This window comes from Nyctibius grandis, chromosome 1, assembly GCF_013368605.1.
Source record: "Nyctibius grandis isolate bNycGra1 chromosome 1, bNycGra1.pri, whole genome shotgun sequence".
In the NCBI taxonomy this organism is placed as follows: domain Eukaryota; kingdom Metazoa; phylum Chordata; class Aves; order Nyctibiiformes; family Nyctibiidae; genus Nyctibius; species Nyctibius grandis.
Window position 1 is genome coordinate 98,111,935 of NC_090658.1, and position 244,876 is coordinate 98,356,810.

General features: G+C 43.1%; 2 protein-coding genes across 3 annotated transcripts; one reads left to right on the plus strand and one right to left on the minus strand.

Moving 5' to 3' along the window:
• Positions 1-83,585: 83,585 nt before the first annotated feature.
• Positions 83,586-108,035, plus strand: B3GAT2 (beta-1,3-glucuronyltransferase 2). The gene is made up of 4 exons (XM_068401209.1): positions 83,586-84,134; positions 100,406-100,550; positions 107,697-107,845; positions 107,930-108,035. Exons 1-4 carry the CDS (start codon positions 83,586-83,588, stop codon positions 108,014-108,016), a joined length of 930 nt encoding a protein of 309 aa, XP_068257310.1. The 3' UTR covers positions 108,017-108,035.
• Positions 108,036-108,508: 473 nt separating this feature from the next.
• SMAP1 (small ArfGAP 1) lies at positions 108,509-217,938 on the minus strand. 2 transcript variants are annotated; one of them, XM_068401188.1, is made up of 11 exons: positions 217,716-217,938; positions 186,778-186,911; positions 185,990-186,075; positions 181,031-181,106; positions 161,909-161,986; positions 158,122-158,202; positions 131,830-131,914; positions 119,845-119,972; positions 112,839-113,007; positions 111,869-112,197; positions 108,509-109,496 (listed from the first exon to the last, which is right to left on the minus strand). In XM_068401188.1, exons 1-11 carry the CDS (start codon positions 217,831-217,833, stop codon positions 109,362-109,364), a joined length of 1,419 nt encoding a protein of 472 aa, XP_068257289.1. In that variant the 5' UTR covers positions 217,834-217,938; the 3' UTR covers positions 108,509-109,361. The 2 variants fall into 2 exon arrangements, with proteins under 2 accessions (XP_068257289.1, XP_068257297.1); XM_068401196.1 differs by lacking the exon at positions 161,909-161,986.
• Positions 217,939-244,876: the final 26,938 nt, after the last annotated feature.

Consider the following 244,876-nt stretch of genomic DNA (forward strand, 5'->3'; position numbering starts at 1 on the left):
AAGGAGCAGTTAAACAAGCAAGAACTCTTGGAATCATGGGCAGGATTGTGGACTGAAGTAGAAAATGATCGATCAGAATAATTTAGGTTGGAAGGAACCTCTGAAGGTCACCAAGTCCAACCCCTTGCTCAAAGCAGGTCCAAACAGACTAAGTTGCTCAGGGACTTTCCCAGCTAAGCATTGAAATCTCCAAGGATGGAGATTCCACAACTTTGCTGGGCAACATGCTCCAGTGTTTGACCACCCACGTTCCAGCTTGTGGTCATTGCCTCCTGAATTTATTATCATGAACTCTCAAGAAGTGTCCTGGTTTGGCCTAAACCAGGCCAATTTTCCTTTCAGTGATTTTTACTTTCAGCTAAGTCTCCTCTAAGTAAGCCAGGAGGAGGGGGGGGGGGGGGGGGGGGGGGGGAGGGGGGGGGGGGGGGGGGGGGGGGGGGGGGGGGGGGGGGGGGGGGGGGGGGAGGGTTAACAGAGAGCATCTGCCGCAGGTTTAATAGCCGGCCCAGCTTTAAACCGTGACAGATTTATTGGCGCCCAACGTGGGGCACGAGAGAAGCTCCGACAGGTTCTCTGATAAGTCGAATCCCAGCTCCAGTGGGAGGAGATCCAGAGAGCTCAGCCAAGAGAGTATCAGATTTCTTCCTTTGAGATTTACGAGGGGTTGGAAATTAAAACAAATAGCTAAGATGATAATGTCATTTGCGAACCTTGTGTTACCTTTTTTCTTTTTAAAGCTTGTTTTACAGTTAAGACAGTTAAGTGTGATCATACCTTACTTGCCGTATGCGTTGTGTGTTAGTGCTTACATGTGGTTTAACAGGGCGTGCTAGTCGAAATGTGTCGTTTCAGTATGCGTTGTGATACTGATTTATGTCATGATAGACTGGGCAGTTATTATTCCGATCTCTTATCTCTATGACACAATGATGGGCAGCTTTAATCGCGAATCGGTAGCTGCGCACACCGAGCGTCTTCTAACTGATTTTGATAGTATCTGCTCCTTTTTTGCCAAGCTGATCCCTGCAAAATTCGAACAGGGCATGTTTTTATTTGTGTGTGTCCTGAATGTGTTTCTGGTGTGGTATGTGATTAGATGTCAGTGCAGCAACAGCGGTAGGTATCATGCTGCCCCTGTAACCAGGAGAAAACACCGAAAGAAATCAGCTAGTAAGGTGAAGGATGATGACTCAGAGCCTTCTAAGGCAGAGCCAGCACAGGACCCAGGTGAGGGCCCTTCTCAGTCAGAGTCAGGGCCTGACACAGATGGGGGTTTCCTTGATCGTCGTTTTAAAGCAGACCCATCACACAAGAAAGATCCTTCTAAAGCAGAACAATCACAGGAGAACTTGGACTCGGAAGTAGAGATAACCTACCACTCCTTATCCCTGAAAGAACTGTGAAGTATAAGGAAAGACTTTAATCGTTATGACCGTGAGCCAATTATTACCTGGTTGCTCCGATGCTGGGATAATGGGGCAGATAGCATAGAATTGGATGGTAGAGAAGTCAGACAGTTGGGATCCCTGTCCAGAGACAGTGGTATTGATAAGATGCTTCCAAGAAGGTCAAACACTATCAGTCTCTGGAGGCGACTCTTGTCAGCTGTAAAGAACAGGTATCCCTATAAAGATGATGTTATGAGTCACCTAAGCAAATGGATCACTATAGAAAAAGGTATTAACTACCTTAGAGAACTACCTGTGAAAGAGATCATTTATAGACACCCATGGGACATTGTAGATCCTGTAAATCCTGATGAAGTGGAATGCAACCGATCCATGTTCCGGAAGGTTGTGAGGAGTGCTCCACCGACACATACCCATACGTTGTCAATATTAGTCTGGGGAGAAGATGCTATGGCATGACCTAGTGTGGGTGAAATGGCTAACTGTATGCGATAGTATGAAGATAGTATTTCTTCCCCACTGCAGGCCCGTGTCTCGGCTGTGGGAAAAGTGTCTTCTAAGGAAGACAAGGACTCATTGAAACAACTGTCAGAAAAAATGTCCATGATCGAGAATCAACTTAAATCTCTACCTACACAGGCCCGCGTTGCAGCCTTTAGGAGGAAACGCCCTCCTACTGGACCGGCTCAAAGGAAACGGAACACATCACGAGGTATCCTGTGGTTTGCCCTGCGTGATTATGGGGAGGACATGAGCAGATGGCATGGACAACCTACCAGTACCCTACAGGCACGAGTACGTGAGTTGCAAGCTAAAAGAAATACCAGAGAGAATTTTCCTAGGAGGATGGGTGCTCCAGTTATCAATGAGCAGGACTCCAGTCACGGTAGATGGGCCTCAGGTCCCTATTTCCCAAATATGAATAGGGAAAATGAAGGTCCAATTCCCGTGAGCTGCACGAATCCAGTCTTTAATTAGAGGGGCCCTGCCTCCAGCCAGGAGGAGGAGAGGGACAACTGAGTTTATTGGACTGTGTGGATTCGATGGCCTGGCACATTAGAACCACAAAAGTATCGAGCCCTGGTAGACACTGGTGCACAGTGCACCCTCATGCCATCGAATCATAAAGGGACAGAATCTGTCAGTATTTCGGGAATAACAGGGGGATCTCAAGAGTTATCTCTATTGGAGGCCGAAGTGAGCCTAACTGAAAATGAATGGAAAAAGCACCCCATTGTGACTGGCCCAGATGCTCCGTGCATCCTTGGCATAGACTACCTCAAGAGAGGGTATTTTAAGGACCCAAAAGGGTATAGATGGGCCTTTGGTGTAGCAGCTGTAGAGACTGAGGATATTAAACAGCTGTTTACCTTGCCTGGCCTCTCAGAAGATCCTTCCGTTGTGGGGTTGCTGAAGGTTGAAGAACAACAGGTGCCAATTGCTACTACCACGGTGCACCGACGACAATATCGCACCAATCGAGACTCCCTGATCCCCATTCATAAACTGATTAGACAATTAGAAAATCAAGGAGTGATTGGCAAGAATCGCTCACCCTTTAATAGTCCTATATGGCCAGTGCAAAAGTCTAATGGAGAATGGAGGTTAACTGTGGACTATCGTGGCCTAAATGAAGTTACACCACCTCTGAGTGCTGCTGTGCCAGACATGCTAGAACTTCAATACGAACTGGAGTCAAAGGCAGCCAAGTGGTATGCCACCATAGACGTTGCTAATGCATTTTTCTCTATTCCCTTGGCACCAAAGTGCAGGCCACACTTTGCTTTTACCTGGAGAGGTATCCAGTACACCTGGAATCGACTGCCCCAGGGGTGGAAACACAGTCCTACTATTTGCCATGGACTGATCCAGACTGCACTAGAAAAGGGTGGAGCTCCAGAACATTTGCAATATATTGATGACATCATTGTGTGGGGTGATACAGCAGCAGAAGTTTTTGACAAAGAGGAGAAAATAATCCAAATTCTTCTGAAAGCTGGTTTTGCCATAAAAAGAGGCAAGGTCAAGGGACCTGCTCGGGAGATCCAGGTTTTAGGGATTAAATGGCAAGATGGGCGTCGCCAGATACCGATAGAGGTGATCAACAAAATAACAGCTATGTCCGCACCAACTAACAAAAAGGAAACACAAGCCTTCTTAGGCGTTGTGGGTTTCTGGAGAATGCATATTCCAGATTACAGCCAGATTGTACGCCCTCTTTATCAAGTGACCAGAAAGAAGAATGATTTTCAGTGGGGCCCTGAACAACGACAGGCTTTTGAACAGATTAAACAAGAGATTGTGCATGAAGTAGCCCTTGGACCAGTCCGTACGGGACAAGATGTTAAAAATGTGCTCTACACCTCAGCTGGGGACAATGGTCCTACCTGGAGCCTCTGGCAGAAAGTACCAGGGGAGACTCGAGGTCAACCCCTAGGATTTTGGAGTCGAGGATACAAGGGCTCTGAGGCCAATTACACCCCAACTGAAAAAGAGATACTGGCAGCATATGAAGGAGTTAGAGCTGCTTCAGAGGTAATTGGTACTGAAGCACAACTTCTCCTGGCACCTCGATTACCAGTACTAGGCTGGATGTTCAAGGGTAAGGTTCCCACTACTCATCATGCAACTGATGCTACATGGAGTAAATGGATTGCATTAATTACACAGAGGGCTCGAATAGGAAACCCTAATCGCCCAGGAATCTTAGAAGTGATCATGGACTGGCCAGAAGGCAAAGACTTCGGAATGCCACCAGAAAAGGAGGTGACACATGCTGAAGAAGCCCCACCATATAATGAACTACCAGAGGATGAGAAGCAGTATGCCCTGTTCACTGATGGATCCTGCCGTCTTGTAGGAAAGCATCGGAAGTGGAAAGCTGCTGTATGGAGTCCTATACGACGAGTCACAGAAGCCACAGAAGGACAAGGTGAATCAAGTCAATTCGCAGAGGTAAAAGCCATCCAGCTGGCTTTAGACATTGCTGAACGAGAAAAGTGGCCAAGGCTGTATCTTTATACTGACTCATGGATGGTGGCAAATGCCTTGTGGGGGTGGTTAAAGCAGTGGAAGCAAAGCAACTGGCAGCGCAAAGGTAAACCTATTTGGGCTGCTGAACTGTGGCAAGATATTGCTGCTCGGCTAGAGAAACTAGTCGTGAAGGTACGTCATGTAGATGCTCATGTACCTAAAAGTCGGGCAACTGAGGAACATCGAAACAACCAACAAGCGGATCAGGCTGCTAAAGTGTTCCAAATAGATTTGGACTGGGAACATAAAGGTGAACTATTTTTAGCTCGGTGGGCTCATGACACTTCAGGTCATCAAGGGAGAGATGCAACATACAGATGGGCTCGTGACCGAGGGGTGGACTTAACTATGGACTCTATTGCACAGGTTATCCATGATTGTGAAACGTGCGCTGCAATTAAGCAAGCCAAATGGTTAAAACCTTTGTGGTATGGGGGGCGGTGGTTGAAATATAAATATGGGGAGGCCTGGCAAATTGACTACCTCACACTCCCTCAAACCCGCCAGGGTAAACGCTATGTGCTTACCATGGTGGAGGCGACCACCGGATGGCTGGAAACATACTCTGTGCCCCATGCCACTGCCCGGAACACCATTCTGGGCCTCGAAAAGCAAATCTTGTGGCGACATGGCACACCAGAGAGAATTGAGTCGGACAATGGGACTCATTTCAAAAACAGTCTCATAGATAACTGGGCCAAAGAGCACGGCATCGAATGGGTATATCACATCCCCTATCATGCACCAGCATCTGGGGAAATTGAATGGTATAATGGGCTGTTAAAAACTACCCTGAAAGCAATGGGGGGTAGAACCTTTAAAAACTGGGATAAGCATCTGGCACAAGCTACCTGGCTAGTCAACACCAGAGGATCTATCAACCAAGCTGGCCCTGCTCAGTCAGATCTTTTACATACAGTAGAAGGAGATAAAGTGCCTGTGGTGCATGAAAGGAATCTATTGGGAAAAACTGTTTGGGTTCTTCCTGCTACAGGCAAAGGTAAACCCATTCATGGGATTGCTTTTGCTCAAGGACCTGGATGTACTTGGTGGGTGATGTTGCAAGATGGTGAAGTCCGATGTGTCCCTGAAGGTGATCTGATCTTAGGTGAGAATACTTAATTCTGAACTACATGATGTTAATTGCTGCATAATACTAACAGTGTTCATAAGTGTCTTTCAGGTTGAAACAGTGGTGATGAGATTGGAGCTAGCTGCAAGTGGCATCCAGTAATCTCCTCAAGACTGACATCTTTAACCTGCAACCTGTGGGCACGAACTGTGACAAAGCTCATACCATCTCTCCTACCCTGGGAGAATCCTAGCCAGATGGAAACCCACAATCCTGAACTAAATGAACTTGATGAACTTTTTTTTTGTATAGAAATGAATCATAAACTAATGTTATCTGTATATATTTTAAAATGAAAAGTTAGTGGTGATCTGAGTATGGCGTGAATGGTAAGGAATAAGGGGTGGAATGTCCTGGTTTGGCCTAAACCAGGCCGATTTTCCTTTCAGTGATTTTTACTTTCAGCTAAGTCTCCTCTAAGTAACTGCACTTTCTGAAACTAACTTCATGTTTTGCAGACAGTGTCTGCTTCCAGGACTGATAACACTCAAAGTTTGTAGTTATCGCTGAGCCACTGGTAGGAATGTTGTGCAGTAAGGCTCTTGCTGTACTTATTCTTAGAGAAACCAAGGTCACTGCTGAATTCCTCACTGCTTACGAGTGAAGAGCCGAAGGGGGGGGGGCCGCAGCTGCAGGGGGGAGCGGACAGGGCAGGTGACCCGAAATTGACCAACGAGGGTATTCCATCCCATACACGTCATTCTCAGTATAAAGCGGGGGGATCACGAGGGTCTCGCGCTCTTTCTGCTATGGCCGGTGTCCAAAGAGGACTCCGTCTGTTTTCCTGCTGCCCCCGATCCCGATCCGTGTATCCCTGAATCCAGCTCTCGACCATCGCTAGGCCCAGCCTGGGCCTTCCCGGAGCCTGCCCTGCAGTGCTGGTGGTGACGTGGCTGACTTCAGGGGAGCTCAATCTTGGTTTTGTATATATATTTGTATATATTTGATTATTTCTATTATTGTTATTATACTCTTTTTCATTATTATAGTTTATTAAAACTGTTTTAACTTTCCAACCCGTAAGCCTCTCTCCCTTTTCCCTTTCCCTTTGGTGGGGGGTGGGGGGGAGGGTTAACAGAGAGCATCTGCCGCAGGTATAATAGCCAGCCCAGCTTTAAACCGTGACAAGAAGACAGTCTCTGTCTTCTTTACCCGTCCATCAGGTTTGATGAGATCCCCCCTGACCCTTCTCTTCTCCAGGCTGAACAGCCCCAGCTCTCACAGCCTTTCTTCATGTCACAGATGTTCCAGTCCCTTAATCACCTTAGTGGCCCTTTGTTGGACTCTCTCCAGTTTGACCATGTCTCCCTTGTACTGGGGACCCCAGAACTAGACACAGCACTCCAGGTGTGGCCTCACCAGTGTTGAGCAGAGGGGAAGGATCACCTCCCTTGACCTGGCAGCTAACTCTTGGTTAAAGTGTACAAGTTTGCTGTATCCATTATCGCACTTTATACAAGACCTAGAGGGCACCATTGCAATGGTCATACAGCTGTATTAAAGAAAGCAGAAGGAAGTTCTTTTTCACAAAGCATACAACATAACTGTGGGACTAATCACTGCAGTCTCTTTTAGAAAACAAAAGTATAAATTCGTTTAAAAAAGGATTAGATGGATTTGTTAACACAGGCCTATTGTTGCCTATTAAACATGATAATTCAGACAAGGTCCAGCCCAGGATGCTGCTAAGCTGCCAGCTGCTGGAAGCTGGGAGGGCATGCCAAGGGGAAGGAGCACATCTCCCTTCTACCTTTTCTCTTTGTAATTGCTATATTTCATTGTCCTCAATGAATTGCTGTGGAGGGATGAGCTAATGTCTAGCCTTGTCAGGGTTTAAAGCTGGGCCAGCTATTAACCTGGTGGCAGACGCTCTCTGTTAACCCTCTCCCCCCCACCCTAAGGGAAAGGGAAAGGGAAAAGGGAGAGAGACTTACGGGTTGGAAAGTTAAAACAGTTTTAATAAACTATAGTAATGAAAAAGAGTATAATAAGAATAATAGAAATAATCAAATATATACAAATACATACAAAACCAAGATCAACAGCTTGGAAACCCTCCTCAGGCAGAGTTGCTCCCCCCAGCATGGGCAGAGGGGAAAATGCAGTCACTCCACCTGCCATCACACCTGCAGGCTTTTAACTGGAGAACTGGCAAAGCTGGTACCAATCAGTGGGAGACAGGAGGGCCCGTCCCTCCTGGGCCCCACCTCCAGGAGGCAGTGGGTTAGTGATAAATAGGAAAGTGAGAATGATGTGTATGGGATGGAATACCTCGTTGGTCAATTCTGGGCCACCTGCCCCATCTGCTCCTCACTCATAAGCAGTGAGGAATTTAGCAGTGACCTTGGTTCCTCTAAGACTAATTGGCCTGGTTTGGGCCAAACCAGGACATTCCACCCCTTATTCCATACTATTCACATTATACTCAGATCACCACTACCTTTTCATTTTAAAATATATATACACATATCACTAGTTTATGATTCATCTTTATGCAAAAAGTTCATCAAGTTCATTTAGTTCAGGATTGTGGGTTTCCATCTGGCTAGCAGTCTCTCAGGGTAGGAGAGATGGTATGAGTTTTGTCACGGTTCATGCCCACAGGTTGCAGGTTCAAAATGTCAGTCTCGAGGAGGTTACTGGACGCCACTTGCAGCTAGCTCCGGTCTCATCACCACTGTCTTAACCTGAAAGACACTTATGCAGCAACAACATACAGTTCAGAATTAAGTAGTCTCACCTAAGATCAGATCACCTTCAGGGACACATCGGACTTCACCATCTTGCAACATCACCCACCAAGTACATCCAGGTCCCTGAGCAAAAGCAATCCCACGAATGGGTTTACCTTTGCCCGTTGCAGGAAGAATCCAAACAGTTTTTCCCAATAGATTCCTTTCATGCACCACAGGCACTTTATCTCCTTCTACTGTATGTAAAAGATCTGACTGAGCAGGGCCAGCTCGATTGATAGATCCCCTGGTGTTAGCTAACCAGGTAGCTTGTGCCAGATGCTTATCCCAGTTTTTAAAGGTTCTACCCCCCATTGCTTTCAGGGTAGTTTTTAACAGCCCATTATACTGTTCAATTTTCCCAGAGGCTGGTGCATGATAGGGGATGTGATATACCCATTCGATGCCATGCTCTTTGGCCCAGTTATCTATGAGACTGTTTTTGAAATGAGTCCCATTGTCCGACTCAATTCTCTCTGGCGTCCCTTGTCGCCACAAGATTTGCTTTTCAAGGCCCAGAATGGTGTTCCGGGCAGTGGCATGGGGCACAGAGTATGTTTCCAACCATCCGGTGGTCGCCTCCACCATGGTAAGCACATAGCGTTTACCCTGGCGGGTTTGAGGGAGTGTGAGGTAGTCAATTTGCCAGGCCTCCCCATATTTATATTTCAACCACCGCCCCCCATACCACAAAGGTTTTAACCATTTGGCTTGCTTAATTGCAGCGCACTTTTCACAATCATGGATAACTATGGACTCTATTGCACAGGTTAAGTCCACCCCTCGGTCACGAGCCCATCTGTATGTTGCATCTCTCCCTTGATGACCTGAAGTGTCATGAGCCCACCGAGCTAAAAATAGTTCACCTTTATGTTCCCAGTCCAAATCTATTTGGAACACTTTAGCAGCCTGATCCGCTTGTTGGTTGTTTCGATGTTCCTCAGTTGCCCGACTTTTAGGTACATGAGCATCTACATGACGTACCTTCACGACTAGTTTCTCTAGCCGAGCAGCAATATCTTGCCACAGTTCAGCAGCCCAAATAGGTTTACCTTTGCGCTGCCAGTTGCTTTGCTTCCACTGCTTTAACCACCCCCACAAGGCATTTGCCACCATCCATGAGTCAGTATAAAGATACAGCCTTGGCCACTTTTCTCGTTCAGCAATGTCTAAAGCCAGCTGGATGGCTTTTACCTCTGCGAATTGACTTGATTCACCTTGTCCTTCTGTGGCTTCTGTGACTCGTCGTATAGGACTCCATACAGCAGCTTTCCACTTCCGATGCTTTCCTACAAGACGGCAGGATCCATCAGTGAACAGGGCATACTGCTTCTCATCCTCTGGTAGTTCATTATATGGTGGGGCTTCTTCAGCATGTGTCACCTCCTTTTCTGGTGGCATTCCGAAGTCTTTGCCTTCTGGCCAGTCCATGATCACTTCTAAGATTCCTGGGCGATTAGGGTTTCCTATTCGAGCCCTCTGTGTAATTAATGCAATCCATTTACTCCATGTAGCATCAGTTGCATGATGAGTAGTGGGAACCTTACCCTTGAACATCCAGCCTAGTACTGGTAATCGAGGTGCCAGGAGAAGTTGTGCTTCAGTACCAATTACCTCTGAAGCAGCTCTAACTCCTTCATATGCTGCCAGTATCTCTTTTTCAGTTGGGGTGTAATTGGCCTCAGAGCCCTTGTATCCTCGACTCCAAAATCCTAGGGGTCGACCTCGAGTCTCCCCTGGTACTTTCTGCCAGAGGCTCCAGGTAGGACCATTGTCCCCAGCTGAGATGTAGAGCACATTTTTAACATCTTGTCCCGTACGGACTGGTCCAAGGGCTACTTCATGCACAATCTCTTGTTTAATCTGTTCAAAAGCCTGTCGTTGTTCAGGGCCCCACTGAAAATCATTCTTCTTTCTGGTCACTTGATAAAGAGGGCGTACAATCTGGCTGTAATCTGGAATATGCATTCTCCAGAAACCCACAACGCCTAAGAAGGCTTGTGTTTCCTTTTTGTTAGTTGGTGCGGACATAGCTGTTATTTTGTTGATCACCTCTATCGGTATCTGGCGACGCCCATCTTGCCATTTAATCCCTAAAACCTGGATCTCCCGAGCAGGTCCCTTGACCTTGCCTCTTTTTATGGCAAAACCAGCTTTCAGAAGAATTTGGATTATTTTCTCCTCTTTGTCAAAAACTTCTGCTGCTGTATCACCCCACACAATGATGTCATCAATATATTGCAAATGTTCTGGAGCTCCACCCTTTTCTAGTGCAGTCTGGATCAGTCCATGGCAAATAGTAGGACTGTGTTTCCACCCCTGGGGCAGTCGATTCCAGGTGTACTGGATACCTCTCCAGGTAAAAGCAAAGTGTGGCCTGCACTTTGGTGCCAAGGGAATAGAGAAAAATGCATTAGCAACGTCTATGGTGGCATACCACTTGGCTGCCTTTGACTCCAGTTCGTATTGAAGTTCTAGCATGTCTGGCACAGCAGCACTCAGAGGTGGTGTAACTTCATTTAGGCCACGATAGTCCACAGTTAACCTCCATTCTCCATTAGACTTTTGCACTGGCCATATAGGACTATTAAAGGGTGAGCGATTCTTGCCAATCACTCCTTGATTTTCTAATTGTCTAATCAGTTTATGAATGGGGATCAGGGAGTCTCGATTGGTGCGATATTGTCGTCGGTGCACCGTGGTAGTAGCAATTGGCACCTGTTGTTCTTCAACCTTCAGCAACCCCACAACAGAAGGATCTTCTGAGAGGCCAGGCAAGGTAAACAGCTGTTTAATATCCTCAGTCTCTACAGCTGCTATACCAAAGGCCCATCTATACCCTTTTGGGTCCTTAAAATACCCTCTCTTGAGGTAGTCTATGCCAAGGATGCATGGAGCATCTGGGCCAGTCACAATGGGGTGCTTTTTCCATTCATTTTCAGTTAGGCTCACTTCGGCCTCCAATACAGATAACTCTTGAGATCCCCCTGTTACTCCTGAAATACTGATAGATTCTGCCCCTTTATGATCCGATGGCATTAGGGTGCACTGTGCACCAGTGTCTACCAGGGCTCGATACCTTTGTGGTTTTAATGTGCCAGGCCATCGAATCCACACAGTCCAATAAACTCGGTTGTCCCTCTCCTCCTCCTGGCTGGAGGTAGGGCCCCCCTAATTAAGAAATGGATTCATGCTGCTCACAGGGACTGGACCTTCATTTCTCTTATTCACACTTGGGAAAAAGGGATTTGAGGTCCATCTACCCTGACTGGGGTCCTGCTCACTGGTAACTGGAGCACCCACCCTTCTAGAAAAATTCTCTCTGGTATTTCTTTTAGCTTGCAACTCACGTACTCGTGCCTGTAGGGTACTGGTAGGTTGTCCATGCCATCTGCTCATGTCCTCCCCATAATCACGCAGGGCAAACCACAGGATACCTCGTGATGTGTTCCTTTTCCTTTGAGCTGGTCCTGTAGGAGAGCGTTTTCTCCTAACAGCTGCAACGCGGGCCTGTGTAGGTAGAGATTTAAGTTGATTCTCGATCATGGACATTTTTTCTGACAGTTGTTTCAATGAGTCCTTGTCTTCCTTAGAAGACGCTTTTCCCACAGCCGAGACACGGGCCTGCAGTGGGGAAGAAATACTATCTTCATACTGTCGCATACAGTTAGCCATTTCACCCACACTAGGTCGTGCCATAGCATCTTCTCCCCAGACTAATATTGACAACGTATGCGTATATGTCGGTGGAGCATTCTTCACAACCTTCCGGAACATGGATCGGTTGCATTCCACTTCATCAGGATCTACAGGATCTACAATGTCCCGTGGGTGTCTATAAATGATCTCTTGCACAGGTAGTTCTCTAAGGTAGTTAATACCTTTTTTTATAGTGGTCCATTTGCTTAGGTGACTCATAACATCATCTTTATAGGGATACCTGTTCTTTACAGCTGACAAGAGTCGCCTCCAGAGACTGATAGTGTTTGACTTTCTTGCGAGCGCCTTATCAATACCACCATCTCTGGACAGGGATCCCAACTGTCTGGCTTCTCTGCCATCTAATTGCATGCTATCTGCCCCATTATCCCAGCATCGGAGCAACCAGGTAATAATAAATTCACCGTCATAACGGCTGAAGTCTTTCCTTATATTTCTCAGGTCCTTCAGGGATAAGGAGTGGTAGGTTATCTCTACGTCCGAGTCCTCCTCTTGTGATAGTTCTGCTTTAGAAGGACCTTTCTTCTGTGATGGGTCTGCTTTAAAAGGACGATTGAGGAAACCCCCATCTGTGTCAGGCCCTAACTCTGCCTGAGAAGGGCCCTCACCTGGGTCATATGATGGCTCTGCCTTAGAAGGCTCTGAGTCATCATCCTTCTCTTCACAAGCTGATTTCTTTCAGTATTTCTTCCTGGTTACAGGAGCAATTGGTACAGATTCGATAGATGCTGGGGTCTGAGTAGATGCAGTGGCTGTTGTGGGAGTGCTGAGACTCGTTAGAGTCTGAGTAGCTGCAGTGGCCATCTTGGGGGGTGTAGCAGCTGTGGTGCAGGCTGCCAAGGTTTCAGTGGATTTAGTGGCTGTAGCGGCAGCACACGCTGTAGGATCTGAGGTGGCTGCATAACACCTACAACTGTTCCTGCACCGATATTTAATCTTATCCCACATCAGAAACACATTCAGGACAACCGAAAATAAAAACATGCCACCTAGACAGCACCATCCTAATTTCGCAAAATCTAGTGGAATCAGCTTGGCAGAAAAGGAGAAGGTACCATTTCCCGAAGTAAAACTGGAAGTGTAATCATTAACAGAATCAGCTAAAGGACGCCTGGAGCGCGCAGATGAAGTCGCTGCTACTGATTCGCGATTAAAGCTGCCCATCATTGTGTCATAGAGATAAGAGATCGGAATAGTAACTACCCAGTTTATCACAGCATAAATCAGTATCAAACCCCATACCAAAACAATCCATTTCGACCAGCGCCCACTGCTAAACTGCATGTAAACATTCATAAGAAGCAAGCAATAACACAGTGCCCACGGCAGGTAAGGCATCATTGCAATACTCAAGTGTGAAAGAAACTCTATAAAAAGACAAGATAACACAGCATTCAAAAATGACATCACCATCTTCACTATCTGTTTTAATTTCCAACCCTTCGTAATTCTCAAAGGAAGAAATTTGATACTCTCTCAGCTGAGCTCTCCAGGTCTCCTCCCACCAGAGCCAGGATTCAACTTATCAGAGCAACCTGTTGGAGCTTCTCTCGAGCCCCACGTTGGGTGCCAATAAATCTGTCAGGGTTTAAAGCTGGGCCAGCTATTAACCTGGTGGCAGACGCTCTCTGTTAACCCTCTCCCCCCCACCCTAAGGGAAAGGGAAAGGGAAAAGGGAGAGAGACTTACGGGTTGGAAAGTTAAAACAGTTTTAATAAACTATAGTAATGAAAAAGAGTATAATAAGAATAATAGAAATAATCAAATATATACAAATACATACAAAACCAAGATCAACAGCTTGGAAACCCTCCTCAGGCAGAGTTGCTCCCCCCAGCATGGGCAGAGGGGAAAATGCAGTCACTCCACCTGCCATCACACCTGCAGGCTTTTAACTGGAGAACTGGCAAAGCTGGTACCAATCAGTGGGAGACAGGAGGGCCCGTCCCTCCTGGGCCCCACCTCCAGGAGGCAGTGGGTTAGTGATAAATAGGAAAGTGAGAATGATGTGTATGGGATGGAATACCTCGTTGGTCAATTCTGGGCCACCTGCCCCATCTGCTCCTCACTCATAAGCAGTGAGGAATTTAGCAGTGACCTTGGTTCCTCTAAGACTAATTGGTCTGGTTTGGGCCAAACCAGGACAAGCCTGAAAACAATAAGATCTCATTGAATTGGAGAATAATAAACCTCAGGTGTATCAGCAAGGGTCAGAGGTTCATTGGGAAGTGACAGGAGGAGAGCAATGAATGGAGCATGTCTGACAGCACCACCACCCCTTGGAGGTGTTCAGTGATGCTTTCCTAAAGGCATGAAAATACAGAGCCACAAAAATAGCTCCAGGGCTGACAGGTACAGGTTATAACTTTTTGTTTCTCTGTATGGCTGACTGCATAGGACTTTAAAAAGGGTGTGAACACAGGTGGGGTGAGGGGAAGGGTGCAGCCAGGTTCTGGAGAAATTGCACTTCACTGCATTTATCTATGTTAAGATATTTTTCAAGTCACTGAAATATGTACAGTGAGGGGCCCTCCAAACCACACCGAGAAAAAATATGCAACATCCCTGCACACCTTTGCAAAATGTGCTGCTGGAGGCAGGAGGGTAGGCTGGCAGGCAGCTGCTCTGCCTTCCTGGGGTAGGCAAATTCTTACGCAAATAGCATACAAATTAGCGAGGATTTGGGGGAGGCAGGCACACTTGTAAAGCACTTGACAGAAATGCAGTGGAGCAAAGACCCGAGCAAAATGATGTTCACGTCAATCTGATTTTTTTTAAAAAAAAAAGAAAAACAAAACCCTGCCTGGTCCCAGCCAAAACATGGATAGCTGATTGCCAGAGCTGTTGCAGGATGAGACTGCAGAGGGTAATTAAGGCTCTTAGCAGGTGGCTGCTATGGCATATTCCCAGGCTTTTTATCAATGTAAAATGAAGCCTTCAAAAGGAGATGGACCTTGGTTTGAAGGCAACAGAAAGGCAAATGTTAAGGTATTATAAAATCATTTTTTAAGGAAAAAATGAAAGTCATTATTGCAATGTTTTATATTGACCTCAAATGAACAGCAATATGGATGGAGTTGCTTAAGTTTATTGCATGGGCCAAAGACAGGAGGTCAAGGCAAGTATAAAATCTGGACAGGTGACACAGAAAAAATTTCAAGTCTTTTGTGCAAAGTACATTTACTTGCGCTTCTGGAAAAATACAACATGGTTCTCTGAGAACTGCTTGCCTCTCTTTCTGCTAGGGCTGAGATAGCTGACAAAATGCTAGCTGCTCAGGCCACCAGTTAGGGTGCCGCAATAAATGGCAATTTTTATGGAAATATCAAGAAATCCATGTTATCCCCTGCTCAAAAGAAAGTGACAAACAAAATTGGCACTCACTCAGGCTGGGCGCAGAGCCTTTCCCATGGGACAGCCTCAGGGAGCAGAGCACAGTCAGAGCCCAGTGCCTGCTTACAGCTACACTCCAGAGCAGCACTTGGGAAGTGTGAGTGTTCCTTGCTTGGTGTTTCAGTCAACAGAAAACTGAAAACAAGAATGCCTGCTGGTTGGAAACCAATGCCAGAGCCACAAGGAACCTGAAGAAACACAATGCAAAAGAAAAATGTGGGTAAGACTTGGAATCCTGAAAAAGTCCATCTCTTCATCAAAATGAAGTGGTGCAGAGCTTCTGCAGGAACTAGACATCATAGGCAGCAGCAGCCTCACCGTCATCTGTGAGGCTGCTGCCCAAACTGATGCATATTGTGGAGAAGTATGGAACAGGCTGCCCAGGGATGTTGTGGAAATCACACAAGAATGGGCAGCAATTATATCTCCTTCTCTGGAGATATGCAAAGTCCTGCCTGGACACAACCCTGTGCAGCATGCTGTAGGCGAACCTGCTTTGGCAGGGGGTTGGACTAGATGACCTCCAGAGGTCCCTTCCAACCCCAACCACTCTGTGATTCTGTGATACTGTGATTCTGTGAATCTGTGATTCTGTGAAATAGCTGATACTTTCTTCAGGCTGCTAAGGGAAAGAAATAAGAGGTATGAAATTAGACATTTTGTTACAAATAACTCACAAATCCTCTTCAGGCAAGTACAGACAACAAACATATAATTCAACCCAAGAAAATAACAATACCAATCGCTGCCCTGCTGCCACACAGAGGCAAAGGAGAATTTTTAAGCAGGGCTTCAGGGAAGATTATAAGATAATTTTGCAGTCCCCCCAAAAGCATGGGAGAAAGCAAAACATTGTGTATTAAAAAATGGAAAAGAGAGAGCCCTGATGAAAGGTACTCGTGAGGTGTTGTTGGATGTTCTTCCTCCTACGGAAGGGACACCACGAATATACAAGCCCTCTTGCTTATTACAATCTGCTTCATGTGGCTTTTTTTTTTTGATTGCTCATAAATTACTTCTCTGTGTTAATCAGTTTGTCCTGCTTTATTTACATATACTTTGCCTCCTCTCATTTTGATGTGCTAATGCTCCTCAGTCGGGAAGGCGGAAGGCACAATTAACAGAGCTGAACCTAAACAAGCAGCCATCTCTCCCTGAGTCTCAGGACTTGTGCTGAGGCATTGTGTCTTTGCTCCCGAGCAGGTAACCTCTCAGGAGAGAAGATGCCAGGGACGCATCTTGAACTTGAAGAGTTTTCTTCAAGGATAAGCACTGAGATGCTACCTCGAGTCCTGGAAGGATTCCCTCTTGCCCCAGCTTAATCTGTATTTCAGCTCCAGACCAGCTCTTTTTGGTACCCACAGCAGACCTCTGTGGAGCTGAAAACCAGATTAAACTGCAGCAGACAGCTTTCAGGAGCCAAGCTAGTTTTTTTAAGGCTTACTGAAGTATCTCTACATTACAATGCAAACTGCACTGTAGGTATAGTTTAAGTATAACTCACTTTATTTACACACATCCCTGATCTCTAGAAGAAAAAGCCAGAAGGCATGAAAGGCAATTTTTCTTGTGGGAATTTTACTAAAAAGCAAATCCCTGTTTCCCAGGGGTCAACTTTGCTTCAGGGACTGATGCAAATCAGCACCTCCGGCAGAGAGCAAACTATCTTGCTGCTCATGCAATTCCCTCTCTCTTTAAGCTGATTCTGCATAAAACCATCACATAACTTGAAACTCATGGTCTTAAGAACAATAACTTGAAGACTGTGTTTAACATAGCAAGCGTGCGATGCCTAACATAATAATATATTTATTCATGAGCTATCTAATAACTGAGGAAGCATATTTTACCATAATGCTCAGATACAGAAAAGCAAACACTATTTGTAGTTTTGCACTGCTTTGCTTGCTTGAGTATATTGGTAGTGCTAATGACCACAGTTTGTGCCTTTTTTTGCTAATCACAGAAAATACCTCCTTTGATAATATTGCGCTGTGACAGAGTGATAAGAATTAGGGCCGTGCACCAGAGAGCCGTCTTCCTCCGCAGTGACTTTGAACTGCCAAGCCAGAGCAGCAGGGAAATGCGGTGTCACTGCTGCCAGCTGCAGCCCCAGGGAGCAGGCGACCGGGCTCTGCGAGGGAAACCAGGAGTATCTGAAACTGGGGAGAAAGTGATGGCAGAGGGTCATAACCAAAACCCACAGGCAACATCAGTTTGGAGTACCTGTATGTATGCTGCTCGGAGCAAGGGGAAAATGTGATCTGATTGCAGCAATGATGCTAAAAAAACCTCACTAATTCTCTTTCTATCACTGTGTGATAATTTGCCCCTTTTGGAATAAGACTCTTCATACACTGATACCTGTCTGTTCAGTTTTGGGGGGGACAGTGGATCATTTTTGTTCATCTGAAACCCATGTAAGAATGGGCGAGACATCATCGCCCCACAAAATTATCACTGGAGAAAACTCTACAGTTTATTACGCATTTAATTTTTACATTGTTAACTTCTTTGCCAGAAACTTTGGGCTTTACCTTAACTCCCCAGGGATCAAAGGCCATTTTGCCACTACTCTCAATGGGAGCAAGTCCAAAACCTTTTAAAATGTCCTAACCTGCTGGAGCAAGCATTCCCCTCATATCAACGTGCGTCATGCACAAAAGCTTGCTTTCAGAGCTGCAGGAGGAAAAATCTGCGTGATCTATTGATACAAGCTGCACTGCAGGAGCAGAGAAACAAGAATGGATTAGACTGGTGTATACAAACACCTTCCCAAAGAGTAAGATAAGTTTTCCTCTGTGCTGGCAGTGAATGAGCAGAATTCTCCATTTGCTTTCCCAATAGGCAGGAGCACCTGAGGTAAAGGTATATTACAAATATGCTCCTTGGGAGACTGATGCTGTGTTTTTCTGATGGCCCGTCAGCTTGCTACTTGCCCTTGATTTATTTGAGCAGTGGTGTGTGTCTATCTACAGGGTGCATATTTAGAGAAAGCGAGAGTATCTACTCAATTACTACAGATCGACATCCAGGAGTGAGATTTGGCTGTTTGGAGGTACACTCTGTTTATTCCTGAGCATCAGTTTGGATGACAATCTCTCAAAGTCATGGTCCAAAAGAAGTCACAGATGATTCGTATGATTTGAATCTATCCTTGGTTTCAAGTGCCTATATGTCTTATTTCATATCTAATTAGCCTTGCAAAATCCGAGTTTGTAAACACTAATTGGAAGCACGCAAGGGTAAGTGTTCATGTAAATCTTCCTCTGCATCTTTGGATGTATCAGGGGCTACCAGCAAACAATCTGACACTGGAAAAATGCCTGGGAAGTTTTGCCCATACAACTTGCAAATTTGAGCCTATACGTGAAAAGAAAAAGGGTATTGTGTTAAAGCTAGTTTAGAATAGGAGTCAGGAAGAGTTACAGACAGGCTGAAAATTACAGATAGTAAAGTGAGTAAATTGATAGTAAAAGCACAATTTGTAGACCCTATAATTAGCAGTAGTAGCATAATACAGAGATAAATTAAATAAAAATCGTTAGTGGAGTGGCTGGCTCAGGGGACTAATAACAAGACTGTATTTTGAGCTTGGTGTTTCTTGCCAGCGAGTCACTGATTCTGAAAATGTAAAATTCTGAAAAACAGCAAAGATCACTGCTGTCTGATGCAAAATTAGTTTATTGGTTCAGCCCAGTGTTTCACAACCAACATAGGCCCTGTTTTTTGCTGACTCCATGAAGAGGCCAAAGGCTCAATGGATGGAAAATTAAAACTGCACCTCTCTGGGGAAATACTTGCCTGAACAGGTATGAAATAGACTGCTGAGGTTTAAGAGACAAATTTTCTTGTTTTCTACGTGTACTAAATGTGATTTTAAATATACAGTTGACATTTCTAGTGCTGTCAGTCAGAGCTTTTGGACAATTACTAACAAAACTAGGGACACAGCATGAACTAATGATTGGGAAGCAGAGGACATAAAATTTAAACTCATCGTATTTTTAAACATCAGGTTGATGAATTCTATCACAAAATACCAGAAAAAGTGGCTGATTCTCCAGCTCTTGATATCAATGCATAGAGAAGATACCTTCTGAAAGAAATATTTATCCAAGTTACCGGCTTTATGTTATCAGCTTTCTGCAGGGGTATCTAAGTAATACTAAACTGTATTGTAAATGACATCTGACTATTGGCATAGGCAGACTGTCTTTTAATTGTGAAAAAGCATGATAGTAAGAAAACTTCAATTCCTAAAGCACCACCTAAGTCAGGAGAGAACGACAACATCCTTCAATTACTACTGCACTATGCAGAAATTACTATGCAGAAAATAACGGAAGAACGACCCATGCAGTGACTTGTTAAAAGCTTGGGGAGGTGCAATAATTTCACGTAAGTTTCTATTAAGAACCAATCAAAACTCAATTTAATGTGGCTCTCCTTCTTATCACAACTCCAGTCACGTTCTTCTGTGGCAGATAAAGCCCTAATATTCTTTCATCAAACATAAAATTATTCTTTGGTGTTGATGCCACGCTACCTTCCACGTCACCTGCTCTGTCCTTTCTGTAAGTTCTGCTCCTCAGTGCTTCTAAGCCCGTCATTTTCTCGGCTGTGCTATGCTTCGGCAATACCACTGATACAGTACCCCTCCTGCAACAGATATATCTCCAATTCATCAGTCTTATTACACATACCTCCAGCAACATTTATTGTAATAGATATTTCATATTTCTTTTCTTTCTCCTACTGTTCTTTCTCTATCATTGCCCCTTGCAACATTTGCCTACAGTTCAGGTCTTTATGGGCCTAACTGTGATACCACTTTACACTGGACAATTTTTCACTAGAAAATTGACTCCTGATTTACAGTGGGATACATAAAACCTTGCCTCAGGCCTTTTGTCTTGAGATTTCTATCTTTCTCATCATTAACACTTAAAAATACTATTGGGTGGTTTCTGCTGATACGTTCAGCTCAGATGCAACACACCCTCCTCCCCTCAGGCCTCCTACATTAAAAAAAAAGAAAAATAATAAAGATACATTGCCTTATCTTTCTACGATAATACAAGAAGCAGAAGGAGGATTTGAGATGCCTTGAGAACATTAAAAAGGGTGTTTGTCATCTCAAGTGGTAGAAAGGACTTAATCACCATAAAATCTACTAACCATAAACCGCACAAACTTCACACACATTTTGTGTTATTAGTATTACAAAACATTTATATAGTGCCATACATTTCCATGGCCATTTCTTCCAAGCAGATAAAGCACATTCCCATCCTCAGAGAGCCTGCAATCTAAATAAGTCAAGGTAAATATTGTACGTGATAAAAACAGAGGACAAAAGTTCAGGGGGAATTGATGTGTGGAGACAGCTGATAAGGAGAAGAGTGGAAAGGAAAATGATTAAAGATTGCTGTTTGGGATCCTTTCAAAACAAGGGAGAGGCTCAGCACACTGTGAAGTCTGTGGTAATAAATGCAGTACTGGTAAGACCTCAGTTGCATTTATACTTTGAAATGTATTTTACAGGGAAGTGCTGCCTGGCCAAAATGGCTCCTTCTGGTCTGTCCAGATGAATTATACATAGAGTGAGTCTGGATGAATTATACATGAAGTGGGCATTGGTTTGGATGCAATGTTTGTACACGCGACCAATTTGGGATTTCATAAATGGGTCTGGTTTTCAAGAGGGACATACTAATGCATACAAATACCACCCTTTTGATGAGGACTCTCGAGCTGGACACCCAAGACAGAGGCATCTGATACCAAGGAGAAGGTCATAGTTTGCAAGCAGGGTTTCATCAGCTGACGAGAGCTGCTGGCTGCACACAGGTAACCTGCTGATCCAGGGCAAAGCAGAAACTATTTCAAAAAGCACTGCTTCAGCGTCCATGCCCACCAGATGGAGGGTGACTGTGGGGCTTCCCACCTCCAGCTCGAGCCAGGGGATGCACATGGCCGTAGCGCTTGTGAGGCACCCGGTGCTCATGGGGCATCCGGCCGTGGCAGCTGTCTGGAGATGGTCTGAGAGCTGGCATTCAAGGAATGCTGGTGCAGGGTTCCCCAGGGAAGGTGTGCACCTGGACCCCTTTCCGCCTGCCCCACCAGGCAGCCTGAGCGAGGACAGGAACCCACTCATTCACATTACGGTCTTCCTCTGGAAAGAGATGTTGTGCTGCATATAACAAACCACCACGGGGGCAGGTGCAGCTGGGGTAGAGCCAGAGCCCAAACCAGGCAGTAGAGCACTGGCCCCAGCACACAGGAGGTGCTGTCCAGGTCACCCCATGCTTCTGCTGTCAAGCAGCCTTCAATTTAGTGGGCCGTCCTTCATGTTCTCCAAAGCCGGCACTCCCACATTCGCCCCACTGTTGCAGAGGAGACTGTTTGCTCTCAAGAAATTAATCACAGGGCTTCGCTGCACAAGCAGGGTCTCACTGAGGTCTGACACTGTGATTTCAGACTTTGGTTTCTTATTAATATTGAGCTTCTTCCTGTGACTTGCTTCAGGCAGCATAAGCAAAAGCACAGCTATTTGGATATGCATCCTCAAGGGCATTTATCCAAAGTCATACAGGTTGTTAAAAGATTCAGAATAGCTACTTAAATGTCTTAGATGAATCAAAACCAATTGAACATCTTTTAAGTTTGTAGGTATAGGCCCGTCTATAAATCTGTGATTCTTAGTGCATACTTTGAAAAAAAGTTGGGGGGGCACACAATTTACAATATGGATTGGGAAGCAAAACCAACATAAGCACAGGAGAAAAAGCAAACTTGCAGTTAAGTTGAATATTCAGAAACAAGCAGGAAAGGAGGATGTAAACAATATCAATACATACGTAACTCAAGGAACATTGTCTGAAAGTGCATATTTCACTTTAAAAAAAGACTTCTAATTATGAAAGCTACAGGGAGGAAAGGAGGAAAAAGATGTCAAACACTAGCATTTGATTAGAGCTGCTTAAGAGAAGTAAGGACTAATATTTAGGTTCAGACCCTCTAAGTGTATAACTTTTTGCATATTCTTATTATGCACATAGTAAGAATTATGCATAAGATATACAAGAACTAGCCAGATACTCCAAAATATATCACCTGTCTCCCTCCATAAGCACCGAGGGTCGGGACCTCCACTTTCTTGACGAGCCAAGACAGTGTATAATCATGTGAAGTGCTGATCTCTTCCTACAAAATGCTGATTACTCTCAGCATGCCACAAGAGAAAAAGTGTCAGTGGAAACTCCAGCTAAAGAAACAAAATGGTATCCCCTTAGCTTGGATGGAGTGTTTTCAAAGCCAGTGGGAAATAGTATTCCTCGAAACAAATGGAAACTAAGAGTTGAGTTTAATCCATTCACCTCCTTTTAAATAACATGCCCAAGAAAAGAAGTTGAAAAAAGAATTGAGTCCAAAATGGATTTGTTTCAAAACTGGAGACACAAATAAAACCCACATTTATTAAACATGTTGTTCTTGTTAGGAGACAAAGTGGCAGCTCAGTGTGGAAATGTAATAACAGCATTCAACAACGATGCAGTTCATCACCATTTTCTACTTTAAAGAAAGACCTCCCTCCAACTCAGATTGCATCCCAGCAGGAAATATTAGGGGTCTTTCCAATTTCTAAAGCTTTTTGAAATTATTTTCAAGACCACAATATATTCAATTTTTAATGTTCATGCTTGCTTCTTTACATGTCTAATCATATCTGAGACAGAAAATCCTGCACATGATGACCGAATCCACTGCAAACATCGACAAATCATACCGATGAAAATGTTTTGAGGTAGTAGCTACCCAGCACAAATGGACACAACCCAACAAGATGCTGAGCTGCTTCCTGGATTTCTAACTCATTGGGCTGGGAGCATTTCAGGACAGGGACAGCCCCTTCCTTTATTTCCAGAGGAAATATCTCAAGGGTATTCTAGTCCCAAAGAGGGACTTTTGGTACTACTACATGCAAGTTACTGAAGAGCAGTCATACCTGAGCTAGTAGGGATTTGATCTTCTCCATTAGCAAGACCAGTCTCAGGACCACTGACCTTGCAGAGAGGGGAAGGAGGTGAGGAACTCATTAGCTGCTCCCTTTTCTTGCAGCCTGAGATGTTGCCAAAGGGATGCTTGCAGTGTGCAGTGGGGGACTGTGTAAGGCAAAACCCCTCCATCAGCTGTGGTAAGCATGTCCCCTGTGAGAAGCTGGGTTTCTGAAAAGGCACACATTCTCCTCCCTTACACACCTGCTATCAAAGGTGGGGCAGCACAAAATGAAGGCACATATGGTGCAGGCACTATTAGCAGCTCCAGTAGGTCTCAGCCCCACTGTTCTCATTTTGGAAACTCGTGTATTAGGGGTGTTTTGCTCCTGCGTGCTCCCCACCAAAGCTGGACCATGCTGTTAATGGGATAGAGCCAAACAGGAATTTGCAGCTCCTTTGTTTGGGGCACTGGGGATGGATACAGGGAAGGTGTCGATATGTGAACTAGTCACCCCAGGATCAGTTGATATGATTACAGTGAAACAGGGGGAAGGAGGTTAAGATTTGGTTAGGTGCCTGTTTTAGTATTAGAAGAATCGTGCTTCCAGAAGGACATTTGTGGGATGGCAAGCACTGTCCCATCTCCCTGCACTGTGTAAGGGTGATCAGAGAAGACCTTACCCCACGGGAACAAGTACAAGACCAAGGACATCCACATGCATGAATGGCCCTGATGTGGTGCTTGCATGGCTTCAGAGAAGCACTTTAGCCAACAGTAAACCACAAAACAGTAACTTACCTGCAATATCCTCGTAGGAGGAGAGCTGCCAGTGGCCTCAATACCTTTCTGTCCCAAAACCAGGTGGCTGTGGCAACGTGCTGGGCATGGTCTGGCCCATGGGGCTGCTGCAGTCTTGGTCTGGCACACCGCTATGAAGGCAACCACCACAGAGGAGCCCCCCCAGGAGCATCTGAACCTCCACAGCTGGGAGAAGTTCCTTGTGGGAAGGTGGAACAGGGGAGAGGACAGGAGCTGTGCAGTGGACGGGCTGCAAAGAGCAGCAGCAGCCGTATGAGTTCACAGCGTCAGAAGAAAAGGTATTTCCAAGGGACCCAGCAGGGACTGGCTAGAGTTTGTTGCACAGCAGGAAGATCACAAAAGGTTTTGGACTGAGAGCAAGCCTTGATAAAGCACAAGGAGACAGGGGATAATTGCTGATGTGTCCTTCACTGTAATGCACCTTACTCTGAGTTTCTTGATTTAAGACATTTGGTGTTTTCATTTGTAATATGAGACGTAAAACTCACTGGTATCACTTTAAAGACACTGTATGTGTAAATTTACCTCCTCGTATTGGCCAAACTGGGATCCTGCCTCAAGCACTCCCTCAGATATGGGAGGCACAGGTTCAGATCTCTCATTGCTTTGTGAGGCTTCAGACCTGTTTTTGTTACAACCCTGGTGAGCACTGTCACCATTACACTATCAAGTTGGGACTGTTATTTACTTTTCTTATTGGAACTTTTCTAAGTTGCAGAAGATTAATTCAATAACCACAGGCCAAATGATATCATTAATTGAGGGTGACTGAACAAGAACTTCTGGTTTCAATTCCTGTACTAAGGGATACTTAGATATTTTCTTTGTACCAGCCTCTGGACACAATGTAGAAACTTTTTCTCCTAGCAGAGAGTGATCCTGCACTATCCCCTGCTTTCACCTGAGAGAAAGAGACCTAAGAGAAGCAAATTAAAAACTGTTTACACAGACATATTTTTTTTTGTCTATTGGAGCAGGATTCCCCTTCTCTCTCTGCAGCACTTCAGGCGCTTACCCGGATGAGAGGTCTCATCTCCACCCTGCACCTGGGGGCTGCAGTGAATGTGGCCAAACAAACTCTTCCAGGTATTTAGACACCTCAAATCACTTTGAAATGTGAAAACTCAAGACCTCTTTTTGGAGCACACCACTTTGTGGTGCTTCTTCTTCATGAGAAGCAGCAAGCACTATAATCAGGACACAGACCAAACAGTCCCTGTGTCCTAAAGGACATGGAACATAGACTTTCTCAAAGATGTGAAGAACAGGACAGTGAAAAGTGATCTGTAACATTGCTTATAAAATTCAAGGAGGTATAACACCTAGGGGAATAATGTACACGAGAGAGGAGATCAATATCCATGGTTACTGAGCCTCTGGTACTGGCAATGGCTCCTGGGCTTTGATCTCACCAGTCTTCAGCCAGAGCCAGCTTCTACCTGCAAACTGCCCAGTGGTGCAATAGTCACTGTTTTGATTTCTGCCTTGGCAGGAGGTGAAGATTTCACAAGAAGCTCACGGTTTTTTTCCAGGAGGAGCCAGTGAGGAGGCCTCCTATCTGACTTCTCTGCATCAAATCACTCAGGTTTCTCCATCCCAAAATGCTGTCCTTATACTCCTTAAACAGGAGATACCTGAAGCAGTACTTCTGCCACTGGGGTTGTCACTAGCAAAATATTTCTGCAGCAGAATTCTGTATTTTCCCAACAACTATTTAAACTTCTTTTGAGCTTTATCACATTTGAGCCCTGTAATGTTACAAATCTCCTCAGGCTATTTCTCTCTACTTCCAGTGCAGTCTAGTAACCTAAATGTATTGTTTACAGTTATATTCTAGACAACATGTAGTATCTTGTTAGTCTTCTGTCAATGTTGCTGCTGTGTTTCACGTTGTTAATTAACCCTTTATACAGCACTAAGTTTTAGCACTCTTCTTGCTAATAGTCTCAGCTGTGTTATCCCATCTCTAACTCACACTCTTCTTATTTAAGTATGCTCCAGCAGTGATTGAGCAGTGTGAAAGTGCTGCCTGTAGGCTGGTGGGAGGCCTCTGGGATGAGGGGGAGCTTTAAAGCCAGTCCTGCACCACCACAGTCAGCAGAAAACCCTCAGTGCTCACCATGGTCTGGAGCAGCAGCCGCTGCTCCCCGCTTCTCTTCTGAAGGAGTTGGCTTGGGTTTTCCTAGAGTCAATGCTGTAGAGAGCAAAACAGGCTGCACATCTATGGCTGCATATTGATTGCCTCCCTAACTTTAAGCCTTGGCTCATTTTGCGTCTATACTCTCTCTCTTTATCTGCCTTCTTTTTCTCACATCTGCCTCAGATTAACACTCCTTTTAGCTAACGCGAGATATTTTTAGAGATGCTGTCACCTATGCCCATGTTTTTCTGTGGAACTTAAAGAGAAAAGAGAGTCACTGCAGAGCTGAAGGAAGTCATTGGTCCCACCAAACAACAACACGAGTCTGGAGGCAATTGAAACAAAGAGCACATCTTTTACATATGGCAGAAAATTCAAATTGCCTTCCTGTCAATTTATATAAAGCCAATTGGATGGATTTATTTCAGAAGTCAGAAGCAGAAACCATTTATAGACATATAGAAATGACTGATGATGCTGCAAGCGCTCTCTTCTGGCTTTGCTCCATTGTTTGACTTAGAAAATGCTTCTGACAAAGCAGAACTACTGTCTGTGAGCAACTTTCTGCATGTGTGATCATCTTTAACAAGAAATATATGGACTAGGTTAAAAATCTGGATAGATAACCTATAGCCATACTCTTATGAAGATGTAACTGCTCAGCTACTTCCTTATGGCTACACAGGGTCATTGTGGAGATGCCTCCTTGTCCTTTAGGTAAAAACTTCATCTTGGTAGCCAAGTTCTACTCAGACCATTAACAGATTACAAGCTGGCTGTGCTATGTACAAGTTGTAAAGTCCCTGGTTATACTGCACAGTGCTATCAGAAAAAAATCACAAATATCTAAGTATACTTCCCTTTCCTGTAAGCCTAACCTGATCAGACCAAATGCTTTGATGAAATATTAAAAGAGGGAAAGCCGTTCAGTTCTCTCTGCTGTTTGCCATTCTGCAGACCACTGTTCTAAGCTGTGGTAGAAGGTCTGTCTGGGAACAGACAGTGACAAATCAAAGCTGCCCGTGTCCATTCCCAGAAGCCCGTGCAATTATGGTACACCTTTGCTAGACAGATGGATCCCTCCTTGCCATTATCCCACGTGCAGGCTGCTCTCTGCATCCTTACATCTCCACAAGTCAGACTTTTCTTGTGTCATTTGAAAAAGTCATTTCTATATGCTGTAAAGTTTCTTATGCTTAACATATATGAGGGTTCGATTTTGCATCAGGGGCCTTGAATTTTACATACTCATTCTTTACCACGGAACTTCTAAATATCAGAAGCATCATTTTATTATAATAAGCATATGCTCCTTCATTATCCATATGTTGTTGCATGTGTTAGTGTTTCCCCTTTCCTCTCTCAGCTTTAGTGTGTCCCAATCCAATTAGTCCATGCTGTTTGTCTATGTTTTGGAGTACGAGGACAATCATATCAGGAGCCAATATTATAGTATCACATGTTAAAATGTTATTTCTTGTTGCTTAAAAAGTCCAAATGAAAATAGATTTTACAATCCACTCTGGAGTCTCCAGTTCTGGCTGTATCATGTAAGTGATAAATTATTCACTCTAATTTTATGGAATTTCTTGTAATGTAATTACACAAAGATCTCAAATTTTATTTATAAGTGATAGAATGATTAAGATTTTAAATATCTCATTTACATGCTGGTAGTAATCTTTTCATGAATGTAAGAGAAGAAGTTATGGTTTATGAATTCTGTCTGAAAGAATAGTATTCACAGAATTTAAAAAATAGCTGTATAGCTACTCTTTCTCCCTTGACTTTTTATCTCCAGATGCACAGAAATACAGTTTTGATTCCAGAACATGCTCTGCATTTAGATAATAGTGGAGTGTAAGATAATAATAGAGCACAAGCTCTGACTGAAGCATAATTCCAGCTCTTCTCCAGTTCTGGCAGGCACACGATTTCCATACAAAAAAATAATGACTGTAGGAGCCATAAAGGAAATTCTTGCTGCTACACACTGTTACACTGCTATGACATACAGTTCTTGAACTTTAATTCATTTTTCAGACATGTTAAATTTAGGTTGCTGCCTTGCAGTGCAGCACGTGGCAGCCTGTCCACACGTTAGCCCATTCTGCAGTGTTAGTGTTTCTGCATGCAGTACGTGACCATCACTATCGTAGCCTTAGCCATTCAGCATTGTCTTTGCCAGGTTTTAGGATAAAGTCAGCTTTGCAGAAAAGGACCTGGGAGTCCTGGTGGGCACCAAGTTGTTCAGCAAGGTGCCCTTGGGGCAAAGGCAGCTAACAGCATTCTGGGCTGCATTAGGAGAAGTGCTGCCAGCAGGGCCAGGGAGGTGATCCTTCCCCTCTGCTCAGCACAGGTGAGGGCACATCTGGAGTGCTGGGTCCAGTTCTGGGCTCCCCAGTAGAGGAGAGACATGGACGTACTGGAGAAATCCAACAAAGGGCCACTAAGGTGGTTAATGGACTGGAGCATCTCTCTTATGAAGAAGGGCTGAGAGAGCTGTGATGACTCAGCCTGGAGAAGGCCCAGGGGGATCTCATCAATGTATATAAATACCTGAAGGGAGGGTGCGAAGAGGTCAGAGGCAGGTTCTTTTCAGTGGTGTCCAGTGAGGCAATGGGCACAAACTGAAACACAGGAGGTGCCATCTGAACAACAGGTGTCCTGGTTTCATGGCGATAAAATTATAGAATCAATTTTCTGTTACATTTTGTTTCAGTTTGTGGCCAGCCATGGTGATCAAGGCCATTAGCAGTTAAATCCAGGGCAGCTGACCCAGGCTGGCCCACAGGTGTAGTCTATAACATTAATGGCACGTCCACTATAAATTGGAAAGCTTGGTGGGGATGGTTCGGGGTCTTTGTTTTCTTTTTCCTTTCCCCCCCCCTTCCTCCCCTCTCCCCTCTCCCCTCTCCCCTCTCCCCTCTCCCCTCTCCCCTCTCCCCTCTCCCCTCTCCCCTCTCCCCTCTCCCCTCTCCCTCCCTCTTCTCAATGGTTGTGATCCCTGGAGGAACTTGCCACCAACCTATAGGCTTGAGTATAACTTTTTGTCTTTTGTATTAGTACTGATATTGGTTTTCTTATTTTATTAAATCTGTTTAAATCTCAACCAGTGAGGCTCCCTACTTTTCCCAATTCCCTTTCTCAGTTGGGGAGGGGTCTTGGGTGATAGAACAACGGTTACTATTTAGCCCTGGGTGTGGGCTAAACAGAGACATCAGGGAACACTTTTTCACTGTGAGGGTGACAACACTGGCACAAGTTGCCCAGGGAGGTTGTGGAGTCTCCATCCTTGGAGATATCCAAAAGCCATCTAGTTGCACTCCTAGGCAACTGGCTCTAGGTGGGCCTGCTTGAGCAGGGGACTGGACCAGATGACCTCTAGAGGTCCCTTCCAACCTCAACCTTCTGTATTTCTGTGAATCCAGCAGTGCTTCTAGGCATCCATGAAATGTAACACTCTGGAGGCTGTTAATGGCATGAATCCAGGACTCATTAACTGTTCACTTTGTGCTCTGTTTATACTTTCTTCTTTAGAGCGCTCTGTTTATACTTTCTTCTTTAGAGCTCTTACCACTTTCTTAACCAACCCATTGACCAGACTTCAGACTCAGTTTAACTTCAAAGAGAAAATATCAGGATAGCGTCAGATGGCTTTAATGTAACTTTGTTTCCTCACTCAGAATAAACTAAATTCTGTTTCCCTAAAGTAAGGCAAGGAATGCCCTGTCAGTTAATGCTCACCCCCTGATATTTTATCTCTTATTTTGCCTAGATTTTTGTGTCAGAACTTCCCTTGCTGAGTCAATACTGCTGCTTTCTCTCTGAGTGCCTCTGTTCTTCCTACAGCTTCTTTCAAAGACCTTCACAAAATGTGCCCAGATGAACATGTCCACCACTATTTGCCTGCATACACCTTTGATTTGGATGGCAGCACAGACCTGTCTTCAAAGTAGAGATTGCTGTTATTTTAGCTACCTTCTCCCTGTTGGCATGTCAAACATCTCTGAAGGGTGGCAAAGTGGTTACATGTCTCCAACTCGATCCAGAGATGTATAAGAGATCTAACCCATCATGTATCGAAGCCTGGGAAACTGCGCATACTAGATCAGTTTGTGTTCTACAGTGTTGAATTTTTCTATTACTGTGAAAAAGCAATGCTGAATGAAAGTTTTTTCCCCACCTATTTTCTGCTTTGCTTGATTTATGCATTAGGAAAAAAAAAAACACACAGGTATGTTCTGATAGATACCCCTTCTCACACATTTTATAATTCAGAGTGCTATCACGGAAGCGATGGATTTCCTAGAAGAAAACTTTATGATGAAATATGGAGACCATTTTGTTAGAAACGAGGGGTGCATTTCTGCTCTAGTGACGGTGATGCCAATCAGGACTGCACATCTCCTTTGAAGCTGATAGAATAATAATAGCTGAAAACAGTGAAAGAGTGAAAGCCCAGGAATTATCCCAGATAAATTTCAGGGTGAAAAGTTCACCCTGCTGCACTTAATCTTGCAAGCAATGCCAGGAAACCCATCACTTCCTTACGATTACAGATCTCCAACAGTCAATCAGATAAGAGTCAATAGATAAACAATAGATAAGAGTTTCTGAGGTGATAGAGTTGCAGTAGCCTTTTGGATGAGACTTACGGGGTGGGTTTTATTCCCTCCCAAGCTCAGATGGTGTTGTGCACCAATGGGCTGAACTGCCCCATGGTTCCGCGGCTGGGCTGCACCCAGGCATGGGGCTGGCTGGCCCCACAGCTTGGTCCTTGCTGAGGGCTTGGCCCCGACCTCGCCAGCTCCCCAGCCCTGGCTCCCTGCAGCATCACCCACCCCACCAGAAACCCTTCAATGGGTGCATTCAGCATCCTGACAGATACTCGCAATATTATGATCTTTAGCTCCACCTCTGTTAAGATTTGAATAACAAAAATAGTCACTTTTACAACCAGCACTTCTTTTATTTGCCATGACTCCGAAAGATTGCTGCTTTTCACGCACAGAGAAATCTTTACTGGGATGATTACAGCAGAGTCAACTACTTGTTTTGGGGTAGGTGTTGCTATCAAATAAATAATAAAACTGTCACCCTCTTTTCAAGCATCCTTTCTTGTTGGAAAATCACAATAGTTCTGCTGATGCATTTTGGGAAGACCATGTCTCCTTGATAAATGTTGCAGCAGTTGTATGGTGTCTCCAAGCTGTCATGTTTCCAGGGAGGGATAAGGTCAGTGTGCATCCCAGCAGTACTGCCCAGGACCACCAGGTACCAGCTCCTGTTTCCACACAGACCTTCCTCTTACTTCCTCATCCTCACATTTGCATCACAAGTGAAGCTAATTTTACCCCTGAAGAATGAATTTACTATTTGTCAGACAAGAAGCTCACAAGGATTACATAAATCAGCACTGGCTACAAAGCGACCAGGACAGTTGCTTGCAGGAGGGGAAAATCCAATATTATTGTTAATGGCAAAAGGTTCTTTATCTCATTATTTTAAATGGTCTTCAAAGTAAGGAAAGTTGATAACACAATATAGTCTTTCACTTCGTCGGTGTTTCTGAGCAAGCATTTTCTAGTGCTTTCTTACCCAAGACATTTAGCCTGTTTTCTGCTCGCAAATTATTCATCAACAAGATTTGGTCTTAAAATACAGTGGTTTTGTTGTTCCAGAACAGTTTTACAAACATATTTCAGTCTCTTGAGTTCTTAATTTAGGGTATTTGCTATTCACTTTTCATACAGAGCCCACCATAATTTTGATTCCCTGACCAGAGTAGAAATTCAGCCTGTCAGCCAACTTCCTATAAAATAAACATATGTGCTACTTATTTTTTCATCTTCTTCTGCTTCCCTTTCATATTTTCTTATCTCATTTCATTTTCAGCAGCTTTTCCCCCTACCTCTCTTTTTAAGTGCCTTTTTTGCTTTTTTTCTTTTTCTTTGCACCTTTTTCATTCCGTCCTCTCCAAGTCTCCCATCCAGCATTTTTTTGTGTCATATACAAGTTTAGAAAAATGTGTTTTCTACAAGTTTTCAAACAAGTTTTCCGAACTGCAGGTTGCCGTCTGCAGGGAATGCTACAGCGTCTCTGTGGTGTCAGGGGGCTGTGTGCTCTGTGAGCAGGTAGATGATCTGCTCGGCCGAGCGGCACAGCTGCAAAGCCAGGTTGAAAGGCTTCAAGCCAAAGTAGAAAGGCTTAGGAGCATTCGGGAGGCTGAAATGGAGATAAACTGGTGGAGCCAGGCTTTGCCCTCCCTGCAACAAAAATGGGAGCACCTGCCGGAGAGCTCCCAGGATCGAGGGACCCCTGTACTCTGCCCCTCTCAGGTGGAAAACAATAACCTAGAGGAGAGCAGTGAGTGGAGGCAAGTCTATGGCCGTGGCAAAAGGTGAGTGCCCTCCTTGCCTACTTTGCCTCCGCAGGTGCCTCTGAGCAATAGATATGAAGCCCTAGTGGAATACAGCTGGTCCAATGGGGATGTGGTGGAGAGGCAACCTATATCAGAGGTCCCACCACAGTCAGAAAAACCTGACAGGCGTATAGCTACCTCCTCCACAAGGAAGAAGAGAAGAGTTTTAGTGGTTGGAGACTCCTTCCTAAAGGGATCTGAGGGCCCAATATGCAGAGCTGACCCCCATCACAGGGAGGTCTGCAGCCTGCCTGGAGCCCGAATCAGGGATATCACCAGGCAACTCCCCAACCTGGTGAAGGCCACAGACTACTACCCCCTGCTGATCTTCCAGACAGGTGGGGAAGAAGCTGCATCCCGTAGTCTGAGGGGGATGAAGAAAGACTACAAGGCCCTAGGACGGTTGGTGAAAGAGTCTGGGGCACAAGTTGTTTTCTCCTCCCTCCTTCCATTTTCAGGTGATGACGTGGGATGGAATAGTAGGATTCTCTCTATTAATGCCTGGCTACGAGACTGGTGCTACAGGCAGGACTTTGGGTTCTTTGATAATGGCTGGTTTTATAAGACACCAGGTGTGACCGTAATACATGGGAAAGGTTTATGTCGTAGGGGCAAAAGGGTTCTGGGACAGGAATTAGCAGGGCTCATTCGGAGAGCTTTAAACTAGATTCGAAGGGGGATGGGGTAGTAGCTGGGCTTGCACCACTGGGGCAACGCTCTAGTGTTGAGGTAGTCCAGGAGGCCTCCCATCCCCGTGGGGTGAAATCGGTGTGCTCAGCTCGCTCCCTGAAATGCCTGTACACCAATGCACGCAGCATGGGGAATAAACAGGAGGAGTTGGAAATCCGTGTTCGGTCGGGGGGCTATGATCTAGTGGCAATTACAGAGACTTGGTGGGACGCCTCGCATGACTGGAATGTGGTCATGGATGGCTATGTCCTGTTCAGGAAAGACAGGCCACTAAGGAGAGGTGGTGGAGTTGCTCTTTATGTGAGTGAGCAGCTAGAATGTATTGAGTTCTGTCCAGGGGCGGATCAGGAGCGAGTTGAGAGTTTGTGGGTGCGAATTAAGGGGCAGGCTGTCAGGGGTGATACTGTTGTGGGTGTCTATTACAGGCCACCGGATCAGGATGAGGAGGGTGATGAGGCCTTCCACAGGCAGCTGAGAGCAGTCTCGCAATTACAGGGCCTGGTTGTCATGGGGGATTTCAACTACCCTGATATTTGCTGGGAGGCCTGCTCAGCCAGCCATCCTCAGTCCAGGAGGTTCCTCCAGTGCATTGATGATAACTTTCTGATGCAAATGGTGGATGAGCCAACTAGGAGAGGAGCGCTGCTGGATCTGATCCTTACTAACAAGGAGGGTCTGGTTGAACAGGTGAAGGTTGAGGGCAGCCTTGGTTGTAGCGACCATGAGATGGTAGAGTTCAGGATCTCATGTGGCAGGAACAGAATAGCTAGCAGAATCACAACCCTGAACTTCAGGAGGGCCAACTTTGGCCTTTTCAAGCAATTGCTAGGGGAAATCCCATGGGACAGGGTACTAGAAGGTAAGGGGGCCCAAGATAGTTGGTTAGCATTCAAGGACTGCTTCTTCCGAGCTCAAGATCAGAGCATCCCAGCAGGTAGGAAGTCAAGGGAGGGTACCTGAGACCTGTATGGTTAAGCAGGGAACTGCTGGGCAAACTCAAGTGGAAGAAGAGGGTGTACAGATCATGGAAGGAGGGGCTGGCCACTTGGGAGGAATATAAGTCTGTTGTCAGAGGATGTAGGGAGGCAACTAGGAAAGCTAAGGCCTCCTTGGAATTAAACCTTGCAAGAGAGGTCAAGGACAACAGAAAGGGCTTCTTCAAATACATTGCAGGTAAAGCCAACACTAGAGGCAATGTAGGCCCACTGATGAATGAGGTGGGAGCCCTGGAGACAGAGGATAAAAAGAAGGCGGAGTTACTGAATGCCTTCTTTGCCTCTGTCTATACTGTTGGAGGCTGTCCTGAGGAGCCCCGGACCCCTGAGGCCTTAGAAGAAGTCAGGATAGAGGAGGAATCTGTCTTGGTTGATGAGGGCTGGGTCAGGGACCAATTAAGCAATCTGGATGTCCATAAATCCATGGGCCCTGATGGGATGCACCCACAGGTGCTGAGGGAGCTGGCGGAAGTCATTGCTAGGCCACTCTCCATCATCTTTGCTAAGTCGTGGGCAACGGGAGAGGTGCCTGAGGACTGGAGGAAAGCGAATGTCACTCCAGTCTTCAAGAAGGGCAAGAAGGAGGACCCGGGTAACTATAGACCGGTCAGCCTCACCTCCATCCCCAGAAAGGGGATGGAACAACTTGTTCTTGGTGCTGTCTCGAGGCACATCAAGGATAGGGGGATCATTAGGGGCACTCAGCATGGCTTCACCAAGGGGAAGTCATGCTTAACCAACTTGGTAGCCTTTTATGAGGATGTTACCCGGTGGATAGATGATGGTAAAGCTGTGGATGTGGTCTATCTCGATTTCAGTAAAGCGTTTGACACGGTCTCCCACAGCATCCTCGCAGCTAAACTGAGGAAGTGTGGTCTGGATGATCGGGTAGTGAGGTGGATTGTGAACTGGCTGAAGGAAAGAAGTCAGAGAGTGGTGGTCAATGGGACTGAGTCCAGTTGGAGGTCTGTGTCTAGCAGAGTCCCTCAAGGGTCGGTACTGGGACCAGTTCTATTCAATATATTCATTAATGACTTGGATGAGGGAATAGAGTGCACTGTCAGCAAGTTCGCTGATGACACAAAACTGGGAGGAGTGGCTGACACAACGGAAGGCTGCGCAGCCGTTCAGAGGGACCTGGACAGGCTGGAGAGTTGGGCAGGGAGAAATTTAATGAAATATAACAAGGGCAAGTGTAGAGTCCTGCATCTGGGCAAGAACAACCCCATGTACCAGTACAAGTTGGGGACAGACCTGTTGGAGAGCAGCGTAGGGGAAAGGGACCTGGGGGTCCTAGTGGACAACAGGATGACCATGAGCCAGCAGTGTGCCCTTGTGGCCAAGAAGGCCAATGGCATCCTGGGGTGTATTAGAAGGGGTGTGGTTAGCAGGTCGAGAGAGGTTCTCCTCCCCCTCTACTCTGCCCTGGTGAGGCCGCATCTGGAATATTGTGTCCAGTTCTGGGCCCCTCAGTTCAAGAAGGACAGGGAACTGCTAGAGAGAGTCCAGCACAGAGCCACGAAGATGATAAGGGAGTGGAACATCTCCTTATGAGGAGAGGCTGAGGGAGCTGGGTCTCTTTAGCTTAGAGAAGAGGAGACTGAGGGGTGACCTCATTAATGTTTATAAATATGTAAAGGGCAATTGTCATGAGGATGGAGCCAGGCTCTTCTCAGTGACATCCCTTGACAGGACAAGGGGCAATGGGTGCAAGCTGGAACACAGGAGGTTCCACAGAAATATGAGGAAAAACTTCTTTACGGTGAGGGTGACTGAACACTGGAACAGGCTGCCCAGAGAGGTTGTGGAGTCTCCTTCTCTGGAGACATTCAAAACCCGCCTGGACGCGTTCCTGTGTGATATGGTCTAGGCAATCCTGCTCCGGCAGGGGATTGGACTAGATGATCTTTCGAGGTCCCTTCCAATCCCTAACATTCTGTGATTCTGTGATTCTGTGAACTTGTATGAGACTGTTTTCAGAGGAGAGAGGGCTTCCCAAGTCAAGCGCCTTTTCTCTGGAGACTGCCGCAAGAGCAGAGCTACTAAGAAAATTGAGAAAGCACCAATTTATCGTTTCAGACCCAGCAGTGCTGCATACAGAAGTGCCATATTTTAAAGAATGTAATAAACATTTATCAGCAGCTGAAACCTGAGGATATGTATTTATTTGTTGCCTATAGCCAACTAAATGTGTTTAGTACGTGAAAATTCTCCTAGTAGGAAGAGTTCACTTGAAGATATTTGGCCATTTTCTGAAAACCATGGGTTTGTTGATGGGAGTTTGTTAGAGAGTAGAGTTGCTGCTGAGAACCTCAAAAAACCACGGTACGATATTAATGCTTCTGGTGAACAGTCCTTTCCGTCCAGCCAGCTAATGTATCTGAAGTCAATAATGAGTAACACTGCACGAGTTGCAAGCAATAATTTATTAAAGCATATCTGTCATGGGAAAAGCAAGCAGTGATCAGCTTTACTTTCTGATCAATTAACAGCACTCAGACAAGCAGAACTCAAATTATTTTGAAACCCCAAATGAACCGGCCTAGTCATTAGGAAGTCTCTGGTACTGCTTCATGCAGCAGCTGTTCGTTTTATCATATTTACTTTTACAAATGACTGTTATCATCTTGTAACCTTAGTTTTATGGCTCTTTGGAAACTACCCAAGGTTTGATTTTTAAGGACTCTATATGCAGTTTAATCTTCTTCAAGAGAATATTGAAAATTTTGAATGAATTGGAATTGCAGTAGGAAATGTTTTAACAGCTATTTGCAAGTAATAAAAATACGATGTAAGCTCCCACAGATAGTCCTTTCCCAGACATGGACTTTCTAATTAGGGACTTCAGTCCAATGTGGCAGGCAAAGGTCTGTCATTAGGAAACATCTGGCAGCTGCTCCCTTTCAAACAGCCTGAGATCCATACCTCAAAATGGCTTGCAGAAACAAGTCCCCAAGGCCAAACAACCTTTCACTGCATGCATTTCCATTGCCTTCATGCTATCACCATTTGTTCAGCCCGCAGTGCCGCTTGCTCCCCTCCTTGCTTTCCCAGGTGCCTGAGTAACTCTGTGACTTCCACTCATTGTCAGATGACAGTCATCGTGGATGACAGGAGACAACACAGGATTCGACTTCCCAGAAGAACGGGAGCAGAGCCTTTGGGATGGGATGTGTTAGAAGTGGGAAGGAGATAATGTATAAAAAAAACAACTTCTGTGCTTACTGCAGCAGTGCCTAAAAGCCTGGAAAATGGGATCATGCTGTGTAGCTGAGCAGTGCCACCAGTGTCCTGTCCCAGCTGGAGAAACCCAGATCAATGTGACAATGAGCTACAGCACGAGGCAAACCCTGCTTTCCTTCCAGGGCTACCTCTCTTCCTCTTGTTCTCACTTTTATCATTACTATGGTGGTTATTTTAAGAATGCTAATTGGAAGGGAAGAAGGAAAATGAAAGGAAAGGGATAAAAAAGGCAAATCAAATGAAGAGGGAAAGAAGAGAACCAGTGCAGAGGGAAGAGCCTGCTGAAACTCTACATGATGCCTTCGCCTTTGGCGAAATTTAACTTTCAGGCACTCCCGGATCCTTTCTTTCCTTTCCTATATGCAGGTGGCTTTTCAAGATGGATTGCTTGGCATTCACCAATTTTTTTCCCCAAACTCTTCATTTGGCAGCACATGCTGCTGCTGCTGATGCATGTAACCCAGGAAAAACAATTCAGCTGCAGATAAGTAGCTTGTAACTTTATTATATTGTAGAGAGACTCAAACTTTGGGAAAGATGTACTCTGACATCCCTCAGTGACAACACACTAAGGTAGGAGTTAGCCTGTGCCGCTGGACAGCAGCTCTGCCACAGAGGATGAAAGGTTATTCCACCAAGAGCTGCAGCCTCTCCTCCCCTTCCCCATTACAACTACTCTTTACTGCCAGGAGCAGACCTCCAGGGCCAGGCGAGGGGAGGTCTGTGGGCACGCAGGCAGCCAGCAACGCCTCTGTGCCTGTCCTCATCCATCTGGACTTAAGCTAGAGGCAGCGGTGATGGCAGGAGGGACTTCACCTGGGCTGCCATGTAACTAACAGCAAGGCGCAAGCCAGTGCACTTGTTTTACTAGATACACTTTTATCCTGAAAAAAAAAATCCCCATCGTTTTTCTCTAGCTAGGCAGCTAAAGCGTGCTTGCTCGCACATACTCTGCTACGGATGAGGTTAATTCAATATTGTCTTTATTTTGTATGGATGAAGCATTGGCTGCTGAAAAGACAAAAAGCTCTGTGGGTCTAGTGTTACCTTTTGCTGAAATGCTGGATGGAGCTGCACTTTGTTAAAAGAGACAGAAATTATCTAACCAATGGAAGAATTCCATCTGTCTGAGCCTGGGAGAGAAATTCAGTCTTTAATATGGGTCTTTCCTAAATTATTTATTCCCATTTGGATAGTATAAGGTTTCCATAGTCACTGGCTGTGATTTCTAAAGTGCTGCTCGCTGCAGGAATCCTCGTTCACTACCTCATTTCCAGTTTTCTTGCTTTCCCTTTGTACAGGGGATTTAATTGCAGAGAGTTGTCGACCAAACCTGCACTTCCATCCTTCCCCTGCCCTGCTGCATCTCCTCCAAAGGACTCTGCCCCTGCACATCACCTCCCCAGCCTCTGCTCACAGGACCGCGCAGTAACATTGCCTTGCACTCCTATGGGTGATCTTTTGGTTTCATTTCTTGTAACAATTTTTATACAATACAGAGTTACGCCAAGATCAAAACACACCTTGCAGCCTGTTCTTGTTGCTTATATGCCTGAGTGACACACATCTCTGTTAGAGACCCAAGCTGTGGGCTACTTACAAAAAGCTGGGCAGCGCATGTCTGAGACAGATGTGTAAAAACGTCTTTTAATCTTTCCCTTCTTCAGTTATGGAGTTAAGAGTAGGAGTTGTGTTGGCAATATGACCATTCTTGGGATAAAAAGTTGTGAAGTCTGAGAGGTGCTTGTATTGCTCTGGGTACAGCCTCTGTATGCTGTAGCGTCACTGCCCCTAAGTCTTTAGAGTCAGTGGTGGTTTTGCAGACACTTAGTAATTATTACTTTGGTTTTTAAGTACAAACAATATGCTTAGTGCTTTGCTGGACACCTAAGCCACAGCCCTCCAAGGCAAAATTTTCCTCCAAGGAGCACAGCGCCCACCGACCTCAACTGGGGCTGGGCTCACCCTGAGCACAAACCCTCACGCCCAACAGCTTCTCATCCCCCTACAACTGGCTCAGGCTGAAGTTCAAGCCACATTCATTATGAAGTTCTACCTAAATAAGGGAACATGCAGAGGGGCAGGTCGCTTAGGTAGCCAGCAGGAAGAGCAGGGCTGGAGAGGACCCTGCACTGCTCTCCCCTCTACCCAGGCGAGGGACCCTGCAGATGCTCCAGCTCCCTGCTGCCTGCAGCCTGTGCCAAACCTCGGCAGAAACCTTGGTTTCACGTGGAGATAAGTAAAAGGAGAAGAGAGCACTAGGGACAACCAAATGGCAACTCCAAAATGGTTTGTTTTGTTTCTTTTCAACCCTGAGGCAGCTTTGGCAAGCCTGTTCACAGGGTTAGGCCAGAAAAGGGCCTGGATTAAAAACCTGCCTCCTAGTGCAATGGCTAGCAGAAGACTTCCTAGCCTACGTGGCAAAATGCTGGCACAGACACAACTATATTGACAGCTAATGCTGTGACAGAGCCCCAGCTTGGCCTCAGTTTTGAGCTCTACACCTTGCCCTTATCAAGCCAAAGCCACAAAAAAACACCGTTCATTAGAACAGAATTTAAAAGACTTTGCAATTTCTACAGAGAAAACTCGAAGAGTTTTATATAATCTTGCAAAGGAAAAGGGTTTGGGGCAGGACAGTGTGAGAAATAAATTTCTGTCTGGATAAAACATCCTTGCAGATGTGTGTTATGTGTTGGTCATGCAAGAAGAGCCAGTCTCGCAGATCTCACGTTACTACCTTTTTCACCTCTAAATAGGCTAAAGGCCATTTTAAAGGTTGCATTGCTCTGCATCTTTAATAGAAGAGAATTATCCTCCCAGGCTGCAGGTTCTTCAGGCAAGCAATAATACATCTTCTCTGGAAACAAGGGCCATCACACCACAGTGTTGTTGAAATGGCATTTTCCAACCACACAAAAAGACCCATGTGGGAGAGACTTGGCCCCCAAAGCTATAATCTAGAAAATGTATTGTCCTTCCAGGGTTTGATAAAAGAGGTGCAAGGACAGATTTGCCTGGACAAATGCTAAATGCAGTGAGCTGAGGGAGAAAAATTCAGACATTTTTTGAGAACCACCACCATTCCCCATTTCCACTTTCAGCTCATGCATCATTCACTCAGCATTCACTTTGCTACATTCACCTGATGCACTACTGTAATATCATGCAATTGGAGAAGTTTCAAGCCTTGCCAGGAGAGAGTAATAAAAAAGTATTATTTTTTAGATGCTTATTTGGGTTAGCTGATCATTTTTGCTCACAGATTTTGCTGGGTCTGGACCTCCTGTGTGATGTGAAGCTGATCGTGTATAACCATGGCTAGAGAGTGGGCTGAAGAAGGAAAAAGTCCTAGAAATTAGCTGCTTTCCTGATCAGCCTCTGATTTGTATCAAAGGAGACATTTGCTGTTTCAAATAATTCATTAACTCTCTGTTGTTTCACAGTGCATACAGCAAAATCTTTCTAAAATGTTTTACCATTAAATCCCTTGCTGCTATTTGTGGCTCTTCTGCTATTCAAAGGGTTTTCAAGGCTCTGGCTCATGTCTTTATGTACTGCTTCTTATAATGGCCGGCACTATGGGAATCGAAGACTCCATTATATCAATAGATGGTACCTGTCACTTTGTAACATGCTTTTTATGGCAGGATATTTATTTTTCAAAGATGTATTCCTCCCGCTGTAATCCTACATGTTCCTCCTTTACACTTGCAAAGTGCCAGGCTTTAAAGCAAAGGACAAAGCAGTTGAAAATAGGAGTCTTTCCACTCCCCCAGCCCATTTCTTTTCAGATAGTGAGAAATTAAAACACAGGGCTTTGTGGATGAATTGCTGTCAGAGTCATTTGATAACTAGGATCACATTAGAAGCTTTTATAACAACATTAATAAAGATGCGCTAGAGCTAATATCCCTGCATGCCGCATACCAATAACACCAGTTAGAATTATTGCCTTCAGATAATAAATCACACTTTTTTTAGGAGACAAAAAGTTATTAAATCTGTCTCCCCTCCCCACCTCCCCAGGAATCAATAACAAGAGGATTTTTTAAAAAAAGCTGCTCAGAAACACAATCCTGCTGCATCTCTGCCTGCCTGACGGCTGCATGTCCTGTGTCCTGCGATGCAGTTATTCACTTAGAAGAGGCAAAAAAAAAAATCCCTCCATACTTTGACATCTGCTTTCTGCTTCATTGAATAGTAGGGCAGGTTTTGTTAGCAGCAGTGCAGGCCAGGGCTGGAGGGAGGAGTGCCTCCCAGACTGGATCAGGGGAGCCAGAGGGAGAAGATGCAGCATCTTTTCTCCTAAACCTAATGGACGGGCAGAAGAAGGGGTGTCTGGGGCACAGTGCAACACGTCCATCGCTGCACCCCCAAGACACGAGAAGCCAAATACAAATTATGGCAGTCCTGAGGTGACTCTGCCTTGCAGAGGCAAGGCCAGGTGTGTGCAGTGCGTGGGCGTCCCTGACCGATGCCTCTCTCCTCCGAGCTGCTGCAGTTGAGTATCGGGCTAACCAACCTTTGAGGCTGCCAAAGAAGCTGACTCTGGGCTGGGGAGGTCCGGCAGTGAGAAGGAGTTTCCAGGTCTGATCTCACACCTAGCTCCAAGATAATTTTATTGGGCTTGTTCTGGGATGTCTGACATGCCAGGATGCTTCACACAGCACATGCCCCATAGAAAGCCCACTTGCTGCCTGCACCATGGGGACACAGCAGAGGACAGATGTGCCGGGCTAATGTGGCACAGAAGGAGGGGTGCTGGGCACTTGTCTCAGAGGGATAAACAGCAGCTGGGCTGTGAATAAGCGAGATGAAACCAATTTTGCTTCTCCTCCAATTCCCACAGCAAGCACAGCTCTAATGAAAGAAGACCAGGATGGCTGAGTTTTAAGCAATTATAACAGCCTGGGCCTGGTGTTACAGACCAGCGGCATCAACTCTTCTGGGGTATGAGACTCTCTATCTATTCCTAGCTTTAAGCAGTGCCAGTCAGAGAAATATAAGATGGGAAAGGAGCTCCTGAGCCTTTAATGCCAGTCACTTGCCAAATACGCTGGTCATACTATTCATGAGCTGACCAAACTTCATTTTAACGGTGACCAGGTTTTACACCACCATTATCCTATTGCAGATCCCAAGAACACTGATAATGAAAAATATTTCATGAAATCCTGCCTAAATGTATTCCCAGTTGTTTCTATATGAATTATATTCTTTGGCTTAAATAGCTTTTATTCTCCTGTTTCTCGAGAATTTAGTGTCATTATGTGTTTGCAGGGAACAATTACACCTCTCCAGCTTTGGAAAGACTAAGTGAGCCAAGCCCCTGCCTTTGTCTCCCACATCCATCCCACAGATTGTGCTCTGCAGCTCCTCCATTTTTTATGCATGGGAGTGGCACCACCATGCACAATACTCCAGACAAGGTCTCAACACGGTCTTCTACAAAACCACCTGAATGCTACCTTCGCTAAACTGGAAACATGCTGTCAGGGATATCCTCAGCCTGGATTTGCCTTTCATGGTTGGATCACACTGATAATATTCATCCTGACTCAGGATGACTGAGTTCAGTGACCCAGTGCTTTCTCCCCATTTCCATTTCCAGCTGATATATTCCCAGTTTTTAGTGCAAATTCTCCACATTAGTCTTTAAATGATCTTGCCCTTCATTCCGCTGAAGTTTATTGCATTGTCTGCCTCTTTGGGATAGTAGTTTTTGCTGCCTGGTATCTTCGTCTTCTGCCATATTGACAATGCCTCCCATCCTTATGTCACCAGCAAATTTCAAAAGCATCCGCTTACTATTAGCTTTAAGGATTGTTCACAAAACTCTATCCCAACTTAATATTTCTATAGTACACTGTGTTTTTCCATGTTAGTTGATAACTTAATTAAATTGTTCCTAATTTTTTAAGAGTGTAGATACTTCATTGTGTTTTTGAAGAGTGAAGATTGCTTTATATCTGAGGCTAATTTATGTCAATACAGCTGTTGTTTAGCCTCCCTGTTCTCCTCAGTATTAGCACTTTCCTTCTCTGCACTGTCCATCCTCTTATCTTCTGTACTTCCATTACAGATTGTCATATTGTTCTTTATTTGATTTTTCCATTTTTTTATATTAGATATCCAGGCATGGAGGATAAGAACTCTTTCCCTTCATTTCCAAGTTAAAATTCTTATCGCTGTTTACGTCAGCTCCAAGCCAAGAGGAATAGTGCCCCAGCAGACAGCCAGCTTTCTATTTGTGCAGTGATACACAAAATCAACCACTCAGCATATTTGTGTGAAGGAAAGACATGAAAATGCACCCAAGTGGTGCACTTTTTTTTAATTCAGGGCACATATCCTAGGAAGACTCTGAAATCTGTACTATTTCCCTGTGCATCACTGTAAACATGACCACAATACAGTATTTCATTTGCCTATGGATTCAAGTGACTTTCAGTCCTGGAAAGGCTTTTATGTGATAGCATAAAAGGGAATTTGTGGGGCTGCAACAAGAGAGGAGCAGTATTTATAACACTTGTACAATCAAAAACAGCCTTTGTGTTTTCAAGGCAGAGGAGCAAGACCCCTGTGAAACTCTGGGGTTGCCCATCTGTCAGTTATGGGGCTGGCACAGGCTGCCAGCACCAGCTGAAATGGGGGTGAACACAGGTGGCAAAGAGAGGGGAACCAGTCTTGGGTGATGGCATCGCGTCCTGCACACCTGCACATGCCCAGGACCAAGAGGTCCTGGCCAAACCTGGGGGGTGGAAGCAAAGCAGCACCTTAGACTGTTATTTGCCATGAGTAACTATCATGCTATCATATTGCTGTGGCTATTAAGAGAAGAGAAAGAATATGTGGAAAGACCCATAAGCCCCTCATGCTGTGTTACCGACACGACTGCTGTTTGTTTGTGTATCCAGCCACTGTTACCCTTCAGCTGATAAATTTGATTTGTGGCCCTTAATATCTTCAAAGTAATGCTCTTGCTAATTGTAGTCATGTTATTGATTTTCATAGAGGCATTTTACTCCATATGAATCCATTGCTTTTAAGCCAATTAATCATGCATTGCTAACTTAACTGCAATGGCGGTTTTAATGTGAATATTCAAGTAGTGCTTCACTTCAGGGTTTGTCAACAGCTACCATCTGAAGACAATTTCAAAGCCTTAAGAAACGGCTTAATATAGTTATTGGATGCTCACCAGTTCATAAGACCCTGCCCCAGCTGCCTCATGTATTTTATGCAGAACAAAATCTTCTAATTAAGTAGACGAAAGAAAAGAATTAACATACCACCTAGGGGACTAAACTTACATGATTATTAAGCATTACAAAAAAAAAATGAAAAAGGCATGCCCGGCTCAAAAAAGGGATTAAAAACGAGCTAACTGGGGGAGTAAACCTTCATTACCCTGCAACAGGGGAATGAAAGAGTTTAGGCAGACTTATCGCTGCAACTGACACTACAAAGATGTGCTGGAAGTAAGGTATAAGACTTTTTAAGCAGCTGTGTGTGCTTTTTAAGTTCCTCGGTCCATTTTTCTTTCCCTTTTTGGGACATAGTTGGGGAGGTTTTCTCAAAGAGGCCCCACACGGCTTGCCATGGATGCAGTGATCCTCCCCACCCAGCAGACACCAAGACCCCACATCCCACCCCTGCTTCTGGCTGCTGCCCTCACCGTTAGACACGAAGGTAGGTGTACAAGGGTGGAAGGGATAGTACAAGGGTGGAAGAAGATGATGAGTAAAGTTTTTCAAGGACTTAGGAAAGCTAAGGCCTCCTTGGAATTAAACCTTGCAAGAGAGGTCAAGGACAACAGAAAGGGCTTCTTCAAATACATTGCAGGTAAAGCCAACACCAGAGGCAATGTAGGCCCACTGATGAATGAGGTGGGAGCCCTGGAGACAGAGGATAAAAAGAAGGCGGAGTTACTGAATGCCTTCTTTGCCTCTGTCTATACTGTTGGAGGCTGTCCTGAGGAGCCCCGGACCCCTGAGGCCTTAGAAGAAGTCAGGATAGAGGAGGAATCTGTCTTGGTAGATGAGGGCTGGGTCAGGGACCAATTAAGCAATCTGGATGTCCATAAATCCATGGGCCCTGATGGGATGCACCCGCGGGTGCTGAGGGAGCTGGCGGAAGTCATTGCTAGGCCACTCTCCATCATCTTTGCTAAGTCGTGGGCAACGGGAGAGGTGCCTGAGGACTGGAGGAAAGCGAATGTCACTCCAGTCTTCAAAAAGGGCAAGAAGGAAGACCCGGGTAACTATAGACCGGTCAGCCTCACCTCCATCCCCGGAAAGGTGATGGAGCAACTTGTTCTTGATGGTGTCTCTAGGCACATCAAGGATAGGGGGATCATTAGGGGCACTCAGCATGGCTTCACCAACGGGAAGTCATGGTTAACCAACTTGATAGCCTTTTATGAGGATGTTACCCGGTGGATAGATGATGGTAAAGCTGTGGATGTGGTCTATCTCGATTTCAGTAAGGCGTTTGACACGGTCTCCCACAGCATCCTCGCAGCTAAACTGAGGAAGTGTGGTCTGGATGATCAGGTAGTGAGGTGGATTGTGAACTGGCTGAAGGAAAGAAGTCAGAGAGTGGTGGTCAGTGGGACAGAGTCCAGTTGGAGGTCTGTGTCTAGCGGAGTCCCGCAAGGGTCGGTTCTGGGACCAGTTCTATTCAATATATTCATTAATGACTTGGATGAGGGATTAGAGTGCGCCGTCAGCAAGTTCGCTGATGACACAAAGCTGGGAGGAGTGGCTGACACAACGGAAGGCTGCGCAGCCATTCAGAGAGACCTGGACAGGCTGGAGAGTTGTGCAGGGAGAAATTTAATGAAATATAACAAGGGCAAGTGTAGAGTCCTGCATCTGGGCAAGAACAACCCCATGTACCAGTACAAGTTGGGGACAGACCTGTTGGAGAGCAGCGTAGGGGAAAGGGACCTGGGGGTCCTAGTGGACAACAGGATGACCATGAGCCAGCAGTGTGCCCTTGTGGCCAAGAAGGCCAATGGCATCCTGGGGTGTATTAGAAGGGGTGTGGTCAGCAGGTCGAGAGAGGTTCTCCTCCCCCTCTACTCTGCCCTGGTGAGGCCGCATCTGGAGTATTGTGTCCAGTTCTGGGCCCCTCAGTTCAAGAAGGACAGGGAACTGCTAGAGAGAGTCCAGCGCAGAGCCACGAAGATGATTAAGGGAGTGGAACATCTCCCTTCTGAGGAGAGGCTGAGGGAGCTGGGTCTCTTTAGCTTGGAGAAGAGGAGACTGAGGGGTGACCTCATTAATGTTTATAAATATGTAAAGGGCAAGTGTCAAGAGGATGGAGCCAGGCTCTTCTCAGTGACATCCCTTGACAGGACAAGGGGCAATGGGTGCAAGCTGGAACACAGGAGGTTCCACTTAAATTTGAGGAAAAACTTCTTTACGGTGAGGGTGACTGAACACTGGAACAGGCTGCCCAGAGAGGTTGTGGAGTCTCCTTCTCTGGAGACATTCAAAACCCGCCTGGACGCGTTCCTGTGTGATATGGTCTAGGCAATCCTGCCCCGGCAGGGGGATTGGACTAGATGATCTTTCGAGGTCCCTTCCAATCCCTAACATTCTGTGATTCTGTGATTCTGTGGGTCTGGTTTAGTTTTAGCAATATTGATAGTGCAAAAAGTGGATGAGTGGTAGCAAAATTTGCCAAGTACACCATCCTCAGTATGGGGGAGACTGGCCGTCACACAGGGGGAGATGGTCCTGAGGACAGGAGGAATCTCAAAGGAGTACCACAACACACAAGGCCATGCACTTCAGCAACAATAATAAAAATGTGCGCTGTAATCTGGGAGTTCCTCAGCTGGCAACAAACACATAAAATAATCTGTGCACATATATGTGTGTGTGCACGTGTGCTTATGTAAATATATACACTTGTACATATATACACTTGTAAATATATACACTTGTACAAAGACACGCTGCTCCAGTCCGGCGGCAGCGGCGGCAGCAGCGACAGCAGCGGCAGCGACTGAGGTGAGTCCGGGGCGAGGGTGAGATCAGTCTGTACCGGGCGGGTTCCGTACCCAGGGCCCCCCCGAGCAGCAGCCCTGAGTCCCGTCTGGACCCGGAAGTTCCCAGCAGCGAATCAGGAGAGGAGGGGGCGTAGGCGGAGGCACCGCAGGAGATTTGACGGGCCCCTGGGGAGCACGAGCGACCTGGAGCGCGGCAGTTTGCGCGGCAGTTTGCACAGGCAGGGCGAGCAGGGCAGGCGGGCAGGAAGGTGCGGTCTCCCTCCCATCGGGGCAAGAGGACAGTCCAGGAATGGTGTCCACTCAGCAGGGCCCTAAGTCCTCTGCGGGTGCCAGAAAGGACATGGCAACCCAAACGGACCTGCCACGGAAGCATGCGGAGATGCAGGTGGCAGGCTGCAGGGAGTGCCAGAGCCTGGCCCTGGCACTCGAGGGTAACGGAGACCTCACCTGTGTGAGGTGTGAACAGGTTGACGACCTGATCTCCTTGGTGGCCCAACTCAAGGAGAAGGTGGAAAGGTTAAGGAGTACAAGAGCATCCCAGGAAGAGGTTAGCGGGCAGTGCTGTTCCCTGCCAGCCCTGGGGAAAACAGACAGGCTTAATGCTCCCCGGGTAGTGGAGGATCCTCTTCCTCCTCCACAAGGAGCAGGAGGAGACCTAGGGGATGGGGGGGAATGGAGGCAGGTCCCTGCTCAGGGTGGTAGGCGAATCCCATCCCGACCTTCATCCCCTCCCTGCGTCCCCCTGAAGAATAGGTATGAGGTGCTGGAGCCTGAGCGTCTTCCTGAGCATCAGGAAGACACAAATCTAGGTGAAGGACCTTCTAAGGGGCTACATAAACAGAAACAACCAACTAGAAGGGTTGCAACCAGCTCCAAAAAGGAGAAAAGTAAAGTAATTGTTATAGGTGACTCCCTGCTAAGGGGAACGGAGGGCCCCATATGCAGGCCAGACCCAACTCACAGGGAAGTCTGCTGCCTTCCTGGGGCTCGGGTAAGGGATGTTACCAGGAGGCTTCCTAAACTGGTGAGGCCCTCTGACTACTACCCACTATTAGTATTCCAGGTGGGTAGGGATGAGATTGAAGAGAGAAGTCCTAGGGCTATCAAAAGGGACTTCAGGGCCCTGGGGCGTTTGGTAAAGGGGGTAGGTGCGCCGGTTATATTCTCTTCAATTCCTTCAGTGTTAGGTGAAAATAGGGAAAGGACTATGAAAATACAACAGATTAATACGTGGCTAAGAGACTGGTGCCGTAGGTGAGATTTTGGGTTCTTTGACCACGGGGCGGCTTTCATGGCACCGGGCCTGATTATGCCGGATGGGGAACAGCTGAGTCAGAAGGGGAAAAGGGTTATGGCCCAGAAGTTGGCAGGGCTGATCAAGAGGTCTTTAAACTAGGTTCAGTGGGGGAGGGGGATAAGACCAGGGCAACCGCAAATGAACCTAGGGGCGACAGGCCTAGTGAAGTGGGAGTCGGCCTCTTCTCCCGGGCAACTAGCGATAGGACAAGAGGACACAGCCTCAAGCTTCGCCAGGGGAGGTTCAGGTTGGACATTAGGAAGAATTTCTTTTCAGAAAGGGTTATTAGACATTGGAATGGGCTGCCCAGGGAGGTGGTGGAGTCACCATCTCTGGATGTGTTTAAGAAAAGACTGGACATGGCACTTAGTGACTTGGTCTAGTTGACAGGGTGGTGTCAGGGCAACGGTTGGACTCTATGATCCCAGAGGTCTCTTCCAACCTGTTTGATTCCGTGATTCTGTGATTCTGTGGGGGCAAGACCGCTAGCCCAGCTGAAGTGCATTTACACCAATGCATGCAGTATGGGCAACAAACAGGAAGAGCTAGAAGCCACTGTATAGCAGGAAGGTTATGATGTGGTTGCCATCACAGAAACGTGGTGGGATGACTCTCATGACTGGAGTGCTGCTATGGATGGCTATAAGCTCTTTAAGAGGGACAAGTGAAGCAGGAGAGGCGGTGGGGTAGCGCTGTATGTTAGGGAGTGCTTGGACTGTGTCGAAATTGAGGAAGATGATGAGGATGACAAGGTTGAATGTTTATGGGTAAAGATCAGGGGGAAGGTCGGCAGGGCGGACATTACGGTGGGAGTCTGTTATAGACCACCCAACCAGGATGAGCAGATGGACGAGGTGTTTTACAAGCGGCTGTCAGAAGCTGCCTGGTCACCGGCCCTTGTACTCATGGGCGACTTCAACTTGCCGGATGTCTGCTGGAAATACAACATGGCAGAGAGGAAGCAATCTAGGAGGTTCCTCGAGTGTGTGGAGGACAACTTCCTCATGCAAGTGGTAAATGAGCCCACTAGAGGAGGGGCCCTGCTTGACTTGTTGTTTGTGAACAGAGAAGGACTAGTGGGAGATGTGAGGGTCGGTGGCCGTCTTGGGAATAGTGACCATGAAATGTTAGAGTTTTCAATAGTGGGGGAAGTAAGGAGGGGCAAGAGCAGAACTTCTGCCTTAGATTTCTGCCGGGCAGACTTTAGCCTGTTTAAGAGGTTGGTGGACAGAGTCCCTTGGGAGTCGGTCCTGAAGGGCAAAGGAGCCCAGGAAGGCTGGATGTGCTTTAAAAAGGAATTGCTAAATATTCAGGAGCAGGCTGTCCCGGTGTGTAGGAAGACAAGCCGTCGGGGAAAAAGACTGGCCTGGTTAAACAGAGAACTTAGGCTAGAACTTAAGGAAAAAAAGAGAGATTATTTGCTCTGGAAGAATGGTCGGGTAACTTGGGAGGTCTATAGGGATGTTGCCAGGTCGTGTAGGGAGAAGATTAGAAGGGACAAAGCTCAATTAGAGCTTGATTTGGCTGCTACAGTCAAAGATATCAAAAAAAGCTTCTACAAATACATTAACAGCAAAAGGAGGGTCAAGGAGAGCCTCCACCACTTGCTGAATGAGGAGGGTAGTGTAGTGTCAGGGGATGAGGAAAAGGCAGAGGTGCTCAATGCCTTCTTTGCTTTGGTCTCTAATGTCAAGACCTGTTGTCCTCAGGAGACGGCCCCCAGAGCCTGAAGTTAGGGACGGGGGGCTGTGTGAACCTCCCATGATCCAGGAGGAGACGGTTACTGACCTGCTGTGCCAGTTCGACACCCACAAGGCTATGGGCCCAGATGGGATTCACCCCAGAGTAATGAAGGAACTGGCAAATGAACTTGTCAAACCACTCTCTATTATCTACCGGCAGTCCTGGTTAACTGGAGAAGTTCCAGCTGACTGGAAATTAGCAAATGTAACGCCCATCTACAGGAAGGGCCGGAAGGATGATCCAGGGAACTATAGGCCTGTCAGCCTGACCTCGGTGCCAGGCAAGGTGATGGAACAGATCATCCTGAGTGCCATTACATGGCACATGCAGGACAATCGGGGCATCGGGGCCAGCCAACATGGATTCATGAAAGGCAGGTCCTGCTTGACCAACCTGGTCTCCTTCTATGACAAAGTGACCCGCTTAGCAGATGAGGGCAAGGCTGTGGATGTAGTCTATCTAGACTTCAGTAAGGCATTCGACACTGTCTCCCACAGCATCCTCCTGGACAAACTGGCTGCCCAGGGCTTGGATGGGTGGACTCTTAAATGGGTTAAAAACTGGCTGGATGGCCGAGCCCGGAGAGTGGTGGTGAATGGGGCAAAGTCCAACTGGCGGCCGGTCACTAGCGGTGTTCCCCAGGGCTCAGTTCTGGGGCCGGTGCTGTTCAATATCTTTATAGATGATCTAGACGTAGGGATTGAGTGCACCCTCAGTAAATTTGCAGATGACACCAAGCTGGGTGGGAGTGTCGATCTGCTGGAGGGTAGGAAGGCCCTACAGCGGGATCTGGACAGGTTAGATAGATGGGCCGAGACCAACGGCATGAGGTTCAACAAGAACAAGTGCCGGGTCTTACACTTCGGCCACAACAACCCCATGCAGCTCTACAGGCTGGGGGAAGAGTGGTTAGAAAGCCGCCCGGTGGAAAGAGACCTGGGGGTGCTGATCGACAGCCGGCTAAACATGAGGCAGCAGTGTGCCCAGGTGGCCATGAAGGCCAATGGCATCCTGGCCTCTATTAAGAATAGTGTAACCAGCCGGTCTAGGGAAGTGATTGTCCCTCTGTACTCGGCACTGGTGAGGCCGCATTTTGAGTACTGTGTTCAGTTCTGGGCCCCGTACTTCAAGAAAGATGTTGAGGTGTTGGAGCGAGTCCAGAGGAGGGCGACCAAGCTGGTGAAGGGTCTGGAGGGTCTGACCTATGAGGAACGGCTGAGGGAGCAGGGGCTGTTTAGCCTGGAGAAGAGGAAGCTCTGAGGTGACCTTATTGCAGTCTACAACTACCTGAAGGGAGGTTGTAGTGAAGTGGGAGTTGGCCTCTTCTCCCGGGCAACTAGCAATAGGACAAGAGGACATATCCTCAAGCTTCACCAGGGGAGGTTCAGGTTGGACATTAGGAAGAATTTCTTCTCAGAAAGAATCATTAGACATTGGAACGGGCTGCCCAGGGAGGTGGTGGAGTCACCATCTCTGGATGTGTTTAAAAAAAGACTGGACATGGCACTTAGTGCCATGGTCTAGTTGACATGGTGGTGTCAGGGCAATGGTTGGACTTGATGATCCCAGAGGTCTCTTCCAACCTGTTTGATTCTGTGATTCTGTGATATACACAAGCACATGTGAGTATTCACAGATGTTTCCACGCCTTGCAGCGACGACAAAGGCAAGTGAAATGTTGTGGTGACTCCAACAAAACACAGACTGTCATTGGTGTCTTAAACAGTTCTAGTCACTTACGTACAAGAAAGTTGAATTTTAACTGGACTAGACACAGGAATGACCTTTTAGGATGAGTAGAGTTATTTGTTGTATTTAGTAGCGAGGACTAGGACAGCTTGGTTTGCTTCGCTGAGGAAGACCCTCACGAGGGTCCTCTACATCAGAGGGGTAAACTCTAAGAAGGGTAAAGCTACTGCAGATAAAATACAACACTGGCACAACAGAAAAACGGCACAAACCAGACAGGAAAAAAATGAGATTGGAAATCAGGAGGTTGTTTCTGACCACTGGAGCTGGCAAAAGCCACAAAGTGCGGCCAAGGCAGTCTCAGACAGGCTTAGTGACCCAATGTGCTGGGGGACCAGACGATGCAAAAATCGTTTCTGGATTTGTACTTGTAGGAACGTCACAGGCTCAGCAGCCCAGAACAGCTGATTTAGTGGTGAGACAGCTATGGCTTGTTATGCTTGGGTGAAGGGTGCTTCGTTCTGTGATGACACCAAGACCAACTTCAAGTGAGCCCAATTCCACTGCAAACTTCTCATGCAGCTATATTATCCATAAATCATTTAGTGTATTAAAATACATTACAGGAAGAAATCCTTTGCCTAGGGCCTTTAATAAAGCTTTTAGATGTGCTCTCTTTAGTTTTGTTGCTTCCCGTTTGAAATATATAAATAAATAATCAGTACATCAATTATTTCTATCTATTTGATAGTCAAAATGTAAAATATCTCTGCAAGTACCCTTGTTTATTAATTTCTTTGTGATGTCTAAAAGGGAATTAGATAACTAATAACAATTATACTTATTATTTAATGGTTACATTGAAGAAAAATCTTGAGGCCTCCACAGCAAATGTTACACAAAAATTGTGGAGAGATAAAGGAAGCATAAATAGCGCTCTGCTGCAAGGGACACCAGAGTCTTCCTCAACATAAAGGGTGAGAAATAATTAGGGCAACTTACTCAATTCTTTATCTATGTGGATAATAATACAATATCCCTGTTTAATTTGAGGCACACTGAGTCCATAAACTTGTGGCTATGAGACATAAATATCGTGCACTTACATCAAGTATTGTTTATAGCAGCTATCCTGAAACTGTAAAATCTTCTTTCAGACCACCCTTCTCAGACGGAAAGAGGTGAGACACATTTGTACAGGAATAACTAAGAACCATTCATCACCATTGATTGTGTCTAACCCTCTAAAACATTTTTCTTCCGTAGTGAACATGACTGACCTAATTCTGTTAGCAAGTATTATTTATTATAATTTATTATAAACCTAGAACTATTTCAGCAGGATTGGGGAAGATACTCCAGGTTTACATCCAAGAATGAGAACAGAACAAAAACCACTACTTGCAATAGAAAATGATTAAATGAAGCCTATTTATTTCCTTCATATGAATTATCCATCAATGTATTTAAATGTCATTGTTTTACCTTTATTCAAAATTTTCCAGTGATTTCAGTAGATCTGTTTCAGCTCAAGGAGTTCTGACAGACAACGGGTGGCGATTCACCTCTTTTATGGGGTGACTGGACACAAAGACAATATTCTTCTGCAGGCACAAGAGAAAATGGCACCTTTTAAATGCAGAAGTAGGGTTTACGAAGTCTTTATGCCAATAGAAGCCTAAGCACACCCTCGCTCAAATATTTAACTCTTTCTTTTTAAATGAACAAATGCTTTTTTATGTAAATATTCACAGAAAATCAATTAGAAGTTTTTTACAAGAGGAAAACCTTTTCACTTGAATGAGTAATCACAATTTTATATATACTTATATATAGATATGTGTGTGTGTGTATATATATATGTATCTTCAGTATTTTCTCAGTGTGAATAGAGATGCTTGACTCAGTGGAGTCAATTTTTCCTGAGAGGTAGCTTCTGGCTCCTTTAAGTGACAATGTTACGCTCTGAAGTGTTATTACAATTACAGCACTGAAGACATGTCATGATAACAAAAGTTAAGATTTATGTATATATTTGTGAAATTCTACTTATCTCTGTGGGTAGTAACATACCCTCAGGTACAGACAAAAATGTCTTCAATGCATTAATATTGATAGTGTCATTTGTGTCTTAGAATTATGAATGTAGGATGTTAAAAAGCTCTTAAGTACTAAGAAGTGATATGTTGATTCAAAGCTAACCCTCTAGGGATAAATCCCAAATGTCAGCTTTAAAAAGCTTAACTTAGTGCATAAACACAAGATCGGGAGGGCTGGAGGGAGCAAGGTAAAGAAGTTGCGTTGTAGCTTTGCAGATACGACTCTCATCTAAACTTTGGTTGATTTATTTGGACTTTGCATTTTGCAACTTTCAAAGGGTAGGAGAAGTTGACATGAGGCTCAGTTCTGCCTGAGTATGTGAAACTGGCGATGGGAGTGCACGTGAAACATAAGAAAAAAGACTCAAAAGAGATTGTTTTCCATTCTTACTTTGTCTTTTTTTTTTCACTAAAGGACAATTCAGCGCCGTTGGAGCTGGAGAACACTAAACCCCTACAGCCATAAGGACCTTCTCATATTTGAAAATATCGCTACTGCTACTTATTTTTCTCTACACTTCCCTGTTTTACTGTTGTTCAAGCTTTACCACAGAGCCACCAGAGAGAAGCTCCACAGCTGGCTAAATTTGGACCGCTTAGAAGTTTCTCATGGGAAAAAAAGAAAAAAAAAAAAGGAGAAAAACGTGCCCCCAGGTTTCTGTTTCTTTTTCTGTGTCCTGTCAAATGCAAACATCTGCAAACTGAAAGTCACAACATTATCGCGCACTATTATACACTAACAGGAGATGCTGAGATGAGCTCCGGTGTAGCCCCAAGGCTGCTTGTTCGGTGGCATCTGGAGGGTGAGTGCGCAAGGTGCTCTGTCACCCCAGTGCCGCTGAGAACACTCTCGGTTGCTTTTGGACAGTGACTGAGACCAAAGGACTGAAACCTCTAAGAAAGGAGTAAAAAAAAATAAAATTAAGTACTGTCAAGCTGGAGAGGGACCAACACAGATGGGGAAGTAGCAGAGGAAGAAAGCGTTTCAGGGAAACTGCACGGAAAAGGAAAGAGTCACATAAAAGGAGAACACTGTCTTGAAAACATGGTTAAGGAAAGAATAAAGGAAAATATAAAAAGAGGAAGAGGTGTAGAAACACTGGGTTGAAAACAAATAAGCATATCTAGAAATATAAAATACTACATTCTAGGGAAGAATACCAGTACAGGGGAGAGAGAGAAACCATTGAAACAAATCCCCAGTTTTCTAGGAAGCTGCATTCAGAGAGGATCTTAAACTTCCATAGCCTTGCAGGGCCAGGGCTATATAACCAACCACCAGTAAACTCAGACCTTTGCAGCTGTTTCGCAAACTCTTCTAACAGAGCAAAGCAAAGAGTTCATGTCTCTAAAGGTCATGCTCTGGGGGAGTCACCAGGGATGACCCCGGACTGGACGGAGAGCGGACAGGCAGAGCTCCTGCTCATCTCACCCTGCCAGCAGTGAGGGCCCTTCCCAGGCAAGGCAGCGTGCCGGGGAAACAAGGAGTATCAGCTAACGAACCTTCAGTGCTCAGAAACAAGGGCAGTGCCGGCTGCGAGCTTGCCCAGCTCATGCAGGGACAGGCAGCAATGGAAACACAGGAACACATCCCCAGCTGGGGTGCCCCACGGCCCCCTCAGCTAAGCAGCTTTATGGGACACCCAAAACTGCCTGAGAGGGTGATTGCCCAAAGCTGGTAGCGCTAACAAGGAAGATGACCAGCCTGACTAAACAATAACCAGGGAATGACAAAGAGACTGGTGAGAGATACCTTGGAGGAGGAGCAGTGACCCTGCTTGGACACTGCCAGGCATCGCCCTGCAGCATCTCCAGCAGCTCCCCGGGGAGGGTGCAGGAGCAGCTGGCCCCCAGCCAAGACCCACAGCATTGGGGTGGCACGGGAGGGACTCTGCTCCCCAGGGTGCACATGGGGCTGTGTGGTGCACATGCCCGCAGTCATGCCTTAGTGAGATGCCAGCAGCGGCCGGGGTGCATGTACCACAGGTGGGTCTGCACGTGGGCACCTGCACCCACACACAGGGCATGGAGTGTGTAATCCACATTGCCTGGAAGGGGGGCTCTTAAATGTTGGGGCTATAAAAGGATGCTTAGAAATCTGCAGGCATTTATTAACATTTTGCAAGTGTCTAGTACTGTGGTTTACCTGAAGTGTTGCTGATTTCAGTCCTGAACATACAGTTCAGTGATTGCACATTAAATACGCACTGCTAAAAAATCAATAAATTACTTTAATCCCAATTTAATTTAAACCATGTGAGCTGACCAGCTTTTCCTTGCAGGAGAGCTGCACGTGCCAGTGATGCTGTATGGAGCCAGAACTGTCATCTCCACAGTGGTAGCAGTAATTTTGACACTGGGGACATTGTTTTCCAGAGCAGTTTTAGCATCTAACCTATTTTCCAGTGTTCTCCTGATGGTGATCATCAGAATAAAGCTATGCACTGTGCTCTTCATATTGAGGTCCAGGGTATTTCTTTTGTAGCTCCAGTTTCAAAGAGACATTTTATCCCTCTTTCCAGTTGCCTGTAATGGTTGTGAGGTATTGGATTATTTCAGATAAAACTTCAGTAGTGAGTAAATGAACTTGTGATTCTTAATGACAGCTGTGAGAGCTCATGTCTTTGCTACTGTCATTGTGTTGCTGGACCATGACTGAAGAAACAACCACAATTTGATCAGTTAGAGAAATGCAGTGAAATGCAGAGAAACACCGGCTACATGCCTATGGAAAGGGTACCTAAAACAGACCCAAGCCAACCTTCACTCTCTGCTGACTGCTGGGCAGTTAAAACTCAGATCCAAATCAGGGCATCTTCTACATCATGAAATTATAATTTTCATACTAAAAAGTATGAAAGAACACTGGCCTGTTCCTATTATGCAGCATTATACACTGCTGATGCTGACACACTCCTGGGTAAATGTCAGCGTAAGCTCTGCATTGTGGCTATATTTCAATGACATGCTTGAATATATTACTCAGGGATTTTAGGACAAAGACAACAAAAGAATTTCAGGTCTCAGAATGTTTCATTTCTAGGCAAGTTGCATAAAAAGGACCCAAATCCCAGCAGCTGGTGATCAAAATCTCCATTATAGACCTAGCTAAAATAAATAGGCAAATGCGTGTGGTCTGGATCAGCACGTCTGCCTGGGTGAACCATCACTAATGATCTATATGTAGAAGAAAAATTATCAGAAGACTATAGCTCACTGAATAGCTTATGAATATTTCCACTGCATTAAAAAAGAAAGAAAAGAGAAGGTTGCTTTGCTGACTGAATTCTGACAAAGGAAAACGATGTATTTCTCAGGTCTACTATGAACTGACTGGAAAACAGCTGACACCCATCGAAAATATGGTTTTTTTGTGGAGTTGAATAGTATGCCACGTCTTCCGTTCTGCTTCCCAACGCACCAGTGATTTTGCCCTAATTTGTTAATTATAAACATGGAATGTACCCCTACATGTTCCGCAAACTGGCAGCTGCTCTATTTGAGCAGTGACCCCGGAATACCCCGTATCTCCTGCCGCGGATCAACTCCCTCCTTTGGGCCAGAGGTGCTCCTGGTGGCGCTTGGCATCTCGTCGCTCCCCGACTGCAACGGCTGACTTAATGCTCTATGGAAATAGTGGCTGGAAAATCTATAGTTCTTTGCTGATTAATAACTGATTTTCCACTGACCGAAACGCCGCGTTGGCCCCACCATAGCAGGCAACGCAGGTTGCACATGGATGAAGCTCCGTTTTTAATGTGCCAGCCCCGAAAACTCTCCCTTTTTTAAAATATTTTTTAACATTTCCTTTCTTCTTTTCTTTTCTCTTTTCTTTTCTTTTCTTTTCTTTTCTTTTCTTTTCTTTTCTTTTCTTTTCTTTTCTTTTCTTTTCTTTTCTTTTCTTTTCTTTTCTTTTCTTTTCTTTTCTTTTCTTTTCTCTTCTTTTCTTCTTTTTTTTCTTTTCTTTTTCTTTTTCTTTTCTTTTTCTTTTCTTCATTCTGCGGAGCCCTTCCAGCAGCACACGGCGGCAGGAAGCGCAAGAAGCTCAGGAAGCACAGGACAGGAACCGCGCATCCCCCGCCAGCGCGGGCGCTCGCCGCGGTAAGCGCAGGAAGCGCGCATCCCCCCCCGCTGGCCGCCAGGTGGCGCTGCAGCCCGCCCCTTGAGCCGCCCGCGGGGCCCCGCGCAGCGCTGCGCCCCCGCGGGGGAGGCGGGGACGCCCCGTCCCGCCCCGTCCCGCCCCTCTCCCGCCGCGGCGCCGGGCTGCGGGCGCGGGGACGGAGCTGCGCGCTGCCCCGGGCCCCGCAGCGGAGCTCGGGGGGTCTGGTGAGGCGCTTCGTGAGGTCCCTGCGGAGCGGCGGGGCGGCCCTTTCCTCAGTTAGTGCCAGTTAACGTTCTGCTCTAAGAACGTTATTTTAATACCTGCTGTTCACATCTCCATAACGCGCTCCACCGTTTGCTTGCAGGTAGGTTTTGAATTTTGGACTATTTTCATGGAATCATAAAATCATAGAATCGTTTTTGTTGGAAAACACCTTTTAGATCGAGTCCAACCGTTAACCTGGCACTGCCAAGCCCACCACTAAACCATGTCCCTAAGCACCACACTACTCATCTTTTGAATACCTCCAGGGATGGTGACTCCACCACTTCCCTGGGCAGCCCGTTCCAATGCTTGATAACCCTTTCAGTGAAGAAAGTTTTCCTAATATCCAATCTAAACCTTCCCTGGCGCAACTTGTGGCCGTTTCCTCTTGTCCTGTCACTTGTTACCTGGGAGAAGAGACTGACACCTGCCTCGCTGCAACCTCCTTTCAGGTAGTTGCAGAGAGCGATAAGGTCTCCCCTCAGCCTCCTTTTCTCCAGACTAAACAACCCCAGTTCCCTCAGCTGCTCCTCATAAGATTTGTTCTCCAAACCCTTCACCAGCTTCATTGCCCTTCTTTGGACTCCCTCCAGCATTTCAATGTCTTTCTCATAGTGAGGGGCCCAAAACTGAACACAGTATTCAAGGTGCGGCCTCACCAGTGCCGAGTACAGAGGGACAATCACTTCCCTAGTCCTGCTGGTCACTTATATATGTTCCTATGTTTCATTTCACTGTAGGGATGAGGAAGTGGCTTCTCATAACAGCAGCAGGACATAATTCAGTCAGGCAACCCAAGGAAGCCAAAGACAGAGGATGGTGTGGTGGATAGTGCTGAAGATCTCACATCAGGTGATATGGGCTCTTGTGCCTCACTGCACCATCTGCAAAGTAGGGACTGATATTTATCTTTCATCACAGAAGCATCACGAGACCTGCGAGGATGCTAGCAAAGTGCTCTGGCATCCCCCAGCTCTGTGAAACCACAGCAAGCTGCTCCTGTGCCGAAAGGCTGAAGAGCTCTTCAGACAGGTAACCCAAAGGAGCTCCCATGGTTTGCAAATCCCTGCGGCAGGATTTCATTACCATCGCTTGTGGAAAAGCCTGCCCCTGCTAACACACCCGGGCACACGTATGCTGAAGGCTGCACACACGACTGCTCCTCTCCCGGCCAGCCTCTGCCCACATCTTGCCTTCAGCCACCGGCCCTGCTCCAAGGCATCCGGCCAAGAGCATGGCCATGATGGACAGCCAGAGCAAATGGTTCATGTGGGTTCAGGGCAAGACTGTTAGACCATCTAATAAAATCTTTATTTAATACAAGCCCTTAAATTTACTCACAGTCCCCTCTCCTGAACCCTCTATCTGTGCCTTGCTAAAATATGTCTTCTTGTGGGGTATCAAGCATGGATAACCAGAAATGGAGAGTTCACCACCCACTTCTGCTGTAACAACAGACTATTCAGCTTCGCCATTTCGGACACGCTTCATTTCCCATTTGATTTTGTTCTGTTTTATCCACCTTCCTGGAAAGGTTCTTATCGCGCTTTTCCGCAGTAGTTTAAAGAGCTCTTTAGCACCCAGATTTTTCTTCTCATGAAGGTACTTATAACCATGACCAAGGCAGCTCGGGGTCTTTTTCATAATCCCATCAGCAGGAAGGCTTGTCCTTTGCTACAAGGCGATCTGAGCCTTGCTCCAGTTTCAGGAGGCTTTCTGCACTGCTTACAATTTTTCAGCAAATGAATGTGACCGCCCTTACTTCTTACAGATGAACAGCGTTCGCGTGTAACGCGTCAAATAGAAACATGTGCCATGATGCAGAATCAAAGGTCCTGATTCTCATTCACATTAGAGACCTTTAAGTAACCCAGCAAATTCCATTTCATTTATAGCCGATGTATGGCTCTCCTAAAACCCTGGCATCGGAAAGGGGCCAAACTGTAAATAAGGAGTAGACTCTCAATTATTTTTATTGACTTAATACTAAACCACTGGCCTTACCATTAGGGTTACTGCACTTTTGCTTCTTTTGCCCTATTAGAAGTACACACTGACTAGCACTCACACCCCGAGTCGGCTGTGCATGTGTCCTAGAATTTTACAGTGGAGTACCAAGATTTATTTCCATCTTTGTTTATTCAGTGAAGGCAGAAGTGCAGCTCCAGAGGGGGCTGCTGCTCCATGTTAGAGTGGAGGTGGGAGACGGACCAATTTCTCTCCAGCCCTACCTTGGCATAACTTCATTCACTCCTTCAGTGGGTACATGCCTGATTTCTATCAGCATTAATAAAATAAGAATCAGGCCTGCTGCTTGTGCCCTAAATTTCCATTACCCCGGACAACCTAGCTAAGACATCCCTGCTTCTGCTTTCAGAAATTTCCTTTGTTCCCTGTCAATACACGGTGAGCAACAGTTAAACAGGGGGGCTGAAAGGCGATAAATACATCTGCATTTCTAAGCATGGCTGATGCTTTCTTTCCTTAAAATTACTTACATGTGGCATCTACTTGCCTGACTCATTAATTCCCCTTTTACAGAGACTGCCTCCATTATTTTCATGCTTTGTCCTTGATGTTTGCTTACATTGTCCCTGTTTTCCATGTCAGAGAGCACAAGGTGCTGTACCCCATTAAGGATGACTAATACATGGACAGAGAGGAAAAAAGAGAGATCAAGCCTGAAAGAAATGCACACTAAAAACACTGCAGAGTACCTAAAGGAAAAACGTTGCTGCTCACATGAAAGCAATCTGGGAAAGGAGGCTATTAGAAAGCGAATGCACATGACTGAGGTGGAAATACAATTAAACCACCAGAGTAAAATAACAGAAAATGTAGTAGTGAGGTTAATAATAAACTCCAGTCATGAAAGCACAAAGTGTAGAAGGGAAATTACACTGCCAGTCATCATCTCTTTATTAGGGAACTCATTAAAACCAGAGCGGTACCACTTCTTCCACTGGAAAATTTGGATGGGTATGAGCAGGTCCCTACTGGAAGAGGCAGCTGCGTCCAAGAGAGCTCTGTGTGGGCGCACAGGAGGGATGATCCCACTGCAGATGCTAATGCAATATTTTTGTTAATTGGCTTATGCGCTTACTGGGCATGTGCATCACAAACACAGCTTGTTGCTCACTACTACTCCCTTGGCTTCCTTTTACCTCATTCTGCCTCATCTACCTTGCAATTTAAAGTCCCATATTTCAATTTCATGACAGGACAATCTGTAGCAAAATCTTTGCTCCTCTCTGCTTCAGTCATCCTGATTTGTCTTATCCTTGCTTTGCTAGTACTTGGCTCTCTTCATAGTGCCTGTCCTTCCAGCTTCATGCTTTGCACTCCCTAATCCCCTCCTTAAATTCCTTTTTCCCCTTCTCTGCTCCTGCCTCTGCCTTTACATAGAAATGAACCCGCTGCCCTTGGCTCCGTGTGCAGGCGGTTTGTGGTGCATCAGGAGATGAGGATGTATAAAGACCAGAGAAATCAGGAACCTCATGGTGGGGAAGAAGGAGGCTAGGGATGGGGGTGTGCATAAGGTGGCTGGCTGTATAATTTTTGTTCAGTAAAAAGAGCAATAACAGTGAAAGAAGCATCTTGATGAAAACAACACATTTAAACAACATTTCAGTTTTGTTTTTTATTGAAAGTGAAAGCTCTGTCAATACAATTTGCTGAGACTCATAGACCTTTAAATAATTAGAATAACTTTTCTGCATCTAATTTTAAAAGTGCAAGGGTTGCCAAAATAGATGTAGTTTCCCTGTATTCCTCCGTGGGTATACTATAAGCACACTCAAACATGCATTCATATTGGGAGCTTGTAATCCTTAGCTGTAATTCTCCAACTAGAGAAACTCAAGGTAAGGACACCAGTACAAAATTTCACAATTAATGTTTTTCATTCTTTTCTGTTATGAAAGGTTTTTTAGATTATATAGTTACAGTGCCAAATTAAAAGTAATCTTGAAATTGCTTTAAACACAAATGTTAAGCACTGAGGGAGGTTTGCAAAGACACAGGGCTGGATGCACCGTTCCTGGTGACCTTCAAAGCCCTTGTAGAACCTTTATCAAAGCTGCTAACAGTGCCTCTGTTTTGATAGCAGAGTAGGGGTCCTAACTTTCTACAAACTTTCTAGATATAGAAATATACTGCCTCCATGTTTATTTACTGTATCGTTCTGTACTTTTAGAAGGTAAATACTTTGGAACAGGGATCGTATTTGTGTAAAATATGTGTATGTTTCTGTATGAATGGAACACTGCACTCAGCATGAAAACGGATAACACATAGATGGTGGGATTGAGTGCACCTTCAGCAAGTTTGCAGATGACAACAAGCTGAGTGGATTTAGACTGGACATAAGGAAGACATTTTTTACTGTGAGGGTGGTGAGACACTAGAACAGGTTGCCCGGAGAAGTTGTGGATGCCCCCTCCCTGGATGTGTTCAAGGCCAGGTTGGATGGGGCTTTGAGCAACCTGATCTAGTGGGAGATGTCCCTGTCCGTGGCAGAGGAGTTCGGCTAGATGGTCTTTAAAGATCCCTTCAACCCAAACCATTCTGTGAACACCAGCTCTGTAATACTGTCTCCAGTTGCCTCTCCTGTCCCAAGAAAGGAAACACCAGCTGAGTATAAGGATATGGGAAGCCATCTGAAGCTGTGGTCCTCCACTGCCTGCAACCCCATTCCTGACCAGCCTTCCCAGGGAGCCCAGCCCTGCACACCCTGCTGGTGTCCCAGCCCCGGCACAGCAGGCCTCTGGGGAAGCCACCAAGGATGAAAGAAATGGGCAAAGCCAAGGGAAAAGTCGGGGAGAAATATTTGTGAGAGCAGAACTGGCTAATGTTTCATGGTATCTCATTTTCTGTATGGGGGATACTTCTGAAGGAGGGGTGAGGGTGAGTGGCAGCTTCGTCTCCAAGAGTTGTCTTTTGCTCCAGCTCTTTGACTTTCCACTGGCAGGATTTGGGCCTGCATGCTGTTTTCTCTTCTGATTTTTGCTAGCTCACCGTGCTCTGGGGAAGCCTTGGAGGGCTGCTTCCCTTTCCCCTGATCTTATTGCTGCTGCTCTCAATTTTCCTGAAAATTGTTTTCTCTGCCAGTGCTATGGGTTTTCACACTTTGAGTTTCTTTCCAAGGTTTTCAAGGCTGTGAAGGCCACCAGTACGAGGTCCCTGGAAGCAAAACAGTTTGTATGAACCAAACCTGGAGAACAGAAAGTGTAATTGAAACTTAAAGTCATCAATACCTAGCTCATAGCAGTGTGGTGGTAAAAACAGACTTTAAAACCTTGAATCATCAGAGAGGTCTCCTGAGGGGCTGACTTAACTGAGCCCCCTCATAGAGTACATGGATGCCATCAAGTTGTGGGGACCATGGGAGTCCTGGCTCCAGCAGTGAGCTCTGCAGCTGGTGGTGTGGTCACCACTCCTCCACTGTGCTCACGGCCAGGCCAGCCCCTCGAAAGGCTGGTCATATGTGAAGGGATGCAAAGGGGCACAGTGCAAGAGTATGCCTCCTTCTAGATGGGCTGAGGACATGTGGGACGTCTCCCAAGAGAAACACTAGAACTATTGGTTCATAAACCGAGAGAAAAAATTAAAACGTCTGGAGAAAGCAGACCTCATATTTTATTTAATAGCCTCACGATTAGTAAACGCCTCACTTAGAAAGAGAGAAATGCAGAGTCAGTGCTTCCACAGCCTGGGAGGGCTCCAAGCAATATCTGCTGCCATCTCGGCTGGGAGCGCCAGGTGACATAAAATCCTTTTTTTCTTCCTCTCTGGCCCTGTGATTCCTGCCCTCGCTCCGTCTGTCCGCTTGTGTCACTTCGGTCAGTATGTAGAAATCACAATTTCTTTCTTCCCCTTGTCTCTGGCGTGACTAGCATATATCCTCACAGAGAGGACATGCTTCTGGAAGGTGACAAATGTGGGCTTAAGCCATCCCAGCTGGGTCTGGGCTGAAGGTAATTGCTGAGCTACTCAGTCAAGGAGAGACCAGGGCAAAACGAGCCCTGCGAACACTGGAGTCAGCACACAGGGACCTGTCCGCAGTTTAGGTGTCTGCAGGATGGTGCTGCAGCTGAAAAGAAAGGTTTGGAGATGGCATTGGGTCATAAAATTGGGCTTAAGAGAATCAGACGTTTCATAAGCTTTAGTCTTTAACAGTGGATGGTAAAAGAGGAAGAATCTCTGGCGTGATTTTCAATTGACTGTATGGTGGTATAGCCTCTACATTTAATTCTCCTCCAGTTAAGCTTAAACTTGAGGAGAAACACTTGAAAACACATAAACAAGAAGTGACAGAATCCAGACCTTAGCCTAAAAGAAAGCTTTCAATAAAGGGGAAAATAATCCTCTGACAGAAAATAAACCTTAGGAAAAAAAACATAGGCAAAAGTTGAATATATGTTGAGATTCAGGGGAGGCAGAAGAGGGTTTTCCTTTGGGATTGGAATGGGATCCAGAAATCATACTTGAAAAAAATAACCCTCAAACCTCCTCCCAAAATTGTGCAAGCATTTTGCAGTCCCTGAATGCCTCCAGATTCCCCCTCTTGCAGTGGGTAAGGTTCTCACTATATGGCCTTCTTCACTATGAAATTTAAATTACTTAACTATAAATTGCTTTCCAAACAGTGGCTAGCACCTTGTATTTTAGTCAAAGTCACTGGTGATGTGTCCAGCTTTCCTGGAAATGCATTCAGAAAGACTTCTATCGATTTAGACCTTCACGCAGATCTATTATTCACAGCAAAATTCTCCAGGGGATGAAGTTTGTTTTTCAGACCATGCTCATGCCAAACAATCCTGTAGCACCAATCAGACAGGGCACTTGACAAAAGCAGTTTGGGGAAGATAGAGACATTTCATTTGATGGAGAAAATAATGTAAGAAAACTCCATTATTCTGGAGGTTTAATTTGATTTTCTTCCTCCTGGTTTCACCTCACCCCTAGACCTTGTTCTGGTGTGAGGCTGGGATGAGTAACTGAGTCTGACTACAGCACACGGTAGAGCTGTGAATTATTTTGGCCCCAGCCTTGCAATGAACCTTGTGCAGGTGTAGGAGTCTATCTGCATTGGCAGATTGATGAATGCATGTGCAAGCTGATGCAGGGAGCCTGTCAGTGACCTCCGAGGGTCCTCAGTTGTTGGAGGAAAGAGCAGAGCTGTGAGGAGCTGCAGGGGACAGAAGTCCTACAGAGGAGGGAGCTCTTTGCCAGCCTTTACTGGAGTTGGAGGAGAAGAAATTGGGCTTGCCCAGGACCCATTTGCCTTTTATTTGTAAGACTGGTAGGACTGCTCCTGATAAAGTGCAGATACATTTTAGATTTGGGGTTAATAAAATTCTATTGTCCCTTTATGCTCTGCATTAAATGAGGGTACTGAGCACAACCCTGTTTTGAACAGGTTTGATCATGAGACGTCAGGCAAACAAGGACAGGAAGTTGCAAAGGAAAGGGCTTCTCCTTGGGAAGGTGTCCCTTAGGCAGGGCTGCGTGTCTGTCCAAGTGCTCTGCATCCGGGCACCACCTCTGGGTCACCACCAGTGACAAAGCAAGAGGCAGCACAGATGGACCCAGCACTGCAGGCATGTCTGAAGAGCCCACCTTTGGCCAGGGCTCACTGAAAGAGGCAAGAGGTGAGATGCAGGCAAAGCCCTGCAAGGTTTTGGGTTTTGTCTTTGAATATTTTTTTTTCTGTGACTGAGGAAGAGCTGCTCATCGAGGGGACACAGATGAAGCAATTGGGTCTCCTGCATTTCTGGGCTGGACCTTGAGCTAGTGCTGTTTAGATTATTCAGGGGACACCACTTAGATAATTTAATTCCATGCAAACTTCTACAAACAGCTCCTGTAACATCACTCCCCCTATACTTACTCTACCTAATCTTTGTTTTTTGAAATCTAGGAGACTGGACAACCATTATTTGTTGTTTGTTCTTATTTAATATTTTACATGTTCCTTTTATCACTTTACTGTCTGCTTCTTTTTTGTTGTTGTTTTCTCCCCATTGCAATGTTAAGAAATCAGGCAAGCAATTTTTATTTCCAGAAAGCTATAAGTAGTTGAAGGAAAGGTTTTAATAATGAAAATGCCTGTTTTATTGCATTGCTGTCTAGAGCAGAAATATCTAGAAGGTATAAAAAGCATGTAGCTCCCTATTGAGGAGAAAAGGTCTGTTTATTACAAAAAAGCCTATTTAGCATTGAAGGAAGTATCTTAGTTTTCTGTAAGAGCTTAAAAGCTTCTCATTCTTCCTTTAGTTTTCTGCCTCTGTGCTATAGTCACTTATTGTCTCTGAAATTAGATTATGAATTCTTCATGACTGGAGCTTCTTTATGTGCAACCAGTGCTGCGAGACCTTCATCCTAGTGCATTCCGTGTGATTATCTGTTCCCTGCAAAGAGGTAGTGCGCAAATGAGGACGAATGCCTTTATTTACCTTGTAGTCGTATGAATTACACAATAGGAATATTCTACTGAAAGTTTTGGACAAACAGTGTCTGATGTTTTGACCCTGTTAAAGGCAGCAGCAAAGCTACCACCAAACTACCAAACAGTGAAAATTTAATTTAGAAATTCTGACACTTAACACCTGACCTGACATTGTAAAGGGGTGACTCTGCATTGGTACAGAGAGCCTGTGTGTGAGCCAAAGGAGCACACCCAGGATTTCAGGTGATGTTTTGCATCTGTCACAGAAAAACACTCTGGCACAAGAAGGAGGAGCCGTGTCAAAAAAAATTTCTGCATTAAAAAATGTAGAAGCTTATATTTGACATCAGTCACAGGAAGCTGGAGGAACAAGAGGAATCTGAAAAAAATAAGGATGATCATTGCTACGTGATGCATCCAAGAATAGATATTAACTAGCTTTCAAAAGTATTTTTATCTTAACGTTCTGCCTGGGCAAACTTCATTCATGCACACTATAAATACAGGTAGAGGTGAAAGCAATGAATTATGAGGAGAGAAAGGACTCGCAAACCCAGCTCTTAAAATGATATATAATTTAAGACTTAATCCTTTAAAGGATTCTGAGAAAGAGAAATGATTCAGACTTTACAACAAATAGTGATCTATAAAGGACTGATCTCATGGAATGACTTTGGTGACTGTGACTCCATCTCTAAATTTTAATCTAGCCACCAACTCTTATAATAGTGAAGTTAACATATTTGTCATACGGAGCTCAGCGTGGAATCTGAAATCACTGTGCTGCGCTCGGTCCACAGGGGTTTATATATTGCACTGTAGGTGAGGTTTTCTGAGAAGTCTACCCAAATATGCATAGCATTTTAAAAGCAATATGCATTTCTGACCTTCCACAAAGTTCTTTTTTTTCCTTTATTAATCACAAAAAAGATATTTTTGACCAGGTATTTCATGCAATTAGTTTCTACGAGAGTACAGGAGCAGAGGAGGGACTATCTAGACAGGCTAGCTGTATCCATGTCAGCTGGCTTTGAGGAAATTTCACCAAGAGTATTTATGACTTATTCTGAGCAACCTCTGATCTGTAAATGATCATTTCTTAAAATTGCAGGTGGGCAGGGAGTCTCAGAAGGCTGGAAAAAATGCAGACAAAATCTAGCTTAATCACAGAATCAACTAGGTTGGAGGAGACCTCTGGGATCATCGAGTCCAACCTTTGACCCAACATCACTGTGTCAACTAGACCAAGGCACTAAGTGCCACATCCAGTCTTGTCTTAAACACCTCCAGGGATGGTAACTCCACCACCTCCCTGGGTAGCCCATTCCAATGCCTAATAACCCTCTCTGTGAAGAAATTTTTCCTAATGTCTAACCTGAACCTCCCCTGGTGGAGCTTGAGGCTATGTCCTCTAGTCCTTTTGCTAGTTGCCTGCGAGAAGAGGCCGACCCCCCCCCCCCACCCCGCTATGACCTCCTTTCAGGTAGTTGTAGAGAGCAATAAGGTCTCCTTCAGCCTCCTTTTCTCCAGGCTAAACAATCCCAGTTCCCCCAGCTGCTCCTCATAGGACATACCCTCTAGACCCTTCACCAGCTTTGTGCCCTCCTCTGGACTCTCTCCAGCACCTCAATGTCTTTCTTGAAGTGAGGGGCCCAAAACTGAACACAGTATTCAAGGTGTGGTCTCACCAGTGCCAAGCACAGGGGGACAACTACTTTCCTAGTCCTGCTGGCCACACTATCCCTGATAAAAGCCAGGATGCTGTTGGCCTTCTTGGCCACCTGGACACACTGCTGGCTCATGTTCAGCTGAAGGAAAATGACCCCGAAAAAACTGAAGTGGATGTACAACTGATTGTGAACCGCTATTTGAGTTTATCATTCAGTGGGTTACTTAAATGTGATGATACAAGAGATCAGGCCCTGTAGAAGTTTGTCCTAATCTGTTTGGTTTTATTCTGTTGCAGAAAGGAATCCAAAGATGACAATGGATTGTAATTGAAAGCACAAAATATAGCACTGTTGCAAGACATTCAAATGCCCTTTGGGATGCATTAACAGGTATAAAATATAGGAAGCGGTTCTTTTACTCAGCTTGGCACTGGTGACCTCAGCTGGAAAACTGTGTCCATTTTTGGGCTGGGTATTTTTAGAAGAATGTAGCTCTATGAATCATGCATCTAAGAGGTGAGCAACACGAATAGTAAGAAATGAGACTTCTTGGGAATGGCTGAAAGAATTGAGTCTGTCTTTTCTAGAAAGAAGACAGGATGATGTGAGTCTTGCACATGTACAAAATACGTGCTCCTCCTCCAAAATCAGCAGGAAAACAAGTGATCTCAGTTGCTGAGATCAAAGGTAATTTAGATTAGACATTGTCCTTTTAATTGAAAGGACAATTGAGCATTGGTTACTGCAGGCACTGCCGGCATCCTCTGCACTGAAACCTTTTAAGAGCAGATGAGGATGGTGTAAATCTGTTCGATTTTGTCTCAAGGATGGGGACAGACTAAATCAGGGCTGCTTGTTCTGCCAACCATCCATAGTTTGCTTGGACAATTTGCCCAGCCTGCTGCCAGCAAGAAGCCAGCGTAACCTGGGTGAGCTGTTTGGGGATGGCAGCCTCTGCCCAGTTCACAGCTTCACAGAAAGATCTCTTACATGATGGGTCCATGTCAACTTCCCTGACCAGAGAAGGACCAGAGCCATTTTGGGGAGGACAGTGGTTGGGAGCAGGCTGTTGCCCAGTGCAGTTTGTCTGCTCAGAGCTCATTCTCTGCTCAAGTCTGAGCATTACCTTGAAAATGGGGGAGCCAAGTATAGGTTGTGTGAAATGCAAGGGTGGCAGCAGTATACACCCAAATCTGCAACAGAAGGAGATGACTGAGCAGCTGTTCCTGGTCTCAAGATATACATGCTGAGGTCCTTAGACCCCTGGTGGTCCACAAGCCTGAGGTTCAGTGGTCCATAACTGGCCTACAGAATTGTGATGAAGTTATTCCCCCTTAAAGATGTGCCAATAAAGCTGGATGGTAGCCTGGGAAATATTCTGAACTTCGGCACTGATCCACTGGTTGAAAATATGTGGAAATCATATAGATGAAATGACCTCTTGAGGGCATTTTCAACCTTACACTGCAGAGATTCTGTGAAGTAGTTGAATAATTTCACTCTTCTTTGGAATAACAGCAGGACTAAAAATGGAAGACCAAATTTAGATTAAAAATACCACCGATAAAGCAAGTTCATGAGGCTTTTCTCTTTATGCCTTACATAATAGAATGTCAATGCAGATTTGGAAGAGCTGGTGTGTTAAACTATGCCATTTGAGAATTACACAGTATCTTATCCTTAGCAAAAACTTCTGGCAAATATCTAGACTATGTTAAACCGGATTACTTGAGAATTACAAAGAGTGTAATTTGAAAGGAAGGTTGTGACAGGTACAACTACTTGGTTTGTCTTTCCACAAAGGATGAGATGACTTATTCTTCTCAAATGCCAAAACTGGTCAAGGATTTCTGAAAGAATAATATTCCTTAAAACAATATGGTAAACTCAAAACCTTAAAGTTCCACCTGCCAGGGAAGAAAAGAAATGAAAGTTTCTGCATATGGTATCTCACTGATACGTACTGAATTTCAAGCTGCAGGGCAAGAAATCTGCTGTGGAAAGACCTAATTTTCATGCTTTGGGACTTCACATCTGTGAAGCTATGGTATCATTAAGCTGGCACATAGCGTTGGATGAGGGCACTTGGGACTTGCTACTTGTGCTTATCAGAGAAATCCCGTGGCATACAAATGCCTGGCACACAAATGCCTGGCACAACCCCGTTCTCTAACGGAGGGAACTGATCCCACTGACAATATGCCCTAAGCGCTATCTGGAGTTACAGTCCTACGTGCAAGCCTCAGCAGAGCACAGCAGGGGTGGCCCATCCTTAATGCAGGATGGTGCTTTCATCCAGCCCTAATTATTAATTTGTGGTACATGCTACCACGTTTCTTATCCAGCCCTCACCCTTAAAAAGATAAGAAATCAAAGCGTTTGAACATGGTGAATAGTAGTGTAAGCTGTTTACATAAACACTGTTTACATTCTCTTAGAGGTGACAAAATCATCACGAAAAGAATTGTCAGTGTTGATAAAGAGCATATCAGTAAACAGCAGATTAAGCAGGACACAGAGAGCCTTACAGCCCAATTATACATAATTTGCCATGGACATGGTTTGAGAAAGAAATGCACACAATGACTTAGAGAAAATTGCTTAGCTTAGGCACATCCTTATTAACAAAACAACAATGCCTCAGGGCAAATTGTCCTTGAAAAATAACTCCTGGGAATAATAGCGTGTCCTCATGCTTTGCCTTGTGATGAAGAGCCCTTTCCTCCCATTCCTGATCCCCTCTAAGGTATGAGACATGCCCCCTGTCTCTTGGATAGCCAGGGTCTACACCACTAATCTGTTATGGGCCTTCAGCAGCTTGTTTTGTGGGATCTATGCAGAGATTTCCTCTTACCTTACAGCCAGGGTACTGTGGACTTGGGAGGCTGTGATACCTCTCCCATCCCTGGTCTGCTGTTTTATGCAACGAGCATTCCTGCATCCTGCCCAAAGTCTTATTCCCACCTTTTCCTGTGCTCATGCATTGACTACAAGCACAAAGTCAAATCAAATCGCTAGAGGAAGTGAGTGGATGAGCCTACCAACAGTCTAAGGAAAGTGTCTCTGCTGCTGTATTTTATCCCAGCTGTTCATGAAAAAATGTGATTTTTGTTCCACCACACCTTCAGATGAATGATCCCGCGGGGCATTTTGTTGATCGTATTCAGAATGACAGCTTACAAGAAGTTTTCAAAATCAGAACATATTGAGGTGGAGAAGGATGGCGACTTGTTGTCCTTTGTTTTCAGGTAACGAAAAAGGGATTTTAGAGAACTTTCATAATTCCGTTAAACTAACATGAACATCAAGGACAGACAAGTCAAAAATGACAGCCTAAAAAAGACTGAAAGGGGCAATGTCTTCTCTCATGACTTATCTTTCCTAAAAAGGACGAACTATGATCCATTGCCTAACGATCTTTAAAATGAGTAACAAGAGAACAGGCTATAACAGGAAAAGAATCATTTAAGGGGTATTCGGATGAGCTGGAATTACTCAAATTACCATACCTGTGACAAAATCTCAGAAATCACTGAGCACTTTTTGAGTTCATGGGGAATGGGGAAAATTCTGAAGAACAAGAACAAGAACAAGAACAAGAACAAGAACAAGAACAAGAACAAGAACAAGAACAAGAACAAGAACAAGAACAAGAACAAGAACAAGAACAAGAAGAGCCATATTATCACCTTTAGAAAGGAGGGAGTAGGATTATGTACAGAATACCTGGCTAGGGAACAGTACCATAGAAATGGACCTATAATAGATAACAAAATTAATCTAACTGTTCCAACTATCATACGGAAGGCATGGGTGGTAAATACTGTCCTTCACGTGGCACTGGTAAGATCTTGATCAGAGCAATATTTCTTGGATTGGAGTCCATATTTTAAAAAATACACAGATGTAATGAGAAGACTTTTATTTATTATGAATTTAAAAAATAATTTATAGGAAAAAAAATGCTTTTTCTAGAAAAGCAGAGATGAAGGGGAGGTACTGGTGCTAGCTGTGTAAAAGGTTGCTATAAATGGGAAAGTGGTCAGTTATTCTCCATTTGTACCGAGACAGTAACCCGTGAACATATAGTAACAGTAAGGCTTATGTTAAGTATCAGGAGAACTTTCTTACCATTGGGACAGTTAGGTACTACATCAGGAGATGGCTGGATTACCATCACAGGAAGTTTAGGCAAATGTCTCCTGGCTTGAGATCAGTGGTTGGACTACGTGACCTTTTGTGCCTGGCATTTCTACAATTTGTTTCTTCCTAGCACATACTTTGATTTTTAAAGTAATTCAGTTTGTGCCACATTCAAATTCCACCTGCAAGCTCTTTGTTTTGTTGGCCATATGCTTTCGAACACAGAGCAGTGCGCTGTGCTTGACAAGCTGGAAGGCTCCAGGGACATCCTGCTGGAACAAGGCAAAGAAAAAATAGTGGGAAGGTGAGTGAAGAGGGAAGCAGGGATATATTAGCTCTGTGGCTCAGCAGCAGTGTTACAAATACCTCCAACGTAGAGCCAGTTCCTCAGTGTCGTTGAGCCCAACCAATCATGGGCTAAGTTTGCAAGCTCAGTGCAAGGCTACTGTGTAACATGTATATTTACGGTATCATGACCACTGCTAGGGTTTAATGAGAATTTCAGTGTGAGAGGAGACACCGTGAACAGATGGAAAGGCAGAAGTGATCCACAGACATATTGACAAGGCATGCAGGCCAACTGGGTGCTGACCAAGCCCAGCTGTCCCTCTCTCTGGTCTAGTCTATCTGAGTGAAAAAAAAGAGGCAGAGTTTCAACTAACACTCCCAGTGCATGAGTTTCTGGTTGGTGTTGACATAGCGTGACGCTTTTTCCACTGCCTGTCTTATCCATAACAAAGATACCATCTTCACTGCCTTGGAAGTACCACCATTCACAGCCTGCACCAGGATGCAGCAAACTCCTCTTTATTTTTGGTGTTGGATCTGTACAGACAAGCCTGTCTCGAGGAGAAAAATGTGAGCTTAGGGAGGAGATGGTTTGAAAAGGTGCCTGCTCTCCCCTAGCCATGATAAATCCTCAGCCGTTCTGGGGCTGTAAGGTTATTGGACAGAGACCACACCTTCGTACATGCTTTTTCACATTACCTGCCTAATGTCTCCTAAAATCTCATACAAGTACTGTATACAACACATATAATAGTATATGGTAAGGAAATATCCCCAATTTGGCCAGCTAGCTCCCCAAACTCCCTGGAGATTTGGGGAGGCAGGCATGCGCTCTAGGTCTTTGAAGAGATCTGCCAGTCTCCAACTGTTCAGACACTACACTGCCACAAAACACTCGTCATTTCAGAGATGCCACAAATCACTCAGAATCTCAGAAACGCACTCTGAACACCAGTTTTCAAAATACGTCTTTATGAAAAACAGAGCCAGTGTCAGCCAGTTATTTCCATATGGCAAAGGTCAACCCAGAAGTAAATATTGTATCATGAAACCAAGTCCCCAGTAAAGACCAAGAAACTTTCCTATCTGCTGGTTCACAATATGAAGTGTCACCCAGATGCCTTGCAAGACAGTTTGCAAGGCTTGTCATACAACACCCCCTTCCCATGGTGACTGCCAGCTGTCTCGGTGTCACTGCTGTCAGCCCAGGTGAGGTTTTAGCCAGTGAGGTAGATGACAATATATTCACACAGGCGTGATTTAGTCTTCAGGTAGGGTGAAGCGTGCTTGCAGAGAATTTTTCTTGCATTTGGCAATGCTGGTTTAAGTCCACATCTGGTTACACTAAAACATTCTATTCTGTCAACAAGGCCTCTTGTAGGTCTGAAACATAAAGGTGTAGGAGGTTCCTTTATGATTTCAAGAGAAACTGGAGCAAATCTTTTGACTTCTCAAGGGTAAAAAAAATATTCATCAACTTGAGGCTCTTGCAAAAAATCACAGCATTGTGAAAGAAAACATTTTCTTGGTGAGGAATAACCCCAGGGATTAACCTGGAGCTGTTTCTTTTTTGAGGGTATTTCAGTAAGTTGCTGTTTCAGACCTGAAGAAAAGCTTTTATGCCTGAACACTTGTCTGTTTGGGTTTTATTTACTGTGTCATGAAGTCTACTAGAAGATATGTCTCCTTACAAGCTCGCCTGACATATGCTAGGACACTGGTGCTACAACAACATTACCTCATTAATATAACATTACATGACAAACAAAACGTGGAATAAAACATTCAGTCCTCTTTGTATCAGGACCAAGGGTCAAGTAGCCTTTTTCAACCATATGGCTTTTAACTTTCATTTTGTCATACCCAGAGCCCGCTCAAAGCTTCGCAGGGTACTAGAGGGTAAGGGGGCCCAAGATAGTTGGTTAGCATTCAAGGACTGCTTCTTCCGAGCTCAAGATCAGAGCATCCCAGCAGGTAGGAAGCCAAGGAAGGGTACCAGGAGACCTGCATGGTTGAACAGGGAACTGCTGGGAAAACTCAAGTGGAAGAAGAGGGTGTACAGATCATGGAAGGAGGGGCTGGCCACTTGGGAGGAATATAAGTCTGTTGTCAGAGGATGTAGGGAGGCAACCAGGAAAGCTAAGGCCTCCTTGGAATTAAACCTTGCAAGAGAGGTCAAGGACAACAGAAAGGGCTTCTTCAAATACATTGCAGGTAAAACCAACACTAGAGGCAATGTAGGCCCACTGATGAATGAGGTGGGGGCCCTGGAGACAGAGGATGAAAAGAAGGCAGAGTTACTGAATGCCTTCTTTGCCTCTGTCTATACTGCTGGAGGCTGTCCTGAGGAGCCCCGGACCCCTGAGGCCCCCGAAGAAGTCAGGATAGAGGAGGAATCTGTCTTGGTTGATAAGGGCTGGGTCAGGGACCAATTAAACAATCTGGACGTCCATAAATCCATGGGCCCTGATGGGATGCACCCGCAGGTGCTGAGGGAGCTGGCGGAAGTCATTGCTAGGCCACTCTCCATCATCTTTGCTAAGTCGTGGGCAACGGGAGAGGTGCCTGAGGACTGGAGGAAAGCGAATGTCACTCCAGTCTTCAAAAAGGGCAAGAAGGAGGACCTGGGTAACTATAGACCGGTCAGCCTCACCTCCATCCCCGGAAAGGGGATGGAACAACTTGTTCTTGGTGCTGTCTCTAGGCACATCAAGGATAGGGGGATCATGAGGGGCACTCAGCATGGCTTCACCAAGGGGAAGTCATACTCAACCAACTTGATAGCCTTTTATGAGGACGTAACCCGGTGGATAGATGATGGTAAAGCTGTGGATGTGGTCTATCTTGATTTCAGTAAGGCGTTTGACATGGTCTCCCACAGCATCCTCGCAGCTAAACTGGGGAAGTGTGGTCTGGATGATCGGGTAGTGAGGTGGATTGTGAACTGGCTGAAGGAAAGAAGCCAGAGAGTGGTGGTCAATGGGACAGAGTCCAGTTGGAGGCCTGTGTCTAGCGGAGTCCCTCAAGGGTCGGTACTGGGACCAGTAATATTCAATATATTCTTTAATGACTTGGATGAGGGAATAGAGTGCACTGTCAGCAAGTTCGCTGATGACACAAAACTGGGAGGAGTGGCTGACACAACGGAAGGCTGCGCAGCCATTCAGAGAGACCTGGACAGGCTGGAGAGTTGGGCGGGGGAAGAAATTTTAATGAACAAGGCAAGTGTAGAGTCCTGCATCTGGCAAGAACAACCCCATGTACAAGTTGGGGACAGACCTGTTGGAGAGCAGCGTAGGGGAAAGGGACCTGGGGGTCCTAGTGGACAACAGGATGACCATGAGCCAGCAGTGTGCCCTTGTGGCCAAGAAGGCCAGTGGCATCCTGGGGTGTATTAGAAGGGGTGTGGTTAGCAGGTCGAGAGAGGTTCTCCTCCCCCTCTACTCTGCCCTGGTGAGGCCGCATCTGGAATATTGTGTCCAGTTCTGGGCCCCTCAGTTCAAGAAGGACAGGGAACTGCTAGAGAGAGTCCAGCGCAGAGCCACGAAGATGATTAAGGGAGTGGAACATCTCCCTTATGAGGAGAGGCTGAGGGAGCTGGGTCTCTTTAGCTTAGAGAAGAGGAGACTGAGGGGTGACCTCATTAATGTTTATAAATATGTAAAGGGCAAGTGTCATGAGGATGGAGCCAGGCTCTTCTCAGTGACATCCCTTGACAGGACAAGGGGCAATGGGTGCAAGCTGGAACACAGGAGGTTCCACATAAATATGAGGAAAAAACTTCTTTACAGTGAGGGTGACTGAACACTGGAACAGGCTGCCCAGAGAGGTTGTGGAGTCTCCTTCTCTGGAGACATTCAAAACCCGCCTGGACGCGTTCCTGTGTGATATGGTCTAGGCAATCCTGCCCCGGCAGGGGGATTGGACTAGATATCTTTCGAGGTCCCTTCCAATCCCTAACATTCTGTGATTCTGTGATTCTGTGAAAATATAAGCAAACTGGCCAGGTACCAGGACTCAGGGAGAGCTCAGGGGCTTCTGATATGAGTTGCATGAATACAGGGGAGGGGCAGCAAAAGAGCATCAGGATGATCCTCTTCATATTATCTGAAAAGGTAAATTTAAAAGAAGATTAAATGTGCAAAGGCTGAATCATAAGGCAAGTGCTCGAAGAGACTACTTTAAGGTTCAACAGGCAATCTTAATTGTAGTGCTTCCAATCCTTGAATGCCTGAGTTTGTGTTTCTGCTGATATTCTTGTAACATAGGGGGGTTTGTGCATGCAGTTTTCTAGGCTGAAAAGCAAATAAACACTTCCCCTTCTGTGTAATTATGTTACCCCTGAAGGTTATCATCTCTGGAGATCATATCTTTCTCTCTGCCCCACCGACCTCTGCCACTTGAGCAAATGCTGTAGTTGTGAGATGTCACCTGGAACGTGGCTCAGCACCACAGGATACTCACTGGCACAGGTTTCAGAGGTGTTTGCTAGCAGCAGATGTTTGATAAGAGCATTGATTTCCATCCCTACCCGCGCCTGGAGGACCTCCCATGAGCAGGTTCTTTGCACGTCCGTTTCCCACTTCTTCCAGTCTTCATCACCAAAGCTGGTGGCACAGAGGGATAATTGAATCTTTTCAGCATGCGGGATTCAGCTCTGCATTTCAAACTTATTTTGCCTTACATATAATGCATTTATTTTCAATTAAAACAATGCTTATTTTTGTGATGGTTTCCATCAAGCTATGCACAGCTCTGCATGTCCCCCTCGCGCTATATTGCACCGTGTCATGCCTGCCTCACCCCACTCCATCCCTACATGGCATTTCAGAGCTCTGGGAGGCAGGTATGACACCTTGCTCATACCAACCGCCTGTGACCGCAGAGGTCCAAACGGGCATTCGCAGCTCTTCCTTCCAGGAATCTGTCGCCGGTTGCTATAGTGATAAACAAGTTGGCTTATTAGGAAATGGAACAAAGCACTGGAGAAAATTATTTCAAAATGGCCTATGTGCATACATAAACATGCAATCTTGTTCTTCATTGTCAGCTCGGGCAGCTGGTTTCTTGTTTCTGGAACAGCACAGACCTTGTATACATTATTTTAGCAAGCCCAGCCCGGTCCCCACTGTCTGTCATTTCTGACACACAGCGTCCTGTGTGCGAGTGCAGGGCCTTCGCTTCTCAGTTGGATGATTAAATTTCTTGGGGGCTTCCACAACTGGATAGCGTAGGGAAACATGGTCTCTTAGAGAAAGTGTTAGGTGATCTAATGAGGCTGAAATAAGTCTAAAGGAGCAGAAGAGGACAGAAGAAATTATGCTTTTGATGCATCCTGTGCTGCTGCTTCCTTTCTTTTTTTCTTTCTTCGCCTCTCGTTGATGCCGAGATCCCTGTATGCAGACACTGAGGGTGGTGGTCTGTGCCTGTCAGATGGCAGAACACTGCTTTCTCTGTAGGACACCTGGCTTAAGCCTTGGTCTTTTGGGCCTTCGCTAGCATACAATAAACCCATTCTCATTTGAATCCCTAGATACAGAGTGACCCCACTGAGATCAGGCTTGTGCCCTTGAGTGTGTAGTTAGACAGTGGTTGTTCTTTGACACTCCTGTGAGATGCAGCCCCAAGGCTCTTTTTTTGGCTAATCACACATTTTGATTGACTGAGCGATGCCAAAAGGTGTAAATTCAAACACTAGAAACTGCACTGCATATATTTAATTTAGACAGGCAGGCTAGTCTTTTGTCTGCTATGATTTGAGTCACCTGGTGTCTGGTTTTACCCGTCACAGAAACAGGCTGATGAGCCACCTTTGCATGCCAGAGCTGATTACCCACCCTCAGTTATCACCACGCACTGCTGTTGAAAGAAAACCACGAAACAGTCTAAAGAAATGAACCATCCTTGGGTTTAATCTATTCAATTACAGTCATGTGAAATAGGAACTATTTCTCTGCAGTGTTTTATCCACTAGTTAAAAATAATTGCACATTTTTATATGTTTATCCAACTGGTTTTGCTTCTGCTTCCCACAGGACTGTAATAGTTATATCAGCCGCAGAACCTACAAAACAATCAATTTTAATAGCCTTTTTTCAAACGCTATCTATAACTCTGACCATCTTTCTAATATCTGAAAAGGAACAGTCTATAGCATTGTACCTAGCTTGAGCAAATCCTGGTGTTCAGAAACTGAGGGGAAATTCAAATGGTGCAAGAAAAAGGCTTGGCCAGTTTGGCCAGCCCTGGCCATGTCCAGCTGAGAGGCTGGGTGAGTAGCTGGGTCCCAGCAGAAGCCTCTAGACGGAGCTGCCTGATGGGTGGGTGACCTGGAGTGGTGGTGGTGGAGCAAAAAGAATGGAGTTGTTTTAGAGAAAGTGGAAGAGTACACCTATGGCACAGCTATAGCGACTCTCCTGCCACGCCTATCCTTTTCTACAGACATTGAGAAGACTGAAACCAATGAAGAAGAAACTGGGGCACACAGTTGCTGGCTAGCATTACGATCTCTTGTGACTGCATCCATCCAGCACAAGGTGAAGAGTCTGCCATGTGCTCCAGTTTGAAAAAAGCCTCTGTGGTCCTGCAGAGAACGTTCCCAGGGATGAGATTTCTTTTGTATGTTCATGCATATACACACTTGCACAGACAGACACACTGCTTTTGAGCACTGTGTCAAGCATTCCTCTGCCAGGCATCCTCCGCTGGTGAGAAGTGCAAGAAACTGAAGTGGAGGTAGTATTTTTAAAATGAATGAAAAATTGGGTGCCAAGTCCTGACACATCTCTGACAAAAATCTTTGGAGAATGGCGGCAGCAATCAGCAATACCATAACAGATGAGCCAAGCAATAAACTACTGCAAACAAATGATTCTGGACCAGATCCTCAAAAGAAATGCCTGCCCACACACCCTGATACAGCCCAGAATATGCACTGTACTGCATATCGTGTGTGAAGCCATAGGAACGGCCTGAGTCACACGATGATTGGTACCATCCATCACAAGTTAGAAACTTGTCCTTTGTTTCAAAGTTGCACCTGAGGCCTCAAATCAAATGTGACAATTTTTATAATAACCAGTGCTAAGGTGTTTGGTAGAAAAAACTATCTCTGCAGACAGTTTATACCCACAAATGAAGTAGTTATTTGACTGGGTTCCTGCTGTTTCCAAAGGAAAAACATTTTGCTTTGCTTATCAAGAAACAACAGTTCAATAAATAACATTTGGCTTGTATGCAGTGCCTTCATTATCTTTTAACTTTCCATCTAAGATAACCTACACCTAAAGCTAACAGAAAGTGCTGCTGCATCATTTGATATCACACCTGATATACCTGACTCATGACCTCCGAGTCTGTTCTGTGGCACGTGAAAACCTGTTACAATGGTTCTGGGGTAAAAAGATAGTTACTGCGATTTGTTATCAAACAGCCGAGTGTCTCATATTGTTACGTTACAAACCTCGGGTACAGTTAGAAGCAGCAAATACTACGTTAGCAAGTGTACAGAAACACGTAGTTACTGGCTTTCAGGAACACAATTGAAGAGATGGAAGAACACCCAACAGTTCGTCGAGATACCTCCCTGGTGCTGAGTTAGTGTTTGTGCTCCTTCCCAAACTGCTGCAATACATTCAGCTGTTCTTATTGCTGCCCTTGTTAAGGTCTTATAGCCATAAACTATTAAGTACTCTCTCTAGGCTAAGCTCTGCAGACGACATGCAGGTCCACTAAAGATAATATTTTTGGATGAAAAATAATATAAAGATAAAAATAATATTTTTTAATATTATAATATTTTTGGCTATAAAGAATGTCAGTTAAAGTAATCCATTTGTAACCCTTCGCTTCTAGGTTCTGCCGTAATAGGTTTTTAGGGTCCTGACATGGTATCTCATAACATCTAGAAGCGACTGGCTTTGAATTAACTTTTCCAAATGACTACTGACTTTCAAATGAGAACAAGCAATAGCTTCTTGGTATGTTGCTTTGATACATACATATGTTTGCATTATTTGAACGAATTATCTCTGTAAATAGGATTGTACTGTAAATGAGAAAACAATGGTACGTTCAGTCATCGGACACAGACGGTGTTTAGCTGATTGCCCTCTAGATAAACTGCATCAGCACAAAATGGGCAACTGTAATTTCATGTCCAAGATGGTTTTGATTTGGATATATTGGAGTATTTATGCTCACTGCATTCCTCCATATTATTTCATTAATCATAAAACAACCCTTCCACTCCTCCACTAAACATGCTAACTCTAATTAGCTCTCTGCTACACAGATGTTTCCTCATTTAGATGTTCAGTGCCTGGTCATGTGTCACTCTCACTTTCACATGGATTTCAGCTTATATCACATCACTTCAACGTCCCTTCTGTGTGTGAGCCCTCTGGGTTAATACGTCCTTTTGAATAACACATTGATTGCAGATAGATATGAATGATAGATGTACATGGTGTCCACATTATTTGCATTTGTTGTACACATGCAAATACGAAGGGTGCATATAAAACAGAAACGAAAGCAGTCGTTTAAGACAAAGAGGCTGATGTAAAGACATGACCAATTTCTGTACCCCACGCTATCCCTATCAATAAGTCAACAATCAGTGACAAATCACTCTTATTTCTGATCTCAAATAGTCCACAAGTCGGTGAGACCATCATTTGATCTATACAAGGGTAAATGTTTTAAGCAGAGGAATAATGAGAATCCCAGTAATTTGTAAACACTAATGCTGTGCCTCTGTGTTTTTATGCAACATGAAGTTTTAAAAGCATAATTCAAGCTGTAAGCAAGTGTTTAGTTTTGACAGCAGGGAGCATTGAAAAACGCATCGGGAACTTCCCTGGTAGGGCAGGATCCGTAAGAGGTTTTACATCGTGCGTTTCCTGTGTGTCGCAGCACCCGACGAACGCCTTTTTCTCGAAATAAAGGCAAGTGGATTATTATGAAAGTCCCATATACGAATGCTTTTTAAAAAGCAGCTCTCGAGTCCGTCTGATCTATCGGGAAGCAGCACGGTAGTAAACCAGGTAAAACGCGGCTCAGAGCGGCGCGGCGCACAGGGCACTGCGCGCTGTGCGCTCCGCGGGCCCCGGAGCCGCCGTCGGGGGACAGGGGACGGCACCGACTGACGGGCACCGCGGAGAAAACGAGGGGAACCGCACGAAACGGCCGCCTTATTCACAACTTCTTACTTCGGCGGCGCTCAAAAATATTCTTCCGTTAAAAAAAAAAGCAAACAACAAAAATGAAGCGAGCGGCTGCCGCCGGTACGAGCGGTGAGTACTGCGGGACGCACCCTCCCCCCCGCGCCTGCGGCGGGGCACGGGGGCCTCCCCCGGCCCGGCCTGGTCCGGCCCGTCGTGCGCTGCCCCGGGGAAGGCGTCCCGGCCGCCGGCCGAACTTGGCGTCCGCCGCGGTGCCAGCCGCGGAGGGAAGGAGCCCCCCGCCGCCTCCAGCTGGGCCCCGGCGCCGCCCGTGTCTCCCCCCCCCGCGAGGGTGCCGAGCGCGGAGCTCCGGGGGCTGCCGCTGCCCTCTCCCCGTGGCGCCTGGGGGCGGCAGCCGGAGCGGGGCGGGGCGGGAGCCCCCCCCGGCCCCCGCCCGCGGAGACCCTCCCTCCCGCCTCCCCGCCCGCCCTCCCCTACCCGCCCCCGCGCACCGCCAGAGCCGCCCGGGGAAGCGGAGGAGAAGGAGCGTTTCCCCAGAGCCCCCCGCCGAGCCCCGGCCGCGACGGCGCGGCGTCCCCGGCCCGGCCTGGGGATGCTGAGGGTGAAGGAGGAGGAGGAAGGGCGGCCGCTCGCGGAATAGAGGCGCGGCGAGAGCGGGGCCAGGCACCTGCCCCGCCGTGCTGCCGCAGGGCACCGCGGGGCGCCCCGACCCGCCCCGGCGGCGACTCCCGCCCGCAGGAGGGAGCGCCGCCCTCCCCGGCCGCCGCCGCCCGGCGGAGGAGCGCGGGCGGGCGCAGGGGCAGCCCCGCCGCCCGCCTCAGCCATGCGCTGAGCGCCGCCGTGCCCGTCCATGGGGCGGCGCTGAGGGGCGGTGCGGCGGGAGGGCGCCGGGGGCAGGATGAAGTCCCTGCTCTTCAGCCGCTTCCTCCTGCTGCTACCCTGGGTGCTCATCGTCATCATCGTGCTGGACATCGACAGCAGCCGGGCGCCGCTGCCCGCCCTGGCCTCCCGCGGCGGCAGGGGCGGTAGCGGGGGGTCCCGGCCGGCGGCGGGGCGGGCGCCCCCCCCGCGGCGCCCCGAGGCGGCGCTGCCCACCATCTATGCCATCACGCCCACGTACAGCCGCCCGGTGCAGAAGGCCGAGCTCACCCGCCTGGCCAACACCTTCCGGCAGGTGGCGCGGCTCCACTGGATCCTGGTGGAGGACGCGGCGGCGCGCAGCGAGCTGGTGAGCCGCTTCGTGGCGGGCGCCGGCCTGCCCTGCACGCACCTCCACGTCCCCACGCCGCGCCGCTACAAGCGGCCGGGGCTGCCCCGCGCCACCGAGCAGCGCAACGCCGGCCTGGCCTGGCTGCGGCAGCGGCACCAGCACCTGCCGCCTCCGCAGCCCGGGGTGCTCTTCTTCGCCGACGACGACAACACCTACAGTCTGGAGCTCTTCCAGGAGGTGCGTGCGGGGCGGGGGGCGCGCGCGGCCGCGGCGCTCCTCTGCCGGCGGCCTCCCCTCAGGCGCCCGACGTTTCCCGCCTCTCCTCGCCTCCCCTCAGGCGCCCGCCGCTGTCCGTCCCGCTCCGCTGCGCGGGGCTGTGCCCCGTCCCGCTGTGCCCCATCCCGGCTTTGCGGCGCGCTCGGTGTCCCTCACCCAAAACCCGCGCACGGCTGAGTCAAACCTCGTACCCGGCGCTGGCACCTCGCAGCGCCCTGTCCCTCACCCGGGCTCCCCAGCGCTGCCTCTGTGTGACCACCCTTCCTTTGATTTTAACAGTTTCTTGTCCTTCCCCTACACGCTCCCCTCAACTTTTTACTGTTGTTTTCTCTTTTTCCTGCCGAGCGAGGCAAGTTCAGGGTTTCTATAAGGGAACCTGTGTCCGTGTGAAAACTGGGATGAAAAGCACTCCTTGATATTTTTTTCAGGCTGTGTTCCTCTCCCTGCAGGGCAAACTCGCATCAAGAGTCGCCATCCTTCACGGATTTTTCTTGGCGCGAATGAATTAACCCAGAGCCGGCTCCTTCGCGTGGAGCTGCGCAGTCTTTTTGAAGCCGTTCACTCTTAAAAGCAGCGAATCGTTTGTGCAATGACTGAACACCCTTTCAGGAGTCTCTTTTGTGAAGGGACCTGGTTTTGTCTTTGTTGCAGCCCCTTGGTGAAGGGCTTTGCTCCTTTTCGGTGGGAATTGGCAAGCCCTCGGGGGAGAGGGTGTCCAGCTTGCTTTCTGTGTTCCCTCTGGCAGGAAGGAGGGGTGCTTAATAAATGGACATAAAACAGCAGAAGAAAGATCATGTGCATCTTCCGTGACAGCCAGAAGTGTAACCTTGGCAGGAAAATGAGGGAAGGAAACGGAAAAGTAGATTGGCAGCAGATAGGGAGCACACAGGACTTCAGACGAATTGCGATCTGTGACTTCTGCTGGTGGGCAGTACAGCATTTAGTGGTGTGCACCCCTGTTCTGCAGTTTGGACGCATTGTGCTTCCTCAGGTGCTTTACAGTCAGTAGGTTAAAATGAACACGGTACAAAGAAATGTGAAGCACGTGAAATTCCCTAGAGCAAGTTATTTTAGAAATGCTTATGTTCGTTTGTGCTTAGATTCGTAATGCATCCCTTTCCATTTCCAGTATGTGGGCAGGTGCAGGGTCCCTGTTCAGCAGGGATGCCCTACTTCCTTCTCTCCTTTGGCGTTCAGCATTGAAGCTGCTAATTTGAAAACCTTTGCCTGGAAGCTAAACCTTTGTTGTAATTGATTTTCTTAAAATCTTATGGCTGTGCTTAGTGCATTATAACGCAGAGTAATTCTACCTACCGATCTTTGATGTGATGGGAGTGTCTACGTCTGTTCAGGGATATAAAACTAATCTGATTCAGTCTTAGGGAGTCTGTAAATTGATACAGAAAATACTTTGCCACAATGAGTAGTGTGGGACAAAAGATATTTGGAGATGAATCTCTACCTTTTTTTTTTTTTGAGTATAAACGTTAGGGACAAGCTAAAGGAACAATATTGGCAGGCATATCACTTGAGTGACCCACAGCTACTGAAAGGGGGTCCAGTCAGGTTTATTCTTTTATCATTTCTGGTATTATTCTTCTAATTGTTGTGAATGGTGAAACAAAAAGGTACAAATTACCTCTCTAATCAGCTAGGAAATGCAGGAAAGCAAGGGGATAAATCTGTCTGAAGGGTTAACCTTGAAAATTGCAAGTACAACACGCAATCTGTGTTTCCTTTTGCTAACAAGAATGGTAACCTCTGGCATGCAGCTCTGCAGTCCTAAGGCTTCTCTTTCACCAGGGTTCATCTGCTGCGGAAGAGGTGTTTGTTCTGAGCCCTGTGTTTGCAGGCAAACGTGCATGAATGAGTTTTTCCTGTGAAATGTGGTGATTGGAAGGCGGAGAAGGAGCTTTTGCTTCAGTTATCACTGCAAGTTCCCATGACTGTTTTCTGGGGTCACTAACGAGCTGTATGTAAGGTCTCTGGGATGCCGCTGGTAGTAGCATGGGGAATGACTTGTTGACCTGGTGAAGTTAACGGATGTCCCTTGGCAGGCTTTGCCAACTGGATGTGCCTTTACGACGAGCAGGAGATTGCATTTGGAGAGAGTCAGTAGTCTTGTTTTCAGTCAAGGGAGTGTTTTTTCAGTTTGTTACACTGCCAGAAACAGTTCTCCAGACCTGCAGTCATGTAATCCTGAAGGAGATCTGATAAACTGTGTAGTCTGCTCACTGGGAAGGGTGGTATAAACATAGAGACAGGAGGTATGAATTCTGGTCCTACCACCATCCTGTGCTGGCTGGGTGACCTTCAGCCTGTCACTGATGCAGGTCTGGGGACGTGTGGGTCCCAAACTGCCAGCAGCAATGTCTGCTAGCATCTGCCCACAAGCAGTTATGTACATTTGCTGGCTTATGAGATATAATCATAGACTCATAGAATAGTTCGGGTTGGAAGGGACCTTTGAAGGTCATCTAGTCCAACCCTCCTGCAGTGTGCAGGGCCATCTTCAACTAGGTCAAGTTGCTCAGAGCCCCGTCCAACCTGACCTTGAATGTTTCCAGGGATGGGGCATCTATCATCTCTCCGGGCAACCTGTACCAGTGTTTCACCACCCTCATTGTAAAAAACTTCCTTGTGTCCAATCTAAATCTACCCTCTTTTAGTTTAAAACCATTACCACTTGTTCTGTCACAACAGGCCCTCCTAAGATGTCTGTCCCCATCTTTCTTATAAACCCCCTTTAAGTACTGAAAGGCCACAATAAGGTTTCCCCAGAGCCTTCTCTTCTCCAGGCTGAACAACCCCATCTCTCTCAGCCTTTCCTCACAGGAGAGGTGTTCCAGCCCTCTGATCATTTTTGTGGCCCTCCTATGGACCCGCTGCAACAGGTCCGTGTCTTTCCTGTGCTGAGGACTCCAGAGCTGGATACAGTACTGCAGGTGGGGTCTCACCAGAGCAGAGGGGCAGAATCACCTCCCTCGACCTCCTGCCCACCTGCTTTTGATGCAGCCCAGGATACGGTCGGTTTTCTGGGCTGCGAGCGCACATTGCCAGCTCATGTCCAGCTTTTCATCCACCAGTACCCCCAAGTCCTTCTCAGCAGGGCTGCTCTCAATCCCTTCATCCCCCAGCCTGTATTGGTACTGGGGGTTGCCCTGACCCAGGTGCAGGACCTTGCACTTGGCCTTGTTGAACCTCATGAGGATTACCCAGGCCCACTTCTTGAGTTTGTCCAGGTCCTTCTGGATGGCATCCTGTCCCTTGGGTATGTCAACTGCACCACTCAGCTTGGTGTTGTCTGCAGATAGTAGGTCTGTCTTCTTTGTAATGTCTTTCTTCCGAGTCAAAGTTGGTTTCAGTAACAGCAGTGAGGGCTTGGGAACCAACGCTAGTTAGGACTGTAAAACCAACATGAGAGAAGCATTGGCATTAGGGATGCGTTTCGCTCAGAGGTTGAAAAAGCATTACTATGGCGCAGAAGACTGCCAGGGAACTGCTCGTCAGTGAAGGATTATGTTTAAGGCAGCTTCTTTGCTGTGGGTTTTCCCAGTGCCCTTACAGAAGACAGAGCCTTTTTAACAAAGCAAAATCAGCAAAGGCTTTACTGTGAGGGGAGGTGTATAAACCATAAGGGCACGATCAAAAAGGAGCGCGCTTTGACATGAGATGCTATGGGATACTTCTGAGAGCTTTTGATGAGGAAATCCTCATCTCTGTCCAAAGTACTTCTGTCTGGTGCTTGTAGGAATGAGTACCTTATATTTGATATGGAGTGAGCTGCGCCCAGTAGACGTGGGCAAAATGTTTCACAGAAATCAGGAAAAAAAACCCCAGCTTCAGTAGTGTTTTGGTGGAAAATGTCACCATCTGTAGTAAATCTGGAATCCTCTGGTGCTGTTTGTAGTTGTCTTTTTTCCTAAGACTTACGATGGTGTGTGGGTGCATAGCTTAGTGTTTGACTGGCAAAACAATGTCCTCAAAGTCGAACTGAGCAGGGTCTGAGCAGGTTTTGTTGTCGTTTCTAAATTAAGGTGGAGAGCCTGTGTTGGCTTTTTGCTGCTACAGTGTGTGCAGCATTGGCTCAGCTAGGCATTTTGTTAGGAAAGGCTCACCTTCCCTGGAAAGGCTTCAGGGAAAGGAACGGTTGGTTCAGTGACTGTGAAATTCTTTAGAGGATGAAGTGGGGCTGCAGGAATGATGAAGAAATATTTCCAGGAGTGGAGTGGAGGTGTGGCCTTTAAGTTATTCCCAACTCTTTCTGCTTGAGAGTATAGTGGTGGTCAGGTGCAAAATCCCGTTTTTACATTAACGCTGCTGGTTCTGGCGTATTGTATTTTGTCATTTATTATTTTGGGATCCAGACCTTGAAAATAATTTATATTTTTTCTGGTCAGGTATGATCTGTTCACCTGGACGTGTCCATCTGCATCTCTCCATCAAAAACAACAGTCTGCTTTCTGAAAATGTCTTCTATCAGTTGCATGTCAGCCCCCATTCATAACAAAGCCACTGAGAGGCCTGAAATCCCACCTACTGTATTTGATATACTTTACAGATGTTTCTACATGAATCATCAAAACTTCTATTTCTTACTGCAGGCTGTTCTTTTTGGAGTGACTGTTACAGTTTGTCGCGTTTGTGCTTCATCTTCTTCCTGAATGCAGGTTATTGTAATATTGTGACTGATGCCTAGCAACTGCCAATTTCATATTTTTAGACTTCCAGAAAGAAAACCTTAGATAAAGCTGGCATTCCACCTTCAGAGAGAGATTTTAAAAACAAGATTAGCCTAAGCACTGGAAACTCTTCACATCCTTCATGTGTTTCTACATCTCAGTTATTTTCTCTGCCCTTTCTGTATTTCGAGGAGTTGGCCAAAGGCCACCACTTCCTTGGTTGCTGTATGGATACGTATGCAAGTTGGAGGAATTAGTGTTGGAGGTCTACTCTGCTGTTGATTGTGCAGACTCCCCTGAAACCTTTGAGGGTGAGGGGTGAGCTGCTTAAGGAGCACAAAGAACAGGAGTAAAGGTCTTCAACATGTGTGAGAAAGTGAGGTTGCTGCGTTCAGAAATGCATTGATTTTTAAGGATTCCTGTCTAGGTTTTATCTGTCCCCTTTGCTTGTACTTTGCTCAGACACCTAAACTGAGATATATGTGAAATTAAAATGCTTGTATCTAAAACTGTGATCTCCCTCACTGCCATCCCTAGCTGTTTGGTCATTGGTGTCTAAAATTTCGTAGCAAGATTTGCTAGGTGCCTAAAGCATGCAAGTATGGCATACATCACTGTCTTGTCTGAGTGCGAGCTGAGGATTTGCAGACTGGGTCTCCTTAGAGGAATCCACACTATAAGGTGTGACCTGAATACAGCCTTGCAGCATTGAGTTCAAAGTAAATCACAGCACTAAGGAAAAAAAAACTTCATTTCTAAGGAAAAAAAAACCCCACAACTTTATTTAATAGCTTAGCAGTTAGCCGTGTTGCCCACTGAGTTGGGGACCAGAATTCAATTTGCTATAGCTGTTGCCTGCACATGAATGCCCTGACTGTGATTGTAGAGTTGAAGATGGAAAGGAAGTAGGAGGAGAGAGAGCTCAACCCCTTCTCCTGAAGTTGAGGTAGTCTTTACAGCTAACTGAATTTGTGGAGCCACAGAGAAGGTCAGAATCTGATCAGTGAAGAGGACAGTCCATCCCTGGAGGTATTTGAAAGACGTGTAGATGTGGTGCTTAGGGACATGGTTCAGTGGTGAACTTGGCAGTGCCAGGTTAACGGTTGGACTTGATGATCCTAAAGGTCCTTTCCAACCAAAATGATTCTATGATTCTGTGATCAAATTAAACAAAAATTCCCTGATATTTTGAAGGTATGCTATTGCTTATGTAGTGGCCTAAATTGCGTAGGTAGGATCATCCTCAAATCAAATGGGAACAAAGATTCATGAAGAACAGAGGGAAAACAGGAAACATTTTGTCTTGACTAATGGATGTGACTGTTTAATTGAGGGTTAGGGATGTGCGGCTGTGGTAATTTTCATAGTGGCACTGCAGAGCTGAGGGCAAGTTGAGTGAGTGATTCAGACACAAAACATTTTCTTATGCCCTGCCCTTCACTCTCCCAAAAGGTATGTATGAGGGTAGCAGATATTCTAATGGCTGTTAACAGTTTGTAGCCCCAAAAAATAAATCCTTCTTATTAAAAATAGAACAAAAATACTTGCAGGCATTACATGTCATACAGGTTTCAGTTTTCCCATGATCATCGTTAGCAGGGCTCATTCGGAGAGCTTTAAACTAGATTCGAAGGGGATGGGGTTGTAGCTGGGCTTGCACCACTGGGGCAACGCTCTAGTGTTGAGGTAGACCAGGAGGCCTCCCATGCCCCTAGGGTGAAATCGGTGTGCTCAGCTCACTCCCTGAAATGCCTGTACACCAATGCACGCAGCATGGGGAATAAACAGGAGGAGTTAGAAATCCGTGTTCGGTCGGGGGGCTATGATCTAGTGGCAATTACAGAGACTTGGTGGGACGCCTCGCATGACTGGAATGTGGTCATGGATGGCTATGTCTTGTTCAGGAAAGACAGGCCGCTAAGGAGAGATGGTGGAGTTGCTCTTTATGTGAGTGAGCAGCTAGAATGTATTGAGTTCTGTCCAGGGGCGGATCAGGAGCGAGTTGAGAGTTTGTGGGTGCGAATTAAGGGGCAGGCTGTCAGGGGTGATACTGTTGTGGGTGTCTATTACAGGTCACTGGATCAGGATGAGGACGGTGATGAGGCCTTCTACAGGCAGCTGAGAGCAGTCTCTCAATTACAGGGCCTGGTTGTCATGGGGGATTTCAACTACCCTGATATTTGCTGGGAGGCCTACTCAGCCAACCATCCTCAGTCCAGGAGGTTCCTCCAGTGCATTGATGATAACTTTCTGATGCAAATGGTGGATGAGCCAACTAGGAGAGGAGCACTGCTGGATCTTATCCTCTCTTAACAAGGAGGGTCTGGTTGAAGCGGTGAAGGTTGAGGGCAGCCTTGGTTGTAGTGACCATGAGATGGTAGAGTTCAGGATCTCATATGGCAGGAACAGAATAGCTAGCAGAATCACAACCCTGCACTTCAGTAGGGCCAACTTTGGCCTTTTCAAGCAATTGCTAGGGGAAATCCCATGGGACAGGGTACTAGAAGGTAAGGGGGCCCAAGATAGTTGGTTAGCATTCAAGGACTGCTTCTTCCGAGCTCAAGATCAGAGCATCCCAACAGGTAGGAAGCCAAGGAAGGGTACCAGGAGACCTGCATGGTTGAACAGGGAACTGCTGGGCAAACTCAAGTGGAAGAAGAGGGTGTACAGATCATGGAAGGAGGGGCTGGCCACCCGGGAGGAATATAAGTCTGTTGTCAGAGGATGTAGGGAGGCAACTAGGAAAGCTAAGGCCTCCTTGGAATTAAACCTTGCAAGAGAGGTCAAGGACAACAGAAAGGGCTTCTTCAAATACATTGCAGGTAAAACCAACACTAGAGGCAATGTAGGCCCACTGATGAATGAGGTGGGGGCCCTGGAGACAGAGGATAAAAAGAAGGCGGAGTTACTGAATGCCTTCTTTGCCTCTGTCTATACTGCTGGAGGCTGTCCTGAGGAGCCCTGGACCCCTGAGGCCCCCGAAGAAGTCAGGATAGAGGAGGAATCTGTCTTGGTTGATGAGGGCTGGGTCAGGGACCAATTAAGCAATCTGGACGTCCATAAATCCATGGGCCCTGATGGGATGCACCCGCGGGTGCTGAGGGAGCTGGCGGAAGTCATTGCTAGGCCACTCTCCATCATCTTTGCTAAGTCGTGGGCAACGGGAGAGGTGCCTGAGGACTGGAGGAAAGCGAATGTCACTCCAGTCTTCAAAAAGGGCAAGAAGGAGGACCCGGGTAACTATAGACCAGTCAGCCTCACCTCCATCCCCGGAAAGGGGATGGAACAACTTGTCCTTGGTGCTGTCTCTAGGCACATCAAGGATAGGGGGATCATTAGGGGCACTCAGCATGGCTTCACCAACGGGAAGTCATGCTTAACCAACTTGATAGCCTTTTATGAGGATGTTACCCGGTGGATAGATGATGGTAAAGCTGTGGATGTGGTCTATCTCGATTTCAGTAAAGCGTTTGACACGGTCTCCCACAGCATCCTCACAGCTAAACTGGGGAAGTGTGGTCTGGATGATCGGGTAGTGAGGTGGATTGTGAACTGGCTGAAGGAAAGAAGCCAGAGAGTGGTGGTCAATGGGACAGAGTCCAGTTGGAGGCCTGTGTCTAGCGGAGTCCCTCAAGGGTCGGTACTGGGACCAGTTCTATTCAATATATTCATTAATGACTTGGATGAGGGAATAGAGTGCACTGTCAGCAAGTTCGCTGATGACACAAAACTGGGAGGAGTGGCTGACACAACGGAAGGCTGCGCAGCCATTCAGAGAGACCTGGACAGGCTGGAGAGTTGGGCGGGGAGAAATTTAATGAAATATAACAAGGGCAAGTGTAGAGTCCTGCATCTGGGCAAGAACAACCCCATGTACAAGTTGGGGGCAGACCTGTTGGAGACCAGCGTAGGGGAAAGGGACCTGGGGGTCCTAGTGGACAACAGGATGACCATGAGCCAGCAGTGTGCCCTTGTGGCCAAGAAGGCCAATGGCATCCTGGGGTGTATTAGAAGTGGTGTGGTCAGCAGGTTGAGAGAGGTTCTCCTCCCCCTCTACTCTGCCCTGGTGAGGCCGCATCTGGAATATTGTGTCCAGTTCTGGGCCCCTCAGTTCAAGAAGGACAGGGAACTGCTAGAGAGAGTCCAGCGCAGAGCCACGAAGATGATTAAGGGAGTGGAACATCTCCCTTATGAGGAGAGGCTGAGGGAGCTGGGTCTCTTTAGCTTAGAGAAGAGGAGACTGAGGGGTGACCTCATTAATGTTTATAAATATGTAAAGGGCAAGTGTCAAGAGGATGGAGCCAGGCTCTTCTCAGTGACATCCCTTGACAGGACAAGGGGCAATGGGTGCAAGCTGGAACACAGGAGGTTCTGCATAAATATGAGGAAAATCTTCTTTACGGTGAGGGTAACTGAACACTGGAACAGGCTGCCCAGAGAGGTTGTGGAGTCTCCTTCTCTGGAGACATTCAAAACCCGCCTGGACGCATTCCTGTGTGATATGATCTAGGTAATCCTGCTCCGGCAGGGGGATTGGACTAGATGATCTTTCGAGGTCCCTTCCAATCCCTAACATTCTGTGATTCTGTGATTTTTGTAAAATATTTTGAGAGTGACTCAAAGACATTACAGAAGAGGTGAATATTTACTATATATTCCAACTTTGACTAGGGAAGTGTTAGTGCTCCTTCGATAACTTTTGCATAGCTGTTCTAATTTTTATACACTATATTAAGCTAATTTCTGTGTATTTTTAAATTGATATATTCATGCAAAAGATTTAGAAGTAGTATAAGTGAATCTGTTTGTCTTTTGTTGTATCTCTTGGAGCTGGTTGGAAAAATCAAATCTTTGCTATAGTCTTAAAAATAACATTTGGTAGTCTAGACAGAATTAAATATTAGCTGGCTGTCATTAGTTATTTCCTTCATAATAAAAAAAAATCTAAATATGAGTTAGCACTGCATTAAATACCTTTCTAGTATATAAATGAAGAATACATGACAGATTTTAAATGTGCACTGACATTCCCCTTGCACGTGGACATGTAATACCTATGCTAAAGAGGTTGGATTAGAAAAGACTGGTAGAGAAACAATGAAATAGCTTAAAAATGAGAGGAAACAGTGACAAAAAACTACCTGAAACAGGTTTATCCAAGTGAGGGACTCTGGATTACAAAGTACCAAGCACTGGCTGTTTCTGCAGGTTGACAGCACTCTTTTTCTTTTTAACCTGTGAACCTGATACTGTTACTATGGAATTAATTACAAATGGTCAGCCGCTCTTCAGAGGTCCAGTGGTCACAACCTAGTAGAGTAACAGAAAGTGGGATGAGAAAAAGAATTAGTAAGTAGAAGGGCCAAAAAGAAACATGAATGGCAAATGTTTTGGAAGTCTTCCCGGTCCAGAGGAATTGGCCCGTAACAGCTTTAGTTAAATTTAGCACAGTTTTCTCCTGTAGGGAAGCAATATTGACATTTGTGCCCAAGGATGCTGGTATAATTTAGAAGCATTAATCATTGTATCTGATATGTCAAATGTTGCTTGAGAGAAGGGGGAATTAATCTGTCCTCCCTCTGCAGTATAGACTAAGTATGAATCAGCAGAGGAGGTTTAAGGCAGATGTTTGGAAAACAGCTTCCTAATAGTGAGGATGATGAAGCACTAAATCATATCACCTGTGAGGGCTGCAGAGCAGGCTAGATCAATGATTGACATTTTTTTTTGATTTGTAGACCCTTTCTACAAATTTTCCCATGGAGACGTATCCTTTACTGTCAAGTTTACTGACAACCAACTTGCTTTTTCAAATTAATATCCCCTAAGTGTTACAGTCCCTGAACCACAAAACCCACTGGCACAGATTTTCTATGACTCAATACCTCCTTTGAAGTACTGGTAAGTAGGGGCAGAAACTCCATTTAATGCCTAAGTAAACAAGCGTAGCATCATTGCAGCTGAGCTGTCCCTCTGACTTGTACTGCAGTCACCTAAGTTTTGTTGAAGCAGAATTTGGCTTTAAATGACCTGTGAGTAATGCAGGATGCCTGTCTGAGAACTGATAGGGGACTTGGCTGTGCTCATGCTTTAACCCGTAACATTTTCCTCTGTGGAAGAGTTGAAGTGAAGGAGATCTAGATCCCATCTTTGGTAATCATAAATCAGAATTTTGCACAGAAATCTTCTTGAGTCTTGCTGGGATGGCGGGTACAGGGATAAACCTGGACGATAACCTGCAGCCTGACCAGTACAGGTCACAAATTACACAGGGGTTGAAGTGAGAGAGAACAGAGGGAGAGAAAAAAGCTTACTATGTGTGGCAGCCAGGTTTGCATTTGCTGAGAGCTTTGAATCCCGAGTAGAAATGCATCAACATCACATTGCAAAACCACTAGAATGGTTGTTCCAGCCTGGAAGCCTTTTCACTGTAGGAAGTATGGCCATGTTTCCTTCTGTCTGTCATCTGCCTTCATTCCCCTTGGGCTTTTAGATTTTGTTACTGGCTTGGTATCTTCCCCATCCATCAGTCTGGCACATCCCATTAAGCAGCTTTTCTTGATAGACTAATGACATGCTATTTTTGGCAATGCTTTTATCACTATCTCTTTTATTACTCAGCTACATTTTCTACGTTTTCACTTGTTAATCTTTAGTGGTTCCTCTGTTGCTACTGTATTTACTGTTATTTGCCCATCACCTCACTGGGATTTCTTTGGTCAGTTGTTACTCCTCTCTCCTGTCATTTCCTTGCCCACTCCTTCCCAGTTGTGTCCCCCTGCCCCGCTTCATTTGGGTTTGTTCTGCCATCTTAGAGTCCTTTTCTCATCTTCCCCCATCCAATACATCACTCTCCCCCTATGCCCAAGACTCCCTTTCAAATAATCAAAAAGTAAATACAGGACAAAAGCGTTTCCAGAGGGAGATTCATCCTGCCTTCAGATAGCTATCCAAGCCAGGCAGGATGAATTATGCCAGTAGGTTCCTGTCTCTGTTCATCAAGTAAGATGAATACCGTTCATGTAAGCTACTAGGACTTAAAGTGATGAGTATTAAGACAGCATGTGCTACCACACATTAAAATGACAGAAGAGTAATTTAGGAAGCTGTTTGTAAGTTATAGGATTTTGGCAGTTGTTCAACCCACAGCAATAAAGCTATTTTAGAATTAACATGTTTTTCAATCACCTTTTTGTGTCCCAGTGATTAGCAGCATCAAATTCCAGATGCAAGCTGGCCTTATAATCCAAATAATAGCTTTTTCCCTATCATACGTAAATACAGCCTTAACACATCAATATGTTAAATGCAGTAATGCTATTCTCAGAAGATTAAAAGAAATATTCCTGCTTTCATCTACCTAGAATATCCTGAGGCTGTAAGATATTTCAGAATTAGCATAAATACTGGTCTAGATGTGCTCCTTCAGTTTGTACTTAAAGGGATTGCTGTATTCTTGTCACCTGCTTATTTCATTCTCCGAAAATGTAACCTGTGAGAATAAAGAAAGTAACTCAAGGACAAAATAAAGAACTCTGTAAAGGGTTACTTACTTCCTTCTGATGTGTGGTGGCTTTACTGACTTAACTCGTAGACACCAAGACGGACTCAAGACTGTAGTAATTAAAACTTCTTGGGTCATTTCATGCTGGTTCTTGAGGTCAGTAAGATACTTTTCATTGACAAGATTTTCCTACACCTTGTGTATGGTAAAGTGTTAATGTAAATCAGTCTGGTTCTGCTAGCATAAATGCTGTGGCCGCTATTGACCCAATTCAGAAGTCTCATGTGACCTGGCTCATTTTGCAGTACAGCTGCCCAAACGCTCACTGTGGGAAAAGGGCTTCCCACGTGTTAGCTACTCTGTTGTAGTTCACAGAATCAGAATCACAGAATCAACCAGGTTGGAAGAGACCTCAGGGATCATCGAGTCCAACCATTGCCCTTACACCACCCTGTCAACTAGACCATGGCACTAAGTGCCATGTCCAGTCTTTTCTTAAACACATCCAGAGATGGTGACTCCACCACCTCCCTGGGCAGCCCATTCCAATGTCTAATAACCCTTTCTGAAAAGAAATTCTTCCTAATGTCCAACCTGAACCTCCCCTGGCGAAGCTTGAGGCTGTGTCCTCTTGTCCTATCGCTAGTTGCCCAGGAGAAGAAGCCAACTCCCACTTCACTACAACCTCCCTTCAGGTAGTTGTAGACTGCAATAAGGTCACCTCGGAGCCTCCTCTTCTCCAGGCTAAACAACCCCTGCTCCCTCAGCCGTTCCTCGTAGGTCAGACCCTCCAGACCCTTCACCAGCTTGGTCGCCCTCCTCTGGACTCGCTCCAACACCTCAACATATTTCTTGAAGTGCAGGGCCCAGAACTGAACACAGTACTCAAAATGCGGCCTCACCAGTGCCGAGTACAGAGGGACAATCACTTCCCTAGACCGGCTGGCTACACTATTCTTAATGGAGGCCAGGATGCCATTGGCCTTCTTGGCCACTTAGGCACACTGCTGGCTCATGTTTAGCCGGCTGTCCATCAGCACCCCCAGGTCTCTTTCCACCGGGCCGCTCTCTAACCACTCTTCCCCCAGCCTGTAGAGCTGCATGGGGTTGTTGTGGCCGAAGTGTAAGACCCGGCACTTGTTCTTGTTGAACCTCATGCTGTTGGTCTCGGCCCATCTATCTAACCTGTCCAGATCCCTCTGTAGGGCCTTCCTACCCTCCAGCAGATCGACACTCCCACCCAGCTTGGTGTCATCTGCAAATTTACTGAGGGTGCACTCAATCCCTACGTCTAGATCATCTATAAAGATATTGAACAGCACCGGCCCCAGAACTGAGCCCTGGGGAACACCGCTAGTGACCGGCCGCCAGTTGGACTTTGCCCTGTTCACCACCACTCTCTGGGCTCGGCCATCCAGCCAGTTTTTAACCCATTTAAGAGTCCACCCATCCAAGCCCCAGGCAGCCAGTTTGTCCAGGAGGATGCTGTAGGAGACAGTGTCGAATGCCTTACTGAAGTCTAGATAGACTACATCCACAGCCCTGCTCTCATCTACTAAGCAGGTCACTTTGTCATAGAAGGAGACCAGGTTGGTCGAGCAGGACCTGCCTTTCATGAATCCATGTTGGCTGGCCCCGATGCCCCGATTGTCCTGCATGTGCCGTGTAATGGCACTCAGGTTGATCTGTTCCATCACCTTGCCTGGCACCGAGGTCAGGCTGACAGGCCTATAGTTCCCTGGATCGTCCTTCCGACCCTTCTTGTAGATGGGCGTTACGTTTGCTTAGAGCGTGCCTGCCCGTGTCTTGAGGCATTTTATGTTTACTGTGGCCACAGGCAGTTGGCACAGGGCAGCTAAAATGCTTTAAATCTGTACACTAGTCATTTGTTCAGGTATCCATACCCTACAAAAGGTATTAATGGCAATGCAAAAAAGTTAGTGGGCATCTGCGTTCGTCCTGCGGTTAATGCTGGTGTAGCACAGTTGGGTGTACATGGCTTGATTGTGCCCTTGGAAACCTTGGAAACTTGCCTGTGTAGACAAGCCCAACAGGGTGATGCCCTGTATCCATGTCTGATGTGTTTGGATGTTAATACAAATACACTATTGGAAAAATCTCCAAAATGGATGTATCATTAAAACCAGAGCTAAAAGAGCTTCATGAGAAGGTTTGACTGATTTCCATATCCAAAGAGTTAATTGCTAACTCTGCATTTCCTAAATCGACGTGTGGGAGAGAGTGGAAAAATAATCTTAGGCAGGGAGAACAGTTACAGACAAACACGTTTGATGATAACCTGTAGAGAGATTCATGGCAGTCTCTCACTGAACATTAAATAGTCAGTGGTTTGGATAGAATCCTTACCATGAGAAATGCCTACATTGCCAATTGTATACATACACTGATCTTACAGAGTATGGGCTGCTACTACTGAGTGAGACAGCCTGACTTGCTGCAACAGTTATTAGGGTGGAAGTGAGAAAATTTTGCTAAACAAATTTAAAGATCCACAAAGAACCGGAGAGAGAGAAGGTGTATGCCACTCTTCTGTGTGTACATACGTAACTGTGGATTTTTAAATATGTATTTTATGCTTTCCCTATGTGAAAGTTCTCCTAAGAATCTGCTAATGTTTCTGGCTTAGAAATGTGAACCAGAGTGATGTGACGTCTTTGTTTTTTCTGGTGCATCTCCTGGGAGTTTAGATGATATGCATGATAAATCTTTCACCTTGGCAGAAAGAGAGGGAAGTGTTTAATATTTAACCAAGGTTGTGTTTTACTTCAACATCTGTCGATAAGGGACTGCAGTTACAAATAAGTAAAACTGTGTGTGTTTTTCGCTAAGAGGAGCGCTTGGAAGGACAAAGGGATAAACTTTCCCTAAGGAATAGGCCTCAACTACACTAGAAGACAAGAGATTGTTTAAAAATCGACCAGATTAAGCTCACGTTACACTGAAATAGTTTAATACCTGTTTAAATGGGACCATATTTAAGCACCGTAGTTAAAACAGTGGCTTTTGAATCAGTGTGGTTAAATTGTGCAAGTTGCTGTGTCTGTGCACTTGTCTTCTCATTTTCTCACACCAGACTGTCAGTGATTTTCCCATGGGGAGCAGTGCATCAGGTTCGTGTCATGTTATCTCCTGTTTACTGAAGAAAATGGTCTACTAACCAGTGAACTGAATTCACTGAATCCCAGTGACGCATGCTTTTTGCTGAAGAAAGAGTCATCTTTTAGTACCTATAGATTCCTCTAGGTTAGATGAGGATCACATTTCCAGAATTACCTTTAGTTACATTTACACCACTGGGAAAAACTATTATTGATAGCAAACTAACAGAAGCATCCTGCCTGACCTGCCTGACCTGCTTTCTGTCCTTCTCAGAAACTTAGCAGAGGTTTTCGAGAGAAAATGTAGAGGTTAAAAAGGCTTGGCCCAAATGTAATCCTTTTTTGTGAGCCTTTAATAGATCTGAGCTGCATCTGTTGTACAAATCCACTATGTTGCAGGTAGGGGAAGAGTTGTGCATCTCAATTTCTTGTACTTTTGTATTTGTTACCCGTCTCAAATTAATTGTACTTGTCTTAATGAAATGTGTATTTGTTAATCATTATTATAATATTCTCTCTCGCTGGTCTTGTACGATACGTAAGCAGTCTATAGAAATAAGCCTACTGCAAGAATGCTAGTCTTGTAGATGAAAAAGATCCAGTACACCTTTGAAAACACAAACAAACAAACAAGAAAACAAATACTGTTTTTTTATAGCTTTAAGAATTTTTGTTATAAAAAAATAATATGAATAGGATATTTTCAGTAGAACTGAAGTGCCTACAGGCTAGAGAGATGGAGATTTCACAGCAAATGAGTGGGCACATGCAGCTTTCAAGTGCTTACTGTGTTGGGCTGAAATCTGTAAGCTAGAATTGCCTTTAAATACCTAGTCTTGATGATTAATGTGTAGGGTTTCCACCGACACTTACCAAAAGCCTACTAGGATAACATACATGCAGTCACGCTGTGCCTGCCTCTTGCAGATGCGCACAACCCGCAAAGTGTCGGTATGGCCCGTGGGACTGGTAGGAGGACGGCGGTATGAGCGCCCGGTCGTGGAAAATGGCAGAGTTGTTGGCTGGTACACTGGCTGGAGAGCTGACAGGCCCTTTGCTATTGACATGGCAGGTAAGTACCACGGTTCATGATACATGAATGTTTCTCATAACTATTCTTAATTTTTTTTTTTATGAGTGGGACAGAAACAGATTTCTCAGTATAGGCAGCTTTTAAAACTTCTGAAATGCAGTTGCTGTATGTAGCCCTTCAGCACTGAATATCCTGGCAGCCTTAGCTTGCACACCTCATCTAATTATCACAGAATCATAGAATGGTTTGGGTTGGAAGGGATCTTAAAGATCATCTAGTTCCAACCCCCCTGCCATGGGCAGGGATACCTTCCACTAGACCAGGTTGCTCAAAGCCTCATCCAACCTGGCCTTGAACACTGCCAGGGAGGGGGCAGCCACAACTTCTCTGGGCAACCTGTTCCAGTGTCTCACTACCCTCACAGTAAAGAATTTCTTCCTAATATCTAATCTAAATCTCCCCTCTTTCAGTTTCAAACCGTTCCCCCACGTCCTATCACTACTTGCCCTTGTAAAAAGCCCCTCTCCCGCTTTCCTGTAGGCCCCCTTCAGGTACTGGAAGGCTTCTATGAGGTCTCCCTGGAGCCTTCTCTTCTTCAGGCTGAAGAGCCCCAACTCTCTCAGCCTGTCTTCATAGGAGAGGTGCTCCAGCCCTCTGATCATAATTAAGTTGCTTCTTGGTGATACCTGAACTTACTTTCACTTTTTAAATTTTATGCAGCAACTTGGCTTTTATGTTGTATGAATTGTTTGTCTGAAATCCAATTAATTTTTGCAAGAACCCTCTTTCATTGTGTCATCACTGTACACCAGGCAGTATAAATGCAGACCCTGCTTAGACATCATGTTGTAAAATTCTACATTATCATGAAATTATTCATTGTTCATTGGTTATTTGGAATGACGGTGATAACTGTAGATGGATGTAGTTTGAAACACTGCGCTTAGGGGAAAAATCACTGACAGCAATAGCCTAGTAGATGAAGGCAGAAAAGCTTCAAAATAGATCTAATCAATCTTCTCATGTGAAGTTAGCACACCACATAGCTCTCTGTCTTGCTGTTATTCTGTGCTTAGACAATCTTCTGCATGTATTCACAACCACCATATGAATCACCACTGTGCAGGAGTTTGATTTCTGATGTAGCAGCAGCTGGTTTCCCAGCAAATGATAGCATACTTGCACTTAAGCATATTCTGTATTCAGGAAACAGAAGGAAGGAGAAAAGCAGGGATACGAGGGCAAGAACAGGGTAGAAATAGCCAGCCATTTTATTTTTTTCTGATACCCTTATGTTTTGGGAGTGGAAAAATAAGAGTGCTTTCTCATGTCAACAGAATATTTTTATATGGATTGAAATGTTTGATGAAAAATATGTACAGTATTTACAGTATAATTGGTTAAAAAGAGTAATAGAAGAATTAATAGTGGTTAACACCTCAAAGACAGAAACATCAACAGGTGACTTTTTCTGCCCTGTAGAAGCATTTCAAGTTAATAGCATCTCCTGGCATGAAAATAAGTACTTGAGTGTCCAGGTAGAGGCATTCCTCAGGGGAGAACGAGGTATGTCCATCCCTAAACCTGTGTAGCCTGTTGAGGACTGCAGTGGTGCATTTTAAGAACAGTCTCTGCCTGTGGATTTATAGATACATATTGATACTACGTTGTAGAAGTGGTTACTTATGGGCATTATAAGGGTAATGCTGCTTCATTAGCAGCAGGCAAAAAGCCCTTACAAAACATTGGCCAAGGGACTCTAACCCAGACACCGAAGAGACACATGGAAAGTTTTGTAAGTCTTGTTTACACTTCGCAGTTGCTGGCTGAAACACTGGCATGAGGCAAAAGCAGCTCCACTGGGAACACTGTCTGCCCTTACTTCTACCGAAGTCACAGAAGGGAGTGTTATAGATACAAGTGTTGAGAGCATAGGAAGTTATAGCAGATGCACAAACAAGGAGCTACTACTTTGTGAAAGAACTTTTATTAGTCTTCAAAAAATAACTGAAATTAAATTACATTTTTAATTTCAGCAAGGAGGGAAATGGATGTTGTGTAGGCTGGTAAAAAGTTATGTTAAGTTTGCATCTTCATTCCCTTCAAGAATATGGTGGAAGGGCAGAGACAAACAGAACAGAACCTGTAAATCCAGAACTGCACAGGTGCCTGAACAGCTGCAGTCTACAGGATGTGCATTAACACTCCATTTCCCACCCTTGCGCCCCACAGCCCCCCAACATACCCTTGGGGACTTGCTAACAAACCTAAGTCCATGCTGCAGTACATCACTGGCATTCCTCCTTCTGCTGGCACCAGGTAAGCAACTGAGGTTATACCATGTACTGCACATAAGGAAGATCAAGGATCTCTTTTGAAAATATTACTATAAAAAAAAATTGTATATAAAAGAAATGGGTATATATTAAACTGCCCAGCTGTCTACAGCTGTTTATAATGAATGTTCTGATTCCCAAGACACTGGTAGGGAGGCTCTCCTTGGTTTACAGAACTATCTTTTCATAGTGATTTTCACAAGAATTTGATCTTGAGGCTGGGTGTGAAGAGTGACTATTTAAAAGGTCTGGGACCACGGATGAACACCACCATTGCGGCTGTTCAGAGGAAGTGCATCCTTGCTTTTAAAGCACATAAACTTCTTTTTCTAGACTTCAAAATACAGGGCCAAGTTCAAATCTACTGCAAGTGGAGAGAGGTCCTGCTGATTTCATTGGGATCAGCTCAAAGACCCTAGCTGGCTAACTTCTCTAGATTATTCTTTGAACTGTACTCACGCACAGCAATCACATTATCTCAGTTCAGTAAACACTGGTTATTTCTTTTGGGAACTTTGTGGTTCACGCTGCTATCCTCCAATGCTGAACTGCCTTCACAAAGCAGAGTAGCTGTTTCCTGTGTTGCTTCTCGTCTGGCAACCAACACACAATATGAACTAGTTCTGGTGTTTTAAAAGTTCCGCCTCAGTTTTAGCTGTAGGTGGGTTCTAGAGTGTGACCCAGACTTCCTTATCCTCAGGGAAGGAAAGGGAGAGAAAACTGGGTGCTGCAAGCAAAAAGTGACATTGATTTTGAGGTAGGCACTGTGTTATTCATTTTAGACCTGATTTAAAATCTTTATTAAGTGATGTTGTTAGCCATTTACTTTTGGCTTGTTCCCAGTGCCAGAGTTTTTGACCACCCATGAGAACAAGTCAGACTGTGATTCTCCTACTGTCAAGATTGCTCAAGGGAAACAGATGCATGATTTCCATTAGCATTCCAGGAGCTGCTCCCTTCAGTCACAGAGATTAATCTATGCCTGTGACTCACTGGGCAAGCAGATTTTGGACTTGCGGTCCAGAGCTCATCCCCTGTGCCCCGAGTCCCTCTGCTAGGGCCTGAGCAACTTTTTTTTTTTTTTTTTAAGTTTTGCCATAGTATGAGGTCTTTAGTACATCTCATCTTTCTTACGGTTCCCTGAGAAAAAAGCTAGTTTATTAATGACACTGCAAAACATGGCGTATTTTGTCTCAATCTGAAAGAGTCACCGCTGGAAGTCAGAAGTTCAAAGGATTTTAAGTGAGTGGCTATGGCAGACACCAAACTCAAACAACCCCCAAACCATCCCTCCATCAAAGGGTAACAACTATTTTAAATGTTGTTGAGTTTAAAACAGTTTCATGGTAAATTAACTGTCAGCAGATGCCTTTGTTCTGAACTACAAAAACTCTTGGCTGAGCACCTCTGCCTTATTGCAACCCAAACAGTATGTCACAGGTAGAAGATACTTCTAAGAAGCCAACCCCAAACCGTGGCATGTTCAACAAGCCCAAGGCAGTACCTTGAACTGTTTGGAAACCAGTATACGCGTTTCAACATCAGCACCGAGCATTAGCATCTGTACACTCCAGAAATGATAAACACCCTCCGTTTCTAGTTTGCCTTCAGCTACTATCCTACCCAGAGCATTCAGGAAGCAAAGGCATCAATCACAGCAACGAAATCTTTAATGACTGTCTCAGTCTAATGGGATGAAGAAAAAAGGTTCAGCCTTTTAACAGAAGCCATTGATCTAACGCAAGTCAAGGGGTGAATTAACAGAAACATGTTCCGTAAAAAGAAGCACAGACTACGTAATCTTTGCCACGTCTCCCAGGTATCTTGTCCTCCAACAAATTAATTCTTACCTAGGTGGCTCTTCAGCCATTAGATTTCATTTACAGCCTTGCATTAAACACAAAAAATCCAAAACTCCTCTTCACACTCTGGCTATGAAATTGTCATGTGGCATTTCATGTGATCTTAAGCCCAACACGCCCTTGTAGGAATAATGATCAAGTAAAATAATTGTATGCATGTAGCACTGTTCCATTATGCTATGCTGCAGACAGTAATCCCAGATTAATCCCTGTTTGGGGACAGAATTCAAAGTAACAGTGCCTTTTCATCCATTACCACAGGATCATTATCTACTGAGTGAAATAACTGGTTCCAGTCTGGTCAAAAACTGAGGCATCTCCTCTCTTTTTCATGCCAAAATGATCCGTCTGTGATTGATTGATAAAAAGTCAGCTGAAAGTTGTCACTAGAAAATGGTTTTCCCTCAAGTCCACCCAAAGTCTAGCTACATAAATACAAAGTGTCATACACATGAAATTAAAGCTGTTATAAAGCAGAGCTGAAGAACTGGAGAGCCAGGAGATAAGTCTCCTTGAATTATTTTACTTCTTCAAGTTGCTTCTTTATTGGATTCTTTTAAGAAACAAAGACTGCACGACCACTGATCAAGGAAACAAACCTCAGGCCACAGGCCAGTCAGCGCACAGTAGTCCATGTCCTTCTCAAGTGCAACACTCAGTTTAATAATCTTTTATTTGATGCCTGAAAACATGGGGCATTTTTGATAGCACCCTAAAATGGTGGTTTGCAATAGCATGGTAGCAAGGGCATGTGTTACACACAGGGGGCACGGCACATGTGAAGATCTGTGTGTAGGAGAAATCGATCCTGAGAACAAAATCAAATTTCCTCAACAGAGGAGCAAGCTTTGCCACAAAAGAACCTAGGAGAAATTAACTTATGGATAAGTATGGGCTATGAGGGCCAGGGAGCCAAGCTGAGACATGCAAAGATAAGCAGCAGAGAATCTGTGTGCCTCTTCTGCTTAGAATGGGTTCCTTCACTCTAAAAACTAGGACCCTACACTAATTTTGGTCTTGACATCATTTTCTTCTTCATGGATAACCAACTTAAATTGCAAAAGTTAAATCTCTCTAAAAAGAAACAGCACCTCACACAGCTGATCAGGGCAGCAACAATGCCTTCACTTGCAAAGCAAACAGTTTGGGGAGGGGCCAAAGATATCAACCACACTAAAGCCCAGTTGCACCAAAAATTTATATTGTTTGTTCTAATTGAGGGAAAAAAAACAACCAATGCCCTAACCAAAAATACTGCACTGAACCAGGCCAGTTTGTTCATCAGTGGTAAGTCTACGGTCACCTTTCAAAGCGCAGAAAGCTGGCTGTAGGCACTGCAGCTCTCTCTTGCTGAGGGAGTTTATAAATGCTCAGCCTCCGCTCTTCACAAACGCTTACACTTGGCTCCAACCAGCACTGGGATGGAGCCCACCTTGTGCTCCCTCACGGCCAGCCTACAAGACAGAGGAAGCAGTAAAGGCCGGTTGCCCTCTGAAGACAAACCCCTGCTTGGAAAGGAAAGTCCAAACTGCCCTCCTTTTCCCTGGTACTGTCTGCCTAAAGCCAGCAGCTGCAGCAGAGAACAGCAGGATCCCAGCATTGCTGCAGAGCAGGAGCTCTAGAGCTTAATGGCACAGAGCGAGGACGGCTACAGCCAAAGTCTCACACCTCCTGGGAGGCTTTTATTCACTAGTGCACGCTGCAAGGTGTGGATAAGCCCTTTCCATCGGGACACCTATTCTTTATCTTAGGCAGGATACAATATATAAAGTTAAACACGTTGTCTTCAACCCTGTCTGTAAGTGAATTGGGACCTTCTTTATATATGATGTAGTAATTACTTCTGTATATTTTCCTTTTTGAAAGGCTCCTATATAAAAGCCACAGATAGTTTCAAGGAAAATATAGTAGTAACAATTCTAGTAAAAAAGGGGATAGATTTAAATTCCATTAGAGAAAGTTATACTCATTAATGAGAAAATTTTAATACTAGCTTTAGAATTAAATGTTCTTGCAGTTTTCCAGAAAAGATGTCAAAACTGTTACTACTACTGTTATAAAGGGACAGCTGGAACCACTCTGAACTGACAGAAAAAAGGATTTCTTTGGTCCTCTTTGCAATTAGACATAAGGAGTTACAAATGTAATTTTTCCTTGCAAATATCAGTGAGTTTTGAGTCATACTTAAGCATACGTGTGACTGAGCCTCGCTGAATGAAAACTGGAGAGTTCTACAAATAATGGCAAAATGTAGATTCGTGCGAGCTGCTTCCAAGAGGGTGAGTTTGTTCAAACTAGTGATTTCTCAGTTTGTAGCCTCCCTTTGAGGGACCTAACGTGTGTTATCAGAGGAGCGCAGTGCAAAGAGAGGCACGTGCGCTGACAAGGGCCTTTCAGTCATGCTGGCAATGCACAGATCAGCTGCAGGCCACCTCGCAGACCACCGCTGATGAAAATGATTCACAAGTCCACAATAACTACACGGTGTGCAAGGCAAAACGTTAATCAGACTTGTCTTTCATCAACAATAATGTTAAAAACTCTCTAAAGGCTAAAAATCTCTAAAGACCACGGTTGTTGTAAGTAATGTATTTTAACCTTTCTGACACCTGTGTTTGTACAGTATAAATTTCATACATTTAATTTTACTTAAAGTTAGTTTTATTTTGTAATTAGAAGCAGAAAGGAAGGATACTCAGAGATCTCAGCAATACCCGACTTTTCAGGCAAAAACACATATCTTCTCTACATGACAGGAAACTGATTAAACATGTTGAAAATATGGTGCGATTAAAAAAATCTGATTGCACCTTCAGGGCAAAACAAAACAATGTAGGATGTGCAAACCTACCAAATACTGGCTATCCGTATAATCAAATTTATACATTTTTAAAAGGAACACAGAGACTTCTAGGCTGAAGTGTAACTTGCACAAAAATGTAAAGCCAAAAGGTTTTTCTTAACATTTTTTCCCCCCTCTCTCCAAGGATTTGCTGTGAGTCTTCAAGTGATCCTGTCTCATCCGAAAGCCGTATTCAAGCGTCGTGGTTCTCAGCCAGGAATGCAAGAATCTGATTTTCTGAAACAGATAACAACAGTGGAGGAGCTGGAACCAAAAGCAAACAACTGCACAAAGGTACCAATTTGGACACTTGCTAAAAAGCTTTTGTCTCGTCTTGTCTCTGTAGATGACCGTACTAACACAAACGTTATTTTATAGGTTCTTGTATGGCACACACGAACAGAAAAAGTAAATCTAGCTAATGAGCCAAAATACCATCTGGACACAGTCAATATTGAGGTATGATGTGGAGCCACAGTTACACAGGAAGTACAGGACAATGGGTGTGTCAGAAGGTGTTTGGATTCAGCCAGTTGTAACAGCCTACTTCTGCGCGAGACCTTTTAATGGTCATCTGACGGACTTCCGTGGAAACAAAAGCAAGCGGCCAGATACTCTAATAAGCAAATCACGTGGGTGTGCTTTGTTCTAACTTGTTTGCATGCATTTCTGAACTCTCGTCTTAATAACCTGGCACTTACCTTTATTTTAAGGCTGTTTCCACATAGTAAAAACAGTCAAGAGAAACGTGGCTGCAATGGGAGTATTTTCGAATCATCATTTATGTATATACTTTTTGTATTTATCCAGCTTAATGGTGTAATTATAAACTGACTTTAAATCACAAACTGTTGAGCTAATATTTGCATAAATGGATCCTCCAAACTGAACATGTTTGCCTTCATTAGAAGTAGACTTCTTGAAGTAATAGAATAATGAAATAAAAACCCACAACCATTTATGGATTTATCCTTTTAATATAGGGAAATAACATTTTATCATTACGAGGCACCATAAAATGTAAACACAATCACTGTCATAAACCTGGATGTCTCTGCAAGGAAAAATATATCTGTTTGCATTGAGTTACCTCGTGTACATGTTGTGCCACTAGTTCTCAGCATTAATACTGTGTATGTGCCTCGCCAGCCAGACTGGATACTTTATCACAGGAAACTCAAATGGATCAAAGGCTCATTTTTAAAAGAATAAACTATTGATTTGTAGAACTGCAGAAACATCCAGGTTTATCTTTCTTTCAATAGCCACATTCCCTGTTATGCACACCATAATAACATCACAGTGAAATGCATGATGAACCAAAATTTGTTTGATACACTAGAAAACATTGCTCAGTGATACATTTACATTCTATTTATATATGATTAAACATTTGTTCATACAGTACCTTCTACAGGATTACTGGGTAATTTGGGGGGGTCAGGGTTCATATGTTTGGATATTACTAACATGATAGCTACATCCCTTATATGCAAACATTTGATCTAGAATTTTGAGGGGGAAAAAAAACACAGTATGTGGTTAAGCAGCTTCTTAAATAGGTGGTCTATGAAATCATATGCATCGTATGAAAACGCTGCCAATGATGTATAAATGTATTCTTGATCTGCTTTTCACTACATCAAATTTAAATCGATATAGACCACAACACGGTCAGTCAGTTATATTCTTCATTTGAACAGCTGGGGAAAAAGAAACAGAACATGTACATGGAAGGAACAGTGAAAGTAAATGCATTTGAACAAGGAATGTTGGGTGGCTGTTCTGGGTGAGACTTCTATTGCAACTTTCATTTCCACAGTTGTGTGCTGAGAGTCTGACCAGAGGAGCTTCCAGTCCACCCTGCCGCCGTGCTGGGGGGCTGCCCGAAGCCCATCGCGGTGCTGGAACTGCTGAGATTCATTCCAGCCATTTGCTGATTCATCTGTGAAGCGTACACACGAGCCGAGTTAGCACTGGTGCCAAAACACAACACGCCGCTAGCCAAAAAGCAGCCATGCCTCCAACTAGCAACCCAGTTAAAAGTACCTTTCCCTAAAATTAATAGTTCTCATTCAATAAAAATACTGACTCAGTGTAAGTTTCTAAGCATTTTTCAAGATAGCAGCTTTTCTGGAACCATTCAATCACCACTGTACGTCAGCTGACTGGCCGTAGCACTGGGCGTATACATCAAGTCCGTATAAACACTCCACTAGTGAATGTACAGAGCGTGCGACAAAGGAGTCCGATGCATCTCAGTTGGCAAGAACTTGCCTTCAAAGTTTCAAAGCTAACCAATAAAACTGTGGCAACTGCAATACAGAAACACCACAGTAAGTAACACAGCCTTGTCTACATTTGCAACTCCAGATCTTTTTTGTTCCCACGATATTTCCCTGGAGACCTCACAATCTTGAACACACAAGTTTTTATAGAAGTCGTCCATTTAGGTGGCAAGCAACAAAGAATGAGGCGGATTTATAAACTTGAGTATTATCTAAATCTAACCATTCTTGCTAAAGAATCTGTTCAAGATACCATAATGTCTTAAAAACAAGTGAAATAAATCCCACTAAATTAAAGATGACATCTAGTTAAAGGTGGGAAAGAGTTCAACATTCAACATATTCACTTCAGGGATGGTGCAAAAATATTTCTACTCTCTACAAATATTATCTAGTCGCTGTAATTTTCAGTGCTCGATGTAAAAATGTTCTTCAGGTTACTCGCCCTTGCCTTCTAAAAAATGAAGTCTTACTGACAGGCCAAAAACCCAGCTGTATAGACAGAGTAAAGATGTCCCCTCTCATGAGTCTGAGAGCAAAGGAGCGTTTGGAGCAGTTAATGATCAGAGCTGATGAATAGGGATGTTGGATAAGCAGCATTAGGTTCAAGTTAGAGATGGCATTCGGTAAAAATCGGAGTTCGTGTAAACATGAGCGAACAATACCGGCTCGCAAAATGAAACTCAGACACCAGTGAAAAAAATTAAGTAAACTGCAAACTAATGTTCCAGAGTAAAATTCCGTGCTGTGTGCTCTCACATGTGCATCCGCAAAACCCACCCACAACTGAAGGTGGAAATGCACAAAAAGCTGATGAGAACATGCTTTACCCCATCATTAATCTCTTCTGGAGCAGCATTCCGAAGCAGCAGACTACATAAAGCGTGCTATCCTGGTACGTAAAGGAAGCTCTCCCCTGTCATCTGGAGCCAGAGATTAGATCCCAGTTCCCCTACAAACAGTGGGAGCCTGTTCTGTGAGCCAACTTCTAATACACAGTTGATAAGAAGCATGATTTTAATGTCAAAGCTGATATGGGTCTTTTAAAAGTCAGACACCTCGAAAAAGACTGTTAGCAGTAAATCCACAGAATTTTTTGGTTTGACATTTTGAAATTCTCACCTTTTAAAAACCACTTTTCAAAGCAGAATGACAGCCTGTATTTTCAAACAGGGGCTGTTTTATCTATGTTAAGAAATGCCGCTTACCTTCAGAAATGTTCACAGCGCAGGACTCAGCAGAACAGTAACCATTAATATAATCCAATCTAAACAAGTCACGAACATTCACTTCCTGAATTACTAGAGCAAGCAGCCTGGAACCATTACATTGTTCTTATAATTCAAACAATAGTACGAAAAAAATAGTTCCTATCATCCATAGTGAACTCCACAGGAATCATTTATGTTTGTTTCCCCCCTCAATAACCTCTCAAATACCTGATGTCACAATGTTTCACTGGATAATGTACAAATACAGTACACTAAGTATACACTAACACTTTTAGAGAACCTTTTAAACATGTTTAAGGAATTAAAAAAAACCATGGAAATACTACAGATAAGTAATAGATTAGCCCAACCAAATCATCTACAGGAGAATGTTGGGAGTGCAAAGCACTGCACATTCCACTGAAATTTATCTTGAGGTCTGTAAATGAAAGTATTAATTGTTAACGGCCATCCTCAAGCAATTAAATTGTGCTTTTAGTTCTAAGGCTGTGTTTACATTTCAGTAACTACAGCTAAGCCAGCTGTTTACCTGGGTAGTTCAGATGCTGGGATGAGAGTAGCTACAGAAGCAGAGAGCTGAGTCCAGTCTACCTTGGCAAAATTTATTCTCTGCTTATATATTAGTTATCTTTAATGGAATTATTCACTGATTTTTTCCCACGTGCCTCTGAGCAGTTCATAGTTCCGCAGTCTGTAACCTGGCTACACTGCAACTTTCCTCCTAGAGCCAAACACTTCGTATCTGAAAGGCAGCAGCTCTTCTAAAGCGCTCCTGTTTGGGAACAGTAAGTCTTTACCTGCGAGAGGTTCCATTGAGCTTGTTGGTTTTGTTGCAATCCGTATTTATTCTGTGGCATGACCATCTGTCCCACCATCCCACCTTGAGGTCCGACGACATTTTGAGGAAGTCCCATCACAGCAGTTTGTGTAGTACCAGTAAATCCATTGGGCATTCCCATTCCTACCATCACACCTGTGCTCTGTCCCATGACTGGCACCGACTGTCCCATCATGTTTCCCATCATCCCAGTTGCTGCAGGCACAGGAACTCCCATGGCTGGAAAGCCTTGGAAATGAGTTGATGGTTGTGTGGTAAATGGCATAGAAGACGACCCCATGAACATACCTGTACCAGAGAAGGGAAGATTTCAGCAAAAGCGTTTTGTGATTCTCACCCCCATCCCCATAAGTCAGAAGTGCAACAAAATCATTTTATAGGATAACTTTGTCAATTTGTACATCAGTGCTGTCCATTTAGTGTCTGGTAAAAGCAAGAAATTGCTTAAAAACTCTCAAAGGAAAGGGACTCGCCACCAGAGGTTAACTGCCAAACAGAGTCTGGCAAATCCCCGTGGTGAACCACAATCTTTTAATCGCTCTACTGGGGGTCTTTGTTTTCATACAAACACACAGAGCTAAAACAGAGATGTGACAGCTCTGCACTGATCCTGGCAGCCTCCTGTCTGCACATGGGAGGCTTGGACCCTAAGCGATGAATTGGATGGCAGAAGCTGAATTCACAAATCTTTCAGTAAATTGTACACTTGATAATTTGAACAGCTATAAATAAATTAAAATCACATACAATTCTTTAGGCTTCTGTATTACATTTCAGTAATCTTCTCATTTTTATAAATGGTAAAAATAAAAATCTTCATTTGCATATAGGTAGCAGGGTACCCACCCTTAGTTTACACTTGTAGGAGAGAACTATTCTAGGTAAAGCTTAGAACAGGACTACATAGAAACCTTTGCAAAATTATTTACCCGGAGCACTTTGCTGCTGCATGGTTCCTGTGCCATACAGCGATAAGATGGAGTCTTTGGAGAGCTGTTTCTTTACAGACTCTTCCGATTTTGTTGTTTGCTCAGTGAAGAGATCAAGATCCCCGGATGCCGCAGACAAGGTGGCAGCTGCCGGTTTAGTGGAAGCGCTCTGGGAAATAAAGGTCAAGACAAGACTACTGAATGAAACCGGCAAAGACGTTATGTTAAATATTTACTACACATCCTCGCTCCTGAACCAAGTAAAACCCAGTTCATTTACAGAAATTAACTTTAAGTAAACGAGGATTTAAAAAGATGCGGTATGAACAAAGATGAAAAAGCAGCACCTACGCTATGGGAAGAGGACCAGACCAGAGGGAGGTTACAAAACAAGGAAAACTAAATCCCCGACCAGCTCCAGGGCATACAAATACAGATTATTCATTCCTGTTGCTTCTACATTTTTCATCAGTGAGAAGCATAAATCATGAGCTGTAGTTAGATTATGAAAAATAATTAGGAAATCAATAAGGAGATTACAATTCACATCTCATTAATCCTCTCATAGGCAGAATAGATTAGAGAAGAGCTAAAACAAAAGATTAAGTGCTTTGGAATACACTACTACAACTAAGATGAACAGTATTTTTGGAGAAAAGGCAACAGTAAAACTTGAGTTGATCTACTTAAAGTAATAAAATTTCTAAAATATATTGTTTATAATTGGCTTAAGAGTTCTTTGAGCACATTTCATTTATGGAGAAAGCATAATTATCTAAAACTTACTGTCGTCTATGACTGAAAAACTAAAAAACACGCAGGCTGTCGGCCTTTTTAGTGCTCTTGCACCAAAATATTTTGCAAACAAATTACATCCAGGTGTCTTCCAGTGCTGTTATGTTGCTGCTACACACATACAGTTCCATATGGCAGCTTGTATAGGTAACTAGGCAATACGCTACCTTCTGGTTCTAGTTCTTAAAATACACAACACATCCTGTTACCAGTGGGAACTTTTAATGCAAATCAAATGTATATGCACTGAAAAAGAGCCAGGATTGCGACGCATAATTAAATTATGGCCTTATTTTAGTCCAGCTAAACAATCCCCAGCTGCCTAGCATCCACCTGCCTAAGCCCCCAGCACACGCGAGTTTCAGCTCTTTCCCACCCTGAAGGAAAATTCTCCTTGCTCTACCCACCACGAACGGACTGGATCTGCAACCAGTGCCGTCTGTTTCCTGTCATTGCATGCCCAAGGTTATCAGGCAGACAAGAAGCCCCCACAACATATGCAGATACAATACCACACCTATTGTCTTGCTTAAAGCAACAACCTCCAAACCGCTCCTGGTTTTGCTGGCAGGCTGCTGACTAGGCCCTGAAAAGTCCACTTCGGTCACCCTGGATTTGTACAACACCACAATACAAACATTCACTGTGCAGCTTCAGAAACACGCATCTGAGTCCCTAAGTGCTAAAAGCTCTCAAATAAGGCAGTGCTGTAAATTAGGGAAAAAAATAGCTACAAAACAGTTCTGGTACCAACATAAGAAGGACATGGAGCTGTTGGAACGAGTCCAGAGGAGGGCCACAATATGATCAGAGGGCTGGAGCACCTCTCCTACAAGACAGGCTGAGAGAGTTGGGCTTGTTCAGCCTGGAGAAGAGAAGGCTCCGGGGAGACCTTCTAGCAGCCTTCCAGTACCTGAAGGGGGCCTACAGGAAAGTTGGAGAGGGGCTTTTTACTAGGGCAAGTAGTAACAGGACGAGGGGGAACTGTTTTAAACTGAAAGAGGGGAGATTTAGATTAGATATTAGGAAGAAATTCTTTACTGTGGGGGTAGTGAGACACTGGAACAGGCTGCCCAGAGAAGCTGTGGCTGTCCCCTCCCTGGCAGTGTTTAAAGCCAGGTTGGATGAGGCTTTGAGCAACCTGGTCTAGTGGAAGGTGTCCCTGCCTGTGGCAGGGGGGTTGGAACTAGATGATCTTTAAGATCCCTTCCAACCCAAACCATTCTGTGATTTTATGAAATTGGCCAGAAACCATCAGGAGAAAGGAGTGCAGATTCACACAGTTGATGGTGAAAAATCCCCAGAACTGTCGGGGAAAGGGAAGAGAAAAAAGAACAAGAAATGGGAACTCCCTGGCAACTGAAAACCTGCATTTATAGAACAGCTGATGTGGGCCAAAGTCACTAGACCTTGGTAAGCAACACAAGGTAGGGTGATAGCACTGCAAAGGGAAAGCAGACAGAACAAGACCAGGAATTGCTCAACTCCCATGACACCTCTCTGGCCGACAGAGAGAGGCTACTGCCTCTTGCTTATTACTGACAAAAATTTCTGATTGCAAAGCAAAACGGAAGTGTTTTCACAAGTAGTAGGAAGCGCTCTCCATTTGAGACAACTCTTTGTCAGGGTGGCATAACCAGTCTTTGAAAATACCAGAGCTGGATTTAAAAATACCCTCAAGTAAAAGCCCCTCCTAAATAGCAGTGTTTGTTTTACTGTGCATACACCCAGGAAGTCCCATTATTGAATTATTCCATATTGACATAGTCCTTCTGTCACTGCATCTGCACGAGGCAGCCTCTGCATGACAGCTGTGCTCAGCAGATTGGAGAAGCACACGTAAGCAGTGGGAGGGAGTTAACAGGGGTGGCTTCTCTGCTGCTTGCACTGCTGTAAGGAAGGGGTTTGCTTGTCTCTAGCCCGGAGAAGAGCAGACATGTCTGGGGCGTTTTGTTTTGTTTTGTTTTGGGTTTTTTTAAATAAATAATAGCACCAGAGAAACTGTTCTCATCTGGGATGAACAAGTTTGGAGTGTCTCCAGATCTATGAAATACTGTTACTACAGGTGCTTTAACGAAATAAAGCACATCACTACAGGCATGCACAGAAGAGAAGGGAGAGCCGCAGACCTGGAGGACTGATCACCTATTATGTTTATGTCATAAGATAAATGTTCAGTTAACATCTCTTCATTCAGTCTGGCTTCTGAAGATCTGAGAGAAGCCAAAGCACTGAACAAGCGCTGCCTGAAGTCTTCATCAGCTAAATAAATGGAAGGTAATGGAAAATGCATGGCAAGAAAAAAGCAGGTGGCATTCAAGTGAAAAAATCATTGACATGATTTTCGCATATGTAACATTCTCACGCTATCCAAGGCCTCTGTAAAAACACACCTGGCATACATGTAATAGTTTGTCTTTAAGAAAGGCCACACATAGTGCTCTCAAACAGTCATTATACCAAAACTAAACGCTCACGAGGTGGGTAGGGAATATTCTGCCAAGTGATTTCATGACGGTAGTGTAACAGAATTTTTCAGAACTACTGGAAGTTATCTCCAATATGCTTCACATTTAAACATAAATAATTTTTGTCATCAATAGCTTATGTATTACCTATAAAAGGTAATATCTATCCAAAGGAAGTTTTCCCTGTGAAATATTAGTCAGATGTGTCAGGACCACAAATATGGTAGCTGAATCCATCACTTTCCACTTGCCATCCGACTACACAAATAGCACATGGCTGACAAGAAGTTTAGATTAATGCATGAGACTAAAAATAAATATTTTCCTTTTGGCTTTTAATTTCCAAAAGACTGCAAAACAGCAGGTAAAGATCATGACATCCTCAATATTTTCAGTTGGTCTGACAGCTGCAGCAGTCCAGATGGCTTTTGTCCATTGCCTGTGGCCCTGTCACTGGGCACCACTGGGAAGAGCCTGGCTCCATCCTCTTTGCACCCTCCCATCAGGTATTTATGCACATTGATGAGATCCCCCGTGAGCACTAAATGCTACCTTTCAGGTTAAGCTGGAAAAGAAAATCAAACCTGTGAAAAATCAACAATCATACACCGCTTCTACAAATCAGTGTGAGGAGAATCATTAAATTCCCTTCTCTTTTGATGTTCACAAATCCCACTGTGGTATCTCGGAAGCACCTACTATGCAGAACATCATCTTCGAGCAATAAAGCAAGCCACACTATTCCACATTTGATCCCACCCTCTGCTTCATTTTTGTTATTTCAATGCATTGTTAATAGATATTCAAACAAGTGCTACTCATCTCAACTTAAGTGGCCATGGATTTCTACTTTAAATTTTCCAATTCCAAACGTACAAACTGAATGGTAAGGTTGCTCAACTGCTGGACTGAGTTCTAGTTTATGTCCACTTTCCCATTTGCAGTCTCTCATAAAATAATGACACAACATAATCACACCACTTTTTTACCTCAAGAAATTAAACAGACTGAGTGCTTAAAATCTCTCGTTATGAAGCACCCTTTCCAGTCTCCAATATTCTCCTGACTCTTCTCTGAATCCCATACAACTTTTGTCCATACCACAAAGTGAAAGATTGTACAAAATAGTCATACCACTGCCAAATGAGAGGCATCCTCAACTCCATCCAGCACCAGTTCCCACACTAGACACCACCGTCCTGAAACGCCAGGCCTGCAAGGCCTGGTTAATCCTAAAGCAAAACAGAATATTCCCTTTGCCCCAGGTTACCAAGCAACCCACGTAATCAGCATCACAAACCTATCTTCTGCCACCTGCCCATGTCCCTGTCTCTTATCTGGGGAAACTATCTGATTATATTACATTTTCTTTGAGATTAGTGATTAAAAATGGAAGATAACCAAGAATTAAATCTTGCAATATGCCGTAAGGACCATGTGTTCGATAAAAGTTCTGTTTGCTGCTCCTGATTACAGCACTCAGAAGAAAGCAAAATGTCACTAAAAATCTGCACTAGTTTGTTACAGCAAGCAAATACATTCATACTTTCTAGTATACAAACAAGGTGATACTTACCTGATATTGAGAATATTATTATCCTTTCTACCACTTTTTAATCCATTTAGTAAGTACCACACTTGGTCTAGAAACTAGCACAATAGAAGATAAACTGCATTTCAAAACATTTCTCTCACAGAAGGTCCAGTGATCAAATCTTTATCACAGAAATGCACTTTAAATGATCTATGTTTGTTAATTGCTAATACATATAATTCAATATGCTTTAGCAGCCACTCCATTATTTAACGCATCACCAATCATCACCATCCAGGGAATCACCCTTCACTTCGCTTTTTCTCACTCTTAAATATTTAGCCTTCTTTTGGATTTCCTGTATTCTACAGCTAAATCACTCGTTTAGCCAGTGGATCATATCACTTGTTTAAGGAATAGAAACAAGAGAAGGCTTTCCTCTTGTTTCTCAGGCCGCTCTTTTCTCCTGAGCGGACCGTAACTACATACAGAAGTCATCGCTTCCAGCTTCAGAAAGGCAGGAAAGGGAGAAAACCAGAATTCAACCTTATCCATTATGTGCATTATCACTGGCCCATTTATTTTGGGGCCAAGTGGAAACTTCATTATTCTAGATTTTAATTTACTCAATCTACACCCAAATTAGATACATCAAAAAACTCAGTGAAGCTGGAAATGGGCTACTGCTTTTCACATCTAGCTCTACAGGTAGGTTTACCTAGATCAATTTTGACATAAGGCGGTAGAATAGCAGACAACAAGCACTCAGATACTGTTCTTTCTGGTACTTTGAACAGAGACTTCCACAAGAGACAAGAAAATCCATACCAACAATTTCCTTTGCAATTTTAGCTAAGACATCCAAACCTAAATGCATGTATACAGCTCACTTCCCTCACCATTTATAGGTGGCTTAAGGCATGGTGGGATGCTTGCTCTATCTGTAGTTCTATGTTTAAAAAGAAATGTAGTTCAGTCTCTAAAACCCTAATGTGGTATGTTGCACAAAGTCAGCCCTCAGCAACAAGTAGGGGAAGGGAGAGTAAAGGATAAATAATAAAAATTACAATCAAATCTGCTGAACACCATGGATATGCTTTGAGGTGACCACAATGATCAACAGAATATTTGGAAACAAAATTACGATATGCCAAGTTCAATCAGAATTCCTTTCCATCACCATCCCTTCCATTTCATATATTATGAAAACTACTGGATAAAGAGAAACAAGTACAGATTACAGGTCCCAAACCATAAATTCAAGAATACATACAGTTCTTTCCGGTTCAGCAGAGTGAGACAGAAAGCCTTCTGCAAAAACAAGCTTCTAAATTACCTTACAAAGGCCGCACAGATGGGGAGGTTAGCTGAGTGCTCTTCCAAAGCCTCCCCCTCAGAAGCCGCTCGGGGTAAGGAAGCCTGCACATGTGCATTCTGATCTGCACCAGCCACGTTCATCACCAGCACCTCATTCTTTGAGGCTGACAGGTACTTTGAGACCTGCAGCTTTAAGCAGTTTCTTTGTGTGTCCCAAAGCTGCCTTTCTCAGCTACAACAGGCACGGCAACGGGGTCGCTTCCAAACTATCATGGCTATAAGAGAGGCCAGGTGCAGTGGTTATGCTACCCTTCCTTGAGGAAAGGCAGGCATACAAGTTTCCAAGATGAGACAAAAGACAGATCAGCCCAGGTAGCAACATCAGTTTTTCGTGATAACCATTCTTGATTTTGAGTATGAAGCTTGAGACCCCAGATTTTTAGTAGCTCTAAGACAGAAGCATCTGTTATAGCCTTTCCTAAATATGAGCACCACGGAGCAGTAAGAGGTCGTTAAAAGTATGACTTAAAGCCCAATAACCTGAGAACATGAAGTAAAAATATATTCAGCAATACCTATTAAAAAAAGAACAAGACAAAAGAATAAAAATTAAAAGAAAACATGACTGCCATCACCAGGGTAAGACAGAATCCAATTTAGCTGGATAACCAGGGGGAATCAGAAGGGAAGACCACACTACCTCCTAATTCTATATCCAAGCAGTACGGCAGCTTGAAGAGGCAAGAAAAATATAGCCATTACAGGTAAAGAGTCTCCAGCCATGAGTGTTGAGAAGTGTACATTCCTTCTGTGTGAACGAACAATGCCCTGCAGGAAAATATGCACATGCACGCAACATATTTATGCACACATGTAACTAACTGAATTTTACCTGAGCAGGAGGTACAGCAGCTGCTGGTAAAGGATTAGAGATCATTGGACCGAAGATATCCAGGTCATCATTCAGCGTTGTGACAGCAGCAGTGCCTCCATTTGTAACAGATGCTTCAGCTGGACCATCTTAAAAAGACAACAGAATCTTATTTAAAGCGAAAATTGTTAATATTTTAATAGCATGAGAATAATTAAAGCTGCCCATTCCCTCCTACCCTGCCCCCAAAGATTCAATTTCTGAGATAAGACATTTTTCAGACTGTGATATTGTTCAGATTTTCTAAGGATTTCTTTCCCTAAGAAGATGTTATACTAGTGTGCTTCAGAAAAAAAAAACACCACCAAAACAAAACACTTGAAGACTTCCCTAAGGACAGCCACACCAACTTTACACATTACTCATTTTTCAAGTGTCTTTTTCAAGCACACCAACATTTTTAGTGAGAATTTAGAGAGACGTCTTTCTGAGAAGGTCCAAACTTGGTAGCCATGTATCAGACAAAATACACTGATCTGTGTTCTTCAATTAAAATTTGTATTTTAGAATCCATAAAGTTATTCTTGATATGCTAATCTACGCAAGGGTACATAATTAAACTTTGCATTAGGAAAAAAGTCCATCCTTCCCCTTTTTTCAAAAGTACTTTGCACTGACTTTATTCTATAGCTCCACATGAACACCCTTGCCAGGCACACTGGGCTAATTATCCGTAAGAACCTATGGCTCTTGCTCTGTACAGAGTTAACCTTCTACAGCCTTGGTGCTTGTAACCACTTTAACACATGAATACATTTAGTGATCTAGGTGAAAGTGGATACATGCAGGACAAAAAAAAGGGCTCAAGAACTGCACTTTAAGGAGAATTGCAAGAAAATACTTAAAAAGATGTAGGGACAAAAATATCACAAAATGTTTTTAAGGAATAGAGCAACCATTTCTCATTTGATTTTAAGCTGTCTGAGAACAAGTGGAAAGAAGTGGCTAATAAATTTTATTCCTAAGCATATCACAAATGGGTTGCCATTACACAAAGCTTGACAAATACAAAGGTGAGTCTAGATTCTGCTGAACACTATGATGACTGCACAGTGTTAACAGCAAATTTAAGAAAGCTTTTTTATGTAAAATAAGAAGTTAAGTCTCAAAGTAGCCAATACTCACTGCAGAAGTCAGACTTCCCTTGCAAAATAAACTATCTGAATTAAGTCAAAACTTTCTCTCCAGATGGAACACGGCCATGGCAACTGGCATGGCTGCTTATATATCATGGGAGGATCAGTATTCTAAAATCCCTAATTACAGTACACTGAAAAAACTACTAACATCATAAAACAATTTCTACCTGATGCTTTAGCACGTTTAAAAAACAAACTTCTTTCCAGCTGCATGTGTTGTATCCACTGTTCTCATTATTCAGAGTAAGTTTCTGTAAAGCAAAGTTTAACTTACCTAGTGTCCTAATGAAAGGATTTGGGTTGTTTTGTTTGTTTGTTTTTGAAGTCACACAATTACACATAGGTAACTAACTTCAATTATATCCATCAGAAACTTGACATACATTTACAAACTAACACAGCAATATATTCCAAATTTTAAATACAACGGAATACAGAGTGGCACCTTTAAACTTTAACAAGTATCAAGGACATTAAAAAATAGCTGCTATATATTTCAGAAAAAGTCACTTCCTCCTTTTACTAAACTGTATGAAGTTATTTGCCAATGTCCTACCCCCACAACAGTTATCTACCTAAGTGAAAAGATCCATTTCAAAAGCAGAGGTCAATCACTGGAATATCAGCATTAACAGTTTAGTAATAACACATGAAACGTGTCTTACTACCCCAGAGAAACATGTAAGGCTGAAGGCAGACATGAGGTTTAGCCACTTTAAAGTTTCTAGAACCCTAATGCTGACAGAGAAGTGGTCTGATTAGTAAAGAGCACACTCGAGATGCAGTATTTAATTAAAATAAAATCATAGGGAGCTTCCAACACTTATTTAAAATAATACAATGCCATCTCTCAGGAACTGCAACATTCTTTGCCATGTGCTAAAGAATAATCACAGAAGAATCAGTATTTTATTTTTCTAAGAAAAAAAATGAATAGAACAAAAGTGTAAGTTTATTACTGAGAAAGAAGGTCTCTCTTTGCTCTCCTCTACTTTTTTTATTTAAGAACACAAAGAACTGTCAGACTACAGCAAGATTTGTCTCCCTGCGTGTCGAATATTATAATTTTTCATTACTTCGTTCTGCCACAGGCAAACTCACTGCACTTGGAGACTACCCTTCCCGGTAGCCCAGGACATGGACAAGGTGGAACAAAATAGCAGAAACATTAAGAAGCACCAGTCACTTCACCAGCCTAGAAGTCACTTGACTGAGGAAACTACCACAGAAGACCGACAAGATTTTTGGCTGTTAATTCATATGACAGAGCACTGCATTCTGAAACAACCCGTTCAGAAGATCACCACTCAAGAGATGCCTCCACATTTCTGTCTGCCTTCCAACTCCAATGGAAGGTGGCCGCCCTTCAGCTGCCTTGCATGAAAGTATTTATTTATTTTAAAGACTGTCACTGTCATATATTTGAAAACTTGACACAGAAGTCATGAATGTCAAAATCTGACAACGTGGAACAGGGCAGAAGCTACCACCATCCATGCATATCTGAATTCAGTCTTTCTGTAGAGATGTTAACCTTTGTGCCTTAGTACATATAGGAAGTGTGGCACAGATATAGCTGCTACAGAAACCACAACTTTGAACTGACTTTGGTATATGCAAAATTCTCAGCATATTTTTTAAGCACTTACTGCACTTTTTTTCATATAGGGAATTATGAAACAACCAAGTGGAAGGGTGCTGGTTTGCAATTCTTTGGGAGCTACATGCTTACTTTTGTGACTACTTCAGATATTAAATTAGAGTATAAAATAATTTGTGTATCAAACATGAAACTAATAGCTTGGTATTTGCTAGTTCTGAAATCCACTTCATGTCAATGGGAAATTGAGACCAACTCGTGCATGCTAGCAATGGCAAGCAGACCCAACAAGTACCAAAACACCTTTAAGGCAGGGATATGAGAAGCACAAAGTGAGCGGCAATCACAAGAAACTGAACCTCAGCAAGTATATTTATTGCCTCAACTTGTGCAAAGTTTGTGAGAATAACTGTGCTGTCTGCAAGAACTAAGAAATACCCAACAACTCCACAAAGGTAAAATGGCCACGGGAATGGCGTGGCAATATTAGATCTTCTATGCTGGCTTGAACAATGACCATCAGAGTGAAATAGCCACCTCAGCCAATTTTATTACTATGTCATGATTTGACTTTGCTGGGAGGATTGCCGTTCCAACAATTCTGAAAAGCAAAGTTACAAACTCATCTGCGATTGTGACAAAGCTATTTACATCTTATCGCAAAGGTCTCCTCCTTCCCTTACGTCTGTTCTGATGAATGGAAGTCAGTGAACAGCAAAATAATCTGCTCCACCATTCCATCCACACCAGTGCTTTAAGATGTGTGCAAATAAATATACTAGCAAGTTAAGCAACAAGCTTCTTTTGAGGCCATTCTGCAGACAGGCAGTTCCCCAAAGGTTTACTGTTTCAGATAAATTTAGGAATGAACACTGCATAATTTTCATGCAAAAGGATTGTCTGGAATTAATAATTTAATGTTCTAATTTTCTCAGTGAGGCACATGTATTTAAAAAAATACCTCTCGTCATATTCCAAAGTGGTTCAGTTTCTCTGAATGTAAAAATGTTTAACATATAAGACCAAAAATTTAAATGTAATCATTTACTAAAACAAGCATTTCACATATTTGGAACATTCACAAGAGAATATATTTGCAAGAACACAGTATTTTTCAAGTATTTAATATGGTGCTTATAAATGAATATTATGAAAACCCAGGTTTTTGCTAGATTGCTTCTGTAAGAGTGTTATTTGGTAATGTACATACCTTTCATCTCTTACTGAATGTTACATTAAAAATAAATATTTCCCTGTCTGTATCAGCACAGAAACCAGACATTTTGAACTACCGTTTACAACATGGTTTTAAGTCTGTATGAACAGTATTAACAGATGATCCTGCCTTACTGATTTCTCAAAAATGTAATAATTGAAATATTTATATCCACTAAAAAGCAACTCCAAAAACATTTCCCCCCCATGAAACTAAAAGATCCCATAAAGAACTAAATTTCAGAATACAGAAGAAATCTAACAGTGTTTTCACTCCAGTTTATTACTCGTAGCAATACTAATATCTTCATTTAAATATATATATGCCTGCAGTCACACACAGACTTGTATTTCAACATAACAGTTGACACTTCTTATATAAAGATTACAGATATTCTCAACTTCAACGCACCAGGTCATGGATTAGGAAGCACTTCCTCCTTTCCCTTCTCATTTTAAAGTATTTCTGTAGTATAAGAAAGATATTCCAGTGGAGTTCTGAGTTCTAAATTATTCTAAGTATATTACTTTTCATTCAACTTGTGTTGCCTACCATTAAAAACTGATGAGAAGAGGTGGCATGTATTTGACAAAAGGAAACATGGCTGTATTCTTTCCAGGGAACAGGTGAAAATCAGATTAAGTTATATAGGCCTCTCTGAATATTTTGAGAAATTTATAGCTTCAACCATCACAGAATTACTTTGAAACAACCAACTTTTAATCAATAGTCCTTCCATCACTTTTCTGGAGAACGCATCCGTAGCTAGGAATGAAGTATTCGATGTGGCAGAAGCCACTGCAACGAGAGCGCAGGCAAGGCAGAGCTTCCACGCACAGTCAGAGAAGGTCACATGGAAAGTCAATAGATGCTGTTCTTCATTGCTGCTCCTGGCTGTGATCCCAAAACTTCTCTTACAATTTATGACAATTAATAGCTGACTGCTGTCTGTCATACTGTGCAACAGCAGATGCTGCTTCTGATTTCAGATTAGGCAGTCTTGTTTAAATTTGATAGCAGAAACAAAAGTTATTTACTAGGATACATCTAGTAAGTGAAGGGTTCCAGAGAAGTTTACTTTTACAGTGCTTTTCTGTATATGTTTTATTATTGCTTGACATGACAATTTCCAATTCAGTGCTGCCTTTTGTTATGAAAGCTTTCATATATACCATTAATCCTTGGTATATTTATCTGTACCAACAGTAAGAATGACCAGCAGAAGAGCTTCAAAGGGACAGTGAGAAAAGGAAACAGCAAGAAAGATCTGCTCTTAAACTTTGCATTATGCTTCTGAAACTCATTTTCTATGGGGCAAACTATTTACAAGAACTTTGTTACTAAGCTGCCGTGTATTTTTATATATACAATCATTTATGACAGCCATACCAAGACTTGCAATAGAGGGAGAATATGCATATGATTATTTATTACACCAAATTACTAGAAAGGCAGAACTGAGAGAAATAGTTCAATACTTTAAACAAAATCTGGGGCAAAAATACAAATGTTTGTCCAAAATTATTGTGGAATTATTTACTGCATTAGTAAGATTTTATTTACTGCTAAAACTTTTGCAGAAGTGAAAAAGCATTCATAGGGATGCCGTTTCTATATAATACTTCTTAAAATAAAATGTCAAAAGCCAGAAAGCTAACAATGCTGTATACCTCAAGTGGTTGTAAATATTTTCATTTTGGGTAGACACGTTGCTTACCTAAGAATAATCTTAACATAGCAGCAATACTATAAACGTTAACATGTTTACAAGCTCAAGAAGTGAGGCCATGAACCTCACTAGGTTCAACAAGGCCAAGTGCAAGGTCCTACACCTGGGTCAGGGCAACCACCAGTATCAATGCAGGCTGGGGGATGAAGGGATTGAGAGCAGCCCTGCGGAGGACTTCGGGGCGCTGGTGGATGAAAAAACGGACATGAGCCAGCAATGTGCACTCGCAGCCCAGAAAGCCGACCGTATCCTGGGCTGCATCAAAAGCAGCATGGGCAGCAGGTCGAGGGAGGTGATTCTGCCCCTTTACTCCGCTCTCGTGAGACCTCACCTGCAGTACTGCATCCAGCTCTGGGGCCCCCAACAGAAGGGGGACATGGAGCTGTTGGAGCAGGTCCAGAGGAGGGCCACAAAAATGATCAGAGGGCTGGAACACCTCTCCTATGAAGAGAGGCTGAGAGAGTTGGGGTTGTTCAGCCTGAAGAAGAGAAGGCTCTGGGGAAACCTTGTTGTGGCCTTTCAGTACTTAAAGGGGGCTTATAAGAAAGATGAGGACAGACTTCTTAGCAGGGCTTGTAGTGACAGGACAAGTGGTAATGGTTTTAAACTAAAAGAGGGTAGATTTAGATTAGATATAAGGAAGAATTTTTTTTTTACAATGAGGGTGGTGAAACACCGGAACAGGTTGCCCAGAGAGGTTGTAGATGCCCCATCCCTGGCAACATTCAAGGTCAGGTTGGACGGGGCTCTGAGCAACCTGATCCAGTTGAAGATTGCCCCGCTCACTGCAGGGGGGTTGGACTAGATGACCTTTAAAGGCCCCTTCCAATACAAACTATTCTATGAGTCTATGATCTATATACACATTTATGATATTTATGTACTTATAAATGTATCTTTATTATTTCTTAAATGCAGCTTTTCAACTTATGACCAACTGTGCTGCTCTGGTACTTACCAAACAGTACCGACAAAAGTACATTTCTCAGTTATGCAACATCAGCTGTATTTCATACCATGATTAAGCTCTCAAAACTTCACAGCATTCCTGCACATAATATTTCCCCTACACAAGCACATAAGCAGCTTTTAACATATCATACTTCACCACGAACCATGCTGGATGAATGCCCCACTGTCCTGGTTTGGCCTAAACCAGGCCGATTTTCCTTTCAGTGATTTTTACTTTCAGCTAAGTCTCCTCTAAGTAACTGCACTTTCTGAAACTAACTGCATGTTTTGCAGACAGTGTCTGCTTCCAGGATTGGTAACGCTCAAAGTTTGTAGTTATCGCTGAGGCACTGGTAGGGATGTTGTGCAGTAAGGCTCTTGCTGTACTTAGTCTTAGAGAAACCAAGGTCACTGCTGAATTCCTCACTGCTTACGAGTGAAGAGCCGAAGGGGGGTCGCAGCTGCAGAGGGGAGCGGACAGGGCAGGTGACCCAAAATTGACCAACGAGGGTATTCCATCCCATACACGTCATTCTCAGTATAAAGCGGGGGGATCACGAGGGTCTCGTGCTCTTTCTGCTATGGCCGGTGTCCAAGGAGGACTCCGTCTGTTTTCCTGCTGCCCCCGATCCCGATCCGTGCATCCCTGAATCCAGCTCTCGACCGTCGCTAGGCCCAGCCTGGGCCTTCCCGGAGCCTGCCCTGCAGTGCCGGTGGTGACGTGGCTGACTTCAGGGGAGCTCGATCTTGGTTTTGTATATATATTTGTATATATTTGATTATTTCTATTATTATTGTTATACTCTTTTCCATTATTATAGTTTATTAAAACTGTTTTAACTTTCCAACCCAGAAGTCTCTCTCCCTTTTCCCTTTCCCTTTCCCTTTGGGGGGAGGGGTGCGGGGGATAACAGAGAGCATCTGCCACAGGTTTAATAGCCGGCCCAGCTTTAAACCGTGACACCCACACATAACATTCAGTTAATAATAACAACATAACAAATCTGTTTTCTTCTGGTCATTCATTCTAACTTTCTACAATGGTTATTCCAGAATGTGCAATTGTCTATTTTATGAAGGGCACATCTAAACACAGCAAATGATGCAGAATATGTAAAATGCACTTTCCTTTTTTCTGATAATTCTGTAAGGTAATATAGTTTAAAAATATTAATTTTTCATTTTTTTTCTGTATGTTGAAATAATTTCTAAGTGACATACCTTAACAAACAGAATGTTCCAAAATTGCCTGTGTAATATTCCAAGAAAAGATTCCCACTATCGTACATTGCTATCATACAATTTTTTACATGTATTTTTAAAAACTGTATTTACATCAATCTGGCATAAGTGGAGACAGCTACCTTGTAAGACAAAACCCCAAAAAGGAGCACAGAGCAAAAGATTAACACCAGAGAGACGAAAATACAGCACTGCCATGGACTTAAGTGCTGAAGAACTATGATTTACATACTGTGACTTTCAAACTGAAAAATGTTTCCTATAATTCTCCTATTAAAAATTAATGTTATAAAAAACCCATATTATCGATTTTAGCATCAATTTTAAGCCCTCACATTTTCAACAGGGCACTCTTTCAGTGTGGACAAGTTCCAAATAATTGTAGAGATCACTAAAAAAGCAGCTTCAGTTTTAGCCTACAGAAATAGGTTGTGGTTTTGCACAGGCTGGGAAAATAGGGAAGGAATTTGGGGCTGCACAGCAAGAACACTAACACTACAGCTTGTGGAGAACATAAAAAAATATTTAGCTTGTACATGTCCATTTCTTCACCTCTCTGTGTGTGGAGTACTGAACTAAAATCTACTCTGAATCAAAAGACCAAAAGCTATGAGTGTAGCTTTTTTTATGTTTTCCCCCAACAGAAGAAGGACATGGAGCTGTTGGAGCAAGTCCAGAGGAGGGCCACAAAGATGATCAGAGGGCTGGAGCACCTCTCCTATGAAGACAGGCTGAGAGAGTTGGGGCTGTTCAGCCTGGAGAAGAGAAGGCTTCAGGAAGAACTCATAGCAGCCTTCCAGTACCTGAAGGGGGCCTACAGGAAGGCAGGAGAGGGACTTTTTACAAGGACATGTAGTGATAGAACGAGGGGGAATGGTTTTAAACTGAAAGAGGATAGATTTAGATTAGATATTAGGAAGAAATTCTTTACTGTGAGGGTAGTGAGACACTGGAACAGGTTGCCCAGAGAAGCTGTGGCTGCCCCCTCCCTGGCAGTGTTCAAGGACAGCTCGGATGGAGCTTTGAGCAACCTGGTCTAGTGGAAACGTGTCCCTACCTGTGGCAGGGGGGTTGGAACTAGATGATCTTTAAGGTCCCTTCCAACTGAAACCATTCTATGATTCATTCTATGATTCTATGTTGTTGGATCATCAAAAAGAAAATATCCAAACAGCATCTCAATAATAAACGCCCTGAACAGGAACTCAATGGAACCACATGAATCTATTTTTAAAAAGCTCAGAAGAAACACAGACATGATAGTACAGTCACTGAGGATATTATGCTTCTTGTGTTACTACGAGATTTAAAGATACAATTTGCCTAGGCATATTATTTGAAGAATTTTGTAATTTGTAAAGAAAAACAAAACAATTTATTTTTAGAAAATTATCTTGTCTAGCTACAATTTTCACTGGGTAAGTCCTGTCTCACAGGATGTTTACTTTCCGATGAGGTCTCTATCACAAACTCAACTGAGACAAAAAGAGCAGTGACCCAAAGGCTAAGCCCATACCAAAAGCTAGCACTGAGGCTTACTCAAGAAAATACTTTGCAAGAAACTGGGCTGTTTTGAAATCCAAAATCATTCTAGCATCAAATGTGATCCATTAAAATTACTCATTCTGCTACCACAAGCGATTCTGGTCTGCCCTAGTAAAAGCTACTGTTCTTCATTTGCAGAAATGAAGTCCTAAGAGAATGAATCCTCATTAGAAACATGTCCACTCAGTAAGAAGAATGAGCTATGCAATCGCATCCATTTTAATATTGTTTGATATGACATATCAAACGTTTTAATCAGCAGTGCGCTGCTACAGCAACAAAGGCAAATGGGATTCTGGACTGCATCCGCAGGGGCATTACTAGCTGAGACAGAGATGTGATCATCCCACTCTACTTGGCGCTTGTCAGGCCGCACCTGGAGTCTGTGTCCAGTTCTAGTCCCCACAATTCAAGAAAGACATGGACAGACTGGAGAAGGTGCAAAGGAGGGCCACGAAGATGGTCAAAGGGCTGGAGAATCTGCCCTATGGGGAAAGACTGAAGGAGTTAGATCTTTTCTCCCTGGAGAAGAGAAGGCTCTCTCTTCACAAGGAGCCACATGGAGAAGACAAGGGGCAACAGGTACAAGTTGCACCAGGAGAGGTTTCACCTCAACTAAGAAAGAATTTTTTACGGTGAGATCAGTTACTGGAACAACCTCCCCACAGATGTGGTAGCGTCCCCATCACTGGAGGATTTCAAGATGCGATCAGACAGGATGCTAGATAATCTCATCCAGGCTTCCCTTCCCACAGGCTGGACCAGATGGTCTTTCAAGGTCCCTTCCAACCTGGGCTATTGTATGGTTCTATGATATGTTGGACTGAAGCAATCTTTCTTTTAATGCTATCTGAAGTAGTCTACTGCAGGCAGTAATTAAAAGACAACTCTCCAAATTAAATATGCAGGTCTGTTCTCATTAATACATATCTCATTTGCAGCTCAGTGGATTCCAAGTGCTTCTAGCTTATCACACTGCCTTTTAATTTGTTATTTAAAATATCTTTAAACATTCTCTCCTCTAAAATTATGGGGTTTTAACATACAAATTATAAACTTTGCCCTTTGTATATCTCACTGAAGAACCACAGCTGTTGAACACCAATTATAATACTGTCTACTGCATATTACATCTCAAGTTAGCCTATGTAATCCAAGTTCATTATCATATCATAAAACAGTGTTACCAAGATTATTTTCAAACCATGACTAAAAGGATACAGAAGCCTAGCAATCTCAAAACCACATATTGATTAAATTTTAGTTCTTAATTAGGCTGTTGGTCTGCTAAAGGAAAATAAAGGCGAATCAGCTTTCCATCAAGTCTAAATTACCTTTTTTTTTAAAAATAGGTTCATTCTACATCCATAATCTAACTTCTGTGTTAATTAAGATTTGCTTGCCTATGGTAGCAGACTACTTGGAATGCGATATAGACCACAACACATACATAACCGATACAAAAATAGTATTTTACAGCTACTCTATATCCAGAGGGAAAATAACATGCATTTTGAATGATAGTGTGAATTCTAAAACAGAGAAGACGTTTGTTTTGTTGCAGACTTATTCATACCTTAAAACAAAAAAATCGAAAACCAACAAAACATTTTTCTACAAAGTCAAGTTTTTAGAATAATTAATTTAAAAGACTTATCAGCCTCCTCCAATATCTTGTAAAACCTACAGAGAAATTTAAGAATAACCATTATATTTATATAAACTGAATACTCTTAATATCCATTCACAACTCGTAGAAAATTTTCCTAACACTGAATAACAAAAGGAAATAAAAATAGTTACTGTAATATTTCATTCTTCCAGTTCCATTTTAAGATTCTATCGAATGGGAAAAAAGACACTTACAGTAACGCTAGATAAATGAAAGAGAGTTTTTCTGAATATGGCCTTCAACAAGCACAGAAAAAGCATAAAAACACAACAGTATAGCCAGACAGTGCTAATTAAAAGATTCAGGTCCAAACTAGTTTATTTACAAGACAAATACACAGTTACCTACCAGTCAGAAAACAAAAAGGTACATTAGATAAAAATGAATGATGGCCACAGTCCGTACACAACACTGAAATGCCCAATTTATTAAGTTTTACAAGATACTAGTCAGCTGCAGTCAGACAGTTTACTATTCTATCAACCAATACAGGAATTTTATGATATAAGGTATTTTACAGATATACAGTTCAGATGACCTCAGCATTTTCATTAAAAAGTACACTTGTACCATAAGTGTACACTGAAATACCACAATCCACAAGCCCTTTGAAGATCACTTTGATAACTTCCCCTTCCCTCAGGAGCTCATTACTCTCCTTAGTAAAACACAAGTATCGATACACCCAGATCCCTTCGGCATTTTCCTGTATAGTTTCAAATTCATGGACTCTGTCTTACGGTTTTCAAATTCATCTAACTATCAGTAAGCACAGAGAAAATAAAGAGTATATCTAATATAAAACGACATATCTGTGTTTGATTTAAAAACGGGTAATTATGTATTGCTTACCAAGTCCTAAAAGGTCAATAGTGGGTTCTGATGACTTTTTTGGACTTGCTTTAGATTCTGATTGCTGATCCTCTTTCTTCTGTGGCTTTAAAGGGAAAAAAAAACAAACACAAGTAACCTTTCTGGAAAAGATACAGTGCTTAAAAAATTCTCATTAAAGATGCTGCTCCAGTATGAGAAGTAAAAGCCCTTTTCTATATTTGTTTATTATAATGAATTTGATTTGTAATGAAATAAGTCGCAGTTATGGTCATACGGGACACTGCACATGACTGTAAAAAATTATCCTTATACCTTCACTGGTATGTAATAAGTTCCAGGATAGGTTAAAAATATGCTGAAATCTTAAACTGAACCACTGCATATCATGCACTAGGCAAAAAAGCTGTCTATAATTTATCAATTAATATCAGCATCCAAACTATACAGTTCTGCAGCATTAAAGACAAAAATCTTCAGGTTTTTAAAAGCTTAAGTTTAAAAATTAGAAGCAGACTAATGACATTATTTAGCCTTCCTGAAAAGAGCATCTGCAGAACATGCAGACTTTACAGATGCTAAGCACCGATGGACACAATCTGTTTTCATGATCTTTTTCTTTGTAAACCTGAAGGCAAATAAGAGCATTCTTTTCCTTTGGAAGAGGGAACTCCTAGTCTTTTCTTTCCTAGGAACTTTAATATTTAAGTGGTATTGACATGAAATTTGATTATGAAAATGACTTCATAAATCTGTTTATAGTTCTTCTCATACCAATATCAGGCTGATCACATGAATCCATCAAAACATCAATTTTTACAATGAATACAAACTGGTTTATAGTAGTGACATGACAAATGCATTCTCTTGCATGCATTTCATATGCATTTACTTGTACTTACCACAAAAACATGAAGTGGATTAGACGATCAATGGGTACAGCCTTTAACAAGAACAGATTACCAAGTAACAGTGGTAGAGCACTGTCAGGCTGGGCACTGGGCTGACACCAACAGAACCTGCTTTACTCCCACCTTTATCACCCCCCATAACATGGCTTTGACAGAGTCATGGAGGCTCCTGAGGTTGCTCAAGTCATTAAATCTTAGTATTAGGAGAAGTTTATAGTTCAAACACATGGGTACAAAGTTCTCTTTATTTAGGTAATCCTTTACTTTCCTCTCTGCAAACTGGAGATAAAAAGTAACAAGCTTGGTGTTTGTAAGGAGCAGTGAGGAAACCAAGAGTATTCAAAGATGGCCCAAGCAAACAGAAGTCTATCATACTACTGACACTGCTCTTACGGGAGCAAGCCCGCATTGAAAACCTCCAAAAAAGAGCTGCAATGAACTGAACTCCATTTCTGCAGGTACAGGGAACAGGTATCTTCACACTCGAACTGATCCTTGCTAATCTCTCAGAAAACTACTTGCTTCCTCTTGCCAAAAATGTTGACTTATGTTGACTTTACACACCTTGTTCAAGACCAAAATCATTTGGTAAACCACTTGCTGGAAAAATATTCCATGGATTCCCTGATCCTATATTGTATTACAATTTTCATCTTTGAGTATGTGAGCTGAAGAATAGCACACTGATTGCAAATGCTACTCAACATTGCAGAGAAAAAAAAACTTGTATTTGGTATGAGAAAAGAGTGTGGGTTTTGAAAGTAAATTTTTGTATATCAAGAATTTTTTAAAGTGACCATTCAAAATATGTTTTCCATAACTGACCATACCTCAGTAAATATGCCATAAAACTTACATTATTATTATGAACATCAGTCAGAATCGCCAGTGAGTATTTCAGAACAGAATTTATCACAAAAATTTGCACATTTGGTTCCTCTCTGACTCCGTAAGGAACACCATGGGTCACAGAAGCTGTGAAAAGAAGTGTTTCTGACATGTTGCTTGATTTCATGAAACTGACTTCTTTAAACTGAAAAGCAAAACTGTTAGAACTATATGAAATGTGCAAATTTTCATTACTCCAGATTAGGTTTATGATTAACTACCTAAGAGCACAAGTTTGAAATGAATTAAAGCTTGACAGGGTTGGTTTAGAGTGCAAACTTTTCACAGAAACCAGAACACTTTCGCACACATTAGTAAGAACTAAACAGACAGAGTTCAAATAGCACCCTCTTTTAGTTAGTACTTATTACTGTAGCAAGTTAATCTCATTACCTAAACTAAAAATTTAAAATATAGTACAAATAAACTATTTAGGTCCTCTGCTTTGTCAAATGAACATTTTCAATAATTATTAAATGTATATTTCTGTTTCATCACTCTCTAAATAAGGCAATGAAGATACAAGGTATAAAAATACAAATTTCTATAAAAATAAGATCCTTTAAGACACCCTTTTCCAATATCATTACTACATTTCTTGTCCAGCAGTTTCTCTCCCATTTTGCTCCCTTGCCAGTACATAAACTAACAGGCTTTAAGGTTACTTCATAGTTAGTTATTTTAAGAACGGCTGCAAAATTATTTTCAAGCTTGTTAGTACAGAAAGCACTTCTAGACATTAATACTGCATTCATTTCCTTGGTGGAGATTTTCTCCTTAAAGCACTATTCAGCTCCTTTACAGCTACACAGTTTTCACAACACAGTAACCTTAAGTCTGAAAAATGAAAAGAAAGCTCGTAGTCACCCAGCAATTTACCAACAGTTCATCTGTACAATAGCAGTCATGCAATGCAATATTCAGCAGCTATCTGAAACAAAAAAACCTTCCTCTTACCCTTAATTTTACCTGCAATACTGTGCTGTTCTCCCCATTCTCTCACCATAACAAACACCAGTTGCTGGACTTACCTAACCTCCTATCTGAGATTTCAAACAATTTTAATATTCAGGATGCTTTCATTTCTGGTTAAGATGTTACACGCTACATATGAGGGCTTTTGTGCAAACTCAAAAGACGCTTGTTTGGTGCTTAAGGTCTGCCATGATTCAGAGATGGACAGGGACTTCTCTCGTCACCTACACTTAGGCATAAATTAAATAAGGTTGTCACTAACAGGATGAGAGAGAACAAGAAACTTGCATGCATACAATTACTCTTTATTTAAGAATACATAAATAACCCCCCTTTATCATGCTGTTTCTTAAGACAACTCTTGTTCTCTCTTTGGCTCCATGGATCTTGGGCTACCTGATTGTACTGTGGTCCACTTGAAGAAGGTATAATGAAAAGCAACGCCTTACTAAAGCATTCTGCAGTAGAGATCATGCCATATTTCTGGGTCTAGAGCAGAGGACCTCGAGAGGTCCCTTCCAGCCTATATAGTTATGGCATAAACAAGGTGCATTTCTGGGGTTGTTTAGCCTGGAGAAGAGGAGGCTCCGAGGTGACCTTATTGCCGTCTACAACTACCTGAAGGGAGGTTGTAGTGAAGTGGGAGTCGGCCTCTTCTCCTGCGCAACTAGCGATAGGACAAGAGGACACAGCCTCAAGCTTCGCCAGGGGAGGTTCAGGTTGGACATTAGGAAGAATTTCTTTACAGAAAGGGTTATTAGACATTGGAACGGGCTGCCCAGGGAGGTGGTGGAGTCACCATCTCTGGATGTGTTTAAGAAAAGACTGGACATGGCACTTAGTGCCATGGTCTAGTTGACAGGGTGGTGTAAGGGCAATGGTTGGACTCGATGATCCCTGAGGTCTCTTCCAACCTGGTTGATTCTGTGAAGGTGTTGAAACTTTCAGAAAAGAACAAAAAGGGAAGTGACACTGGAGCCACTTGAAAATTTTATTCCAAATCATAAAGGGAAATGTGATGTTTAATTTCTTTTAGTAGTTTTGCTCCTACAGGACTCATACATGACTAAGCTTTATGTAGAAAGTGGTCTTTTGAGATGTTAAAGCTAAATATTGCACACAGTGAGCAGAGAAGTGTCCAACAGGCAAAAAACTGCCTTACAAGGGAGTGACATTTCTTAAACTTAATGTTTAATTTAGTGTTCTGCTTTATCTAAAAATTACCGCATTTTGAGCGGAGCAATATAGCATGATAAATGCTTGGGAATCCTGCTGCACTAAGATTCATCTCAGTTTCTATTACTCGTCTGCTTGACTCCCACAGCAATTATTTTTAAGTACTGACACCAGTACTAGGTAAACTATCCTTTGTCGAGTCCTTTGGAAAAAGCTGCATAAAAATAGGAGACTAAGCAGCATTAAATAAACTAAAAATAGCATTAAAAATCTGCTATTAAAAAGCAAAGTAGAAGGGAACAGGTACACAATTTATTTTCAATTGGAGACTTCAAGGTTACTAGGGCTACTATTTTTTACAACATTCAAGGTTAGCTTAGCAACATACGTGGTTTTATTAAGTGAAGTACTTGAATATAGCAATTCCTAGATATATTTACTGCGGGTCATATATTAACAGCTTCTCATTAAAATCTTCTTTATGGTACTAGTAACTTCTTCTGAAACACTGTCCTCATAAACAGCAGAACATCAAAGCATCTTTGATATACATGCCTTACATTTCCATTTTTCACAGTTGTGACCAATGGTCACTACACTACACTTCAAGGTTATTCTCACTTAGGAGCATTTATTGCAACCAAGCCATGTCCTCTGCCTTAAATTATTCTGAGATTACTGAAAACAGTTTATTTGCTAATATTGAATTAAACTGAGGCCAGAACAGGCTTCAGCTCAAGGGAGGTGATCCTTCCCCTCAGCACTGGTGAGGCCACATATGAAGTGCTGTAATCCAGTTCTGGGCTCCCCGATAGAAGAGACACATGGACATACTGGAGCAAGTCGAGCAACAGGCCACAAAGATGATTATGGGACTGGAGCATCTCTCGTATGGGTTGAGAGATCTGGTACTGTTCAGCCTAGAAAAAAGAAGGCTTGCTCAGTGGGGTCGCATCAGTGTATACAGATATATGAAGGGAGGGTGGGCAGAAGCTGCAGCCAGGCTCTTTCCAGCAGTGCACAGTGACAGGACCAGAGGCAGTGGGCACAAACTGAAACAGAGGAAGCTCCATCTAGATATCAGTAAACACTTTTTATGGTGAGAGTAACTGAGCACTGGCACAGGTTGCCCAGAGATACTCAAAAGCAATTTGCGCTAAGTGACTCCTGCTTAAGCAGGGAGTTGGACACGATGACCTGCAGAATTCCCTTGCAACCTCAACCATTCTGTGATTCTGTGATTCTCTCAAGTGACAGAGCATAAAGGAACTGTCAGCTATTTTATTCACTCTTGGCAGATGTTTTTGCCAAGGCTGAAGGCCTTTCATGCTTTCAGGTACCCTAACTAATAATCTCTTAATTTTCCCAGTGGAAGGAGCTAAAAGCAAATCTTTTCTGGACTACTGTGATTTCTCAGGGGCTTATCCATCTTTGCTGGTGGGATGCCTAACACAGAAACAGTCTTTCAGGATTGGTTTCATAGCAATGAGCCCTTTCCTTTATGAGTAATCACTCCTTCTTACCGGATTTTGTCTCATCTGTACCTACCATAGCCTCTTCCTGAAGCTCTCTCTCTCAGAGATCATTCCACTAGCAGCTCTTCATATTGCTTCAGCAATTAAGTGCAAGTATCTTCTGCAGGAATATCATGCAATATTCATACTCCATACTTAATAAAAGGAAACTGGCAAAAATAATCAAGTTCTACAGCAGGAGAGGTAACAGTTGCTATGAGTATCTCCTGAGAGGCATGCCATGCCAATAGTATGGGAAGGTGAGTACTTAAATGGAGTCAATAAAGAACGAATTAAGGTCAAGAGTAGCTTTTTCTTCTGTTGTCTGATCAGAATTTCTATTTTTATTCTTCTGAAAAGACTGCATGATACATAGGAGACTAAGACAAATGGTACTCCATAAAATATCTGAATTTTGACTTAATATTTAGAAGGTAGACTAATTGTCAAAATATTAGATAATCACATGGATAACATTTTCCTAAGACCTGTATTGACTGCATTTTATTAAAAGTATGTAACACAAATGTATGTGGCTTTGCACTAAAAATTGATAAAGTTGCTATCATGGAAACAATTCCCTCTAGGCTTCTGCTCTGATTCAAATCTCTATTTAGTATCCAGTGACGATTGACTCCCAATTTTATATCTAAATCAAGCTACATCTAAATCCTGCCTGCTGTACATCTACAATACAATAAAAACATACTATGACAACATGGCACTAAAGCCTTATCCATAAGTAGCCCTTAGGTAATAAGATACATCACCTCTCAGTATCTACAGAGCAGATGTTTAAAAAACAGTTAGGAACTTCCCATAATTTTAGATCCAGCAAAACGAACAGTTGAGAAATTAAGTCTACAGATAAGAAGAATGATCTCTTCCCTATTTAAATAAAATGGTAATACAGAAATGAATATTTGGATCTTCACTTAATTTCCACACACTTTCACTGGAAATCTATTGACTTGAAATTGGTGGATAGAACTATGTATGCTGGTAATCTACATGTATCTCCACATTGCAACTTGGGCAACTTTAATGTTTTGTGCTAAGAAACCATCACAAACAAAATTCAAAAGCAGACAACTGTGGAGAAGATCAGGCCATCTGTAATTTATTACAATTTTAAAGAAAGCAAGTGCATGTGCCTGCTGTAATAATTTTATGTAATACAATTTTCTTAGACTCGCATTGAGCTGATGCCTTCATTAGTGGAAGCTGCACCAGCCAGTCTGCTCGTAATTCATAGAGATACTGGCTATGATTTAATCATTCTTGTTCATTTTCCTACCACTAGGAAATGGCAGGATTAATCACTTACCTATCTTGTCCATTTTCCTATCATTTAATCTGAGATTTTGGCAGTATTTTCCAGTTAATCACGTTTTGGTGGAAAAATTACAAAAATTTGTACCAAAGTTTTGAGTTTTATTTTGCTCAAATTCTGACTACATCGTTACCAGATCAAAAGAACATAACTCTAGAAAACTTCTCAATTTACCTAAAATGAGAAAATTTTCTATTCCATCATGAAAGAGTAACTTGTAATTCAACAACCTACATTTAATGTCGCATTGCCGTTATTTCTTTACTCATTTTGTGCAATCATAAAAGTTATCTGAGGTTTCATTTGAAAAATAGGGTAAGAACACTAGTTTAGGCCAGCAAAAAAAGAAAAAAAAAAAAGAAATTTCCTTGTCCCTACTAAGTCTCAATTTAAAAAACAAAGCTCAGTTTTATACAAACTATTAATACTTTTTATTGAACTCTCACAATGCATTGCTCTCAATATACCACTAGTAACACCTTTCTAGTTCAATCTAATTTACATGAAACACTTTTCTTGAGATAGCTGAAACCAGATAAATCAGCAAGTAACAGCACTAATTATTCACACAGCAAGTTCTAGGGTTGATTTTACAGATTTGTTTCTCTCTCTTATATGTTACTCTAAAGCAAATTTTCTAGTAAATAAGGACATTTCTTTGACAAGGACAAGAGAACTGACATCTACTTTATACCATATATTTTGCAAACTAATTGCCCGTACGGGTCTGGCTGGGATGGAGTCAACTTTCTTCACAGCAGCCAGTACCGTGCTATGTTTTCAATTTGTGGCTAAAATAGCATTGGTAACACACCAGTGTTTTAGCTGTTGCTGACCAGTGCTTGCATAGCATCAAGGCTGTTTCATTTTTCCCTGCTCTGCCCCTACAATGAGTAGGCTGGGGGTGAGTAAGAAGTTGGGAGGGGACATAGCTGGGACAGCTGACCTGAACTGACCGAAGGGATATTCCGTACCATATGATGTTGTGCCTTCTGAACTCATCCCATCAACACATGCAATACCGACATAATACTTTTGATAATCCTACCACTTTAGTTTTGCTATCATATTTCTATCAGCCTTTGTTTTGCTAGTTAAAACAAGCCAACCTCTAAGCACCTCTTGTTTAATAAATTCAAGGACTATACACACACACACACTCATACAGACAGCAAAACTTCACCATTATTGGTCCATTTTCTTCATAACCACCTTCTCTTCCCTTTCTCTAGCATTCTAAAGACTTTGCCAAGCAGATACAAGGAGCACATTAGCCAAGTGAATCAGCCTATTTATGGGATTCACCCTACAAATCATCGTGATTCCCAAGTTCTGTTTTCCCATTGAAGCTTAGTGTACACAAGCCTCAAAGCCCTGAATCTGAGCATTATAGTTTTGCAGTAGACTCCTCCAAAGGTAAACTCCCACTCTCTGGAATGGGCAGCTATGTATTCTCCCAGAGACTTAGATAGCAAGTCTGCAGGAGATGGAAGTGTGAAGAACATTAGGTAACACCTGAAGCATAAGTCGCATACTGTAGGAAGTCCAGTGTCTCAGTCGGGCATTTCATCAGATTTTGTTCAGCCAGCTATTTTTGGAGATAACCGTTAAACGAGCAATTCATTCTGCCTCAGAAAAAAGAAAAATAATGAATGCATTGCCAAGTCAATCCTCCTCCTTCCTCTGTACAAAGATTACAGTACAGCCCATACAATGTTGTCTACAAGGGATACAGTTATCTCATGGGCAAGACAAAAAGGAGGGTCAGTACCACCATGACTGATTGTCACACACCTACTGAATTCATATACGTAAGAGGATGCCAAGAGGTCTGTTGCTGGCGTTACCCATACTCCCTTTCTGCAAAACAACAGCTTATCCCTTCCTGACTCTCAGCACTGTACCCATTCGCATGTTTGGCTACTAGGTTTAGAAGAAGATGGGTAGGGGAAGACAAGAGGGAAGTAAAAAAGCTTTTCACCAGCTTGCTTGGTTGACAGAACAGACAACGTACGTGAGGTCTTATGATGTGTTAAGACTCTGAAGGAGAAAAAAATAAGAATATTCAGATCTAGCAGCAACTACATTGCTCTGCAGTTAACCCCATTCTCTTTTTTAATTACTATTGTAGCAAAAGAGGAAAATAATCCAAGTTTGTGAAATTATTAAAGATACTGCAATCATTTCAGAACATTTTTTAATATGACCATACACCTCAGAGCCCATGGTCAGTCTAAACTCTGCATTCATGGGCTACTCTTCTGCACATCCCTGTTCACCAGATTACTCTCCTCTGACAGAGACAGCTGAGGGCATTTTGCACGGGAATTGACAATGGTGAAACAAACTTGTTTGGTAAGGCCTGGTTCAAAAGTGCCAGAACATAGTGAAAATACTGTTAAAAAAATTATTTTTCACTGTAAATGAGTGATTTTGGGAAAAAAAAACTCCATAATGTTAGGTAATTCAAGTTTCGCTTTCCTGCTTCTGTAACCTTATGCCAATTATCTTCATATGTACAAACTTTATGGGTTTAGCAGTTCTAAATGATATATGACACCCAACAGAAATGTAAACCCCCTCAAAATACTTTAAAAACAAGTGGAACTTTTGCTGAAGTCACTACTACAGGATATTCATGTAAATAATTTAGCAGGTTTCAACACCAGCATTTAGGATTAACATTGACCTTATTCTCATTTACATTACTTGAGAGCATTAGAAGGGGCAGCATACATGGTACAAGACATACGCCACATGACTAACAGCTCTGAAGTAGAAAAACTCCCAGGTCAGAGCTGTCATAAGTTACGACCGTAAATATCTCTCCTGCTCTGAAGCAAGATATCAGTCACTGTCAAAAATCTGATCCACCAGCTGTCCAGTACAGTTATCTGCTTCTATTTTTATACTTAAATATTATACACAAAAATACTTGTCTGCACATTTTCCTCAATTTTCTCCTTCAATGAAAAATTCACACGAATCCAGAATGCAGTCTGTTTCATACACATCAGACCTACTCATGCATTTCTTATTTCTACACCCTACCTTAACTACAAGAAGCTTTAAGAAAGCTGAAGATCCATCGAACAATTTAGTGAAAAGCACTTTTGACTTACTTAAAAGCAATTTCCAGTTTACTCACTAGAGTTCATAGATACTTCTATGGTTACTAAACAAAAGTCCTCCTTTGCTCTTATTAGGTAGGAATTGTATGCCTGTGCATAAAGTAATTGGATTCTTTCCCTCTTCATTACCTGCTTGCAATAAAACTTGCAAGAGAGTATAAACATTTGAGAATTCCCATACGAGAAAATAATGTTAGTAATTTACTATAAGCTTCCAATAGGTTTGTAGATATGATTTTTCCTGACAGCTCATATACTTATACTATACAAGTTAGTTAGTCTGTATCTATTTAAAGCATTACTCATGTAGGTATATTAGAATTTTTAAAGAACGTTTTACAGCTTTTGTATCTGACATGTAAATAAGTAAAAACATTCTTTCATAATATTGAATTTAAATCACATTAAAGATGAAACGTGTTGTTCTGTTTACCCTCCTACAAGATACCAGCATTTTTCTCAGACTTGCAACTAAATATGAAGAAACTTAGAAATCAGACTAATTCTTCAAAACTTAGGCTACTTTTAGCAAGTGACGAACTTCTGTTTTGCCTAACTAGGAAAAAAAGTCAGAAAACAAGTATACTACATTGAATCACAAGATATACTACAGTGGTATCACTATGAAGTTGTACAGACTACAGCGACTCTGCAAGCAAACTGATGCATTTGTAATCAAGAGAAAAAACTGCATGTCAACAAAACAAAAAAGCTGCCACTCTTATTTATAAAACTCGAATTACTTCAAACAAACAGCTAACCCAAGAGGAAAATGTAAGTTTATTATTTAAGAGTCTATTGCGATTATTCCAATGAATCACTCTCAGACACCGAACTACTCACACCGATGTAGATCAGCTAATTTAAGGCATTTATACCAAGCAAACCAACAAAACTGAATTGCCTTTTTTTTTTGTTGTTAAATAGGATTCTGTAAACATGAAGGTTATTCAGATGAAACACACTCCCAAAGGAAAACATTTTTAAGTGGTCTTTGATCTACATTTCCACTTTAAAAACCTGGGTATACAGATTTCATTAGATTTTCACCGTTAGGGCAAGGTGCTCGTACAAGATTATGTAAAATGTGTTATATCTTTAGTCATTTGAATTAAAAACTTCATGGCAGAACTAACAGACAGCTCTTATTCCATTAATATGATTTTATCCGGGTCTAGGCTTGTATGTTAATAACATCTACGGAAAGTGGATTAAGACTATTCCTTTGCTATTACTTATTGACCACCCAGTACTACCATTTTATTTTAATTGAATTTAAAATTTTAGCTCAGATCTCATTTACTTTAGTCAATGTATTCCAATAAGGCTTAAAACCTTTCATGTCTCATACTTTGCTAAATCAATTTAGCTCTTTTCTAGTATATGCATCAGACATTCTTAGAGGCCTTTTTACCTTGCTCAAAACAAGGTGCAGAACTGTAGAAGCATAATTTCCTAAAATGACGTTATCTTTCTTTTTATACTTACTGCCGAGACTATGGCAAAATATCAAAGATTAAATCTTTCTCTTTAAATTGTCTTATATTCACATATTAAACCTATATAATAACCACATTTGAAATAATAGTTGCATGCATTCATTTTCAAATATATGATGTTCTTTAAGCTGACAGGTTCGGAATAGCGTCTGAAAAAAAGAGAGCAAGCTCTTTCTCCTAAGTTTGACACGTGAAGAAAAGTGCCAAAAGATTGCAAGACGATTGCTAGGTAACAGTCACAACAAGAAGTAGGAACCTGAAGCTGAGCTAGAGATGGCAAGACTGCAGAGAAGAACAGGCATATAGTCTGAGTGCAGAGGTATCAAAATGTTCTTAGGATTCTGGGGGCAAGGATTTGAGCAGAGTTTGCTGCAGCTCTACATCTTTGAAATGACTGCATTTGAACCCAGAAACAAGGACCTGTTTACAAGGACACAAAAGGCAGAGGGAAAAGCTGTTTATCAATCCTTTTCCTATTTTGTGTTATCTCGTCGTGGAACTTGATTTAGATAAAACCCAAGCATTCTACTTCTAATCCAATAAAACCCTTTTTTAAAATCTTTTAGAATAAATCATTATGAAGTAGAAAATCTCGAGAGATCCATGTTAAAGATGTAGCTGATCCAGTGTCCCATTACGACATCTATAAATTGTATTAGGGCCAAAGTGTTTTAATGCACCTCAGTTCGCAAGCTGTGAAATGCAATAAACATGGTTTGTATCTTTACAAGCTGTTTTAAATACATATTCAAGTTTTAGAAGCACATATTATGGTTACATGAACTCAGCTTACATATTTCTACTCCATTGCTATTGAGATCATTAGCCTGGGCAAGATTACAATAACGCAGCTGTATTAGTCCCAGTTCCTCATTAAACTGTTTTCTTTTATAACTTTCCTTCTAAAAAACCTTTCAAGTCATACATAATACAACATCCGGGTACCCAATCAGAACTAAGGGGTATGTATTTGCAACTCCTTCTTCACGTATCTCCAGACAAGAATGAGCTGTTTCAGGCGTGGCAACTGACTGAGCTCATTGGGGAAAACCAATCCAATCCAAGCATTGCTCTCCATCTCTATTCGTGAAGATATGGTTTGCATTCTATTCCTTAACTATAGCAAAAGTGCTTTTTTGCTGAAAAATGCTTTTTGCATGAAACTTAAGTTCATCCAATATCAAGACTGTACACCCATAGCCAGTCATCAGCTCAGACCTTGGATCTTTCCAGATGCTGATACCCTACTCGCTGGCTAGACCAGCATGAAATTTGCTAGCTGTTAAATGTGTGTGAGCACAATACGGGTGTCTCCAGCAGCTGGTGATCTGTAGACACGCTGCCTTTGCAATAGGTGGCTTCTAGATGCTGGTCTCTCCAGTTCCTGACCCTTGGGTTCCTCAAACCTACAGTCTCTTTCCAGTGGCCAACAGTAACCTCTTACCCTACTTGTCTGGTAGTGCAGCTTGAAGCTTGCTGGTGTTCACAGACAGACGCAGAAGAGACAATGCACTCGCACACAACATGGTTGCAAATAGAATTTGGTAAGAACATAGGACAGCCTACAGCAATCAAGTGCTGGGCTCACACAAGGTTACTGCCCAGCAACCTGCATATACATGACTGGCCCTTTTTATCCCCTTCGCCTCTCCTTCCTCATGCTTGTTCCACCCCAATCCACCTTGATTCCTCCATTTCCCTGCTTTTGGTCTGTCACCTAAACATCTCAAAATAAGCTTCATAAAACATCTTCTGCCCTATCCCTTTTCCCTCTGCACCCCATAGTAAGTCCTATACCCTAGTATGCAATCACCCCTTACTTGCCTGGGGTTCCTGGGACAGAATCTCTTTCCTTGACCAACCTCACCACTCTCCTTCAATGGACCTAGAAAAGCAAATCACTGTGCTCTGTTTTCACTCCTTAGATTACTGCAGTTCCCCTCCCTGTCGTTCCTCTGATTTTTGCAGTCTTTTAGTCACACAGACTTACAGCATCACACTGAATATTGTTTCATATAAACCACCTCTGAATTAGGACTTTTCCTAACAGGGTTCTGCTTCTTAGAGTGCTGAACTGATACTCTGTACTTGTATCTTTTCTATCATTGTGACAAGCAGTACAATAAAAACACTTTATAAAGTCTAAGCATACTATGTCTACAGAGATGCATTTAAAAAAAGCCTCTCAGTTAGGTCCATGGAAATTCAATCCTGTCACTGACAGCTACTCAGACTGAAACAACCCCGTAAGTTAATTTTTCTTACATCAGTTTGTTCCTTTCTTTTGCTGCTATAGTAGTTAGAAGCAAATTGGCGAGTACTTTATAATCCTCATATACAAGTACATAATTCTGTTTCACAAATGCAGAACTTAGTAAGATGGAGAAATGTTTAATAAATCCTTATGCATCATTAGCTGTTCAGGGCTACGACCATTAGCTGTATTAGTTTCTTCTGCCAGTCAAGTTTTTCCCTCAGATTTGTTCTCAAATTTAACCACTTTGAAGCAATTACTTTAGAAGCTAATTAATTTTAACCTTTCACAAGCAATACCAAAATGCATTTCCCTTTACTCGAGTAAACTCCATTTTCTTCATCTTCACCCTCCATATCATTATAATCTTTTAACAACAATGCTGCTTTATCAAGAAGCATTCTAGCCACAATCCAGTCTAGCAGTCTACACCTCAACTGGAAATAAGTCAAACTTCTTTCTGCTTTTAATCCTCCAGTTTAAACAATATTAACCTATAGAAATTAGCAGGAATTAGCAGGGCTCATTTGGAGAGCTTTAAACTAGATTCGAAGGGGGATGGGGTAGTAGCTGGGCTTGCACCACTGGGGCAACGCTCTAGTGTTGAGGTAGACCAGGAGGCCCCCCATCCCCCTCGGGTGAAATCGGTGTGCCCAGCTCGCTCCCTGAAATGCCTGTACACCAATGCACGCAGCATGGGGAATAAGCAGGAGGAGTTAGAAATCCATGTTCGGTCGGGGGGCTATGATCTAGTGGCAATTACAGAGACTTGGTGGGATACCTCGCATGACTGGAATGTGGTCATGGATGGCTATGTCCTGTTCAGGAAAGACAGGCCGCTAAGGAGAGGTGGTGGAGTTGCTCTTTATGTGAGTGAGCAGCTAGAATGTATTGAGTTCTGTCCAGGGGCGGATCAGGAGCGAGTTGAGAGTTTGTGGGTGCGATTTAAGGGGCAGGCTGGCAGGGGTGATACTGTTGTGGGTGTCTATTACAGGCCACCGGATCAGGATGAGGAGGGTGATGAGGCCTTCTACAGGCAGCTGAGAGCAGTCTCGCAATTACAGGGCCTGGTTGTTGTGGGGGATTTCAACTACCCTGATATTTGCTGGGAGGCCTACTCAGCCAACCATCCTCAGTCCAGGAGGTTCCTCCAGTGCGTTGATGATAACCTTCTGATGCAAATGGTGGATGAGCCAACTAGGAGAGGAGCGCTGCTGGATCTGATCCTCACTAACAAGGAGGGTCTGGTTGAAGAGGTGAAGGTTGAGGGCAGCCTTGGTTGTAGTGACCATGAGATGGTAGAGTTCAGGATCTCATGTGGCAGGAACAGAATAGCTAGCAGAATCACAACCCTGAACTTAGGGAGGGCCAACTTTGGCCTTTTCAAGCAATTGCTAGGGGAAATCCCATGGGACAGGGTACTAGAAGGTAAGGGGGCCCAAGATAGTTGGTTAGCATTCAAGGACTGCTTCTTCCGAGCTCAAGATCAGAGCATCCCAGCAGGTAGGAAGTCAAGGAAGGGTACCAGGAGACCTGCATGGTTGAACAGGGAACTGCTGGGCAAACTCAAGTGGAAGAAGAGGGTGTAGAGATCATGGAAGGAGGGGCTGGCCACCCGGGAGGAATAGAAGTCTGTTGTCAGAGGATGTAGGGAGGCAACTACGAAAGCTAAGGCCTCCTTGGAATTAAACCTTGCAAGAGAGGTCAAGGACAAAAGAAAGGGCTTCTTCAAATACATTGCAGGTAAAACCAACACTAGAGGCAATGTAGGCCCACTGATGAATGAGGTGGGGGCCCTGGAGACAGAGGATAAAAAGAAGGCGGAGTTACTGAATGCCTTCTTTGCCTCTGTCTATACTGTTGGAGGCTGTCCTGAGGAGCCCCGGACCCCTGAGGCCTCAGAAGAAGTCAGGATAGAGGAGGAATCTGTCTTGGTTGATGAGGGCTGGGTCAGGGACCAATTAAGCAATCTGGACGTCCATAAATCCATGGGCCCTGATGAGATGCACCCGCGGGTGCTGAGGGAGCTGGCGGAAGTCATTGCTAGGCCACTCTCCATCATCTTTGCTAAGTCGTGGGCAACGGGAGAGGTGCCTGAGGACTGGAGGAAAGCGAATGTCACTCCAGTCTTCAAAAAGGGCAAGAAGGAGGACCCGGGGAACTACTGACCGGTCAGCCTCACCTCCATCCCCGGAAAGGTGATGGAACAACTTGTTCTTGGTGCTGTCTCTAGGCACATCAAGGACAGGGGGATCATTAGGGGCACTCAGCATGGCTTCACCAACGGGAAGTCATGCTCAACCAACTTGATAGCCTTTTATGAGGACGTTACCCAGTGGATAGATGATGGTAAAGCTGTGGATGTGGTCTATCTCGATTTCAGTAAAGCGTTTGACACGGTCTCCCACAGCATCCTCGCAGCTAAACTGGGGAAGTGTGGTCTGGATGATCGGGTAGTGAGGTGGATTGTGAACTGGCTGAAGGAAAGAAGCCAGAGAGTGGTGGTCAATGGGACAGAGTCCAGTTGGAGGCCTGTGTCTAGCGGAGTCCCTCAAGGGTCGGTACTGGGACCAGTTCTATTCAATATATTCATTAATGACTTGGATGAGGGATTAGAGTGCACTGTCAGCAAGTTCGCTGATGACACAAAACTGGGAGGAGTGGCGGACACACGGGAAGGCTGCGCAGCCATTCAGAGGGACCTGGACAGGCTGGAGAGTTGGGCGGGGAGAAATTTAATGAAATATAACAAGGGCAAGTGTAGAGTCCTGCATCTGGGCAAGAACAACCCCATGTACCAGTACAAGTTGGGGACAGACCTGTTGGAGACCAGCGTAGGGGAAAGGGACCTGGGGGTCCTAGTGGACAACAGGATGACCATGAGCCAGCAGTGTGCCCTTGTGGCCAAGAAGGCCACTGGCATCCTGGGGTGTATTAGAAGGGGTGTGGTTAGAAGGTCAAGAGAGGTTCTCCTCCCCCTCTACTCTGCCCTGGTGAGGCCGCATCTGGAATATTGTGTCCAGTTCTGGGCCCCTCAGTTCAAGAAGGACAGGGAACTGCTAGAGAGAGTCCAGCGCAGAGCCACGAAGATGATTAAGGGAGTGGAACATCTCCCTTATGAGGAGAGGCTGAGGGAGCTGGGTCTCTTTAGCTTAGAGAAGAGGAGACTGAGGGGTGACCTCATTAATGTTTATAAATATGTAAAGGGCAAGTGTCAAGAGGATGGAGCCAGGCTCTTCTCAGTGACATCCCTTGACAGGACAAGGGGCAATGGGTGCAAGCTGGAACACAGGAGGTTCCACATAAATATGAGGAAAAACTTCTTTACGGTGAGGGTGACCGAACAGAACAGGCTGCCCAGAGAGGTTGTGGAGTCTCCTTCTCTGGAGACATTCAAAACCTGCCTGGACGCGTTCCTGTGTGATATGGTCTAGGCAATCCTGCCCCGGCAGGGGGATTGGACTAGATGATCTTTCGAGGTCCCTTCCAATCCCTAACATTTTGTGATTCTGTGAAAACTTTTGGATATTTTGAAAAAAGAATATTTTAAAGCATCCTTACAAAATGTTATGATCCCTAAAACTTGAGATTCACGGCTTCAAAGATCCTGAAGTTTTACAACTGGCCCTTCAAAGTGACGTCACAAGGGCTTTGACTTACTTGCTCAGGCACCCATTTCAGCATTTATTCTGACATTCAACCAAATCAATTTATTTTACACCACTAAAATAGCCTGTGTTTAAACAAAGGAAAAAAGATACATTGATACCTACTTACAGTGTAAACTGAGGATTAAATACATAAGATAAGAACAACTGCAGGTTATCTTGAGCAGAAGCAACCCATGTTACTACACAGTGTAAAATACACTATCTGCCTAGCAGACAAGCCTGCAGTAACTTACTCTGACGTGAAGTACAACATCCTCAAGCTGAGAGATACCATAGCTGCTGAGCAGAGAGGTAGGAAGATTTATTTTTCAACAACAGTACACTGACAACTAGCATGGAGACCAACCTCAGAAGTGCCCCCATATTCTAGCTGCTGGTGCCAATTTTATAAAAGAAAGATTTCAAGTAAAACTGAAAGAGAACCCCATTCAGTTGCAACCCTTTTTTCAACAGAGACAGGAGGCAATTGGTTGCAGATGGGTTAACAGTGTTGATTTAATTTTGTTCCATACCTGTCATCTCCTTTTCTACAGCGAGAAACTGTTCATTTACTTCAAATTCTGTTAAGAGATCCTGCCTCTTCCACAGCAACAGTGGTAGCTCCCAAATACCTTTGAGCTAGTTTTGTGAAGACATAGCGACATAACAGGATGAATGCCAGAGCCATAACGTTTCCTGTGCAACTGTTCCTAGTGTCATGAGCAAATATCAAAACAATAAATTTAACAGTCCAAATAAACAGTCTTACTCCTTTTAATAAAAAGCCACACATTTAATACCTATGCCAACTGTTAATTTAAACTGGAAGACACTGAAAGCTGCATGACAGCGTGAAAACACGTTGAAACCTCTTACGGCTTTTTTTTTTTTAAACAATTAAAAGCTTAAGTTAATGTTGGTGCTTTTAATGTTGTCAGTGGCATCTAAAATTATTTTTTATGGAAAACAGAGTTACCACCTTTACTCTTAAGTAAGATTTGCACATCTGACAGTGCCTCTCACTACCCTAATTGCCCCATCTTGATGGTCACACACTGGAGTGAGGCTATCTACCCTACGGAGTTTCAGCACGTTCTAGCTTAAGCACAGTAAAATGAAACAGAACACATATAAAGACACTAGATTGCTTTGCTCACACTCCAATACTTGCATTATTTTAGGAAAACAAAGGAAGCCTATTATTCAAAACAAGATAAGATTATTATTTTGAGTGACATTATTTAAATTAAATGTCTTTTCCTTGTTATCAACTTCATCTCATCCAATCCTTACCCTTCTGTACATTCAGTTCTGTGTATCAGTACCACTTCTGTAAAAATGTCATGTTTTTTGTTCTTGCACATTTGATTGATTGGACACAATCTCCTAACTAGTACTATAATTTTATAAAACTTTTTAGATGAGATTGTATATTTGCACTTTCAATCATGCATGCTCCTGTGGTTTCAAATGTCTCAGAATGAGTAAGTCTTGGTCATATAAATGTTTTTACCTAAAGATAGCATCCCTCCATGAATAAGGCTGATTTAGTTCATTCTTATTTAAATGTGCCCACTTTTTTTTGGTTCCATATACACATAAGTAAGTATATGTAGATGTTGCCTTCCTAATTGCCTCAAAATCACCAGGAAAAAAGGTGAAACTTATCCCAAGCAAGCAGAAAATATCTGAAAATGCCATCTGTTAATAACTATTATCAACTGGAAACCCAGGGCAGTTTTAGGTTTTGACCCTGCATGGAGCAAAAATATAACTGAGGATCAATTAAAACTAAGCACACCAAACAATACCTTTTTGTTAAAAATAGTTTGGCAAGTTCAATAAAAGCCAATTTAACCAAAGCAGCCCAAACCCAAGCTTGTTCTCATAGTTTTAAAATTCCATTTCTATAGAATTAAAAAAAAATTACTACAAGAAAATATTGTTCTGCTGCAGACCAGAGTTGAGAGGATCAAGCTGATACAGAGAACACACACCAGGCTGAGGAAAAAAACACAATACCCTTCCTGCAGGTTGGCTCCTTTTCCAACACTAAAGAGACAAATACTTTTCTTCCCATCTGACAAAAAAAAAAAAAAAAGAAAAAAAGAAAAAAAAAAGTTTTCTTTCAATTGCTCCTGCCTGCAATATCTATTTCTTAATTTCTTTGTCTACAATTCCCAATACGCAATAAGAGCCATGACAGATTAATTTCATTAAGTAAGACTATTTTTCAAGGCAATCCTCAAACATAAGGAGCCCTTTGTTACCTGCAAAGGGAATGAATCGCACAGTTTTGGGAAGAATCTAATTTGATTTGCCTTTCTCCAGATTAGCATTAGAAGCAACCGAAGAACACAAAATAATCTGATCTCTTCCGTAAGACTGAAAAGGTATGATTCGAAACATAAAACCAGGCTAGGACAGGCCCACAAAATGCAGACTAAGAGAACAATAAGCCTTAAAACCCTTCACTGTCTGTGGGGGTAAGAGGCAAGGAAACAGGTTGTTCTATGTCTTATCACATACTCTTAAATCCTGAGCTTTAACACGTACCTACTTAGTCTGAATTTGTGAAAACAAGGACTAAGAGTATAAATAAGACTATGTATTCAACCAGAGGGCAAAACACCTTTTTATTTTTCTGTTCCTCTGATAAACACTTGATTGCTTATATATTTGCATTTAAATTTATATAAAATATAAAATTTATATAAAGAAAAAACATTAAAAAATGAAATCACGCAGAAAAGCAAATAATGCTTAGAAGTCTAGGGAAACATTATTAACAACCATTCAAGTGATTTAGCAAATATATCATCAATATTGTATCAAAATAAAGAAGACATTTAGAATACGTAGAATGTAATTCTGTATTTAAATTATCATCCAGGTCAATATTTGTAGAGTCAACTTATATTTCAGTGTTTACTTTTAAGCTGTATGAATATCACTTCCACCAGACTGGTGTTTAAGTGGATACCAAAAATTCTGCAGGTTTTCATTCTTCTACTCATTCTCACAATGCTGCTCAGTTTCAAAGAAGTGAAGAACACTAGAGCACTACTTGCTCCAACTCATTTCTCCTTGTACAAAATTATTAGGATGATAATTTGGAATACTTTGGGTAAGTAAAAAACATCGCCAGTGAACTAATGGGGACTAACAGTTCCTCTTGTCTCACTTGCCCAGAAAGGTTGATTTCTGCGGGAGTTTTAAGCTGTCTTGGGGCAGGGGGGGAACTAAACAACAAAAACACCGCCCTAAGAAGCTACAGTAAGTTCTTCCTATTTGGTTAAATAAGCATTTAACACATTGTTTTCCCTACCTGAAGGGGAAAAGCTGCTAATATGATTTGCCCTCACTTTTATTGGAGGGGCTCTCTAGCACTTTTTAAATGCAAATAAACTTATGTCAGTACCTCTGCAATGCTGGCCATCTGGTGCTGGCTGGTACCAGCTGACTGAGAGGCAGCAGCTCACTGTTATTGCTGAGTTTAAGCTGGCAATTTAGTCTACAGTTTGGGGAAGAAAAACAGCATTTGATATACTACCATTGAAAGATAATCTCTAACTGACCCGTTCCTGTCACTTAAATCAACTCTATACACAAACAAGAGCTGATTTCAAACTCAAAATGCAATATAATAAAAAACCCTAAACTTACAGTGTCAAATAGTACTTCAGTGAATCAAGTTTAACTGCTGCAATCTTTCAGAAACATTCATCATCCTGATATGTTCAGCAGAATGAAAAAAGTCTTAACTTTGAATGCCAGTATTAGTTTGCAAAAGCGCAAGTAGTTCGTGAAGAAAAAATAGTTTGTTCTTTACATTCTAACCATATAACTGTACTGTCCCAATACAACACAATCTGTCTTAAAAGGGCTTACTTTCAATAAATTTGATGTGGTCTCATGATAACTCTGGCCTTCAATATGTAGTATTTTACAGCGAAACCACCACAATGCTTTCATGAAAGTCTTCAACTGATGCAAAATCTCTAAAATAAACATGACAGAAAGCTACACAGTGCTGAATCCACTGCCAAAGCATTCAGTGCCATAGACTTAGCTGAACTTTATAATTTTGGATATCAGAAATACTTGTCTTCCAGGGAGAGTTTTCCAAAACACTTCTGGCTTAATTCTGGATCGGCAGCACTGAAGCACATCAAGATTTTCGTTATTTAAAAATTAAACCAATATAAAAAGCTGAACCCTGCAAAAATCTGAAAGTTTTAGGCATATGAATTCTCTCCCCCTTTACTTTTGGAGCACACCAAAGCCACAAGATGTCATACCTACTCATGCCTTTTTTTCACCTGAATTTGTACTGCAGATGGACATAAAAAAGGTATGTTTCAAAAAAAACTACAGTTGTCCTAGTTGCTCTGAAATGCAAGAAGTTTCATTCATACAACTCAATCCAAGTTCTCTGTTCTAAATCAAATATTGTGCAACGGAGGTACTTAGTAAATGAAGTACTTAATGCAACCACTTTTATTAGCAGTCTTACCAAATGCATGAAGAGTTTCCAGCCCATTCTGTAGAGAGCACACCATTTGATCGTCCGCAAATACAGTCTTCCTCACTCCATTCTTTGCAGCTCTAATGGCCTTGGTTATCCTTGGGGCACCCAAACTCCACAGCTCACACACTGGCCATTTCCCTCATAGTCCTGATCCCTCAGCCGGGATGACCACACTGTACCCAATCTCCTTCCCTTTATGTTTCCTTTCAGTGGAAAACAGGTACAAGGTGGATGGGGTGCACACAGAGCCTGCTCCAACATGCTGCACGAAGCAGCAGCATGGAGCTTACCTAAAATGTTCCTCTGTATTATGAGCAGAAACTCTACCTAAAAAAACGTGCACAGTTTAGATTTTATTTCAGAAAACTATTATGAGGTTTTGGTAGCTCCCTCACACACCAGTAGAATATGTAGGCTATGTTATTAAAGTCACCAAATGACTGTAAATTGAGCACATTCAATTACCTAAGGTTGAACAAAAATCCTACTCAGTACACATACTAGAAATAAAAAGGAGTTCAGTGTTTTACTCTGTTCCCAAATGGAGAACTTTTTGTGTCAGCTTAGGCAGAAAAGAAAGAAAAAAAAATCATGGCTGATTTGGGAAATTTCACCAGCTTCACCTGTGCAAAGGAGTAACTAATAAGAAGGGAAAGCTCATCAGCAGTTGATGGAAATGTGGGCAGGATGATGAAGTTTAAAACTGCTATTAAAAGCCTAGCTGGTTTTTCTTGCCTACAAATTAAAAAATTTTCATGTGTTACCATCAATGAAACAGATAAGATTGTTGGTCAAACTACCAACTTTTCTTCCCTCTACTGAAAAGAGCTCTTAAAGTATCAGATTTGGTTTTTTTAGCCAACTTAAAATCTCTTAATTGTGTGTACAGAAGATCTAAAATTGCCTTCATTGCATGACAGTCTGCCTTGCGCTATTACTCTTGCTATTGGCCCATGAGAAGCATTAGGAAGCATGTGATTAGCTCAGTTTGATTTATTCTTGCAATTAAACACATTTTATATTGCTAAAATTGGTATTTCTGTTGCTTGCAAACAAGCTGGGCTTTGACTGGATGTCTCAGCTCCACATAACCCAGCCCTAGTTTTCATGCCATGAAGAACTGTATAATAATTCTTCCAGCAGTTGTCTTACAATTTTTTTTTTCTTTTTCTCAGAAGTAACTGTAAGGATAAGGTTATTTTAAGCATGAGCACTGAGAAAACCTGAGGTCTGTAATTGTGGAAATGGCATGGGGAGAGGGGGAAGAAGGACCCTGGGTAAGTTATGCAAGTTTCTCAACTTTCTTCAGTAAGACTGAAAAAAACATTACAGCTTGGCAATGTCCCTTATTTTATTAAGAATTCTGGAACATCATGTTGTTGGCTGTTTCCAATAAAATGCTAATCACCGGACTAGACTCAATCTGTAGCTGACATAGTAAGATCTTGTTATATTACAAACTTCCCGGTGATTTTGTCACAGAAAGTGGAACAGCCCAGAAAAATGGTCACACAGGCATCCCTGCTACTTACTGTTCTGCAGTAGATCTCTCTGATCCTGAGGAAATTCTACTCTACATCTGAAATCACTGTCACTCAAATGTTCATAAAAAATGTTACCCATGAAACCTGCTTTAAGGACATGATGATTCTTACTGAAAAGCAATTTCAGTAGGAAAGCCCACTATTGTTAAATCAGTTAAAAAATTATTTTCTGTTCTTCTTACTTATCTAAGCATTCTAATCAACAAAGTATCTTTTATGCCGTAACTACCTGATACATTAACACAATACTGGAATAATGCAGCTTACTAAATCAATGCTACAAGCTTTCAGCAGTATTTCAAAATGCAACATAAGTCATGCTAGACATTCAGCTTGTTAAAGGCTAAAGATCAGTTAGTCCCCAGAGAAAGGTTCTTATGTGGATGTAGGAGCAGATTAGTCAGCTCTATGAAGCAGAGATCAGAACATGAGAATTCAATGTGAACATTTTAAATTTTTAGGATGCATATTCTTGTTTTAAAGGCTAAGAAACTTAAACTCAATATAAGATATAAAAAGAAGACACTAGGAACTTAAGACTTGTAGGAGTACATGACACCTGGAAAAACATCTGAAGTTTTCTACAGCTTCAGCTTTTTACTAGTGTAAAGCCTGTCATTTTTTCATTTATTGATTTTTCTACAGGATGGCTAAAACACTGCTTGAATTACCTTCAAGGGAAGTCTCAAAATTGTGGTAGAACTGCCAACTGCTTGGTCATGTATTTTTAATTCATTAACTTCCCAAGCCTGGAACGTCTAGACTGGAGATATTCCATGTCTGCAATAAGGGCAACCAATGATTTCACATATGAAGCGTTGAAAGAATTCTCATATTCTGTTTCCTTCTCCAGAAAGCTGAGAACTGGGATAAATATCCATCTACTGCTTGATGTGGTTGCTAAAAACATGATACTATGGTCAAGATGCCAGCATTCCCCTACTGATTCAACATGCAATATTTAAAATACCCTAAAGACAGTCTCTAACCAGATGTGAAGTGTAGCATTATTAGTCAAACTAAGAAGTATATTAACGTTTATCAGCTCTCTGAAGCAGAATCACACCACAAAGGCAGCAAAGTATTATACCATATATAAAAGTAAAACCTTTTGGTCCTCTATCTCACCAGTTCTTTCCAATGAAAACGTAAGCATTTGATACAGGTCTCTTTCATTTGGATTCCAGAAAGCGACTGTGATTTTAAAGTATGTAAAGTTTACAGTTTATTCTGAATGATCCTTAAAAGCCTTGAAAAGCCTGAGCTTTAAGAATCTCATAAATTAAAAAGATGACATAGATGAGTTCCATTTGAGCAATCACTGCTGACACATTAATAATGAAATAAAATAAAAGCTGCAGTATTTCAAACATTTTGGAGCTGTTACAACAGCACCATTATCTAATGCAGATACATTTACCAAATTCCACATTTTGTAGTACAAGCATTTAAAATCAAAATACTTCTTTTTACTCGCTTAATCATTAACTGGTAATCTAATGACATTTCAAATGTAAATCTAATCAGTGGTATCTGAATTGCTTTTTATTTCAAGTGTTAGGATAGTCCCTCAGCTGTAACTATGCACTGTCGTCTTTTCTCCTCACCTAACCAAGTATTACCAGCCATGTGACAAGGCGCAGGCATCCTTGCAAAGGGAAACCCTCTCTTCCCCAGACCAAAACTAGACCTTTGGGCTTTAGAAAGCTAAGATTTCCAAACGACAGTAATGTTTTTAGCCTTTATACGTAAAGTATATTTGTACTAAGGATGAGAATAAAACATTTAATTTGACTGGATGCTCTTGTAAAACTTCAATAATCAACAATTCTAATATTTTTGTTGTCATCCATAAATATGCTTTAACTTCCTACCATATGAATAGCGATATCCTTTTCCACTAGCTCAGTGAAGATACGCAAATTGTCATAATAAAGTTTTCTTCTGTGCTAACTTATTCCAAAACTGCTTTCCAATTTCACAAAAAAGATACTTGTATTGGGGAGGGGCTTTTTTCCCCTCCAAGTGTGCACATATTTTTGTATCTTGTTTTATTATGCAAAATAAAAAACTTCTATTTGAAAACTGAACTAGAAATACATCTGCAATCATAATTAATGAAAAATGTTGTTTATTCATACTTGTATCCTAGCACTATTGGGGAATAAACTGACAGATGGAGACTCCAATGCGTGCTGTGGACTACACTGCAGATCAGAACATACTAATGGATTCATATCATCTGAGAGAGGACATCTGTCTTAGAAGAAATTATTGTATTTAATATTTAAATTACCCATTCAATTTTTTTTTTTTAATATTAACTCTATAAAGAAGTGTACATGAAATCTGAATAGTACCTACATTGCTAAGGCTGCTCATTCTGCTTTAATATAGCTGCATAAAGAAGCACCTTAACTGGTTTGTCTGTCATGTTTTGTGACATGATCTAGTTGAATATTTTCAAGTTACCTAGACTAGAGTTATTAATTCAATTCTATAAATTATACACTTATGTTTAAAATTGATTCATTTATGAACGAGAGTATTAAGTGATCATACAGCGCTCAATAAAACTGAAAATTTTTCGTGCAAGAATAGCAATGGTACATCTTAAAAACTTTAATTATCTGAGCTTAGATCTTAACAAATCTTAACTCACTTCCCTCTTCCCCCAAACACATCCCTCATGGTATGGTGAACCAACCTCTGTATGGAAGCAACAGCACAAGTAAACCACACGGGGATTATGTGGATTATTATTCAGGTATACACACACGTGTTTATATATACACACACACACACACACACATTAAAATTTCTTTTTTTTTTTTTTTTTTCCAAATCTTTGTACATGCCTAATACCATGCGTAATTTTTAAGTAACTGGAAAAAACCCTATTCTTACCTTTTCAACTGCTAATTGTTTTGATGGTTTTTCTGATTCTCTCTCCCTCTTTTTCTCTTCTTTCTTTTTTTCTTTTTCCTTCTGGAGAAAAAAAAGGTATTTTGCTAGTACTCAATAACAATGCATTTGCAAACATATTGAATGTCCAGAGTAATACAGAATATAAACAGAGATCTTCAGTTACTCCCGTTCAATTCAGCGTTCATGCTTCTATCTGCTCTGCTTCCAGAAGTGACTCATTTTCCTCAAATAGTACTACTAAAAATATTGTAACTTTGAGAATTCAAGAAAGTCACTATTTCACCTGCTCATCTGCATTTCTGCTTATAAGGAGAAGGAAAAAAGAACCAGTGTTGTTTCTCTTAAGCTAAGCAAATCTGAAAAGAAAAACACATCTAAAAGGACTCCATTAACTCTGATAACCTCTGTCATTAGGGCAGATGCCAGTCTCTTTAACCAAAGAACTACAGTAAGGTAATTTGCATGCAGCTTTCTGCAGAAAGTTACTAATTTTTCAAAGCTCATCTAGTAGTCTTAAAACAAAAATACTCCTGAACGTAAAAAATTTACTTGGGCCATATGACAGACCGCTGAGTCATAAGACATTAAGTTGTTCCAGAAAGAGAAAACGTAAGAGATCCCTTTACTTTGAATGTATCATAATCATATTAGAGAAGTTTCTTCATTTTATTTTTGAATGAACAAATGGGGCAATATTACAGACCCAGTCTGACTGAAGCAAGCATAAAATATTCCTGAAGGCATCATAACATACGGAAGATACAGACTTTTTAGGCCAGCAACTGCTTTGACACAGTGTTAGTAGTGATTTTTAGACCTAGTAATCTGTCTGCATTTACCTTGTACAACTACAGTATACTACTAGTGAGTATACTTGAACATTAAAATGGATGGAACAAGATTTTACCATCCGTAATAAAGGAGATGAGACAGTAGCTGCTAAATGTTCTTTCAGTCATTAGACTTGGATCCCTTTGTTCAAAGCTTCTAAACAGCTTTGTTCCACAAAACACTGGTTTTTAGCAAGTTTCCCAGTATCAGGAGGAAGGTTGAGAGGTTAGATAACTGTCCATGCAGATCCAGTATTAAAAATGAAAGAGCCTACTAGGCTACAGGTTTCTGTCAATAAGTATTTTTTTCTTCTTAACAACCAATGTATGTAATTTTAAAATCTGTGTAACGTGACCTTTGGTTAAAATAGCTCTAACATGAAGATGAAGGGTGTTTTTTCTGCTTTTTTTAGGGGAGAACTGGGCACGGGGGGGACCCAAGTAACACATTCTTCACAACTTCAAATCAATTTTCAAAGCTTTCACCATATTTACCAGATGGATTGGGGTTACTCATTGAGGTTACTCAACTCTGAAATTCATTAGGCATTAACCTGAACACTCAGGTCCTGGGAAGTGAGACTATCACACCAAGCACCTGCTTAAATGTGGGTGTCCCTCAAGCAACAGGATGCAATGACTACAGTCACAAAACTGCAGTAAAGGGAACACCTGTTTTGAAGAAAAGAAACAGAGACGAACTTAGATTCTAGTGAACGTTAGGAACATAAAAATGAGCACAGTAGTCCAAACCAGAGGCCCAGCCAACACCATATCTCACCTGTGGCAGTGCCAGGTGTTCAAGAAAAAGTTTGTATGACTGGGACAAGTATAGAGCAGTGTTTTATTTTGAGGTTGTTGTAATACCCAAAGACTTGCAGGCTTACTGAACTAAGATTACAAATGCATAGCCATGCCTTTCAAACGAAGCTTAGCCTTTCTTTCATTACTACATCACTGATCCTAGTACCAACCTGCCTTCTAAAGACTCTCAAAATCCTGTGACCATAATCATGTACTGCACACAAACATACTGTCAGAGCAATAACTTTTCCAAAAGTCTTTTATTCCCTGTCCCCACTTCAACCCTCCCAAGAGGAATAATTTAAATAAACCTTGCACTCCTGTGGAAGCTTTTCTACATCTTAGACAACTGCAATTTGTTTCCTCTCCTCCTTTTGTTGGAGGAGAAAAGCTGTTGGAAGTGTCATAACAGTACACTTACTTTTCAAATACAGTACCTTAAGTTTACTTGAATATATTTAAGTGAAAGTAGAGTTAATGTTTTGGCATATGATTATCTTCAGGATGTCCTGATTTTCAGTTTGACTTCAACTTCTTTTTTAAATATGTTTTGTTAGAGAAATGTCGCTTCTAGAGAAAAAAGTATCTGGAAACTTTTATTCATCAGGACTCACAAGAATGATGAGGGAGGGCTTGCAAGTTTCATACGGTAAACAAGCACAATAAATATACAGTAAACACTCCATAAAGGTGACCAAATATAAATAAATGCCTCTCATTGCCCTTAACAAATCCCTGACAGTTTCATAGTGAAAATACGAAGATTTAAAATAAACTGTTCACCAGTGTTTCTGCTTCCACACCTCACAAAGCCTACAGGAACCCTCCCTCTCGATTCCCAGTGACTTTAATTTCATTCACTTCATTTTCACTTTGGACTTGAAAACCCATAACTCCTTCATCTTCACACTCCACAATTTCAATATGCAAGCTTTTGCTTCAGCTCCATTAGATAAAAATGAATTCAGACTAAATAAAAACATTTCTCAGATGCTGTATTCATGCCAGAACTTCAACTCAAGTGTTTCATTACTTGCAAAAGCAGTCAAAAAACACTATTGAAGATAATAAAATGAAATTGGCTTTATACTAGTCTTCAATTCTAAGGAAAAATTATTCATTCTTTTTCGCCCCCCAAGATTCACTTCCAACAACATGGCATACTAGTTACACAGAGGAACTTTCAAATTTGAATGCATCTAGAGAGGCGGGTAAGAAAGGAAAGGCGAGTTTCGTTCTAAATGGCTGCTGCTATTCCTGGTACAATTTAAAACACATGCCAAATTCACCAAGGCTTGTAGTTTAATCCATGACAATGCCATTTAAATTTTAATTAATGTTTAAATATAGCTAAACTAAAATAATGTATAGCATCTGTCCACGTTTTCTGTATTTAAAGAAAAAAAAGTGATTTATGTTTCGATCATAAGTTATTTCATATGCTGTGTACAGTCTCAATTTAGAGTGAAGTATCCAGAAGAGCCTAACATTGAGCATTCACTTTCTAAAAAAATGTATTTCATTATTGTTGCAAATTGTGAAATTTACCAAAAGTTCATACAAATGACGCCTCATCTACTACTTGTTTGCATGTTAAGTTTTTCAAAGGCCCTTCTAAATAGTAAATGTAACATCATACATGTCCCAGCTAGAAGGGATATTAAAACCAGTATGAGTTAACAGAAGTGTCACCGAATTAATTCTACATTTATCTCCGAGGAGACTGAACTAAATCGCTGGAACAGTACTGAGAATTTACATTCTGGAACCAGCAAGTAATATGAAAAAAGATACCAAAAATTATTCCTGAGGAGACAGTACAATGTCACTCATGCCCATCAGCTGGGAATGAAATGGTGTTTCCACAGTTTTGTGACACTACACCAGAGCAGAACCAGAATTTTGACATATAAACAGTAAGAGGTAACAGTCACGCATGTGCTTTGTCCTGCTGTATCGGTTGTTTTCATTCATCTAGTCCAGGAAACAAGGGGAACAGAAGTACTTTAAATGCCTGAAGTATTACCAGCAATTCAAATTCTCTAGTTAACTCAGTGAAAAGTACTGTATAGAAATGTAAACATTTGTGCAAAGTAGTAACCCGACAAGAGTTACATCAGAAAACAATATACCTCTGCTTTGCTCTTCTCAGCAGCAGCTTGCAGAGAAGGAGAGGATGCCAAAGGCTGAGCAGCATCATAAGAGGATATCTGCACAAAACAGAGGAAATAAGAGAAAGAAAATAAGCAAGAACAGCTGGGAAGGTGGGGGAGCAGAGGCAGCTAAGACACATGATTTTCGTTCTTTTTTTTAATAATTTTGGCGGTGGGGAAAAAAACACAACTTAGAAAAAAACAAGAAGAGGAGACAAAGTATTTCTTCTTTTTTTTTTTTCTTTTTATCAGTATGATTTTTAAAGGAAAACTGTCAGGTAGGAATGACTTATAATGAAATTCACTAGAATAGAAGAAAATGAACCTGGATAAGATCATATCACAGGCCTAAGAAAAATAATTAGGTTTCATCCATTGTTCAGTTTTATCCAGTGTGACTACTGAAATATTAATGTCCTGAAGCACGAAGGCACTCTGCCCCAGGAGGGGGAGAGAAGAGAGTGCCTTTGTTCTTGTTCACTGTAACAGAAGATTTTTATTAAGAGGAATGCAAAATAATTCTGAAAGTTATATATTAATTAAAGTTCTAATTAACTCTTCTCTAAGAGCACTCCAAATGGGCAAAGAGCTCAGGGTTAACATAAAGTCGCATCCTAGCAGTAGGATGCCAGGCCTTCCAGACAGGTGATACTTCTTTTCTAGGAATCAGTACGTAAAATTGCTATTAGCACCACTAGACTTCCAGAATTATCCAAAAGGTGTAAGTTATATATGCAACAGATGCAGTTTGCTCAATAAAATAGCATTTCTCTAAATGCATTTTCATACATCTTCCTATTCTATTTCTTTATGCATAGTTGATCACTTTAATGGAAACATTATCTTTCTATTCCATTTACTACAAAAATGCAACTGAATTACATTTACCAAACATGTTGAAGATCTTCAAAGCTCTAAAGCTGACACTTCTACACTGTCTTGTACCTCTACTATCTACAAGGAAAATTTAAAAATAAATGAATGTATTACAGAGCAGGTCATTATGTTGGATCAAAATAACTAGTTTAGATGACATGTTTTTACTTATTTTAAAAAAAGCAGCTTCCACTAAAAGAAAACTGAAAGCTGGAAAAAAAAAACCCAACCAAACAAACAAACCAAACAACCCTACCTCATGTCTAAATACCCCATATTTCTTACAGAAAATCCTACCAGTACCATAGCTTACACAGCTGGAATATTCATAGACTATATATATATTCAGTATTTTAACAAACTCAGAAACCATGCTTATCCTGGAAGGTGGTGTAGAGCTTCAGGAAAGATGCTTCTAAGGTTTAATTTTTAAACCAAATTTTACATGCAGAAATATGAAACAGAATCCTCATTTTCAAATCTACCATTTTAAAATCCACAGGTTATTAGAAGACTTATGGATACATCTGCTGCAATGAAGCAGTTTCTCAAACTGTAGCATTCTGTTGCTATAGAAACCCAAGGATCCTGTTTATTCCAGCTACACCACATTGTAACCAAGTAAAGATGTCAGAAAAATGATTAGGTAACTACATATATTAAACTATGAGCTCTAACATCATGTCCCTTACTAAGATTTCAATTAAATGCAAATGTGTGGAATTGTGATTAATGGAACATCTTAGGTATACTTTCAAGTTTCTAAAGATAAAGTGAGATTTTGGTTTTGTTTGTTTGTTTTTTCTCATTCTTTTGTATGCTTCAGATTTTAAGAGAATTTAAGCTTGATAGTTCTCACAGGTGTACAGCAGGTAACAGCTACTCACCACAGAGAACCACATAAGCAGAATTTTATTTGGGGGCTGGGGGGAAATCAGCACTATAGATGTTTGTGCCTCATTTCCATCCTCCCATAATAGTTCTTCTCAATCTGCATATAATTGTCACAAATTAAGGGATTATCTAATCTAGGATAAAGTAATCCTATGAAGGCTTGAAAGTAATTACTATAGTAATCAAGTAATGGAATCACAGAACCTATGGAGAAGCATCATGCAAGCTATAAGCAGGAGATGGAGTGAAAAGCAGTTGCTGTCTAGCCTGGGATATGGAACAGGACGTACAAGTTGAGAAGTGCCACAAGACAAACAGCAGCACTACGTTCACTTCAGGCTAAAAAACAGCACTTGAAAGCACACTTCACGGATGCAAATATTTAACTAAGCAAGAATACAAAAGGCACATAACTGAAGTTAATCTTTAAGAGAAGACACATTACAACGTATAAAGAACTGATTAAGTTTATATAATGCAAGCAATAGCATGAGTTTGGGCTGCTGAATAGCTTTATCACCACGGCATCATGTTATATTTGTTATCTACCACGCTGCGCCAGATAAGGAACTCTGAATGAAAAAATCCAATCAAGTCCAACTGAGTGGCTGGATAAAGCTAAACATAAAACAGGATTAAAAGAGAGGCTGGTGCAGTCCATTGAGGCGAGTAGTTCAGCAGTCAGACTACCAAGAGGTGATCAGGGTACCAGAGAAGCCTGGAAAAATACTTGCCATTAGGACAAACTGATGCTTAAGGGACAAATAACCTGTTAATCCTGTTAAGGTTCCCAGCTGGCACTGAACCAGTGGCCTCCTGACCTCAGAGCAATCCAGCACAGCCCACGCCCAGTGCAGAGGAGCCTTAGCGAGAGACAGCGCTCTCCAGCTAGAACCGAGTTCCTGCAGTGCCAACTATTCTGCTCCTCATCTGTGCTCAAGTATCTTATGGTGTCATGTCCACATACCAGAACTAGCACCAAATAAAACTAAAATATAACACTGCAATGTAAGAGCATTCTTTTATTATCTTGGGATTTTTTCAGTTAGAAGACTGAATTTTCACTAATAGCCAAGTCATTATTACAGATGCTAATACCCTCTTTCAAGCATGAAGAAAACCAAACACAAGTGCTTAGTTTTCAGGAGATTTCAAAACGCTCATTTTTAACCCAAACTAACCTCATATTTAGCAAACCAGTAAAGCTGCTTGATACTCCGAGATGTTTTGTCTTCCCTTGTACTGTCCCCGAACTCTTACTTTGAAAGGCTGTGGTATGTTCATATTTTCAAACTGGAGCACACTTCACAGACGTAATGTAAAACTCAACAAATAATCTCTCATTAGTGTAACTCAACCCTAAATGAGTTTGATGCTATTCTGATGACTTTGTTGCCAAAACCCGTTAGACCCCTCAAGTCAGTATTACTACCTTCCACATCCTGTTTGCAGTGCAGACACACCATTAGCTGTGCAGGATATTAGTTACTGAACAGATGAAACACCAATAAGGAACAGTGGCTGACAACAAGTTGTACACTGCTGGCTTGTATTTCCAGTAAATCTTTGCTTTTAAAACTGCTGCAGTGATAAAGCGGCTCATAGAGCTGTTCCCGTCTGTAGTCAAAAGAGATTCATTAGCTTGCCAACAAATGGCAAATGAGAAAACATCTGCTCAGTGACCCATTTCTACATCTGTGGCCAGTACTGGGAGCGCTGAGGTTAGACTAACCCCTGGATGAAACCACTCACCCATGACAGGTATATGCGTCCAGCTCCCCCAGAGTAAGTGCTGCACTCAGGCCTGGTGAAACTGCCTTTAATTAGTTGAAAGCCACAAATGCACTTTAAATATTTATAGCAGAACCCTGATCACCACTCAGGACTGTAAACCAAGGTTTTAATAATATTTTTTAAACTGTTTTTTAGGAGACTGAGATCACTAAAAAGCAGCACTATGCAATCCCACGTCAAAGTAACATAAGGGGTTTCTATTTGGTATTTATCCACCTTTATTAATAATGACTGGTTTCTATAAACTTGATCAGAAGGATCAGTAAAGGAAGATCCATTCCACAGCATAACTGTCTTGTCAACACTTTTCTTATTTGTTGGTTTTAATCCAATTGTTATATTCCAGTGGAAACAAAGAGAAAAAAGCTAAAAGATCAGTTTCTAGAAAAACTGGCCAATACTGACACCAATTATGAAGTTTGCAGAGCAGACAGCAGGAAAAGTAGAAAATATCTGTTTAATTTAGATCCAATGGAACAAAGACATTTCAGCAAGAAGGTACTAAGAGTAAGAGCTTAACCGGGCGGTTTTTCGTACTCTGGGCCCCCCCTGAGCCCCCTGCGAGCATCAGCCCCGAGCTGCTTCCTCCTGACCCCGGACCCGGACCCAGAGGTTCCCAGCAACGAATCAGGAGAGGAGGGGGCGTAGCCGGAGGCACCGCGGGCGATTTAAGCGATTTAAACGCTCCACCCCCTGTTATCGGGTGATAAAAAGCCTCCTGGAGGACAGGGACTAGTCCTGCCCAGAAGGGAGAGGGAGACTCAGCAGTGCCTGTGTGAGTCAGCAGTGACTGGGTGTGTCCCAGGGCAGGAGAGGCTGCAGTTGTTTGCAGCTCGTTGGGGAGGGCACTGACTCCCTCCCAGTGCACAAGGCGAGGAAGGTGCCAAGGAGCTGTGAACCAGGGGTGGCACCAACAGGTATTTCCCAGTTCAGTGGAAGAACAATGGTATCTACCCGGTGGGAGAAGACCAAAATGGATGTGGGAACCCAGACAGAGCTCCCACGGAAGGAGGCGATGGTGCAGGTTGCAGGCTGCAGGGAATGCTACAGCGTCTCTGTGGTGTCAGGGGGCTGTGTGCACTGTGAGCAAGTAGATGATCTCCTTGGCCGAGCGGCACAGCTGCAAAGCCAGGTTGAAAGGCTTCAAGCCGAAGTAGAAAGGCTTAGGAGCATTCGGGAGGCTGAAATGGAGATAGACTGGTGGAGCCAGGCTCTGCCCTCCCTGCAACAAAAATGGGAGCACCTGCCGGAGAGCTCCCAGGATCGAGGGACCCCTGTACTCTGCCCCTCTCAGGTGGAAAACAATAACCTAGAGGAGAGCAGTGAGTGGAGGCAAGTCTATGGCTGTGGCAAAAGGTGAGTGCCCTCCTTGCCTACCTTGCCTCCACAGGTGCCTCTGAGCAATAGATATGAAGCCCTAGTGGAATACAGCTGGTCCAATGGGGATGTGGTGGAGAGGCAACCTATATCAGAGGTCCCACCACAGTCAGAAAAACCTGACAGGCATATAGCTACCTCCTCCACAAGGAAGAAGAGAAGAGTTTTAGTGGTTGGAGACTCCTTCCTAAAGGGATCTGAGGGCCCAATATGCAGAGCTGACCCCCATCACAGGGAGGTCTGCAGCCTGCCTGGAGCCCGAATCAGGGATATCACCAGGCAACTCCCCAACCTGGTGAAGGCCACAGACTACTACCCCCTGCTCATCTTCCAGACAGGTGGGGAAGAAGCTGCATCCCGTAGTCTGAGGGGGATGAAGAAAGACTATAAGGCCCTAGGGCGGTTGGTGAAAGAGTCTGGAGCACAAGTTGTTTTCTCCTCTCTCCTTCCATTTTCAGGTGATGACGTGAGATGGAACAGTAGGATTCTCTCTATTAACGCCTGGCTACGAGACTGGTGCTACAGGCAGGGCTTTGGGTTCTTTGATAATGGCTGGTTTTATAAGACAACAGGCGTGACAGTGATACATGGGAAAGGTTTATGTCATAGGGGCAAAAGGGTTCTGGGACAGGAATTAGCAGGGCTCATTCGGAGAGCTTTAAACTAGATTCGAAGGGAGATGGGGTGGTAGCTGGGCTTGCACCACTGGGGCAACGCTCTAGTGTTGAGGTAGACCAGGAGGCCTCCCATCCCCCTCGGGTGAATTCAGGGGGTGAATCTGGGATGAAATCGGTGTGCCCAGCTCGCTCCCTGAAATGCCTGTACACCAATACACGCAGCATGGGGAATAAGCAGGAGGAGTTAGAAATCCATGTTCGGTCGGGGGGCTATGATCTAGTGGCAATTACAGAGACTTGGTGGGATGCCTCGCATGACTGGAATGTGGTCATGGATGGCTATGTCCTGTTCAGGAAAGACAGGCCGCTAAGGAGAGGTGGTGGAGTCGCTCTTTATGTGAGTGAGCAGCTAAAATGTATTGAGTTCTGTCCAGAGGCGGATCAGGAGCGAGTTGAGAGTTTGTGGGTGCGAATTAAGGGGCAGGCTGGCAGGGGTGATACTGTTGTGGGTGTCTATTACAGGCCACCGGATCAGGATGAGGAGGGTGATGAGGCCTTCTACAGGCAGCTGAGAGCAGTCTCGCAATTACAGGGCCTGGTTGTTGTGGGGGATTTCAACTACCCTGATATTTGCTGGGAGGCCTACTCAGCCAGCCATCCCCAGTCCAGGAGGTTCCTCCAGTGCGTTGATGATAACTTTCTGATGCAAATGGTGGATGAGCCAACTAGGAGAGGAGCGCTGCTGGATCTGATCCTCACTAACAAGGAGGGTCTGGTTGAAGAGGTGAAGGTTGAGGGCAGCCTTGGTTATAGTGACCATGAGATGGTAGAGTTCAGGATCTCATATGGCAGGAACAGAATAGCTAGCAGAATCACAACCCTGAACTTAGGGAGGGCCAACTTTGGCCTTTTCAAGCAATTGCTAGGGGAAATCCCATGGGACAGGGTACTAGAAGGTAAGGGGGCCCAAGATAGTTGGTTAGCATTCAAGGACTGCTTCTTCCGAGCTCAAGATCAGAGCATCCCAACAGGTAGGAAGTCAAGGAAGGGTACCAGGAGACCTGCATGGTTGAACAGGGAACTGCTGGGCAAACTCAAGTGGAAGAAGAGGGTGTACAGATCATGGAAGGAGGGGCTGGCCACTTGGGAGGAATATAAGTCTGTTGTCAGAGGATGTAGGGAGGCAACTAGGAAAGCTAAGGCCTCCTTGGAATTAAACCTTGCAAGAGAGGTCAAGGACAACAGAAAGGGCTTCTTCAAATACATTGCAGGTAAAGCCAACACTAGAGGCAATGTAGGCCCACTGATGAATGAGGTGGGGGCCCTGGAGACAGAGGATAAAAAGAAGGCGGAGTTACTGAATGCCTTCTTTGCCTCTGTCTATACTGTTGGAGGCTGTCCTGAGGAGCCCCGGACCCCTGAGGCCTCAGAAGAAGTCAGGATAGAGGAGGAATCTGTCTTGGTTGATGAGGGCTGGGTCAGGGACCAATTAAGCAACCTGGACGTCCATAAATCCACGGGCCCTGATGGGATGCACCCGCGGGTGCTGAGGGAGCTGGCGGAAGTCATTGCTAGGCCACTCTCCATCATCTTTGCTAAGTCGTGGGCAACAGGAGAGGTGCCTGAGGACTGGAGGAAAGCGAATGTCACTCCAGCCTTCAAAAAGGGCAAGAAGGAGGACCCGGGGAACTATAGACCAGTCAGCCTCACCTCCATCCCCGGAAAGGTGATGGAACAACTTGTTCTTGGTGCTGTGTCTAGGCACATCAAGGACAGGGGGATCATTAGGGGCACTCAGCATGGCTTCACCAACGGGAAGTCTTGCTCAACCAACTTGATAGCCTTTTATGAGGACGTAACCCGGTGGATAGATGATGGTAAAGCTGTGGATGTGGTCTATCTCGATTTCAGTAAAGCGTTTGACACGGTCTCCCACAGCATCCTCGCAGCTAAACTGAGGAAGTGTGGTCTGGATGATCGGGTAGTGAGGTGGATTGTGAACTGGCTGAAGGAAAGAAGCCAGAGAGTAGTGGTCAGTGGGACAGAGTCCAGTTGGAGGTCTGTGTCTCGTGGAGTTCCGCAAGGATCGGTTCTGGGACCAGTTCTATTCAATATATTCACTAATGACTTGGATGAGGGATTAGAGTGTGGTGTCAGCAAGTTCGCTGATGACACAAAACTGGGAGGAGTGGCTGAGACACCGGAAGGCTGCGCAGCCATTCAGAGGGACCTGGACAGGCTGGAGAGTTGGGCGGGGAGAAATTTAATGAAATATAACAAGGGCAAGTGTAGAGTCCTGCATCTGGGCAAGAACAACCCCATGTACCAGTACAAGTTGGGGGCAGACCTGTTGGAGACCAGCGTAGGGGAAAGGGACCTGGGGGTCCTAGTGGACAACAGGATGACCATGAGCCAGCAGTGTGCCCTTGTGGCCAAGAAGGCCAATGGCATCCTGGGGTGTATTAGAAGGGGTGTGGTTAGCAGGTCAAGAGAGGTTCTCCTCCCCCTCTACTCTGCCCTGGTGAGGCCGCATCTGGAGTATTGTGTCCAGTTCTGGGCCCCTCAGTTCAAGAAGGACAGGGAACTGCTAGAGAGAGTCCAGCGCAGAGCCACGAAGATGATTAAGGGAGTGGAACATCTCCCTTATGAGGAGAGGCTGAGGGAGCTGGGTCTGTTTAGCTTGGAGAGGAGGAGACTGAGGGGTGACCTCATTAATGTTTATAAATATGTAAAGGGCAAGTGTCAAGAGGATGGAGCCAGGCTCTTCTCAGTGACATCCCTTGACAGGACAAGGGGCAATGGGTGCAAGCTGGAACACAGGAGGTTCCACTTAAATTTGAGGAAAAACTTCTTTACGGTGAGGGTGACTGAACACTGGAACAGGCTGCCCAGAGAGGTTGTGGAGTCTCCTTCTCTGGAGACATTCAAAACCCGCCTGGACGCCTTCCTGTGTGATATGGTCTAGGCAATCCTGCCCCGGCAGGGGGATTGGACTAGATGATCTTTCGAGGTCCCTTCCAATCCCTAACATTCTGTGATTCTGTGATTCTGTGATTTTTCATAACCACTGAAGACAAGTGACCAAAACCTCCCCCACTTTTGGCCATGTCTGTAAAGCAATAAATTCATCTAAATTTCTGCATCAAAATCCAAAAAGCAACTTCCAGTCATGTTCTAGAATTCAAGTAAAGCAGCACACACTGATCTACTCTGACAGCATACATTAGCACCACGCTCTGGGAAGTTTTCAAGTAAGACATTCTTGATTATTGGCACTTTAAAGTACTAGACAAAACCAATGGCAACCCCTGCAACCAAACATACATGCTGCTAGAAAAGAATAAAGCTGACATGCTTGCGTGCATTAAGAATGTATTGTACACTGACAACTACCACCTGAATATTTCATTTTAGTTTTTAAGTTAAGAGTAGCTGGGTCTTTTGATTAAGAAGTGAATTCAGAGTTGCCTAAAAGAGAGAACAAAGGCAAGAAGCTGTTTCTTAAGTTTCCACTTTCATATGTCCACAAAATTTCGATCACATTTCAGACCAAAGGACTTCTCGTCATTTCATTTCTACCAGTTCTGAAATCACATGCAATAGTACTGTAGGATTTCATTTTCATCTATGCTCTGTGAGAGACCTCGGTTCACAAAAAAATATTAAGATCAGAAAAAAAAAGGATCTGTAGGCTCACAATACCACTCCAGTTCCCTGCCCCTCTTACATGGCAATGTGTTACCTGTCCCTATTTTGTGCATTAAAAACTTCTATAGTATTTATGAAGTTATTACTTAGTAGTGGCACTACCCAAATACACGCTATGTTAATAGTTCAGGTAAAAGCATCAATACAAACAGCATTTGGCCCCATGGCTCTGATGTAGTCTATGTACCAGGCTGGGATTTCAAGTGAATGAAAAAAAGTAAGCTTAAAGAACCACTAAATGAAGCTACTGCAGAATGTAACATACAAAACTTAAGAACGATTTTCCTTTAGTTCAGTTTGTACTAACATATTTCTGATGGTAGGTAACAGTCATACAAACACTTACGGTCATTAAGGTCAAAGTACTACATGAAGTTTTCATCAACTTTTATTTGTAGTTTTTTCCAAAATTCTGCTCTTGCTGTAATACATGTTGTTATTTAGCCTTTTATTAAAAAAGGTTAAACTTAAAGCTTTAGAAATCTGTATTAAGCTTCCACTTTAATATAAAATTTAGGGTCCTATCACTCAGAAGATTCAAGAGATTAAAAACTTAGTGGGTTATCAAACCATGTCAATATATTCGGGAAATGCGCAGCTGAACCAAATACAAAGCTGCCCCCGAGTGGCCATTTCATATACACACAATATATGGGGAAATAACCTAAACTAAGAGGACTACTCTACAATCACTTTACAGGTATTAAGTTCAGCTACTACATATTTTTTCTTATTTCAGCAGACTTTTGACTTTATTAGTGTACATCTCCAACAAACGTTGGCAACACTAAAATTAGGTGGGTTTTTTTTAAGCAGTAGCAATTACAGACTATTAGATGCATACAAACACACAATTACTTGCTAGTTTTTAAAGAGGCCTATTCTCAAAATACTGAAAAGAGTGTAAGAATACTAATGTACTATTAATAACACTTATCTCTGAATTTTGACAGAAGTTTTTTAGGCTAACTGGCAAGGCTTTTAAGCTACTAAAATGTCTCCCCCATTCAGCGCTCTAACCACTGGACACCACATAAAAAAGGCTGAATGTTCCACGTTTCACAAAACACAGCAGTAGCTGGCTTTTCAAAGAAGCCGGTACCGCTCTTCTGTCAATATTCTGAACACACTCACCACTCCCCCATCCCTTCAGAGTGCCCATCTCTCGTTACAGGAATACAGTGAAGGCTGTGCACAATGTAGCAGTAGTTCTGGAGGTGTGCAGAGCTATAGATCAATCAGGTTGGAAGAGACCTCAGGGGTCACCGAGTCCAACCATTGCCCTCACACCACCCTGTCAACTAGACCATGGCACTAAGTGCCATGTCCAGTCTTTTCTTAAACACATCCAGAGATGGTGACTCCACTACCTTCCTGGGCAGCCTGTTCCAATGTCTAATGACCCTTTCTGAGAAGAAAGGCTTCCTAATGTCTAACCTGAACCTCCCCTGGTGAAGCTTGAGGCTGTGTCCTCTTGTCCTATCGCTAGTTGCCTGGGAGTAGAGGCCGACTCCCACTCCACTGCAGCCTCCCTTCAGGTAGTTGGTAGATGTTCATAAAATTCACATCAAGCAGAGATGCAATTACTCAATGTTCTGATACATAGATATGCAGATATATTTAATACGGATATATTTAATAGTATTAGATTTGAGTGCAAAATATTTTTCCAACACTAAGAGCATCCATACCTATCGTTGCCCACATTTCTTTAGATTATTTAGCTTCTCCTTTAGATAACCACCTCTTCAGATATTAAGGAGAGTCACCATGGCTTAAGTAAAGGCTGACACAGGATAAACAAAACAGATGCTTTCAATCTCTTACTGGAGTGTTCTCCATTTCCCCTGTCCAACCTAACAGATGTTTTCTGTATTTGTTCCAGGGAAAACTGTCTTTAATGAGAACTTCCCAACACTTCAGAACAATACCTTTTTTCCTCCTAAGTGGCTTGCCCTGCTGCATACAGGATAATAATCCACGTTAAACTGGCACCACAGTCACTGCAGATTTCAGCTTTGGCAGAGGTTTTGCTTACATGGACATAGTAACTGGCAGCTAGGCGGTCCAGCTGTGTGAACTACTCCTCAAATGTAAGTACCTGTGGAAGTGGGGAAAACAAAACCCTGCACATGGGAGCTTCTGGGAATGCAACTGGCATACTGAAAATCCGCTCCCTGGCTTCTCGAACTCATTCATTTAACCATTGCTGGGCAAGGTCCAGCTCAAGGACAGTCACTAGTGGAACACCCAGGTGTTGATACTGGGCTCAACTATTTAACTTCTTCATTTATGCCCCACACAATGGGACAGATACATAATCAGCAAGGTTGCAGATGATACAAAATGAGGAGTGGTTGATACACTAGATAGGTGTGCTGCCATTCACAGCACCGTTGACAGGATGGGCCAATAGGAAACAGGTTAATTTTAAAGGGAAGTACCAAGTCCTGCACCTGGCGGGGAATAACCTCATGCACCACTACAGGCTGGGTGCCAACTGGCTGGAAATCAGATGTGCAGAAGAGGACCTGGAGGTCCTGGCAGACAAGGTGGACATGAGCTAGCAACATGGCCAGTTCTGGGCTCACAAGTACAAGAGAAACATGGGCAGACTGGAGCAAGTCCAGCAAAGGGACACTAAGATGATTAAAGGATCGAAGTACATTTCAGACAAGAAGAGGCTTAGTGAGTTGAGATTGTTTAGCCTGGAGGAGAGAAGGTGGTGGGGGGGCTGGGAAGTGAGGGAAGGAGGGAAGAAGTCTTGTTAACATGTATAAATACCTGGTGGCAGGGAGCAAAGACTGAGGCAGACTGTTGCCTGTAGTATACAGAAACAGTGCCAAGAGGCACTGAACATAAATTGAAACACAGGAAATTCCACTTATAGTTACTGCAACAATTCTGAAAAAGTCCTTCAAGTCATTTATTTAAGCATACAAGTCCAGATTCTCGGGGAAAGGTGTTGGTACAATTGTAAGCTGCACTCTTCTGAGTGCTCCAGGAGACAGTAAACTAAAGGAGCATGGAGAGTTTAATGACAGCCCAAAGCAAACAAAAGATTTAGTAAGCAACAGTCTTCAGGACTAAGATTGTTAGAGGAGAAACTGCTTTGCATGCTTTACCCTTCAGTTCTAGGATTGTTGTGTACAAAAAAAAAACCCTGTGATGAATATAAAAGGATTTGCCTGTGCTTGAAAGTGATAATCAGGTGCAAGTCTGAAGTGGATGATATTCCTGAACAGTTTCATGTCAGCATCCACCTGAAGAAGAGTTTTAACATACAAAATTACCTCACACCACTTGACCTACGGTAACTTAGTTAACTACAGAAGTGAGGCAAGCTCTCGATTGCGTTGTACAAGCTTTCAGGTATAAATCAAGTCAAACAGCACAGCGTACTGCACAGTAAATTGCTCGTATTACCGTATCTTAGATTCACCACATTTATAAAAATGGCCTAAGCATTTCACTACTATGTGAACTTTGTTTTATTGGAGTTTATGATATAATTTGCATCATTCACAGCTTACGTATGCCTAAAACTCGATAAGGGCGTTTGGCAGAATACGAATTCTAGGAGGACAGTATTACACTGAGGATATTTAAAACAAGTTGACTTGCTAACAGCTACTGCTGCTCCTAAGCTGATTATTCAAAGAGCAAAAAAAGTTCCTCCCATTAACAATACCAAATCACGTGTGTTATTCACAGAACAAATATATATATATTCCCAAGTAACATCCTGTCAGCTTCAAGTGTTTTTACTTGTATTATTCCTCTTTTTAAATTTAAGCATACATAAAAAGCATAAAACAAACATTAAGTCCTGCACGTTTGAAAATTATATCGTACCAAAGCAAAACAGGAAGGCAGCTGGCCAGATGAAGAGACATGGATTTCTAAAGCAGCCAGTCTTTAGAAGTCTTGACAAACAAGGACTCACCACAGTAGGACTATGAACTACTTTCTGAGAAAGGAAGCATTGGTCTTTTATACTGGTGTGACTCTTGTTAATGTTGGGAGAGAATTGTGATATGCACTGGCTTGAGAAATACTGCTTCTAACTCTGTCACGGGCTACACTACTTAAATGGAATATACTTTGATAATAAGGATACATTTTCCTAAATACGACAAACACCATACAGTTGTCTTCACAGGTTTAGTCATATCATCACAATCCTGCAACTGTATCTAAGCATTTACAGATCATTTCAGCTACATGAGCTTTTCAAAGACCTGACACACATCTGAAGATACTTCCATGGGTGTAATGATTTAACCCCAGCCAGCAACTAAGCCCCACACAGCTGCTCACTCGCTCACTCCCCTCACAGTGGGATGGGAGAGAGAATCAGAAGGGCAAAAGTAAGAAAACTTGTGGGTTGAGATAAATACAGTTTAATAGGTAAAGCAAAAGCCGCGTGCACAAGCAAAGCAAAACAAGGAATTCATTCACTGCCTCCCATGGGCAAGCAGGTGTTTAGCCATCTCCAGGACAGCAGGGCTCCATCACACGTAACGGTGACTTGGGAAGACAAAACACCATCACTCGCAATGTCCCCTCTTCCTTCTTCTTGCCCCAGCTTTATATGCCAAGCATGACACCATATGGTATGGGATGTCCCTTTGGTCAGTTGGGGTCCGCTGTCCCAGCTGTGTCCCCTCTCAACTTCTTGTCCACCCCCAGCCTACTTACTGGTGGGGTGGTAGAAGGTGGTAGAAGGGAGAAGCAGAAAAGGCCTTGACTCTGTGTAAGCACTGCTCAGCAATAACTAAAACATCCCTCTATTATCAACACTGTTTTAATCACAAATCCAAAACATAGTCCCATACTAGCTACTATGAAGAAAATTAACTCTCCCAGCCAAAACCAGCACAATGGGGTACAAAAAAAAAAAAACCCACCAAAAAAACCCACCAAACCAATCTGCCTCCCTGGGTGGGCTAGTTTATTCAAAATTCTCTTTACATTGATCAGAATGAAACTTAAAAGTAAATACTGCTACTTTAACAGCAGCTAAATGGAAAAATGTCAAAAAATGGCAATATTCCAGTACTCTGGAAACAAGGTATTTCTACAAATGCATTGTTACACATTTTTCTAAAAATTTTTCTTGTCTTACAACATTATGAAGCCACAAATGCATATTTAACTGTTAAAAAAAATTCTAATGATTAGAAAAAGGGTTCTGTTCCCAGTAGGATCTAAAGTATAAACATTCCAAAAAAGCTGAAACCCATAAAACTCATCTACATTAACATATTCCTTAAAATATCAGACCGACTTTAACTGTATTATCAGTGTTGGTAAAAAATAATAAATACATTATTTCCATTGATATTTTTTCCCAGGCTTCCCCCCTCAACTACATTGCTTATTCTGAATTGGAGCTCCTGCTTTTTTTTTTTTTTCACCTGAAGTACACGTGAAAGTACATCTGCAAAAAGAAGGGACAAGCATAGTGTGATCACTTTGATAAATTCCCTACCTACATCTGCTAACCTGACCCAGAGCACTGTCGTTTGCCTACCTGGGGCTACCATTTCTGCTACATTCCAGAAGATTTTTTCTTAAGGCTAAAGCCTAAGATTGTGGTTAAGAATTAGGTCTAACTGATACGAGAATGTTTCCCAGTACCAAACAAAACTAAACCACAAAAAAAGGACCAAAGAAAAAAGAAACAAACCAAAACCAAAACCATCACTGTTCACGGGTGTCAGCCTCTCAGGTCTTTCTATAAAGAAGTCACAAGCCTGCACAGAGTCTGAGCAAGAAAACGAGAGAGTGACTATTTACTTATAACAGCTAAGTGAATTGTACCACTCATTTAGTCCTGATACAGAACCAGCATTTCACATCTTCCCAGTAATGATGGATGAGAAAACTCTGAGATCTATGCATTTTAATAGATGTTAATTATTTTTGAAGTCAGGCTGCTTTCAGTCAGCATTAAGATTTTTCTAATGTATATTTGATTTCTACTTAAATGCATTATTCTAATTAAAATGTAACTATCCAATAAAACTGCAGATGCTTTTTTTGCCCATAGCTTTATTCTGCATTGCTTTTCAGTGAACCATGAAAAAAATTTAATTTTTCATATTTGCCTATTTTTAGTCTGCATGTTTGATGGCACTATTGGTCTTTGCACTAGCTAGTTTTGTTATTATAGTATGTGTTACTAAATTTGGTTTTTAGAGACACAACAGTCTTGTCAGAAAACATGTCATACAATTAACAATTATAAATAAAACTTTGTAACAAAAAGATAAGACACACAAATCCTGAGCATCACAGAACCAAGAACTGAACTTTGACATATACTCCTGGGCTCCAACAGACAGAATACATTAACATTAACACAGATGATGTACCGTTAGACAAACCTGAAAAGCTTATGATCTTGCCAAAATTAAGCTAAGAGAAATATTGTATTGCATGTTTTAAGGGAATCTAATCAAAACAACTTTTACACTACAGGAAGCTTTCACCACAAGCAACTTGTAACAGAGGTCCAAATCCAGGAAAGCCCCTTATATTTTTGAACACCGTCTCAGTGAAATTACTGGTTAAGGAACACAACCCTTAGTGCACAGCAAGCCTGTTTCTGCACCTCTGTATTACCTGCTCATACCCAGAAAGGATTCATTTTACTGAACACCACCACACATATCCATCTCCAACTTAAACTGGTCCTAATCCAAGCAGAAGGCATTGCCATTTCAAAGGTGACAACAAAACGTAAGTGTGCTAAAAGCTCACGTCATCCTAACAATGCTGGTTTTGACTAAAAATAAGACTCAGGGTGCTCTCTGCAAAAGTGGGGTACAGAAATTTTCCAGAAGAGCTTGCCGTGATGTAGTACAGACATCCCACCTGAACAGTTCACAAGACTATTACCCTTGAAAGTATCGGGCTAGCAAGTGCTTTGATGATACCAAAACACTTGGCAGAGGGCTGCAGGCTACAAGCAGGAATCTCCCCCTTCCTCCACAGCTGCTCCTCAATTCCCCGGGAAACTTAGCCACCTCCTGGTAGGGCAGGGAGAGGGAAGGTGTCTCAGATGTTGTCAGGACTGCAGAAAGAAAGCTTCAGAAACTATCACCACCCCCTGCATGGTGGCACAGAAATGCATATCCCAGCAGAACTCCCTTCCTCACCCCATTCTTCTCAAACTCCCCACAGACCTCCATGTGCTGAAGTGTAGGGTAGCTTCCTCTCTTCCCTGCCAACAGCATCCAGAAGCAGAAAAGCAGCTTCATCTTTTCTTCCTCTTCCCTGTCAGTCCCAGGCCCACTTGAAAGGTCATCACTGAATACCAGTCACAGCATACAAGCGCATGTGAGCTGGGCTAGGACCAGAGCCAAGGAGGGTAACCCAATACAAACAGCACACTAGGACTATAGGTGCTACACTAGTTCAGTCAATTTAGTATCCTGTACTTCTATGATTTTGCTATAACTGCGATTTCAGATTGTCTACCTCAAACCTATTGTTTGATGGCCTTGAAGAAAAGCAGGTGAATGCGCATGAGTCGTCTATTGCTAAAGTATTTCATAATCAGATTTTGTTCCTATCTCAGAGAGATCAGGCCATTTACATTAGTTAGTGAAAGAAAGCCCAGGTAGGAACAAATAAAATGGTGTTCCCTGCTCAGCAGTAACATGCATCTCTTCAGCTTGTCTGGATTCTATCCTTACTGCTATGACAGGTTAAGTGATTCATATTAGTCTGCAATATGACAGGCAAAATCCGATTACTCCTTCAAACATATTAAGGCAGCAGCCGACCATTACATTAGACACCTATGTTCTCTGTTTAGAAAGATCCTGGGAGTCTTTTGAACTTTTTAAAGAACTGTAATTTTAAACAATTCTTCCTATTTTCTACTTTGGAATCAAAGTAAAGAAGGGTAACCGACAGTGTATTCAGACCACAATTTGTGTTTTACCTCTTAAATGAATTAACTTCAGTAACTTCAGTGCACCCCCAGTAAATCTGCAGATGACACCAAGCTGGGTGGGAGTGTCGATCTGCTGGAGGGTAGGAAGGCCCTACAGAGGGATCTGGACAGGTTAGATAGATGGGCCGAGACCAACAGCAGGAGGTTCAACAAGAACAAGTGCCGGGTCTTACACTTCGACCACAACAACCCCATGCAGCTCTACAGGCTGGGGGAAGAGTGGTTAGAAAGCAGCCCAGTGGAAAGAGACCTGGGGCTGCTGATGGACAGCCAGCTAAACATGAGCCAGCAGTGTGCCCAGGTGGCCAAGAAGGCCAATGGCATCCTGGCCTCCATTAAGAATAGTGTAGCCAGCCAGTCTAGGGAAGTGATCGTCCCTCTCTACTCGGCACTGGTGAGGCCGCACTTTGAATACTGTGTTCAGTTCTGGGCCCCGCACTTCAAGATGTTGAGGTGTTGGAGCGAGTCCAGAGGAGGGCGACCAAGCTGGTGAAGGGTCTGGAGGGTCTGACCTATGAGGAACGGCTGAGGGAGCTGGGGTTGTTTAGCCTGGAGAAGAGGAGGCTGAGAGGTGACCTTATTGCAGTCTACAACTACCTGAAGGGAGGTTGTAGCGGAGTAGGAGTCGGCCTCTTCTCCCAGGCAACTAGCGATAGGACAAGAGGCCATAGCCTCAAGCTTTGCCAGGGGAGGTTCAGGTTGGACATTAGGAAGAATTTCTTCTCAGAAAGGCTCATTAGACATTGGAATGGGCTGCCCAGGGAGGTGGTGGAGTCACCATCTCTGGATGTGTTTAAGAAAAGACTGGACATGGCACTTAGTGCCATGGTCTAGTTGATGTGGTGGTGTGAGGGCAACGGTTGGACTCGATGATCCCAGAGGTCTCTTCCAACCTGATTGATTCTGGGATTCTCTAACTTCTCCTCTACTTCAACAATGCTGAATGAAATACACCTCTAGTTTCCAGGTTTATTTTTTTATCCTTCTAAAATGAAACTATCATTCAAAGATCCATTTTCTCAGATAGCAAAGGCAACATAAATTCCCACTGTTTATGTCCACCCTTGCATTCATTTCCCCATCAAAGTTCACTGCATAGTCAGATGAAGTAGTAAGTTACATGTTATGCCATACTTAAATAATGTAGGTATAGAGAGTGAGTGTTTAAGCATACATATAACTATATAAATAGAAATATATATAACTAGAATGTATGCTCCAGAAACAGCCATTTCCAAAAAACCTAACAAGTCTGTGAACTTCAATAAAGGCTGACATTCTCAAAACTGCTTTGCCAGAAAAGCACTCACCAACTTACTGTAGTGAACACACAGCTACATGATTAAACATCTGGTTTGCCATACTGCCGATGTTTGCTTTAACAGTGCACCTTGCTGTGAGCAACAGTCCAGAATACAGCAGAGCAATAAGACCTGCAGAAGAGGGGCCCAAAACACTCTAGGATTTCTCATCAAGGTATTACAGCAAATGGGGGAAGACAAAGTCACCAGAAACAGCAATTCCTATCTTATCCCTGCAACATGGAAAAAGATACTCAGAAAGGACTCAAAGTATACTGTTGAAGAACTACCCATCACTGAAAGAGAAAAACACAATATAAAGAGTCGGAAGCAAGCTATTTGTTGGATTATAACGCTTTGCTGTTATAAATGTAATAGACAACATATGTTGAACTTATAGAACCCAGGAAGAGCTTTCAAGAGATACAAAAGAAAGCATTTAGCTTTGTATCAAGAAATTTGACTGTGAAAGGCATATTAATATATGAAAAGTTTTCTACATTTCTCTTACATAGCTTTCAAAAAAAGAAAAGTGACAAAATTCTTGGTGAAACTGTTTACTTACATTGAAGGCATTAACTGCATTTTTATCATAATACTTCTTCTTTTCATACTTATCCCTGATGAAAAATTCCAGAGCTCTGGAAGCAGCTAGTTTAAGGAAAATTACGATAAATAGCAACGTTAACCTAAAAAGGTGACAGGTTATTCAAATTAAAGAATTGCACCAGATTCTTGCTCCATCTCATTTTGTAGTTTTAAAACAACAGGACAAACTGCTCTACACGGAACAATTGCTATTGCAGTGTCCAAAAAGAGCTTCTTTCTACTACAGAGAATGAATCAGTTTAATCTCTTAATGAAGCTGTTTTAAGAAGTGTCTAAAATGAAGACACAAAAAAAGTTTTAATCTACTCCTGGAAAAAAACACTTTCAAACAGGAAGCTAAAGCTGACATACAAAAAAAAAAAAAAAAAAAAGACCAAGATGATTCTCAAAGTTAGCTTCTACGCCCGAGCATCCCTGCCAAGTACAAGGGAAGAATAAAAAAATGCCTAGAAAGGTCAGTCTTGTGATTAAGAAGCAGAAGTGATGGGAGATCTTTAGCAGGAGATTTTGGGCAGATCCAACATACATGTTTCTCCCATGTCTCCATTCTGCTACTTAAAAAGTAGAAATAAGTGTATTATAGTGCTACAGGAAGTTAAACACTAATATAGAATATAATATATACAAAAGTGATCATTACATGCAAAAAGTCTTCATAGTTCATCCAAAAGAATATTCAGAATATTGAGAATATTCATAACCAGAATACTGATAAGACACAACACTGGTTTTATAGTGATAAAAAGGGCAAAAAGCAACTCAAAAAAAGCCCATAACACAACAGCTTGTCATGAACACCAAGTAGGTAAGCAGCTGCCAAAGTTACAGGGAAACTGAGAAATAAAACAGAAAATGTTGGCATCTTCTCTCCTGATACTCTATTTTTAATAAAGAGAACACGTGCAATGAAATACATTCAGTTGACCAAGTCCACCACTCAGAAATGGACAATTGTTCAAAAGGTTATATAATTATTTCAAGGTATACAGTGTTAACAAAAGAATTATTTTGAAAGTCTAAAAATTAGACTTTTGGTCTAATCTGACAAGATAAGCTTAGAGTAAAGCATTATTGCTTCTCCTGCAATAGCACCAGTGAATTCAAGTTAGCTGCAGTAAGAACAAAATATACATCTTCAAGATCCACTTTTGAGTAAGTTTTAGTCAAAGTATTTCAGTCTTATGGCTGAAATAAAGTTCTAGAATATTACAGCTGGAATACTACAGTGCTACCTGGTTCCAGTTACTTTTTTCTAATGTGTATGTATAATTTAAAAGCTACTGGAATATGAAGAAACATGCCTGTTTTGCTCAAGTGCATTTTATAATGAGGAGTCTAACCCTTCAAAAAAAAAAAAAATCTTCTGTGCATAGCATAGTATCTAATAAACAGAATCACCAAAAACACTTTTGGATATAGAAGGAGAAAATTCAGATCCAGTTACAACTAGTTGTAACTAGTTGAGAGTTTGTGTGTACGAATTAAGGGGCAGGCTGGCAGGGGTGATACTGTTGTGGGTGTCTATTACAGGCCACTGGATCAGGATGAGGAGGGTGATGAGGCCTTCTACAGGCAGCTGAGAGCAGTCTCTCAATTACAGGGCCTGGTTGTCATGGGGGATTTCAACTACCCTGATATTTGCTGGGAGGCCTACTCAGCCAGCCAGCCTCAGTCCAGGAGGTTCCTCCAGTGCATTGATGATAACTTTCTGATGCAAATGGTGGATGAGCCAACTAGGAGAGGAGCACTGCTGGATCTTATCCTCTCTTAACAAGGAGGGTCTGGTTGAAGAGGTGAAGGTTGAGGGCAGCCTTGGTTGTAGTGACCATGAGATGGTGGAGTTCAGGATCTCATATGGCAGGAACAGAATGGCTAGCAGAATCACAACCCTGGACTTCAGGAGGGCCAACTTTGGCCTTTTCAAGCAATTGCTAGGGGAAATCCCATGGGACAGGGTACTAGAAGGTAAGGGGGCCCAAGATAGTTGGTTAGCATTCAAGGACTACTTCTTCCGAGCTCAAGATCAGAGCATCCCAACAAGTAGGAAGTCAAGGAAGGGTAGCAGGAGACCTGCATGGTTGAACAGGGAACTGCTGGGCAAACTCAAGTGGAAGAAGAGGGTGTACAGATCATGGAAGGAGGGGCTGGCCACTTGGGAGGAATATAAGTCTGTTGTCAGAGGATGTAGGGAGGCAACTACGAAAGCTAAGGCCTCCTTGGAATTAAATCTTGCAAGAGAGGTCAAGGACAACAGAAAGGGCTTCTTCAAATACATTGCAGGTAAAACCAACACTAGAGGCAATGTAGGCCCACTGATGAATGAGGTGGGGGTCCTGGAGACAGAGGATAAAAAGAAGGCGGAGTTACTGAATGCCTTCTTTGCCTCTGTCTATACTGCTGGAGGCTGTCCTGAGGAGCCCCGGACCACTGAGGCCACAGAAGAAGTCAGGATAGAGGAGGAATCTGTCTTGGTTGATGAGGGCTGGGTCAGGGACCAATTAAGCAACCTGGACATCCATAAATCCATGGGCCCTGATGGGATGCACCCGCAGGTGCTGAGGGAGCTGGCGGAAGTCATTGCTAGGCCACTCTCCATCATCTTTGCTAAGTCGTGGGCAACGGGAGAGGTGCCTGAGGACTGGAGGAAAGCGAATGTCACTCCAGTCTTCAAAAAGGGCAAGAAGGAGGACCCGGGGAACTACAGACCAGTCAGCCTCACCTCCATCCCCGTAAAGGTGATGGAACAACTTGTTCTTGGTGCTGTCTCTAGGCACATCAAGGATAGGGGGATCATTAGGGGCACTCAACATGGCTTCACCAACGGGAAGTCATGCTTAACCAACTTGGTAGCCTTTTATGAGGATGTTACCCGGTGGATAGATGATGGTAAAGCTGTGGATGTGGTCTATCTTGATTTCAGTAAAGCGTTTGACACGGTCTCCCACAGCATCCTCGCAGCTAAACTGGGGAAGTGTGGTCTGGATGATCGGGTAGTGAGGTGGATTGTGAACTGGCTGAAGGAAAGAAGCCAGAGAGTAGTGGTCAGCGGGACAGAGTCCAGTTGGAGGTCTGTGTCTAGCGGAGTTCTGCAAGGGTCGGTTCTGGGACCACTACTATTCAATATATTCATTAATGACTTGGATGAGGGAATAGAGTGCACTGTCAGCAAGTTCGCTGATGACACAAAACTGGGAGGAGTGGCTGAAACACCGGAAGGCTGCGCAGCCATTCAGAGAGACCTGGACAGGCTGGAGAGTTGGGCGGGGAGAAATGTAATGAAATATAACAAGGGCAAGTGTAGAGTCCTGCATCTGGGCAAGAACAACCCCATGTACCAGTACAAGTTGGGGACAGACCTGTTGGAGACCAGCGTAGGGGAAAGGGACCTGGGGATCCTAGTAGACAGCAGGATGACCATGAGCCAGCAGTGTGCCCTTGTGGCCAAGAAGGCCAATGGCATCCTGGGGTGTATTAGAAGGGGTGTGGTTAGCAGGTCAAGAGAGGTTCTCCTCCCCCTCTACTCTGCCCTGGTGAGGCCGCATCTGGAATATTGTGTCCAGTTCTGGGCCCCTCAGTTCAAGAAGGACAGGGAACTGCTAGAGAGAGTCCAGCGCAGAGCCACGAAGATGATTAAGGGGGTGGAACATCTCCCTTATGAGGAGAGGCTGAGGGAGCTGGGTCTCTTTAGCTTAGAGGAGACTGAGGGGTGACCTCATTAATGTTTATAAATATGTAAAGGGCAAGTGTCATGAGGATGGAGCCAGACTCTTCTCAGTGACATCCCTTGACAGGACAAGGGGCAATGGGTGCAAGCTGGAACACAGGAGGTTCCACATAAATATGAGGAAAAACTTCTTTACGGTGAGGGTGACCGAACACTGGAACAGGCTGCCCAGAGAGGTTGTGGAGTCTCCTTCTCTGGAGACATTCAAAACCCGCCTGGACGCGTCCCTGTGTGATATGGTCTAGGCAATCCTGCTCCGGCAGGGGGATTGGACTAGATGATCTTTCGAGGTCCCTTCCAATCCCTAACATTCTGTGATTCTGTGAACTAAGTCCGTTTATCAGCCTCTATAGCTTGTATCAAGCTAAGAGAGTTGGGGAAGATTCAACTCACTTAACAGTAGGTGTTTAGGATCTCATTATACTTAAAGAGTTCCAGTAAGATCACATGAAACAAATTCTGCCTGTGAAGTCACACCACTCAATCAGGAGCTAATAAAAACCTAAATTAATGCCATGATACATTATCCTAAGGATTCAGTACATTTGAAACGGGTATTTTTTCAGGAAAGCTATTTATTGGCAGTAGGTAATATTTCTTCCAACCCTCCCCTTCCAGAGACATGGTGATAACCACACACCAACACAACTGGTGGCCATCAGGGAGGTTTGGTTTATTTAGGTATCTGCATGCTAGTCACCTGTGCTCACACACTTCATAGAATGCACAGACTTCAACATCAGAAAATTACAGCATACGTAAGCTAGAGGAAGAAATCCATACTTCACTTGAGTAAGATCCAATGGCTTATTTAACTTTACCATTCCGTTCATTATTTCCTGTTCAAATGCTTCTAACTTTAGCTGGCAGTTACTCAAGATAAAGACAGAATATTCAAGAGCTCTCTAGTATCACTCTAACTTCCTATATATAAAGAATTTATGAAGTCACCTCTTCTGAAAGCAAAAATAAATGGGGCTTGCCAAATCTCTTTACAAAGTAGATTTGCTATAACTGAAGTAATTTAAATCTTTTCTGAACTGTTCCCAACTTCCACTGTCATTTCTTATACAACAATATAAATGAAATAAATAAAGTGAGTTGCCAAATGTAGCAGTTTCTTGAAACAGTTATAACATCTAAATTGCATTAAAAGTCATTTCAATGTGAAAGCTAGAACAAAAAGGATACTGATCTGTTTGAGGTCTTCGGAAGTTCTCTGGTAGATTAGCTTCATAAAGTAGTCTTGCTTTAGTATTTCCCATTTCCTGCATGCACTAAGGAAAAGTGGTAGAAAACAGTTAGTTCATGTCCATCAATACTTTAAATCCTGAAACAGTCAGAATGCTATTGGTGTGCTTAAATGACACTGCAGGTTTTTAACTTGGAGACCTCCCTGCTGCCATACGTCTTGGGAGATGCTCCCATGGCACAGGAGGGCTGTCTGCCAAGACTTGCTGGACAAAAGCTAACACCAGAGATACTGTTTACAGTGTAAAGTAACCCATCCAGTGAAAGATAAGCTTTCATCTCCCAGGATTGGTCTTCAGACCAGGAGGAACAGAAGTAAGAAAATATGTCTGGCAGCAGAAAGAGACTAGAGCACACCTGTAAAAGTCAGCACTTGGTACACCAAAAGAATGTAATCAAGAATCAGACAGATGTGTGAAAGCTGCCTCACTGTTCCCTACTGAAAAGGAAGAGGCTTACAACACATTTTCTACAGATAGAACAAAGAAGCAGCTTTCAGAGTCTCTGTGGCAAGGTACAACACATTTAGAATGATAACAGAAAAGATAGCTAAACCAATTTCTGAAGGAAGTTTGCAGAGCTTAAACTCATTAGAGCAGAAATATAACACAATAAGAACTACTTTGATAGTAAAACGTTTAAGTTAGGGCATCGTGATAAACTCAAATCCTTTCAAAAGAATTCCTGGCATTCCCTCCAAATTGAAAACGAATTTTAAGATATTTTACCTGTATTTGCTCTGGTGTCCATTGGTCCAAGTTGACAGACTTGACCCTTGATATATGGACCCCAAGATTTCGATGTATTCCAGCACATCTGATGCAAATAAAAACACCGGTGTTCCAAGAGGCCCATCTTGGACCTAAGGGGAACGGGGAAATAAATTAGTTATTTTCCAAATTCCATATACTGTGAAGGTTTTCTTTGGCATAATTCTACACTGACAACCAGAATAAGTTAAGTCTGAATAAAGGCTCACAGCTGTTTCTCTAAGATATCTAGGTACTTCTAACAATCTGCATTGTCAGAAGTAGAAAGCCATAAATAAAAATTGCTAAGTGGCGTCACACAACATCTGAGTTAGCCAGATTAAGCTAGGAAGTCATACGTTGTGTCCACCGCCCTCCCCCACAAAAATAACCCAAACATACTTTAGAAAGTTGGCTTACTAGTAACAACAAGATTTTGCTTACATCTTGAATAATCCTGACAGCTATGCATCAGATGCAAGCATCAGCTGACATCAGTAGAAGTTGCTCTTTTTTCTCCAGCTTCCTAAGAAATGCATCTGTACCTAACTTGAAATTAAATGTAGGGCAATCTTATATTAATGCAACAAATCCTTTAATACCTCATACAGCACAGACTTCACAACAGCAGCAGGCAAGCTCTTAGGGATTGATTATACAGAGATTTGCAAAACCAACTGATGAAAATATCCATGACTAAGAATGGTGGAAAACTGAATCCATTTGGTACCCTTGGTTCCTAAACTACAGTATGAGTTGCCATTCACAGCCCAATGAATTTTCTCACAGAATCAGGTTGATTTATGAACCGTACCATTGTTTCTCATCTGTGTTGGCATGCTGAGACAGACCTAAAGTATGCTGGCCTGAACTCCCACAGTGACACTTGGGACATTTGACTTGAAGTTACTACACAGTCTCAAATTAAGCACTCTTACTTATATAATTTTATTCCAGCTCTGTACACCACCACTGTTATAGGCACTGCTTTAAAGTCCATCTAGTTCTGAGCTCTAAGGAGTTCACAGATTAATTAATTAACCATCAAAAGCAAGAAGGCGCATTGAAGAGTTGGAAAACACTTTGAGCAATGATTTTCTGGCTTTGTATGACAGATGTGCATCTAGATCACTCATCCAACTGCAGCAGTTTGCATTTCAATATTAATATATTGTACAAACACTTTCCTGGGGCCTAGAAAAGAATTTTATGCCTCCCTCTCCTGATTTTTAGCTTAGGACTATGTTGTGTTGACCTCAGCCAAACACTCACAGAGCTGCTCGCTCACTCTTCTCTTCTGCATGACAGGGAGAAAACAAGAGGAAGGTGAGAAGACTTGCAGACTAAGATAACAACAGTTTTAGTAAGTGAAGCAAAAACTGCACACAAGCAAAGGAAAAACAAAATTATTTCTTCACTACTTCCCATCAGCAGGCAGGTGTCCAGCTATTTCCAAGAAAGCTGGGTCTCGGCACACACAACACTTGCTTTGGAAGACAACACCATAACCAAGAATGTCCCTTCTTCCTCCTCCTTTCTTTAAGCATTTATTGCTGAGCACATCATCATGTGATATGGAATCGCGGAATTGTTTAGGTTGGAAAAGACCTTTAAGATCATCTAGTCCAACTGAATGGTCAATTAGAGTCAGCAGCTGTCCCAGCTGTGTCTCCTCCCAATTTCTTGCCCACCCACCCCTAGCCTACTCATTTGTGGGAGGGCAGAACAGAAAAAAGAAAAGCCCTAATAGCGTGCAAGCACTGTTCAGCAGAACAAGGAAGCAGGTGAAATCCTTTCAGTTAGACTTCATTCTTTTGAATTGGTATTTGAAAATCCCAGGACACATTCACAGCTCCCCAGCTTTGTTGCAAAAAGCCTTGCTCTTACTAGCAGAAATACTGGTTATATTCTGGGTAGCCACCTTGCTTTTAACTTGTCTTGTTCAAGGTCTTAAAAGTCAAACCACCTGATGTCCACTGCTTGACCTTTAAGACCAAAATGATTAAGATGACAAGCTGTTTTTAAAGTAAGTGCTACCATCATAAAAAATTAGATTTCAGGGGTCAAGAGATCCAACAGTTACTCATTGAAACTAACACATCATTTCCCACATGGCACTTCTACGTTAAAACTACTACTTGTCAGGTAAGAACAGTCAAGTTGTTTATAATATGTGTCTTAAACAGTTCAACAACTAGGAATCTGTTGACCTGCCTCCTGCTCCCACCTCGCCACCCCCATCCTGTAAAACACTACAGACAGAAAATACTCACCCTGTCCTTACAGTCTGTGTAGATTTATAGTACAGGAAGATCCCACTTACAATTTATACTACTTTCAGTTTTAGCACGTCAGGATAGAGTTTTGCAGACCATTTGCCTCAACATATTCATCGAGTTCCAGCTAAAGTAGTACAGCCAGAAGAAACTTAAAAAACCTCCTTAGCCGCTCCATTGTAGATGAAGTGTAGATAAGATACCTCAGCTTAGGCAATTGCTTAATGTAGCCATGCTGGTTTGGAAACAAAAAGGTAAGGCAAGGTCTTGTGTGCCCAAGAGCTTGTCCAGTTTTTCCCCCAAACTATAACCCAGGGATGTGCCTTCTAAAGATGGAAGCCATTTTTTATCAGGTTGCTATAGGGGCAAAGGGTGTTTATCTGTAGTGTCTATATTCTGTCCATATTTTTATCCTATAGGGTGTTTACACAGCCACTATAAACTTTTTACCACAGCAGAGTTTGTACAACTACACATCACATGAGTTTCCTATTTGTCAAGTTCTTCCTCAGCTATACCATCCCACATAGGCAAGTTCCACATCAACGAGACAAGACTGGGATGAGGGTTTGACATGACTGAAGTCTATCTTAATAAATGAAGATCATTAACCTCATAGTTTAATATTTTAACCTAAAATTTTGTTAACAAGAAGAAAGATCATAACACAACTTGTGAATTAGCTGGTTTTCTCCTGGAAAAGAACAGTTTTGTATTTTCCCAGAAGCTCAGATTTCATTAATTTGTACTTATTTCTGAAGTAACTTAGAGAAATCAAATATATTTAAGCAATAAAGCAACAAATCAAGCAGTGGAATAACAGACAAACCTGAGGCCAGCCAAAAATGTTCATGTGTAATCTCTGAATTTATTTCAGACTAATGACAATATGCAATATTAAACACTTCAAATGAAAAATGTTTTAATTAACACAAATCAAGTCCAGACAGTTAAGCAGTACGCAAAAGTAGTTACAAAATAGTGTTTTCTGTGTGGGCAAACCAGCTGTGCTTGACTTAGCCGAACAGTCAACTAAAGCTTAGTTTGCAAACCTTCCTGTGTGAGAAATGTTTAACAGTAATTTGGACTGATTCCATAAAAAAATTAGTTACCCCAATTCTGTATGAAGTCAGGATCCTTACTTCTGTACACAGGAAATATTTTGCACTTAATAGAAATATTCACAGGTTTCTTCTCGTTGGGTCCTTAAAGATACATTTGTTTTTCTTCAGCAAAATTTACAAAAGTAACCTAGTTTATCCGCCGTATATATTTTGCTAGCCAATTAAGAAAACAGACATTTGGCTTCAGAAACGAAGACTGGATGTTAAAAATCCCAATGACTGCTATTTTATGTTATTTAAAACACCTTTACATGTCAGTAGTAACTCTATCCTACCTAGCACTAACTGCATTATGCAGTGCAACTCCGATCAGCCAATATTAACACGAAATACAGTTTGACATAAGCTTTAATACAATTGTAATTTTACTCTTTTGAAAGCCATTTGAATGCAAACTTTTTACTAGAAAAGCTGAGCTGCGCTTCAGCGGCTCGCTACACCACTACCAATGCACCACTCCGATGCACTTCAAATAATTACTTCGGTCATTTAAGACACGGATAACTTAACTGCTTAAAAATATTTTCAGCCTCTTTCAACTTTTGCTAAAGTTAATTTAAGGAAAAGCACCATAGGACTTGTGCTGTCCTGAAAATGACCAATGTTTATACTAGACTATATACTACCACACTATGAAGTCCCTGAAATGAAACACTGCCTGGATGAACCAAGGAAAAAAACTTCAGCAATCCTACAACAGATTGCTGCTTTCAAGATGAGAATCTAATTTATTTTTTTTTCTTCAGTCTAAACTTTTCTTTCTTTTCTGTATTTGTCTACTGATTAGACTTAAATTTCCTTTTCAATTCTTAAGAGGTAGTTAGGTAAGATCAGCTGTGAAGGTGTGTGGTATTTTCCAGAGAAATTATCAAGACAAGAGTTTGAACGCATTAGGTCACTCTTGTGAACACCCAACAGCCTTTCCTTAGGATGGTCTGACATTGGTAATTAAAGTAACCTTTAAAATAACTAATCCTGAATAAAAACCCACAAGGTTTATTGTGCATATTTAGTCTTATCGGCAACTGTAATTCAGTTACCTTCATAAAGGGCAGTGATTAAGTTTTGATTTCAAATTTAAACACAGCACAAGTGCAAACTTCTTGTAAGAGCTAAATGGAAAGATGGATTTGAGCAGTCATATGGCTTCACACAAATTAATTTAGAGTCTTGGCTGTTCCATGCTAAATGGAGAATTACCAAGCAACACTTCCCGCTGCCCTAAGCCTGGCTGGGATGGAGTTGACTTGTTTCACAGCAGCCCATATGGAGCTGTGCTTTGGATTTGTGACTGAAACAGTGCTGATAACACTAACGCTTCAGCTACAGCTGGACGGTGCTTGCGCAGAGACAAGGCTTTCTTTCTGACGCCCACCCAGGAGGCAGGGGTGGACAGAGTCAGGGAGAGCAGACCCCAACCGGCCAAAGGGACATCCCAAACCATATGACATCATGCTCAGCAACAAAACCTGGGGGAAAGAAGGAGGAGGAAGGGGGGACATTTGTGGTTATGGCATCTGCTCTCCCAAACAACCATTACACATGCTGAGACCCTGCTTTCCAGTACGCAGCTGGACATCTACCTGCTGATGGGAAGCAATGAATGAATTTCTCTTCTCGCTTCTCTTGCATGCGCAGTTTTTGCTTTCCTTATTAAACTGTCATGATCGCGAGCCACAAGTCTTTCCACCTTCCTTCTGTTTTCTCCCCACTCCACAGGAGAGGGGAGCATGCAAGAGGTAGGGTGGGTGTTCAGCTGCTCGCCAGGGTCAACCCACCACACCAGGTACTACATTAGTTTGTGTTCAGGAATTGTGTTGAATAGAAACTAAAATTCAATTAGATGTGCAGAAACAGCAGTAATTGTGACATATTCAGAGTATTTAAGGACTCTCTTATTAGAGACCATCTAGGCTCGAGGAATGAAAGAAACATGTAGCCACAAGAGACGACATTTCCTGGTATATCTTTAAGTTTTTAGAACTGCTAGATAACTTGTGAATTCAAGAAACAATCTGAAGAGAGCTTTTTTCCAGTTACAGTAAACTTCCATGCCAGTATAGTTACTGTACAGAACATTCTCCCTACTTGCAGAAATATCTGTGGCTACCAAAAAACTGAGAACATTTCAAAAACTAACTTCAGCTATTTAAAATTTAAGTAATGAAGAGCTTGAAAGTAATTTACATAATTTCAGACAGAAGTCTTCACATAAGTCGATTTCAAGCCAATTTTTAAATTACTGAAAAAGTTACACGTCTTCACATGACATTCTTTTATTCTAAATGCTTTTCAAAGCATGAATTTTGTGAAAAGGCATAATTTTTACATATTGTCTGGTGAGTTGAAAGCTTTTCTCCCAACGTATTTCAAAAATTTTCCCACTTTTCCCCCCACACTTTCCCCTCTTCAGAGTATCTTTTTTTGAGATATTTCTCCTCCATATTATTTAAACTGGGCTAGTACCTTGCACATGCTTAATGTGTGTGCATATACTCCCTTATATCCCTTTCTCCCCAACCCCATAACTCATTCAGTTTGGACCATATGTTCTACTCCATTATATTAGGAAAGCTGATTGAAGAAGCTTCAGTAAACACTCACAGCATTGCTCACACACCCTACTAAAGAAATTACAGCTGATACAACCAACTTTTTGTGGGTACAGCTGCTATAGATCTTCATGCAAGAATAATGACAGGAATGGTAATGCTGAAGCTGGTATAGCGTGTTACGAAAGGGAATGCAAGCCAAAGCACATGAGTTATAGAAGTCCAAGGTTTAAGCTTTATTCCAAATTGCTCGAGTTTTATTTTACATCAGTGGATGCATAGGCCCGTATCATACACAAAAACCAAGGCTTATAATATAGTGACCACTTAAAATGCTGAGAGAAAAAGTGCTTTTACCTGCATTACAAAAAACATGGAAGCCTCATATACTAACTGTATATGAATCCAAGCAGTCAGTACAGTGTGAAATATTGCTTTAGCTCTCACTTTGATTAGTCTATACAAAAATACCGCTTTAAACCTCCTCAACACTCCATCCTCTCCTCCGCTTCTAGCTGCACAAAGAAGTTAGTGAGAAAGGTTATATAATACCAGACAAGACTGGGCAGGAGTGTGTGTACCTCCCACACAAAAAAGTTTACAAAAAAAAAAGTGGCGGAGACCAGAACAAACTAAAAAGAGGGAAAAGGAAACAAAAGTACTAGGATATGACAGAATTGGGAGATATCCACAAAGCAGCAAGTATAAGATCATTGTAGATATGACTACAAAGTAGAAGAATGGTGATGGTTGCCTCCCTTACCACAACAATTCAGAGTTTCCTTCCCTCCATCAGTCCACTACTATCTGTTCAACTTACTGTACCTGCAGGTTAATACTGAAACACTACTTTTGCTGCAACACAGGTGCTGCCCACTCTTACTAAACATCTCAATTTACAAAGAGCAAACAGAGGTCAGAAGTGGGGTAAAAAGAACAAGCACACAGCCTTTCCATTTTCTATTTACTGTCAAAGGGAAGGGTGACTGTTCTACATCTCAGCAAACTACTCTGAACCCTTTACACTATGTGCATAAAACCAGTTAGCCAGGAGATTAATAAGTTTGAGACAAAGTTTTAAATTAAGAAACAATGATGAAAGATTGTCAAGACTAAGTTTAAATAAGGTTTGTATGACAGAGGCACTTAAAAACAAAGTTAGTTTCCGCTCTACACTCTTGCAGTTACCAATTAACAATTCTACAAGGAAGGAAGCCACACATTACATGTAAGAGAGCACTAACTGCTTTGCATCTCAATATAGTCTGTAGCAACCTTATCTTGGGCCAACATCTTCAAAGACTTCTGACAGACTACAATTCTTCCTTTCACTCAACTGCACCCTGCCTGCCCTTTCACCATAAAGCCCAGTGAAGCGACTTTAATTCTCTGTTTCTCCAAATTCTGCTGCCAGTTGATGACTATTTGTCAAATAACTGGCTCCATCTTGTGGAATTGCGAATTAACTGCAAGAAAATCTACACATCTGACTCATCCTGAATGGTTGCTAGCCAGTTCCTAAAAAACTTTTTGGCCAAAAACTTACCAGAAAGCCTCAGTGGTTACACCAGCATAAGCACGCCCATGCAGTGCTCACTCTCTGAGCATTACTCCCCCACGCAATTAATCCTGCACAAGTGTTCTGCTACTCCAGATTTCAGTCAAGCTACCGATGAGTATTTCCCAGAAATACCTGTAATTTCTCCAAGCTGAGATACAGATAAAGATCACCAACAGAAGAAAAGCATTTTTATACATCAGATACAGAGAAAAGAATGAAAACAAGTAAGCAGCAGTTGTATTTTGTGTAATGCAACACAAGAACAGCTAAGTAACAAAAACCAGTCCCTCCTCCACTGGCTACCCAGGGAAGAACAAAAGAACAAGGCAGAACTACAGTGACTCAGTTTCTCTCCTTAAAACATAACACACTAGAAACAGAGATTAAGTCAAGGTGATACTAAAGTACTCAAAAGCAGTACAATTACTATCATCCATTTTCAGTCTAATCCTGCCGTTTCAAAGGCCATCTCTTATTAACTTCATTGAAGGCTACTTAGTTCTCCCCCCAAAAGGTAGAATCACATCCACCATCTCCTATCTTTTCTGATTCACAGACTCTGAGGGGGGGGAAAAAAAAAAAAAAAGAAAGAGGAAAAAATCCCCCCGTACCAAAACCAAAAAGCTTAACTGTAGTGTTAAACATGTCCACTGAATCAGACTCTGAATTAAAGAACAAATCTTCTTAGAAAGAGGAAAAGATCTTGCAGATCTTGCATAAAGACCTTGAAGCAAAGGAAACTGTGCAAGAACTACAGTACAAGAATCTTTCTTCTCAAATAAAATGTTCTTCAAAGTCCTTGAAGCTTTAGTCTTTTGAGACTACTGATATGGGACTATTTACCCATCACTCAATCCACTGAATTAGTTTCTGATTAAGCAGAACAAATAGCCCAAAGCACGTTCTTGTGTCACATCTACTTCCCCACATTAAGCTTGATTTCTTTTCCTCTAAAGTAGAAGAGGCTTCCTTGCTTTACCTCCACACCCAAAGACTAGGAAAACGATGCAAATGCAGCCTTTATGTGCTTTTCAGATGTCAAAGTCCAAGTATGCAGCAAAATACCGTTTTATACAAACAAAGGCAACAAAAGGATGTAGCTTAAACATTATCTCTAGTCCTTAGAAGTCTCTTACAGCTGGCTTAGTAAGCTTGTGTTTTGATAGTCAAGGCCAGAATTTGAGAACTTAAAATTTGCCACATTAAAAGAAGCATGGGAGTTCAAACAAGAGGGGCTGTTTTAGTAGTTTTAACTAAAATCAAACTCAACAGCATAAAGTTGCACCAAAGGCAGACAGTTCAAGCAACTAAACACACTGTTCCAGAGCCCAGCTTGGTAACAGCTGAGATTTGTGTGGTTCAAGGTGTACTGCAAGAACAGTGGGAAGACAAGCCTTAGAAGCATCACTTGGCTATTTTTAGCCAGTGACTGGTAAGTGGTGGAGTTTCAGGGATGGAAGTCCTCCAAGTTTGTCTTTTCTATCTGGACAACCATTTTTCATAAGAGTCATCAACAAATCCGTTAAGCTCAGTCCTATTCATAACTCCAAAGAGGCTGTATAGAAAGTATTCTGAATGAAACTCTTCCCCTACACAACCTATCCCACCTCCGGAAGTCAGAGAGAAATACATATCAACCAGTTTCCATTATTCCTTCAGCTCACTGATCCATTTGCTTCAATAGCATCAACAATTGTTAGAAGCATTTCAAACAAATGAAGGCAGCATCCCTGTTTCAAGGGCTGTATAAAGCCTTAACTAGAAAGGAAGTACAGTGACATGAATGTTCTTTCAGTTCTTTGTTTAAGCCACAAAATTAAGTGGCTGGCTTGATAACTACTCTAATTCTGGAATATATTCAAGTTATACAACATTTCAAACTTCAAAAACCTGATACAGGAAACTAAGTTAGGAATATGAAAAAAAAAAAAGCAGTTTGTTAATCAGAGGACTGGTTAGTTACAGCTACTGGAGATACAAAGGTAACGGCAGTTTATTCTTGAGATGAACAGCCTTTTTCTTGTCTAATAGCCATTTGGCACAAGCAATTTTGTAAAGCAACAAAGTGAAAGAATTAAAGTTTTTCGGCCTTCTTAACAAACAGCCAGTTACTAAAAACCTGAGTTTTGACTGAATAAGATTGTGAGAAGAAAAGTCTGGTTTTGCAAAATAAAAAAAATAATTTTACCAAACATCAAGTGATGATATCATGCAAACGCTAAGTTGTTAAACAAATAAAATACAATATTTAGAGCTCACTGTGAAGTTATATACATACATACATAGCTGATCACTCTTCATGTAAAGTAATATCAAGAAAAAAAAGGAGACAAAGAATGGCTTTTGGGGATTTGTTCCCCAAAATGTCACCAAGGCCTCCTATTCATCTTATTCCTAAAATGACAGAATTTAAAAGAACATCTTCCTCACTAAAACACTTATTTTTAGTGCAAATATCAGTTTAACTCAGTGTTTTGTACTGAAACTTCCTTTAAAATGATTTTCCAAAGTTTGTATTTCCGACTTGGAAATATTTCACGCCACAGATTTCCCCAACCATCCTAACACTGCCCAGGCAAGCAGGATCATAACCAGCTACTGAACCGTCAGAGAGAAGCTCCTGATCCTTGGCTGGCAACCATGCCTGCCATGCTCATGCTTGGTCACCCAGAGCACACGTATATGTATACGAAGAGCATATGCAGAGTACCTGGGACATTGCCACAGCACTCCTACCAGCCTTGTGGGACACTAGCCCGCTACTGAACACCCTTTGGAAAGTAAAGTCACTGCCCTAAGAATCAGAAATGTCAGAGGTGCCAACCCTGGCACATTCAATATGCTAACAACTTCAGAAATCAAATTTCAATTTGGCTAAGGAGTAAGGCTCTAATTTTATCCTGCCTCTTCACTCGTAAAGATAAAGACTGCTTGTGTCAGAGTTCAAGCCACAAGAATCAGGTGTGCAAGCTGTCATTTCCTGCCAGCAGCACTCGGTACTTTCTAAGAAGGACAAGGTTACATAGCATATTACAGCATTAGTAGGAAGCTTCTGGAGCTGGTCTGGACTGCAATTTTTCCCTTGTCAGCAAGGAACTGCTAAAAGGCTTACTGTTTTAAGTGTACAATTTATACTCCTTTTATGTGCAGAAATAAAAGGAAAATTGGGCGTGAGCTCTGTTTTCATAAGTCAATAGCTAGCATCAAGTAAAAGCACCACCGATACGAAAAACAAGTGTAACTCTGTGCTACTCTGTTGGGATGCAGCAAGAGCCCCCCTGCACAGCCAGGCACAGGATAAAGGTTATATAAGCATTTGCTGCAAAAAAGTCTTCAGTCAGCAATTGAAGTTCTTCCTTCAACGATGATGAAAACCTCAGAAATAAGATTTGTTCACAAGACAGGCTTATAAAGTAGTCTGTTTGCCATAAACAAGAATGAAAGGTTACCATTCTCTACCAGCGAGACATTATCTAGTGATCGTATTCATCAGCTTCCCTTTACCATTTTTACTCAAATACAACTGAAGAGACTCTTAAGTAAGCACCACCCAAACTACACAACCTCTGTGCAGCCCTCAGTGACTCCAGAGATGCTCTCCCTCGTACATTCTGTACTACAAAGCAGGTAAATGCACCTCCACAACCTTTCCCACATGAACCTATGTTTGAAAAAGATGCAGAGAGAAACCAGAGATCCAAGTCTGTAGACAAGAAGCAGAGTGCCAAATTTCAGGCTCTGGACTGCAGAAATACACTGAAACCATCTGTAAAGACTGGACAGTTCGTTTCTCATACCAGTCTTCTCTGCTATACTGGTTTGTGCTGGGATGGAGTTCTATTTTCTTCATAGCAGCCCATATGGCACTGTGTTTTGGATCTGTGACCAGAACAGCGTTGATAACACACCAATCTTTTAGCCATTGCTGAGCAGTGCTTGCACAGCATCAAGGCCTTTTCTGCTTCTCGGACTGCCCTGCCGGTGAGTAGGCTGGGAGTGGGTAAGAGGCTGGGAGGGGAGACAGCTGGGACAGCTGACCCCAACTGACCAAAGGGACATCCCATACCATATGATGTTGTGCTCAGCAATAAAAGCTGGACAAAGAAGGAGGAAGGGGGGATGCTTGGAGCGATGGCATTTGTCTTCCCAAGTAACCATTATGCATGATGGAGACCTGCTGTCCTGGGGACGGCTGAACACCTGCCTGCCAGTGGGAAGTAATGATTGAGTTCCTTGTTTTGCTTTGCTTGCACACAGGGCCTTTGCTTTAACTATTCAATTGTCCTTATCTTGACCCATGAGTTTTCTCACTCTTACCCTTCCAATTCCCTCCCCCATCCCACTGGCAAAGGGGGACAAAGCAAGTGGCTGTGTGGTGTTTAGCTGCTTACTGGGATTAAACCACAACATCCGCATTCACTGCTGAGACTTATTCACCTACTTTCCTCCCCTACATACCGCCTTCCCCCACTTCCTCTGCGGGTGAAATAGACCAGACTAAGTAGATTTTTATGCTGCACTACTCACCCCTCTGACGTACAGAGGGCCTGTCTGCCTACCCCCAAACACTAATACATTGCAGTTCTCGGGCACAGAAACAGCCTACCACGCAAATGCAATGCCATTCTTGGATGATCCCCGAGTTTAACTGTAATGGTATTATTAATCTTCAGAGCAGCACTTTCTGTGGAGCTCAGGGTATTAACTTAACAAAAGACCATGGGAAAGAACAGGCTGAAGAGGACACAATCAAGTGTTTCCCCCACTTTTGACTCCAATGGCGTGAACACAGACCCTTCCCACAACTCCCCAGGACGTGCATGCCAGCCTGGCTACACCCCAATACTGTACTCTCCCAAAGTCTCAGCAAATGGCTCAGACCTTGGAGTGCTTCAACACCCATCCTCATAGATGAGTTTGGGCCAATCCACAGAACACAAGGTATGTGTGCTCTGTAAGATGTGTAACACCTGCTCTTTAAAAGACATAGCTACTGTATTTCCTCAGTCACTGAATAAAAACTATAAAACAATTCAGGTGTGAATGGACTCCCTGAGGTCATTTAGGCTAACTTGATACTCCAATCAGATCTAATTAGACCAGGCTGCTCAGGGCTTTGTTCAGTTGCCTTGAACACCTCTAAGGTACGTTCCACCATCTCTCTAGGGAAAACTTGGTCCAGTATTCGATCACATCATGGTTTCAAAAAAAAAAAAAAAGAAAACCTGTTCTTTATATCCAATCAGAATGCATCCTGCCACATAAGACTAAAATCACAGAATCAACCAGGTTGGAAGAGACCTCAGGGATCATCGAGTCCAACCGTTGCCCTGACACCACCCTGTCAACTAGACCATGGCACTAAGTGCCATGTCCAGTCTTTTCTTAAACACATCCAGAGATGGTGACTCCACCACCTCCCTGGGCAGCCCATTCCAATGTCTAATGAGCCTTTCTGAGAAGAAATTCTTCCTAATGTCCAACCTCATCCTCCCCTGGCAAAGCTTGAGGCTATAGCCTCTTGTCCTATCACTAGTTGCCTGGGAGAAGAGGCCAACTCCCACTCCACTGCAACCTCCCTTCAGGTAGTTGTAGACTGCAATAAGGTCACCTCTCAGCCTCCTTTTCTCCAGGCTAAACAACCCCAGCTCCCTCAGCCGTTCCTCGTAGGTCAGACCCTCCAGACCCTTCACCAGCTTGGTCACCCTCCTCTGGACTCGCTCCAACACCTCAACATCTTTCTTGAAGTGCGGGGCCCAGAACTGGACACAGTACTCAAGATGCGGCCTCACCAGTGCCGAGTAGAGAGGGACGATCACTTCCCTAGACCGGCTGGCTACACTATTCTTAATGGAGGCCAGGATGCCATTGGCCTTCTTGGCCACCTGGGCACACTGTTGGCTCATGTTTAGCCGGCTGTCGATCAGCACCCCCAGGTCTCTTTCCGCCGGGCCGCTTTCTAACCACTCTTCCCCCAGCCTGTAGCGCTGCATGGGGTTGTTGTGGCCGAAGTGTAAGACCCGGCACTTGTTCTTGTTGAACCTCATGCCGTTGGTCTCGGCCCATCTATCTAACCTGTCCAGATCCCTCTGTAGGGCCTTCCTACCCTCCAGCAGATCGACACTCCCACCCAGCTTGGTGTCATCTGCAAATTTGCTGAGGGTGCACTCAATCCCTACGTCTAGATCATCTATAAAGATATTGAACAGCACCGGCCCCAGAACTGAGCCCTGGGAACACCGCTAGTGACCAGGGTAACATGCTTTGCGTTTTTCTAAAGGCATCTTCTGGCTTCCTAAAACTATGGTGGTCTCATCTGAGATGATATTAAATTAAATATAATTCAAATTAACATGGTTAAACATTCCAGCATGACGGACAATCAACACTCAGACATCATTCTATCAGCTACATGTGACTGGGAAAGGAAGAAACAAATTTACTTTTAAGTAGTGTTCTTCACAGCTGTTTTAACTAGATTTGTGTTACACAAAAAAAAAAACACAACTTACTCTTTTTTTGAAAGCTATTTTTCAAAAGTGATTGCTACCTTCTGTAGTCATAAGAAAAGAAGTTGTGGCTGTACAATATTTTTCCTCAAAATATCATTTTCTTCAGAAGCCAGGATGAGAAATTTAATACAATACTAAAGTACTCAGCTGCATTTAGTCTGGAATACAGAATTGTGAGTAAGTGTTCAGAGTAGAATTAAGGTTGCTTGAGAAGTATCAATTCTCAAAACGTACTCCCAAAACTTTGCAGGATTCTCTAGCATATGATCTGGAATCTGTTATATTTTCTAAAGTCTCATTGAAGACCAAACACTTGACAGAGTCATCTTTTTGCTGTATAAACATATTTTTGGAGTAACCTTTTACAACAAGAACTCCATGAACACCTAAACTCCATGGAAACTGCAGTGAACAAGACAAGCATGAAGAGGCATTTAGCATCACTTCTTTCAGAGGCTGCTTGCTGTGGGCTGCAGAACACCAAGAAAAGTGAACCAAGGCTTCACAATCTTTATTAAGGGAAATGATATTTACTTTTTACTTAGAACACACAAGAAACCCTCAGCAGTTGTAGTGGGTTAACCTTGGCTGGCCACCACACGCCCACCAAGGAGGAGAAAATAAGATGAAAAAACTCATGGGTCAAGATAAAGGCAGTTTAATAAAGAAAAGCGAAGGCCATGCGCAGAAGAGCAAAAGAAAACAAAGATTTATTCTCTACATTCTATCAGCAGGCGATGCCCACTTCCCGGGAAGCAGGGCCTCAGTAGGCACAGTGGTTGCTCTAGAAGACAAACACCTCAATAATGAATGCTCCTCCCCATCTCCCTCCCTTTCTCTTAGCTTTTATTGCTGAGCACACCATCAGATGGTATGGATATCCCTTTGGTCAGTTTGGGTCAGCTGTCCTGGCTATGTACCCTCCCAACCTCCTGCCCACCCCAACCTAGTGGCCTTTGGGGGGAGGTTGGAGAGACAGACTTGATGCTGCGCTAGCACTGCTCAGCAACAGCTAAAACACTGGGGTGTTATCAACACCCTTCTAGCTACAGATACAAAGCACAGCACTGAAGGCTGCTATGGGGAAGGCAAAGTTAATTCCATCCCAGCCAGACCCAAGATAGCAGGTCAGTACATTTAAAGTTGAGAATAACCCACCTAGGTATCACTATCACTTGGCAATGAGAACTAAGACCAAAAAGCCTACACTCAATGTGTTAGTGACATGTCTCTCTGGTTTAACCACTGCTTAGGAGGGGAGTTCAAATGCACAAGCACATTTCTGCTGAAGTTGTAAAGGGTGAACATCAAGTATGGCATTTGCCACATTTGAAAGTATGTTTTTGCCATTATCTCCAGGTAACAGGCAACTGAACAAATATCCCATAGGTACATACCCTAATGGGAAAATCAGTCCCTATACTTAAAAGCATCATTACTTACTGATACACTGGTTGTTTCCAGAAATTGTTACAAATGACAAATTTAAACCCGAACTGCTTGACCACACATTACAAGGAGCTTATTTAAAATGATCACTCAGTCCCAGTTGCCACTCACTGTCATGTTTTGAATCCACCTGCAAGTTCAGCTGCATTTAAGAACAGTAGGTTACACACAATGAATCACTTTCATCTTCTTTTGCAGAAATTCCCATAGGACTACTACTGCCTTTAATCCTACTAATGAAGTCCTGTACTATGAAGCTTTATCCATTTTCATTCAAGCACTTCAGTAAAATTGCATTACAGATTCTTGTTCCCTCCTCCTTAAAAAGGAGGTAGTACACAAGAAGAGTATGCCCATTGATAGCCAAAGGTGGAATCCATGCAAGAGGGACAGTTCCCTACCCCTCATCAAGATATATATATATATTTTTTTTTTTTTTTCCAACACAAAATCAAGCCAGGCACAGCTTTGAGAAACAGAACTGCTCTTTTACCAAATCACAGCTGCAAAGTTAATTGCTTGGCAACACTGCCTTTAAGTGTCATGCACTGCTGTCCACAGCTCCACTCTGACACGGACTGAGCTACAATCTCTACCTCTTTTTCCTCCATGGTCTGCCAGAGGTAAATACCTTTCCTCAAGAGAGAGGGGGCAACTGACCGTATAGGTTTTCTGGGATAGGCAGTACGTTGACCTGTGCCATTTTCACTTCCCCCATAAAACTTGTCACCATCTCTGTAAGCAACAGAACTAGTGCTCTCTAAATCCATATCTACCACAAACTTGCAGCACTAGGATGTTCTCTGAACCTCCAAGTTCTTCCTCCTCTTCAGACAGTGACCCCAGAACACAAAAGCATCTGGCTCCTCTGGTCACAGGAACACAGATCTACTCATCAGTATTTCAGATAAGCTGGAAACAAAGCAGGAACTCACGTTTTCTTGACTGGGTCAAGCTTCACAGTGTCAAGCAGGAACTCCTTGACAGTATGTACTCATTTATCACAGAATCACAGAATGTTAGGGATTGGAAGGGACCTTGAAAGATCATCTAGTCCAATCCCCCTGCCGGAGCAGGATTACCTAGACCATATCACACAGGAACGCGTCCAGGCGGGTTTTGAATGTCTCCAGAGAAGGAGACTCCACAACCTCTCTGGGCAGCCTGTTCCAGTGTTCCACCCTCACCATAAAGAAGTTTTTCCTCATATTTATCATCTACTGGAAAGCAACAAGTGATCAAGACAAGAGAGGGGAGGATAAATAAGGGTTAGCATTATACCATACAATCAGAGTCTACCATAAACAAAGATGGAATTGAAATAGGTATCCATTCAAACCTAAGTTTGCCAAGTTTTCACAATGAAAATGAAGTAGTTCTGTGAGTGGCTTTTTGTGAAGCCGTTCAAGAGAAAAATGTAGAAAGAGTAATATTGCTCAAGCTCTCAGCAAACATTAATCAGATATGAAGCCAATGGAAGGAGAACAGGAAGCTGTAGTAGTTTCTGTATTGCCTCAGTCTTCGAGGGACATCATTTTTAGTCATAATACAGAGTTCCAAACAGCAGTTTTAAGATCCAGGGAGATTTCTGACACAAGACACTCTAGTTCTAAGCAACTTTCTGTCAGCTCTAGGAGGCAGTTTAAGTTGTGAAGGTATTCTCCTAGCTAGACTTAAACAGCACTTCAGTCAAATACAAGACATCAGTAACATTTCTAGGTAGCCTCTCAATTCCCACTTGCTTCAAATGGCTAGATTTGGTCCTTTTTACCTCTGGAAGCACAAACCACAACAAGATTTCTGCATCAGCTATTTCAAGATAAGCCAAGACTCTACTACAGACTGTATTTATTTGTTAAATACTTTCCCGTATGTTAAAGTGACTGTTAAATCACTTTCCTTTCTCATAAAGGACCTCAACTTTAAACAAAGAATCTACTTTTAATGTATGGAGGCAGATGCTTGCACTGGGCATGGGGGAAAATTTACATGGTACCTGCAGTGGGACTCCATACTAGCTTAGAAGCGATGCAGCAGCTGAATTGGATCTGATGTAGCTGAGACTGGAAGGGACCCCTGGAGACCCTCTAGTCCAATCACCCCTGCTCAGAGTAGAACAAGCTACAGCAGGTTGCTCAGGACTGTTCCCAGTTAAGTTCTTAGTATCTCTAGGGACAGAGACTCCACAGCCTCTCTGGGTAACCTGCTCTAATATTCAACCTCTCCCAGAGTAAAAAAAATAAAAGTTTATTCTATGTCTCAGTGGAATTTGTGTTTCAATTTGTGTTCACTGCCTCTTGGTCCCATCACTGGATATCACAGACAAGTTTGTCTCTGTCATCTTTGCTCTCCCTCGACAGGTATTTATACACATTGATAAGATCTCCCCAGTAGCCTTCTCTCCTCCAGGCTAAACAATCCCAGCCTCTCCTTGTATGTCAGACACACTAACCTCTTCATCTGAATGTCCCTTTGCTGGACTTGCTCCAGTCTGTCCATGTTTTTCTCGTAATGTGGAGCCCAGAACTGAACACAGCACAACAGATGCTGTCTCACCAGCGCTGAGGAAAGGAGAAGGGTCACTTCCCTCCAGCCACTGATGATGTTCTTCCTGAAATTCAGTCCAAGATGTTATTGGCCTTCTTTGTGGCAAGGGTGCATTACTGGCTCATGACCAATTTGTGATTCATAGGACCGCCGGCATATCTTCGGCACCCCCCGCACCCCCTCCCTAGGGGTAGGGCTTTGCATTTCCCTCTGTTGAATGTCACTTGGTTCCTCTTGGCTCATTTCTTCAGCCTGTCAATTTTTCTGCTCCAAGTAGCAGCACATCCATCTGGTTTGTCAACCACTGCTCCCAGTTTTGCATCCCAAGCTTGCCGAGGATGCAGTCTGTTCTATCACACAGGTCATTAATGAAGATGTTAAACAGTGTTGGTCTCAATATCAACCCCTGAGGTACACCAATGTTAGAGAATAAGTTTGATTAACTATTCTTCTCTGACTAGTCTCATTTAACATTAGTAGCTTGGCCCTAGTAGCTAAAGTAGTTAAAGCCTTAGGCTGCAAGAGGTGACCAAGAGTAAACTTGTTGACAAAACTAATGCTGCTAACACAGAACTAGCTGAATGCAGCAGGTGTGAATGGAATGGAGAACATAAGGACCAAGGAAACAATTTCAAGAGAATGAAGTAACTTCAGAAGGCAACAAGCTCAGCGACAGTGAAAACCAGTAAGAAATCAAGAGATCACTGACCAGAATTAAGTGGTTGGACTTCAGGATCGAGTGCTGGGTTGTACAGGTATAATTGAGAAGCTTGTTCTGGGGTAGTGGTCCCTCTCCGCAGGTACCCAGCTCGAGCTGTAACCTGACAACTAATAAAAGAGGAATTTGAAACTTTCACTTGGACCTTACATTAATCAGCGCAATCCTAGGGTCAGACCCTGTTCGGGTGGCCGGTGTGCATAAATCCATAACAGCCAATAGTGACTGGCCTCCAGCTCAACTTTAAGCTGCTGATCACAACTCTGAGCCTGGCACTTCAGCCATTTTTAATCCACCTCACTGCCTCTTTATCCAGACTGCACTTCATCAGGTTATCAATGAGGAATTTACATGACAGTTTCAAAAGCCTCACTTAAGTCAAAGTAAAAAATATCCATGTTCTCCTCATTTGGCTTGGTCACTGTAGAAGGCTATCAGGTTGGTCAGGCACGATACCCACTTCATTAATCCACAATGACACTCCCCATCATTTTTTTCTTCATATGTTTTCAGGATTATTTGCTCTGTTACCTTCCCAGGGCCTGAGGCAAAGCTGACCGGCCTGTGGTTACCTAGATGTTCCTTCTTGCCCTTTTCAGAGATAGGAATGACATCTGCTTTCTTCCAGTCCTCAGGACCCTCCCCTAGTCACCATAACCTTACAGTTACTGTGAATGGCTTCAAAATGACACTGGCCAGCTCTGTCTGCACTTATGGGTGCATCTCATTTGTGCCCAGAGACTTCTGCACATCCAGTTTCTGTAAGCACTCTCAAACCTGATCCTCCTCTACTACTGAGAGTAAGCCTTCCTTGCCTGGAATTCCTGAAAGCAAGTCTTACTAATAAAGACCAAGGTGAAGAAGGCATGGAATGTCTCAGCCTTTCCCACTTCCCATATGACCAGGCCTCTTTTCCCATTCAGCAACAGACCCACATTTTCTCAAGTCTTCTTTTTGCTGCCTGTTGTCTGTAAAAGCTCTTCTTGTTGCCATTCACATACCCCTCTGTCAGATTCAACTCCACGTGGACATTGGCTTTCCTACCTAAACACATCCTTGTATGCTTCGACAGTATCTCCATGTTCCCCCTGGGTCACCTGTCTCTGCTTCTACCTCTTATATGCTTCCTTTTTGTGTCCGAGTTTGTCAGGAGCTCCTTGTTCATTTAAGCAGGACCCCTGCTGCCTTTGTGCAATTTCCTACTCATTGGGATGTGCCACACTAGAGCTTAAAGAAACAGTCAACCAGCTCTCCTGGACCTCTCTATTCTGCAGAACCATCTCCTAAATGATTCTTCCAAGCAGATCCCTAAACAGAACAAAGTCTTCCCTCCTGAAGATCATGGTTGTGATTCTACTCTTTGCTTTGTTCTCTCCTCTTCGGATCCTGAACTCTTCCATCTCACAGTCACTGCAGCCAAGACCACTCCTAACTGTTATATCCCCAACCTGTCCTTTCTTGTTTGTAAGTAACAGGTCCATCTGAGCATCTTTCTTTGTCCTTAACCACTTACACTGAGAAGCGGTCATCAATGCACACCAGAAGCCTCCTAGACTACTCGTTCCCTGCTGTGCCATCGCTCCAGCAAATATCAGAGTGGTTGAAGTCCCCCATGAGCACAAAGGCTTGTGAATGTTAGGCTTGAGTCAACGGAGGAAGGCATCATTACTACTTCTTTCCTGATCAGGTGGTCTGAAGCAGATACCCACAACATCATCCATGACGGTCTGCCCTCTAATCCTGATCCATAAGCTCTCAGCTGGCTCATTAGCCATCTCTAGGCAGAGCTGCATACAGCCTCACTGACCTCACAGAAAAAAGCAGCTCCCCCTTACCACCATCCCAGTCTGTCCTTCCTAAAGCACCTACATCTATCCATTGCAGTCCTGCAGTTCTGCAAGCTATACCCCTCTGCGATGCCAGTAAAATCATAGCTCAGTCTTAACTCATTTTTAGTCTTCCATAATGTGTGAAAACAATTTGTTGTTGACAGTACAGTGAAGACAGATTCAACAATACAGGTTCACAGCGTTACTGTTCAGGAATCTCAATGTGAGAATAAGCTATCACTGAACAACTTTACCTGTTCACAAGGCAAATCATAGAATGGTTTGGGTTGGAAGGGACCTTAAAGATCATCTGGTTCCAACCCCCCCCTGGCACAGGCAGGGACACCTTTCCACTTGACCAGGTTGCTCAAAGCCCCATCCAACCTGGCCTTAAACACTGACAGGGAGGGGGCATCCACAGCTTCTCTGGGCAACCTGTTCCAGTGTCTCACCACCCTCACAATCAAGAATTCCTTCCTAAGATCTAGTCTAAATCTACCCTCTCTCAGTTTAAAACCATTCGCCCTCATCCTGTCACTATATGCCCTTGTAAAAAGTCCTTCTCCCGCTTTCCTGTAGGCCCCCTTCAGGTACCAGAAGGCTGCTAGAAGGTCTCTCCCCAGAGCCTTCTCTTCTCCAGGCTGAACAGCCCCAACTCTCTCAGCCTGTCTTCATAGGAGAGGTGCTCCAGCCCTCTGACCATCTTCGTGACTCTCCTCTGGACTCGCTCCAACAGCTCCATGTCCTTCTTATGTTGGGGGCCCCAGAGCTGAACGCAGTACTCCAGGTGGGGTCTCATGAGAGCAGAGTAAAGGGGCAGTATCACCTCCCTCGACCTGCTGGCCACTCTGCTTTTGATGCAGCCCAGGATGCAGTTGGCCTTCTGGGCTGCAAGCACACATTGCCTACTCATGTTGAGCTTCTCATCAACCATCACCCCCAAGTCCTTCTCCTCAGGGCTGCTCTCAATCCATTCTCCACCCAGCCTGTATTTGTGCTTGGGATTTCCCCAAGCCACATGCAGGACCTTGCACTTGGCCTTGTTGAACTTCATGCGGTTCACACAGGCCCAGCTCTCAAGCCTGTCAAGGTCCCTCTGGATGGCATCCCTTCCCTCCAGTGTGTCAACCACACCGCACAGCTTGGTGTCGTCGGCAAACTTGCTGAGGGCGCACTCAATCCCACTGTCCATGTCACCGACAAAGATGTTAAACAGGACCGGTCCCAATACCGACCCCTGAGGAATGCCACTCGTCACTGGTGTCCACTTGGATATTGAGCCGTTGACCGTAACTCTCTGAGTGCGACCATCCAGCCAATTCCTTATCCACCGAGTGGTCCATCCATCAAGTCCATGTCTCTCCATCTTAGAGACAAGGATGTCACGCAGGACAGTGTCAAATGCTTTGCACAAGTCCAGGTAGATGACATCAGTTGCTCTTCCCCGATCCACCAGCGCTGTAACCCTGTCATAGAAGGCCACCAAATTTGTCAGGCATGATTTGCCCTTGGTGAAGCCGTGTTGGCTGTCACCAATCACCTCCTTGATTTCTGTGTGCCTCAGTATAGTTTCCAGGAGGATCTGCTCCATGATCTTGCCAGGCACAGAGGTGAGACTGACTGGCCTGTAGTTCCCCAGGTCTTCCTTCCTTCCAAAGCCATAAAGTCTTGGGAAATTCAGTTGTGGCCACAAGAGAACAATACAAAGCATCTAAGTTTGTCATGTAAAGCTGAATCATGCTCAACTGATCCTAGTGAACCAGTCTAGGACAATGTGACACCTGAGCTCAAGTAACTGCTGACTACCCCCTGAATAATGGCTGGTAATTGACTCCTTAAATCCTATAGAAAGCATGGATTAAAGAGGGAGCCACCCCTCCAGGAAAAGGTACCTCCCTAAAAGCCTACTTATCATATAGATACATCTAATTACTTCCTCTGTATTGTTGACAAGGACTTCTTAAGGCTGCAGTACAGTTGTGCTTTCTTTAGAGCCCAAACAGGGCAGATTCACAAGACAGCGTTGGTTTCAGTTCCCCAAAAGGAGATTTAGGAACAAAGCAAAGATCAACAGCTGGTATCAATGACATCCTGCAGTGGCATCTTTTTCATGTCAGTAAGGAGTGGCAGAACCACAGCTTAGGTACTACTAGGAGACACACACCAGCAGCCCCTGACCAACTGAACAAGGGTGTCTTGTACTTCAAAAGGCAAGAACATGATCTCATCAATATTAAAAAATCACTTTTCAGGAACTGTCCCACCTTTATGGTCCACACAAAGGAAATAGGTTAGATTGCCAAGGCCTATCCTTCTAGATGTAGGGCAGCAAACTAAGGATGTAAAGATTTCTGCATCTGTATAAACCACCCCAGAGAACCTGAAAAGTTACATCATGATAAAAAAAAACAAAACCCAAGCCCCACAAATATTTTTATTAGTAGTCACAGAAAAAATTCAGGTTGAAAGGGACCTCCAGAGGTCATCTAGCCCAATCTCCTGTCAAATCAATGCTAACTTCAAAGCTACATCATGCTACTTTAGGTCTCTCCAATCAGGTTTGGTTAAGTCCTGAAGAATGGAGATTGCACCCACAAATACCACTTTAAGGGCTTTGGTAAAAAGCCTTCAGGCTGTGCACACAATTTCAACAGAAGGAACCTGGATTTGTAAACAACACTGTTCTATTACAAGCTAAACAGATTTCCTGTGACTTATTCCAGAATATTTTTCTGCACTGTAAGAGTCAGGAGGTAGAAACAAATCCTCTCCTTACAGGCAGAAGAAATACCACTAGAGTCATCCAATACTGCAACACCCCACCCACTTACAAGTTCTAAGCTAAAGCTGCCATGCTCCTCTTCTCCCAGCAACAGAAGTGTCTTCTGAAGAGCTCTTGAGTGAGACAATTAATTGCAGCTCTCAGAGCCACAACAGCAACTATTTCCTAACAAAGTTTCAGTCTCATGCAACCTGTGTCAGCAACAGGTAAAAGGGCATAGAACAAAAACAGAGCATTGGGGTAGTTTTATTTAGTAGCAGGGTATTAGGAAAAAAATCCTGGTGATACAGTGTCAGCAGAGACCGAAGGGAGTTTCTGATCCCTTATGGTCTTTGAACGCGCTACCTTTCACAAAGACACCAGAAAAATAACAGTGTAAGTACCAGTTAATCACTAGGATTTCTAGTGATACAGTTCCTTAGTATTATTAGAGGTCAAGATATATCATTCCAGTAGCTAAGCTTAACCAAGACCCACCCTGAATCAAAGTGGTTTGCCTTCATTGTTCCTTCTGGAAGGATATTGCAAATCCTCACTGGACAGCTAGAAGCCTCCAGTTGTTGTACCTATCAATTCACATTCTAGTCTGTTATGCTCATATGATCTTTACCAATCTTATCTCACAGCAACAATCCCCACCTTGCAACAGAATCACACAGAGAAGTACCAGCAATTTCTTGATTCAAGTAATCTGAAGTCACATCTGATATTTGTAATTATATTCACTGGTACAAGATATCCACAGAACAGTAATCAGCTACTGGTGGGTCAGTACTCTGTGTTTCAACTTCAGTACAGGGCTAGAAGTTGCGCTTCAGCTGATGTGTGTAACTGACCTCCAACATAATCCAACTCTGTTCCACTTCCCCTGGTGTCCTACTTCAGCAGTTTCTTCACCTTAGGAGGAGGACAGGGAAGGTCTTCACCTGAGGAGGTACAGCAGCCAGTGCTTTGTCCTAGAGCAAGCTAATACGGTTGCTGAGCTGTCCCAAAGCATTCTTACAGTGACAGAGGTAAAAGCTGAAGCCTTGCACAGGCTGAAGGCACTGGGCTATATGAGTTATCCATTTGCTTTAGGTTAATTCCTGAGGAAGAAGTACACTATTTATTGAAGTATACAGGAAAGATCAAGACAGTGAGAAGACCAGCCATCAAAACCAGTCAATAGCAAAAGCAGCTTCACAAAAAGTGAGGTTTATACACATTTAAGCTGGTCTCCCAGCCACAGAAGACATTATATGCAAGACTTAATTGTCTACAAAAAAAACCTGAGTCGGAACAGGTATAAACATACCTGGAATATTCCAGACTTGTTTTGATAGCTAGTTTGCCCATTTCAATTTAATCTAGATTTTTTTTTCTCCCTTACGGCTAAGTGACTTTGCAATTGAGACTGGCAAGTTGTTGGGGAAGTTAAAATTAGGTTTACTTGAAGCCAAAATTGTAATAATTGGTTCTGGCTACCCAAATTTCAGTACTGCAGTCTTTCCTGTTCAGTCTCTCCCCACACTCCTAAGAGCCTGTACCTGCCACTCTTCAGATGGAAAAGACCAAGTCTTCAGTCACAGACAGATATCCAAGGATTGTATAGTACAACTATAAATATTGAAAAGCATTTTCATTAATTTTATAATCAAAGTAAACTAATTTTAATCTGGTTGAACAAGCAACAGTGACAATATGACTCTCTGTACTGGGGTTCTGGTAAGAGATCATTTAACCAAGCTTCAAATACTACCAGGCACGAAGTAAGTAAACATAAAAAACCAAAACAAACCAGAATACCTCATCTGATAGAGAAATTTATTCACCTTTTCTGAAGGCCCAAGACATCTCCAAATGTCTACACAAAGGTCTGCAAGCTTTCAATTATGTTATTTTAACTTTGTTACAGTTAAAAAAAATTCTAAAGCAGTTGACAACTCAGGTAATTGCCTTCTTGACAGAGAGATGAATTTACAAGCAGACTTCAGCAGTCAAACCATTCGCACTAAAGCCAAGATCCAAATGCAAGCACAACAAACAGAAAAGGTATGTTAAAGAACATTCAGACTGGCTTCAAACAAACATCTTTTGTTTAAACATTGTTAGGAACAGTAATCGGAGTCCTGCAGAACACATTTGCAGAGGTGGTCACATTAGACCAAGACTGACTGCCTTCAGTTTACTTGCCTAGATGGCTAGTTCTTTGATACTGCTGAATATCTTGTCCCCTTCTAAGGAGAAGCATCTACTTTTGTGCTTCATCACACTCTTCAACTTCCAAGTACTTGATTCAGTATTGTTTAATATCAGCTACCAAATAATACCAGCCTTGCTGTCAAGCAATAACACAAGCCTAGGAGACTTCTAGCATGTTATAACTAGCTACTAAGTACATAGAAATAGCAAATTGTAGCCCCTATAGTCAAAGGGTTGCTGACTAAAGTCAAGAGTTTTTTCATTTTGGCTCCATTTGACAGATCTCTAAGGGGTGTTATTGCTTAAGAGATTCAAACATCATCATTGGAACAACAAAAATGCATTTAGTCTCCCTCTACAGTGAAAGAAAAAAAAAATCACATGCTTTACAACAGCTTTCAGCATAGTCTACACACAAGACAGAAAGATCTAAAGCTATTTCCTTCTCCTAGATCCTTCCAATTCCTGCTAGCTTTACCTAGTTATACACACAAAAGGAGCACAAAGGAATTTCAGTTGCTTATCTTTCAAAAATTCAGAATGGCTTAAGTTACTACCAACATGTCTTATCATCTCCTACAAATATTAGAAACAGTAGTATAACTACTTCCCAGTAGCATAACACTGTGAAGACATCTACTGCCTTACATAGATGGCTGTTCAGATAGGGATGTAAAGAACAGTCAGTACACAGTCTTGTCAAATGTCATCCCAACCTCCTCCCTCTTTCAAAAATCTCAGTGATTGCAGAGACAGTTCCAGACACTTTGATTTTTAGGCTTCTTACCCACAGAGGTGTCACCTAGTCTTTCCTGTAGCTGTAAGACTTACAGTTTGAAGGTGACATATGGCAACTACAGTATAGCCCTACAGCACAGTTTCCAACACATTTTAGCAGTTACAGTCAGATTCATAGCAGCTATTTCAACAGTTAAAAGGCAAATACAGAATAAAAAGCACTTCCAGAAACTGTTGCCAGAGTCAGCAATCCTAATTATTGCTTAATGCTTACTCTGGCAGATGTGTCCTCAGCTGTACTCTCCACCTTCCAAAAGACTTGCAGAACAAAGCTGTCTAATGCATCTGCATACCTCGTATTTGAAAAAGTAGGCCAGAAAACAAAGGATGGGTTTGTTCTTGACACAACACCACTATTAACAACAGCAAGATTATTTTGAGGAAGATCAAGAGGTAGCTTTTTTAATTCTTACACAGAGCAGGCATGTAATAATATAGGAAAGGTGCATACTTGAAACTTCCTCACAAGCGATGCAGATGGTAGTCATATACTGAGAGCAAGGAGAGCTACTTCAGTAATTTAGGAGTGAATCAGCAGCAGGACAGGAGTAAATTCTGATGATCTTTTTGATGCAAGAAGTAAAAGCCAGCGGAGAAGCCTTAATGATATGAAGGAAGAGTTCCAACAGTGGCATTATAGTAGATACCATCAAAGCAATAAGTGATAAAAATGCAAAAAGCAGCACATTAAATTTTTTAGGGTCAAAAAGATATTTATAAGATTTTAAATGATATCTAACTACCTAAGAATTCAAAGAGCCTCAAAGTATAGCAGTTAAAACAGATATCTAAGTACAGTCTGCAAGGAAGGCAACAAAGCTGGTGAAGGGTCTAGAGTGTGTGTCCTATGGGGAGCGGCTGGGGGAACTGCAATTGTTTAGCCTGGAGAAAAGGAGGCTGAGGGGAGACCTTATCACTCTCTACAACTACCTGAAAGGAGGTTGTAGTAGTGGGTTGGGGGTCGGTCTCTTCACCCGGGCAACTTGCGACAGTACTAGAGCACATAGCCTCAAGCTGCACCAAGGGAGATTCAAGTTAGACATTAGGAAAAATTTCTTCACAGAGAAGGTTATTAGGCATTGGAATGGGCTGCCCAGAGAGGTGGTGGAGTCACCATCTCTGGATGTGTTTAAGAAAAGACTGGATGTGGCACTTAGTGCCACGGTCTAGTTGACATGGTGGTGTCAGGGCAATGGTTGGACTCTATGATCCCGGAGGTCTCTTCCAACCTAGTTGATTCTGGGATTTCAACATCCTTTGGATGTGACTATCTGAACAGAATCCTAGGGTAAATACAATTCCTAAGGTTTAAGAGACTAACACCTATGGTGAGAGGAAGGAATTAGTGATGACAGCTTCTCAGCTTCAATTAAGAACCCATGCTGAATTTGGGCTGATGCCAGCTATCTGAAAGACCACACAGAAAACAATGGTTTTAAGTATTGCCAGAATAAGACTCAAGATACAACTGCAACTCAGTTAACCAGAGTCAATCACAAAGATAACGTTACCCAACAATCAGGTGCACAGGAAGGAAGCAAAAAACAGAACTCAGGGGATCCTACTGAACAACAGAAAGGAGGATGACAGACAAAGGAGCAAAGCTCCCACAAAAGCAGAAAGTAATGGAAACTGAAGCGGACAGCATTTCAAAGAAAAAAGAATCAATTACATTAACAAAAGGAAAAACATACGTTCTGAACTAGGACTCACACTAGAGAAGTCCTAAATATTTTGTCATTAAGGGTTTCACACTCATGTCTGCAGAACCCACGATGAAGAGAATCTCCAGTGGTACTGGCAATAGGGAACTCCAGACTGCAATGACAAACACGACCAGAGATGAAAGGGATGGTGTCAGTGATGCAAGAGGTGAAGAAGGTTGTCACAGTCTGGGGAAAGCCATGCATACAGCTCACAGACTCTGGTTAGCTAATAGAGCCATGTCAAAAACTGCTGCCTCAGACATCTCTGCATACCAGGACTAGCAAAACTACAACTTTGCCAGACACCAGCAAGTCATTAGCACTCAACCACCATGGATAAAGTGTCAAACATACCAGGAAAAAACAGCTGGCTGCAACTGAAAGAAATATCTTCCACTTTTCCTCTTCTTTTGGTCAACAAGAAGTTTCAACTAAGACTGACATGACAAGGAAGAGTTCAACAGTGTCATTACGTGCTTATGGCAAGCTTGATTTTCAACTAGAGAATCAGTCATGTTCTTTTCTTCTGAGCCACTTGTCTTCTGGAAGTAAACAGAAATGCAGACTTCAGGGTATAGCGGAGGCATCTCAACACTCTGCACACAACTCCCCTTCCTAGAAGGAAACTTCCTAAACTTAAGGAAAGGAATCTATACAGAGTGTCCATGTATGATCATCTACCAGTCAAGCGCCTCTAGAACAGCTGAAACGAAATATGTTTATCATTCCACAGTCTCCCCTCCAACTAGAAGAAAACCATACACTTAATTACAGGAGTACAGGCAAAGGCAGATGGCACTACAAAGCTATTAAGATACAAGATTTAAAATAAGAATTGCCAGAATAGAATGAGGCACATGCAAATTAAACTTGAAGGGAGAAAAAAAAAAAAAAAACAAACAAAAAAACAAACCTCAATTCCCTCACTATTGTAAGCTCACATTGCATCACACAGTATTTTCATGTCAGCTTTCCTGGGGGGAAGGGTGAAAGCAAGCCATGCCTGCAGCATGGAAAGGGAGCAAGGGAGGAGTGAGGCTGAGCAAAAGAGAAAACAGAGAAGCCCTCAGAAGTACAGTCAGATTTTAGCAAGGTAGCTAACTAAAATATTTTACTAGAAAGATGGAAACTGAATTGCAGGTACTAGCAGAAGACAGCCTGGTCAAGAGAACCTGAACAGAAAAAAAACAAACTCAAGATACACCAAACCTTGAACTTATAAAAGAAAGCTCTTGTGACAGAAGAGAGGTGTGAAAGTATCAAAGAAGAGAACAGTAGATAAAGATACTCAATAACACAAATATAAGAAGGCGGAAGCTGAAAGCGTTGGTACTGCTGAACGTAAGTGGAAACAGATACCAAGCACCAAGGACTACAGAGACTTTGACCAGGTGACGGTTAAAAAGAGCAAACTCAGAAGACAGGACAAAAATTAGCTGGAGAATTCCAGACTGACCCCAAGCAACCCAGGTCCAAGGCCTACGCTATGGAACAACACTCATATGGAATTCCACCAGCAAGCAACTCAGAGCAGCACTCACCATGGAAATCTCAAGTGCCAATAATGCACAAAACATACAAGAATGATTCTTCCAGAAAACCACTGGTTACGACGAGTCTCTTACATGGTAACCAGAACTCTGGGGGCAAGAATAGCTGTGCTATAAAGTGATTAAGAACAGTTACTTGCAAAATAGTATAGACCTACTATCTTTGGTGTTATCCATATTATATACTTCTTAGGGTTATACACTAGGGAAACAAAGTCTTACTTCTACATTTCCGATGTTTCAAACAGCAGCATCGTGCAAGGCACTGCACGATTTACGCCCACAGCAAAAAAAAGTAGCACGCATGGATTGGAAAGGGCAGATACAAACACGGTGCCATTCATGGCTGCTCAAACTAGCTCACCATATGTCACCTCCACTTAGGGGGAGGAGGACTGAACAAGGCAGTTCTGGAGCTAATCACATGCTGTGAACACCTGGCTGTTATTCAGGAAGTATTATACTTAAAACAATAACTTACTGTGCAACCATCTTATTTAGGGTAACATCTTAACTCTAGATGAAAGAAGGATGTGCTACATTTTTCCATTTCAAAGCCACAGAACCCGAAGTAAATACAAATGCAAGTATATATCTACTTTTGTGTGGAATAAAGCTATTTGACTAAAGAGAGATAAGATTTGACAGCAGTAAGATCTTCAAAGTTTCATTCATCACCAACGTTGAATCTGTGACATATTTAGCTAGACACAGACATCCAGCCCCACAGAGCCTGGCACTTACATGACTGAGCCACACTAAAGCTCATGGTTTTGGACACTCAACTCACCCCGCACCGACCCCAGCACGGGCCAGTGCCCTCCCGCGAGCCCGCGGACACGGCCCGCCCCGACCGGCCCCGGACAGCGCTGCGAGGGGACGCGGCCGGGAAGCGCCAGGGAGGGGCTGGGCCGGCCCTCGCACAAAGCCCCGGCCGGGGGGTTCCTGACTTCAGGATAACGCGCTACAGCTGGATGGCGAAGCGGAAACCGGCTCACAGCGAAATGAAAGGCGATCCGCCCGCCGCCGCCGCCCTCCGCAGGCCGCGCCTCCGGGACCCCTTTCAGAGGGGCCACCCGCCGCCGCCGGCGGGGCAGGGCAGGGCGGCCCGGCCAGCGCCCGCCGCCCCTGCGGACGTGGAGCGGAGCGGAGCGGGGCGGGGTGGCGGGGCGGCGCCCCTCCGCGGGCCTCGCTGCCCAGCCGCCGGCCTCCCGGCCCCGAGCGGGGACCCCGCCGAGGCAGGCGCGGGCGGACACAGGCAGGGGCCGCCGCCCGCGCTCACCTGGGCCGGCCCGGGCCCCCCGCGCCCGCCGGCCGCCCGCCCCGCCGTACCCTTGGCCTCGCAGTCCGCGCAGTACTTGTTGTCCTCCTCCCGCAGCAGCTTGGCCAGGATGGCCTGGTGCTGCTCGTTCTGCTTCTGCGCCTTCTCCCGGCAGGAGCGGGTGGCCATGGCGGCGGCTGTGCTGGAGCTGAGCTGAGCTGGGCCGGGGCGCGCTCGGGACGCGCCGCTCCCGCCCTGGCGCGGCCACGGCAACCGGCTGCCGCGAGCGCCGACTACCTCAACCGGAACTACTTACGGCTGCAGATGCATCCGCCGCCCTCCCAGTGCGTTCGTTCCGCCCACCCCCGGCCACAGCAGTCCTGCGCCGGCAGTGATAAAATAGTCCTCCGGGTCCTAACGCCGCTCCCGACATGTCGCCTTTCCTCGCGGGACTTTCCAAAGCGAGGCGGCACCGCGGCGCTCCGCCCTGACTTGCCTTTGGGAGGGCTCACAGGGATGCCGGGGAGGGAGGGACGGTCACCTCGCGAGGGCGGCTGGTATCCATCCGCCAGCGGGTGACCCCGCCCTCCAGGTAGCGCTCGAGGGGGAGGGCAGGGCTCGGCGCGAGCCGCCGCACCTGTGCGGGCGGGCGGGGCGGGGCAGCCCCGAGCGCGGCCTGAGGGACGGCGCGTCCCGCCCCGCGGCGGGGCCGGGCTGGTGCGCCGAGGGCAGCGCCGGGTCCCGGGCACGGAGCCCAGGCGCCGCGGGGCTTTCTTCCCCTGGCAGCTGTGTTGTTCCTGTCCCTGTGCCGCGCAGCGGTTCGGGCGTCGGGGCCCGTCTCCCAGCCCCGGGGCTCGCCGTGAGGGCCGGTGCCGCAGCCCTCGGGCCCTGCCGGCCTGAAACCCGCCCGTCTTGGCTGGCCCCGCCGTGCCGCCCGGGCGGGAAGCCCCGGGTGGGTCAGGCTCCCCACAAAGTGGCGCCTGTCCCCCACCGGTAGCGCACCGGCCCTCAGTGCGGTTGGCCTACAGTCAGCACTTCCATCTATGACAGGGTGGATCTGCGTCTTGCGCTGCGTAAAGCAATTATTTTACCCTTAGACTATGAGGTGTCCGGTAGTCTGTGCCACACTCATCCCCGTGTGCCCTTCCAAAGGCCAAGTGATCCGATGGTGTCGGTGGTATTAGGCAGTCCCATGTCCTTGGGGTAGGCATCTCTCTCCAGGCCAGTGCCTGGGAGAAGAAAAGCTGTTACAGCCTCTTGATTGAATGGGCATTGCTGTTGCATTCATTTGCCCTCCAAACTTTCTGCAAGAGTATGTATTTCTGTCTCTAAAAAAGCATTATGGGCAGCACAGACCTTACAATGAGGAGACTGTGGTGCTTTTTCACTCCCGCGGAGGTGGCATGAGGCTCTGAGGAAGGCAGCGTTGCGTCGCGGGGCTGCTCTGTGAGTTGGACCCAACATACCTGCAGAAGGTGTAGCCCAGGCTGGATTTCTGTGACCTCTACACTTTCCCTCCCTTAAGCACTGTGTGTCTTTCCAGTCTCCCCTTTCTCCGTTTTTTATTAGGTCCCTTTGCCTCTGATGAGTATTCTTGAGCCTGTTCATCAGTAACATCCTTTTTTGTCAGCTCATTCCTAGTTTGCTTTATTTCTTTCCCTCTAACCCTTCTGGAAAAAGCTGAAGCCTGTACATAGCCTATAAAATACTTAAGTGAGGCAGATGGAAATTCAGGTCTTTTCTCTTTCAGCCATTAAATTACTGAATCACGCTCTGTATCTTTCTTTTTCAGATCCAATGGTTAACTAATTATCCCCTAAGTTTGGAAGAGTTACCACAGAAAGAACTGAGAATACTGCACATCAAGTTAATTAGTAGTTAAGCTAGCACATAACATGGGAGAATGTGTTTAGATCTCCCTCAAATAAAGTAGAGAGCTAAGGTCTGCCCATAGGCTGGGAGAGTGTCCTGGCTAGTGAGTTATTGAGTATGAGGTTGCAAAATGAAGATGTGGTATCGATGCATAATTCCAAGAGATGGTTTAGCACCCTACTTGGAGGCAGGCCTAAAAGGTTAAAACTAATAATACAGAATGGTACAACAAAGTTAAGCTCCAGCTGCCTTACCGCAGTGCCTAAATCCAAAGACTTAGAATCATAGAATCATTTTGGTTGAAAAAGACCTTTAAGACCATCAAGTCCAACCATTAACCTAACACTGCCAAGTCTGCCACTAAACCATGTCCCTAAGCACCACAGCTACATGTCTTTTAAATACCTCCAGGGATGGTGACTCAACCACTTCCCTCCACAACCCTTTTGGTGAAGAATTTTTTGCTAATATCCAAACTAAACGTCCGTTTCCTCTCATCCTGTCGCTTGTTATTTGGGAAAAGAGACTCAGTGCACCAGGAGTGTAAAACAAACATTAATGTAGCCTGATATTAGCCATACTTGGCTAGGGACTCAATTATTAGGGTGCAATAGTCCTGACTGCTTAAACATGACATTAAACAGGACTGACTTATATCTGAATACTTCACCTACAAGCACACAATTGTTTTCTAGCCTAAAGTATCTGTAATTATTGTATCTTTTGTAGAAAAAAACAGCTTCAGCTAGAAGGGCAGCGAATACCTCTGCTCCCCGCCGTCATCCCAGGGTTCTGAGGAACAGAATGCTTTCAGAAAGGCAAGAGCTGTGGGTAGGAATTCCCTGAGAGAGGAAAGGAGATGAACTTGCCTCTCATACACTAGGTGAGCTCTTCCTGTGTTCTTGTATCAAAGCAGCACTGCCATTTTAGAATAAAATAGTAGTTGCTTTTCTATGTTGTGACGGACTTGGCCTGTATGTTACATATAGTCTGAAACGCTCTACCATATTGCAAGAAGGTATCAAATAGCTTTAAGCAATTGGCTTAATTTAATGTGCATCAGTTTCTCTGATTCTAAAATGAATATTATTATGATACTTGCCATGAAAAGTGGCTATTGATCCAGTTCCTGTGCTTGAAAAAAACTACACAAGTGCAAAGTAAGTGTATTGTTTGGTGTGTGCTTTGGCCCTTGGTGCCTTAAAACTAGACGTCCTGATTGTTTATTTCCTGGGTCTATCTCCCGCTTTGTGTGCATGCTTGGGTGGGTTGATGTGGTATATCCTCTTGTGTTGAGCATGAAGATGTGCTGCTTCTGTTCAGCTCTGAAAATGATCCTTTCCTTCGAAGTACTTACTTGGGCTTCTGTAAAGTAGTAGAAACATGAAATCACCTGCTTCACTCTGGGGCTGAGATGAATAGGTTATTAATATTTTAATAGATAGTGCTTTGAAAACAGCATGCTGTAAATGCCTTCTTAGGTATTTCCCTGAGAGCTCGAATGAATCTAAGGAAGACAAAAATGTATCCCTTCTGTGCCTTTACTGCTTTTTTTAGGTCCTGAAGAGAAGCAGAGTGTTGTAGATGTGAAGTAATTGCCTGAAGCATTTTTCAGAGGGGAAAAAGAAAAGGAAGAAAATATGTCTTTCAGGGTGTAGTATGATTTATAGAATGAGTTAAGATCTGCCCACACCATGCAGTGAAATATAGTGCAGAGAGGCCAGAGATGTCACCACCTAAGGCTCCTTTAGAAGGAGAAGATACACACTTGGTGTGCTGAGCCTGCCAGCTTGGTGCCCTTTGCTTCACCTTTCATTAAGCCCTGCAGAGCACAGCCTATACAATCCAGTTTTGGAATTAAGTACATACTCATGTGTTTCAAGACCTGTATCTTCAGAATTGAGCCAGTTCCATGTGGCTAACTGAATTTTCCATAAAGTAACTTAAATACTGGAATTCTGCAGTTTCCAGTGCTAGAGATTGTGTTGTGTTCAGTAAAAGCATAGATTTACCCAGCGTGAAAAAGACCTCTCCCTAGCTGTCACTGCTTGTTGTCCTGTAGGCTATTCCACTATTTTGCAGGGATGCCTACAGATAACTTGGGAAGTTCATGTTGTCTTATAATCTGATAGCTGAAATTCACTGAATCTAGATACCTACCTTATTCAGAAATCTTCCCGTAAACCAGCTTTAAATAGTATTTGCTAATCAGGACAGTATTAGCATAAATTTGAATTAATGGAGGAGAATGTAGCAGGTGCAAAGTTATTAACTGGATTGAAACCAGATATTAAAATAGCTGTGTTTTTCTAATGCCTCATCCTCAAATATCAAAGTCCAGAAATAAACAGGGTTCTAGTTAGAGTTGTTGAGTTTGAGAATTTCTGATTCATAAGAAATCTTGGTGCTTCAGATGTTTTCATGCTCTTAAGAAAAAAAAATTTATATGTAACTTCCTGGGAAATGGACATTTCAATAATGTTTCTGAAACTCAACTCTTCAAAGCTGTGTCCCCAGGCTGCAGGGTCTGGGCAGCCCACGGGGTCAGATAATGTGGCACCTGCAGCCCTTGGCTGGCAGAGAATGGCAGAACCTGAAATGTTCACCTTAACCACAGTGTTTCAGCAAACACTTTAGATGGAATTTCTATCACAGGCTTGAGAAAATCTTGAGCTATGAGCCAGTCACGCTGTCTACCTGTCATAACCAGTGGAGAGAAGCAGACATTCCTGAAGGTGGTTTATCTTGTTCTCAGACAGGTGTCTGACTGGGGTGAGCGGAATTGCCATCTGGAGGGGCCTGTGTTAGAAGGAGGTGAATCACTTTCTGGATCGTTTGTATCTCCTCATTGACTGTAAAGGGTAGAGAGGGTGACCGTCTCGTGCCTGAGTGTACAAATGTTAGACATTTAAGTAATGAATTCTCAGCGTTGTATTTAATTAATGAGAATTTTTCAGCAATGTACTTTGTGTAGGAAAATTCCTGCCCAGCTCTAGTTCTGATATCTTCAATTGAAAAAAAGAGAGGAAGCCACAGTAACTTCACATTACATGAAATAACATCTGTATCAGGGAATCTACAACTATATCAAGGGTTTCCTCATATTCTTCTTCTTTGCTTAAAAAGCAAAATAACAGCCCCACAAACAATTCAACCAAGTGTTAAAAAAAGCACTACTTTTGCAAAAAAAACCCAACAAGGCCCAGCCTTTGAAAAACAGAAAGTTCAGTGTTAGTATTCAAAGTTTAATTTTAATTCTGCTTTGATAAACCTTTTTAATGTTAATATACAAACTATATGTATATTTGAACATAATAATTTATGCTTTACAAAACTTAAACTATGCAGGACAGAATGTATTGATACTATAAAAAGAATCCTTATGCTATGCAAAAGTTGTTAGGGACAAGACTCTAAACCATAGTTGAAAATACTGTGTACATAGGAGTAACAAGATTATATCTCATCATCCCCAAAATGGGTATTAAATGTTTGACAGCCTTGTAGGGTCACTGCAATCGGAAGTCGGATCGATAACCGTGGTGGGCTTGCCCCAGGAGTGGCATGAGTCGTGTACAGGTACAGTTTGAGCACTTACTGCGTGGCCCGTGAAGCAAGCAATTATTGTGTCACTCCTGAGACGGTTAAAAAGTATAAAAGGAGCAAGATTTATAGGTGAGGCTGCATCTTCAATGACTTCTAGTTTCTGTACAGCAACTTGACTGGAGGGATGAGATACTAGAGGTAGTAAATTTTTCTTCTGGTTTCTTGGTTCTTCCTTTACTTCTGTGCAGCAGAGACTGAGCACCTGGTATTAGCTGAATTATCGACATGATGACATCCCAGATAATGCAGTCTAATTTCTGTAGGTGCTGAGCATTTGAAATACACTGAAATTGAAAGATTGTGATGTGTCTGCACTTCTGAAAATTAAGACAGAAATTCTTAAAACTACAAAGGGATCTCCATCTTTTATGAAGTGGCATCATCTTGTGACATCCCAGCACATGATGATGCTTCACCAACAATCTTGTTTTCTTGAGAGTTATTAGTAAATCTGCATTCTAATTGTAAATACAAATGAGTACCTGGGAGGTAACTATAAATTAAATAGATGGATGCAAATGACTAAATACATTTCAATGTGCTTCACTGTCAGTCATAACTGTGTAAGCTCAGAAAAAAAATACCGTACCGTAGAGTTAATATGCATATAGACAATTATGTTTTAAACTACTGCATGTATTTGGCCACTATATTCTAGCGTGGATTACAGTGTAGGATAGTGTAGGTGTAGAATATAAGGAAAAAAGCTCCATATGGTTCTGACAGAAGCATGGAAGAGATCTTAAAAATTAAATGCTTTGCACTTTCCAAGCTCATGGTGTATTTTCAGCTATTTAAGGCTATGTGTATGTTTCAGCCTGAGTCTTTTTATTTCAATTTAGCTCATTCTAAGATTGGGCTTTTTGAACAGAGAGACTGTTAGATGGAACTTCGTGAGTCACGCATTTGGCTCACTCAGGCTTTGAGGATAAGAATATCAGCCTTAGGTATCAGTAGTCCTTGATAACTAGCCAAGAAGAGGAGCAATAATCCGATGTAAAATCAGTTGCAAAATCATAAATTTGAAAGATTAGGAACAAATACGAAAATAAAACACAAAGTGGGACAGCGGAGCTCCATTGTTATTACTGTTTCATGTGCTACTGTGCAAAACGTAGTCTTTGAAGCTTAAAAATGTTTTGTTGACTGGGTAAACAACAGAGTAGACACTAAAGCTAGGACAGTTTTTGATCTTGGCTTCACATGGAACAAATATTAATTTTAGCTCTTCAACAATAGGAACTGTGATTCATGTAGCCCATTTTTTCACCCCAATGGAATCATGAACTTGCAGAGAGTACAGGCTGAAGACTAGCTGATGAATTCAGACTGTTGCAGACAAAAGAGAAGCTATATATACATAGCTTTTGAGATGGTTTTTCCTCTGTAACAGTATGTTTTTCCTTCTCTTTTCTGTAGTACTGTTTAAATACTAGTGTAAATAAATCCATCTGTATCCTTTCAATGCCCCTTATGATGAGGAGCAATTAATAATTGCATGTTAGATCTTACCTGTTTAAAAGTCTGGAGTGGTCCTGCCAATGCTACCTATTTTTGTCTTAGTAGAGTCTTCCTCAGAGAAGTGGAAATGTTGAGGAGAAATATTTTAAATATTTTCCTTTTACTTTTTCTCCTTCAAGATAATTTCATATGGGGGCAGACTGAGGGGGTGGGGTCATAGGAAATCAGACTGGCGTCTGAGTTTCTCTGAAATCCAGAGATGCTGAAGAAGGATCATTTCTACTTCAAAAGCTGGATATTTTTAGTGAGCAACGAGTCTTTCATCAATAAAAGAATGTCCATAGCACTCACAAGCTGAGCTCGTATCTGCAGGAAAACATGTTTCTCCTCAGCCACTGGATACTCAAGAAATGAGAAAAGTGATTTGCTGTAAAAAAAGAAAAAAAAAAGATATCTTCCTTCAGCCCTTCCATGACCAATCACTTGAGGAGAAACATACTTGGATGTGTTCACAGGGCAGTGACTACATCTAGCAGCTACAAAAAAGTCTTCTGGGTGGCTGCCTCTCAAAGCATGAAGTCAGTGATGGTTGCTGTGGTGTTTTCCCTGTTTTGTGTACAAAACTTGCAGTTCTACTGCACAGGAAGTGTGGTGTCAGGAGAATATGAGCTCTGGCTCCAAGAATTTGCAGCTCTTGAAGAGCTGCATGGCCCTACGCAGTGTGTGCAGGAGAACGGGATCTCCCTGGACAGGCATCTGCCTGTCTGGGATTTCCTCCAGCTTGCTAGCTTGCTTCAACTTTTTACTGCCTCGCTTTAGGCTGACTCTGGAATTCCCTCCAGATCAGATCGGGTTTTCACAGAATAGGGAAGTTTTTGTGGAAACCCCCTTGTAACTGCATTGCTTTTCAACAAGTTTTTCTCTCTGTACAGAATCTGTTAGTCCTTTGCCCCTCAGCTGTTTCTTTTCCCTGTTGTGCTGTATAGCACTGGTTAGTCCTTACCTGGCATGTTTGTCTTTACTGACACGGGCCCAGACAGATATGTCATGTAATAAAAAAAGAAAAATTAACATTGCAATGTCTGTGCTTTTATTACTACAGCATCTTTGACATCAAAGTCCTGCTCAAAATACTAGTACAGTAAAGCAATGGAGGTTTTCTAAAAGCAATATTATTTTGATTGTTCAAAAATAGACTTCTGTCTCTAGAAAGTATATTGAATTTTCTTTTATGGTTTAATGATTTGCTGTTATGACAGACTTAATCAATCTGATGAGTCTATGTTCAATGTTCTGGCAAATATAATCAGCCCTGGAGTGTTTTCTTACTCCCCAAAGGCACATTGTTTCTGTGTTTATTTCATTGTGATGTTTTATCTGGAAACCACATTTCTTATTCTTGAAGAAAATTGTACTGTTCTGAGACATACATTGAAAGCCATGTGTTTAATTTACTGAATATGAGATGATCTTTTTATTTAGGAAGTGAAAGGAGGTTATAGAACAAAAAGTCCAGCTAGGTAACGGGTGCAGAAGTTACAGAGAGAAAAAGGAAAAGATTGATCATATAAAAATCACCAGGCAGATTTAAAGACAGTCTGTAGTAATAAAAAAGACTGTTAGAGACTTCAAGATAAGTCCTACATCTCATTTCTAAAAATGATCTACAGTGTCCATTTGTTTGACTGCAAGATCAAGATCTACTTTCCATAACTCATTTCTTGCTTCTGAATCTTCATTTTGTGTTCTTGAATGTCACTTGCCTGCCAGATTATTCTAGGGCCTTTGAAGTGCAGAAAGATGCTCTATTTTTCAGGCTTTGCTCCCATGCAGAGTTCCAGTGTGCACTGCAAGTCTTTGGGGGAGGGATTTGTCTCCTGAAAAATATGAAGCATGTTACCGAGTACTATAAAATAATGAATAAAAAAGAAAGCAGAGATGCTAGGCTAAAAAAAAAGAAAAAGTTGATGTAAGTGCGTCTTATATGTGATATTGAGTCTACTAAAGAGGATCATTATTTACAAGCACTGCTTCTTTTAATACATTTCAGTACCTGATTCTGTGAAGATACATCTTTGTTTAGCCCACACCCGGGGCTAAACACTAACAGTTGTTCTCTCACCCAATGTCCCTTCCCCAACTGAGAAAGGGAATTGGGAAAAGGAGGGAGACTCAGGGGTTAAATTTAAACAGATTTAATAAAATAAAGAAACCAACATCAATGGTAATGCAAACACATACAAAATTATACTTAACCCACAGAACTGCAGCAAATTGCTCCAGGAATAGCAACCATTGAGAATGAGAGAGTGGAGAAGAAAGCAGAGCAAAAAGAGCCCCCCCTCCCCAGCAAGCTTTCCGCTTTATTGTGAACCTGACATTAATGATATAGAATACACCTGTGGGCCAGCCTGGGTCAGCTGCCCTGGATTTAACTGCTGACGGCCTTGATCACCATGGCTGGCCACAAACTGAAACAAAAACTAACAGAAACTTGATTTTGTAAATTTTACCCCCATGAAACCAGGACAAGACAGAAGTAAATGCATGGAACAGTAGAACTGACCATTTCCATTCCTCAGAAAGTGCAGGTCAGAGCCTATCGTATGGAGTAGCAAGTACCTTTCCTATTGCAGGAAAGGCAAGAAAAACTTTAAGTCACGCTGTAACAACTTCTGCTTCATACTAATAGCTTTAGTACATTGCTAGAGCATGCTCACGTTCTTGGATGCTGTGCAGAAGGGGCCTTTCTTAATTGGACCTGTTGCAGGAATGACCTAGAACATGCAGATGACTGAAAGGTGTCCAATGTAACACTTAAATACTTTGTGTGTCAGGATAATTTAGACTCGGAGCTCTATTCAAATGTTGTTGTGTTAATACAGCACATTTAATAATAGTCAAGTGCTAGGCAGGACACAATTACTTGCTCTCTAAAGGATAATTGTAATGAGCAATGTTGTCCTTACAGCTCTGATGATGTGAGATCATCTCTGAATCTTCAGTTTAAATGACACACCCACAGTCAGCCATTATCTCTGTGTATTCTTACTATCATATAGTTGATAGGAATTGTCTTTAATATCCACCCGTAGAGCATTCATGTCCATGACAGCTCTTTAATACCAGGTAAGACTTTGGTATTCTCTGTATGATGAAGTACAAGCAGTCAGCCTCAGCAGAAGGCTCTTAATAAGTGAATTAATGATGGTTAAGATTAAAATAAAATGGTCATGTACTTTTAAGTGATGTCAACTAATTTAAATTTATAGTTCTAACAAATCGTAGATCTTACCTAACTACAACAGTTCTTAAATTCTGATAATCATGCAGCTATGTAAAATGTCATCCTTTTGACACACTATTCAGTAGAAATCCTAATCGGAGTGCTAAAATGTACTGCTGAACCCCTTCAGCTCACTCAGGGGAGACTTATGATGATAGTATGACTTTTAACCAATGGAAAAATGCAAAATGAAAATGGATTATTTGCAAGCAATTCACAGCTTCCTCTGGTTTTAGCTGAATCTCACTGCCTGTGCCTCAGATAACCAAGGAGCCAATTTCCCTGGGTGTCACACCAGGACTGAAATTTATCCATGTCAGTGTTATACAAGTTCCTTATATTCTCTGTGACTTTCTCTCTTTGCATTTCAATAGTTAAAGACAAGGTTTCATGTCCTTCGAGTTGCAGATTTCAGAGATGTGACAGATTAACTAAACTCTTTAAGTGGCGCTCTAATTTCAGGGTGGTTTGCATGACATTGATGGTGTCATTTAAAACTACAATTCTGAGCTTTTTCATCTTTTTTGTAGCATGCATTTCCATAACCTACTTGTATCATATAAAAGGAAAGAAAAATAATTTCCTATGGCTTTTTTTCTGGACTGAAGATTTATCTTACCAAACAATAGGCAGACCTGTCAACACATGTAATGTGGGTTTTCTTGTACTTTCCTGTGATGTGTCTGGTGGTTGTAGTCAAAGACGGCATTTTTGTCTGGATGAAATGGGTCTAATCCAATACAGGCAGACCCAGGTCTGGTCTTGGCCAAGACATTCCACCTCCAAGGGCTTAGTTTCCCCATCTATAAGATGAAGATAATGTACTGGCCTCCTTTTAAAGTCATAGCAGATTTATAGAGGTGAAGTGCTGCTAAAGAACATTTTATTATCAAGTCCTGCATCCCTGGAGCTTGGATTAAGGTGAAGGCGTTTGCCTTCTGCTCATTTGTTCTTTCTGAAATATCCATCTGCTTTGTATTTATTTTTAGAAGATGGCATGGATTCTGAGGTTCAGGGAAACACTTGCTTCTCACTTTGTTGACCCTTTACGGCATCAAGCTGTCTCAGATACAGGAGAGTTTCTGTCATGACTCATCCTGGAATCACATCTCCCAAGAATATGCATCAGGGGAGCAGAAATGGAAGGTAAGCAGGTTTTCCCACTTCTGATCCCATTTCTGGCTGAGACTAAAATACCCTATGTGTCTTAGATTCTGTATCTTGTAAGTTGAAGACCATTACTCTTAATATACCTAATTCACAAACCAGTTTGGGGGCATTAGAAAACCGCCTGATGCATATTTCCAGATTACTTTGTCTGTGAGAAATACTACAAGAACCATCAGTGTAAGAAATAGCAGATGATAGAAAAATGCTACTACTGCCTCATGATACATGGACAGTTTGGCCAGCGCAGGCAGGGGATCTGTGGCAGGAGGCTTCATGACTCCCCAGCACTGTGAGGTAAATGTCTAGGAGGAGGCTGCAGGACCCTGAGCTACAGCTAAAGCCAGTTTGCAGCCAGCAGTATTTCATGAAGTTTGAGAAGTTCTTGCCCCTCAGAAAACCAGGGTGAAGACTGCAGAGCTGGTCTCCAGCTCAGAGGTGCCCAGTTGGTGGGTACCACTTGGGCTTGAAAATGCATGCACTGGGTGCTCTACATGCCTTGCTTCAGCTGCAGGGCTTATATGTGTGGAGGTACAGCCTTCTGTTCTAGTCCTAAAGCTACCATCTTTCATCTGCCGTCAGAACCAAAAGGTCCTATATTCTGCTATGGCTCCTTTTTAGTAAAGTAGAGAACAATTTTTTTTTAAAGTATTTTTACTTTTAGTAATACAAATGTGGATGAAGGAAAACATTAAAAAACATATCAGATGAAATCTACATGGTTGGTAGAATCTGAAGCTTTGTTGTTAATGATTGCCATGAGTCGTCCTACTCTTTTCCTTTAAATTTTCAAAGATGCATCTATGCAAGATGCATTTTTCAACTTCCATAGATGCAATTTGTTTAAATTGTACTTTTAGCATAAACACTATGAAAAAATATTGGCTGTTATTAGAAAAGTGAAGAAATTGATAATAAACTGAAATTAAGAAGAAATGGGATTTCTCCTCTTTCAACTAACCTGATTTTAATGTTAATGAAACTCTGACCAAAAAAGCAATCTCCAGGAAGGGTAAAAACTGAGAAAAAAATATAGTTACAGAAAAGAACTGTGTTAAAGTGGTTAAAAGAGCCTAAGGTGTTGCACAAGCACTGATGAGATTGCTCCTTCCGAGAAGTTTTATTACGGTCACACGCAGAGATACTTGTTCTGAGGAAGCTGCACAAGAACTGACAAAGTATCCACACACTGTAGACAGTCTGAATGTGTCACACATGGTTTAGCGTGTTAAAATCAGGAGTTTAGCTGATATTTCCAAGAGGTCCCTTGCCTGAGGACAGCGTGTGCTTGTTTTCACCTCAGCCTAACTGGTAGATGCAGCTTACCAGCCTTCTCCTGTTTCTCTCTCCTCCTGTGTGCTTTGGCAGAGCCCAGTTACGTAGCTTTCTGACATGTGCCCCTGTGCTGTATGAAATAGCCCGCAGATGCTGGCTGCTAGGGAGTCTGAGAAACAGACTCTTTCCTTCACAAACAGTTTGACCTTCACCTGGCTGAACAGTGTTACCTCAGAATTTGTTCAGATGTCTCCAGTTGTGCAAACTGTTGTTGATGTTATGTGTCATCCTGGCCAGGGATGCTTGTGTTCATCATTGATTCTCTTCATGTATGTCAGCTTGCATTACCTCGTATGTGCAATGAAAATAATCCCTTCTTCTTACTGCAAGGGTTTAGATCAATAATTTCTCCAAAATTCTGCTAATACCTCTTTCACCTTTGAGGAAGAGGACAGACACATGTTAATGTAACAACGAACCCATAGCAACAGTGTCAGCAGCCTGGAGAGCAGAATGGGACCTCAGCACTTAGTCTTTGCTCTGACGCTTTCTCAGGCTGCACGCAGTATCCATGTTTCTTTGCCTTTAAAAATATCTCAAATTGGCATCTGAGAGTATTAATACCTGTACACTTCTTTAGAGAGGTAAACTATGTGAATATGTCACATTTGAGTTGATTCTTACTCAGAAAGTATGTAAGGGGTACATGTACAAGTATATTTCCAAAGAAATTTTTAACTACTGTTGTCCTCTTCAGACCCTAATTCCTTACTCCGTGCAGTAACTGGCACTCCCCATGCTCAGCCAACTATAATAAATTTGTTCACACATACAATCTTCATTGTTCTTGCACTCTTCCTTGTTTTTCTTGTTCTTAAACACACTTCAGCCACTACTGACGTGGTTTAGTTCATACTATACAGCCCTTTGAGCCCTGTTGACCACAAACTGAGAGAATGTTGATTACCGAGTATTAGGCTCTATGTATTCTTCAAATTCTTCCCATTGTTTGCTGATGATGCAAAGGAAGCATTTTGTGCCAGTTCTGTGCCGGCTGCAGAACAGCAATATAGCCTACAAGTAGAAGAGCAAACACCATGAGGTAGGGAAGCTGCACAAGCCTCAGCTGGATAAGAAGACTAAGAACTATGGACTATAGCTGGCCAGGAATTGTTTTGTAATGTCAGGGATACAGCAAACTCTGTGTACCTGGGGAGAAACCAAGAATGACGAAGTCCTCCAACATCTTCTTTAGGCACGTGCAATTAAAGGGCGGGATACAGATCATGGAAATTAGATGCTGTTCATAGTAGAATTTCAGGTGGAAATAAAAGTCATAAAAATAACATATGTGAATGGGATTGAACACCACATGAATGGACAAAAGCAAGGGTTCACCTTTGAGTGTAAATTTTGAAAACAGAACTAGGCAAAAGACTGATAGATTTCTGCACTGAGAAATATAACTGCATCTGACAGCATTTCAAATTTTCTTCTCCCGTTACCCAAACATGTAATAACGTTGTTACTACAAAGGAGAAATACCCAACAAGCCTTCTTGTGGCTTCGGTTGAATATTTGCAATGAGAAAAAAAAATCTTCATTCACATTGGATTCAGTCTCACATACATTAAAGTCAGTAGAAATGTAACAGTTGATCAGTTTTTCTTAAATTTATTCTCTATATTACTTTCTTTAATGATGTTTATCTTTTTATTGACTTTTTCCACTTATGAAATACTACAAGTCCTCTTGACTAATTAGAGCATTAAAAAATCAACTGTAAGAGACAATTCCAAAGGAGAAGCTGATCAAATGCTCCTTCAATTGTTTCCAAAGCTATACATTTGTGTATTAGTTCTGTCTCCTGCCAATTTATTTTGTGCACAAGACCTAGGCCTGCTTGAGAAACACAGGGCATGAATGAGAACTGTACTGAAAAACTACACATGTTTAAAAGTTAACCTGTAAGACCATGGTAAAAGATGACGGAAGACAGAAACAGAAAATGGGCTCACTGTTGTCCTACAGTGCCTGTTACAAAGGGACTTCTACCCAAGCACTTGGCGATACTTCTGTCAGATGAAGGATACTGGCCTAGCTGGATTTTGGGTACGGTTCCAGCAGATACTATCAGTTCTTTTACAGTTTGGTGCATCCCATCAGGATTCTTCTTTCATGACCACAAAAAATGTGCATTTGCTAAACGGCTTCTCAGGAGTGGAGATGAGAACATTAGTATTTGCTTTTTACGCCAGTCTTGATCTGCCCGTAACTTTTCCAGTTTTCAAAATGATATAAAATATTTATAAACTAACCAAACTCCAGAAGAAACACTATTAGCTGTCGTTTTACTACATAAAATATATTATAATTGTTATCTATCAAGTTTTGATGTGTTGTGAAATGGTTTCATGAAGTGCCAACCTCCTACACTGGGATGAAATCTGCAAACATTTCTGTATTAGGTGTGTGTGTATATATATATGTGAATAAGGATATGCAAATGTATGATATTCATGTTCTAGAAATGGTTACAATTTTCAGTTTCAGCTCTGCGTGGGAGGCTGTTATTGAAATAATTTCCTTCCGTGGAGAGGAACAACATACATGTTTTGTCTTCCCAAAGAAGACCAGAGAGGAGAACCACACATCTAGTACTCGGCAGGAAATGCTAGGAGTCCAGACTGCTACCTATGCGGTGGCTGAGAGCACTCAGGTAGGTCAGAGGACAACCTGGGCTTAGCAGCCTACAGAACCTGTCTGCCCCCAGAGAGGAAAATGCTGGGATGCTGCTAAGCAAGACTGTAGGTTATCCTGCATCTACATGGGACAGGGGGAAGGCACAGTGACTCATACATTCTGCAGCTGCTTGGGTTTACCCAGTCCATAGCCAAGGAATGGGGGAAGAGAGCTGAAAGAGAGAGGTGATAGGAAGGGATGATGAATTCGGGATGGGATGCAGCATAGAGGATTAGCGAGAGGGGGCTGTGACACTTCCCGATGTGCTAGGTCATACTGTACGTTTCTTACTGTTCACAGGAAACTAAGCTGACTGACTTCCCACAGAACTTGTTCTTTATGTGTGTCACCCATGATGCACTGGAGTGCGTTCTACTGCTCATGTACTAAGTAAAAATAACCCCTGTGTGCCAATCAGCGTCAATAAATTACCAAGGCGTCAGTGGCCAGTCTGCAGTACACCAAGCCCGCCAGAATCCCTGGCAAATCCAGGCCTTTTGTCCTCGAGTCTAGCAAAGCAGCATATTCATGCTAAAACTGGCTCTGATAAGGCAGCTTCCTTGGAGACAGCCTAAATGGAAAAAAAAAAAAAGCCAACAACACAGGCTTAGGAAAAGGGTGTCCAGGAACAGTACGAAATTCAGACCACTTTTGAAGTTTTCTGAATATGTGTCTGGCTGTTGAAGTACAGCAGTTGGAAAGGGTTCTGGGGACTACAAAGTCAAATTTGGGCTGCTATTCCCAAATTAGGTTGTATGAGAATTTCCTACAGACCTGGCAGCCCACAATGTTAAAGGGGTTTCTTGCCAAATTTCCCCATCCCCATGCATCATCTCATTCCCTACCTCACCATTTCTTTCCCAGCAATCAGCAGCTGATGAAGCAAGCTCCATGCATTAATTTTCTCCCAAAGACCAGGACCAACTGTTCTTTCCTCTGCTCAGGGATAACAAACCAACATCATATTTTCAAGTGCCACTGTGGTCTAAAATAATGCCAGCACCATCATTCATGCTGCTTTGCCATCAGTCCCCTGTTTTAACACAATCTGAAAGGGCATAACCCTTTTTTGTTCCCATAAACTGAAAGAAAAAGCACATGCACTGCTGTGACAGGGAAGCTTCTGGGATCATGGCAAACAGAGACGGAAGAGCACAAAAAAGAGATAAGAATTGAAACTTTTTTTATGGTATAAAATAAACGAGTAAGTTTTCTATTTTTGTCTGATGACCAGACTTGAAGGGTACGTAGCACTGTAGATCAGGGCCATTATTTTTAGTGAGGGACAAGTGCTCACCTCTACATGCTGCCAGTTCAAGGGCTCAAAACATTTCAGGCTAAAAAAGGTACATGAGGAGGGACCTGCCAATGGATAGAGCTGGCAGATCTTCAAGGATGCTTTCCATAGAGCGCAAGAGCTCTCAATCTCCAGGTGTAAGAAATAAGGCAAGGAAGGCAAGAGATCAGCATGGCTGAGTGGAGACCTGCTGGTCAAACTAAGGGGCAAGAAGGAAGTGCACAGGCAGTGGCAGCAGGGACAGGTGTCCTGCAAAGAGCATAGAGACGCTGCCCGGTTGTGTAGGCATGGGGTCAGGAAGGCCAAGGCGCAGATGGAGCTGAACTTGGCAAGGGATGCAAAGAATAATAATAAGGGCTTCTACAGGTATGTCAGCCAGAAAAGGAAGGTTTGACCATTGAGTGGATGGACCTCAAGGTAGGGACTGAGGGAGCAAAGTCCCTCCCACTCTAAGAGAAGATCAGGTTCGTGACCACCTGAGGAACGTGAGCACACGTAAGTCTATGGGACCTAACAAGACAAATCCCAGAGTCCTGAGGGAATTGGCTGTTGTAGTTGCCAAGCCACTCTCCATGACATTTGAAAAGCCAGGGCAGTCCGGTGAAGTACCTGGTGACTGGAAAAAGGGAAACATTGCACCCGTTTTTAAACAGGGTAGAAAGGAGGACCCTGGGAACTACTGACCTGTCAGCCTTACCTCTATGCCTGGGAAGATCATGGAACAGATCCTCCTAGAAGCTATGCTAAGGCACATGGAGGACAGGGATGTGATTCGAGACAGCCAGCATGGCTTCACCAAGGGCAAGTCCTGCCTGACCAACCTAGTGGCCTCCTGTGATGGAGTGACTACATCAGTGGGCAAGGGAAGAGCTACGGATGTCATCTGTCTGAACTTCTGTAAGGCCTTTGACACAGTCCCCCACAACATCCTTCTCTCTAAACTGGAGAGATATGGATCTGAGAGGTGGACAGTTTGGTGGATGAACTGGTTGGATGGTTGCATCCAGAGGGTAGTGGTCAATGGCTCAGTGTCCAGATGGGCATCGGTGACAAGTGGTGTCCCTCAGGAGTCTGTACTGGGACCAGAACTGTTTAATAGCTTCATCAATGACATAGTGGGATCGAGTGCACCCTCAGCAAGTTTGCAGATGACACCAAGCTGAGTGGTGTGGTTGACACAACCAAGGGACAGGATGCCATCCAAAGGGGCCTGAACAAGCTCAAGAAGTGGGCCCATGTGAACCTCATGTAGTTCAACAAGGCCAAGTGCAAGGTCTTGCACCTGGGTCAGGGCAATCCCCAGTATCAATGCAGGCTGGGGGATGAAGGGATTGAGAGCAGCCCTGCTGAGAAGGACTTGGGGGTACTGGTGGATGCAAAGCCGGACATGAACCGGCAATGTGCGCTCGCAGCCCAGAAAGCCGACCGTATCCTGGGCTGCATCAAAAGAAGTATGGCCAGCAGGTCCACGGAGATGATTCTGCCCCTGTACTCTGCTCTCATGAGACCCCACCTGGAGTACTGCATTCAGTTCTGGAGTCCTCAGCACAGGAAAGACATGGACCTGTTGGTGCGGGTCCAGAGGAGAGCCAGAAAAATGATCAGAGGGCTGGAACACCTCTCCTATGAGGAAAGGCTGAGAGAGATGGGGTTGTTCAGCCTGGAGAAGAGAAGTCTCTGGGGAGACCTTATTGCAGCCTTTCAGTACTTAAAAGGGGCTTATAAGAAAGATGAGGACAGACTTTTTAGTAAGGCCTGTTGTGATAGGACAAGGGATAATGGTTTTAAACTAAAAGAGGGTAGATTTAGATTGGACATAAGGAAGAAATTTTTTACAATGAGGGTGGTGAAGCACTGTAACAGGTTGCCCGGAGAGGTGGTAGATGCCCCATCCCTGGCAACATTCAAGGTCAGGTTGGACGGGGCTCTGAGCAACCTGATCTAGTTGAAGATGGCCCTGCTCACTGCAGGTGGGTTGGACTAGATGACCTTTCAAGGTCCCTTCCAACCCAAACCATTCCATGACTCTATGTTACAGTGACCTTGCCATTCAGGAATGGAAGGAAGGACTCCAGAAACAAACCTGTTGCCGGGATTCAGAGTCCAGCCCCTGCAGCAGTCTAGGCCAGACATGGTGCCAGTTCAGGTGGGGAAGCCTACTCCTGCCTCCCCTCCCTCCATGCCTGCAGCCAGTGTCTGCTGGCAAAGCCCATCTGCTGCTGCCAGTGCACGTGGACCTCTACACTGTGCACGCAGGGCAGGCAGCAGAGGTGCTCCCACAACACTCCTTCAGTGAATGGTTGTGATCCCTTCCGGGGTATCCACCCCTCCCTGCTCAGGTGCCCATCTGCCCCGGCATAGTTAAGCTGCCACTGGTGGCAACAACCAAAAATTCTTTCTGTCTTCAGCCCCAAACTATATGAGACTATGGGCCAGAAAATTAAGACACAAGTATTGCAGTATATAACAACTGGTTAATAATACACACACGCAGAGAGGGTTATCTCAGACAGGTATTAGTGACACAACACACTACCATAATGCTCCGGTCATCTCATTCTCCCCCCTTATTTTCAATAATATGGGGAAATGAAGTACTTTTTCTTCACTCGTGTCCCTGTACCATTGTGCTTTCTGGCTTCCTGCAAAGCACCACAATCACTGCGCAAATCCTGCTTAGAGTATTCCACTTTGTCTCCTCATACAGGGTTTGCAGAGCACAGCAGGCCTCTGTAATAACAGCCAGTATTACCCACACTTTACTCCAAATGGTTTTACAGGAAGGACCATCTGGTCGCCAGCTGCCCAAATGCGCATTTGCCTGCCCTCCCTGCCAGGTGCGTAACTCAGCCTCTCCCTGCCAGGTGCTCTCCCATCAGAGGTCTTCCTGAGTGAGGAGACGAGAGGACGCAGCACATCTCCCAAAACAGTGGCACGTACAGACACCTCTTTGAGATCTCTGTTCTTGAGGAGGAATAAATCCCAGCTTATCTTCAAAATGGAGGCGACATATAGGACCAGAAGGTAACTGCCTGGCTCAGAGATCAACCTCGTGCTATTACGAGCAACTGCATTAGCCCTCACATGGAAAGGTGAGGTCCAGCATCTGAGCTGACATCACGCACAGTGGGCACGCGCATCACTGATGATGTCACTATGTTCTGGGAAGGCCGTTTACCCAAAGCTCGGTGCCATTTAAGAGATGTTTCCACCCGCAGCTATTCACAGGTGAGCCAACAATGTACCTGCCAGTCAGATCTGTACCAGCTTAGCGCCGGGTTTCTCTGTGCAAACTAAGCCATCAACCTGTAAAAATCGCCTCAGTGACTTGTTTCAGGACTGCCCCGACGTACCTGAATGTCAGTACTGGACTGACAGGACCACAGCCACGTGCTCTGGAAAATGTTTAATAACGTAACTGTAACAGCTAAGCCACCTCCAACAATGCCCAATTAAAGGAGGCCTTAAAATGTGTTCGAGTTTATGTTTAAAACTTCCAGGGAGACTGGTGCTACTTGGTGGGGGCATCTCCTTCTCCCTCTTTGCAGCCTTGACTTCCCACAAGAGCTACATTTTACTAGAACAATGAACCTGAATGTAACAGTCAGATGCAATTCAGGGATGGAGGAGTTCCAGTCCGTGGGGATTATCTTTTTGATTTGACTGTCAACAAGATCTTCACATACAAAATACGAATTATCAAGATTTCCTTCAGAGAAAGGAGGGAGAGGGAGAAACATCTGCAATTTGTGATTAATTTTTGTGAAGTATCCTGTTACTACTCTAAAGGAACTAAGGGTACCTATCAATAAATGGCTTCAAGGATGGCAAAAGTTAAAAGCAGGATTAAACAGCATGCAATTTAACAGTAAACCAGCTGTAGCTGTCATTACCAGGCAGAAAAAATGACATCACCATATACACGGAGGAAGAAACAATATGCCTGCCAGACCAAACAGTTACCTGTCATTATACTGCAGTCCTATCTCAAGAAAAACACCAGGGAAAAAAATCTGTCTAAAGATCACATGTACATACTGTAGAACTTGTAAGTTAAAGCCGGGGGTGGGGGGGGAATAGGCTAAAAGCAGGATGTTCCCTCAGCTCAGCAACATTTGATCACGTATCTTCTAGGAGAGGGTGAAATTTTCCCCAGCTTTCAAATGTCAACTGGAAACACACCACCCTTTGTTCTTTAACCTCTCATGAGGAAGTCACACGGACTAAGGGTTTGCTGAGCAAATATTTTCATTTTTTTTCTAGTCAGACAGTTTAATCTTGATATTGGCTCCCTCTCTTTCAGCAGCACATCAGATGAAGACATCTTCGTTGTTAGTTTGACGCACTTCACGCTTTCCTTATTAGGGGAAAAAAACCCCCCAGATTCCTAGGTTTGAGGTACTTGTTGTCACCCAGGTATAAATATATGCAGTGTTACCCTCTTGGCTCTATAATGCTTTAGGCATTTGTTTGGGAGGTGGATAGGCAGAAGGAATTTGAAGTCTTAGCTTCAGCCTTCTTCCTCTCATTTTAAGGGAAGCAAACTCCTTTTTACAGGGTCCCTAAGAGCTGGCTCTGAACGTCCCCTTCCCTGACAGCCGCGTTTGGGAAGGGCACAGGCAGCAAAAGCACTGCCGGGCCTGTTGCCTCCTTGCAACCCTCTGAGAAGGAAGTGAGTAGTTCACACCTCATATTTACTGACACCCTGGCTTCCCTGCTGTCACCACCACAACGCTGATGCATTTAACTTCATCTGTCTAATGGTATCTCGCTTAGGACACCTATTTAGGCAGCCTTTAAAGTTAATGGAGAGGACACACTTAAAACTTCCCCCATTCACCATCTGTAACAAAGAATTCATCTCCCCATACTAAGACCGACTACTTTTTAGAGGCATCTCCCCCCATTGCAACTAATTACGAAGCAAGCACAGATGGCTAGATAAGTCGCTTAATTTTAAAACAGCTGACGAGGCGAGAGTCCCAGTGTAAATAATAGTTCACTATCTGGCTTCTAGAACTAACCTGACCATCAGTTCACTTCATAGCTCACCTAATTTTGTCAGAGACTAACATTTGAAAATTACAACTGTGTTTTGATGGCCAGGTATGTCAGCTTTATTATAAATTAATTTGTTAAGTAAGGACCTTAAAGAGCTTCTTTGAACACTCTCATCCTAAAAATGGCAACATTAAAATACATGATTTTTTACAGGCCCAAGACTGTAGCTGACTGGGAGACTTAACGTCTGGAAAATGCACATCAAAGTCTTACTGCTGTGAGCTTTAATGGGCACTTTTGATGTTCTTTGAGGGGAAAAAAAATCTGTTCTCACAGTAGAAGAATGCAGAGAGATGCTGAATATTCCTGAAGAAAATATATATGGTCAAGGTTATTCATTAGCTTGGTTTCTAAAGGATGGGAGGCCAATATCTGCACTGCCCCATAACTTTAGAAGTCAGTGAGAGACTTCAATTTATTCTGAAAAAGGTGTCAAGAAGAGAAGAGTTTCCAAGGTAATTAAGTTCTTGCAAGCTCTATGAAAATCAGTGGCTGGGAAAGAGGTCCAAATAATGCCCTCAGGGGGGAGAAGATGGACAGAAAGATGCCCCACCTCTTGCCTGGTGGAGATAATGTCAATGAACAAGTGAAAATCGGGAAAGAAACTGATTGATTGGAGGTGTCATGACACTCACATGGAATCGGACTTCCTTAGTTCCACTCTTCAGAGCACTTGTTTTATAGAGTTCTTTTCTCAGGATTTGCCAAAACCTAATTTTATAATTATGATTCAATTTCTACTGTGCCACCCTTTCTGCAACAGAAGGCCTTGGGAAGATGACCCACGAGTACCTCCTACCACCAGTTACCAAGACGTAAGAGGGAGCACAGGCGCACCGACATTAGAATGCAGACTGCACATCTCGGCTGGTCTGACATGAAGCACCAACCACCAGCTAAGCAAAGGTATTTTCATATTGCATGTTATAAAAGCATGAAAACATACACAAATTTGGGGGTTTTTATTACCATTAGCACACAGAAATACATCTCAAATAATTTCCTTGTGCTTTGTTATGCTTGATGCTATGTTAGTGACTAATGAACAATTACAAAACCCAGAGAACTTCCAATCCTCCTTTCTTACAAATGAATACATTGTTTTGGCTGTTTTCCTGACACTTCAGAACAAGGCTAAACGTGAGCCAGCAGTGTGCCCAGGTGGCCAAGAAGGCCAATGGCATCCTGGCTTCTGTTAGGAATAGTGTAGCCAGCCGGTCTAGGGAAGTGATCATCCCTCTCTACTCGGCACTGGTGAGGCCGCATCTTGAGTACTGTGTTCAGTTCTGGGCCCCGCACTTCAAGAAAGATGTTGAGGTGTTGGAGCGAGTCCAGAGGAGGGCGACCAAGCTGGTGAAGGGTCTGGAGGGTCTGACCTACGAGGAACGGCTGAGGGAGCTGGGGGTGTTTAGCCTGGAGAAGAGGAGGCTCCGAGGTGACCTTATTGCAGTCAACTACCTGAAGGGAGGTTGTAGTGGAGTGGGAGCCGGCCTCTTCTCCTGGGCAACTAGCGATAGGACAAGAGGACACAGCCTCAAGCTTCGCCAGGGGAGGTTCAGGTTGGACATTAGGAAGAATTTCTTCTCAGAAAGGGTTATTAGACATTGGCATGGGCTGCCCAGGGAGGTGGTGGAGTCACCATCTCTGGATGTGTTTAAGAAAAGACTGGACATGGCACTTAGTGCCATGGTCTAGTTGACAGGGTGGTGTGAGGGCAACGGTTGGACTCGATGATCCCTGAGGTCTCTTCCAACCTGGTTGATTCTGTGATTCTGTAAGGTGTTGTCGTCCTTTTTAAATAACAATACCAAACTAAGTGTCATAAAAAGACGTGTAATGTATGTGTCACTACAGACCACTGGAATTTGGGATCATTTATTGCAGGCAACTGAAAAAGTAGTAAAGTTTTATAACAACATGCTATGGTCCTTTACAAACACCTGCTACCATAAAGGGTAATTTTACTCTGATTCAACTATGTAACAAACCTTGCATTTTAACTTAGTAAAATCAGCAGTGAAATATATACTTTTCAAACAAGGCACTATATTGCAAGCATTTTCTTTAACTGTAGAGTGCAACTTGCAATAAAGTAATTATAGAGCTATTCCTTCAAACAATAAAGGCTTCATCGTTTTAATAACGTACCAAACGTATCTATGTAAGCTGGCGGAAACAGGTTTAACTTTAAAAAAGAAAACCTACTGCACAAATGCAACTTACAGCTTTTTAGTAAAGAAAACAAAATAGAGCAGCAAGCATCCTCCAGTACTACAAGGATTTGCGTACACAGGCAGAAAAATTTTCCTTTGTCTCCCAGAAATTTAACAGTAGATAGATACAACCCCTGTTGCTTTACAGTTTTACTAACAAAAAGAGCTACAAAAATAGATTCAATCAGTATTTATGATAAAAACATACCTGTGGCTAATCTAATGGCTAATGCCACGAGCCATCGCTTTACCCTAATGCTGTATCCCAGTGGATTGCTGGTATTAATCATCTGGGAAGAGCAGGAAGACAGCACTGAGAAAGTGCTGAAGAGCTGCTTTCCTAACTGCAGACACTGCAAGAAAACAAACCAAAAATGATCGTTTATGCCCTACAGTATCATTGTATCGGTTGTTGCATTCAAACCATCATTCGTTTTGACAGATACCACAAGTGATTCTGCAGCATCACAGGACATTATTTTGGATTTATCGGTACCAGAGCCCACGACTTCCCTTTTTGGTAAATGCCAGATTGCCAGACCACACAGAAAGGCCCCTTGGCATTCACTCTTTGGCTGTTACACGTTATTTTGCCCAAATGTTCCGTTTCTTCTCTCTTATGACAAGTTCTCTAACCAAATTAAGCAAATACTTGGTGATTACTGGCACTGGCCTGGGAGGTGGTAAAGAGGGTCTGAAGCTCCTTAAGACTGAAGTAGCATCCGCTATTTCCTGAGTGCCTACTCGTCGGCAGCTACTTACATTGGTTAGCAAGAGCCTTTTTGCTTTTTGAAAGAAACCAAAATCCCTGCCTTTGTGAGGCACCAGTCTTGTTGGTACCGACAGCGCACTCCGAAGCGGTTTCCAAATCCAGGTGCTCCACGGATGCAGACAGGCAGTGCCTAGGACCCGCCTGAGCTCTGGCAGAAAACGACTGCCTGAGGCTCCGACAGCAGCAGTCATCACCTGCTCGACAGCAGCGGTCTGGACAGCACTCGTGTCAGCCCTGAATCACAAAGCAGGGGGAGACTGAAGGTAACTCACTGAAACATAAAGAAAACCATAGAAAAGTTCTTTACATGCTGGCCAAAAAGGTGCAATTCTGCATCCAGGGAGGACTACAGCTGCAGTCTATGCTGAAGGTGGCAACTGGAATTGAAAATCGGGAATGCCAAGAAATGGAACTAGGTAAACATTCATGGAGCGTGTGGTGGGAAGGGTAAAACCTGGTTAGAGAAGACAGTGACCTCATGCAACAATCCATGGGCAAGGAGAATGAGACTTAGAATTCAAAAATAAAATAACTGCGGTAGTGCTACTGCCTCTTTGCTAATTGAGATGTTAAGCCTAGTAATAATGATGCAGAAAAGGCAGAAGTTTCCAATTAAAATTTCTGCTTCCTATTTGAAAAGGTGGTGTATTGTGTGATGACGGATTTTCCAACCCACTAGCAAGTGAAAAGGCAAAGCATTACTAAAAAAAAGTATTTTAATAAACAGCATATATTAAAGATAGCTGAGCCAGCATATCTTTAGGTAGCTGGAAATTTCAGTAGATTTTGGGAAAACGTAACTGTCACACTACAGAAAGGCAACTAGAATGAATCAGGTATAAACACAGATCAATTTTCCAATATCCAAACCATGCTGCAGAATTCAAATTTATAGAAGATTAAAGGTTCAAAATGTCATTACCACTAGTTAACATCTTTTATGAAAAACAGGCTTTAGGTAAACCCCACTTTGCTCTTCAGTGAGGTACCTGGTTGATAAACATAATTCAACAGACTAAATACCTTTGTAGGGCATCGTGGCAGTGAGTCAAACAGCTTAACTCACAGCTAGCATGATACTATGTCAAAATGCACACCGGGTATACAAACTGGCAGCTTGCAAAGAGGAGCTTCCCCACTGGCTACAAGTCACGTGAGTTTTACAGAGGTTGTACAGAGATCTGTGATGGGACATCACACTTCGATGCTCTAATAAAAATCATGCAAAAGGCAAAGCTGGGCAAAGCCATGGCTTCTTACACAGGGCGAGAGGAACACAAAACAACAGAAATCACAAAGTAAAGCTGACTTTCATTCAGGTACAACTTGCTTTGGCATAGTAAAAGGTAAAAATATCCATACAGGAAAAAGAAACGTAGGCCATAAAATGGGAGACTGTCCTGGGCTCTCCAAGAAACTTTTATTCCATTTTAATGCCCACTGTGGTGCTGTGGCAAAAGCAGCTAATAGGAATTGTGAACACATAAGCCAGAGCATGTAAAGTAAGAGGGAAGAGGTTGAAAAATCGGCAAGGCAAAACACCAGGAAGGAAACACCAAGGGATGAAGAAAACATTTACAGCTGAAGACTAGAGAAGATCCATTTGTTTAGGCTATCAAAAAGAACTTGCATAGAAATAAACAGCATATGTTCACACATTTTAATAATGACAGCTTAATAATAAGTAACCACGCAAGTGGTGGATTTGCACTCTACTACAGTATTTACGGCAAGGCAAATTCTTGAATGAGGAACTGAGCTCAGTATGACTGAAAGATACTTAGTTCAATACCACATAACTCAGTTTTAAGACCTGCAACATTAATCACCTAATGTAACTAGTCCCCTTTGACCGTAAGGTATCAGAAAGTAATGTTATTTTTCCCCAAGCAGCATTTAGCCAGTTTGCAGACAGACGTTGCCATTTATCAAGGAAAAGATAATGCAAATAGCATGTAATAAGCTAGGTTATAAAGAACAGTATGCTAAAACTGCATACAGAGCACCCCGACACAACCTGCACGCATGAGCTGACCCTCTCGGAATTAAGCCTCCATTTCACAGAATCACAGAATGTTAGGGATTGGAAGGGACCTCGAAAGATCATCTAGTCCCATCCCCCTGCCGGAGCAGGATTGCCTAGACCATATCACACAGGAACGCGTCCAGGCGGGTTTTGAATGTCTCCAGAGAAGGAGACTCCACAACCTCTCTGGGCAGCCTGTTCCAGTGTTCGGTCACCCTCACCGTAAAGAAGTTTTTCCTCATATTTAAGTGGAACCTCCTGTGTTCCAGCTTGCACCCATTGCCCCTTGTCCTGTCAAGGTATGTCACTGAGAAGAGCCTGGCTCCATCCACCATGCCATTTACAGCCCACCAGTCTGAGATTAGGTAAAACGGAGTTTCCATCCCCTCTGCACAAACAGGAAACAAACCGCAACCCACTCCAATGGAGACAGAGGGGATGGGTCTTGATTAAG

What these genes read in the sequence shown, in the direction of transcription:
- B3GAT2 (XM_068401209.1), top strand. Translation starts at nt 83,586, where the DNA reads ATGAAGTCCCTGCTCTTCAGCCGCTTCCTCCTGCTGCTACCCTGGGTG. An exon ending in GTCTGGAGCTCTTCCAGGAG is followed by an intron (nt 84,135 to 100,405) that starts GTGCGTGCGGGG and finishes TGCCTCTTGCAG; the next exon opens with ATGCGCACAACCCGCAAAGT. An exon ending in AAGCAAACAACTGCACAAAG is followed by an intron (nt 107,846 to 107,929) that starts GTACCAATTTGG and finishes GTTATTTTATAG; the next exon opens with GTTCTTGTATGGCACACACG.
- SMAP1 (XM_068401188.1), bottom strand. Translation starts at nt 217,833, where the DNA reads ATGGCCACCCGCTCCTGCCGGGAGAAGGCGCAGAAGCAGAACGAGCAG. An exon ending in CGCGGACTGCGAGGCCAAGG is followed by an intron (nt 186,912 to 217,715) that starts GTACGGCGGGGC and finishes CGTTCCCCTTAG; the next exon opens with GTCCAAGATGGGCCTCTTGG. An exon ending in GGACACCAGAGCAAATACAG is followed by an intron (nt 186,076 to 186,777) that starts GTAAAATATCTT and finishes ACTTTTCCTTAG; the next exon opens with TGCATGCAGGAAATGGGAAA.